The sequence below is a fragment of the Carassius gibelio genome, chromosome B24 (genome assembly GCF_023724105.1).
Source record: "Carassius gibelio isolate Cgi1373 ecotype wild population from Czech Republic chromosome B24, carGib1.2-hapl.c, whole genome shotgun sequence".
NCBI classification, from domain to species: Eukaryota; Metazoa; Chordata; class Actinopteri; order Cypriniformes; family Cyprinidae; genus Carassius; species Carassius gibelio.
The window spans coordinates 21,362,901-21,651,258 of record NC_068419.1 but is presented as its reverse complement, the minus strand read 5'-3'; the positions used below and the strand labels follow the sequence as shown (position 1 = coordinate 21,651,258).

Here is a 288,358-nt window from a genome sequence, read left to right as displayed (position 1 = left end):
TAATGCATGCTTTCTGTATAGAAGTGTGTGTACAGTTAGTTAGTTAGTCCTGATTTTACTCATATTGACACTGTCCAACACAGTACATTACCATATGCAGTGAAAATCAATATGTGCTAATGCACCCCAAATACTCTGTCCATACTGTTGTGCCTGTCCTATCATGACATGGAACTGCTGCCTCCAAAAATGCATCCTAAAATACTGCACTTATGAAAACTTAGTACAGTGTAAAATACCATGGTACAGTGATGGTATCAGTTGGCAATGCCACCAGGGCTATACTATAAAATCATATTTTGCAAAAAGCTTTGTATAGTTATTAAACTGTGATGCATCACAACGTACATACATTCTAAAGCATACTGTATTATGAGGAACTGGTGATACACAACCCTAAATACAATTATAATTTGATATGCACCATGGTGCTTAATGATTGCCATATTAATTACATATTTACACATACTTGACCATGCATACTTCAAAGAATTATCTTATGTCCAATTGATATAATCATGCAAACCATGTGGAAACAACACTAGGTAAATTGCTCAAACACATTTGTTGTGATTCAGAATGAATTAGTGTCTTCTAATTCAAACACACGAGTGACAATAATGCTGGAAATGCTTGTCTGTGTGTGTGTTCCTTTACTGTCTGCTGTTATCCGGGGTTTAACATGCTCTGAATGTGAAACAGGAGAGAGAGAGAGAGAGTACGTGAGATCTATTCTGTGAAACGACACGGGTCTTTTGGTGCAATGCAGGCAGGAGGAGGCGGAGCTAGAGCAGTCATCAGAGGGGCAGATTCTGGGTGGGAGGGGTTGTTTTATGACTGTGTTCCTCAAACCCCACCTCCACCCATCTATGAAGCACAAATCTCTCTCTCAATATATATACCGAATCGCTCTCTCTTAACGTACACATCACAACCACACGTCAAAGAGGAGGCAGTTACCATGGCAACAGTGTGTGGTAATGTAACATGCAGCATGAAGGGCAGAGAATCAGAACATCAGTGATGTATTACTATAACTCCACCCACTCCGCTTTTTTTTTTTTAAGCTGTAGCACTGTTAAGTGTTGACATTTCCGCTAATTTTTTTATTCGTAGTGGTCCATTTCTTCCTACTGTTTCTGAAGGCTGTTTAATGAAGTTGGTATTATCATATCATTGTCGTTATAAAGGTCAGAGACACCTTATTACCATGGTTTTCAAAGCATATTCTCACGGTAATGCTATAGTACTTTCTGTAAGAGAAACACTGGTAAAGCTGACAAGCCTGATTATGTTTTATAAATGACATGATTTAGCTGTGATTGGGTGTCTGTTTTGCGTCTCTCTGCAATAAAGCTGCTGTTAATTTAAACATGTGCTGAACACTGAAGTTTGTTCACCTCATCAAAAGCGTGCAACATGGAAGATATGAAGCTGGTTTTATTTCAAAAACACACTTTATGGCTCATTGAAAATATGTCAATTTCTTGGTGATCTCGTATTGATATAAGATGGGTTGAGTTGACAGCGTGTTTTTGGTTTTGAGTGCGGTTAACGGGCCTCATCCATATGTTAGTGAGTGATGCTGCTTTCATTTGAGAGAGCACATGCATGCCAGAGATGAGTTCTCAGAGCTGGAGTATTTCCTGTCTGTGAGCCGTTTGACCCTCCCTAACACACACACACACCCACACACACACACAAACACAGAAACAAAGAACGGCCCAGTTAAACAATGTAATAGAGTGAGATAGAGACAGTAATGAAAGCTGATAGAGGAAGAAAGTATTATGTGAGAGAGATAACCATATAAAGATAGACCGATTGAACGTGGGAGTGTATAATAGCGTCTTTATTGGGTCCAGCTGGGCTGGGGTGTGGTCATCGGCTGAGAGACCCGCGGAGCTCAGAGTGGAGCTACAGTCAGAGTTTCTGAGCCCGCTGCCAAACGGAGTGTGTTTCTGTGTGTGTGAACTGACTTGACTGCGCAGGAGGGCAAAAAATGCTGTGGCATCTATTTACATAGAATAAGCCACTTGACTGTCCCATAACGCCTTGGTGCTTAATGGCGTCTGCACTAATGCTAGTACTGACAAGTCTGAACATGTCCCTTGTAACAGTCGATGTTGTGCAGGGAGTTTTATGACCTACTCTGGGCAGGCAGGTCAGCTGTCATACGGCATGTCCTGTTGTGTGATTTGGCTGCCTTGGGCCTGTAGTGTCCCACCCTAAATTGCTACTTGCGTGTTAGTTGCTTCTAACCCTGCTGATCTTGCACTGTAACGTGCTTTTTCTGGGATAATTAATTTGTTTAATTGGTTTTTCTGTAGGCCAAGGGGTTTTTTTGGGGGGGGGGGGGGTCTTTTCAAACTGCATTTAACGGCAGGTTACCTGGGTTATAAGAGACCCTATTCTGAAGCTGGGTTAGTCTTCTTTTGTGGCGTTAACCCTGCATTGTGGTGCCAAACTTGTGTAAAACAATGATATGGCTAGAGTCTTAGCAGCTGACAGCCACATGGTTAACCAGGGGGTTTGAGTGTAAAACGTCAGTTTTATGAGAACCCAGGGATGTTTATTATCCTGGGTAAATTGTGAGCAGTGTGAATATCAAAACTGAAGCAACATAACCCAGGCTTCAGGTATCGGGGTGACCGAGGTAACTATTTCAAGTGTGAAAAGCCATTTTTGGTATCAGTTTATCGGGGTTGTGTATTAGGGGTGCTCCGATCACGATCGGCCGATCGTTATGCGCATCTTGTCAGTAAAGCCGGTTATCTAATCAGCGGTTAATTCCATCAGGTGTGTGATTTCACATAGAGCAGCTGTTACTACACAGAACCATTGTTAATAGAGAAGATGCGCAAATCCACTTCATTTTCAGCGTTTTTTGGCGCATCTTCTCAGTTAACAACGGCTCTGTGTAGTAACAGCTGCTCTATATGAAATCATGCACCTGATGGAATTAACCGAGATGCGCATTAACGATCGGCCGATCGTGATCGGAGCACCCCTATTGTGTATACAGAAATGAACCGAGTATGCCTTGTAAATTCCAGTTCATTTCCTAATTTTGAGCTGAGATGGCAAACAGGATGTAAAACTTCAATTTTAACTGGAAATGTAAAGACATTTATGTAACTAGAAAGCAACTTTTGTTTACACAAACCTTATTTGGAAGTTAAAAAATGCTAAAAGCACTGAAGTTTTAGAAGAGGATGATGTATAGACTAACTTTTATAACTCAGAGTGGAAGAACACTTCCTTTCCCAGATTGCATTATCCGTGTTTGGTTCAGTAAAATTCTGTCCCTGTCATTCCAGTTCAAATTCTAAGTCAGCTTCTTAAAAAAATAGTGAAATATCAGTTTCATCGACTGATATAGTATGAATTACCATCATGACGAGTCTGTGCTTTTCACAACTTTTTCTTGTCAACTATTTAATTATATGGACTCACAGGGATTCATTCTTTTCATCTGAACAATATAGTTATGATCATATGGAATGGCATGGAGTAGGGCTGCATGATATTGGGAAAAAATTACAAAAATTCTTACGAACAAAAATGGGGTGAGCACACTTACATTCTCATTTTAAATGATTTAAACATCGACACCATCGTGTCAATTGATTAATATGCGTGAGGGAGAGAGAGCAAGACAGCGCTTGTGTTGTTTGAAGACGGTGAGCGTGCGGCCGGGGCTCGCTCGCTCACTCTCTCGCGTGCTCTCTCTATCTCTCTCTCTCTCCCTCTGTCTCTCTCTTTCTCTATCTCTCTCTCTCTCGCGCTCTCTCTGTCGCGCGCTCTCTCTCTCTCTGCCCTGTCAAAACTTTCACTCTATGATGGTTAAGCTGTGCAATTAATCCGCGAATCACATTCGTCAAGGGCCGGGGAGCAGCTGGCCTGTACAGTTAATAATTAACGGATCAACTACGACAGTCTACATCGCACATCCTGCGATGTGACTATCGTGGATTCGTACATCGCGATATCGATGCTTAAACGACACATCGTGCAGCCCTAGCATGGAGAGATAATTAAAATGTTTATATGTAATATCCCTTTACAGTCTGTATTTTGCAACTTACATGTAGCTGTTTTTGGTTTAGGCGTATTATGTTCTATTCTTGGAGTTTTGCCTTTTGCTAGTTTTTATTTGACAAACTTAGTAGAGAGCATCAGGAAATGATTTGTCAGGAGAGGGGAATTCAGGATTGAGCTTTTATCACCCACATTATCAGAGTGATCCAGTTTCTGTAGCACATCTGTGAACCACTACGTCACAGACATGACAGGCTTTAAGATTGAATTATACATCACAGACAGAACCACAACTTTCCCAAAAGTTAAGCTTAGTGGTTTATGTTAGAATATTTGGTATGAAACCCATAGTTGCCTATGGGGGATTTAATTTCCTACCATCAAAATTTGTATCCGCTTTTGATTAGGTTAAAATCATCACTTTCTATTCAGAAGTTAAGATGAGAAAAATATATACGAGTTGTTGGTATCGTTTAACCCTCCACACAAGCACTTGTCAATGCAGCCATCTATTGTTGTTCCCATCATGAAGAGTTTGTTTCTTCTTCTTCTTTTTTTTTTTTGACTGTGAAACAATGACTAGGATCAATGTTACCACCTCGTGGACAAACTAATAAGGTGTGTGTGTGATATACAGAGAACACACTGTTAGAAAAATCTTCACACAAAAGTATGTATACTATGCTGATGATTATATTTACTTAATGTGCACTGTATGCATACTCCAGTGTATGTATATAGATGGAAGTATATTTTGAGCTTAAGGTTTAAAGGGTTTGTTGAAGCAATAGTAATAGTGACGCTTCCTTTGGCAAACTTTACTAATTAATGCGCAGTGTATCTTGGTGACTCCCATATAACAGATGGATTGCTTCCCCTCACAGGTATATGACTGTACATTCCTCCCTGAGTTCTTTCCTGAGTTAGTGGTTTTAAAGTGGTTATTGGATGTATTGGGTCATCAGGGAGTGAGTAAAAGTTGTGTGGTTTGGTCTCTCTCTGTGTGTGTGTGTGTGTGTGTGTGTGTGTGTGTGTGTGTGTGTGTGTGTGTGTGTGTGTGTGTGCGTGTGTGTGCGTGTGTGTGTGTACAGGAACCACTTGTATTCTCTCTCATTCACACAGATTTTTTGTCCCTCATTTCCTGTTCCTCTAATGTGGTCGGAACTGTGTGAAAAGTGTTTCCTAAAATCAACCTGGTGGTCTCATGACTTTTGAGCTCCTTTAAAGATTTGCTTACTTATTGTTCCTCCACCTGTGCTGTCATGTTTCGCTTTTCATCCTGGTCTGTTTATAAGGAGAATTACAGACACTGAAGTAATGGTGTGGTAATCAGGTGTGACGCAGGTGTGGGAATGTATGTCCTCTTGTGCAACGAAACTTTTCCTGACGGATCACTATAAGCTTACAGTCATCACACACACAAACACACGTATCCAGTCGCCACATTCCACTCGGCATATCTCACTAAGGGCCCCAACTGCTTTTAATCATGTGGGTCACGAGGCGGCCCAGCTGCTTTAGGTTTGGGTGGGACAGCGGAGGGAGGGGTAGACCCTAAACTCTAATAGTGAACATATTTCTTTAGACCCGACCCTCTTCTCCATATGACATCACCCTCCGCTGAGACCAGGCCTGAGCTCTGTCAAGAAAGGGAGAGTTTGCCTCAAACAGGTCTGTTTTTCACTCAGACCACTTTAAGTGTTGACGTAAAGGACTCTGTAGGTCAATGAGGAGCAATAATTAACTGTTATCATAACGGGTGTGTTCTACATGCTAATCACTGTCATGGGAAGCTCTTCCATCAGTGCAAACAACATAGCAATCCATAGATGATAAGAGTTGGAGTGTCATTTAGCAAAGTCTTAACTTTATCATTGTGACATCGTGGAGTAGACAGCCCCTCTGCAAGAGATGTGCCTCAAACATGGAAGTACAATGTAAAAAAATAAAAAAGTAATTAATAATGCATTAACGATAGGCCAATAAACGAGTAGGTCAATAAAGGAGTACTCCCAGGGATATTTAGATTCATTGGCAAAATGATTCCAGGCAACACTATGCATTTTCAAAGCTAGTTTCACTTTATTGCTCTCTGATTTGGACCATTTGCTGACCTAACACTAACCAGTCGGATCATAAGATACTGCAAATGTCAGCATAACCAGAAAAAAAATAATTTAATTAATGTTTTTATAAGCTGTGATTGCAGCATGCTACCCACAATGAGCAATGCATTTTTTATACTTGGTCTCCAGTTTTGTTATGTTCTCATTGGTCCTCAAAAAGACCCAAGATAACATTCCTTTTCAAGTCCATGATGCCCCTGCATGTGATGGATGAATTGTACAGTCTTATGGCAGCAGGTGGTGTTGCACTGAAGCATGATGAGCCTTCTGACGAACAGGTTCCTCATTCTATTAAGCATGTCCTAGAGGAGTTGGGACATATTGTCCATGATTGTTGACAATTTGGACACCATTATTCTCTCAGAAACAAACTTCCAAGTTCCAGATCAACTCCAATGACAGAACCTGCTTTCCTGATGAGTTTATTTAGCCGGTTGGAATCTCCAGCTCTAATCCCAGTGCCCCAGCACACTTCAGCATAGATCAAGGCAATGTCAACAACAGACAGAAAGAACATGTGAAGCATCTTGGAGCATACAACAAAGGATCTGAGCATTCACAAGAAATAGAGTCCTGTTCTAGCCTTTTGGTAGGTTTTTCTGTATTATGTCATTTCCTGAGTTGCTCATACAGGACTCTGGCTTTGTTTTTCAAAATGTAAGCTTGGGCACTGTTTTGCAGGTTACCTGGTTACTGTAGCTGAACCAGTTGACCTCTTCTGAGGGCTTATGTTTCACATAGAACATAACTCTCAATCTATCAGGATTTCATCATGGAACCCTCGGACAGATTCCAGTTCCTCTTAAAAGGCTTAAAGGATCGCTTTATGTTTTTTTTAAAGACTCAAACTTCAGGGCACATGCTTGTTGCCAAGCTCAGGGGGAGGTTTGAGATGAGGTTTTGGGGAGCAGAATTTTAGACTGGAAGATTTGCTGCTCTGTGTCCCGTCTTTATTCTGTTACCTTCGCTTTAAGACAGAAATGTGCAGCATGACCTGCACTCGCTGCCAATGAGCAGTCTGCTCCCACAGACAGACTTTCTCAATGGGACAGTGCATCACCATGGTCCTTGACTTGTGTCCATCTGTTCTCATTGGACAGTTTGTCCACAGGGGCTCATCCCATCTTTGGCCCTGTCCAAAATAGTTCAGTTGATGTGAACTTGATGTTTCCTGTGAAGTGTAGAATTAACAAGGGTACTCGTTCACCCACAATTGTTTTCTTTTGCTGAGCTTGCACTGGTACGGTCTTCATAGGACTATTATCTGACAGCCTATCTGTCATGTCAAGTAATGGCTCAGATGAAGACCACAAGGGCTGTAGGCACCATCCAGCCCAGTTCCATTAAACATCTTCAGTGTTTTACAATGGTCTAATTCCTAAACTCTAAGTCTTTTAATGCACCTGCAATCGATTTAGACAGCAGTCCATAACATTAATCTTAACATTACAGTACAGTACTTTTTTCTCCATCTTACCTTGTTCCACTATTTCTCAAACTCTTTCATCTTAATATTGATGAAAATACAGACCGACTGATCTGAATGTGTCTGAATGACAGACGCATGGGCTTTGCCTACTACCCGCACTGACTCACTCTTGCCTGCATTCAGATTAAAGGCTGATTCTTAATCAGTCACCCAAGCTTAACCAACCCCCACCCAGCATGAGTGGCTGATGGTGGTCTTAGCTGGTGGGGCCATCTGGCCGTCAATCTGGGACTGCTCCGGAACCGAGAGCTGCCCTCTCCAGAGTCTGCTAAGTCTAACTCAACCTTGCCAAAGTCTGCGATGACTCTCATAGGACAGACCAGATCATTTGTGCTTGGGTCAACTGTCCCTAAAATAGCTAAATAAGCAAAATACACAGTGGTTTATAATTTTATTTTATTTTTTTGAAAAAAAAATGCAAAAAAGTGTCACTGCCATCTAAAATGTTAGTCTCACCGATATATTGGTCTTTCATTTATGTAGACATTTTCTGTTTCTAACAGGATGCAAATCATTATTTTCCTGCTAAATGCATTTGCTAAACATCACTTTCTGTATTCTTCTACATGACTGAGGGAGATTGATGATGTTCTCGTGGTGCCCAAAGAACTTGATTTAACAAGATCAGTCTGTGTGAAAGCTTGAGATCCTGAAGTAGGCTTTGTTGATTCTGGACCCTAGTGGGGATTGACAGATTGATTGATTCATCTGGCTTGATTTAGTCTCTGTACTGCCAAGTGTCAGGCAAAGCGCAGGTTTGCCTTAAATCGATTATATATGACAGCAGTAGATTAATGAAATATTGATTAAATGTCAAATACAGCTAAGAAAATTAAGTTATGTGGAATCAATGCTTTTCCACAAGCAAAATCAGAAACTGAGAGAGAGAAACTTTCTTGCAACAGAGATTGATAGAGATAAAGTTTTCAGCCAAAGAGTGAAAGAGTGACCCCCTCTTTCAACATCTTTGGTCATTCTCTCATTATAGACATTCTCTGCATTCTAAATTCCTCTTGTTTTTATTACAAAACTGCAGTGCTTTTTCATAAGAAAAGTAACAAAACAGAATATATTTGTTACATCAAATCCAGTGAACACATTTATGAATTTTTGTCTCAGTCAAGAATACACTTGAAAAGATACATACATTTGAATGTGAAAGAAGCCAAATGACAGCTTTCAGTATATATATTAGTGGTGGGCCGTTATCGGCATTAACGTGCTGCATTAACGTGAGACTCTTATCGGGCGATAAAAAAAATATCACCGTTAATCTATTCTCAAAGTTGGGGTTGGACCTGTGTCTATACTAGGCGAGCTATGATGACTTTCACTTTGATATTTTAGCGCGGATGTATACCTAACCGAATTGCACTGTAGGGGGCGAGAATGAGTCTTAAAACCTGTGTGTATGCCTACTGTGAAATTACCACATCAAACGTGACGTGCTAACATGGATGCAGCTAAGATGCCGCCGGGTTTGCTTGAGGGAATTTTTTTTTCCCAATGGAAACCTCGACAAGACGCACACCTGTTTCACACTTAATCCGTCTGCAGTGCGTATGCAGTCCGTGTGCATTAGGTATGTGGTGCTGAAGCAGCACGGACTCATACTCATTGTGCTTTTACACAGGATGCGTTTGCAGTCCACTACTCGGTATGTAAACGATCTCTGCACTGCTGCAGACGCAACGCTCCTGGAACGCACTAACGGACCACAACCACGTGAACGCTGGAATCCGTTAACATGGGTGCGTAAAAAAATACGAAACGCATACGCACTGCAGACGGATTATGTGTTATTTAGTTTACAGCTTTCTTAAGCAGTTTGTGATGTATTTTGGAAACAAGAGATGAGCCCCTGGTCTAATGCACCACCTGTCTTGAGAAAGCCGTTCTCAAAGACGTAACGTTACTTTTAGTCATTATTTTATTTGTGGGCCATTTTAATCTAGATTAATCTAGATTAATTCCAAGATTACAGTGAGATTAATCTAGATTAAAATAATTTATCTATGCCCACCACTAATATATATATATATATATATATATATATATATATATATATATATATATATATATATATAGCTCACGGTAAAGTATTTTCTGCAGCTGGAAGACTGCTGGGATGGAGGTGTGGAGGGTTTAATGGCCAGTTCCAACCTTCATCTGGCTTTGGTCCTGATTGCATAAGCAGGACTTAAAAAACAAATCAGCAACAGCACCACAGAGAGACCCTGTGTTTTGATAAATACTACAAGCATCTGCAGACATTTTTGAGTACTGTGAAACCATATTGACTTGAGAAATGGAAAAGATAAAACTATGTTTATCCAAATTCCTTGGTATTCCCCTTTCGGTCATTATTGCAATGAAGTCACAGTGGTGAGTTTTACCAAGAACTCGGACTGAAATGTCCAGTCCAGCTTCTGGAGACCTTCTCCAGCATCCTGCAGTGTTCAGCCCCAACACACGTGCCTGGGAGCTTTTAGCGATCCTGCAGACCTTGATTAGCTGGTTCAGATGTGTTTTATTGAAGCGAAACATTCCAGGATAGTGGCCCTCCAGGGGCATGATTGTTCAACCCTGAACAGTCCAGTGATAGCTCATGTAGGATGCAGATGTTGGACATGCTAAACCAGGTTTTCACCAATCTTACCCTGGAGGGCCAATGCACTGCAGAGTTTAGCTCTAACCCTGATCAAACACACCTGAGTAAGGTTAAGGTTTACTAGAAAATCACAGGTAGGAGGGTCAGGGTTTGAGCTAAAGGGCAGTGGCCCTCAAGGACCAGATTTGAGGAACCAAACTGGAATTTGCATTGCCAATAGAGCAAGCGTCTGAGAAAATGAGAAAGTCTGATTTCTCTTCCTTTGGTGACATGGCAAAGGGATCTTATTATAATATTACTGCCCCTTAATCTGTAAGTTTTTTTTTTTTATACCCACGGCGCCGTCATTTTGATTTCGCAGGTGACAACAGAGTACCATCTCTAATACCATGGCGAAAGTTTGAGCAAAACATATTAACTGTTCGGCCATTTTCTGCACAGAAGAGAACAGAACACTATTATTGAGAGTCCCAAACTCAGAGGAGACAAGAGAGCAGCGTGATTATTAATTTATTTACTGTATATTGCGGCTGCCACACAGATCTAAAACCTTCACAGATATAACCGACTGTTTCTGTAACACATGTGTTTTTAAGGTAAACTTGTGTGTGAATGAAAACTTAGAAGATTAGTACTCATATGCAGTGACAACAGCTTTTTGTCTGTGTGCTTCAGATGTATGCACTCAGAAAACCCCATAACAGAAGTTTAAACAAATATGTTTTTAATCGCATGATTTCAGCATGATACACATGGCAATCAGAACCAACACATGTGTTTTTGCAGGTCTGAGCTGTAATGATGCAGCTCTGTTCTGGAAAAGGGGGCGGGGAGCAGCAGGGGCATAATATGTAGGGGTGTGCCGGTTTCATAATTGGTGATGACGGTTATGACGTGAGTCAAAAGTGACGGTTCATAACATAACCGTCGGGGGGGGGGGGGGGGGGGGGATCTGCCGTAGAGTCAATTGGTTGTTCTTGGAGATAGCGCCACTCTGATCGGTAAAGGGGCAGAGATTTCAGACCTCCGTTTATTAAGGAGATCTGTCACAAAACTCATCATCCGCACCAACGTTTTTTGAGCAAATTTCAAAGCCGCACCCGCCCGCCATCCACTGATTGTTTTGCGATGCAATGCTTTGCTGATGCGAGCCGCAAAAAAAGCCATTGTCTGTTCTAGAAAGGATGCAGCAAAGATATTTAATGCTAATGTATGAGGCATAGGCCTACGCTGAGTTTCATTTATGATGAGATGTGCTCTAGTTCACAGTTAAGTGCAAGTGAACGCGGCGCGCTGGTGCTTCCATGTCACGGTTATCATTGTCTGCTATATTAGCTTTTTATTTATTAAAATACATGCAATTGGTTGATGAAACATTTATTAAAATTAAGATAAAATTAGTACAAAACGAAATTCGTTTTTAAGAAAGGTTTTCTACAAAGCAAAATTTTATGAAGTGGTAAATATCATGTCTGACGATTTACAAAACTTTATTAAGTGGTAAAAACCATGTCTCCCAATATATTGCGCATCTTATGATCTTATCTAAAAAATGAAAATAATTTTTGATAAAAAATTTTGTAAAAAATATTTTAATGACACGGTTTTGGCGGTTATAGAGTTCTAATGACGGTGTTCAACTATAACCGCCGGTCTCACGGTTATATACTAACCGTCACACCCCTAATAATATGTCACCCTTAAAGGGAAACTGAAGCAATTATCAGTTTAAACTAAAGTTTGTTGGACTCGACAAACTGTTCCTTAAAAACTTACCAAATGTCCAGTGGTCCATGGATATTGACATGAAACCAGGAATCGTGTTTCCTGACATTTATATGCGCCGGGGAAATACATAAAGGAAATTTGCCTGTGAATGCTTTATGTGGCTCTAAATCCTGGTTTATATATATATATATATATATATATATATATATATATATATATATATGAATAATATAAGAATACATTTATTTGATGAGTTGTCAGCTCAGTATATAACAATACAATATATATGAAATATGACCGTTCTGTTCATAACATATATTAAAAAAATAAAATAAATAAAATAACAGTAGAGTTTCAAAGTGTCTTATTGGAAAACTAGCTTCTCTTCACATAGGCACATCTAAAGCTGCTGAAAACTGTGATACAAGACTTTAGCTCATGTTTTGGTACAGTTTACATAGCGTCACTTGCCTAATTGTTCATTGTTGCATCGTCACAAAAATATTTTTATTTGCATTAGAGATCGACCGATATGGTTTTTTCTATAGCCAATGCCGATGTTTAGAGGTCAGGGTCAGCCGATGGCCGATATGTGCTGCCGATTTTTAGGGCCGATATCTTGGAGTTTTCCCCTTGATATGCATGCTAAAATGTCACACTACTAATAAGTGGATGCACAACCTTTCTAAACTTATCATAATTTATTGAGCACTGACTTGAACCATCTCTCGATTATACAGGTGCTCCAGTATAATCGGTCCGCTGAAACTCATCCAGTGAGAAACGTTCCGCGGTGCAAAAATAAGTTATTAAAAATGTGGGAAATTTTTTTCTGTAATTAATTAATCTTAATTAACGCGTTATTTTTTGTGTAATTAATTAATCTCAATTAACGCGTTAAAGTCCCGGCCCTAATATATATATATATATAGCTAAGTTAACAACACAGAGATATTTGAAGCAGTTTTACTCAACGCATGCGGTTCCAACACACGATCGTGACCCTTTTTAGTTGGGACTGCATTATCCTTAAGAAATAAATGATGTGCAATCCGAAATGCAGGGAACAAACAAAAACACTTGCACAACTCCGTTGATGCTCTGTAAAAATAAACTCCATCCACTGGTCCCTTAATGCTGCTTCTCTTTTGGTAATCTGTGCAGGGTTGTCTTGCCCTGGCAACCAAAAACACACTTCTTTTGTGACTTTTCGCGACGCTCTCGCTCTGATCAGGCTGTGCTCAGCCTCTCAGTGCTGTGCTATACGGGAGCGCGTGCTCTTCCGGGAGAAGTGCCCTCAAAATTCCGCTCCATCTAACGTCACACAGAGCCATACTCGAAAATTTTTTTTCTGAAACTTGTGACAAACCGGAAGAGGTTTTTTTGGAACAAAAATACTCCTTCAAACGTACAACTTAATTTTTTAAACTTTGTCCATGTTTAGCATTGGGAATCCAACTCTTTAACAGTGTAAAAAACTCAGTATGCATGAAATAGCATTTCACCCCCCCTTTAATTTAAAATCCTGCTACTAGCATTTTATTCAGACTAAAACCCCTTTAATTCGTGTGAGAAAGCTTTTTTTTTTCAAGTGGCTTTTGCACATAAAAATAATAATAATACCGCTGCAGACGCATTTTGCAGAATTAAGGTTATCACTTGATCGTTAATTTAAACGACGATCGATCATGGAAATTATAAAATGTTGACATCCCTAAATAAAAATGAGTTGGATGGAAAACTGGTTATTGTCTGGATCAAACCATGCTTCCGAACAAATGTTATTCACCGTTCTGGGCAGCTCCAGGACAGCTGTCTCTCCGAGCACAGTGCTGTCTGTGAGAGGGGCAAAGTAACGGAGCCCTCAATCACGCTGCAGTGTTTGTGAGAGCTGCCAACTTCTCCACTCCATTTACAGAGTGAAATTCTCTGACTACCTTTATCTCCCAGGTCTGTTGTTGAATCTTCCAAAAGTTTTGGCTTGGGGTGCTTCACATGCAGTGGCAGCAGCAGCACTTTCCACCGCGCCAATAACACGGGGCTGGCCGCCGACGTGCCTGACTTTAAATCGGCACTACTAAACACGGATATCGGCCGATGCCAATATATTAAAAAATGACAAATATCGGCCTGATATTTTGGCCGACCGATATATCGGTCGACCTCTAATTTGCATATCTTTATAAGCCATTCGCTACTCTACTCGCTCACAGTTACATCCAAAGTGGACTGCAGTCAAATTGAGTTTGTTGAGCTTAAGTGGCCAAATACACACAAAATGACTTCAAATTTGTCGTCCTCGCAAGTATCCTCATAAGCACTGTCGGTTTTGTCATAAGTTAATGTAAACGGTAAAAAGCCCCTTTAGGAAACATCAAGTAAAAATTGCTGATCTTATTCATGTTCAAGAGTCAAAGAGATGTGATGTGACAATCTAGCCATTCCTCAAGGAAACAAACAAATTCCTTGAGAACTAAGCTATAACGTCCTGATCATGTCCATTGCCTTCATCATAACCTTCACATTGTTTCTGATTTGAGTGATCCTTCTCTATCTAGCTAGCTAAAAGTTTACTGTGAATTCTTGCAAATATGCAGTAATATTACAGGTCATTGCTGTTGGCATGAATTGTAGGCCACTTGTGATGGAGTGGTGATGGAGCTCTCTAGGAGCGAGTGAAAACCATGACGCTCCGACTTTTTAAAGAAATCCGCTCCTCGCTTCATTCAAAATCACACCACTCCGCTCACATAATCTGATTGTGAGTAACTTTTGTTGTCATGACAGATTTTTTTTCGGAACCAACCTCTATCAAAATAATCTGGCTGTGGGCGCGGGCCAGATATTATTGCTGGCGGGCCAGTTTTGGCCTGCGGACCACCTGTTGCCGACCACTGCTTTATAGTCTGACTCTCATAGTTACTCAAGCTGTCAACCCTCATCACAAATGAATGACTTCTGGAAGTCTTCTTATCAAATCCCCATCAGTGAATGCTCTTTATTGTTTTATTGAGTGATGCAATGTAAACATTCTTTTAATCAGGAAAATTTTTATTATTATTTAATCTGATCTACTTGATTTAATCTGCTTATTTAATCTGGTCCACTAATGCAGTTTTTGTTGTTCTCATCATCTTTGTCAACCATTAAGGCGTTATCGAGGATGCATCATCATGAGTTTAATTAATCTAACATCCTAGTTTTTCTGTTAAGTCATCATCTTTTTGTTTTGAGTAATTTAGAATTCTTCTCATTGGCTCCAAAACTTTCTTCTCCCAAGTCACCTGAACTCCAAGCTGCAGAGCTGCAGAGGCTGGACAAACTCCAGCCTCTGACTTTTCAGCAGGGCTTCAGCTGAGCACAGACATTACGCAGAGCGACCGATTACAACACTACAACACAGCAGACAGTAAATCAAAGCAAATCCTGCTTGGGATCTCTCACTCAACTCTAGAGGAATGCCTCAGAGGAGACAGTTGGACAGACAGCTCGTAAGGCCAGTGTTAGGACAGATGGGCTTGTTCAGGGATTGGGATTTCCCCTAAAGCCTTCTCCGCTGTCCTCAGAGAACCCTGATATTTCAGACGGGTGATATCACCCTCCTGCGGTCTCAAAGATCACAGGAAACCTCATATCTTCAGACCAAACAAGGTGGCAAGTGGAAAACTTTGGGCATGCTAAATGATAAATTTGACAATTCTTGTCATTTTTATTAGTTTTAATTAATAGTAAGGAACTCAGAATGGAAATTCTGTCACCATTTATTTACCCTGTTGTTCCAAAATGCTTTTTTTCCCCCCACAGAAGACAAAAGGAGATGCTAGTCATAGTTTTCCATACTGCAAAAGTTATTTAGCTCCCAAAACAGTGTTATATTATACTTTTAGTTAATACATTTTGTTTTGCAATTTAAAAGTCCTCTGAAACCAAACTGTAAATTTGTGCAGTTCACAGAGCAATACTCATATTTTTGTGAGAAACAGACTCAAATTTAAAGGGATAGCTCACCCAAAATGAAAAATCTGTAATTATTTATCCACTATTACAGTATGTTGTTCCAAACCTGTATGATATATATATTTTTTTTATTACAACTGACTTTTACCGTCCAGAGAGAAACAAGACTGTAAAATAAACTGCTACCTTTTATTCTTGGTTGCGCTGTCCCGTTAGACTATTATTAGCCAGATTTGTTGTTATTATTACCCCAAAATATTATCATTGCATTTTGCAGCTTAAATAAAAAATAAATATTAGATTCAAAAGAAAAAAAAAAGCAATAATAACAACAAAAACATTTCACCTTGGCAGTTTACTGAAATAAAATATATTTAAGTTGAAGTACTTATATAAATAAAACTGAAACAAAAACAAATGAAAGTTTAAAATAAATATTCGGAAATTGAAATTAATAAAATTACAAAATTACAAATACCAAAACTAAAATGAAAAAGATTGGTATATAATAGTATAAAAAAAAACACCAAACTAAAACTAAATAACACTGGTTTGACATCATTTACTTGAAACAACATTGGCTGCAGAAGGACATTGTCAGTGAATAATAATAATTAAAAAAAACTTTAGAATAGACTAGAGAAAATTTAGAGCATATTTTTAACAAGTGTACTGTCATTTAACTGTATGGGAAAATAGCCTGAATTAAAATGATATATCTATATAAATGTACATAAGAATGATAAATAAAATAATTTCCATTTTTCGGTGAACTACTCCTTTAAAACTATAAATGACCATAACTGGCCGGTTGGCAGGAATTCTGCAACATTAGCAGTGTTTGAGGAGAGCGGTACACACCCATCAGCTGATGGAGGTGGAGGCACAGTGTTCTTCCATGTGCCAGGGCCCAAGGCTTGTTTATATGGGGAAAAACACCAGCACAGTTTCTAAGCATGCTAATTTCCCTCACAGATCCTGTAGACAGTTCAAATCACTCAATTTATGTGATCATGACTGCCCCCGCTTTCTTGTATAAAATTCCCCCTAATTTATTACTCTAGGTTCAGCTCTAAGGGTGTGGACCGCTTCTGTCACACTAACGGCTCTGGCGTTCTTTAGAAGATCCTGTTTCCAGGAGTCAGGACTATCGTGCAATAAACTCCACCAAAGCCCACAGCAACTGCTCTTAAAAAACAACTCAACTGGCCAAAGTCTTGTTTTCTCCAGTCTAACCCCAGCCACTTGGCTCTTTCGTTATGAAGTCATCATGCTGGAAACTCTTTGAATCCAAATGTTGATGTCAACCGAGGCACTAACCAATGGCGAGAAAGACCCGAGCTTGTGCTCATGCTGGATGCTCATAGGAGTCATATGGATTTTAATCTTTCATGTGAAGGCAGGGTGTTTTTAGATTTTAGCATGTCTTTCAAAGCACCAATGAATTTTGGATCCCGTTTGTGAGTATTTCACGAGTCACATAAATAGACATGGCAGACGCAGCTAATAAGATATGTGGCATGTCTTAGCTACGGTTGTGTTCGGAAAGTCAAATTGCAAATCAGTTTCTCATGGCAGGATCATGGTGGATTTCTGGTTCATAAACAGCTGTGGAGGTTCTGTGCTACTTTTGTTCATTAGCTCTGTCACATTATCTGCCTCTGAGTTACATCACTGTCTTAACTGAACCCGGTCACGCACTGGAGAATCAATGGAGTGAAACTTAGTTAACAGCTTTCAAAAGCAATTGTTGAGACTGTGTCTCAATCTTCACATCTGCGAGGCTGTGATTTTTGCGGTCTTTAAAGTGATTTTCAAGTGATCTGTTATTTTTTTTATTTATTATTTTTTATATGCTCATCCTCAATTTTTATTCAAATAACTAATGAATTTGTCAAACTATCGGTTTCATAAATGCCTTAAAGGGATAATTTACCCCAAATTTAAAATTATTATAATTTATTCACCCTAATGTGGTTTCAAACAATGATTTTCTTTCTTCATCAGAACACTAAATAATATACATTTGAAGAACCTTGTTAAAAAATTATTTTGACTTAAACTGTACAGTCTAAAGAAAAAAAACTCTTACAATTCTTGAAAATTTGTTAATTTAATATGTATGAATGTATGTATGTGTGTGTGTATATATATATATATATATATATATATATATATATATATATATATATATATATATATATATATATATATATATATATACATACATACATACATACATACATACATACATGCATGCATGCATGCATGCATGCATGCATACATACATACATACATACATACATACATACATACATACATACATACATACATACATTTATACATTTATTTATTTATGATATGATATGATAGAATTTTTGGATGAACTATCCCTTTTAATTTTTTTTTTTTTCCTGACACAAACCTGTCCTATAACTTTGATAATAATGAGTCCCATTGACCACTTTGGTAGTGCCTTTTGGTCTTTTTCGGAGCGTCCCATTTCAGTCCCATCTTACTTGAATGGAAAAATACCTGTTTCTTGTATTTGAATCATACAAGTTTGGGACAAATTTAAGGTGAGTTTAATAATGTAGGGATGACAGAATGTTTATTTTATTTTTATTTTTTTGAAAATGCGGCTGGCACTGTAGCCCCTTTGTGTCAGTTTTTTTTTTTTTTTTAGTGCTGCACATTAAAGACTAAGGCCTCTTTCAGCTCACTGGAACGCTTGAGTCACCACACGGCTAGTCTATACCTTCACATGTTCCTTATATTTCCAACTGTTAACGTCTCAGTCGGTTGTGAATGAATCAGGTGCTTGTGCGAATGAAAAATCTGTCTGTGTTGAATGTCTATACCAGAGTGTGTGAGCAAATTCCTATTTCAAATTAGAAATTCCAAATCAAACTATTGCATTATTTTAAATCTATAAAAGCATGTTCTTCAGATGATGAACAATATTACTCGGTGAAACAGTTGCTTATTCTAAATATAAATATAAGAATTATTTTTATATTAAGAACACTACATATCTGGACTGTATATATTGTTATTTTCACTTTTGATGGTTGTGTTTTTCAGATTTGGTTTAATCCCCTCAGGCAGAATCTGTCTGAATGCAAATATTCAAATTATCGCCACACTCTTCCTTTGTCACAAACATATTTTGCCTTCTTTTCTGCACGGGAGCAGCTGCTGTTAAACCAATGAAAGGGTGTGTGATTGACAGCAGCATTTGTCTGTAAGTGTCTAGGGACCCGTGGGGACAATGGCAGGGCCCTTCACTGAGCAATAGCTACCACACCTCAGGCCCTGCACCCCACCATTGGACCTTTTGTTGGTATTCTCTATAGGGAACTAGGAATCTTCTCCACATCGAGATGCAGGCTTGGTTTAAAAATAATAGTCCTCATGTAATATAACATTATTTACAACATAAAGTTGATTAACAACATCTGTGGAGTGCTGGCGGTTACACCAGAAAATAATTTTGAGTTGTAAATAATAATAAAATATAAAATAATACAGTAATTTACAGTAATTCACTTACAATGGAAGTATATGGGAGAGTTGTACTGGAGGATTTAAAAGCAGAAATGAGGAACTTTTTTTAAGCGTTTGCCTAACTAATTCATTGTGATTTGAGTTGCAAAGTTGTCTAAATCATCCTTTTGAGCTGAGGCTACCTCTCTAGGTGCATGAACATCTGGTTTTGTGATACTACTTGAGTTTGTTCCAGGTTTACTGTGACTATGTTTGGAAAATCATTCTAAAATTCTGTTCATACTATGCAGGAATAATATGTTAATAATATATTCTGTGCACAATATACACATTTTCTGTGTGTACAATGCACAATATGGATAGTGTATCGCACAATGCATTGTGTTCAACCCTCCATTTGAAATAGTTGCAAATCTTTCTTGTGTATTTATTTGATCTGACTGCCAAAAAAATGTTAATACTATTTTTTTTCAAAATGTTCAGAGATGATACCTAGATGCCTCTTAAAAATGATGCTAAATTAAAAATAAGTGTAAAAAAAAATAAGGTTAAGTGTAACATACTAGCTCTTGGGTGTCCTTGTAGGCCCTGTGGACACTGGAAAATAGAAAGGGCGTACTATTCTAATACACCAAACACATGTTTATGCATGAATATTAATATTTTTGTGTTAAATTGAGTTTATTGTATTGTTTGTTTGGTAAATTTTGTTTCAAGACACATTTTAGAAAGAATTCCAACAATAAAGTGTAATTAAATTGAATTGAATTGGTAATAAGTAGCATACAAAAGTACTTATTATGAAAATAATATACTTTAAAATAATGTTTATGTGTGAACTGAATAAATATGTCCTCAAATGTTATTAAACACAATTAGCTGAACTGTAAAATGTAAGCATTTATTCTAAAGTGTATTTTTCAGTGAAACTTGTAAATCATGTAGGCTATATAAATATACAATATTTGCAATTACTAGGGATGCACCAAAATGAAAATTCTTGGCCAAAACCAAAACTGAACAAAATGAAACATTGGGCCGAAGAATGAAGGCCGAATACCAAACACTGAACACGTTTTTCTCCATGTATTTCCCCTTTTTTTTTCACCATTGTATACATTAAATAGCTCAAATGTGCTTTTAACTGTTTTGTCTTCAATCAATTACAAAACAAAAATTTACATTTAAACAATTTAACAGTTAACATTTTTAAGATTTCTAGCAGACACTATACCAACAAAGCACAATTTAACTTAAAATTAATAAGTTAGTAAAATAGTATTTTTGACCATGAGATTTCTTGAATCATGCATGTTTTTTTTTTACTGTAAAATGAAAAGCAGCCTTGTTGAGAAGAGACTTCTTTTAAAACATTAGAAAATACAAAATCCTAATTTGAGCACAATGTATGAATGTTGTATAAATGTATTAACAGAGTTGCAATGGTTGTTTATTGTCATTATTATTGTCTTACATTTTATTTTATTTTACAGAATAACAGTAAAATTACAATACTAACATTTGTGAATGCTGACAGAGTTCTTGCCAACTTCTATTTTGGCAAAAATGTGCAGGAAGACCTCAGTGCTTCTTTTTGTCGACAATAGCAGATTTATAAATAAGACTCATTACGAATACGTCATACATATCGAATTTTCACATGCCTTGTAAAAATTCATAAAACTGTGACTGAGCAAATGACGAGTGACGAGTTTCAGTGCAGATTTTCCCTGTGCTTTGGACTTTGAACCCTGGTTAATAAGCATTCAGAAAACATGCAATACGTGCATGTATTAGAAAACAGTTTGATTAATAAATGTTTAAGGCCATTTCATGATTTAAAAAAAAAAAAAAACTCTGGAGTGTTTGGGTGCATCCCATTTTTCAAAAACTACGGGGAGTTTCACCCCGAAGGAAGCTGATTGAGTTGGTTGGGTCTGAACAGCTGAGATGTTTTTAACTAGATGCTTGAATTGAATCCAACAAAATTTGTTATCGTGACAGGCCTAGCTTCCACAATGCTGACACGTGCGCATAAGAGTGTGTGCTAGGTTTGTGCTGATAGACAATTGTATCGTGTATCGACAATAGTCAGAGATATCGACGATAACATCTGCTAGGCTCATTCTCATATTAATGTATTAAATAATATTAATAATAACTATTATTATTTTTATTAGGCGGCCTATTATAATTTGGCTATCAAACTGCCCAGCTGTTTCACTTCAGCACCGCATTTCACACACTCACACACACAAACACATGCATACGTGCATGCAAAAGAGGATTAGAGCCTGGAGTCGGTGAAGAAGTTATAACACTTTGACTCGGATAACTAATTAATTCCATGAAATGAAAGAGAGGGAAAATGAGGAGATGGTGGTCTGTGAAAAATGGGAACGTTGTGGGAACTGTTCGAGACTGGTGGAGTGATTGGAAATGAGCGACACCTGCGCCACTCACCGGTCACGAGTCCAACAGAGGAGCTCCGAAAGTATAAAGAGGAGGAGTTACTACAGAGAAAGACGAGAGAGGACCAGGCCTAGGCTTTATTTCTGTCACCTCGCTATTCTCCTGCCTCGACGAGATTAAAATCTGGCTGCCAAATAATTTTCTATCCCTTAACAATTCAAAGACAGAGGTTATTGTGTTTAACTCCTCAAATGTCTCCAAAATTGATACCTCTGTTATAGATGACCTGGCAGTTCACCAAACATATAGATGACCTGGCTGTTCACCAAACAAAGTGTGCTAAAAATCTTGGTGTCTTGTTGGATTGTCAGCTCACTCTAGACAAACATCTCCTCAGTAGTTGCGTCTAGTTTTTCCAGCTCCGTCAGTTATCAAAAATCAAACACGCAATGCCTGTTGGCTTGCTCGAGACAGTAGTCCACACCTTTATTGTTTCACGGCTGGACTACTGTAATTCTTTATATAGCGGCATTTCAAAAATACAATTAGATCGGCTTCAATTAGTCCAAAATGCCGCTGCATTTTTTTCTAAAAAATGGCTGTAAATTTGACCACTCCACCCCTCTACTCTGAGCCATTCACTGGTTACCGATCCAGTACCGCGTAAATTTTAAAATAATTTTATTCGTTTACAAATGTGTGCACGATCTGGCCCCAAGCTATCTATATGAACTCATCTCCCCATACAACCCCACTCGAGAGCTCCACTCTGGAAACCAAAAGCTGCTCAAGATCCCCTCATCCAGACTCAAACGCAGAGGTGACAGAGCATTCTCTATCGCAGGCCCGAGATTGTGGAACAACCTTCCAAGCCACATCAGAACTGCTCCTTCACTACATATCTTTAAATCTCTTTTAAAAACCCATCTGTTCTCCCTTGCCTTTTTGGATTGACAGGGATAGTTTTTATTACGTTCATTAGTTACAGGTAGTCGTGTGTAAAAACATAATATTTGTGATAAAGTGCTAGACATACTGTCTTCTGTAAATTTTCACACTTGGTGTTTTTAATTATTATGTACCATCAAATGCGCAAGGGAAGTTATACATTTTTTTAACTTGGACTGGCATGTAATATGTTCTAGTGTTGTCAATTCTATCTGCTTTATTTTTTCTCTATATGTCATGCATTTTATTTTGTACAGCACTTTGGTCAGTCGGGTGACTGTGTTAAGTGGTGCTTTATAAATAAACGAACTTGAACTTGAACTATTTTGTGTTTTGGTTTTGTTTATGCGCGGCAGTCGTCTGTGAGGGGCTGTCATGCTGTTTTGTGTTTATTTTATTATTAAAGTTTGATTTAAATGTTCGCCGGTTCCCTCCTCCTTCCCGTGATTATGAATGTTATTGTTTGATTGTTAGTTGATGTTTTTACATTGTTACAGTGTCCCTCACATTTAATGGCTGGTACACAGCAATGCGCTCTTGGTACTTCTTGGTGTTACAAATAAAGTAAAGACAAAATAATAACAAGGTGGCAAAGTAAACTTATCATCCATAGTGGTTCTCACATACAGGTGCTGGTAATATAATTAGAATATCATCAAAAGATTTATTACACCAATTCCATTCAAAAAGTGAAACTTGTATATTATATTAATTCATTACACACAGACTGATATATTTCAAATATATCAAATTAATTTTGATGATTATAACTGACAACTAAGGAAAATCCCAAATTCAGAAAAAACTAAAAAGTATAAAAATGAAATGTATGGCCATGTACAGTACTCAATACTTAGTTGGGGCTCCTTTTGCCTGAATTACTGCAGCAATGTGGCATGGCATGGAGTGGATCAGTCTGTGGCACTGCTCAGGTGTTATGAGAGACCAGGTTGCTCTGATAGTGGCCATCAGCTCTTCTGCATTGTTGGGTCTGGCATATCGCATCTTCTTTTTCACAATACCCTACAGATTTTCTATGGGGCTAATGCCAGGCGAGTTTGCTGGCCAATTAAGAACAGGGATACCATGGTCCTTAAACCAGGTACTGGTAGCTCTGGCACTGTGTGAAGGTGCCAAGTCCTGTTGGAAAATTAAATCTGCATTTCCATAAAGTTGGTCAGCAGCAGGAAGCATGAAGTGCTTTAAAACTTCCTGGTAAATGGCTGTGTTGACCTTGGACCTCAGAAAACACAGTGGACCCACACCAGCAGATGACATGATATCCAAAACCATCACTGACTGTGGAAACTTTACACTTGACCTCAAGAAACATGGATTGTGTGCCTCTCCTCTCTTCCTCCAGACTCTGGGACCCTGATATGCAAAATTTACTTTTATCAGAGAACATAACTTTGGACTACTCCGCAGCAGTCCAGTCCTTTTTGAAGCGAGACGCTTCTGATGCTGTCTATTGTTCAAGAGTGGATTGACACAAGGAATGCGACAGCTGAAACCCATGTCTTGCATTAGTCTGTGCGTAGTGGTTCTTGAAGCACTGACTCCAGCTGCAGTCCACTCTTTGTGAATCTCCCCCACATTTTTGAATGGGTTTTGTTTCACAATCCTCTCCAGGGTGCTGTTATCCCTATTGCTTGTACACTTTTTTTCTATCAAATCTTTTCCTTCCCTTCGCCTCTCTATTAATGTGCTTGGACACAGAGCTCTGTGAACAGCCAGCCTCTTTTGCAATGACCTTTTGTGTCTTGCCCTCCTTGTGCAAGGTGTCAATGGTCGTCTTTTGGACTACGGTAAAGTCAGCAGTCTCCCCCATGATTGCGTTGCCTACAGAACTAGACTGAGATACCATGTACAGGCTTTGTGGCACCAGGTGTCTTCAAGTGTCTTCAAGTGTCTTGGGAAGTCGTGGCCTAATGGTTAGAGAGTCGGACTCCCAATCGAAGGGTTGTGGGTTCTAGTCTCGGGCCGGACGGAATTGTGGGTGGGGGGAGTGCATGAACAGCTCTCTCTCCACCTTCAATACCACGACTTAGGTGCCCTTGAGCAAGGCATCGAACCCTCAACTGCTCCCTGGGCGCCGCAGCATAAATGGCTGCCCACTGCTCCGGGTGTGTGCTCACAGTGTGTGTGCGTGTGTTCACTGCTCTGTGTGTGTGCATTTCGGATGGGTTAAATGCAGAGCACAAATTCTGAGTGTGGGTCACCATACTTGGCTGAATGTCACTTCACTTTCAATATCGAACCTTTTCACAATATTCTAATTTTCTAAGATACTGAATTTGGGATTTTCCTTAGTTGTCAGTTATAAACATCAAAATGAAAAGAAATAAACAATTGAAATATATCAGTCTTTGTGTAATGAATATAATATACAAGTTTCACTTTTTGAATGGAATTAGTGAAATAAATCAACTTTTTGATGATGTTCTAATTATATGACCAGCACCTGTAGTCCTTTTATGTCATCACCACATAGTGTGCGTTACAAGTTAAGTGATCAGTCTCTTAAAGGGCACACAGCACTATAATTTGATGCATGCAAAATACATAGTTTTGGCTGTTACAAAGTCTCCGTCCACAAACAGGCATATATTGTCTGCAGATATAAGGTATTTCATTTCACTTTAACAAGTAATCTGAACCGTCTATATGTGTGCAATATTTTAAATGATCCCTCATTAACAGAGTTTAATGTCACAGTAATGTTAGAATGCATCTCATTCTTGTTTCTGTGGCGGTGCGTCGAGCACTTACTCCAAATATATGAACTTACCTGTTTTCAATACTTTCTATTTAACGTGTTCGTTTATGTCCAATAATAGTGTTAAACAGTTGGAATTAAATCTACTATTACATTTTGTGTAATTTTGTTTTTTGTGTATATCACTCAAAAGTGACTGGATTGACAAAGTCATGGCATTGAAAATTGGATGTAACTAAGGGTTTGTGAGTGATTTTGCCCAACTAGTCTCATGCTGTAGATGTGTATTACATTGTTTAAGAGTTATGACCATTATTTGCTGATAGAGTTTAACTCGTATTATTTTAATGGAATTGTCCTCTATGTAGACCAAGCGTAACTTTTTGTGTGGTTTCTAGTGATGGTTAAAAAACACTGAACTCCTCTGAAATGTGGTAAGGGTGTGACTCACATAAAAAAAAGGAAAAGATGGTCGTGTTCTTTTTTTTTTTTTTAACAAAACAGTCTATAGGTGTGACTCACTGACTCCTCAACAGATTATGTTGATGTTTGGTCTGCATATAAACATTTTTGAACATTGTTTTCTTTTCCAAATGTGAACAGAGAAAACCAGTGTGACTAAGCCTTCTCAGTTATGCTCAGCGCTAGGCTAACAGAGCTTACCCAACACTGTCCTAGGCATGTTATTTGCCACATTTCAGCCACACAAACAGTTCAAAATGGCTTTCCTCATGATCAGAGATGCCAAAATATCCTTATACCCTTGGGAATGACTTTCCCACAACTGCCTCCCTCTCGGAAACAAGTAATACGAGTCACTATTACACATAATGGCTCGTCTGTTCATGCTATCTCACTTCCTGTGTAGTGTACTGGAGTGTGCCAGTGGCACCAGGTCAGGAGGCAGGGTTTTTTGTGGTTAAAGCTGGCATATCATTGAACTTCATATGGTTAGGGGGCTATATTAGGGATCTTGGCCTTATTCATAAGTGAGTCCAGATGCAGTCTCCCAGATTAAATTTTCCCTCACTATGAGTCTCAGGCCTTCTGAATAAAGCCTAATCTTTCCTCTGCTTCACTCTCGTATGAATGCCCATGTTTTCTCGGGCTCCTTTGTGGTCATCTTGTGGATCTAATCTCTTGCTGCCAATCCACTACATCCCTTTTGTCTTGAAGCATCGCCCTTGTTTATTTTGTCACTCAAATCCACCTTAATAATTGGCCAATAAATCTTAGGCACCATGATTTGAAAAAATAAACCTCAACGGTTTGCAAAAAAATTACTAGTGTGACTACAGAAAGTTTTGTATTTAAAAAAAAGAAATGTCCAAGTTAAAGTTCACTCCAAAATGTAATGAAGTATATATATATATATATATATATATATATATATATATATATATATATATATATATATATATATATATATATATATATATATATATATATATATATTAATTATAATTATGACTATTATTAATTATTATTAAGAGCTATTTGATTTTGAGGTGAAATGTGATACAGAAATTGTTTGACCATTTTTGGAAGATTCACTGCAATGTTTATTTTTTATTGAATTTTTAATTAATTAATTTTTCTTTGGACTGAAACCCACTGGGATGAGTACCATAAAACAAATCATTGTTACAAATCATAACAAATAAGATAATAAAATTCCCTTTTATTAAAAAAATAAAAATTATATATATATATATATATATATATATATATATATATATATATATATGAGTTTTTTTGTGAGATTCACTTACATTCCACTTGTTCTGAACTGAAGTAAAGCCATGTGTTTGTATTTGGCTCTTAGTCTACTACTCGCAGAAAGTCCAAATCCACAAGCTGGCTCACTTTTTTCCCTTAGGATGTCTTCTTTACCACTAATTTGGTTTTAGTTTACCTAGCAATAAAGGGGAAAAAACCCAAACATGACTGCAAATAACAACGCCAATACTCGTACCCTGCCATGGTTACAGTATGTTCAGCTTGGCCTGGAGAATGCTAATACATGTACCCACAATCCCCTGGCAAAGATGCTCTGAACTGTGAACTGAGGAGGCTACAGATCAGACAAAAAAAATTTAAAAACCAAGGGAACCCACCCCGACTTCTCCATTAAACAATAGTACTGTGGTGGTATAAGGGCCTTTTGCAGCGCTTTAGTTTCAGAACTAAATGTACAGTACTAAAGTACTGGGACGATTTTGCGTGAACTATTTCCCAGTACCATTTAAAGGGTTGCGTTCGCACCAACAGTGTGTACTAAGAAGTCACTTAAGCTTATTTAAACAAGCTTTTAGTTGATTGGGCCTAAGTTTACTTTGGACTTTTTGTTTAATTTTATTTGTATATTAATGTGGTTGTACCTTGTAAATGACTTTGTGATTGTATCTTTGAAAAGCGCTCTAGAAATAAACTTTACTTACTTATGTGTGGCATTCAGCAACGGAAACAAAGGAGAATGGAGGACGCTGTGATCGGAGCTGTGTTTTTGTTGTGTATCACAATAATGGACATGGAATGCCGACGTATACTTAAATCGATTGAAAGAATGGAAAGGTGGAATAAGAATCTCCAACGACAACTAGCAGTGCTACTTTTGCGACAAGTGCCTGCACTTCAGCATCCGTCCATCTAATGCTGTTCATCATACTTGCAAAATAAGTATTGACTAAATATTTACAGTATCTTTACACAGTGTTTTAAATTATTGCAGGCGAGGCGCAAATTGGGTAGATCTGGTACTATGAAAGGGTTACCGCAGTGCTTAAGGCCATATAGACTTTTATCCAAAGCAACTTACATTGCACCCAAGCTGCAAAAAAATGTGTTCTCTGCTGCCGTAGTCTTTTAATTTGTACCCACTGCTATGTTCATCTGATTAGAAAAGCCATTGTTATGGTTGTCAAAAGTTTAGAGATAGTCTAGTTCAGTTTGTAATCATTAGTTTGTAATCATATATTAGTCTTTTGTATGTGTTCAGTACATATTATAGAAGTCTGCTACTGATTTTTAAAAGTAGCAGGCAGACAATAGCTCAGAGGGATGTTTAAACTGCTGATCATTTTACATGCAGTGATTCTGCGGTTAGAATGCTCACCTGCTACAGGAAGAGCTTTAATGAAACACTGCTGTCTGAAGATGATTTAGTTCAGTGCTGTCAGCTGCTCTGGTATAAACTCCACATTTGAATTGTTCTGCTAAACATCTCCTTTTCAGTTCCACAGAAGAAAAGGGCATATGGGTTTGGAATGACTATCAGTCAATACGCTTAAAGGTCAACAGGTCTACTGAAGTGACACACCTGTGATGCCATAAGGCTTTAACACTCTGTATTTCAAAAGATTCTCAGTGTATTGTGGTTTCTTTGAAGTGGATGCCTGTGAGCCTTTGAAATGTGCAAAAATGCTTTTATCCATTTAATTGTTGAAATGCACCAACTATTGTTGACTCCCTGATTTTGTTTGTCCTTAGTGACCTTCCAACTAACATATTAGATGTGGTGTATTTGATCGTTAAAAACCAACTTCATTTGTGTTTTGCATATGAACAAATGGACATAAGGATGAGTAATGATGACAAAATTTAATTATTCTCAATCTACTTTTTCAAGTCTATGAGTGTTAGACATGATTAAATGAAATACAAATTGACTTCAAATGAAGAACATATAACATAACATACATATCAGAAGTGATTGGAAAAACACATTGACCCATTGAATTTGTTTTCTTTTTTTCAACTGCAATTTTTAGGACTGACTGTTCACACTGGCATTTAGGTGATACATTCAGATCATTGATTGTTTAGATATTTGCTTCAAATATTTCCATTTTTTTAAATTTGTTTGAAACCTTCCAAATTATTCCAAATTATAGTTTTTTTTTTTTTTCCATAGCAGCAGGGAGTTCCTTTCCGAGGGAACTTCTAACTCTGTCCTCTAGGCTCACTGGTTGTGTGTGTGTGTGTGTGTGTGTGGTGTGGTGAAGTTTGTAGACAGTGTTTGCATGAGTGTGTTCGCCTTTCGCGGGAATATCGATGCATTCACAGCATTCGAAAATCAAGCGCCTGAGCGAAGTGTGCTTGGTTCCTGCGGGAGCTAAATTCATGCTGCATGTTGTGGTTGTGATGAGAATTATATGCCTATTGCCCGTGATTCGTGGTTGATGCACAGAACTGGAAAGGATAATCTGTAATTTCAAATTACTATCAGTAATTTCCTGCTGTTTATGTAAGGAATTGCGTAATGTCGATATCTGTGTGCTTTGTTGGACGGATGATATCAGACACATTATACTGCACTTCAGGAGCCCATTTTTCTGTGTAAAACATTTACTTTCAGTCAGGGTTGTATGACTCTCTGTGCTCAAGTGTTGGCTCTCGAGTCTCCTTGATGCTTGGCCCTGAACTATGTTGATGCTCTTGTACCCACAGTTTGGTGTGGTTGAGTATCATGAAGGGGACTTGAAGGAGAAAAGCCTTTATTCACCATGACGCCAACATCCCTCCACCTGATCGAGGTTAGGCAGGAGCCTAGGTTGTCATGTAGGTTGTCTACAAACCGGAAGGTTGGTGGTTCAATCCCCGGCTCCACCTGACCAAGTGTCGAGGTGTCCTTGAGCAAGACACCTAACCCCAGCTGCTCCCGACCTTGATGGCGCCTTGAATGGCAGACACTGCATTTGGTGTGAATGTGTGTGTGAATGGGTGAATGTGAGGCAAAATTGTAAAGCGCTTTGGATGGCCATGTGGTCTGTTAAAAGCGCTATATAAATGCAGTCCATTTTTTACCATTTACCTGGGGAGGTGAGAACTTCACCATTTACCCAAGTTTGTAGAAAGTGTTTGCATGAGTGCGTTCACCTCTCGTGGGAATATCAACGCATTCGTTGCATTCAAAAATCAAGTGCATGAGCGAAGTGTGCTTGGCTCCTGCGGGAGCTAAATACGTGTTTCACATTGTGGTTGAGATGAGAATTATATGCCTATTGCCCGCCTCTTATGAGCCTCTTGTGCTTGCATTGCAATCTCTAATGCTGGACCTCTGAGGTTTTTTGGTTAGTTTCTATTTCTCATAGAACTACCTACTGACCGTCTGGACCCAAGTGCTCTTCTGACTTCACCTTAAAATTTTATGTGGTCTCACTCACACCTTTGTCATCAGGTTCCCAGTATAGTACTGCAAACTCAGGACTTATGGGTCCTCCATTCAGGCTATCATTTTTGGGGGTTAATGCTTTGTGATGTGCTCCCTGACATCCTGACTGGGTGCTTCCTTAAAGAAGCTGCCCCAGTCAGGATGCACTACTCATGTCTTGCCCCAAGAGGCCTCCTGAGATTTTGAGTCATTCACTCAACAATCTTGCACATTCTCAGAGCTAGAGCTCCTCTCGCTGAGGCGTCAAGTGGCTTCACTCCACTCTGCAGTTTGATAGATGGTTAGGCCCACCTAGTCCTCCCTGTCACACTGCCCTTATGGTTGAACCAGTGTATCGCCCTTCTGTGGAGTGAGCTTGAGTACACTGCTTTCCCTGAGGTACGAGTGAGATGTGTTTCTGTGGAAACTCTTCCGGAGTGCTTTGGCTCTAAGGAGCAGTAGCTCTTCTGGCATAAATGGGTTATTGGGTCCTGTTGTTTCTACCGGTCCTATGAAGATATAGTGTTGAGAAGGCAGCTTCCAAGAACTCCATATGTAACCATATCAAGTTGTTAGGCCTGTCCATGTCACCGCCTTGGCCAGTTGACTCTATGGTGGGACCCTGTTGCTCCCTGTTGGAATGTCTGTTCACCTTCTAAGCTGGATCCCATTTCTGATGTCCCATTTGTCAATCTCAGGGTTTAAGGTTCTCAGACACTTTGTTGGTTCTCCAACATGCAGCGTTTGGCTCTTATAAAGATGAGATGTGCAGAATAGTATCCAATGTCACAACCCTGATGAATAGAGAAGTGCAACAAAAAGCTGCAAGGTGCAATGGTCAGAGATGTCCATCTAGCATATTTACTTGTAAAAACGAATGAAAAAGAAGAAGAGTTTTGTAAATAGCTCAGAATAATCATATAATCTCCATAAGAATATGATTGCTAGAACAAATTTAACCAGATTTTTGAAAAGGTCCTGTTCACACATGATCTCTTAATCATAATTTACCTGTAATTTACCAGTAAAGACTGTAACTTTATTATTATTATTATTCCTTTATTTAACCAGGGGAAATCACATTGAGATGATAGTCTCTTTTTCAAATGGTCCCTGGCCAAGAAAGGCAGCACTTAAAAATGTAAAAAAGAAGAAGAGAAAGCATCTACAACAAACAAAGCATTACAAATTACACAATAACATATCAACACCACATATACCATAACACAACACATAACTAAGACAAAAGTCAGATACAACAACAAACAAAATATAACACAATAACAAAATAACCAAGACATCCTTCTGGAAAAACAATGTGCATTATCTCACTAGATTTGTGACGCAAATCATTTATAAACCTTTGCCAACATGAATACAACAACCAATTTCTAAATATGCCATTTATTGTACATCGCAATTTCAGAATAAAAGTTAGTTTATATATATATATATATATATATATATATATATATAGTCATACTAAAGCCTGGTTTTCACTTAGGTCTATTTGTGTTACTAAAAAATATCAGATTACTCAATTGACTGTTCGCAATGAACCACCCTTCAAACAATGCTGCTCTCACACCACATGTTCTCACACGGTGAAAAATACATAGCAGAGCAAAGAGGAAACACATTGACAGACAAAACAGTCTCGGGACTGAATTTTCAAATGTTGGCATTTTTTAAGAAATCAAACAATAAGTAGCATTTTGTGGCTCTTCAATATGTCGTGACAGATCACTTTATAGCCTCAGTTCAAACACATGAACTGATCATATTTTCATATTATTTAAAGAACAAAATGAATGAATAAACATCACAAAGTGTTTTATGTCAACCATGGAACTCACTATTTTTCATATCCACCGAAGTTACTCTACTCTCCTGTCTGATTTCTGGTTAAGGATACAAGGTAGGGTTGTGAATCTTTGGGTAGACAGTGATTTGTTTAGATTCGCGATTCTTCAAATGAAGAAGTGGATGACGTATTCGTCCGGTGCCCATTTATACTGTGGTCGCGCCTTCATAGGCTGTCACCAGCCAATGTTATGTAGCGATCGTTAGAGGACACAGTGTCTCATTCCCTTCTCAGGGAACCATGGTTATACATATTTAAACTGAAACATTCCTCACCCTTTATTTCTATGAAATAACCTCCATGAACACAGTGTATGGCTTCAGCCAGCTGGAATATATTTTAATGTGGATTTCTTATGATTTTCACCAACATTAAAATGCATTTGAACTATGACTGCTCTCTTTTTAGATATATATGTAGTTGAACTGGAATGCTTTTTGTGTGGAGTGAAACCCATTGGGATGAATACCAACCAATACCGCAGCATGCCTTCTTTTTTTGGGCTGATATATTCAGCGGGGATCAAACAGTGCCCTCTTTGAGTTCCCTCTCACCCTGATCCTCACAAACAAGGATGCCTCACATGGCAGGATGAGTTATTTTTGTGATATGCTTACCATACGCAATAGTGTGAGTGAGTGCTTGTGTATGTCTAAAGGAATGTATGTGGTAATGAGATGCCATGCCAATGTAGAGGAATGAAGACGAGCATGCCATCATTGGTTTTCTGTTTTTACATTTCTGAAAGGTCTCTGTGTGTTTTGCACAAAATAGCCCAGAACACACATGTGGGATATGGAAACTGTTTATGCATGTGATTTATTGAATTAATTATTGATTCCTCAGAGGAAGTGCAGCTTAATATCGTTGTTTTCTTTGTGCTGTGTGTGATTTTGGTGCATGGTTTTAATGTTGGGACGCTGATCTATCAGTTCACTTGTCTCAGTGCTATCTAGCCAGGATCGGCCGCTGTGGGGACGGGGGGACAGGTCTTAAAGCAGTTATTTGCGTCTGCTGCAGGTCTGTGGCTGGAGGTCACATGAGCCATTTTCATGACATGTTTTGCAACATAAATGGAAATATCGCCAGATTGAGATTATCCAGATATCATATTATAATGCTTGACTGGCTGATGTTAAGAGTGTAATTTCACCCCTAAACCATCTCGATTGGGTTCAGGTACGGTGGCTGTGGAGGCCAGGTCATCTGGTGCAGCACCCCATCACTCTCCTTCTTGTGCCCCGTTTCCAACGCAGGAACTTTACCCAGGAACTAGGGACTTTGGCCTGGTACTCTGTGTGTTTACACCACAGGAACCAGGAACTAAATAAAGTTCCGGGTAAAAAAAATGTCCCTCAGGTAGCCCCACATTTTTGCATTCGATATTGTAGGGGCCCGCCTCGGGTATACTTCACATTCCACGTTAGGTTCCGTCTCACACAGCTTCATCCGCACAGCTTCCAGAAGGTGGACGAGCTCGACGAGCAGTACCACTTCGGTCATCATTCACCTCGTGCATGCGCTGTTGACAGCCGCACACCCCGTCCGCCTGCAGGTACTTTGAGACCGCGTGGACGAATGCGTGGCTGTCTGTGAGCCCTCTTGATGACTAAAATCACATAATGCGGACAGTGCGCGGATGGTCAAATTATTCTTTGGCCTTGGAGATCTTGTTTACGTCAAAACTGAAACCAAGCCATTCACACAGAATGCATATTTCACAAATTTTCTAGAGAGGGACGTCTTCTATTACCCTTGCACTTGCGTCTCACACAATAGAGACGCACGTTTAGAAAGCCATGTAAAATTAAGGTGAATTCAGTTTTTTTCAAAAACATATCTTGAGACTTTATGGTAGGGTTCCCCATCTTATTGCATCTCACGTTTAAATGAAAAATGTACTCTGTGTTATTGGCTTTCACCCCTTTGAATTAAACTATGCATGCACACATGGTGCTGTTTTGTTTATAGTTCTTTAAGCTACTTAATTATAATTGTTTTATAAACATTATTTTAAATATTATGCACTTTTTTTCACAGTCATATTTTCTTATGCTTTGAATCTCCAGTGGCGCAATCGGTCAGCGAGTGGTACTTATAAGACAGTATTCAGCAGAGCAATCTGAGGTTGTGGGTTTGAGCCTCACTTGGAGCAATGTTGTGCTCGCCACGGCTGCACATATAGCATGGCCCCTGCGAAAGGATGACACGCAAATCTGTGTGCTCCATCTTTTGGGTGGTGATGGCGCAGTGGATAAGACGCATGCCATTGGTCGGATAGACCTGGGTTCGAATCCACTGGTTGACACCAATGTGTCCCTGAGCAAGACACTTAACCTCTAGTTGCTCCAGAGGCGTGCGACCTCTGACATATATATATAGCAATTGTAATTGCTTTGGATAAAAGCGTCAGCTAAATGAATAAATGTAAATGTAAATGTAAATGAATAAATGTGCATTAGTAATATTTTGCCCAATGCGCCCTCTTGTGGCCTAAGAAGCCAAAAGCTTTTCTTTACCCTAACTAAAATTATGCATTTTAAATTCGAATATAAGTAGAATTTGGATAATATTTAATTGCAAATTCGAATTTAGTTTTTCAGCCATTTTGACAGCGTTAGTTCTCACAGCTGCATTGTGGCACGAACTCTCATATAAACAGTAGCTGTGAAGATCGCCGGCACAGAGGAACGCAGAAACTAGTTGTCAGCGCTGTCCTGTGAAAGTACCTTAGAATCTCAAAACTTATTATAGCATATTTTTCTACTTTTGAAGGAACTAAGCTATTTCCAACCCACAGCTTCACAATAATATAGAGACTGTATGACTAATTCACACTGCCAATCACTCGTACTGGTACTGTGCTAATTTATCTTTATCTGATCTTTATTTAATCTATATATTTATTTTATCTATATACACCGAGCAGTAATCTGTATGAAATGTTACAAACATAGCTCACTATCAGCAGTTATTTTATCTATGATGTCAGATCGCTCTTTCAATAGGGAAAAATATCTCACCTTTAATAGTCAATCATATTTACAGTACAAACCTTGTCAGTGAACTATGAGGGCAAAAAAACAAAACCGAAACAAAATAATTGTTCATTAATCATAATCGAGGTAATATGTTCAATTAATCAAGGTTTTGATTTTAGGCCATAATCGTCCAGCCCTAACAGAGAGTGAAACTCTGAACCACTCAGTCAGAGAGTGTTAGGCAAGTAAAACTAATTCTGTGCCAAACTTATAATTAGCCTCCAACTCAAACACTGGCGAGGAAAATCTGAGAATTTATTAGCCATTGGCTAATATTAGACATCATTTAGTTGCCAGAGTAAAGATTTAGTCACATATGTAGAGGGTGGATATTTTAAACTTTATAAACCATAATCTCTAGCTTCCGCTAACTGTTATACACCTGTAAACAAGAGAGTTGCATATCAGCAGATGACGTAGGACACCGTAAGCTCTAGTGTGAAGTAACGAATGTGGAAGCCATTTGAAGTATGTTTTATAATGCAATGGAGAACAATCAAATAAGAAACATTGTAAGTAAGAGGAGAAAGGCATTTTGTCCAGCACAGGGAGATGATTGTGATTGGGTTACACTGATTTGAGCTCTGATGTCTCTTTCCCTGCTTCACTCTCTCCCTGACGTGATCCGTGTCTCAATGGAAACCTCATGCATGTGTACTCCTTCCCACTCTAAAAGAGAGAGGAAGAGAGAGAGGGAGGGATCGCAAAGAGCTAGAAAGAATCACATCATCAGAATATCAGCAGAGGAAAGAAGTCATAGCAGGGACCAGCAGGCTTTGCCATGCTTACTCAGAGGAATGGGGCGTGTACCGACTGTGTTCTGGTCGGGAAGGACGGCTCAGAACAGATGGATGTACCGGGGTGTTCCTGCACAATAGGGGACTGTCCCTGGGATTGTCTGACAGGGGTGGACGGCTGTTTATCGGACACTTCCTGCCTTTGGTTCCAGCTCCTGGCCAGGGCATACTGGGGGGATGTGGAACTGGGGCTTTGGGAGGCCCAGAAGAGCGTCTCTTGGCAAAAATTGAAGAAGACATCTCCGAGTAACTGCATGCGGTCTTGGGTAAGGATCTGTGGATCTGCTGTAGGTTAAGAGTAGCAGAACTAAACAGGAGAATACGGGTTCATTATGACAGTCTGGTGCTGCAGCGGGATGGATGGTTTTCACATTGGCAGAGGCTCCCGGCGGTGTATTGAATTACTTGGGGCTGAAGGGGGCGAGGAGGTGGCTCTCATAAATGCTTTGTGCATCACTGACGTCCAGGGTGGTTGGTTATGTCTCCTACATTGAGCCAACATGTAACATATTTTTCAAAGCAAGAAGACTGTGTGTATGTGCCCTGGTTTCACGTTTCCGTTATTGTTCCTATGTAAGCAACCTTCCCAGTGGAGCAAACTTGGGACTGAACAGACTTTGGATGGGTAATTGCTCACGTTTTTAACCTAAACACAGTGGATAATTGTTTCACTTGGAGAACAGAGTTGTGGCTAAGTTGTTTTTTATGCTCGGAAAAGTGTGTGTGTTTGGGAAATCAAGATATTTCTGTGTTTGCAGGGAGCTCCACTGTGGCTAAAGAGTGACTCATGCTTGCCATAACTACAGGACGCACATGCATATTTGTGCATTTTGTCATGACAACATTTGCAAGAAAATGTTATTGCTTACAGGTTGCTCTGTCATATCTCAGGAGACTTCTCTGAAATGGACTTCTCTGAAGTTTTTCATTTAGCTAACTATCAACCTTGTCTCAAATGTTTCTCCTTATGTTCCTCAAGAGAAATAAAAAATAAACAATTGAGACAGTTGTTGACGGTAGGGGAATAGAGCTAGAAAACGAATCCTTTGGTCTTTGAAGAATTGATGAAAAACTTTTGAGTTCATTTTGAGAAGTTTTTGGAATGAGTTTGAGACCATGTTGAGATTTCAAATGAATGTCATATTGCTAGGGTCTTTTAAGATAAAAATTAATAAACATGTGACCTCTGAAATGATGTAATTGCATTGCTTTCTAGATAAACAAAAGAGATCCACCAGATTGGAAGGCTGATCCATAGCTTAGCTGAATTTGTCATGCCAACTTTTCTAGTATTACAAGTACCAATGTAGCTGGAACTTTTTAAAAAACAGATGCACGTGCTAGTGAAATCAGAGCATGTGATGTGATCTTAAATGTACCCAGTGACCAATGGGATTGTGTGTATTATTCATGCTCTTTGATGGACTGGATGGTTTGAATGATGCTGTTTCTGGTAAGAAGGAGTCTCACACAGGGCAGCCATTCACTTCTCTTGGACTTTCCACCATTTAGATGAGAGCTTTTTCTAGATGTATAATTTAACAGGTTAAATTTAGCATTGGAAACAGGGTTGTGTGCCCACCACATAGAGAATATGACTGGTTAATGGTAGAGAAATGAAAAATGAAAGGCAGTGGAATGTTATGTTATAGTGGGTGTTTTTGGAAAACCATGTGTATGATTCAAGGTAGCATTCACAGGTGGACCTTCACATAACTGCATAATTATACGGAAAGATTCCATATAAAAAAATAAAAATAAAAAAAGGAAGTTTAGCTCAAGAATATGTTGTGGGAAGAAATCTGGTAAATAGAAAAAGAAGGATGTGTAAAATCATACAGAAATCACTATACACGAGTGTACTACATTGTAGTATGCTAGTTTGCCATCCCAAACTTCTCTAACCATTTCTTTGTGAGATTTTGCAGTGGACTCTGTCCAACACTGGATGTAAGTGATTTCAATCCTGGTGATGTCATTTTCAGGCTCAGTTATGTAAAAGCCCAGCCCAGACTCTAGAGACATCCACAGCTGTCTGTACCTGAGCCCAGCCACAAGCTAAAATACATCCATTCCCTTATAATATATCAATCTCTTGCAGGGCTAGACCACAGTCTGGTCTGTTTGGCAGCCAGAGTGACCCAGAGTCAGTGTGGTGTTGTCAGAGCCCACCACAAACATAAACCCTGTGGTGGAATGGGATCCTACTGTCATTATTTCATAGTGTAATTGACACACGTTTCCTAGGAGGATACGGAGGATGGACTGACATCACCAGCCCAGATGCTACAGTGTGACATAACCCGAAGAACGTTAGTGATATGGGTGTCAAAAAAAATGTGTTGGGATGTATGTGGTACGTTCATACAGTATGTGTTGTTCATTGAACACAGGAAAGAAATGTCTCAGTTGACTCAGAGCATTTTCTGTGTGACCGTCATTGTCATGGCAGATATTTGAGAAGTGTAAAATCATGTCAGTGATGCTTTATAAACACTCACAGGATACACTGTTTCAATACCTTCTGCCCTTAAGAGAAACCCATTGTTTTCTTATGAATAACATGAGAACAGGGCACTGGAGCTCTTTTCCAAAAACTGGTGAGCTGCCTTGCTGTTTTTCTAAGGCAACAATTTAACCATCTAACAGTGTGCTGAAAATTAAACACATGGGGACTTAACGGTTTCATTAATATTGAGTCAGATATTAGCATTTTGCTAAGCTAATGATTTGGTACACTAATATGCATTAACATACACCGTTAAACACAGTTAAAACACATTTAAATGTTTTTTATCAATACTTACAAAAATCATGACCAGTTGCTAGTGCTAAATAAATGTATTTTGAACTCTAATGAACTTCTTGAATGGTAGCTTGTTTCCTGGGTCTCATGGTTTGTTCATGAGTAACAGTTTATCTGCATATCCTGGTCATAATGCAGTTGTAAACATCACTGCCTGTAAACATCATTTAGTACACCAAGAGTCTCAATGTGAGTGCTGATGTGCCAGGTTAAAAAGGCAAATGTTTTGCTGCTGTTCCTTTCAAATAGAGAGTGCTTTGTGTTATGTTGAGATCCTTTCAGTACTTTTTCACTCTAACCATGTCGTTTTTGGGCCAAACAGATTAGGAAAGACCCTCTGGAGATCATACTCTTTAAATTCTGAGTATCTGAATGACTAATTAACAGGGTTTGTTTTCTTTCTCAGGCTAAACAAAAGGATGGTTGTGAGCATAGCGAGGCATCGGCTCTGTCTCCGGCCGCTGAAGAGGAGACCTTCTCATGGCCGGGGCCCAAAACATTGCACCTACGCCGTACATCTCATGGCTTCGGCTTCACGCTCCGTCACTTCATTGTGTACCCACCCGAGTCAGCCGTGCAATCCTCTCTCAAGGTCAGTCTACAGCAAACATACAAAGAAGTGCAGTCCAGATAATTGGGTCAATTGGTTTTGTCAGTTTACTTCCTCTCTACAATTAATTTAGCTTCAGAGACTTGCTTAAATCTAAATGCTTACCTTTGGTGCTTTTCCTCATACACTAAAAGGGAAAATGTATTATGTTTGCACCTCATTCAGGGAAAAAATAACATCTACCAGGCCTCATAACACCTTATAGTGCTTTTGTATGTGTTTCTCAGCTTTTCTCAATGTACTCGACTGTGGGTTGTAGAAATAAGTATCTCAGCATATTTTACTGCAGTGTTAAAGCTGAGCAGTCTCGAAAGTGCCATTTCTGTCAGCTTATTCAATTTTTATGGGATCCGGAAACTCTCGTCAGCTGCTGTCAAGCCTGTTGTAAACTATATGCCACATTCTCTTGGAAGCAGTGAAGCACTGAAATCTGTTTTATTACTGAAACCAAAACATTTTCATTTAGTCGAAAACGGTAAAAAAAAGTGCATTTAATAAGTGGTCAATTAATCAAAAATATTTCATAATCAGCACTCAAGTAAAATTAAGTTGTATAAAATTTAAATTCCACATAAGGCAGTTTTTATATTAATGGTTTAATGATATAGTTATGATTCTACTCCAATTCATTGAAATATAAACTGTCTGTAATAAAAGATTGATTTCATGATATTTTAAATTGTATTAAATAACAACATCACTGTAATGAATATGTAATATAGTGCATGCATTTAAAGGCAGGGTAGGTAAAAAATGTATAAAAAAAACATTTTTTCCATATTTGTTTAAACTTTATTTATATATCAATACATAATTAAAATGTATGTACTCTGAAAAAGAAAGTATAAAAATCGAGTGTATGTAGACCTCTCACGACTGTTTTAAAGACAGCTCATTATTTCCATTCACTCCACCCCCTCCCTTCTGGGCTCCTTCCAAAGCCACGCCCCAAAACACATGAATGCGCGACTCCGACCATTGAGGTGGAAGACGCATTATTTACCTGAGACGAGCGGAGAGGAAGGAGCACAGTGCATGTAGTGACATCATGTCAGAATCACATGTAATAATTATGACGATAAACAAACAAGATGTATTTTAGTACTAACTATCAAGCTAGCATATTGATATTGGTAAAGTTTAAAATATATATTTTTTGATTCGCTAATGAGCTAGTTGTCTATAAGGCCAAGCTAAAAACAGGTTGCATGATACACGTTTTTCCATTATCATCATTTACACTGTGATGAAGATGAATTTCGTGTAAGATTCATAACGTTCTGCATGTAAGAGTTTCCATGATGAAAGCATTGTTGACTTTGATGAGGACTACACTCCAGAGACAAGTACCGCATCGTCAGCTCGAGGACAGGTCCGGGGTCGAGGGCGAAGCAGAGGAGGTCGTGCAAGAGGCCGTGCAACTAGGGTCCGAGGAAGTAGACGCCGAGGACGGGGTGGTCGAAGTGCAGGGCAAGGAGCACTTGAGTTCCCTCAGTTCTCGCCATCGCTGGAAAGCCACGCCGATATTAACTCGCGTTTTATTTCTTTGTTTATCCAAATACTTTTTGTTCATTGCCTTTTCTTGTACTGTTACTGTCTTCCTTTTTTTTGCCTGGTTTGCCTTCACTAACTGCATAGGCCGGTACTGTGAATTTTGCTTGCTGTTTCTCTGCCATTGTTTTGGTATTCCCAGAATCCGTGCCTCTTAAATTTCCTCAAATCAAACGTGCGTGCGCAAGTGGGCAGGTCATGTGTGGCAAAAGGGTGGTTGCCATGGTTGCGAGAGAGTGACAGTCGCCTAAGCCAATCCTATGTTTCGTCCCGAATGGAAATAATGAGCTGTTTAATACAAATTAAACGGTCTAGAGTCACTCGATTTTTATACTCTTTTTTTATCAGAGTACTTACATTTTAATTATGCATTGATATATATAAAAAGTTTAAACAAATTTGGAAGAAAGTTGTTTATAAATTTCTTACCTACCCTGCCTTTAACAAATACTACCGTTATTTAACTAACGAGTTATGGACATTGAAATGCTTTCCTGAGGATTAATGTGGCTATATAAATATATCAAATCTAATTAAAGAGTGTAAAATCATTTGAATTTTGACAAATTTTTTAAAAAGTAGCTATGAACAAAGCTTATTGGAATAATTGGATGGCATGTGCATTAGAATTAATGTTTAGTGAAGTTTGTTTTCATGCATCAGCTGGATTTAAGAATCTTCACTGGTTCATCAAAATGAAAGTCAATTAAAATTGAGAAATCAGTATTGTCAATCCAGTCCAAATGTCCACAGTTTCAGTCCTCCAAAATAGTTTTGGTCAAAACCCAAAAAGTTTCTGTTGGTTCTGTTGCCAATATTTTCATGCATCATTTGCAGGTAATTAGTTCTAAGTTAAAAATTCTGGTTCACTTTATTATGAAAGAAACCATCTGACCTACATGTAATGTGACCAACCATTTTTTTCGTTGAACATAATCTTCACTTAATATCCTAATGATTTTTGGCATAAAAGAAAAAAAATGTAATTTTGACCCATTCAATGCATTTTTGGCTATTTTTACAAACATACCTGTGTTACTTATGACTGTTTTTGTGATCCAGGATCAAATTTATATTATTTAAATAATACATGTAAGTTGCATCAGGTCAGCCATTTTTGTTTGTAGTATGCATCAGACAGTGAATGAACTGTAGGAACATATGGGTATGGGCTCAAAAGATAAGTCTAACACAAAGTTGACAGTAGGCTGCCAAGTCTCCTCTTCTGATGGCATACCTGTGGATCATTAACACATTATCTAATGCATTTCACTCACAAAAATGCCAAACACAAGCTGCAAAAAGTTGAGTCTTATCTGGTTGACTGGATTTCCACAATTATTGTATGTCTCGTTGCACAGATTTACGTGGAAAAAGTGCCCAGGCTACTACAGTAAGCACTTCCAAGGAAGAACTAATCAGTGTGTTTGCCAGGTTTGCCAAGATAGAGGCATCGAATCAAAGATGTTCAGAATTTATTTTGAGACGCCTATTGAAACACAGTTTATCCTTGAGCCCTCTGTGTTTCAGATTTTCAGATTGTTCTACTCCTAAACATAAATGGATGTTTAACATGTTGGTCAGAAGGCTGTTTTTCTGGACACACCAAGCTATGAGGGTGACCTGACTTTATAGCAATATTCAAAAAACGACATGATCCCCATAAAGAGATTAATCTCTGTTCTCTCACCATCACCAGTCTGTGATATTGGAGCATTTAGATAATGCTGTTACCATCAGCTGCTTCAGATGCTGCTTCCTTACAGATTAGTTACTGTTAGCAAACCTGTGATTCACAGTAATCTGTTTGACATATAAAAGTGAGATTACTTTTTCTTGCTACATTAAACAGCTTTTGGAACACATTTAGCTTCAGAAGTGTTTCCAAGTAAAACAAACTGTTGGGTGGCTGGACTTGATCCATCCAATTAGATTTGATTGGATTAGGATTTTTAATGCTTTTATACATTTTTAAACAAACATTTTCATGATGATCATGTGACAATAAAGACTGGAGTAATGACTGCTGAAATTTCAAATGGAACATGATTCCAGTTCCACAAAGCTCTTGATTTCATGAATGTCTTTAAAAAATGTTAACACTCTTTTATCTTCTCTCTCTTTCAGGATGAAGACAATAGCAGCAGAGGTGAGTTTAACCGTTCTGTGATCCACCTTCACTGTACTTGTATATTTAAAGGGATACTCCGTCCCAAATTGAACATTTTGTCATTAATCACTTACCCCATGTCATTCCAAACCTGTTAACGCTTTGTTCGTTTTCGGAACACAATTTAAGATATTTTGGATGAAAACCAGGAGGCTTGTGACTGTCCCACTGACTGCCTTGTAACTTACACTGTCAGGGTCCAGAAAAGTATGAAAGACATTGTCAGAATAGTCCATCTGCCATCAGTGATTCAACCGTAATCACTCATAAGCCCCTTTCACACTGCCATTCCGGCAAATACAGGGGTAAAGTGTTCCTGCAATTGGTCCCTGGTCACTAGATTTTGCACTTTCACACTGCCAGTGATGACCCGGTATATGTGCGTGCTTTCACACACAACCCTTGAAGATCCCGTAACGACACGTGACATCAGCGCGTGACGTGTAATGTACGAGTCGACAACGCTAGGCACGTTATACTTTCACTGAAGCAAGCAAACGGTCTCGGCGTCAGCGCGGAAAGTGAGGAACTAACTGATCTCTGCTTCATTACAGTTTGCACATATGTTTTCATAGTGAATGTTGATCTTCCTTCAAAACAGCAGGTTTAAGAGTCGCGCGATAACACCCGTCATCACTTCGACACGGAATTAGATCTGGCTTTTGTTCACACAGCGCTCGTCCCTGGTCGAACCCCCCAATATTACCAGGTCCCCAACCCGGGTTCAATTCGGTAATCAATTCCGGGACGTGGTTGCTTTCACACAGAAGGTGACCCGGCAATGTTCCGGAAATATTGCGGGTCCGACGTGCAGTGTGAAAGGGGCTATGGTGCTACGGTGATGCGGAGAGACACAGAGGAGACAAATTGTTGAATTAAGTTGTTATTTTTGTATTCTTTCTATACAAAAAGTATTCCTCGCTGCTTCATAACGTTACAGTTGAACCACTGATGGCAGATCCTGACTATTCTGACTATTCTTTCATGCATTTATGGACCTTGACAGTAGAGATGTAATCGGGCCTTAAAAGTTAGGTCCGACAGGACCTGAGCATGACAGGTTTCGGCCCGAGCCCGACTAGTACATTTTGAAACCTCGAACCCGTTTACAGCCCGACATTATTCAAATGTGCGCAGACACACAGCTCTTTTGCCTTTTGTCAAGAATGAGTCATTTATACATGTTTTAACATAATGTATTCATAACTAATGTAGACTAGGCCACTTGGAAGTTGGAATAAAGAAATAAAATAAGTCCTCTGTAACATCTTAACATCTCAGCATTCTAAATAGGCATAGGCTCATTTAGCCTATAAATAGACCTGCGCACCAATAAAAACGAGTCTTTTTTTAACAAATTAAATATTAAATTAAGATGGGTATTTGGCAATAACGATGTTAAGATAAACGCCCTGCCGGATTTGCTTCTCCACTAGCAGCTGACATTTAATAAAATAATAATTCCAACATTAGCGTATACATACTCTGTCCACATTATGCATTTAAGTCTCAATGAATATTTAGTTGTCATTTGAAAAACCTTTACTCTCAGAGATTAGGCTAAGCCTACATGTTTTTGTGGAAGAACATTATTGAATCCACTGTAGATGGCTTCAGAGCCCTCCTGTACTCACTGATTATTATTATTATTAACTCATTATTCTCATTATAAACTTTTCCACACCTCAGACTTTGCTTTAGTTGCTGTTGCAACCAAATCGTAATCGCCAGAGGCAAGCCTCCGTTTCACCTACTCAGCATCCATTTTCGCATCTTTCTCGTGCTAATCGAAACACATCACATGACTGCTCGTTTACCTCGCAAACCGGAGCGCAAGCCCGAGCCCGGCCTGAGCCCCTTGTAAGATGATATAAATTAAGCCCGAACCCGACCGAACAAAGTCGGATCCCATCGGGTTCGGGCAAAGATCTTCAGCTCTACTTGACATATCTTAAAATGTGTTTTGAAGACGAATTAAGCTATTAAGGGTTTGGAATGACACGGGGGTAAGTGATTAATGACACATTTTTCGTTATGGAGTGGAGTAACACTTTAAGGCTTTTCTCTGAGACATTCGACATGGCTGTCTTGGACTGACTGAGTTGATTGTAGAATCAAACATCATAAGATGATAGCCAGCAACAAAATAATCAGATTGATGCTTCATAATGGAGGTTCTCAGAAATTCAGGCATATATCTGCTGTGTCTGTCATGAACTTCAGAGTGAGGTGTTATCTTCATTGGCCTGTGTCTGACCTTGCACCATGTGAATTGCTGGGAATCTTTAATGCTTGCGCCCGGGGCAGGAAAACTCCCAGCTGGCAGTGCAGCGTGCTCTCTGGCGGATGATCAGCTGCGGGCTGGTGTTTGGTTACTGCAGAGGAGTGTCATGACTGTTTTTGGAGTTACAAATCATGCAATGTAGTAGAATCTACACAGGTCTGTTTTCAGTAGAAAAAAACAGCAGAATAAAGATCAGAAGCTTTGAAGCTGAGGCTTACAGGAGTGATTTAACTATAAGAAAGTTTGGGGCTGAAATATACTCTACATAGTTAAGTAAAGTTTGTTTGTATATGTACAGTATACGAGAAGAGGGTTGCAAGTGTTTGATTTTCACAGTGTTGGTGACCCTGGCAAGGTCTGTCCAGATCTGTACATTTTGTTGGCGGTTTCTTTCTCAGTCTTTCAATGTTAGCCCCAACATCATGTCCTAACCAGGGTTGTTTTCCTATTCAATGACAATTCACTGCTTAACTACTATAGGATGATCCTGAATAGTAACTTTGTCACCCCTCTTTTGTTTAAACTACGTTGGTTCAAGAGTATATGGCTGTTGTTAATGAAGTTAATGATTGCAATTAATGTCTGATTAATTTACACAAAACAACTGAAATATTTTTTTTTATTTGTAGGCTGTATATGCTGTTCGTTTAGTCAGCAGCATTCAAATTGGCACTGTTTGTTGACACTTAGGCCTTGTTTACACTGCATTTTCGTTTTGAAATGCATAACTTTTGCTACAGTTCCGCCTTTCATTTAAACAATTCTGGCGTTTTCGAGGTCGAAAACTGAGACTTTTGCAAATGCTGCAGACCTTGTTTTAGATTGAAAACTCCGGGGTTGCATTTCAGTGTAAACAGAGCATAACGAAGACTTTTGAAAATGATGGCGTGGCTGTTGTACCCTTGACGACCGTGTAAACAATGGCAGCTTGCTCGTTGTACCAATAAATATGTATAGGTTGAGTCCCCATTCGACCATTCCTAGCATACAGAAGCCATTTAAATAAAATGGAATCTTTCTATACATAGCTATACTTATACTTGCATAATGGTCGTGTGACATGCATTTTAGGTTGTGTAGTATAAATGGAGATTGTTTCTTAAATGCAGTGAAAATGCCAGTGTAGACGACGATCATTTTCATTTTAAAATGCCATTTTAAAACAAAAACGCAGTGTAAATAGGGCCCAAAATATATAGCTTGAAATTCTATCATTCTGCATGAAAAACAAAACAAAGCAAAACAAAACAAAAACACAGGTCAAGCTGCATTATATGATCTTAAATTATTGGAATACCCATAAGACCTTGAATATTAGCTGAGTTCAGCATCTTTAAAGCATTTATTTGAAATTTCAACAAAAGATTGCATGTTTCTGTAGTCTGCATTATGTGTATTATCTTTAGCACAGAATAAATGCAATAGCTTACATAATGACCACCAGTGGCCTCCATATTTTGAGCAATAGTGGGTTAAATACTTCCGAGCTTAGTTCTTGGATTAACTGTAAAAAACCTGTCAACTTTGCAGTACATTGCCTCATCTTTAGTGTTCAAATGGTCCAAGCATTCCATAGATAATGTGGAAAAACTGTTTCCATCATCTGTTTCCAGCACATTTTGAGTTTCAGTAAATCCATCTGTGCATTAACTTTAATGTGAATTTTTGTGTGCATATCAATAATTTAAATTCATATTTTCTTTAATTGCAAATTCTAAACTTGCATATACATAGATAGTTGGCTTGAAACCCAGCAACTTAACAATATGCAATAAACATTTACTGTATGAATGAATGATCTCTTTGTCCATTCTGGTCAAGGCTGCACCATCTCTCTCTCTCTCTCTCTCTCTCTCTTTTGCTGCAGTGTTTGTCACATTTCTCCTCATTCACATCCGAATCACGTCCATCATGACAGCAGGAAGACCTGCTCTGGCTTGCATCTGCTGCACATGTTCGTCATTTTTTACTGCGCACACTCACACAAGATATTCAATATATCCCCCTGCCATAAAAACCTTTTTTATATGAGATCAGTATGTAAATTCCTGCATACTCACAGTGAGTTTGTCTGTAATAAAGCCTATATAGAGATGTATTGTCATTTTTACACATTTATAAATTATAACATCAGTTTCCCTTCTGGATGCTGATTGTCTAACTGTTTCCAGCTTCAGGCTTCCTTTAATCTTATTGACTTCATCTGAAACTTAATTAAACAATGTTTCAACAATTTTTATTATGTAGCTTTGTAATCATGTTGGCATTTAAGGCCTGCTTTGTGAATCTCGTTACAGCCAAAATTGAAAATAAAAAACTAATTCACAGATAAAATAATTTCAGCATGCTAAATAGTCTTCAGTAATTAAGCAGTAATCACAACCTTTAACAGGCAAAGCTAAAGGCATATTACAACTGACGGCTGTGTAGGGATGTTTTCCAGAAGGACTGTAGCGAATTGATTGGCCTTTCAGTGACAGGTTTGGTAAAGAGGTTTTCCTACAGGAAATTGAGCTGCAGAAATTTCTCGTAACCATTCTTAAATGGTGCATTCCAGAGAGCGCTGCCATGGGGGTGTGTAACCTGAGACTCCCTCTCACAAAAACACACACAGATTTATTGTAGTGTTAAGGAAATGCAGCCCTTATGTGTAGCAAACGCCTTCATTTGGCAGCTTGCAGTACTATGCTGAAGGGCAGTACTCAAAAATCAGAGTTCACCGAATGGTTTCTAAGCATTGGTACATGCACTCTAAGGAATAAAAATAAATAAATAAATAATGAAATAAAAAACCTGCAAAAGTTGGACCTTTAGGGGTACAACAGCTTATCACTAGGGCAGTTCCCTCAAAGAGAAACCTTTTTTTTCCTTCTTTACCCCTAAATGGTGCATAATAATACTATAATGTGACCTTAAGGGTACATATTACTATTCTAAGTTACTAATATGCACCCTTTAGCGGTAAAGAAGGTACAAATGTGTGCTTTTGATGATATTGCTCCAGTGGCAAGCTCTTTTACCCCTGAAGGTAATATTTTTGCCCCTTTTTTTTCTGACAGCAGTTGATAGGTGATTTCTTACTGGCCCATGTCAAAAGAACCCAAAAGAACCTGTGATATTTTGGATTCTAGATAGGACTCCGGTCCCTCTCCTTATCTTAGGAATTTGTGCCTTAGTGAACACAAGTAAAAATATATTTTAAAAAAATTAGTTGTTTTACCTAGACAGCAACATAATTAAATTGAAAGTTTTACTGCTAAGTCTTCTGCTTCTCAGATTTTTCTCCTGAGAAAATGACCTTAATAATCTCACGTTTCTATTTTAGAAGAGATCTCACCAATGTCTCAAACATTTGCACAGGTTTAGCTAGATTCAGTCTGTAATACAAGATAGTTCAAATGCAATTCTGCCTTCATTTACTCACCCTTATGCTTTTAAAACTGTATTACTTTTTAATCTGTGAAAAAAAAAAAAAAAAATTCCATCCTCAACATCAACTTTTGTTGTATGGGGAAAAAGAGATCTTCCAAAATATCTATCTAGTGTGTTCTACAAAACAAGAAATGATTGGAACAACAAGAAAGTGAGTAAAACATGACAGAATTTTCATTTTGGAGTGAACCATCCCTATAAATGACAGATTATTTTGCTTTACTAATTACACATCCTGGCACATTTCATACTGCAACAATGAGTGACATCAAGTTTGAGTTTTTTGCAGTCACTTGCCTGTGTAGAGTTTATTTCAAGTCTGCTAAGAAATAACTCTGGATTTGTCACCAAACAAGATGAGCTAGGATGTTTTCTTCCTCTTTTGCTTCTTATCATTGCAAAGGACTAGATGTTTCCTCGCAGTAATTAGGATGTTTATTTGTCTGACGCGTGTGTGGATGGAGAGCTGCTCTCCACGTGCAGACAATCTGGGTGGAATAGTTGGATGTCGTTCAGTTTGAGCTGTGTATAAACAGCTTTATGGGATCAGTGCTCTTACTGCCTTTAAAATGTGTTTGAAAGAATGAAAGAATTTTTGTGTGTTTGTTGTTTTTGCTTTAATTTTGTAAATCCCTGAATGAATTTCACTTCCACTGAAGTTGGTGTTGAACTCACATATTGGGGCAAATTTACTACACAGTTGTGCCATTTTAGCATTTTTGCGAAAACCCTGCCTCTCATTCCAGAATGTGCAGAATTTGACAAAATTCATTAGTGTTTACATGATGCAGTTAACAGGATGCTGTAACCACACACATTAAGCCTGCAGTAAGCAGGCTTATTAGAAAACAATGTTCTATCCAGATGTGTATTATATAAAATGTAGTAATACATGTTTTTTTAAAATGGAAAATCAATTAATATGTTGTCCCAATGCAATGAGCAACTGCCCCGCTTAGATTGAAAACTCATTGGGGCATTCATCATGTATATAAAATATCAAACATGGATGAGTAGAAGTAATTTAGAAGTGTAGAGTCAGATTTTTTATTTGAGTCCCTCAAGTTCCAAAAGGAAAAGGTAGGAAGGCCATTCTGCATCTCTGTTTATCAGCGACCATTTTCCCTTGTGATCAGTTTGTTTGCTCCTTTGAATGATTTGAATTTATACTTTAAAACAATGCGGACAAATAAATATTTCATATCTACGGTCACAGTTCATTCGTAGTGAACTCCCCCTATTGTGTTTTGCTTTAAGACTTTGCTGCAGTTGAATAAAGATGCTGTACAAATAAAAAGTCAACATCTGTTCAAATATTTGTTTTCCTTTTCTGTGAAAATACATGCCAGAGATATTTCATTTCATTTCATTTTCTTGCCAGTGTTTTGGGTGGCGTCCATGAGGACAGGGATGGGAGCAATAGCACAAGCAAATAGAATTCCACACGATTCTTGGAGGACCAGTAAAACCCCACCTTATGTGACTCGATTTGGATGCACTCCAGACACGGACCCTTGTGTCTCCACTGCTTTATTTCACTAGTGCTGCCTGAATGCAGTAGATATGGAGAATTCTCCGCTCGTAAATAAGAGCTCTGAGTTTTCAAAAAACAATGTATTTTTGGCTCGGCTGTCACACAAAAGCTTGGCTGCTGTCCTCAACCTTCACTGTGTTCCTGCACCTGATTACAGATGAACAGATCCAGTGCTTTGTGCAGTGTTGAGGAAAGTTACTTTTAAAGGTTATGCATTACAGTATTGCGTTACTTTTTCTTAGCTAGGCTGGGCTTACTTGTTTGTTTACATATCTTGTTGTATTTGTAATAAGAGGTCGACCGACAGTGGATTTTGCCGACACCAATGGCTAGGTTTGACCACACTGCTCGATACTGATTAATTAACTGATAGTTTTTAAAATGCATGCTGAACAAAAACTAAAATAGTGCTTTAATAAAAAACAACAACAACAAAAAAATGGTACTGAACCATACTAGTAGTTAGGGCTGTGCAAAAAATAGAATGTGATTTTCATGCGCATCTCATCAATAAAGCTGCACCTGTGATTAGTAGTATGTATCCAGTATGTGCATTCAGTTCAGGGTTGCCAGGTTTAAAAAAAAACGCCCAATTGCTTCTCAAAACTATCCCATTTGCGCTTCCTTGCGGGCGATAAAATACAAATTTTTTTGGCGGGGTTCTCTTGGTAAAATTCACATTTTAGGGTCTGAATATCACGTTATTGGGATTGCATCAGATTGGAGTTCATTGACAAGCTACAGAAAAGAAATCGCTTTTAAAATTGGCAATAAATCTCCTGCTATTTTGAAACCAATCTTGTGTAGATTGTCAGTGAACTATGGCTCTGTGTAGTAAGTGCTGCTTCACCTGAACCAGTGTTACCAAGTCCGCGCTTGTTTTTTATGTCCGCGGGTTGAAGCGACCCTAATATCCCAATAGTGTGATATTTAGCCCCTAAAATGTGAATTTTACCAAGGCAACCCTGCCAAAAAAAACTTGTATTTTATCCCCGGAGTGCCATTTTTATCATAGAACCCCCTATAAACATAAATGGGCTAGTTTTGGACTAGTTTTGACAAGTAACTGGGGCTTTAATGTCAAAACCTGGCAACCCTGATCTGAACGCACGTGCTGGAGATATACTACTAATCACAGGAGCACATTTACTGATGAGTTGCACATGAAAATCGCATTAGTAATAATAATAATAAAAGTAATAATAATAATAATAATAATAATAGTAATAGTAAATTAATGTTTTTTACTAAACTCTATACCAGCACAATGTATACTCTCACACTTAACTGATTCTATTCTTGATCACTTAATGGTTATCTAATCAAAAAGGGCAGTACTGGGTCTAGGAGAACTCAGTGGTCTAAAACGGTTTATTTATTCACCAAAGGGTCACAAGTTTACTTCAAAAATGTACAATGAGACATAGATAAGACATACTGACTTTATTAGAGCCACAGAAAGACAAATGTTTCGATGAAAATGCTCAACATAAAATTAATTGTGTACATTAACAACTAATCGGGGCAAATATAATGTAATTTAATGGAAAACTATGTGAATGGCACTCAGTGGCACGGCAGAATTTTCTGTCAGCTCTATTTAAATACGTGTCAGAAGTTTCTTGGTCTTTTCGGTGTGCAGCATCACGTGTATAAACAAATAGCACATGCTGTCATTGATTTCAACCACTAGAGGCTGCTCTCACCCTGTATAATGAAAACAGCCCCTTCTCAGCAATGGACACAACCCGAAAAATTATCAGCATGGATTTTTGCAGATAACCGATTGTTCCAGCAATTAATTATCGGTGCCGATTAATAGGCAAAACCGATACATCGGATGACCTCTACTTGTAATGCAGTGGTTCTCAATTCCAGTCCTCGTACCCCACTGCTCTGCATATTTTGCACATTTCTCTTTGTTAACACACGTGATTCAGATAATCAGCTCGTTAGAAGTGAGCTCTGTGCATGAACTGTGTTCCCATTGACATGCTCTCTACTCCCCGAGCAGGGGAAATCTGTTGAAGTTTACCTCACTTCCGAACATTCATTCATAGAATTGCGCTGTGTAACGTCTCCACACACGGACACGTTTGACATCATATACCTCTGTAAGTAAATTACATTTAAATTCACATCTTGCACACTTCAGTGCATTTTGAATGGAACATATACGTTCACTTCGGAATCATGGCGGCATATCCAGTGATGTCCACTTCACAGGGCACTTGTGGCACTTGTGTCGAATAGAACAAACGTCTAAAGCGCTAAGAGAAATGTACAAAATGTGCAGAGCAGTGGGGCGTGAGGACTGGAATTGAGAGCCGCTGTTGTAATGCATTATCCCCCAATGCTGGTTATTTGTTTGGACTTATATCTGGAATCATACATGGAACCATACTTTCAAGTAATATTATTATTATTATTTTTTTTTTTTCATTTTTTTTTTATTGCATTAATTAATTGATTTAAAAAAAAAAAAAAAAAAAACATTTTAAATGCATGCCTGACCAATTTAAATCATAAATCTAACACTGTTACAATTTATTTAAATTGGAACAATAATAACCCTATTTTTGTTAACATTTAAATAAATCATTATGTTGAAATCTGTTTTATATCCCCACCAAATTTTTATTCTAATTTTAATAAATCAAAACGTCTGTGTTTTATGATTTATTACAAATTTACAGTCAAACATTGTAGTAAAAAATAAGCTCTGGAGAGAAAATTTATGTTTTGAATTATTCATCTTAAATTTCCTAAATTCAGTGACATTCCATGTTTTACGGTAAATTCCATTTAGCATACTTGTGTTTGAAGCATTTAATGTTACATTCTGCATTATGCTTCATGAACTGCTTACATGTACTTTCAGACTAAAGAATCTATAAAACTAATGTTAACTTTCACGTTTATGATATGGCCAGTGTTGAGGTCTGGTTGTCTTGTCAGTTGAAAGCAGACTTTATTGTAGTGAAAGGCTGATTAATAGGCTGACATTTGGCCACTATGAAGTCATCACCTGACAACTTGTGAAAAAGACTCTACACTTCTCCCAATCAAGTAAGTATGCATCGTTACCAGCAGATGTCGATCATCTCAAATATCAACCTATAGGTCTATTATCATGCTCTCTACGTAGATACTGGTATTGCCATTTTCAAAACTCTGTTTGACCGAGGTCATTACAGTGATCTGTATGTTAGATTGAATGTTTTGTGGTGTGTTCAATAGAGAGGTGACAGCTTGTGCAGCTTCTTTTTATTGAAATGTATGGTGTTTGTGAGGAGTGGATTCTAAGTGATGATAGGTAATAACACACAGTGGTCTTTTGATGTTTTAACTGGATTTTAAATCAAATGTCTTGCCATTTAGATCATATTAGAAATAGATATGAGTATATTTAGGAATGAATTATAAATATTTTCAGGACTTCCTTTTATTATTATAATTTTTTGTTATTTATTTTAAATTCATGAATCATCATGGTTTTCTCTGCAGTGTCATATTACTATCTTGCAAAGTTTTCCTGCAGTTTTCTGTTCACCAGAGTCAAATGAATGATGGGCATTCATGTCTTTTACACTTGTGCAGCTTACCAAGTCCAGTTCCCTAATTATTCCCTTTCTTCCTCCACTGTCTGAGAGCGAGAGACAGGAAGAAAGAGTCGGTGCTGTGTTGTGCAGGAATTTGGCCCTGCTGTGTAATGTTGAGGGGAATCAAGGGAATGGGCGTCCTCCCAACCGCTGCCAAACAACATTATCCAACACAAAACAACAGGAGGGCCAGCTGCGCATGAGAGACTTTAGCCAAAATAACACACACCGAGACGGAAAAAAGACAGAGGAAAGATTAAGTCAAATAGAGAAGACTGCAAAATACTGGAGTAAACCATATAGAGCAGAATTTGGCAGGGTTAATTGTATCAGCTAGAGAACACTTTAGCCAATCAGGCTTGGTGATGAGTGTATTATAAAGATTTCACAGTTTTTAAATTCCTTCTGTCTCAGGCTAAAGTCTTATGCTCATCTCTTATGCTCACAAAGGCTGCATTTATTTGCTGTAAAACCAGTAATATTGTGGAATTTTATTAACAATCTAAAATGTTATGTTTTGATATATTTTAAAATAGTGCTGCAACTAACGATTATTTTGATAATCAATTAGTTGGTTGATTATTTTTTTGATTAATTGATTAATTGGATTAAACCTCCTAATTTATTTCTTTTCATTTGTCATAAGATAAAACACAAATATTTTATATATAAAAAAATACTAAATTCTAAAAATTGTATTGCAATGTTTTGGACAAAAAACAAACTGAAGCAACTAAATAGCATTTATTCACATAATAACACAAATGGCCTCCTTTGCCTTTGATAACAGCTCACATGCTTGCTGGCATTGTTTATGTACTTTCTGAGTAATGGATATCTGAATAAAAAAAAAAAAAAAAAAACTATAACTATAACTATAACTAAAACTATATATATATATATATATATATATATAAACAACAAACAACAAACAATTACTCTCCAAATGTAAAATTCATTTTTATGCCTGAGTGAAAAATGAAGGCGATTTTAGACAATAGAGATAAATGTAAATCAAGAGGTTCAGGAAGTTTCCACAGAGCCTGGTTTTGGGTAGAACTCATTTGCCCCACAAACTCTAGAGCATTCTATACCTGACCGCCTGACACCGGTTTCACACACACCGGCTGGGCGAGCAGTTTGAGGGGCAGGTGCAGATTGCCTACAGCAGAACAGGCCTTGATTTCTCACAATAGTGTGTTGACACTGGCTGGGTTTTGAGGCTGAGTGAAGTTCAAGCTGAAAACATCAGTCATTTACTTTATATACCTCACACTGAAAGAAGAAAGAGCCCTGGAGAAGAGAACACTGGGATATGAACAAAATTTGGGGGATTTTTGTTTTATACTGCAAAACAGTCAAAGCTGCATGTTTGTTGTAGAAGCATCCTTATTTATTCAGAAGCCCATACAAACTCGTACAGACTTACAAAAGAGATTCCAGATGCAGGGGGGTTACACAAACCTGTCCAAACAAAGACGTTTTTTTTTTTTTATTTTTTTTTTTTTCAGTGTGCCCTCCTCTGCCATCTATTGATGTGTTGAAGAAAGGCATGTTTGAATAAGTCACCCGAGGGACGGCAGAGAATTTGGCACACCAGCCAGTGTGAAACATCATCTCACATGTGGACACATTCAGATCAGACTAGAGTTACAGCCGTTAGTTTCTCAACTCTACAGAGATGCTTTAACAATCAAATGAAATGTTCTATCGTTTATTCACCTGTACATTTTCTTGAAATACTATACAAAGGAGCATGTTGAATTATTTATGTTGTGCCTTTCATACAACAAAAGCGAATATGCACATTAAAACCACATTAAAACTAACATTCATGTAGTAGATATTGATCAGCCACAACATTAAAACCACTGACAGGTAAATTGAAAAACATTGATTATATCATTACAGTGGCACCTGGAAGGGCAATCGGTGAGCCATTGTCAGGGTCATGGACCCCTAAGGGCTCACAGAAGAGCTACTGTAGCTCAAATTGATGAAAAACTTAACACTGGCCATGATAGAAAGGTGTCAGAACACACAGCGCATAAGAGTTTGTTGCATATGGGACTGCATAGCCAAAAAACAGCTATGATGACCCCTGTCCACCACCGAAAGTGCCTTCAATCGGCACATGAGTGTGAGAACTGGACCATGGAGGAATGGAAGAAGGTTGCCTGGTTGAATCACATTTTAGATCAGGTGGATGGTCCACACACTGTTCATAATTTTCCTGGGTAAGGTGTGGCAGCAGGATGCACTATGAGAAGGCGGCAGGCCAGCATGATTTGACCAATGATCTGCTGGGAAATGTTGGATCCTGGCATTCATGTGGATGATACTTTGGTACATATCACCTACCTAAAGATTGTTACAGACCCCGTACACCACTATATGGCAATGGTGTTTACTGATGGCAGTGTCTTCTTTCTGCAAGATTATACACAGTGCAAAAATTGTTTGAGAACATGGTTTGAGGAACATGATAAAGAGTTCAAGGTCCCCCAGATATTAATCTGATGGTAATTCTATGGGATGTGCTAGACCAAAATCTGATCCACGGAGGCCCACCTTACAACTTGCAGGATTTAAAGGATCTGCTGCTAATGTCTCAGTGCCAGATACTACAGGACAAGTTCAGAGGTCTTGTGAAGTCCATGCCTCAATGCATCAGAGCTGTTTTGGCAGCACAAGGGGGACTTGATGTCCGATATACTTCCAAAGAAATCGAAGATTATGACGTCAGATAATATGACGTCATTTTGAACAAAATCAGACCGAAATGAAGTTCGTTTTGAGTTTGTTTCGGCAGTTCAAAACAGCTAACCAAAGTGAACTTTCTGGGGGAGTTCATTTTGGCCCCTAAACACCTTTGAGTTTCCATAGGTCCGTGGCGGTTATGCGATCGGTGGGTGTTTCTTGAAACTCCACCATCTTTGACAAGCAATTTATTATTTTTTATTTTTATTTTTATTATCAACATAGCTGAGCTTGCACAAATATATCCACACCTCGCGGAGAAATTCAGACAAAGATTCAGACAAAGCATTTAATTCCAAGAAAGAAATTGCAATGAAGCTTGGTGTCGACGACCCGGAGTTATGCAAAAAGCGACGTAGAGAAAAATCTGAAACAAGTTTTCCAAAGCCATAAAAAGAATGAAAGGAAAGAGTAAAGATATAAGGTTGCAACTTCACAAGTACTAAATACATGTTTCAAATAAATGTTACACCATACTGCTGCTGCTGCTGCTGTTTCAAAAAACTAATTTAAAGTGTATAGAATAAATGAAATGTAGGGGTGTAACGATACGCATTATGTACCAAATGGTTCGTTGGACTAATTAATTATATTTGGAAAATACATAAAAAAAATTGTGAAATATAATGATATGCGTTCAACAAGGTAGCTCAATAACCCAAACGACATAACAGGCAACGCCCCTGACACCCCCGAAGAAAAAAAAAACACAAACTTATATGTTTATGTTAGGCTACTCAGTCAGGCGCTCGCTCACTCAGTACGCGCTGAGTGAGCGAGCAGTTCATGCACGGTACGCGGTGGCCAAAGCGTTTAACAGACCAGAAAGAGAAGATCCTCCAATAACCAACAGGTCTGGTGTTTCGGTGCACTTTACCAATCGTTCAGGGCATCCAAACAAGCACGGAAATCAAAATGGACTAGTACTGTACTGTGTCAGAATTTCCTGAGCAGTACGATACAATTAACAGGCCTGCACGTTATTAGATAGAAGAACTGTTATAAATAGAATGTATGCACGGGCAGTTTTGAAAACTCCACCTACTTTGCTCTTGGCATAGTGCAGTGCAACTCGTGTTTTATCTGAAGGGCAATGCTGAGCCCAGGGTCCAGCGCCGCGCATACCGCGTCCTGTGTGAAAGACCCTTTAGCCATATGCAACGAGCCTTCAGCGCGTACTGAGTGAGCGAGCGCACTCTGTAGTGGAAAATGCAGGTTTTAAGAACATGCTTAATGTAATTGAGCCCCGTTACAATATTCCTTCACGAGCCCATTTCAGCCAGACCGTAATTCCTGCTTTTTTCCAAAAAACATGAGCCCTATAGAGAACCAATTGAGTAAAAACACACTCAATATAAAGAGTTATAGAGTGCCATATAAAAAGTTACATCTTTGTATTTGTTCATAACTACTACAACAATATAACATTTTCATTTTTTTTATAAGGAGCTGTTTTTGTTTTATACAGTATGCTGCTAAGAAAACACCATAGAAAATGGGTAAAGAATAGCTCTATCATTGTTCAATGTAAAAAACAAAACAAAAAAAAAACATATTTTGTTAGTTTTAATACATTTTTTTTTTTTTTAAATCAAGGAATTTTTTTTTCTTTTTGCTGTATCTAAAACATACCGAACCGTACCGAACCGAACCGTGACACCAGTGAATCGTATCGAACCGAACCGTGAATTTTGTGAACCGTTACACCCCTAAATGCCAAACGTATATACAATAAAAACATTCGTTTTCATCAAAAGTAAATCATGACACCACATTAAATATAAAAAAGTAACAATTTATCCAGTTTAATAAAATAAATGAACACTAATAAAATAAAGTAACAAACTGACTCCAATATTATTTTTTTCCACATCGTGCTCAGCTTTTCGGACTATGAGCCCTTCACACTTCCCATAAAGGACTGATTATGGAAAGAGAATGGTTCTTTTGTATTGAAAACATTATATTTGCCTCTGAACTGCTGCTAAACATTATTGTTTTGTCTGTAATATTCTGACCATTGGTGCCCGTCTCACACCTAGATTGCCTTCACTTCATCATTGTTGTGTTTAGGGGATATGTGCGATTGTCACGAGTCATGTTTACATTAATCTACACCCCTCCAGCAGCGTGTGGGGGGGGGGGGGGTCAGAATGTTCGGAAACAGTATACCGTCGCTCAGCCTTTTAGAACTAAGAAAGAAAATGAACTTCATTTGAAGTATACCGAGGCCTTTACATGACATTAACAAGGTTGTTTTCATGTTGTGGCTGATCAGTGTACAACTCATGCTCTGTATTCTAACTCTTTTGAAGCATTGCAGAGTTAAGTAAATGACCATTACCACGGATATTCTGATTGACGTCCACAGCCCATTAGTCGATGTCTGTAATACTATCAGTGGGACATCCTTTGGAGCATTTGTCTATTTCCCCCTCTCAGTAAAGCACTGCCATTAAAAAACCCAGTCTTGGCAGCATGATTCAATAGATGAGGAAGAGCCATATCATATTATCCAAAGCCTCTCACGAGATGCCAGGACTTATCAGATGGAACCACAATTCAAATGTAATTTAAAATGTTAACCTACTGAGCTCTATATTGATAGTATCACATTACTCCGCAAAACCATCAATTGATCATATTATTACTGCCCTCTACAGGATATGGATGAATGTTCAGTACTGGAAAAATCAGGGCTACTAGAAATAATAATAATAATAATATTAATAATAAAATATCCACCATTGTGGCAACTGATTGAGAAGATGTTATTTTAAGTTAAATACTATCAGCTGAAATATATGGACTTGGAATCTGGATTTGCTCATCCTGTAAACCAGAGGAAACTGATTTTTGGTTCCTTGCCACTGTTACCTTTAGCTTGCTCATTAGGGGTATAATGACATATTTAAAGCTGGAAAATGAAACTACTGTAGAAGCAGCAGCACTTAACTTACTTCCAATGCACTGGTCTCTATAGAGATGCTTTGTTATACTACTTGAAACGATTGATTCCTGAAATTCTCACAGCTGAATTTTCTGTAAAGTGGTTTTAAAGCAATCTATGTTGTAAATAAAATTGACTTGACCAATCCATTTTGTCTCTTAGTTTTTTAGGTCATGACATGTAGTCGGAAACTAATGTACAGTATGTACTTTACATACATGCCCAGATGTCAGAAACAGGGCAGATCAGCATGCTATTTTGGTCAGTGAGGTATTACGTCATTCAGTGCATGGTGAAAATATTTGCAATACCTCATCTGCCTGTGGAGGGAGCCTGACACCACACAACACATCTTCAAATACTGCACTTCTATAGCTATGTGTTAATGGATGCATATTTGTAAGACATATCAGTGATTTGTATGTTTAGTGGCTGTATGTTTTCTGCAGTGCACTTTTCTGTGCTGGTGTGGCTTAATTTGTCTGGTCCCAGACAGCAGTTACATGTAAGCCAGCAGATATTCTGCTGTCATTGATTCATTTGGTTTCTGCAGAATTTGAACAACAAACAAAGACATCGGCATTTGTCTCCTGTCCAATGGGTGTTTGCATATTAAATATCTTGGTTAGTCAGCTGTGTTTTAACATTCCACAGAATTCCACCGGTTTTCCTTAAGCACAGAAAATGATGAAAACGTGGAGAATCCTTATTGGCCTAATGTATCTGATAATTCAGTATGTGGCTTGTGACAGTTGACCCAGAGATGATGCACTTTTGCGAAGGCTTTGGCATGCAGTTTCTGTGTATTGAAGAATAGGATTCTTTTTTTACTAGTAAAAAAGTAGTGAGTGAGTTAGCAGGTCTGATTCAGTATGGAATGCAGGATTTGTATTAAATACTGTTCAGTGCAATGTGTCATAATGTGGATAATCAGTCGGTTCTATGCATTATATAAAAGGTTATATTATTAGTTGCTACAATGTTTCAGACAGCACACATACTTTCCCTCAGTGTATCCCTGCAGGTATGCGGCTGTCAGCATGATCTAACCCCATCAAATATGTGCACGCACACTCTCACACGTAGGCATGCTCATATCTTATATTATCTTATGCTTTAGTCAGATCAGTGTATGACAGATTGTCACAGAAGATTCACTGAGTTTGACTTAGAGTACAGTAGATTAACTTGTGCTGTCTTGTCATGCGATATATGTCTGAGAAAAAGTGTGAGTAAGACATTACCGGTTTCATTTGAGAAATGCAAGGGAAAAAAAGAGGGCCTGACCAAGGCCTGATTTCAGTATTCCTTTGTAATGTATGACAACATGAATTTTTGATTCTTTTACCGATTAAACTCTTTAGTAACGCTTGATCTGTGTCTAATGCCATCAGGGAAACAACGGAACAGACTGGAGCCGATGGACACCATCTTTGTCAAGCAGGTGAAAGAGGATGGCCCCGCGCACGGAGCTGGACTCTGCACAGGTACAGACAGACATGGGGATCTGGAGATATGTTTTTAATGCATAGGCTTGTCAATCAGTTATTAATAATTAGGGTATTAAGACACTAACAGTGTAGGAGACACTCAAACAGAAAATGTTTGTCCTTCTTCTATAACATTCTGATTGGTTTGCTGTAGGGCTGTCATGGTATCAGACTTTCAGTAGATGATATCATGACAAAAAGAATTCATGATAATGATATTATCACAATATCTATAGACCAAAAAAAATAAAAAATAATAATCATTCAAATTCATCTTTAACTTTATTTTGTGTTTTCTTTTTTTGGCCAATGAATCGCACGCAAAACATGACTTTAGGGAAGTGGAAAGATGGTTTGTAACAAAAAATGTTACAAAAGTGTATATAAACTTCCCGCAGACTTGGTATACCCCATGTTTTTTTATGGAATCCAAAAACTCCCACACAGACAGGATCTTTTTATTTTTTTGAGTGTTGAAAGCGAGTGTCTACTTTTCATCATCTTACTGAACATGATTTTGCTTGGCAGTAGTAGCTATACACTAGGTGACAATATCGGAGTGTCAACCAGTGTAATTCTGTCATTAATTACTCACCGTCATTCCGTTCCAAATCCGTAAGACCTTTGTTCATCTTCGGAACACAAATTAAGATATTTTTGATGAAATCCGAGAGCTTTCTGACCCTAAATAGACAGCAACGCAACTTCCACATTCAAGACGCAGAAAGGTAGTAAGGACATATAACGTAGTCCATGTAACATTTTACACAAAGAAAAATAAAATTAAGACTTAAGGTGCAGTGCATCTTGGTTCTACATCAGAACACCGGCTCCTGTGTCAGCAGCACCATAAGCATGCATCATGGTACTCTCATGAATAGTGGGGGAGACTGACACGGAACAGAAGAAATTGTTGAATAAATGCACACAAAAAGTGTTCTCATAACTTTATAACATGACCATTGTACCACTGATGTCACATGGACTATTTTAACATCCTGCTGCTTGGCCCCTTTAAGACTTAAATCTGTGCTCATTGAGGCATGAAAGCATCACTACTAAACGGTTGGAGGTAAACCAGGCAAGAGGTCATACCACCAGCCAACATCCAAATTTAACTGGCAGAACTTCATCATAAGCAGCTGAAGTGTTACGCAAGTGTGATCAGTCTGAACTCGAAGAAACATTGAGGAGTTATTGCTGTTTCCTTGATGTCGTCAGACAGACGTTTGGGAGGGTCCGTAACATATGTTGCCACATTTAATTCACAATCTTTTGCTGCTGACCCACTCTGACTGTCTTCCTGTGAATCTCATCTTCAGCTCAAATTAGTCAACATATCTGAACATACTTACTCAAAGGCTCCTATCCAAATCTTTAATTATTCTTACCACAGAATTATGTGGGTCATCAGTTCCTCGGAGGATCATTAAGGTCATTGCATACTGCGTCAACCCCACGTTCTGTTAATCACATTAACACACTACCTCTGAAACTTTTGTCCGTCATTAAAAAAATCTGGATGAAATTCCGTAGAAGCAAAAGCCTAAATTGTATGCTGGTTTCATGGGCGGAGTTTGGGGGGGGGGGGGGGGGGGGGCATTAAAGACCAGAGCCAATTAATGCCTGTCTTGTGCTTTGAAAAATAAAAATAAATACAGAATTCATATTTTCTAATTTTATTTGTCATATCTTATAATTTTTGTGAATATAATAAGTAAGTTTAGAATTAATTATTTTTAATTACTATATTGAAAAAGCTTATTTTGGTGGATATCGTGGTAAGTTACGTGAGTGGACTCTCTTCTCGTTCTGTTCCCGCTTTAGTCTACATGCTAAATAATTAAATGGACATTCGTCGTTTTTTTAATAAACCGACTAGTAAAAGTGTGGAGTTTTCTAACTCTGGCACTTCAACCATCAATTCCTCTGCTGCTACTGACACAGCAACCGAGGCCCGTGTAGCAGTCGTTTCCCCTCGGGTTGCCAGGTCCGTGTAATAAACCCAACCAAATAGTTAATCAAACATTTCCCAAAGTAGCCTAAATTCCACGGATTTGGCAACATGCAAATGCACCACATGCAAATGCACCAAACACACCTGGATGTAAGGAAAGCAAAAAGGGACAAATTTCTTTCTACACTGCAGCATAGTAAAATGATTCTCACACTCCCGTTTATGTTCTTTTTATAAAATTATTCATCTTGCAGTTGTTCCGTTATTTTTGTCTTATGTTTTTACATTTCAAGTTGAAAAACCTCTGGTCTTAAATTTATTTTCAAGTTTAAGATTTAGGACGTTTTTTTGAACTATTTGACTTGCCGTACATCCAGTCACGCTTCTTGCGCATGCTAGTTATGATCGTACGTATAGTAACTCGGCAACTACGCAAGAATTGTAGTATGTTTGCGTAAAGGGAAACAGACATTCGTAGTGGAACAGAATCGACTGGTACTGTTTTATTACTTTGTCTTCTGGGTAAATTTCACCTACATAAAGCCAGAGCCATCCATTGCAAACCTAACTTTAGAATGTTTTCATCTGATATAAAGTCCCTTTTTACTTCATTTAAGAATATGTCAAATCCGTCTATTGTAAGCTATCTTTAAGTGATCCTTTCTTTCCTTTACTTTTTTTTATTTTTTATCTTTAATATGTCTTGTAAATTTGTGTCTCTAAGATATCCTCTTGTGATGGTGTCCGTTTGCCCCCTGTTGCTTCAAATATGTTGTTGTTCTTTCAACTGCAATAAAAAAAAAGTCCAAAAAATAAAAAATAAAAAAGAATCCACTGCTACACCGCATCTGCTGGTAGGTGCCCCCCCACGCACAAAAGTGAAACTCCGCCTATGGCTGGTTTCAATGCCTGGTGCATGCCTTTCCATTGCCACAGTTTGTTCAGGCGTGTCTATACCTTAAATTGGGTGGGGGGTTTTTTAATATGTGGCTCTAGTATTGCTATCAAAGTATCAAAATCCTGTAGTAAAGTTTGAACTAAGCTCTTAAGCCCTGCGTGGGACTGTTTTTTTAAACCTGCACCCGCCCGCTCCTGCTGAATGTATGTCCAGGCCCGCCCCCCTTCGCGACCTATGTGTTCCACTCCCGTTCGCACACGCAATGTTTGTGTCCACTCCCGCCCGCTCCCGCAGACTTTCTCAGAGCTTGTGAAAAATTTACACAAATAGGTACTCAGACTAAATATTCGTTAACATCCAGAATAACAGATTTTAAACATGATTGCATTTAAATAAATATGAAGTAGCAATGCTAAACCAAAGCACCACACGTGACAAAAACATTGGGTATTTTTTTTAAATTAGTGTTATAAAAACCACTTAACCATTAAAACAAAACCTAAACTAGCGGCACCTCAGTTTTTAAACGCAGGCTAGGCCTACTGCATACATGCACCAAACAAACTACTAGGAAATAACTTTACCATTAAATTAATAAACACAGAGAACTTAAAAAAAAAAAATACGCTAGATATAATTTTAACAAAATAAATACAAAATGAAATTAACAGGTTATTGCAAAAAAAAAAGAAAATAATAAATAATAGTTTATATACTATATTTACTTTCTTTTTTTTATTTAATACTATATATATATATATATATATATATATATATATATATATATATATATATATATATATATATATATATATATAAACGTAGCGTCTAGTCGTTCAAACAAATGAATTTGATCACTGGGCCTTATTGCTTTGCCTACTTCATTACTATGAAGGAAAAGTATATTGCTGACTGACTGACTGATTTTATAAAATATGCAAGTCCGTAACTGAAGTAAAGCATCTGATTCTCTTCCTGTTTCTCTTTCATACAGGGGATCGTATTGTAAAAGTCAATGGAGAAAGCATCATCGGGAAAACGTATTCTCAAGTAATTGCCCTTATTCAGAACAGGTAATATTGCAACCTTGCAGGTTGTTTCCGCCCCTGAGGGGTGGTGTAGCTTCATGGTTAAAGATCTAGTCTGGTAAATAGTTTTAATATTTAAAACCTAAATTCGATCCAAACTAGGAATACTTGCTTATCTGTATCCATATGCTCCTTTTTCCCTCATTTTGTGGGTTGATTATCTCTTCATGCTAAGTCTCGATCTGGATAAATCTCTTAATCCTTGAGGACGTTTAATGAATAGTCTGTTTATTGCGTAATTTTAGTTGGAATTAACAGCTGGAAGTCCTTTCTTGTTCTTGAATTTACTAAACGAAAACACTGTACTATGTCATACTGTAGTCATGACATCATCTGTGATATTACATTTTAACTTTCAAAACTTTTCTTTGCAGTGACACATCTCTGGAGCTCTGCGTGATGCCAAAAGATGAAGACATTTTACAGCTGGTAGGTTTCATTTCTTTTGGGTTTATGTCACAGAAAACTAATGGTAATTTCTTGTGCAAAAAGGATTTCATATTGGTTTGGTCAGTTAAAATGTTACTTGTTACAAGTTACTCATGTGCCCTCTTATTTTTTATGTTTTGGGCAGTAATGTATGTTCAGGTGTTCAGTGGTATATACAGTATATAACGTTTCTGAATGTAGAATGGATAAACTGCAGTACATACTAAATTGCTAAAGCAAAAGGAATTGTGGGAAGGAGATCAGACCAGTGGAAACAAATGGCACCAGTATGTGTGTCAAGATGCTCTCCCAGCCAGAGTTCAGTGATCTGGCAGAGCAGAGAAGCGTGATGGCGCCTGTGTTTGTGTGTGTGTGTGTGTGTGTGTGTGTGTGTGCTTATTTTGAATTCAGCTGTAATGAGGTTTTCCTCAGAACTAGGGTCGTAATGCCACCCCCATATCTGAGCACATTCCAAACAGAACTCCAGATCTCAGGCTGTTACATGCCAACCGCATAAACTCATACTCCACTGTGAAGCCCTCGGGCACTTTCTTACTTGACAGTAATGAGTCCATCCAGTGCTGAATTTAAGACTTAGGAATGGCACTCATGCTTGTTATTTCAGCTAACAGGAAGGTGTTCTGGTGGTTCTCTGTGAAAATGTTCTGTTATCCAATCTTGGATTCTAGCAGTCATATTACATCACACAAACATTTAAAAACTTTGATTGGAGTAAACAATTTTTGTTTTGTTACAGTTACTTAGATGTATTACTTGTATTATCTTTAGGTATTATTTTGTTACTTTTATTTATATTATCTGTAATCAGAACTGAGATTAGGAGCACGTTAGAAATGTATTGGCCTTCATTAACTTCAGTTTTGACTGATTTTCTTACCTTTTTTTTTCCTTTTTCCTTTTTTTTATAAAAATTGTTTTATCAATCAGCGTGGTTCAAAACCTGGTCACCCATTTTTATGTGTGCAATTTATGTTTTAACATAGAAGTGTAGATTTTTTGTGTATTTTCTTATTTAAATGCTGAAGAAATTTACAAATAAATAAGATATAAATAATAACCTAAATTTACTCCTATTTTATTTTTTGTTATAACATTTCATTAAACAATAAAAAAGTTCAAAACATTCTAAAATTACTGCGAACAGCCAAGTTGTGACAATTTCTCAAACACTAACTTACAGTAGTCCAAGATGGCTTTTATTTTTACTCATGTCTTCCCTTAGGTAAACCGAATGTTGTCATCAGCTCAGTGTCTATTGGGGTAATGCCTGGTATGCTCTTGAACCTGTGAATATTAATAATTGTTTGCATTCAGCCAAGGTGAAATGCTTGAATGAAAACAGAGAGTGGAATTATGACTTATGTGTAAGACCCGCCCACTGCAGAAACAACTAGCTTGAGAACTTTTGTTTCATCTGAACCCTTTGCTTTACTTGACAGCACCGATTATTTCCCTTATAGACCATCTGTGATTTTGCGAAAAAAAAAACAACAACAACAAAAAACATCAGTATTCAGTAATTTCCAAAAGTCACAAGGGCATGTTCTGTGAAGCAAACATGCAGTGGTTGCATATATTGATAGAAAAACTAAGTATCTTGCAGAGTAACATAATTATGCTGTTTATTCTTTTAGAACAACCATTGCAACTGTTGTGTACTTATAAACCCCTTGGTTTTTTGGGCCACATTTAGGAGACGGTGGTTATGACAAACAACAGAATAAATGAACAAATGAAGCTGCCATCTGAAAAGACAGAAATTGTGCAGACAGTCACTGTGTGGATGGAAAGAAGCCACATTGGCCACACTAGGCAAGATAGGGAAGATGGACGTGTGTGTGTGTGTGTGTGTGTGTTTTATATGTTTGAAAGCTCCAGGATCACTCTGGAGAAGAGCAGCAGCCAGCCCCTCTGATCTTAAGTGTGTCCTCCTCTGCCTAGTTCATCTCTGGTGTTGGACTGGCAACTCTCCAGCAGTCTCTCTCTCTCTCTTTCTGCTGCAGTGTGTATTTATAGCATGCTTTATCCTGCACTAGAATGACAGCAGCACTGGAGTAGGGGTTGATTGCGTCTGGTGTACCTGTAGAGCTCTTGTCATCTTCCCTCATCATTGCTCTTTTTTCTTGTTCTTTCTTTGTTTTTCCCGCTGTCAATCTAACTTTTCGGCTGAAGTTCTCCAGGGATATCACAGCTCTGGTAAGAAGCAGCTAAACCTGTCACCTGCTTCCTCCCTTCTGTGGTTTGTTTGCCTTTGGGTGAAAGTGCATGTGTATTCCATATCCCTTTATACCTATGTTGTCTATAAAATGCAGTCTTTACCTATATTAATAACTACAGGCTTGTGTAAAGTATTTGCTTATCCAATCACAAAACACATCTTTGCTGTGAGGTTACACCTTTTATATCTATTTGTCACCTTCTGAGTCATCTTTATTTTCATAGAAGAGGTGGAGCAGACAGAGAGAGATAGAGGGGGAGGGACATGTCTACTAGTGTAACTCGACACCTTAGGTGTATAGTCAAAAGTCCACCTATCACGTCTACACTCGCATTAACATCTGAGATCTGTGCTGTGCACATCGGGACATAAATAGCTTCATATATTAACCTGGATTAAGAGAGTTCATTGTAAATGGGAGTGATTTCCTGAGCAGAATGTAGTAGTCAGAACCTAAGGATATTACTTGGCTGTTAGCTTCGTAAGATGATAACAGAGCTGCCACTATCGACTGTGAAAGTCTACCCTCCTCTAGCTTTTTCCTCTTGTCTGCGCACTGCTCTCACTCCTCAGCTAAAGGTAGGTAAGCCTCTGATACCTAATCTCTCCATGAGGTTAAATGCATTTGAGCCTGGCTTCTTGACCTTTTCCCCTGTCATTTTTCCTGGGATCCATTTGAACTTGAAATGGGGGTCAACCTGTCCCCTGTATTTTATTATTGAAGTAGTAAAGAAGTAACATTTCTGATGTTTGAAAACAGGTTTGATTTTACAGTGTTGGCAGTGAACTTATTTGGCACTCCAGTGTTTGTTTAGTGCAATTGGTGTCATTCATTCATTTAATAGAACCTCCCTTCTTTTCAGGCCTATTCTCAAGATGCATACCTCAAAGGAAACGAGGCATATAGTGGAAATGCCCAGAACATCCCTGAGCCACCCCCAATATGTTACCCATGGATAGAGCCAAATGCCTTGGCCATGGCACAGGTGTCAGAGCCTTCACGCTCTGCTGAGACTTCATGTGGAACCAGACAAGGAGTAAATCGATGCTATAAGCCGGACATAGGTTGCCGCATTGATATCCCTGTTTCTTCCCTTACCACATCCCAAACTCCACTGATCCCCAACACCCAAACTGTTGTGCGTGTATTTAACGAAAATGTTAGGACAATGGTAGCATCACCTGAATCCACAGACCGAATTACACATGTGGCCTGGGCTGGTCCCAGCCACAGGAAGGAGGACAACCAGTATGCGGATTCAACAGACCCAAGCTTTAACAGGTCCAGTGACCATGTCACTGTATCTCCAACTGGGGCAGCACAATCACAACACAAACCCAACAGAACTGGAGAACCCACGTGTTTTGCTGACACTACCCCCAGAACGTCACAGACTTGCATAGACACAAAGCCTATATCTTCCTACAGACATACTCTAACCACAACAGCAGAAACCTTCCCATCAGCAACCTCTCCCACCCCTTACACACCCTCCCCTCCACCTGCCACCCCGTCACCGTGTTCTCCACACCAGAACATTGACTGGAGAAACTACACCACCTACAAGGAATACATTGACAACAAACGGATTTACATGTATGGCTCCCGGACTATTCAGGAGCGCCTGGACAGTTTGAGAGCCGCATCCAGATCCAGTACAGTTGAATACAGCAAGCAGAAGAGTGCATCAACAACAGCTACACCCTCACGGGGCTTTTCTGGATCACAGCTGAGACGAAGGAGTGCCTCACATGATCGGAGTTATCAGGTATCCAGTGCGCTGCCAATGCGTAGCGCCTCTCAAGAGAGGCTTGGTGGTGCTGATCGGGCTGGTCTAACAGGGAATTGGCCTCGTAGTGCTTCCCAGGATGCCCTTCCATCAGCCCCTATAGGTATCCTGAAACCCAGAGCATATTCGTGCAGCTACCTAAGCAGACAGAATGAAAATGCACCATCCTCACTAGATAGGCAAGCATGCTGCAGAACTGAGACAGACGAGTGGATGCTCGTGCACAGAGGGGATGAGGCAAGAGCAAGCAGGCAGTCTTCTTCCTTACGCATGGCGCCTCACAGAACACAGGGTGTATTTAACACAGACAGACGAGGGGGTAGTTACCCGGGGTTGCCCATCACCCCTCATTTTAGTAGAGGTACAGATTCTTTCCTCACTTCCAGATCTGAAAGCCTGGGTAATACCTCTGCACCTTCCATAACAAGACCCACACTGTTACCTGCGAAAAATTATGTCTCAGACCCTTCCACTGCTGCTGCTTCTTATATAGCTTCTGCATTGGCTTCAATACAAGGCCACATCAGTGGTAGCTCCAGCACAGGCCCTGTCAAAGACCAAAGAACATCTCTCACTGCCAACCACATGCCCCACAATGCAAAGCAGTTGCAGCCCAGGGGGCGGTCTGACAGCCTTCAGGATCCCATCAGAGAACTAGCCCGCGGTGGTCGCTCTTCTTCTTGTTCTGCCGCCTCTAAACCCCACAGAACAAAGCAGGGTGGATCCAAGCCCAGATTCACCAGTAATGGAACAGTTCCTCCGCAACCTATGTGCACAGAACCACAACCCCAAGCCAATGAGAAGACAGCGGAAGGTATCGAGGGCCCAGATGCCACTGTAGTTGTGGTTCGAAGGGAAAAGTCTGGATCTCAACCTATCCGTCATCCTTCCTACATTCTTGCAGTGAATGAGACGGAGAGAGGGGCTGAAACACTTGTAGAATCCAACACACACTGGGTGCCCAGTGATACCCAACGACAAATGCACATGAGGAAGCTAGAAGACCAGTGTAAAACCTCTTTTTCAAGCAACCTCGATGACTCACTGGACTCCATTCCCTTCATTGGTGAGAGCTTTTTCTGTTTTTCTGATTCTGTTGCAATAGCTACTACTACCTCAAAGGCGGATTAGTTTTGATAAGGTTAACAAGTTGTTCAAAAATGTAAAATATATGTCCTGTAGCTCAAGTGGACTTACAAAAATGCTTAAACAGTTTAAATGTACACAATTAATACAATGTAAGTAGTCTCTTTGGATACAAGCATGCCAAATTCAGAAATGAACTTTTAGTAAGTACATAAATATAGGCTCTGACATATTCAAATTGGATTTGCATATGCAAACTGCATCTCTTTTGGATTTTTTTCTTGCTTCATTATTATCTAATGTAGCTTATGTGTTTGCCAAAGCAGTTGTCAGAATGTGTTCTGGCTTTCTGTTTATTATATTAAGCAGCTGAGGGGACACAAGGAAAATTACTTTGTCTCAGTAGTCATGCTTTATATCATTCATAGTAAACTAAACATCTGAACTTTATCCCCCAACTTTTAACACAAGGAAGTCATTGTCAGCTTCACACTAGGAAAGGACTTGATGAATTTGCTTTTTATTGCTCAGATAACTCATATAAAAGGCCACACTGTTTCTCCATCCTTAGTGGCCCAGGCTTTGCATAAAGATCTTTAGACCAAATTGATGTACAGCAGTGGGTTTTTATGATGATCATAGTAATAACAGCAGGATGAACAGCCCAACCCAATGTAAACACTGTTGAGCAGAGATGACTGATGAGTAATCTGAGTTTTCTTAATCTCTTTGTGTGAGAGAGGAGCTTTAAAAAAGCAGTTTTGTGTCTTTCGAGTCATCAGTCATCCTTAATTTTGGCCAAACTCTAGACAATACAGTCATACATAGAGATTTCCCAGGTTTGTCCTACACATGGACTTTTCAGTCAGTGTCATTGGACATCTCAAAATGTTGTGCTTCTTATGAAACAGTTCCATACTCCTCCAGCTTTGATATGCATATACAACTAGACAGTGTTGCAGTTCAAAAGTGTTCATGGAGCACATGGGATCATGAAGTCCCTGGGAGCATCTCCAAGCTGTAATGTACACTAGTACAGTGATAGGACATGACATCATAGTCTCTAGGGGCACAGATAATGTGACATACTGACACATTCCACCCATGCCAGCGGGGCAGAGGAAGACACTTGCACTGCCATTCCCTGACACCAGTTCAACCATACAGTTAAGTGATATGACAAGTGATATAACAAAGTAATGGAACATGCCAATGGAAACTAGCTCTAAGATTGCTCCATTTTTGGAATGTGATTTGGTGGAGCGTGTAGTGTTTTGAAGTTGATTTGAATATAGTTTGGTTCGGTTTTATAGACCTAGACTGTTTTATTTGATTGTCTGTTACTTTTGTTATGGTATGGTTGATATTTAACTTGGTAGACTGTGTTTGGTTGGGTTTGGTAGACTGTATTTAATGTTTCATCGTGTTTTATGTTTGATATGTTTCTGTTTTAACTGCTCGTATAAAATTCATTTTTCATTCATTCACAAAACCACCACTGGCTCTGCACCCCTTTATCTAAATTCACTACTTCAGACGTATGTGCCCTTTTCTTTTTGTTTATATATATTAGCCGTAAGGCTAACCAAGACTAAATGTAAATATTAGTTTTTTGTAGTTTTTTTGTTATACAGAACCAGTCAACAGTGCTGGGTTTTACATATCTAGGCTTTCAAACTGATGGATTCAAAAAATTAGTAACATGTATGAAGTTTAAAGTCAAGTTATATAGTTATAAAAATTATGCCAATGCAATGGTTTTCCAAAATGGTAGTTTTCTCAGTTTGTACGTTTGCTTCATGAAGTGTATTAGTGTATTACACAGAGAATGCAAGGAAAGCAATCACTAGGACTTTCCACTAAAACTATAGAAAAGGAAATCATGTGGTTAAAAATTTAACATTTTACCCAGTGATGCAATCTGTCTGCCCTACTGTTTGTGTGTTGTCTTTGCATGAAAAGGTGTGGGAGGCTTATCAGTTTAATGATTGCTCATTCTTCTTAGCTGTATGAGTAAGCATGTTTCCTCCAGACTGTCTGATTCTGCTGTCTCTACTGGACTACATTAATCCATGCTATATGCTACTAAGATAAATAATCTTATGAGTGTCTCATGTCTGTTGTCATCAGATGAGCCGTCAAGCTCCAGTAACGACCATGACACCACACACATTCCTGCATCTGCTGTGATTTCCAACAAGCCTATAATCACCACCAACCCACCCAGTCCAACTTCCCCTTCTCCCGTAATACGCCGACAGCTGTCCCACGACCAGGGTGAGGAACAGCTCTGCCAAAAACTACAATATCTCAGTAGCATCAAAAATGTGTGTTTGTTTTTAACCATGCGTTCTCACGTATCTCCAATCTAGATTCCTTACGACTCACAATTTTGGAATCAGATTCTGGAACTAAAACGGAACGTTCCAGGTCCTTCGATGAGGGCTTGGATAACTACAGAGAAGAGAGAGGGTAAGCTTACGATCAGGACATGAAGTCATAAGCTGCCACACGGTTGAGGTGTCAGTCCGCTGTCTTCCACACTGTATGATCTCTCTGTTTACTGTGTCTGTACAGGCGGTCGATTAAACACACCCATGGATTCAAGGGACTTAGAAAGGTGAGTGAAATTGCTGTAATACAGATAACACTTTACAAATTGTCACTAGTTCACACCTTGGGTCTGACTTGTTGGCATCTGATCTCCAGCTAACATTAAGTCTGAAAATGTATTATTAAAATATGTTAATCATGTACCCTGACCTGTATGCAAATGAACTTTTTTCTCTCTCTTTTTGGCCAATGAATAGCACCTATAATAATTCTAGTGAGATGGAAAGAGACTTTGTATCCAAGCACTTGTATTATATTCTAAACCTTTAGCATTGCTTATGATTAAATTTTGTAATCTGACTTCTCTTGAAATTTGATTACTGAATATTGAACTCAGTGGAATTCCAGTTACCAAACTGATAAAGTATCTCATAGGGTTTTCAATGGCAGTTGTCTAAAAGGATGTTTCCTGGTTAACCCATGTTTGGTGTGTTTCAGGCGGTTGACAGATCCTCTGAGGACTCTGGCTCTAGGAGAGACTCTACTTCAGATGTCTTCACCGATGCCACGAAAGAGGGTCCACTTCATTTCCGGCAGCTCAACTCAGATAAGGGAAAGGTACAACACCACTAAAACAACATAATTCACAAGATTTATTTTGTTCCGGGTCCCAATACTGAATGAAAGTGTTTTCAGAGGATTGGTCTGTCTGTAATGCTGTAGGATTCCTTGACATAGTGTAAACATGTTGCAACGAGTCTTTGCACCTCTGAATGAATAAGAATGGCTGGCAGGCTTTCAGAAACATTTAATGTTGGCAAATGTAGTGCTAGAAATCTTGTCTTGTAAGATCTTGTCATATTTTACACCATTCAGATAAAGTACAACACTAATACAATATGGGGTTACATTTAAACAATACGTCTGTAGATTATAGTGATTTTACCATGGTTAAGGGTGTTCAATGATAGAAGCTGATATTAATTATTAATTTGATCAACTTGTGCATTCTGTATTTGCTATTTCAACTCATTATTCTGTTGTCTTGTCTACAGCGTGTTAGCGGTAGCATGCGGTCGTGGAAGCAGATCTACGCTGTGCTTCGTGGCCACTGCCTCTATCTGTACAAGGACAAGAGGGACGGACAAACCAATGTCAACTCCCATATTGAAGAAGAGCCTCTGCCGGTCAGCATCAAAGCCTGTCTGATTGACATCTCCTACAGTGACACGAAGCGGAAGAACGTACTTCGGCTGACAACGTCAGACTGTGAATACCTGTTCCAGGCGGAAGACCGCGAGGAAATGCTGTCCTGGATCCGGGTCATTCAAGAGAACAGCAACTTGGACGACGAGGTGAATGATCAGTAATCATTACACACTTTTGTAATCCAAGAACAATTTCAATTCTTACGCACAAATAAAAAAGCTTTACCTGACAATAAGGTGGTGACTTCAGAATTCATTCGTCAGTGTCCCAGTTATGTACATCTTTGCTATCCCAGTTATGTTAAGACAGACTTGGATGCTTAGAAGTTTTTTTTTTTTTTTTTTTTTTTTTGCTGAATCCATATTTGTTGAGACTTTTGTTGGAGCCCTAGTGGTTAGTGCTCATGCTCCTACACGTTGAGCTGTGGTGCTTATGCAGGTTATACACTTTTGCATCCAGATCACTTCCCATTAACCCCTATTCTCACCATCAAGTCACCTGCATATCTTCTCTATACAAGCCTCTTTTCTCGTACACCAGATGAGAGATGCCATACTTTGGCTGGCACAACTCAAAGATATCGCTCTCCAGGAACATCTGTAATTGTGTGCTAAAGTTAAAGGTGGCAGACCTAAACAGTGAATCTTACCATATAATTTCATTTCAAGAATGAATTAAGGTTTTTTTTTTTTTTCTTGTCCAGTAAAATAATATATTTTATGTCCAAAACAAAATGTTATGTACCTCATAAACCATACACATGCTTTGCAAGAGTGTTAAAATTATTTTTTTATTTTTTGGGTTGTGTTGGTGAACAAAGTGGCACTGATGAATTTGAAGTTTGGGGAATCTATATTATGATATTTCTGCATATCTTTTTTTCAAGTGATGCTTCCGGTATGTAGAAATTTATAAACAAAATTAAAATTACATAATGTTATAAAATAATGGAAAATGTTAAACTCACATCAGACTCTATTTTTCACTTACTGTAAGACAGCTGAGTGTATCCTCATCAATGCTTTTTGAGTATTGTACACTCCCACTTCGAACAAAACTGAGCATTATCTAAATCCTTAATTACCTTTGAATGCTAAGGCATGTTTCCTAGCATCAGACTTTATAAACATTCAGTGTGACTTTTTTAAAGCCGCTTTGAAACATTGTGAATTGTGAATTGTGACTTAACTTTGGCTCAGCCAGTACCATGGGATTGTCTGTCCAATGGCAGATGGGAAAGGTGTTTTAAAAAATTAAATAATCGTCCTTTTGGCCGTTTCGTTTAGTGACGTGAGTGGTGCAGAAACCACACTTCATCTTTGAATTATCGGGTAAGTCTATCCAGGTCTAGTGCCTGATAGAGATACGGTGGATGTTTTGGACTTCCTCATGAATCATGGAAAAAGACCCTATTTAAAGAACTTTCTTACAATAGTAGAACATAGCCTAGGGCTTTTTTTGAAAATAAATAGTAACACTTCAGGAAAACCATTGCATCTTCTTTAAAGCTCGTTTTCTTCTGTCTTCTTACAACATTGGGTTATCCACAAGCCCTCTGGTGTGTTTGGGGATTCCACTCTTATATTTCATCCACTCGTCTGACATCAGCTTTTGTCTTCCTTTTCTCTCTTTCCTTCTTCTTTTTGTAGAATGCTACTGTAACTAGCACAGACCTCATCAACCGGAAAATAAAGGAGTACAACACTCTAATGAGGTAAGAAGGAAAATGGGAAGGGTTCCCATACATTTTTTGTAGTCTTCTTCCTCTTCCTCTACATCTTGACCTGGTTTTTGTGTGTTGCAGTCCACCCAGCAGTAAGACAGAACCCTCACCCAGAGCGTCCCGTCAGTCTCTGAGCATCAGGCAGACGTTACTGGGCGGTAAAGGGGAGAATAAAGCCACAAGCCCTCACTCACCAAACAAGGACCACGACAGGAAAGCCATGCACAAAGGTAACAGAATCAAGGGCACTTACTCTTTGTGTTCTATTCAGTACTTTTGAGTATCAATAAAAATCTATTGTGTGCTTGTGTATGTTAAGTATTTTTGTGCTTAAAGTATTTTTGCTTAGTAACATGTTAACATCATACTCTACTGTAATCAGCACTCATACGTCATTTCATTAGTGCAAATCAGTCATTTATGGGTTTCTGTTTGGGTATGGTGCTGCCTTAAAAGGTATATAGCTCACTAAGTTTCAGACTAGTGTCTCTATGACAAATCGTATTATGGTTGTCTGAATAGATGAAACCAGTCCACCGAAAGATAAGGGCACATGGAGGAAGGGCATCCCTGGACTCATGAGAAAGCCATTTGAGAAGAAATCGTCTCATGGAATCACATTTGGAGTAAGACTAGATGACTGCCCTCCGGCTCAGACCAACAGAGTAAGACCACAAAGAATGTCCTTTCTCTCACTGTTGCACTTGGCTTAGATGATTTCAGTGACAACCTAAATATGTCGCTTGGGAAAAAGAAGTACTCTGTAGTGTGTGTATAAAAAAGTTTAAAAATAATATAATTTAGAAGAATATACTTAAGTGTTAACTGAATATATTTTTTTTTTAACTGTAATGGAATGTTTATTGCAATTAAATGAGTATACATTTTAGATTTACATTAAAATAAATAAATAGTTTTTTAACTGTATAGTATATGACTTCAGTACATCTTTATACAGTATGTACTGTTATTGGTTACACTTTATTTTAAGGTGTCCTTGTTACAGTGTAATAATACATTTAAGTATTGAGTAATATTAATTAACTACATACACTTATTATTTGGTTAGGGTTAGGATAAGTGCTTGGTTTAGTGTTACTTGCATGTAATAAAGCATAATTTATTGTTATTATAATAGTAAGTACATTTAACGTGTTACAAATACTTTAAACCTTAAAATAAAGTGTTACCATGTAATTTTATAATTGTGTTGTGTTTGAGATATGGTTAAAGTGTACTGCTGAATATGCTGAATATACTATAAAATATATTCATTTTAAATGCAATATTGAATAACATACTACAGTTAAAATTATTATCAGCTGCTTAGTATGTTAATCAACACATCACCATAAGTGTAATTATTAACAGATTAAAAAAAAATATATATGTATGAATTTGACATCATTCCACGGTGCAGTTTTTAAAAGTGTAGTTATGTGAATTAAGAAAGAAATGAAAGTGTACTGTAATTAAGCACACTTAAGTGACCTAATTTCTTTAATATATATATATATATATATATATATATATATATATATATATATATATATATATATATATGTCATTGTCATGAAAATAAAGAAAACTCTTTGAATGAGAAGGTGTTTCCAAACTTTTCTGTTGGCAAAAGTTTGGAAACATTACTATTTTTAATGTTTTTGAAAGAAGTTTCTTCTGCTCATCAAGCCTGCATTTATTTGATCAAAAATACAGAAAAAAACAGTGATATTGTGAAATATTAACTTAAAATAATAGTTTTCAATTTGAATATACTTTAAAAATAATTTATTCCTGTGATGCAAAGCTGAATTTTCAGCATCATTACTCCAGCCTTCAGTGTCACGTGACATCCAGTCTATCACATGATCATTTAGAAATTATTATAATATTCTGATTTATTATGAGTGTTGGAAACAGTTCTGCTGTCTAATATATTCGATGAATAAAAGGTTAAAAAGAACTGCATTTATTAAAAAAAAAATTCTAATAATATATATTCTAATAATATATTTCCTTTACTATCACTTTTTATCAATTTAACACATCCTTGCTGAATAAAAGTATTGATTTTTTTTTTAAAGAAAGAAAAAAAAATTACTGACCCCAAATTACTGACCAGTAGTGTATATTGTTATTACAAAATATTAATATTTTAAAAACATAGCTTCTTTTTGTTTTTGTTTTTGTTTTGTTTTTATTCATCAAAGTATCCTAAAAAAGTATCACATGTTCTGAAAAAATATTAAGCAGCAGAACTGTTTCCTATTTGATAATGAATCATCATATTAGAGTGATTTCTAAAGGATCATGTGATAATGATCCTAAAAATTCAGCTTTGCATCACATAAATAAATGATAATTTAAAGTATAATACATTTAAAAGCAATTATTTTAAATTGTAATAATATATCACAATATTACATTTTTTCTGTATTTTTGATCAAATAAATGCAGGCTTGATGAGCAGAAGAGATTTCTTTCAAAAACATGAAAAATAGTAATAGTAATGTTATATATAATATATATTTTTATTTTATTTTTATGGTGTACATATGTTACAGGTGTACATTCAGTCCAGTTAAGCACACTTTTTCACAAGCGAGTGTGTTCTACACTAGTGATATTTTTAGCTGTGGGTGTTAAATAATGTTTAAAGAGTAATTGTTTAGTTTGTGGGATGAATGTAATTGTATTGGAACCTGCTAAGTTTTTCATACTGCTGATTTTGGAGTCATATTTGTCTATGTAAGCAACACACACTCCTATGGTGTGCAGTGTTAGAGGTTTAGATTGGCTTGCATGCATGTGACTGTTCTTTGTGTGTTTTAGTTTGTTCCTCTGATAGTTGAAGTGTGCTGCAAGCTTGTGGAAGAACGAGGACTGGAATACACTGGCATTTACAGAGTGCCAGGAAATAATGCTGCCATCTCCATCATGCAGGAAGAGCTCAATAACAAGGGCATGGACGACATCGATGTTCAGGATGATGTGAGTTTATAGTTCAGGTGTCACATCAGGTGCCAGGTGTAATATTTCCTTTGCTTCTTCCTTGAGGTCTTTTTCTTCTTCTTCTTTTTTATTTTTTTATACATTATCTATTCCCCACAGAAATGGAAGGACTTGAATGTGATCAGCAGTTTACTCAAATCCTTCTTCAGAAAACTTCCTGAACCTCTCTTCACTAACGGTAAAAGTCCTTGTTGGAATTCCCTTGCTTGGGGCTATTTTTTATTCATATATCTTGCTCTTGCACAACATTAATTATGAAGTTTGCCATCTAGTGGCTGAGTGATATACATCTAGTGATAGAGACATGCAATTTCAACATAAGACAGTTGAAGTAATTTTCCTTCTTGATATGCCCTCTGTAGAGAGATATGGAGACTTTATTGATGCCAACAGAATAGAGGATCCTGTAGAGAGACTCAAAGTGCTCAAAAGACTGGTATGAAGCTGTTTACCTAATTACCATTCGTTTATAGTGCTAATAATTCACTGTTTGTTATGGGCAACCCTAAATAAACTTCACATTTTTCAGCTTCACGAGTTGCCTGATCACCATTACGAAACACTGAAGTTCCTCTCGGCACATCTCAAAACTGTGGCAGAAAACTCGGAAAAGAACAAGGTAAAACATTTCTGGTAGTCCACAGGATGTACACACAGAATGTGCGCTTTCGTTCAGCACCAACAAGATGTCGTGCAACAGAATGGAACAGAAGACATAATACAGGGCTCTACAAGTTTTCAAGCTTTCCCCCAAGATTTTCAGTGATTCAGATATTTAATATAAAGCTCGTTTTTAAAGAAAACACGAAATGAAGTTTGCAGCTGATTTTAGATGTTATTTCCTGGGTGGGACTTGATTTTATGCATCAGAAATTGATTGCATTGAGGGCTTGGTAATGATAACCAAAGGTAAAGTAGTGTTTATAGGCAGAGCAAGTTACTGTATAATAATGTGCACTGGTGATTTTTACAATACAGCTTTTTTGGTGCATTGATCTTAATCCCTGACATTCAAAAGAATATGTCCTGTGTGAACACTCACTTTGTGAGAAATGTCTCATCTTTCTCATTTGTCATTGTGTCAGATGGAGCCACGGAATCTGGCTATTGTGTTTGGCCCAACACTGGTGAGAACATCTGAAGACAATATGACTCACATGGTGACGCACATGCCAGACCAGTACAAGATCGTAGAAACGCTCATTCAGCATGTGAGTTTTTTAAATTTTCTCATGTAAGATAAAACACTGTCTCAGAGGTGTCAGGTATTTGAGCATTGGTGAAATAATTCTGAATGCAGTCTGGTGCTCTCTTGCAGTACGACTGGTTCTTCACTGAGGAGGGTGACCAGGAACCTACGGTGTGTATTAGTACAGCTTTTTTTTTTATTATTATTAATTTACATTTTAGGTGTGTTTGCTAATGTTGGCATCAGGATTTTGAACACACACCTAACCCTAATTAACCCTAATTAACATAACTGTGGATATGCTCTTTTGAGTAAGTAACCAGCTAGCAGCCACCCAGAACCCCTAAACTGAAAATCACTAAAAAGACACATGTAGCATCATGGAGGCGAAATTTTGTATGAGCAAGAACCATTAAAATCTAGTTTCTTTTCATTAGTTTGAATCAGTGCAGCTTCACTGAGTTGTTTTTCTCTATGTCTGCTCAGACTACGGTCCAGGAGGAGAGTGCTGTGGAGTCCCAGCCTGTGCCTAACATTGACCACCTCCTGACCAACATCGGCCGGACAGGCACCTCTCCAGGGGAAGTGTCAGGTAACATGTGCCCTTGGTTGGACCCTCTCCGACACGGGTTGACATTTTTCCCCTCTTCTGTAAAATATAATTATGTCTAAGAGCAGACCTTGTGTAGTGAGATAAATAAAAAGCTACAGTATAATAATATGTTTAAACATTTGATTTTAATATTGATTTTAAAAAATGCTTTGCTTTTCTGAGAACAGACGCAGCTTCTCCCAACTTTTTTTTCTTTTTTCTCTGTGCTATGGTTTAATTAAAAAGCCTGTGCGAGTTTATGAGGCAAGATGTTAGACATTTTTGCGTACAGAAGCTTGCTTTGTGCGCGTTAAATTATTTGGTTTGGATTTTTACTTTCAATGCTTTAGCTAATTTAATTTCAATTGTGTAAATTTCTTTATCCCATTTCTGTTTTGCTCATTTCTTATGTTTGTGTGAATCTCACAAAACCTGTCAAAGACATGGCTAGGTCATATTTCACCCCCCCCCAAAAAAAATAAATTAATAAAAAAATAATAATAATAAAATAAAATAAAATAATTAAATTTATTTTGCAAGAGAAAAATGAATGTTTTTTTTTGTATTATTATTATTCCCCACATTACTAATATCAATAAACATGTTTGGTATCATAATATGTAACATATAGTCACTATTAATTAAGAATTTTCTAATTTGCTGCTTATTAAAAAGTTGGAAAAGGTGGTTGTAAAGTTTAGGTATTGGGTTGATTAAGGGATCTAAAATATGGTCATGTGCTGTATAAGTACTAATTGCGTAATAATTGTTTCTTAAAATAAAGTATTACCAGATGTTTTCTACAAGTAAGAAGAATGGCAAACAATAATGAGCTTATACACAAAAAAAAAAAAAAAGAAAGCAAAACATTCGCTCGAATTTCGCCACTTTACTGTAATTAGAATGATGACTTGAAAGATCCTTAATTGTTAAGAAAATAATATTATAATACAAAAGAACTTAATGGTGCCTGGAATAGGCTTCATTTACTCTATGCAAATTACAATTTCAGATTTTTCTTCCTTTTGATTTTGGGGTGAAATACAACCGTTTCCGTGAGATTCACTCATTAAGTGTGTCTCTTTCTCCACGCATTCAAACTCAACTGGGTCGTCGCCGTAATTCTGCCAACTGCTGCATTAACACGTCATGTTCTTTCTCCAAGAGAGAACAAACAAACAGCTAAAGCCAAACCGCAGAACACGCTTGCCAATCTCTGATCCCTCTGTCCCTAGTGCCCCTCTGTCGCGTGTCCTAAAGGCTTTCCCAGCATTCACACATACTGATCTTGACACAGGACAAGTGGGCGGAGTCTATCACACCTTGATGTCGCTGATGGACTCAGTAGTGTCCGTGATGGGCAGCTGGAACTGTAGGAAGAGGGAGGACTGTTGCCCGCAGTGTAGCTGCCTAGTCTGCAGACACCCTCGCATTTTATGACGTGGGCGACTGAGAAAAGAGAACACAAAAGTGCAAAGGGAAAGCGCAGCAGAAGTGTTGGGTTCTGTGGGGTGTGGTTTGTGAGTTTACCTGGCGTAGAGCAGTGCTGCTGTCTCAAAGGCTCTTCGCTGTATCTCGCCCCTCTCTCTCTCTCTCTGAATGCTGACCAAACGGAGAGACGGCATGGTAATGCTACTCGGCTTTGAATGTCACTTGGTCATACCATTTGTCACCACCAAGGGGTGTGCAGGGGGGCTTGGCTCGACACAGAAGAAATAAGCCTCCAAAATTTGTTTGGAAAATGAAATAAGATCAAAGACAGCAGTGAATGTTTTTTTTTTTTTTACTTTTCCTTGCTGGCCCTCTGTCTTCCCATAGTGTCATCTTTTCTGCGTAGCTAGCCCCTCTCTAACCCCTGTCACTTCTGACCTTGGTTCATGCCTTGAGTGTCTCGTCTTCATTGTGGTCACAACAGCACACATCAGAACGGCCTCAGCACTGTCATTAAACATCCATTTCTGAATCACACACATCGTACTTGAGCTCCGGGTGAAAAGGGTTGTAGAATTAATTGTTGACCTGCAAAAGTTCCAATTACCATTAGAAAATTCACTTAGCGGAACATCCAGGCAAAAAAAAAAAAAAGCCTGAGTTGTGTGAACAACATCTGTGATATGCAGAAAATAATTTCAACTTGTTTTTCAAAATGTACAGTAATGGGCTTGCCGTCTTTAGAAGGGTTTTAATGTATGTGAAATTTAAGTTGAAGCCCTAATTTACAAAAAAAAATAAAAATAATAATAATTAAATTGAGATGTTGTCTACATGGTTGTATTATTAGTGGGCCTGCTCTTTTATACAGGCTAACTTTTGGTTATTTATATAGCCTTTATATACTTTATTGTGTACAATATTTTGCTGATTACTTAAAATTATATAAAATTCTACTTAAAATGTAAATATAATTAAAATGATCTCTGGTATCTTTTTATAATAATAGATTTTGTATTATCTGTCAGAATGTCAGAATCAGATGGTTATAGATTTCCCATATAGGTCATTATAACACAAATGTCACTCAATGACATCATTCAATGACACTGCCTGCAAAACCTGCATCATTGTGTGTGTACTCTGTGGTCCATGCATCATGTTAGTTCAAGTTAATACTTCATTAAAAAATAAAATAAAAAAGTTAAAGTCCAGCTGCTCTCTTTTGCAACCATAAACATTTATTTTGGACCAGATTCATGTTACCATATTGTCTGTGTTTGCTGGATGGTCTTACACGTGAACGATTGCTCCCTACTGGTGAATATGTATCTGCATGCCTGCTTTTGAACTATATTCCTCTACGTTCCTCTCTCTCGTTGTTTGCCATGCTCTCGTCGTCATGCACACCCTTTCTACATGCATATGTTTCTCTGCCTCCCTCCTGTATATGAGTTTGTTTGAGATCAGTAGAAGGACATGTGCAAGTCTCTAACCATGTATCATTTTTCTTTACTCCACAGATTCACCAACCAGTGACTCTGCTAAATCTAAGGTGAGTTTGACTTTTAGATCGAGGCCTCTTCTCTGATAGGGCAGATATAGTGGGTGAGTGTAGTCCTTGCACTAGGCTGACATGCTCCACCACTCCCAAAGCAGCATCTGGGAGCCAGTTGCCATCTTGAAGAGACTGGACAGATGGATCAGAGGCCATCATGTCATGCTTTGAACATGCCCTGCATTCAGTGTAACATGGAAATTAGATGTTGCTAGAAGGTGCACTAAGCATTCCTGCCTAGGGGTGGGAATCTAACCATTTTATAAAAACTACTGCAGCTGAAATATCTTCATGCTGTTCGTACAACTTGTTTTTTAGTGAATCAAACTCAGTCTAAAACAGCACATTCAGTTTATGAATTAATTTCTGACTGACATTCACTGAATGAAGACTGAAGACGTTGTCAACCAAGAACCATTACTATGTTAGGTTGGTGGACATAAGATAAATGTTGGGAATACAGTTGATCTCTTGTAGTTAGACTCTTCCTCTAACTCCAAAAGTACTAGACAAATCATTAAATGGATTAAGATTCCCATCCCTTTTTCTGTCATCTGGCTCCAGCTTTGATTTCAAATGCAACCCATGTAGCTTTTTCCATGTGGCAGTGCTGTTGGGTGCTGCTTGTGCTATGTGGCTGTTCTGAAACAGAGGCCTCATTTGGAGCTCTGTGACTGTCTCTAATGTTTCTTTCTATGTTCAGTCCTTCAACCTCTGATTTGTGCTGCTATCAGAGAAGCAGGTGGAGTACTCTGGGTTAGCCACCTCTAAGGGCATCGGTTGGGCTTTGTATTCCATGTTTCTCCTTGCTAGGCCTTTGTGCTTTATGGCTCCTTGATTTACAGAGTTGTTTTTCTATTCGCTGTGACTGAGTCTGTCACTCTTTCTGTCCAGGGCTCCTGGGGATCAGGGAAGGACCACTGCAGCCGCGAGTTCCTTCAGCCACGAGTCTCCTCCATTTTTGCTGCGGCCAACCGCAAACGAAAGAAGCACAAGGAGAAGCTGCAACCCAGCAGCTCTGATGATGACCTTGATACCTTGTTCACCAAGAGTGATAACCTAACTCAAAAGCAGAACAAGGAGGAGGTGGCAGGCAGGTCCAGCCCCTGCGGAAGAATTGTTGGAGAGAAGAAGAATGCCGTAAGTGAAGAGTCAACACCGAAGAACAAGAAGGAGCACAGAAACTCTTTCTTTATGAAAGACAAACCCTCTTCAGCTCTCTCCCCCTCGCCCAAGCTCTCATATTCACCTGGTTTCAACCGCCGCACCAACAGATCCACCCTCTCAGATCCTTTCTCACAGTTAGATGAGACCACCTCAGACTTGGGTACCATGAGTTCTGGAGCCTCCGTACCCAGAACCAGACCTCGCAAATGGGGCACAACATCACCGGCCCCTGAGCAATCACCTGCTCCTGGGGGGGCTTTTCTAACTGCCGAGGTGAGCTCTATTACGTCGGACTACTCGACCACTTCCTCTACCACCTTTCTGACAGGAGTGGAGTCCATCACATTAAGTCCAGAGGTGCAGTCTGTGGCAGAAAGCCGGGGAGGAGATGAAGCAGATGATGAGCGCAGTGAGCTCATCAGTGAGGGACGGCCGATGGAAACCGACAGTGAGAGCGACTTCCCAATGTTTAGCCCTGGCATCGCTGGACTAGGCATACCGTCCACAGAAGATGCCGGCAACAGCACACCCAAACTGGCTTGCCGCTTGCTGCCCTCCCATAAGCTCATAGAATGTGACTCTCTGACCAGGAGGCGATCCCTCCGACAAAAGACGGACAGCGATTCATCTGTGGAGGCCGGGGCTGGTGGCACCAATCAAGGGGTCAGCAAGAATGAATCAAACAGACTATCTCGAGTTCTGGAGGTGATGAAGAGAGGCCGTTCCACTGGCAGCCTTAGTGGCTCATTGCGTACTGAATCGGACCGCGTTGAGCCAGCGTGGCATCTTAAAATCACAGAGAGACTCAGGTCCCGTCTACGTGCCTCTGCTGATGACATGTTCGGTGTTGGCACGCAAAAGACCCGCTCTACGGAGACACGTGGAAAGAAAAAGGGCATCCGTCGACGGCATACTATGGGTGGCCAGCAGGATTTCGCTGAACTAGATATCATTCATGATTGGAGGGAACAGGGCGGGGTGGACCAGGGTGCTGAAATGTCTTCTGTGGAGCACCTCAGATCTAAGTTCGACTCTCAGGACGTGTCTATCCGGGACTGGATTGCTCATGAGCATCATCGAACTGAGGGCTCCCAGGCCAGTCTAGAGTTGAAAAGTCAAGATGGGATAGAGACTGAATTGGAAGAGGCCCAAGCAGGAAATGCTGAGCGACTGACTCCCTCTGCTTCCCCATGTCCCCAGTCCAGCTCTGAACAAGTAAACGGAGGCGCGTCAAAGGGCAAATCCAGAAACAGTTTGAATTCTGGAGCTGATGCTCATCCACAAAAATTGTCAGGAGCTCAAGTGGTGCGCTCACGATTCTACCAATATCTTTGAATATAAAGAATAATTTGCATGCGTGTAAGTGTCATAATGTGTGGGTCAAGGCCTATTCAAACCAAAGTGAATTTTAGGTGTGAAAATTCTACGCATTTTCGGATTTCCCTAACACAAACTGGTAATACATCTGTTTAGACCAACTGAGGGCCACTGTCCTGTGGAGATTAGCCCCAACCCTAAACAAACACACCCGCCTGTAGCTTTCTAGTGATCTTGAAGACACTGATTAGCTTCTTCAGGTGTGTCTGACGGGGTTGGAGCTTAACTCTTCAGGACAGTGGTCTTCCAGGCCCTGTTCTGGCATGAACTTTCGCAGAGCCATCAATGCGACAAATTTCTTTTCCATCACATTGTGAAGACAACTGGCCAACCAATAAGATTTGTGCTTTTTGTGGCATGCCTATAGCACTGCTGTTACATAAAATGGCATGGTGGCACTCTCAGACACAATTAGTTTGCTAAATGGTAATGAATAGCATATGAATCCACAACCTGCTCTATTGTCTCTGTACTCGGTTTTGGTAAATAAGCACCAAAGCAAATACAAAAATCTGGCTGTTTGAAAATTGATTTTCTTTTTTCTCTGTGACAAGCAGGTGGCAGAATTTGCACACCGATTTGTGTATCAGGGTTAACGTTAGCGGTGTATTTCTGCTTTTCTATAATCACCTGCCAGAGAGTAAATTAGCATTTTCATTCATCCTGTCTGCAGTTTATATGTTTAGGTCTGAAAAGACTAATTATATGTGAAAATCAGGATGAATTTTTGTGCCAAACATGCATGTTGGTGTGAACAGGCGTTAAATTGAATGAATGTCCTTTAGAGCTAAGGTTACTTCATTTTTATTTTCCATCCCCATGTCCTTTTTTTTTTTTTTTTTAAACAAAGTATCTATAAATATGAATATATATTATAAATGTAAATTGTATATATCTATATGTATAGGCTTATAAAAAAGTAACTGGAGTAATTTGAACAATTCTGAGTTATCTGACTCATTGTTTTTGGATCAGTACTGGAGCTGTTTTCTTGAAAGCTAGTAATATATGCATGACGGTGAAGTGGCCTGATATTCAGAGGCTGTACAATACCAATGTTTACCGACTGCCTCGACAGCACAATTTCTCTGACTTTGACAGACATGCATTTGCAAAACTGTTACTGAAGGATACTAATATCAAAGGAAAAGAAAAGACATCTCGTCCAAGTTTAGGACAAAAAAAAAAAAAAAAAACTCCTGATGTTACTCATATGAAGAATGTAGTATGCTTGCTGTTATATTGACTAACACGTAAATTGCTTGTTGCAGTTTTCATTCGTGAAAAGTGTAAATAATGTCTGTACTTGAAGTATTTTTCTGTTTTTATTATTATTATTTTGAAGGTTAGCCTTGATATGGGCTGTTTTCTGAGCTGTGCGCTGTGGAAAATCCCTTTACAGTGCATCATAACAGCCAGATATACATGTGGAAGAAGAATGAAATCATTTTTTTATATTTTTACAGGATTGTGAAAGTAAGTGCTAAAGTGAAAGCACCAGAGCCTGAACATCTGTAGCAGTACTAGGCTTACTGGTCATTGTCATGTTGAACCATTTTAATGCAAAATACAACAACCTAACAGCAAATAAGTCATAAAATTACAAGGAATTCTGTTTCCTTACAAAAAAAAAAAAAAAAAGTGCCTCAACTGGTTCTGGTGACAGGAAAGGTGCCATTTCTTATTTTAGTTGTTTGTTAATATGGAATATGTATTGTGAATGAATGACTGAATTTTGTCAGAATAAAAAAATAAAAAAAGATAGAAAGGAAAAAGAAAAAAATATATATTTTTTTTTTATACAAAACGATGCAAAAGCAGATGCAGAGCTTCCACTGCTTCATCAGTCAGTAGTCTTAAGTCATTTCGTGCTTTGCCACTGTATTCATCTTTACCCTGGTCTTTTATTGAGGCAATAGCTTAAATGTGTATTTTATTTTTTCTGTATGTTACCTTTGTCAAAAAGTCAAATATTTTGTCCGAGCTGGCCAGTGTAGTAGCCAGCATTTGATTCCTCGGCAGAGTATGCATGACTTCATACTTAACGTGTGCGGATTTCATCTTACCTCTGAATGCTCATATGTGTGACTCGCAACTGCAGAGAAAAAAACAACACAAAAAAAAAAAACGCAAAAAAAAAAACACTGGAAATAAATTATCTTTGTCAACTTCTCATTGTCATTGGTAATCAATTTAATGTAGACTCTACAACCAGTCACTAAGTTATTATTTCCCCCTAAATTATCTGTTTTAATTTCAACTTTTTCAATTTTAGTTTTGCAGACATTTAGATCAAAAGACTTGTGCCATCATTTAGATCAAGAGAAAAAAAAAATTAGACCAGCAAGTACAAACTTTTGATTGGTTAGGTTGAAATTTTAATTAAATATAAATGTTAAATGTTGTTCGCTTTTTGAACAGAAGAGGGCATTGTGCAATCATAAGTGCCTCAATAAAAAAAAAAAAAAATATATATATATATATATATATATATATATATATATATATATATATATATATATATATATATATATATATATATATACCTGTATAGAAGCAGAATGGCCTATGTAGGGCAATACAAATGATTTTTATTATTATTATTATTTGGTGTTGTTGTTTGGGTCATCCAATTCAAGTGGAGATCCGAACCTCCCACTTATATGGAGAAACATTTTGCAGGGTGATTATTGTAAAGCATTGTGTAAACCCTAGTTACTAGTAAATGTTTGTGTTGCCGTTATTTTTTTTATTGTTATTATTTGAAATTCTTGAATCCCAGTTTAAGAAACTTTTGAAGCATGAAGCGTAGTTGCTTCAATCTGATGAACTTCCTGGACCTGATGGTGCTGGTAAAAGGAAATACTGTAATGTCAAAAGTGCACCTTTTATTTCCTTTTTGACATTCTGGCAACTTCAAACACATAATAAAATAGTTTGAGTGCTTTTTTCTTCTTTTCTTTTTTCTTTTTTTTTTTTTTTTTAGCTGCCTGGGCAACAGAAGTATTTTTCAATTTCTGCATATGCATTTCAAAACAATTTTTAATAAAGAGCACTAAACCTTGAACTAAACAAACTAGATCTGAAATAAATTTGAAATAAACCAAAGCAACTGATGTACCAGACTCCATTTAAGGGGAATTATGAACAGTGTTAAATATCGACAGTTACAAAAATGAATAATTTTTTGTTTGTTTATTTGATTTGTTTCATTGGGAAAAAGAAAGGTTACACCTTATTTTAAGAACCAATTAACACTTAAAAAGCATACATATGGCTGTTTATTAGTATTTATAAAGCACCTAATGTCTTATTCTGCATGATCATATTTTAGACCCCTTAATCCACCCCATACCTAAATTTAACTACTTTTATTAACTTTTAATAGGTAGCAAATTAGGATATTATAAAGGCAAAATTAATAGTTTGTTAATAGTGAGAATTAGACCTTTTGCGATTAAAGCCTTTTTCACTTGTAAGTCACTACTGTAATCAGAACTTTTCACTACTGTTAAGGATGGTTTGATTTTGGTTTAGAATCATTTATATAGCCCTACTAAAAGACCATGTGGGTTAACCACAGTGCCACATAAAAAGCTAAAAAAAATTACAATAAAAAACAATATATTGACAAATCAATCAAACACATACACCATACTATGGACTGCCAGCACAAAATAAACTTTAAGCAAATTATTAAACACACTGACCTAGATTTATCAGATTGAATATGTATCAGGAGATTTGTAAGGTACAAAGGTGCCTGATAATTTAAAGATTTTTATAAAAATATTAAGATCTTAGATGAACAGGGAGCCAGTATAGATTTCTAGTACCGGGGAAATGGAATTGTATTCCTTTACTCTTTTTAAAAGCAGATGCAGTGGAGATGCCACCAATACAGCGAGATACAAAAATTAAGGTGTGATAAGACTGTGTGAATAACCACATTATTTATTTTTGTTTTGCTTAATCATTGGTCTTATTATCTTTTAAATATCCTCTCTTGTCAGATGTTCTAACTCTTCCACATCCTATTTTAATTTGCTTTTCAATTCTCAAGCTTGCTTGTCACAACTGTTTTTCTCATTTGCATGCTAATAATGACTACTATTAAGTAATGCCATTATTTGGTAAATTTACTTTCTGGATTCTGGGTAATGTAACATTTCACCAAACTTGACTTATTGAATATGAAGTTGACAGCATATTGATCATCCATAATGGCATATCTAACGGCATAATTATTATCACCATTAACCAACCTTGTAGAACATGGTAAATTTGGTTTTTCAGGCAAAATACAAACTTTCTTTAAAATATAATATGTGCAGTTTACTGTAATGTTGCCCTTTTGTTGTTCACAAAAACTAATCAAATCATAAAGGCAAAGCCCAAATTTAATGATTTATTATTCCAAGTTAATTTTTATGAGACTTGTTCCAACATTTAAAGCTTGAAGGGGATACAGTGACTTCATGGGATTCCCAGAGCTACTTGTGCCAGTAAAAGGAAGTAAAACTAACAAATTATGTTTAACACAAGCGTTTAAAGTATAACTATGCAAAAACATGATTACTGGCATCATTAATTTACCCGCAAAGTAAATGTTTAATTCTGTGGGAAAAGCTATAAACAATATTGTACTGTATATCTGGTTTAATGTTTATTTTGCACACACATACAGTACACACACACACAAATATATATATATATATATTTTATATTTCTATTTTTTGCTGTAGTGTATTAGTAGTAAATGTCAGTTTACATTTCTAAACATTATTTTTGCCATTAACTGTAATAATCCAGTGACATTTTTGTTTGCACAAAGATTCTGTGTGGTCCACACAGATATCTGATCTCATCATCATCATCAGTCTGGAATAACATGAAGAAACGGATCAAACTGAGACAGACTCAATACAGAAGAACTGTGGAAAAGTGTGGAAAACGTCCAAGAAACCTACCTGAAAAACAATGAGCAAGTGCACCCAGGACAAAAGCTTTTTTTTAACACATAGTGTGGTCACACCAAATGTTGATTTAATTTAGTTAAGTTAATAGAAGTTAATTAATAAAATCTATTTATGGAATTTTTTTGATGGCATCCTCACTTTAGAGCATTTTTATACAAGTGCCTTAAACTTAAACACAGTACTTTGCAGGTTTCTTGAAGCGTTTTGGAGACATTGCCACAGTTCTTATGGACTGAGTCTGTCTCGTTTTTTCTGTTTCTTCATGTTATTCCAGACCGGCTGGATGATGGTGAGAACAGATCTCTGTGTGGAGCACTGGCTGCTGTCAGACTCCTTGTGCAAACAAAAATCTCACTGGATTATTACATTTAATGGCAAAAATAATGTTTGGAAATGTAAACTTAAGATGATAAAAGTGGATTTTATCACAGATCTACCCCCCTCTGAGGGCAATACCTGTATTGTGGTCATCATTGATAGGTTCTCTAAATTCTGTCGGCTCATCCCCTTACAGGGTCTACCCACTGCCCTCGAAACTGCAGAGCTCCTCAGGCTCCTCAGGCCATCTACAAAGTAAGGGAGATCTTGGAATCCTGGCGACGTGGTGGGAGATTAGAGTACCTCGTCGACTGGGAAGGTTACGGCCCAGAAGAACGTTCATGGGTCCCTCGAGACGACATCCTAGACCCTATGCTCCTAGAGGAATTCCATACCTCGCACCCAGATTGCCCTGCTCCCAGAGGCCGAGGAAGACCACCACGTCGTCAGGGTAATCCTGTCACCATCCTCAAATACTCTGGTCACTCCATCCAGCAAGTTGATACCCATTGTCAAGGAGCCCCCTTCAATCTCCATTCACTATTCACCCACTGTTATATTCTGCTTCCTTCAATAAATACTTTTTGTTTCCAGAATATACTAGTGGCCTAAGACTTTTACACAGTACTATTTATTTATTTATATATATATAGTGGTGGGCCGTTATCGGCGTTAAAGTGATACGTTAACGGGAGACTCTTATCGGGCGCTAAAAAAAATATCGCCGTTAATCTATTCTCAAAGTTGGGTTAGGAGCTCAGTCTATACTAAGCAAGCTTCACCCTTCACCTTGATATTTTATGAGACTGTCCTCCTCTTAAAAACGACCAAATAGGTCGTTTGTGCAAGCAGCATATTACGACCTATTATTACGTTTTAAAATCAAGCGCCCTCTAGCGGCCGTATTACGACAGTCTCGTTTATCGGGTGTGTCGTCATCAAATGACCTTTGACTGTCGTTACCATCGTTACCACCCAAAAAAAGGAGGCGTGACCCAACATCTTACCATGCGTTGTTGTCCAGGTTTGTAAACAATTTTATTTTATGGTTTATTTTTTAAGGTACTGTTCTGATTGTCTGCAATTAATGTCAAAGTAAGTGCAGTTTGACGTTTTCTTTACAAATATGTTGTGAATGCCAGTGAACGAATGTGTGGCAATCGCAACGAATCTGAAATGACCAGTGACCACAACACTTACCATATTTTTTTTTTTACCATGATAACTGTTTTACTGTGGTATTTGTAGTTAAAAATCATTAACCACAATGCCATGCCTTTAATACCTTTTTGTAATGTAATTGTGATTCAGTGTTTTTTTTTTTTCAGTTTTGCAGTTTCTTCATATCACATACATCTCCAGCTCCTACAACAACATTCAGTGTCCAGCAGCTCTTTATGATGCTCTCTCTCTCTCTCTCTCTCTCTCTCTCTCTCTCTCTCTCGGTGCATGCTGGGAAGGGGGGTGTTAGAGTAAGGGGGTTAGGTGGTGGTGAGCAAAAAAAAAAAAAAAAAAAAAAAAAAAAAAAAAAAAAATTTCTTTATCTTTGTTTCAGTTTTCTTTAAATTGCACCTAAAAGAGAATTTGTAATTAGTTTGACTCTAACTCTCAGCTCGTTGTAATTTTGGTACCTGGCCTCGTGTTTTGGGCGGGATGGCGTCTCACCTGAGAGTGGAGGCGTCATCCCTATCACTCAGACACGGGGTTAGATGTGTTACTAACGCGGGAGTTGCGGTTGAGGATGTACTAGTGGATGTAGGAGAACGAGTGGGACATGGAAATATTGTATCGGCTTCTCGGATGAATAAGGCCGTTGTGGTTTTCCTGAAGGACGAACTACTCGTTAATCGTTTGGTTGAAAGTGGAATTTCGGTAAGTGGGAATTTTATTCCAGTACAACCCTTGGTTTCTCCAACAACAAGGGTAACGATTTCTAATGTTCCGCCGTTCATTCCCGATGCGGATATAGAAAGGGAACTTTCACGTTTTGGGAAGTTCGCGAGTGGAATTAAAATGGTCCCGCTTGGATGCAAGAATGCGTCTTTGAAACATGTGTTGTCGTTTAGACGACATGTGTATATGTTTCTGAATTCACCGAATTTAAATGTTTCATTTAGGTGCGTTTTTGATGGTAAGTCGTATATGGTGTATGCTAGCGCTGGGGAAATGAGATGCCATGAATGCAACTCAGTTGGACATGTGAAATTGTCGTGCCCTTTCAGAAACGAAGTAGGCAGTGAGGCTGGCCCGAGTGATGTTTCGGGTGAGAGAACAAATAAACCAGTGTTGGAAGGAAATAATAGTGGGGAAGCTAAGTCGCTAAATATTGAGAAAGGAGATGAGATTGGCGGAAGTTCCCAACAAGAAGGACAGTTTTCTGATGATAAATTGTCCAGTAGTGAAAATCAGAATGGAAATAGTTCTGGCAATGTTCAATTTCAGGAAAATGTTGAGATTGTAAATGGTAAGTCTGTTGTAACTGATGGAGGAGTTCTACAGCAAACTGAAGCAGTGGATGAGTTAACAGTAGGTCAGATGGAAACTGAAAGTAAAAGTGGAGTAGAATCGAAGACTGTAAGTGGTGGTGATCCTCCTATACCAAAGATAGTGTTGGGATCTGATAAGGAAGTGGGTAATGAGGATGGGGACGATGATGAAAGTGTTCTGTCAGATTGTTCAGATGTATCTAATTTCTCACAAATCACAAGTGAACAAGTATATTCATTGGAAGAGTTGAATGATTTTATGGATGAGACGTTTGGAAAAACAGTTGATGTAAGGAATTTTTTTCCTGATGTGAAAAAGTTTGAAACGTCAGTTCTTTTTTGGCAGAAGAGGGTTGGAGAAGAAGGTCTGAGTCAGAGGAAAAGATTCCGGTTAAAAAAGATACTTTCAAAGATAAGAAGGGGGAAAAGTCATGCAAAACGTAAATTTAATATTTGGCCCAAATGAGTTGCACTTCACATAAGGTGACTTTAACACTTTTCCTTTTCTGTCTGTCTCTTCTTTCTTTCTTTCTTAGTCCTCTTATGGAGATTATAAGAGTGGGCTCCTTAAATATTAATGGAGGAAGAGACAGGAGCAAGAGAGCAATGGTTGCTGAAATAATTAAATTAAAAAATATAAACATTACTTATTTACAAGAAACACATACAGATTGTGATAATGAGGTGGAATGGCATAGATGGTGGGATGGGAAGTGTTTCATTAGCCATGGATCAAATATAAGTGCAGGGGTGGCTATTCTTTTTTCAAAAAATATGGATTTAAATATTTTGTCTACTATAGAATTAGAAAAGGGTAGAGTTTTAATAGTTAAAGCAGAAATTAAGGGGATTGTATGTTTATTTGTTAATGTTTATGCTCCTAATAAAGGACCAGATCGTGTAGAGCTTTTTAAAAAGTTGCAAGACACATTAAGACAACAAAATGATGATATCTGTGTGATAATGGGTGGAGATTGGAATTGTACAACTAATTTCTTATTAGATAGAAATGGAGAGGAAACTCACCCACAGTCAAGCCATGTACTTCTCAGTTTAACTAAAGAGTTTGAGTTAATGGATGTCTGGAGGGATAGGAATCAGATGGTTAAACAGTATACATGGATCAAGATGTTTGAGTCCTCTGTTACTGGAGCAAGATTAGACAGATTATATGTTAGTAAAAAAGAAAACAACAGAATCATGAATGCAAATATTTTTCCTAATGGTTTTTCTGATCATCATGTTGTTACCATTGATTTTAATATTAATATAGTACAGCGTCCAAAGTATTATTGGCATTTTAATGTTAAATTATTGCAGGATAATTCCTTCTGTGAGAAATTCAGGTTATTTTGGGAAATGTGGAAATTGAATAAGAGTGGCTTTGAAAATTTGACTCAATGGTGGGAAGTTGGGAAGACACAGATCAGGGTGTTTTGTCAGCAATATTCTTATAATTCAACGGTGCATATAAAAAGGAAAATAAAGCAATTGGAGAATGATCTTTATGATATGGAACAGTTGATTGATGTTAATAATGAAGGACTAATTAAGGAATTAAAGAATAAGAAAATGGATTTGAAGTTTTTTTTGGAGGAAAGAGTAAAGGGTGCTTTGATTAGAGCAAGAATAATGTCTATTAAAGAAACTGATGCTCCTACTTCTTATTTTTTTAATTTAGAAAGAAAAGTTGCACAAGAGAAAGTTTTACATTGTTTGCGTCGTGAGAATGGGACATTGACTTCAAATCCATTGGAAATTCGAAAAATGGCTATGGACTTTTACACTGATTTATATGGACCTACTGACTGTGTTTCTGGAAGTATGGATCAACTGTTGCAAGGGTTACCTAAGCTGAATGATATGGATAAAGATGAGCTTGAACAGATGATTTCGTTTAATGAACTCTCTGAAGCGGTTCAACAACTCTCTACAAGTCGAGCACCAGGAATTGATGGCCTACCAGCCGAATTTTACAAGAACTTTTGGAGCATTTTAGGCAGAGACTTTCATGAAGTAGTTTGTGAATGTTTTGTGAGAGGAATACTTCCAAGTAGCTGTCAAAGGGCGGTGTTATCTCTAATTCCAAAAAAAGGAGATCTGGGTTTGTTGAAAAATTGGAGACCAGTTTCTTTAATGTGTTTAGATTATAAAATAATATCTAAATGTTTAGCTAATAGGCTAAAGAAATATTTACATAGTGTGGTGAAGAAGGAACAAACATATTGTATTCCAGGTCGTACAATCATGGATAATTTGTTTTTAATGAGAGATGTTATAGATTTTTCGATGAATAATAATTGTGATGTCGGGTTTTTATCTATTGATCAGGAAAAAGCCTTTGATCGTGTGGGACATACATATCTTTTTGAGGTTTTAGAAGCTTTTGGCTTTGGGAATAATATTGTTGCTTGGATAAAGTTGTTGTATAATAATGCATCTGTTTTAATCAAGACAGGAGGTGGGGGATTGAGTAGCCCAGTAGCTGTTAAAAGAGGCATTAGACAGGGGTGTCCTCTTTCAGGGCAGTTATATAGCTTAGTAATTGAACCTCTATTATGTCATTTAAGAAGTAATTTGAAAGGTTTTTATGTTGCAGAAAATGTTAAATGTTCTGTGTCCGCATATGCAGATGATATAACTGTGTTTGTAACTGGTCAAGAAGATATTCAAGACATTTGTAAGAGTCTAACTCTATTTGAAGAGGCTTCTTCTGCAAAAGTGAACTGGGGAAAAAGTGAGGGGCTTATTATGGGTGAATGGAGGAATGGTGGGATACCTCGCATTCCAGGTGGATTGAAGTGGGGTACAGAAGGCATTAAAGTCTTAGGAGTCTTCTTGGGTTCAGAAAATTATAGAAAAAAGAACTGGGAAGGGATGCTGAATAAGGTGTTAGCTAAGTTGTCTAAATGGAATTGGCTATTACCTGAACTATCCTATAGGGGTAGAGTCCTGGTCATAAACAATTTGGCTGCATCCATGCTGTGGCACAAGCTGAATGTGCTAGAGCCACCTGATAAATTGATCAAGGATATACAGAGAAGGTTGGTGGATTTCTTCTGGTCAGGCCAGCACTGGATTCCTGGGCCTGCTCTGTATTTGTCAACCCAAGAAGGAGGACAAGGCCTTGTGGACATCAGAAGTCGGATCAACACTTTTCGTTTACAAGCTTTACAGAGACTGTTGTATGTAGAAGACATCGAGTGGAGTAATGTAGCGTGTGTTTTGCTGAGGAGTACATCATGTCTCGGATACGATAAGCAGTTGTTTTTAATTCAAACTAATGAACTGGATTTGTGCAATCTGACTTCTTTCTATCGCTCCATGCTACAAGCATGGAAAATGACTTTTTCTGTAAGCAGAGGAGTTGAACATTTACAAGAATGGATTCTGGAGGAACCGTTGCTTCATAATCCATTTATTCAGGCCAAATGTTTGTCTTCAGAAAGTTTGAGGAACTGTCTGATTAGAGCTGGATGTACTAAAGTTAAGAATCTCAGAGATGCAAACGGATGGAAAACTGAGGAAACATTGCAAAAGAACACTGGAATACATTCTAGGCGTGTTGTGTCTCAGGTGCTGACAGAAGTGAAGGCAGCTTTACCAGGAGTCTGCAGAGAAGCGTTAGGACTTCAAGTGCAAGAGGAGGAGAAAAACTGTGCGTTTCCATTGATTTCTGTGTCTGCAGCGGCATTGGAGGAGTTTAAGGAAGATAGCGGCATGATTTTGTCTTTTAAAACACCTGAATTGGGTGTGTTTCAGTACATTAGTAAAAAAGCACTTTATTCTGTGTGTGTCAAAATGTATCACTGGCGTGTTCTGGAAAAAGTCAAGACTTGGAGGTGGTCAGAATTGTTTGGGCCAGACTTTGGAGGCTGCTGGAGATCTCTGTACAAATCTCCTATAGAGAAACGTACAGCAGATTTACAGTGGCGGCTAATTCATGGTATCATAGCTACAAACAGACACGTGGCGCACCTGAATTCAGAAGTTGGGAAAAATTGTCCTTTCTGTGGAATAGAAGAAACTGTGGATCATTTATTTATTCAATGTAAGAGGTTAGGAGGTCTTTTTCGTATTTTAAAAAGTTGGTTTGAAGGCTTTGGTGTAGAATTTTCTTATAAAATTTTTATTAGCAGTTTGAAATATAATTATCAAGAACGAAGAAAATTGTGTTTATTAAATTATTTATTGGGATCAGCAAAGTTAGCAATATGGAAAACAAGGAAGAACAAATTATTGGGAACTGGTTCAGTCGATGCAGAGTGTGTTCTGAAAGGGTTGATTGCCGCTCGAATTAAAGTCGAGTTTTCATATTTTAAAATGGTAAATAATGTGTTTGAATTTTCAACTGTTTGGACTGTGGGAAAAGTTTTGTGTGAAATTGTAGATGAAGTGCTGATTTTATATTTTTAATGTAGAGAAAGTTTATAATGCGATGGTTTCTGTATTTTAGTGTAATTTTTTATGAAATAATTGTGATAAAATAAAGGTTTGTTAAGCCTCTCTCTCTCTCTCTCTCTCTCTCTCTCTCTCTCTCTCTCTCTCTCTCTCTCTCTCTCTCTTTCTCTCTCACTCTCTCTCTCTCTCTCATTTTCGTTTCCTATTTTTCTGAACTGTAATTCATAAATAAGTCACACATATTTTTCTTTCTTTCTCTTGTTCATCATGGCATATTTTCACAGCTCAGAATCAGATTTTGATCAGTTCTTGTATTAACAGGGAACTTGTACTCGAAGCTCAACTTGAAGAAGTTTCCAGTGAAGATGAAGTCCTTCAAAGGTTCGACACAGGTAATGTTGAAGATATGTAGTTATAACTGATTTACTTTAATTAATTTATCCTTACTTTATGTTAATAACCTTCATTATAGTCCTTCCTTTCAAATATTTTGTTCACAGATCATTTCTAACACACTGTCTAAACATGTATGTATTAAAACAACAACAACAACTTGTTACTTTTTCTTTATTCCAGCTGAAAAGGAAGACCATGGGCCTGTCAAACCTTGTTTGTGGAGAGGGATGAATTTGACCATCTTGTGTGTTTACGGAGAAGACCAAAAGCTGCTAAGGCAGATATTTCCAGAGGTACGTCTGTGTTGATCTGAGCACCTCGACAGAACTTTACTGCAGTTACATTTTGCACCGAATTTTATGTTTTTTACTTTTTTAAATACCTCACGACCCCATCAGTACAAACCCTGTGCTATGTCAAAGTATTAATAATTCAAACAATTTCAGCAAATTCATATGATATTGTACAAGCGTACTCTCCAGCTTTTCCTCCTGCTGTCATTGACCATCGCCTCAGCTCTCATGCAGACTGTGTCAGGAAATGCTGTGTAACTTGTCATGTGACACAAAAGGGGCCGGTTGCGTAAACATAGCTATTATGTTAAGACTGTGACCAACTAGCAGTTAACCAAGAGATAATCATATTTCTTAGTAAAATTGGACCAATCTATGTTTTTGTAACTGACTTTAAACAATTATGACAAGTCTAGAGTAAATCAAATTATATGGCTAACTTTTTTAAAGATTAGTTTAAGCAGTTTATGCAACCGGCCCCAGGTCTTTAATTTATTTGACCAAATTAGATCATTTAAAGGTGTTTACAACAAGAACAATAACTATAATGACTATTTTAGCATCGCTACCAACAAATTATAAAGTTATGTTTATTATTATACACGCTGCAGTTATGTTGTCTTTAACCACTAGCCCGTTGCTAGGGGGAAGTCGTGGCTTAGTGCTTAGAAAGTTTGACTCTTAACCATAAAGTTGTGGGTTTGAGTCTCGGCCCGGCAATACGACTTTTTTTGCGCTGCCCCCAACTGCTCACCGGGCACCGTAACATAAATGATCCCCACTGCTCCGTGTGTGTGTGTTCACTGCTGTGTGTGTGCACTTTGGATGGGTTAAATGCAGAACAAGAATTCTAAGTATGGGTCACCATACTTGGCTGTATGTCACGTCACTTTCATTTGTTGTCAATGTTTTAATTATTCATCATGTTATAAATTCAATTTTTTCCTGTCTTGCAGGATTTCTGACAGATTACTGAGTCCTTCTCCATCAGCTCTCCACAATAGCAGCCCTTCCAAAAGCATCCACATCACTCTCTCTTGTGTGGCACATCTGCTCTCAGTCGTTAGCATGTCTACTTGTATTATTTCTCCTCTAGTCAACACTCCCATCTCTACTGTGAACACTCCTGTCACTATCACCATCCCACCTACTGTATTCTATATGCCATATATATATATATATATATATATATATATATATATATATATATATATATATATATGTGTGTGTGTGTGTGTGTGTGTGTGTGTGTGACCTTTAAGGTCATTTAATGATAGAAATGCATTTTCCAGCTGAAAATGATTTATAAAATATAATTATTAATAACCGTTTTAGTTTGTCTTGCATATGTTCACAACAGAAGCGATCAGTGATTACAAGAGATTAAGAGGTAATCATGTGAAATATTAGTCTTAACAATATTTTTCTAATTAGTTAATCACTTTTAAATGAAAGAAAAGAATATGATTTCAGCTGGTGCCTTGCAACTCCTGGTTTGTAAAAATATTATTTGGCATTTTATAAACTTCTCTGCAAACAAATTGACAATTTTTATTTATTTATTCATTTTTTTTATTATATATATATATTTTTATATTAGCCAATTTAGTTTTAAAGGGATTTTCTATTACATAATTCTGTCTGTACCTATTAGTTACTTTATCAATCAGTAATTTTTAAAAGTTGTTATATTTCACAATAATATATTATTTTTTTGTTTTTATTTCTTCATAGTGACAAACTAGAGAGAAAGAATGGTGTTATTTGCATTGTTTGTCTGAAAAGTTTGACATATCAATAAACACTGATATGGAAATTACTAAAAAAAAATTATCCCTGTGTTTTTTAAATTGTATTTATTTATTTATTTTTATTATTATTTTCCTTTTTTTCTGTAGTTTAACTGGTAGAGCTAAAAATTGCAAGATTGTAAATACATCTCCAAAAAACACACAAGTGATTAAATGTATACATTTAATACACTATAAATATATAAATATAATATTATTTTTTCATACAGTATATGCAAAAATGTTGAGCTTAAATATTGTACATTAATATTAGGGTAAAGAATGTGTATAATCGCAAATATGAGGCCCTTGTTTGAAAATAAATAACTGTAATCAACAAATCTATTGCTGAATCAGGTTTACCCCACAATGCAAATCCGTCATTTTAGTTTTATATTTAGTGGGTGAAAATAAATTCACCACAAGAACCCGGAAAAGCCTGTCATGAATGGCCGTATATGGACAAGTAAGGGTGTCGCTTCTGCTCAACTGGATTTTCATTGGCTTTGAAATCCACTTGGCACTCGAGGACTCGCTGTGACTGGACTTTCTTTTAGCCCAAATTAAAAAACGTTTAATGTTGCAAAGTAAATTTTGCTGTAATTATTACGTCAATAGTACCTTCAGTTAACAATGGTGCATTGCTATATTTTGTGAAATTACCTCTTTACCGAGATCCTAACCTTAAACCTGAACATAACTTAATTGAACTACAAAAAACAGCGCCATGACTTTCACTTTCCATCGATAGAATGGCTAAGGCTTATGGGCAATGTAGTTTAAAATGTTTAATAATGAAATTGTGAAAAATACTTCTTTTTTTAAACAAAGGGATATCTAAGCATGTTTATTGTGCAAAGTTATATGACATATGTGAGAGGCAGGCTGACATTTTTTATTTTACTAAGAGTACTTTTATAAACACATGTATAGCACTTTTCTATGAATGTTTGAAAGCTGTGCCAAACATTATTTAGTAAACATAGCATAATGAGTTGTCCTACCAATTTTCTTTTTGAAACTATAATCAGATTTTGATTTACAGCCATTTGGAATGTTAATTGTTTTGCTCTTCAAGGGGACTCTACTGGGCCCCTGGGGATGGAAGGGCAGGAAAAAAATGCACAGCTCTATTCTCATCATTGGCAACAAACTGTTGAGACACATTTTGTAGGTTGTCTTTTCAAAAGCATACCATTATGTAAGTTGGAAGTCATAGTTATCTTAGAATTAAGACACCAGAAAATCAACATAAGTGCCCATTTGGAAAGAGCTCAATTTATTTCATAAGATCAAGAGCAATAATACAGTGCTAATAGTAAACAAAGACAACAAATACATATTCTGACATTTCATCAGACAAGGCCAATGTGTCATTCAGTAAGACAATGTGTGACAGTGTGCAGTTTATGGTTCCATACAATTCATGCAATTTAAAGAATCATAATATAAAATACCTAATTCATAAATCTCTGTAAAGAATGTCTCATCTTTGTCCTGCTCAGGAGCTAGACATCAGTAATGTGCATGAACATCTTCATTATAATACAGAACAGGATTCATGTTGATCTTTCCTTGATTCATCACCTTCAGTTGTGCATGAAGTCCATGCAGTCTCTTCTAATGCAGCTCTTCATCTAACTGAATTTCATTAATATTACTAAATGTTCATGTCTTCATCAAAACAACCATGGTGATTATATGTGTTGTTTACAAAATTAAATGGTGTATCTACCAAAAAACCATCTCTAGTACAGAATATTCACCATACTTGATTATCCAACACCATACGCAATATTTTACTAGGATGCAGCATGAAGACAGATAAAGAAGCATATTAAGACAAATTATATTCAAGTGAAATAAAAATGGGTTACATTAAAACCATTTTATTTTAATCAGATGAAGAAACCCAGATGAAGGCATGGTGAAATGTCTTGAGCACCAAAGAATCACATCCAGTTTCCTTCTCATCATCAGAGCTCTCCTGGTTTTCTTCAAATCCATGTCTCTATCATGATCTTCTTCAATGTCATAAACAATTTGCAATTGTTATCCAGCACAACAATACAACTGATGAACAAGGCATGTGACCAATTCAAATCAAATCATTTTATTATCACAATGCAAGTATACAGGTGGTAAAATGCTTTTCTGCAAACTGCAGCATGACAATTACTGAATATATTTGCAACACATATACAGTATCAAAAATATAAACCGTATACATAAGAGCTCAATACAGGTAGAAAATATAGTGCAATACTATACTATACAGAGAGAACAAAATGAAAACAATTAACAACAATCACTGTATACTGTAGATATACCTCTGCCCACTGCTCCGGGTGTGTGTTCACAGTGTGTGTGTGTTCACTGCTCTGTGTGTGTGCACTTCGGATGGGTTAAATGCAGAGCACAAATTCTGAGTATGGGTCACCATACTTGACTGTATGTCACGTCACTTTCACTTTCAGTACAGTATGAATTAGTGCAAACAGAATATCAGGTTGCAGAATAATAGTGAGTCAGAGTCCAGTCAGTGTAGCTGATAGAGTGCAGTGCACACAGTATGAGGCTGCTGGTGTGTGTATGTGTGTGTGTGTGGTGTTACTGGTACGAGTTCAGTTCAGTCTGATTGCCTGTTGAAGGAACTTGTTTTGCAGTCTGCTGGTGCTGGTTCTGTGATAATGTCTGTCTGATGGTGATGTTGAGAGCAATCCATGGCTCGTGTGGCTGGAGTCTCTGACGGTCCTCAACAAAAGAAAAACCTTGCGTAGATGTCCTGGAGAGACAAAATCATTGTGTCAATTATATATTATTATTATTTAGAATTGTTGTAATGGACATACCATTGATTCCTGTTGAAGGTTGTTGGAGGTATGGGCTCTCAGTTGTGAAGTTTCTTTTATGGCCGTAACATCTGTGCAGTCACACAGCTGTTTGGGAATTCAGTCTTCACAGTTTCAGGCTGCAGCGCTGCATTTGGTGACCATTGACTCCTCCATCTCTGGCCTCAGACCCGCTTCTCTTTAGTCTGGAGTGAAGACAAATGTTCTCAGTACCAGCTTTCCTTCTACTGCAGTCTTTCTGTACAAGTAGAAAATAATAAAAACAGTCATAACAAATCAGTTATGTATTGAAAACTCATAGTACATATGAAGACTTCAGATGCAAAGGCATCTAAGTTCCACCTGAAGTTTTCTTCTAAAATTCTTCTTAGAAGAACATTTCATACAGAACTTAAAGGCTTTTGCATCTGAAGTCTTCATATACAACACATCTCGTTCTTCATTTCTCCATCAACTGACTTCATCCTCCTTCAAAAACTGTAAGTCCATAAGAAAAATAGTTTTGGTGAATACAGGTGCAGGTGTCAGTACTCACCATATTCAGTCATTTTCTGCCCAAATTCCAGAAATGATGCCCTGATGATTTGTTCATTCTAGGACTTATAAAAAGATGTATATGTGAAAAATGATAATTGCTGACTTGAATAGAGATCAACATCATATGCTGTACTAATGCATTGCTTGAATACAGACACATCAATGGGGATGAGCACCTTTTCACTCTTTTCTGTTTGGGCACAATAGAGCCATGTTCATTCCTCATCCCCAACAGGACTGATGTTCTTTGTGTTTTTGCTCTTCAGCTGTAAAACAAAAATATGTCTATTAACCCCATGTTTAATTACTATTGCTTATTACATATGAATTAAGACAGATATAATTACGTAAATTCACCAAAAGATTCAGGTTAGAGGATTAAATGAATATTGATTACAATTTTCTACAAACCTTTCTTGGAGAGGGCTGATCATGACAGGAACTTGCTGAGCCACACTAGTAGACATTCAGTTGACAAACCTGAAAGAGGCCATCATGCAACCATCCGCTCTGTTTGTACCTTACAACAGAGCAAGAGAGAATGTGTGAGTGAGTGGAGAGAGTAAAGGACTAAGATGAAGACAAACAAGCAAAGAAAGGCAAAATCTTGCGTTTGAGTTTAACAAAATGAGAGGGAAGAAAGCTGTATCTTCAAGCTATATTATTCTCAATTATTTTCTACACTATAACATGCAGCAGGATTGTTGTAAGCAGTTTAAAGACCTCTTCATACCAAGGATGAGTCCATACTTAATGACACAGAGGAACAACATCAGTGGAATATATTTTCCAGCTGATGAACATTAAACAGCCAATCAAAATGCACATTTCAAAAGCTTGATCATTTAAAGTGGCAGACATCAACGTCGCTGCAGTGTGTATATTAATAAACATAACTTTATCATTGGTTGATGTTGGTGTGGATGCTAAAATAGTTATTGTAGTTACTATTCTTGGTGTGAACAGCCTTAAATGATCTAATTTGGCCAAATTAACTGAAGATCTGATGTGTCACATGACAAGTTACACAGCATTTCCTGACTTGCTTTTAAACAGACGTGTTCAATTAAAATCAACATGGAAATAAAGGCAGACTGTGAGGTGCGGACAGATATCATGTACTGTTAGAACGGGTTAAGACGGTGCTAATAAAGAATACAGTGGACTCAATATAAACTTTAGGATATAACGCTCTGACTACTTAAAATGGACACAGTCTGCATGAGAGCTGAGGCGATGGTCAATGACAGCAGGAGGAAAAGCTGGAGAGTACGCTTGTACAATATCATATGAATTTGCTGAAATTGTTTGAATTATTAATACTTTGACATAGCACAGGGTTTGTACTGATGGGGTCGTGAGGTATTTAAAAAAGTAAAAAACATAAAATTCGGTGCAAAATGTAACTGCAGTAAAGTTCTGTCGAGGTGCTCAGATCAACACAGACGTACCTCTGGAAATATCTGCCTTAGCAGCTTTTGGTCTTCTCCGTAAACACACAAGATGGTCAAATTCATCCCTCTCCACAAACAAGGTTTGACAGGCCCATGGTCTTCCTTTTCAGCTGGAATAAAGAAAAAGTAACAAGTTGTTGTTGTTGTTTTAATACATACATGTTTAGACAGTGTGTTAGAAATGATCTGTGAACAAAATATTTGAAAGGAAGGACTATAAGGAAGGTTATTAACATAAAGTAAGGATAAATTAATTAAAGTAAATCAGTTATAACTACATATCTTCAACATTACCTGTGTCGAACCTTTGAAGGACTTCATCTTCACTGGAAACTTCTTCAAGTTGAGCTTCGAGTACAAGTTCCCTGTTAATACAAGAACTGATCAAAATCTGATTCTGAGCTGTGAAAATATGCCATGATGAACAAGAGAAAGAAAGAAAAATATGTGTGACTTATTTATGAATTACAGTTCAGAAAAATAGGAAAGGAAAATGAGAGAGAGAGAGAGAGAGAGAGAGTGAGAGAGAAAGAGAGAGAGAGAGAGAGAGAGAGAGAGAGAGCGCATCATAAAGAGCTGCTGGACACTGAATGTTGTTGTAGGAGCTGGAGATGTATGTGATATGAAGAAACTGCAAAACTGAAAAGAAAAAAAACACTGAATCACAATTACATTACAAAAAGGTATTAAAGGCATGGCAAATGTGTTACTTAACTAAAGAGTACACAATAAGCACAGTTACTGTGGTGAAAAGCATGGTAACGTGTTTATACTACAAATACCAAAGTAAAACTACAGTTATGACGGGAGATACATTGAGTTGTGGTTACTGAGGTTTTATAACACGTGACATGGTTCAGCGACATGTTACTATGGTAAAAACATGAAAATGCGCGACTTTTACATGACCTCTTTCCACCACAGGCGAATTTCAAACGAATATCACAATGAAAACTAACTTTATAAAGCTGCAGATTTCGATTAAATGATTTGAACGTCAAACTGGTTTAATAGGACATACAGTGTCCAGTATCGATTTGAAAATAAAAACTCATATTATTCATAAACGATCGACTACTTTATGAGACGGGAGAAAACCTTACCTGTACATGTCTCGAAGTCATCTAAAATCCATATCATCAAAATCCACGAACATCTGGGAGAGTTTAAATCAAACAATTCAAAACGCAAATAGCAAACATGTTAAAATAAACCCACAATGCATTTAGGCGAAAGTTCATTTATCATACCTCCTGTTGCCAATAGGGGCGCTAATTTAGAGAACGCTCGTGTGGGTCGTATTTATGGATAGTGACAAACGACCCATACGGTCGTATGAGTTGGAGGACTTGTTGTATTTTATATAACCGACTGGCTGAGGCCAGCCTAAAAAGATGCTCAGGACAGTTGACGGGCCACTGCTGCGCATTGTCATGAAAGCTTATCTTTTTTCGCTTGTCGATTTTAACATTAAAGCATCCAAAAACAAGATGCGGAAAAGCTGAACAGAGTAGCTGGTTACTCGCGCGCTGTGTTCGGTGCGCACGAGAGAGATCGAGAGCTGCATATCACAGACAGCGACACTGAACCGAGCTCTCTTCTGAGAAGTTCTCCTCGATGTCCCTCCTGCACCTGAACGAACAAATACAAATCGCAGTTTGAACAAACAAAAAGATGTGAAAGAATTCAAAATACTCAAAATACTTGAACATCGAATTTGCTTACTTTTGCTCTTGTGCCGACAAATACATACAAAATATGTCAAAGTATCCACCTTGGAAATTATGCTCGAAAAAACTGTCAGTTATTTCTTAAGTGAAAGTAAACAGTTGAAGAAAATGGAAAAAAATGGGATGTGTATTATATTGGATGCGTTCATCGTCTCTTAAAGTGACCGCGCCTAATTTAGCTACTGGCTGGTGTAATGTTAATCCAAGAAAATTAAAATGAAAATCACTCACTGCTCTTGACTGAATTACTTTGTAGTTTTAACAGTCAAACCAAAAAATATTCAGACACCAGATATAATTTTTGATATATATTGTAAAACTTTAATAATGTGAGAAATGTTGAAGGTGTCTGAATAAATGTAGGTTTGATTTTTACATTGAAGACTATCCAGTGCTATTTTACATTTAATTATTTGGTTTCTGTACCTTGACACCTACAAACTTGAAAAAAAAAAAAAAAACTTAAACATTGTGTAAATAGCACAAATAATGTTACATATGTGGTGCAGCACGGCCACGGACTCGATATGCTTTTAAACAGGACGCGTTTGCAGTTCGCTACTAGGTACATAAGCGATCGATACACTACTGCAGACGCAACGCTCATGGAACGCAACTGGAATCCGTTAACATGGGTGCGTAAAAAAATATGCAACGCATACGCACTGCAGACAGAGTATGTGTGAAACAGGCGTAAGGTTGTTTTCACCTTGAGCAATGTGGAATTAGTTTACAGCTTTCTCAAGCACTTTGTGATGCATTTGATGAGCACCTTTTCTAATGCACCTTCTAGCCTAATAAACCCCTTCTCAAAGACTTACTGTTTGTCAATTTTATCTAGATTAATCTAGATTAATTTGAGTTACAAGCATTTCTTTCTTTCTTTTTTAAACACCCACCACAAACTTATTTTTTTTTTTTTTATAAATTTGATATCTTTTTATTACCACAACACAATAAATAAACATCTGCCTTTTCTGCTGAATAAATTGGATATAATGAATGAACCAGCTCCAGCTCAACAGGGACAGGAACAGAAATAAATCTGTGCATAGAGATATGAATTTCCAGTTGCTAACTCAGCAGTTGTACGCCTAGAGGAAAAGGGCTTTCGTAGATCTCCAGGACTGCTTATGACAGCAATAATATCTGTTAAAATAACTCCACATTTATATTTTTAAACAATAGGGAGTCTAAGTGCCCTTGTTAGTCTTATACAAATATAGCAGAATATATATTCAGCAATTCTTTAACCAGTTATTTTCTTACAATGCATCCTGACTGGATATTTAAGGGCACTGCAGTTTTAGCATGGTAAGGACAATGTAGCAATGCAGGGAACTTTTGTGATATTTGCAAGGTGTTGGCATGAATTATTAAATGCTGCATGACATTGTGAGGCTGTCCTTGTATATTAGGCTTGCATGGGAATGCAAACAAGTTTTGTGTGCTTGTTTGTAAAGGTCTGCTAGTCATATTATTTAGCCTTTACTGGCAGGTGTGTGTGTGTGTGTGCGTGGGTGTGTGTGTGTGTGTGTGTGTGTGTGTGTGTGTGTGTGTGTAAAGAAGAGTGTATTGTAGGGAAATAGGCCCATGGCTGGATGAACAGGGATAATTGCAGGTGCCAGTCTGTCTCCTGCTCTTTAATGTAGACTTGTGGGATTAAAGTAGACACTGCAGGGAAGACTGGATTGGACACAGCAGCCAATATTTTGTTAAAGTTATTAGGGACTATAAATTAGAGTACCATGGATGTCATGGATGAGTAAATATATGTGTTTCTATGGCATTGGTAACTGACAGCTATATACATAAATATTGATGTGACTGATCTCTTCATCTCCTCCATATAAGTCTTTTCCTATACAACTGCACTGATAATTACACCCTTAAAAGCGCATTCTAGAATGGTTTTAAGCTTGTTGTGGGGGGTGTTTTCTTTTGTTTTATTTCTCTTTGATGAAGAGTCCATTTCTCATATTGCATCTGGGAAATCACTGACCCTGAGCGGGTTGTGTGTGAAATATGATATTAGTCTGTTCTCTGAGGGCCCATATGGGCCTGGACTGACAGCTGAGTGACAGGGGCCTGGAGGGCTCAAAACTACGGCCTGTTAAAGGCTGGAACAGCACTCTTCACTAGCCGTCACAGCCGCACTCAACCATGCAGAGAAAAAAATCTTGGAAAGGGTTAGAAGAATGGAGTATTTTATGAGAAAGTAACAGTGGCAAAAAGTTTCGTCTTCAAATTGCAAAATTTCCTAGTGAGGTGACATCTTATAATACTCAAGATATGCAGCACAGTTGTGGGTTCCACTTTATATTTGTTGTCCTTAAAGGGATAGTTCATCCAAAAATGAAAATTCTGTCATTAATTCTCACATAGTTCCAAACCTGTAAAGCCTTTGATTATCTTCAGAACACAAATTAAGATATTTTTGATTAAATCTGGGAGCTTTCTGACTCTCCAGAGACAGCAAGGGTCCTACCACATTCAAAGCCCAGAAAGGCACTAAGAACATCAACAAAATAGTCCATGTGAAATTAGTGTTTCAGTGGTCATTTTATTAAGCTACGAGAATAATTTTGTGCACAAAAAACAATATTTCTCCTCCATTGTCTTCTACAATTATTCAGAGTTCCACGATGCATGTGCATGCTGCTGCTGACATAAGAGCATGATACTCTCTATTTTTGCCAAACAGCAGCATTAAACCTGCTAAAAGCTGGATCCAGTTGTGGCATTAGAGAGGTCAAAAATGACATAAATGTGCAAAACAAAAGTGCAAGAAAATCAGTGTCTATTTTGGAACTGGAACAAACAATAACAAGTAAAGCTTGCAGCTGTGTGGACATTAGCGATATCATTAACAATTCTGGCTTATAGTCGATACTAATATCATGACTTCTTGTTATCAAGATCTTTAGTCTATGTGCTGTGTTCTGTTTTTGCATGAACTTGATACTATTTTGCAGTGCACTTGCCATCCAATAATCACAATAAGCTTTTTGCTCTGTTGACTTTAAATAAGAAAATAATGAAATATCTCATGTAAATCTTGTAAACAGTGCTTCCTCAGAATAACCATTTGGCGTCCATGAGCTCATTAGTCAGATAGGATATATTATCTCATGTTACTAAAGAAAAACAAATTGGTTTAGTATCTATATATTTATTTTTACTTCAAACTGTCTTTTTTTACAATCAAACTAGCTGATTCCGATACTGATTTCCGATTTTTCTTATCTTTTAGCAACAAACAAGAAAGAAGGAAAGTGTGCATAAACAAGATGTTTATTTGGTATTTAATAGGCCAAACTGGCGTTTGGCTATTGAAAACAATAACCGTAACCATCTGAAATTAACAGCAATAACTGCACAGTAAATAGCTTACATTCAATACAAACATAGATGGTACAGACATCAGCATTTAGCTTTTGTTTTTGAATTGGGTTGAAACTACAGAGAACTGGCCTTAAATGAAAATATTAACTGTAACCATGTGAAATTAAAGTTAACAACTGCATAGTTCTACAATCCAAACACATTCAATAAGAGGTTTTTTAATAAGCATTCAGTATTTGTTTTTGTTTTTAAATTAGTTTTTTTTTTAGTCTTTACCAGTGAGACTAAATAAAAGTATGCTATATAAATACATTATTCCAAAATGTTAAAATCAAATAATGTTGGTGCGAATAAAACAAAGATACAAAGTGTTTCATTCATCCAATAAAAAAAAAAAAAAACATTAAGGTAATGATTCACATCTATAAAAAAAATAAAAAAAACATTTCAGTTTTGTCAAAGTTTAGTCCGTTTCATTTCTCATCCAACACGTGAGAAGTTGATCTGAAAATCTCTTCACAGTCTACTCGTGTTCAGGGCACGGACCGATACAGTATATGCTCACGCAGCTTTAGTGCACGCAGGAAAGGGACTCTTATTTGTGCTTCAGTACACCAACAGCTGATTGCTTCCTGCTATCTGTGCCTCAGACATGTAGCTCTCATAGACAGTAAAAGAAATGGACACAGCGACCCCATTGGATTCAACTGAGAAAAATGAAGTCCTGGGGGTCGGGCGTACTGCTCAGACTCAAACTGAGCTTGATGATGTATATGTCACGTGAGCAACCTGTACGTCTTCTAATCGCTGTGCCAAGAGAAATCTGAATCACCCACCGAATCTTGCAGAGAAGGCGAGCTTGAACAGGAGCAAATTTTGGTAAGTATTCTGATTAATTATCTCCATTGACTTTATGCCTCCACGTTCCCCCGATAGCCTCATAGACAGTAAAGAGTGGCTTGAACCGGGCAATGTTGATGATGTTGATGTAGAAATGCATCTTCAGGTGCATCCATCGCTGGGATTAGTTTGCAGCGATTGACCTGAAGGAGTGTACTTTAATGTGTTGATCTTTCTGCACCACAAACCATTTCTGCAGTTTGCTTTCAAAGGATGTGCATACAATTAAAAGTGTCTGCCCTTCGGGCTGTCCCTGTCTCTCCATGTCTTCACTAAAGTCTTGGAGGGGAATCTTGTTCCCCTCAGAGAGCAGGTTGTTCACATCCTCAACTATCTCAATAATTGGGTTATACTAGCACAGTCTCAAGATCAGTTGTGCAAGCAGAGGGATCTAAGTTCTCTGGCACCTCAGCCAGTTGGGTCTTCAGGACAACTGGGAAAAGAGCAAACTCTCCCCGATCCAGAGGATCTCTTTTTTCGGTATGGAGTGGGATTCGGTCTTACAGAGAGCATGTCTCACAGAGGAATGTGCACGGTCGGTGCTGAGCTGCTTGAATTCATTCAAGGGCAGGACGGCGGTCCCTCTGAAATTATTTCAGAGGCTCCTGGGGCACACTTACAGTACTAGGGCTATTGCATATGAGTTCTCTTCAGCACTGGCTTCATGGCTGAGTCCTGAGGTGGGCGTGGCAACACGGTACTCACCGGGGTCAAGTTATACTGACCTGTCACCAAACCTTCACCCCGTGGTCAGATCTTACGTTCATCCAGGCAGAAGTGCCCCTAGAACAGGCCTCCAGGCATGCTGTGGTTTACACAGATGCCTCCACCACCGCACATACAATGGCAATGCAGTGTCTAGGTATGGACAGGCCCCCATCTGCACTGGCAAATCAATAGTCTAGAGTTGTTGGCAGTGTACCTTGCCTTGAACCATCTCAAAGGGTGCTTACAAGGCAAGCAAATGCTGGTCTGAACGAACAACATAGTGACCATTGCATACATCAACCAACAAGGTGGTCTGCATTCGTGTTGCAACTCGCCCACCACCTCCTCCTTTGGAGTCAGAAGGATCTGTGGTCACTTTGTGCCATTCACATTCCAGACCTGCACAACCGTGTGGCCAACGAGCTGCCTCAAACTCTGCCCCCTGGGAGAGTGGCTTCTCCATCCCCAGACTTCCAGCTGATGTGGAGATGTTTCGGAGCCGCTCAGGTAGACATGTTTGCCTCTCCAGAGGGAACACTTGGCATGGACACACTGGAACACCGCTGGGTGCGGGGCCTGCGCAAGTATGCATTTCCCCCAGTGAGCCTTCTCACACAGACACTGTGCAAGGTCAGGGAGGACGAGGAGCTGGTCTTGCTTGTGATTCTGCTGAGGAAGGATCTACTGACTCAGAGATGGGCCACCCTGTGGCACCTACTTCCAGACCTGTGGAAACTTCATGTCGGAGGTTCTTGGTGACCTACCCCAAGAGGTAGTTGTCATGATCACTTTGGTGAGACGGATCTACAAGGCACGCTTACTCCTTGAAGTGGAACCTGTTCTTCGAGTGGTGTTCTTTTCATTGAAAAGACCCCCCGAGATACCCAATCAGGTCATGCTTTCCTTTTATGCAGCAAGGGGTCAGAGTGAAGGCTATCTCTCTCCACCCTTAACCCTCTGGAGTCGATTCACGTGTATACGCGTGATGAGGCGTTTTCTCCTGATAACCCCTAAAAGATCTTAAATTACACTTTCAGAGAGGGTAAAGGCTTCCTTGTCTCCAAAAATTTGATCGATGAGGGTCATAAAAGCCATCTGTTCTGGACACCTGTTTTTAATTAACCCTTTTATTTATAATTTACTCATTGGAGTATTAAATTTGATGTCTGATATTTTAATGTTTTTATCTGGTCCACTACTTTCATAACCTTCTATACCTATATGTGCGGTTATCCATACAAAATAAATATTTGTTTTGCTTGTATTCTGAACAAACTCTGTAAAATGACTGACAAAATGTCTTGTTAAGATCTTGTTAAGATTTGCCACTCTTTAAACTTGATAGTGCTGAAAATTAGTCTGAATATATGACCACTTTAGTATATTAATGTGTTCAGCCCAGTGAAGAGCCAAAAATATGGCAATCATTTCTGTAGTATAAACTGACGGATGATTAGATGTTCTTTCTGGTATTCTATACCTAACCCTTGGAAAATATATAGCTGCTGCTGCTGCTGTATGGACTCTTTCCGGATTTTTAGATACATCTATGTATATGAGTTACTTTAAAACTAGGTTTAGCCCATATAATCTTTATTTTTTCTTCTAAACAAAAGTCCTTGAATATGTCTTTTATTTTGTTAATATTAACTTCTGGCACTAAATTCTACATTCATAAATGTATGTTTTTCAAAATCCCCCCACGTTTAGTGGTACTTAAAGAGGGAATTTGTGATGTATCTGGAGATGTTAAAAGGAATGAAAAGTCCCAAAGCAAGATTTGTGTATTCTTCATTAGAGGACTTTGGTTTCTTAATGTGAAAATCTGTTACTGCCCTACTTTTTCTTTCTTTATATATATATATATATATATATAATTTTTTTTTTCTTCAGTGTTGTTTTATTTATTTATTTTACATTTATTCTGTTTTATGATGTGCAGAGTGTGAATGAAAATTGAGTAATCTCAGACCGTATTAGTTAAACTACCAGTAATGTATGTCTTTCTGTGTTAATGTTCAAAGCAACCGATGTTTTTACTTTAAAAAGGTTAACCTATACGATTTTATTTTTTCGTCTCAACAAAAATCCTTGTTGGAAAAAAGTGTTGTTTTTTTATTTAATTTTAATAAGTCACTCACACTTACTTCAGTAGTCTAACCTAAGTCCTTGAATACGTCTTTTATTTTGACAATATTAACTGCTATCATTGCTATATCAATTAAAACATGTTTTTAGGCATACACAAATCTAATTGGAATGAAATGTTTTGGAAAGTCTTTGATTTTCTTGCCATAGACTTTCTATCATTTGTATCGAAAAACGTCTAAACTTTTACACAAAAGGCAAAATATTTCATCTCAAGTAGTGCATAGAAACACATCTGGTGTCTGGCATCTAACGTCTTTGTGTTTACTGTTACGACCATGTCAGCGAAGATTGTAAAACATTTAAGGTTTTCGGGGTTTGCAACTCAACTGTAATCTAATTAGTATTGCTGGGGTTCTGGTGTTGTAAATGGTAAAAAAGTAAAAAAAAATGTTTGTGTATTCAGTGATCAAAGGGTGACAATTTCAACTTTATGGCTTAGGCCTTTGATCGCGAAGTTAGCTGAAAGTGTGTATTTGTTTATACACTTCAAGCATCGCTTCCCTCAACATGAGGGGCTATTTGGGCGATTCTTGTGGTAGTTTAGCAGCGCTCCCCTTTTTCAACAAGGGTCGCCTATGAGCGCACTACTCTGAATTCTGAGTTCTCCTCTCATATGATACTGAGTTCTCTGTTTTTTTCCCCAGAGTGCTTCAGCATTATTTACACGGATCGAGTCGATGACTCTCAAATATACTGTTTTGAAAAGCCCCATTCATCTTGGGCACCATTCCACCTATGCATCCTCGGATCTAAACAGGGTGTTGCTACTAGGGATCTGTTGAGAAAGCTCCTTCAGCAGGCTTATGCGAAATCAAGTGGTAGCCCCTTTATGACAGGCAAGACTTAAAACTTAAGTAAAAAATGCTAGGCTGTTTGTTGTATCCCTTTAAAGGAATATTTTCGTCTGAAAGAAGAAAGTCACATACACCTAGGATGTCTCAAGGGTGAGTAAAACACAGTCTAATTTTGTTGTGTGAACTGACCTTTTAAAGACTGTTCCACATATGCATGGGCCATTTTTTTATGGTTTATTGAACATGGACAGTAAAATGTAACAGTTTGTCATGTACTGTATAATCACTTTTGTGATTGACATGCTGTTATTTTATATATTAGATACCATTCTTCCCTAGGTTAATGATTACATTAAGAATTTCAAACTTCTTTTCCAGAAATGTTATAAGTATGCAAATTAAACATTATCAAATTAAGTATGCACCAACTGGCATACATTTTCAAAAAAGAAAATAAAGAAAAAGCGGGATAAATCCAGGTTCACAATTATTGTTTCATGTTGCTGATAATTAAGGATTTTAAAAGAAAAGAAAAAGACAAGAAAAGAAAAGAAGAAAAGAAACATTTTCACCATATTTTAGAAATACAATTTTTAAATCCAACCAAAATCTCAAAACTGACCAGTGTGTGAAACAAAATGTGTTTGCCTCTAGTGTCTTGCCATAAGTAAACTATTGACTAGTTATCTGTAACCCTGCAAAAAAATAAATGAATGAGGAAGTAAACCCACACCAGCCTCAGTTTTTCCAAGGTGTTTGTTTACTGACTTCAAGCTATATGATTTGGTTGATCATATTGAATTTACCTTTAGATGTTTAACCTTTGTTGTTGTTAATGGTTAACTGTTGTCACCAACTGATTCCATAAATAAAAACTTCCTTCATTCATAGTTTAAAAGTCCTAGGCTCTTGAAGATGATTCTGAGGAAATATAAAATATGCCAGTCTTACTTCTGGATAATTATTACAAAATCACACTCCTTATATTGTATGAACACACCTCTGGGCATGGTTTAAGCAAATGTGTAGACTGATAAATAGAACAGATGAGAACATCTTTCAGAACAGATTTCAGTCTAGTTTTGCCTGTTACCCCTTTCCTTGAAGACTATGGCGTTTTATCGTACAGACTGCATTGAGAAACCTGTCTCTAAGCTTTTTGAGAAACTTGGCCATCTGGTTGGCTCTTATCCAGTTTGGTTTTTTGTCATTCCTCTGATAATGTCCGCTGCTCTGGGAGGAGGACTGTACTTTCTCGAAGACCTCGAGAACAATGACGTTGAGAATCAGTTCACACCTATCAATGGACCATCCAAGCAAGCCAGACATTTTATAAAAGAAACTTTTCCAAGTAACGATTCATTGTTTTCAAAACAAAGACTCAATGCTGAAGGAAACTATTCAGTGATTGTATTTTCTATTTTGGAAGGAAACATTTTAACAGGTGACCTGTTTAAGGAAATCAGTGCACTTGACAAGCAAGTGCAGAGTCTGTCTGTCAAAGCCCATCAAACTCAGATAAGTTTTAAAGATATTTGTGCCAGAGAAAATGGGGACTGTGTCTCAAATCCCATACTGGACATTATTGGTAATAAATCCTCCAATTTATCATTTCCGATAAAAACATGGAAAGGGAAAGATGTTTTTCTTGGCTCTACAGTAGGAGGTGTTGAAGAAAGAGGAGGTGTGATCCAGGAGGCACGTGCCATCAGACTTTTCTACTTTTTGCAGGATAACAATGGAACCTCTGAATGGCTTCAACAGTTCCAAAATGTTCTATCCAAAAAAACACTCAGCAAAGGACTTAAGGTACAGTAAGTAACCTGTGAGGGAGTTGTTCACACAGGCAAATACATTATACATACTGTGTTTTCATAAGGAGCATATATATATAGATAACTGTCTCAATCTGCAGGTGTCTTATTTTACTTCAGTCTCCAGACAAGAGGAGATAGAGAAACACACAACAGATGGCATTCCTCTCTTTTCAATAACTTACTCACTTGCAATCTCCTTCTCGGTGGTATCTTGCATGCGGTAAGCAACTGATATCACACATATTCAGACAGGGAGTATAATCTAATTATACAAAATAATAATAATATGATCACACAGAATGAAATGTTTTAAAAATCTAAAGTAGCTGAATGGTTTCTGTAAGGGTTAGGTTTACAGTTGTTGTTGTTGTTGTTTTCAACTGCTTACATTTAAAAATATATATATATATATAATAATAATAATTCCAAAAATTGCACACACAAAGTGCAAAATGCCTCACATTTATTGCAAAATGAAACACTGCATTCAAAATATCACAAACACATCTCAAAAGCATACATTTTAAACACATTTTGTGTGTTGTGTTTTGCAAAAAGTGTTTTATGAAATTAAAAATCGTGTCAAAGGCAGAGAATGAACGTATAGGCATTTGCAGATTTGGTGTGTGGTTTCAGAAATGTGTGATAAGTAAAACTGTTGTGTGTAAGCAGTTGAAAAAAAACTCTTAAGTGTATACTGTAAGTGTAGGGTTAGAAAAAGGCTTTGAAAAAAATGGAAATCAATATGTGTGTGTGTGTATTCTGGGAATCAAAAGGCCCCATAAGGAAATTACCAGAATTTTTGCTACCTAATAAAAGTAGCTTATGAATTGTACAGAATTATTTTTTCTGAAAATCTAAAAAAAAAAACGTTTTTTTTTTTTTGTGAGGTTTAGGGTGAGGGGGCAGAAAATTATGTTTGTACGGTATAAAAACCATTACGCCTATGTAATGTCCTTATAGAAACAATTGTGTGAGTGTGTTTGTGTGTGTTATTAATGTTTGTCTTGGAAAGTTTTATAATTGTAATAAGTTAAAACAAAGAAAAGTGTTTAAGCCACCTTAAATGCTAGTAAGCAAAAGGGGGACAAACCCATTTTGATTAAATATTTATATTGAGTGAGAAAAAAAAATCACTAGTTGTCATGCATTATTTTACATTTAATTTCAGTCTTGATAATGTGAGGAACAAGATGTGGGTTTCTTTCGTGGGAGTTCTGTCTGCGGGTCTGGCTGTGCTCTCTAGCTTCGGCTTGCTGCTCCTTTTCCGAGTGCCATTCGTAATAACAGTGGCTAATTCACCTTTCCTGATTCTGGGTAAGTGTGTGTTTGTGCAAAATAAAAAATTAATTTAAGCATAATTACATATTTGTTATATACACTACAGAAACGTTTTATTAATATTGTTGTCTTGTTTTTGATTAACACAAAATAAGATGGTAATTGTGTTCATTTTCATAAAATTAAAGTAGAATGGAATGGGTGCTGTCAAGCTCCAAAAAAAAAAGAAAAAAAAGAAAAAAAAGAAAAAAGAAAAAGCAACTCTACTGTAATTTCATGACCTCTCCATTATGACTTGTTTTAGAAGTATGCACTTTTCATAAATACAGTAACATTCAAAAGTGTATTTTTATTTGACAAATTATTTTATTTAGCAAGGAAACATGAAATTGATAAAAAGTGACAGTAAAGGGATTTATAATGTTACAAAAGGTTTCTGTTTCAATAAGTGCTTTTCTGTTATGTGCCATTCTAAAAAAAAAAAAAAAAAGAGTCATGAGTTACAGTATTAAGCTGTACATCTGCATATTGATTACAATAAGAAATGTTTCATGAGCACCATATTAGAATATTATAATTATTTTTGAGGAATCGTGTGACAATGCAGCCTGCAGAAGGACTAGATTTAATCTTTTTTTCAACTTTTGACAAACCTCAATTTTCTTAGTCTAAATTTGGTCAAATGCAAATGTTTGTATAACTTTAAGAGCATTGTTTTAAAATGTTTAGCATAAAACTTCAATTAAAAGTGCAAATTTAATATTGTCCCTTTGGTTTAGAGTTGGTTTATAAAGAGCACACTTTTCTCACAGGCATTGGTGTTGATGACATGTTCATCATGCTTTCCAACTGGCAACAAACCAAAGTGAAGGATCCAGTGGAGAAGAGAATGGCAGAAACCTTCAAAGAAGCTGCCATGTCTATAACTATCACTACACTGACTGATGTTCTTGGTTTCTACATCGGGCTCATGAGTGAATTTCGCTCAGTCCAGGCCTTCTGCTTGTACACCAGCACATCCATTGTTTTCTGTTACATTTATAACATCTTCTTCTTTGGAAGTGTTCTAGCCCTAAACGGCAGGAGAGAGCAGAGTAACAGACACTGGCTGACCTGCTGCAAACTCCCAACACACACTCCTGAAGGAAAGTCTTTGGCGTATCGTCTCTGTTGTGTAGGTGGCGACTATGACCAAGAAACCAGTGCTGAGAAACAACAGCCCATAGCACACTTCTTCAAGTTCTGTTATGGTCCGTTCCTGACCAAGCCCTGGACCAAAGTCTGTGTGATGCTGCTGTATTTGGGTTATTTGGCTGGAAGCATCTATGGATGTTTTAATTTACAGCAGGGTATTAATATGAGGGACCTGGCAGGTGATGATTCATATGTAGTAAATTATTATGATGATGATCAGAAATTCTTCTCCAGGTATGGTCCAAATATCATGGTTGTAGTGACTGAAGAGTTGCCCTACTGGAACAAGAGCAGCAGATCAGAACTAAACCAATGCATGGAAAAACTCTACAACTTGACATTTGTCAATCGAAATCTGTCTGTCTCCTGGTTAGACTTTTACTTACAATTTGCTCAAACCCAAGGCCTGAATCTAGACAATAAAACCATCTTCATGGACAATTTAGTATCTTTTTTCCAGCTCTATCCAGAGTTTAAGCTTGACGTTAACATTGCAGAAGGCAAAATCAATGCTTCAAGATTTTTTGTACAGACTTTGGATATTTCCAACGCCAGTATGGAGATAATGATGTTCAATGAACTCAGAAACACAGCTCACAGCTGTAGTGTAGCTAAACTTCTAGTGTTCCACCCATTGTTCATCTACTTGGACCAATATTTGGTAATAGTGACCAGCACCATTCAGAATGTTGGCTTCACCACAGCTGTCATGTTGGTTGTTTCCTTGTTTTTAATCCCAAACCCAATCTGTTCCCTGTGGGTCACATTTTCTATCGGCTCAGTCATCACCGGTGTCACAGGTTTTATGGCCTTATGGGGTGTCAACCTAGATTCCATTTCGATGATCATCCTGGTGGTGTGCATTGGCTTCACTGTCGACTTCTCTGCACATATTTCATATGCGTTTGTTTCGAGCAAGAAATCAACAGCCAATGAACGGGTAGTTGATGCATTGTTTTCTCTGGGCTATCCGGTGCTACAAGGAGCTGCCTCAACAATAATAGGCGTACTAGTTTTGGCTGCATCCAAGAACCACATCTTCAGGACATTCTTTAAGATCATGTTTCTCGTTATGATTTTTGGTTTGGCTCACAGTATCGTCTTCATCCCAGTGTTTCTGACCCTACTGTCCTTCAGTTCAAATGAAACTAAGAAGAAAACAACAACAACTGTGCATGGTGTTATTCCAAAAGTAATTTTAATTGAAAACAAAAGCATGACATATGATAACCATGCATTTACCAAGGACAATTGTCACTTTTCTAGACAAATTGTTAAAACACAGAGTACTAAAATATATTTTATTCCAAATAATGAGATGCCTTCAGGTTGGTGCCATGACCCGGACTGTCCATAGAAACCGAGTGTACATTCGTCATGTAAATAACGTCTGCATTCTTTAGTTTCTCTGTGATGTTATGTTACATATTCTTATCAGGTTCATTTAACAGAGAAAGTGAGTATTGTGTATTGACAAGTTGAAATGTATTCAAAGTGAAATGTCCAGTGTGTGACGTGTATAGCTTTATCTGAAATAGATGAATGTGAATCTGATATTGTCAGTGTTCTGTCACTTCGGTCTAGTTTATTCATGGCTTTGTTTTTATGTGAATGTGCGGCTTTGACTGTGCTCTCTTGTCTGCTTGCATTTTTTCTCTTTGGAGATTGGTGTTCGGATCCTGGCACATGTCTTGTTCAGTTTTGGTTTTGCACCGGGGTTCAGACACTCGTGCTCCATGTTCTGTCTTGTTGTGTGAATGCGTGGTCTCGAATTCACCCGGGCCATACACTCTTCTGCCCTTGTGTGTTTTTGTGTTCTGTGTTTCTCACTGTCTCGTGTTGTTGCATGCAGCTCATGTTTATGTCGTCTGTGTGCTTTCTTGTTATGTTTTGTCTTGTGCTTGGGTTTTTCATTGGCTGTGTGCTTTCATGTTGTCATGTTTTGTGTGAATACACGGCTGCGTGTTCATGTTTTGTTCAAGCACATGGCTTGTGAATGTTTTGCTGGCCATGTGCTTGTGTTTTTGTTTTGTGTGAGCACATGGCTTTTGTTTTGTTTGTTTCTGTGTTCCATGTGCTCTCATGTCTATTGTCAAACCCCACCCACCATGGCACCTGATTTGGTTCTGTTGCCCCATCTGTTGTCCCTCATTATCCTACTTGTTTCCCTATTTATTCTCCTTGTGTTCGCAGTCCTGTGCCAGTTCATTGTCAGATGTACCCCTGTTGTTTCTTGCCTGATCCTGTCTTGCCTTGCCTTGCTTTGCCCTGTACTGGCCTGCCTACCTGCCTATTTCCCCCCTCTGGGTATTTTTTGTCGGTTTTGGTTTTATTTTTACTATTAATAAAAGCCTATCGTTCCTGCATCACTGAGTCCTGAATCTCTTCACCCAACCTTGACAGATATATTATGTTTGTTTTTGTACGTGTAATGACAGTTTTGAAAATATAGATCCGGTCACTTGTGCTGAAGGATTAATGATCTATCACTCTGAAAATAACGCAGCACCTAAACTAAGCCCTACTGTTAACCCAGTATGAGGAAGGTTACTTTGGAACAAGTTACCCTATGTAAAATGTAATAAGTAGTGTAATTGTTTCAATTACTTTATTAAAGTAATTTTTTTTAAACTACTTTTCTAAATTAATAACATATCTTTTAAACTGTTAATCATTTTCAAACATTTCATTCTAAAGCACAGCTCTGGAACATATTTTTAGCACTCACCATTGTGGCAACTCTCAGACTGGTTATATGGATTGATATAATGGGTGATTTTGATGTGATGCACTGGAAATTCAACGAACCAAGAAAAGCATCAGAATTGCATTGCTTTATTAAACAGCTTTTAAACGGCAGGAGGTACTGTGCACATCAAAAACAGGCAAAGCAACAAAATAAAACTATTCAACATACCCTAGCTTGTTACTGAAAATATTCAGATGTAACCCAATTTGTAATGATTAACATTTTCATAAGTAACTTTAACTACACATTTTTCTCAGTAACTGTAATGGATTACAGTTACATTTATTTTGTAATTAAATCACGTAAAGATGTTGCATGTAACGAGCTACTCCTCAACACTGACATAAACCTAACCAAGAGTGTTAACAAAAGCGAACATGAAAAAAAAGAAAAACATTATTTGCTGAACAAATCATGCCATTGTACAGTTGCTTGCTTCTACATGTCTTTAACTTGACCCTTATTTAATGAGATTGGTTCCCAAGCTCTACGCATCCAAAGTGCAAAATGTACCAGGTGGACAACTGACTAAGTTTGTCAAATCAGATAGCTTTTCATTTGGTTCTATGATATAAGCACTGAAATGTATTACATGGTATTATGGTAAAAGTGTCATAATACAGTATTATACAAAAACCATGCAAAGAAAGCATCAATTATTCAAGCATATAATGTTTCAAGGAAATGTAAAGAAATGTGAGGATAAAAATGCACATTAATAATTACAGATTTCCAAAAAGTAAAATTAATCAAGCTTTAGATTAATCTTTAAAAGTTTTAATCTGAATGGAATGGAAATTCCACAATTCACTTAATTTAGAAAATTTAATTTAGAAAAAAAATACTACTTTAACCCAGGCCATTTGTGTGAATGAAAGGTGAATATACCTCAGCACTACAAGAATGTTGGCATACTATATGACATAATAAAGATAATGTAAATATTGCAATTTTGTAGTCTGGAATAACCCATGTAAACTCTAGATTATCAATAAACTGGGTAGTTGCTTTAGAAGCTGTGACTTCTTAATCTATAAAAAGGTGTCTATTTGCAAATATGATTGCAGGCCACTCTGCCAGATAGCTTTTGCACACAAACCTAATATTTTACAATAGCAGGTACCACTCATTCCCAGAACAAAACCCTTTAGAGAGTTCTGAAATATAAGAAAGTCCTAATCTAAATATATTCTTTTTATAGATCCTTTTAAGGCAGGTCAGTTCACTCAGCGGCCAACTTGGTCAGCTATTTCCTGGAAGTACTGCTCCTATCTGTTTGAATCTGTAAAGACTGAAATATCTTGACTGTTTGTCAAGATTACTTTATTCTAGCAGTTCACTTGTAGAAAGTGTAGCAATCATTTCAGGAATTAAGACCGAAAGTTTCTCTCTCTCTCTCTCTCTCTCTATATATATATATATATATATATGGTAACGGAGTGAAGAATCACATGACAGTAAGGAGTGCAAAAAAAGGCCCCGGAGGGTGGTTTTATTAATAGACAAATGTGTGTACACATTCAGTGAATAGGCTGTTCAATAAAATAGCAAAATGTATACATTTACAAAATTATTGTATACACTGTTCCTCATTAAAAATTATAAGGTGCAGCAGATGCTAAGGCAGATGGACATATTCTACCTCCATGGCTGCCAAATGCACCTGATCAGGTTGTTTATAAGGGTCTGACACATCCCCTCTGTGGCCACACACTCCAGTCACCCCTGGTCTCGCCTGTCTTCTCCCTGTATATGATATGATGACACACCATAAAACTCCCAAAAAAAGATAAAGAAACAGAGGGGGAAAACTCTGACTCAGAGAAGTTTAGTGTTGAAAACTGCATTGAAAACTGCACCTCTGTAAAGCTGTCGACACAACAGTGCCATAAGATCATTATTACATTCCTTTTGCTTTGAATGTATCATGTGAGGATCCAATCACCTCAGAAGCTCGTCACAACATGAAACTGTGACAGCCTATTAATGCATGCCACCACACACATATTGTATATTAACATGTCTGTTAAGAGATTTATGCTTGTAGAAATTGTTTTCACATTAAAATCATTTACCAGTGATTATTTTCATTTAACTGCGCTAAGGATGCCAAAAGACAGTTTAGTTTAAAGGTGCCATGTGTCATGTCTGGCAAAAAAATCAAGTCATACTCCACATTCCATACCAGATGGGGGCAGTACGCCTCAATAAAGTGAATTGGTCTACTCTAGAGCAACAAACGAGAAACGGCATAGTCTTTATGCTCCACCCCTACCTTCACAACAACCCTAGAGCCATAGCCGAAGCCTAAGAGGACGTTTTGCCTCCAGAGGAAATTTGGGTGATGTCAAGTGATTTTGAAACATGACATCTTCAAGCTACTCCCCTTCCCCTTTACCAGTGAATATGTTCATATTCGTTTTGTTCACATTACATTTTGAGTTGTATATACACATTATTTGAATTAAATTAATTTGACAGACAGCATTCTGTCAACATCATTGGTCAACATCAGACAGCTGACTCTTTTCACACGCTTTAACGCCACACATAAATTTTCTTGTGCACAGAAAAACCACGAAGCAAAGAGGACACGGAGACCAACAGACTAGACAGAGCAGGTTAGTTATGATATAAAAAAATGGATAAGTTATAGCTAGCTAATTATCAAACGCACCTACGGTTAGCCATCGCTAACATTAGCACGTTTATCGAACAGCCTTCGATACATTTCTATGTTATAACTTCCCGAAAAAAAATACGCAAACATATAAAACAAACTTTTAGCAAAATGCTAAAAGCATCTTACTTACCAATCCAAAAGAAATGTTGCAAGTTCGGAGTCGAACCTCATTTCTTTCAAGTCCATCAGCTGTCTCCAGCGATGGAAAGCAGTGCCGATGTTTACTCTGGTTCGGCTCCTTTTCTTATCGGATTTGATTCGTGATTCCGAGCGTGGTTGTTTCCCTGTAGCGGGTGGTGGTATCTTGCAAAGGGCTTCAGCCATCCTACCGCTCTCTTCCCTGAACTGAACTGAAGTAGTGGGCTGTACTTTCCACACGATTGACATCAGGTTCAAGTATGCCCAGAAGCCGTGCAAGTTATTCATGTATTACAGGTTGGCTGGTGGTTATGTTGCCCGCATACCGCCTCCCATGGCCGAAACTGGTATTACGACACCTATCGGGCTGTGGCTAGTAATGCTAATGCTAATTAAGGTTGATATCTCTGCAGCACTATAACTTGACATTTTTTGAATGACATCATCGCCCTTATTTCTTCTCATTCTTTTGATGCCTGTTGGTCATTTTTTTTTGATATTTTTACCTCAATTTTTACACATGGCACCTTTAATGAACTTCAACAGATTTATCCCAAGTTTACGGACACAAGATCCTTTAAAACTCAACCTTTTTGAAAATCTCTAAATAATTTAACATTTTGAAAGAGAGTGTCAATGAAGCCACTGCTAAAACCATGAATTATACAATAAAGATCAGAAATATCTAAGAAAAAAATATATCCTATGGCTTTTCCAGACCTGTCAAGTTTATGAAAACTTCCTTCAACCCTAAAAACATTTCTGTAGCTCAAACAGTAAAGCATGTTGCTAGCATCAGCCATGGGTTCGATTCACAGAGAAAGCAATAATTAAAATTGTGTTCCCTAAATGCAATGCAATAACAAAATAAACATCTTCTGTCAAATGCATACATTAAAATTGCAATGCTTAATTCAAAATAAGATAAATATTTATATAATAAATTACCAGGAATATATATATATATATATATATATATATATATATATATATATATATATATATATATATATATATATATATATATATTTCACATTTGCAGCAGTTGCCATTTGAAATACTAACTAACTAAAATGCTTTCCTCTGTATATTACCTCTCTGTTTGGCTATTTGGCTTTCCATATTAAATTATGAAACACAAAACACTTTATTTGAATTACCCAATAAGAGCTACTGTATTCCAAAACATTCTGTGTATGAAATTAAAATAATGAGAGCCTTTCTATACAATTAATTTAGGTTCAACAATACTATAGTCCAGTAATTTTATTTTAATATGTATTTATTTTTTGAGTGAATGATAATACTGCTCATTTTGTTTTGGAGGACAATATCCAAATTTAAGATAGAGAAAACAAGCAAAGTCAGATTTTGACTCTGAACCTTCTAATTAACTATATTTATATATACCTATTATATATATATATATATATATATATATATATATATATATATATATATATATATATATATATATATATATATATATATATATATATATATATATTAAATATATCCCTGGTGAAGCTTTCCATGAAAACAATCCCCATGTTTCCATTTTTATATAATTCATATCAGGAGCTAAATTATGATTGGATACATAATCAGTATATTAAAGCAACACTTGTCAGATTGAGATTTATTTGATAATGTGCAAATATTTCAATTTTATGAACATATGGTTCAGAGAGATGAATTTCTGTGAGACAGAGACATATGGTTCACAGAGACAGTGATGGCATCACCCATTGTCTGCTCTTATGTGCCATTTCAGTTCATTTAGACGCTTGAGTCATTTGCGCCCCTGACGCACGCGTTTAGATTCCGCTCTGAACATCTCATTGTTTACAGATCTGGATTAAGCGCTCGTGCGGTGATGACTCATATTGCACCATGATTCACATCCTCACGCAGTCGCATGCATTCATAGTGTGCTGTTCGCTTCACTGCAGTTATTTCCCCAGTGAGCGACAAGCAGTGCTGCGCACTCGATGTCTCCTCGAAGCAAACAGCTTTGTCCTGCTTATATGTTTATTTCAAAGAATAAATGATTGGTATCACAGCATTGGCTTGTATTTAAATCAGCTTTAGGGACCGTTCGCACAGGACGCATACTTGCGTTCCAACAGCGTGGCGGAGACGCGCTTTGAAACTGTTTAAAACTTGATACGGCTTCTTAAGACGCAGTGCTGTAAACAAGAACGCGTTCGAATGTGTCTGTGTCAAGACACGTTTTGCGTTCAATAAATAGACGGAACGCAACGAGACGCGGTTTTTCGAGCACTAGCTATTTTATCTGTTTTGGGGTTTTAAAGCACGTTTTGAACAGCTGAGGGCGTCTTAACGAGACGAGCTTCGAAATAATCGCGAGACAAGACGACGGCGAAAAACGCCCGTCATACTTTTGATATAGATCAACAATTAAAAAACAAAGCAAACGGTAAACAGGATCGCGATCTGTTTATTACGATGAACAACCACGGCAATTCCATTTTTTGTAACTTCTCAATACTAGCGCATAATTTAACCTCGACAGCGCCGCCGTTTATCTCGGCGCAAAGTGTCTTTTAAACAGCATCGCCCTGTTTACGCTTACGCAGGCTACGTTTATAGCAAAGCTGTTATAAATGTACTCCTGTCTGGTTTTACCGTAACCTGAAACCTAATGTGATTTATCGTCGTTTCTTTGGATGTATGTTTTTTTTTCTCCTTTCAGCACTGGATAGCTCCTTCTGTTTTACAAACACGCCCTCCGTCAAATGACTGACAGCAGAAATGACCATACACCAATCAAGGGCACTTTCCTAAACCCTATAAGGTGATGAAGAAGACGGGATGTTAGTAGTGTTGGGAAGTCCGACTCATTTCCCCTAATCGGTTCCTTCGAACGGTTCAGTTCTGATTTGCAAGCCGAGAACTGGATACGCGCTCTGACCGAACGAGTCTGTTTTGCGAAATGGTTCGTTGAAAGAACCGACTCAATAAATGATTCCTACGCGAATCGGACATCACTAGATGTTACAGCAAATGGTTTCTGCCGTTCTCATGCTTTAAGACTGGAGTGGACGAAAGAGGGCGGAGTGTGTTTGTCATCCAAATGTAAAGTACTGACTCCCTGCCTCCGAAAAATAGGATTCTTTTTCTCTCTTTCTCATTCGATCACGTCTGTTGGGGTCCAGCATCATATTGGGAGGAGAGCGTCGGGGATCCTGCACATCTGCTGCGCTCCTGCAAGGAGACACAAGACCGAATCGGCATCACTTACACAAACAACACCAATTCACCTGAGGGGAAAGGGATTACTGATGCAATAATTGTCTTCTGGCGAGGAATCAGGTGTCAGAAATGCGTGAAAATCCACAGGTGAAAATGCTGTGCTGATTTAATTCATTCCAGCTGTGATTTCTCGCATCAGATTTGGTGAACTGAAGCTGGTAAGGTAAAAGAGCGGGATTGAAGGATATGGCCATAATCCGGATATCGTTACTCTTGCAAGTGGGTTTTGTTATAGGATCGAATTATAGATATGTGGAATATGATCGGGACCTAAAAGCAAAGCTGCCTATTTATAATACGCACAACTACCAGCAAGCGCACCTCCGGAAGCCCCATTCGGGTTTAGCGCAGAAGACCGAGGAACAGGTACCCAGAGTGGTGAGTGCGTTTCTGCACACGGGGGATTCCTCCACCTTAAATCACGGCAACTGTTCAAGGAGATATGAGCTGGCGGTGTTGCGGGGAAGGACGCGCGGAGACGCGCATCAATCCATGCGCAGCGTCCTGGACACGGTCCTTCACGCCACAAACTTCCTTAACATGATCCTACAAACGAACAGGTCCAGAGATCATAGCCCCAGACGCGATATGGAGTGGTACCACGCTCTGGTCAGGAGTATCCTGGAGGGAGACACCAAGATCCATCGAGCAGTGGTCACCTTGAGCACCGAGTCCCCTCCTGAAGGGCCACCTGTTTACCTTCAGGCCACACGGGCAGGTGGAGAGATCATTCTCCAGGATTTATCTAGCACTGCCCACCATATACTGAAGAACAGAACGGCTGATACCGAGTGGTACCATGAGCATAAAAATAAAAAGAAGACCCATCTCCAAAAACGAGTGCTGAGTCAAGATTTTGCCACTTTTGACGCGTCTGTGCGCAGTGGAGAAAGTTATATTACCGACAAAACTCAAATTCACTGGTCAGCTCCGTATTTGGAGTGTGAAAATGGGAATTTCATTCCCAGATGGCTCGTGACACTGTCTGCTGGCTTCTATGGCCTTAAACCCAACCGGAATCCAGACTTCAGGTAACTTTGGTAACATGGGTGGATTGTTCAGTGGTTCATAATGCAAACTGAAAGAAATTGACGCTGTAGAAACTATTTTTACTCAGAAAATTTCACACACAATTATAAATAAAAAGCAAGTAAAACACTGAATTAAATGCAGCATTTTAAAGTAGAATTTTCTGGTAAAACAATCTAATAATATTTATTTACAACTTTGAAAAAAATAAAATAAAGACAATTTGCAGTGTAGATTATCCACACAGAATATGTTATCATAATGATGATTATGTTCTGTTTATCAGGATATATATATATATATATATATATATATATATATTACTGTAGAATTAATTCAGGTTTATTTGTATAACTTTATTCTTGTTAAATTTACAAAAAAAAAAAAAAAAAAAAGAATGCGTGGTTCAGTGTGCATTTCAGTGTGGAAGTATTTTGATATCGGTAAGAGATGAATGTGTCAAAGCAATTGATTATAACATAATTTCCAAGTTACAGTAACAATAAAAGTTTTTCATAGTCTTATTTTTCATGTTTTTGTATTTTATACCACAAATGCTGTTGGTTAGTATGGTAAACAATCACTGCAGGTGTAGAGAGTGCTTCTAAAAATAACCAATGCTGGTTGCATAGCAAGAACCCCCTTGGCCCCCGAACAATCAGCTCGCATCTCGATATACAACCGCGCGGTCATTGGAGATGTTTAGACTGACCAGGCTAACATGTTATGTAGAAGGATCCTCGACTCTGTTCAAAGATGAGTTAAGAGTTGCCGGTAACACTGGAGCTCAGAGACCGGAATAGGGCTGTTTCCTGTTTACTAATTAATCCCACAGGCACCAGCACCATGAACTGCTTTTACAACCACAATTGTTCTTTAAAATCTGTAGCAGATCCTGTACAGTAGCTTCTTTCAGGCAAATCATTTATGTGATTGCTTTAAATGCATAGCTGGACTGTGGTATGTAAACAATTCAGGGACCGAGCTCAATTTGCAGCGTGTAGCAAAATGGTGTTTCCATTTATATCTGCCATCGTCAAATTCTCCAGTCTATCGTCTAAATGAGAAAAGCCAGCGGAAGCCAGTGTCTCTCTGGGTTTGTTCAGTAGTTATGCTGTAATTTGTAACCTCTCTGCACAGGTCGATATTTGGCCAAGGCTTCGTCTTATGATGGCTCGTATCCCTTGGGTAATGAATTCCGAAACACTTGCTGGCCATGACGTTAAGGTAGATCCATCCTGTTGTCTTAGGCCCACTCTTTGCCACCTACACATGTTTCTAAAGGGGCAATGGAGGGGGGAAGGGGTGTTCTGTAATGTAATGTAATGTCTCCAGTCTTCACTCCAAGGATACCTTTCAGTCAATACGATAATGAATAAATAATGAAAGATGTACAACAACAACTAGAGGCAGCTCTCATACATCTGCAGACATTTTTAGATTAATGCTGTGTGTCTGAATGTTAAATTTAGACTTCTCATTGTGATGGACAACCTAATATTTATGTAGGTGAAATGTTAATTACATCTAGTTGAGTCATTCTTCACTTTGACAAGTTCCATTATCTTGTCTAGGTTGAGCTAAAGGACATGCAGAGCACACGTATGATGATTTGCAAATATATTTGTACTTTTTTTGAAGGAAATCTGAGCACATTCTCATTACCCGCAATGCGAGGGTGTTGTGGCTGGTTGCTAGAATATTGCTATGCGGTTGGTTTTAGCACATTGCTATATAGTTGGCTAGGGTTGTTTGTTGGTTTATTGTTAGGTTGTTCTAGGTGGCTGCTTATTGGCACAAGGTTCAATGATGTGATGTTCATTATTTTGTCTAGATCTATTCAAATTGAATGTATTCAAAAATACATTAAAATGCAATTCATACATAAAGTGAACATTTTATGTCAAGAGAAGGTTAGGTCAGGTTATAAAATGGCATGCTGTGCAACTCTCCAAAAAAAATTAAAATTATAGATCATATTGATGAATTAATTTGTATAATAATTAAATAACAATTAACAAAATACTCCTTTTATTTGTAAAACGTTTTTCTGGGGTCTCTCAGGGTTGCAATCGATTATTATAAAATTACTAGATTAATAGCATCTGAGGCCACTGTTTGTTTTAAATCATGTGGAAAGGAGTTTTTTGTTGATTATAAGCATTTGTCTGGTATAGGACTAATTATCATATGAGAAGTGCTCATCAGACAATGACACGCAGAGGCAAATCATTCTAGAAGATTGAAATTCATTTTATCTCTTGGCTCCAGATGAGCAACAGTACTTGTCTGTATGGTGAAGGCTATTCCTTTCTCTCACAGATGCTGCTATTTTATATAGCCATACATTTATGGATTGATTTCTCTCAAGTGTAATGGGGGATTTACTTTTTGAACTTTTTGAACTTTTTGAAGAAAGGCATTTCTCAGTTCTTCCTTGACTGCTACCATGTAGACCTTGATTTGCACTCTGGAGTACTGTCCCCAAAATGCTGCAACAAACTCGCACACGGATTTGCCCCGTCATACATTTAGTAATTTAGTGCACTTTCATTGCATATTTTGTATTTAAATAACTGTACTTTAAATAGATTAAACTTAAGCTACCATAGCATGCACTCTTTCTCCTTTGTCAGGTGTGAGTGAGGGTTGGATGGAGAGAAAAGTGAACTCTATTAAGGCTGTCCAGTCTGCCAGGGGCCTCTGGGGATACACAAATTCACAATGTCCTATTATAACCCACATGGGCTGTAGGTCCTCTGCCCTACAAGATCCTGCCAAGAGCCCAAGGGAGGCTGGGTTTGGAATAGGCCAATTACTACTAGCATGGTAGTCTTAAAGAGACAGCGCCATTTCTATAACATAGTGTTAATATTTATTTTCAAGTATGAGTTTTCAAAGGGTTTTCAAGCATCAAAACAATAATAAGTTTAATACAACTTTATTTTTTCTATACATTTATACTTAATATTTTTCATACATTAGAATGTGTTCCAATGTGTGTATGTATTTATTATTTTATTATCTTTATTTATTTAAAATGAAACAAAAATAATAATATAATAAAAATATACCATGATATACAAAACACATCCACTAAAATGTCATAGCAATAGTTTATATACCAGAAATCATATGAGGCATATCTAGAACAATAATCATTAGATGACATTAAAAAGAACCCCCCAAAATGAATTAATTATCATTTTAAATCTTTACCAGTCTTTGCCACTTTCCTTCAAACCGCTAAATATTTGTCAGTTTTTATTCATTTAAAATATAAAGCAATTTATGTTGATAATCTTTTATTTTCTAGATTTTAATAAGTACAGGCCACAATATGAATGATGTAATATTTTTTACATAAATATACTATGTTATATTGATTTCTAAATGATGATGGAGCATTATTTTACCAATATTTTGACATTTTATTTTCACAAAAGCTATTTGAAACATAACAATAGACACTTTACTTGCTTGTAATATTAATTCTATGTGTTCATTAAGCACTAACTGGTATTCAATTCAGAACATAGCTAATATGAATGCATTGGCAACGGCTAATGTTAATATTGATGTCTATGGAAGCCCGTTTCCGCCACTAAATAAAAAATAAAAGAAGCTAATTGTGATTTTTTTTATCTCATAATCTCATAATTGTGTGATACTTTCAATTGCGAGTTATAAAGTCAAAATTGCAAGTTATAAAGAATTGCAATATATAAAGATATAATCTCGCAATTCTGACTTTTTTCTCGGAATTGCAAGTTTATATCTTCACAATTCTGACTTTATAACTCGCAATTTTGACTTTATAACTCGCAATTGCTTGTTATAAAGTCAGAATTGCGAGATAAAAAGTCGGAATTGCAATATAAACTCGCAATTCCGGGAAAAAAGTTAGAATTGCAAGTTCATATCTCGCAATTCTGATGTTATAACTCGCAATTTTGACTTTATAACTCGCAATTGCTTGTTATAAAGTCAGAATTGCAAGATATGAACTTTTTGTTTTCACTCAGAATTGTGAGATAAAAAGTCGCAATTACCTTGTTTTATTTTTTATTCAGTGGTGGAAACAGGCTTCCATAGATATCATATCTGACCTCTTGTCTGAACAAATCAAGTCCTTTGGGAGAAGTCCATCCATTTCCTGTGTTAGCTGGAACAGTTTCTTGCTATTCTCTTCTGTTTGAATTGAATTTCAGTTTGGCATAAAAAAGGGGAGCTCATTAAAAAGAAAACGCATGGAGACGGATGTCACCTCTTTTCATCCAGCGCGAAGCTGGATCTCGTCACGAGCGCTGTTATGCTAATGTAGTCCAAAAAGAAAGAAAGACAGATAAAATTCAATTAGCCAACAAAACCTGCACAATGAAACAGGAGACTGCTATACATATTCTCCAAAGAGCAAACTGTCATTCTGCCGTGGACTTCATGAAAAATGGATGGACGAAGCGTAAAGTAATTTTTAGTATTTGTTCAGGCAGCGACAGAACCTCAGCTAGCTTCAAGGCACATGTCTATTGAATAGCAGACGGTCTTAAAAGCATCCTCTTAGTAAATCAAGTGCACTGAAGCATTATGTTTTAGTATGATCTCCGTGTCATGTTGTGCTTCTATTTTAAGGAAACAAAATGAGGGGAATTCATTAGGTTGACAGGACGAGTTTTGGCTAATGTGACTCAAGGCCCTGCTTGTCGTCTGTGCTGTGACACCGGGGTCATTCTGTCGAGTACTGTCGGCTGTTATCAAAGCAGACAGCCCAGCGATCTTTAATGTCAGCGTCTCTTTGTGCCTTCACATTTCAGCCCTTACCCCACCGCCATTACGCAACCCTATCAACAAACACTATCTCAGGAGACATTGTTCCTTTACATGCTAAACCTAGCAAGAATTTACGTTTAGTAAACTTCTGTTTTCATCTGTGAAAAGATATCTACTGATATACCTAACTGACGACTTAAGCAAAACAAGTCATTTCCAAATCATTTTTTAAGCCATACACCACTGTGATAAAAATAGTGCACTTAATTTTTGTATTTGCAATTTGTAATGCACTAAAAGATCAACAAGAACTGTATCTTTATCACTTATTATTTTTTTTAATTGTTGTTTCTATTTTAAAATGCCATTTGCAATAATGTCATTAAACGTTTTTCTTGAAAATAAATTTGAAAATAATGCTTGCAAGAAATGCATGGAAGAAATACACTTACTTTGCTGTCTTGACCAGGGCCGTGCACAGGGGGGTGGCCCGGTGGCCAGAGCCACTGCCCCTCTGCCCTCATCGACTGAGGTGCCCCTTTTCCCCACCGCTGCGCTCAAAGCATTCCGTTGATTCTGCGAATCCGCTCCAGGTTTTCCCGCTCGCTCCGCACTCCGCAGCATCACCAGGCCGGTGACACACTGGATGCGTGGCGCAAGCGTCTCAGCCGCGTGGCGTGTCGGTTTTTAATTCGGCTCCCATGTTAACAGGTTAGAGCTTACAGACCGCCTGCGTGAGACGCGCGTCTCAGGCGCGGCTCGAGCCGCGCGGCAAACGCTTGCTTGCTAGAAATAGAACCGACGCCTATTTTTACCGCGACACGCGCGCGTGTTGGAAGCTTTTCCAGGCTAAATATAATAGGAAAATGTGTTTAAATGTCATTTTGTACACAAATACATATGAATTCCTGATATTTTGATATTTGAAAGTCTATAGGTTGACATAAATTCAGATATAAATGTAATTAAAAAAATAATAATAGTAATAATTATCGATTTTCAAATATTGCACCTGTCAAACATAATCTATTTCGCCGTCAATATTTTGACGGTGTCCTTTATCAGTAGGCGTAGGTGTGTAGAAAAAAGTATATATTGTTGTAATGAAGACATGAGCCTGGTCTGTCAACGGTCTCCCCCTACAGCAGCAGCGCGCCAGCGCCGCGTCAGGCACGCTTCTGGTGTGTAAAGACACAACCACGCTTCTGGGACGCTTCAGACACGCGGCACTCACGCCATGCAGCCAGTGTGTCACCGGCCTCACAGTATATGTCTGCGGCGCTTGTGAACACGACAGTTCACGAAAGCTGTCGCTTTAACAGATAGGCTATGCAAGACAGTGGTTGAATCTGCGAAATTAGTCATTTGTGTTTTTTTTTTTTTTTTTTTTTTTTTTTGGATTTATGTCGGTAATGTTTTGTGCTCTTGGTCTTCTACTAGTGCTAACAACTTGTACAACATATCCACGTTCTAAGAAGCTGCTTGTCTAATCAAATTATAATTGTACTCTGATCAGATCAGATCTAATACAAATAACTACATTTTCTGTTGTTGGCACACTTTGTAGACAAGGCAACCATAAAAAACAACAAAAAAACAATGCCTTCACAAAAAAGACGGAGACAGAGAGAGAAAGAGAGAAGGGAGGCTGCTAAAGGCAGTTCAGCATTGCAAACATGGATTCAAAGCTCCAGCAGGTAAATCATCATATAGAACAGTAAGCAGACAGTTTGTCTGTTTAATTATTGTAAGTATATCTCCCATTATAATCACTTGTCTTAGTTGAGACTAACACATCATAGGCTCTAAATGAGTTGTATATATAGATTTAGGCTGTATGCTAATATGAAATTAAAGGTCTATTACTTATTACTCCATTGAAGATGAGGCAGAGGCAGGCTCAGAGAGTGAGGGAGAGCCCATTCACCATCAGCCAAATCAGACACTTACAGGTAAGTGTTGTTAAACTGGCTGACAATAAAGGATTCTGAATATGCTAGAGTTTTATAACAAGAAAGATAGACATTAAATTATTTGAATGGAAGAGTAATTATATTACAAGAACATACATTTAATTAGCACTAAAGCCTAACAATTGTATTTAAAATATGATTGTAACAGGTTTGTTATTCATTCTCTATATTAAGATGAAAATGCCTCAGAATCAATTCAACGGAGTAAAAGTGAAGGTCTTGGAACTGAGCCAGAGACAGAAAAAGTTCAGAATGAGAAAGAAAGGCAATACAATGAGACAGAGAGGGAAGAGAACAGGAAGAAATGGAGAGTGAGGCAGCCACAGCCATGTATACAAGGGAGAAAAAGCCAGAAGACTTTGAGTTTTTGCTTCAGTTACAAAATCCATCAGATCCTGCTCATGTAAAGAAATACAATGTAACATACAATGTGGCCTCAAATTCAGTAGGACCCTGCTGTTCCCCAAAAATGATCAAGGACGTTCGTTTCAGGGACAGTGGTATGAAGAACACCCCTGGTTAGAGTATTCTCCTGAGAATGATGCTATGTACTGTTTCACCTGTAGGCTTTTCATGAATGATGAAAAATGTATTTGAGCGTGTACTGTCTTCTTTTTTAATTGTACATTTTGTAATAACTGGATAATTTGTGTTAACAAGCAACCACCCCCTTAGTGCCCCTTTTTTTGGTTTAGGCCACTGCCCCTCAAAATGTCTGTGCACGGCCCTGGTCTTGACTAACATAAGCATATGGGAAATACTAGATTATAATTTTAACTGTAGTGTTATCTGATACTACAGTATATTTACAGTTAATATTTCAAATGTACCGAAGCTTGCAACTTCATTATAAATGTATTTAAGAACACGATAAACACATTTAAAAAGAAATGGCATGTTAGTTTACCATAAATGCTTGTCAGTTTATTCAGCAGTACTTGCATGAGACAATATAAGTATAATATAATTATAGAATTACCTATAAAGATACTCAGTCATACTTAGTCCTACTGAAGTGTGTCAGAAAAGCACTCTAGAGTTCAGCTAATTGAGTTTAATATAAATGTTAACTATAATATGTTTTCATTAAATTGCAATAAACTATGCAATTAAGCATTGAAAAATGTTCAGTAATTATTTCTTTTACAGTATTTTAAATACTAAGTATGCTAAAATTTGATTTAAACGTTAAAATGCATTTGAAATGCAATCAATTTTGATTTTGTAGCACGAACACTAACTGAATTAATTTAAATTAAATCTTTTGAATTTGAACTAAAGTATCTTATACTATTTCAGTCAGAAATATGAATTATCACTGACTCAATGCATATACATTCATTTATGCCACCAAAAGTAGGTCATTTGGGTTAAATCAGTTAGTAATTGCAGTGTAGCATTAACATTTTGTATTTTCAAAGCAAGGAGCAGTAGGAAATATCATATCAGACATCCAGCTTTAAATGGAATGCAACATCGTCACTTTGCTGTTCTCTCTGATCAGCTGTTTGGACATACAGTGCCCAAAATAGTCCTCAGAACTAATTAACTGCATCGTCTGTGTGCCATCCAGCGAGGACACGTCTTATCTTATTTGGCCTGATCGCTGATATTTTGCTTCATTCCTACAAACAGGATTTTACAATAAAAAGTACTTGAGGACATTACTGGATCATAATCTAACTTGGATTAGTAGAGCAGGTTTGATCACCACTATGTAACATGATATTAGTGTTACACAAGTCGTTTGACTAACCTTTGCCAATGCCAACAATAGCTTACAAATAAATAATGATAATCATTATAATGCTTCTTAATGTTTGTAAGAAGAAAATTGTACTTTAACCACTAATGACAGCTGTGTAACGGAGAAGATGATTCATTATGATAAAAGTGCACTTATATAGATTAAAATGGGTCTCTCATGTAAGCAATAGAGCAATAAAAAGGCACAAAATGCATCTTTAGAATCAAATCATTTTAACAAATGTAGCTTTGCAAAAGGTAACAAAATTTAACAAAAAAATATTTCACTTTTTCTTTTATGTTTCTTATGTAATTTTGTGGTGGTAATCATTATTTCACTATTTATTTTCATGTAGCAGCATCAATATTTTGTTAAAAATTTAGGTCAACATTTTTTATAAGATCTTTGATTAATAATTTTGAAACACTGGTTTATTACAGATTTCATACTATTTTTGCATGTTATTTTATTATTATTATTATTATTATTATTATTATTTAGGATATTTAGCAAGCATGGGAACTTTATGAGGAATTTAAAGAGGAATAACAGATAATAGATTTATGAGCACAAAAACTTAATATGATTTATGTTTTAACCATGTCAAAATTCATAAAGAAACATTAAAAATAAAAGTGAAACAAAACTATAAAAATTAGTTATGCACTGTAATGTGAGAAAATATGTAATAATAATAATAATAATGTAATAATGTGAAGATAATATATAATTTTTATTGATTTATGGTAGATATAAATGTATCAATTAGGGATGCGCCATCTCTCATCTAATTAGTCAATCAGTTCTTCAACCCCAGAAATTATGTAAATATAAGAGCTTGTGAACATGCCACTTAAAGTAACATTACCTCAGGAAAGTTATTCAGTGTTCATAGTTTGTTAGTTAGCAGTAAAAAGATAAATAAAATCAAAATGCCCTAGATGGAGCTTATTTACGGTTAATTATTTATTGTGTTTAAGTATATCATGTTTTCATGCAAACTACCTGTGTAACTTAAATGTTTGAATACAATTCTTTTTGAGACAATGCAAATAAATGATAATGATTAGAGAATAGTTGTTAATTAGATAGATTGTTGTTAATCTATAATATTTTAATATCACTGTTAGGTGTGCATCAGACCTACTTAAAATATTCACAAATGAAACATTATTGAATTGCATTGTGTAATACTGTATACCATTACGGCATAAAAAATTGCGAGCGCAAAAGTACAAGACATTACCCTAAAACTATTTATTTGATTTGAGTTGATTATTATGTCATGTTTATTTGTTTGTTCATGTCTATTTGCAGGGCTGTCAAAAATTCTAATTTAAATATAATATATAATTAAAATAAAAAGAAAAATAATAAATATAGTGCAATGTTAATTAATTGATAACATTTGTTGAAATAGAAAAAAAAAAAAAATTGTTGACAATTATGGTGTGCATTTTAACAAGATATAGACGTCTAGGTTGAACAAGTCGATTAAGATAAAAAAAAAAAATCTCAACAGATCTCGTCAGTGTCTCCAGATCTCATTTCAATCTCAGTGAAGACTGAAATACAATCTAATGTCACATAGTCTGCTACAGTAATTACAGTCAATTTATACTAATGCCAATGATCATCAGGCTTTTCATCATCAAGACAAAATGATGGCACTGTTACCAATTCACTTTCTGTCTCGCGAGTTAATAACGGCAATACAGAGCCATGGGTCCTATTTGACCTTAGATGAAGGATGTGGCGTTCCGACGCTTGATGAACACGGCTGCTAAAATTAGCACACTGCCTTGGCCAAGGCTTCAATTAAGGCAGACAGAGACTATTCCATGGCTGCACCTTCTGTGCCAGTCTGAGAGGAAGAAAGAGAAAAAGATAGGAAACGGATATAATCGCAGAGAGATCTGTGTTACCTCAGGCAGTCCTCCTCCTCAGTGTTTTCTGATCTATGTTTGCATGCCTGCAGGACCAGCTTGCACCGCAGTATAGCTTCTAATGATTTTTTTTTTTCACCTGCAGTACATGAGAAAGATGGAGTCTAGAGGATTATTAGCATCATTATCATATGCCTTTGACACTTTATATCCACATAGACTTACTTCCTTAACCCCCACAGACCACAGCATCGATACAATTTATGGAATTCCCACGATTGGTTTCCATGGTTTCAGTTATATAAATCATCATATTTATGCATATTTTGATTTAGTATTTGATTTGAAGTATCTTCTATATCAAATTGTTTTCAGAATAGTTTACCCTCAGGAGATCCAAGATGTAGATGAGTTTCTTTTTTCTTAATCGATTTGGATAAATTAAGCATTATATCACTGCACCTAATGGATGCTCTGCAGTGAATGGGTGCCGTCATAAAGATAAAAACATCATAATAATCCAAAAGAAATCCATACCAGTCCAGTCCATCAATGTCTTCTGATGAGAGAGAAAAAAATAAAAAACATAATTGCATATGACTGCATGTGACATTGGTAATGATTGCTAATATATCAAAGATTTCAAAGGTTTATTCTAGTTATTTTTGGATGAATAAACAAAACACTAAAATTATGTTAGAAAGTAAGGTATAAATAATGCAAACTTTGTATGTTATCATTTACTGGTCAAATGGAATATTGCTCAGTTTTACCTGAAAGCATCAACAATGGTTTCAGTGAGCAATCAGCATCTGAGAGGCTTTGGATTACATACATGATTTATTGCTGAGAAATAGGATAATTTTCTGAAGAATTCGTGAGTGGTGACTTTGCAAACCACAATATTTTGCTGGTGGTTGCTTACTGGTAAAAGCTCTTGTTTCTTATTTAGACCCTGTTCCATTTATAAAGAAGCCCCTTTTAAGTACAATTTCAAGAAATTAGTCTCCTATGTTAAATACTATGCACTATATATAGTGTCTGATGTACATCAGAGTATAATAGCCAGTTCCATTCTGCTACATAATTAAAGGGGTCATATGACGTTGCTAGGAATTACATTATTTTGTGTATTTGGTATAATTAAATGTGTTTATGTAGTTTAAGGTTTAAAAAACACATAATTTTCCACATACTGTCCCCGGCTTTCTGATACATGCCGTTTTTTACAAAGCTCATCGGTCTGAAAAGCGAGGTGTATGCTGAATGGCCAGCTATCCAGTTTGTTGAGATTGGTTGAATGCCTCGAGCATGTGACGGAAATGTTATGCCTCTTACCATACTGTGATGCTGTGTGTCCCAGCACGGCCAGACAAAACCAATAAAACCCATTACAAATGAGGCATTTGTTGCATCCAGTGGGACATAATTACTGATTATTATAACTTAAAAGACATATCGCACTGTGTAAACATAAAAAACATGTCTGCATTTGTGAACGGATAAACAACAAACAACAAGCTCAAATATACACTGCTCAAAACTCACGTTTGAATCATCAGTGGCAAATCCTTTAAAAATGAAAATGGACTTCGAGTCAGAAGCTGTGAGTCAGAAGTACCAGACTGTCCTTGCAAAGTTGGAATCGCCCCACTTTATAGAAACAGACACCAGCATTGTAGGCTACTCTCCCAGGAAACAGTCCTTGTCCTCCGCAAATGCACTGCACACATCTGAATATTTGGGTTGAACTGTTCTGGAACAGTGTTGAACCACTGATTTCTAGCTGTGTCCTCTTTTGGAACGCCAAACAAAGTAGCTTCACTTTCACAACGAAACACAGCATCTCCATAACATGTCGGCAGTGGCGGCGCCAACAGCAAGAATAAAAGTTACACCTTCTTTCTTTGCGTGAACATTTGACCGTCGGTATGCAAATTTTCCCACATCGTGATGCAGACATGTGGGGGTGTGTTTGAATGAGCCGTTTTAGGATGCTGTGGTTGACTCTTAACTTTTATAAAGAAAATCTCTTTTTGATTTGAGACTTTAGTCTTTGCAACTTTACAGATCTTCTTTAGGCACCAAGAGCTTGTAACACTCTAAAAAGAAAGGACAAATGGAAATTGCATCATATGACCCTTTTAAAGCTGCAACAGGAATCAAGCCATGGCACACTATCTTAATGTATGCTTTTTCTTAAGCGGCACCTTCAGCCGAGAGTGATTTGCATATGTATGCAGCCCGTCTGAATCAAATCAAACCAAATTCTTATTGGTGTGAACAGGCCTTTAGATCGCATGGGCGTCTGTGCTTCATAATGTGATTTCTCTCAACTGAGACTGGGATGTTGCACAAGCCTGTTCTTAATGTTCCAGAACGTTGTCAGCAGATGTGAGAATGCTGGTGTAGACAGCTGTGAATGCCTGTAAGGTTCTGGAGGATTTTATATCCTTTTCTTCCCTTTATGAGGAATGCAAAAGCTTCCTCTCCTCTGATGCCTGAAGAGGAAGACCAGACTGATAAAGAGTGTATTGATTATCTTATTGATGATTTGTTGCTTACTGGGTAAAAATCTAAATACGTAAAAATGCAAAGTTAATGGATCCGTGTAGACACACATCAGCATTGACTGTTATGTCACTTTGAACAAAGGCACAATTTAGGATTTGAAGAGACTTGTCAATCAATGACTTTCTGCTTAGCAATCAAAGCTGAAGAATCCTTTTAGCACACTTTTAGCATTCAATGTATATGTGTGATGTGCTGTAAGTGTATATTTAAAGAGCCAGTGTTTTACTTAAAACGTTGAAAGAAAAATTCTGCTTTTTTTTGCAATAGATTAATTTCTCTTTTGCTCTTGTGCTCTATCACATCATATAGGGGTGTTGTTCGAGTGGACGTCAGCCTGCAGGATGTGGATATTGATCAGTGCTCTGGAGATGGCTGGTTTGCAGATGCCTGGCCACACAGGTGCAACCTCACCACTATGGAGGTGAGTCCAACTTCAAGCTTTTACTTCAGTGTCATGATTGCAAACACCAAAGTTTTGTCTTATTTAATACAACCCAGGAGACAAAACACAATTCAGTGGACTAAAAATACAGTATAATTAGTATATAACGTTAAAGGAAAAGTACATGTGGCAGCCTTTGTGAAAAAAGATGCACTCGATTCTGTTTAATGAGCACTTGTGTATTTCAAATCTTAAAGGTATAATATAGCTATTACTAATAAAAAAAAAAGCTCACTTAAGTTTAAAAGGTTAAAACTTTCATGACAGTGTTTTTTGTTTGTTTGTTTTTTTAACTTTTAAAATTATGTCATTACTCGCCTTCATGTATTTCCAAAACCATAAGACCTTTGTTTATCTTTGGAATACAAACTAAGATATTTTTGATGAAATCCGAGAGCTTTCTGGCACTATTACAAATATACATGACACGTTTCAATAGAAATTACATTAAATATATTGGCAGTTTTTCAAAGATTATTTTAATAATGAAATTACATCAAGTCACTCAGATTACATATAAATTACAAAATGTCACTCTAAAGTGCAGCTAATTGCATTTATAATATAGATGTAAACTATTTAAACTATAATTAAATATTCATGTAATACAGTTAACATACGGTTAATTGTTAAAAAAAAAAGTCAAGCACCAAATTGTCATCAAAATTCATATGATAGCTTCTAAACAGCTCAAACCTTAACCCCTAAAATGAAGTTATATGTAGTAAAAAATGGTGTGTTGATGCCATTAATGCTAAAAGGCATTGATGATATTTTTTTCTGCTTCTTCATTTTTATGCCCATGTCTTCATGACACAAACAGAAACCAATGTTGTTTGAAATCACTGACATCAAGTAAATGATGTCAGAATGTTCATTTTTGGATGAACTATTCCTTTAATATCCCCAGTTTGCTGCAGAACATAAATAATTTGAACTTTTCAGGACCTCTTACAAAGCAGTCAAAAAAAATCATATCATTGCTGAGCAGCATGCCAGCTCACTTTGTGATTTCCGCTCTTGATTCATGGCGTTCATCCTGCTGTTATTTTGAATAACAAAAGACATTTTTATATATATATCTCTGACCTTCTGGCTCAACAGTGAATGATTTTGCTGTGTCTTAATGCTGTTAACCTGATGCTTGGAGTATTGCAGTTATAAAGAGAATAGATTTTTAAGGTCTGGCTCCTTCATAATGGATGCGATGTAATAGATTGCACAGGGTGCACTGAATAATTGAGAAAGCTCTTTGTGTGCTCGGCCTCCTGATGGACACTGCATAGTGTGCATGTGTGAGACACAGTCAAGCATAACAACACAGCATCTTCTTTATATTATGAAACTGAATTGTGACCTCTGTCATAATAGCTTTCATCCACCCCTCATATCACAGGTCTGTTGATGGTGACGCTGACTATAAATATAGCTCAAAGCTGCATTGCAATCAGGAGTTTTAATGTAATGTGATATAGCGGCTTCGTACCAGAGAGCCCTTCGTATGCAAAAAAGCTGTAATTCACTCTGATTATCTCGGATGTCTGATGCTGAAACTGCAGCCCACATGTCACTGAACCTGTTTAAGCGAGTCAAGTCGAGAGACTTCCGACTTCACCAGGCCAAGAATATAATTTGCAAAGACTACTGGAATGTTTAATCCGGTATTGCATATGCATTTAGCTATTGTGGTTGAAGGTTTGGTTTTGGGTTGACTGTCAATGCTAAACCATCCTACTGTGTAAGACAAGCATCAATCATACTTAGGGTCAGTGCAAATTCTACCCCTCAGTATAAAGCTTTGATGTGTAGCATTCATGCATAACCCATGACCTTGCTAGTATCATGCTTTAAAGTGTGATCTACAGGAGTGCAGTCCTTTGGTAACCTTACAGAAGCCACCCTAGCAGCGTACTTAAAAGCAGAACATTATTAAAAACAAAGCTGGAGCCATCGGAGAAGCCAGTGTAAACAATGGCCAGGAGTTGAGTTTCAATCAATTGAGAGAGTTTACTAAAGACGGTGGTCTCAGCACTTCCAATGGAAGAAGTCAAAGTCAGCAATACAGCAACGATCAAAGAATACTTAAAATGAGAGAAATCTTGATCATCATTTGCTGTTTCCATCACCCTGTTTTCATATGCATTTTGAAGGATCGCATCAGAAACAAGTGATGGAAACGCAAATATTTTGAATAAAAAAGTTTTTCTCTCGCTTGCATTTGCAGAGTAAATTCCTCCATGTGCATCAAAAAAGTCATATGACTTTGCGCTATGAGACGATCTTATCTGAAATGTTGTTATGGTCATTTTTTAAGTATTTCTTTATTGCCTCCCAGAACTGTTACACAATTGCTTTCCCAAACAGCAGGCATTTGAGTTTTTCAATTTGCCTCTCGATCTCCGTCTCGATCAGGAGCAGTTAAATAATCGTAATGACACCACACTAAGGATTTTTTGGAAAAAGCATCGTTTGCGACATGCCACAAATTTGGTCACAATCCTTCAGAATGAAAATCAGGCTTAAAATCCTCTAGGATGCAGCCAGCATTAGACTCTTTGGATGATAACGGTGCTTATGTGCAGTTAAATTCACACGGAAACCTGGCTATTGACACACTGTGTTCTTCAGTATGTCATAGGTTGGACAGAGGTTAGTCTAAAATCCATTAAAAAATGTATTTCTTTCTGACATCTCTGAAGTTGTGTGGTCTCTCATAACAGCAAACAACCTCTGTGATTGTTCCAATTCAAAGTTTTTTTCAGGAACTCACTAAAACACTTTCTAGAATAGCAGCCAGTCGAGCTGTAAAAGGGATAGTTCACCCAACAATGAAAATATCATTATCTTTCAATGGAGGGACAGAAATCTTTCAAGTTTCATTAGAAATGTCTTCATTTATGATTCAAAAATAAAAGGAAGCCATGGGTTTGGAATGACATGAGAGTAAATAATGACATAACTTTCATTTTTGGATGAACTATCCCTTTTATCCTAAAAAAGAGAACGCATATGTGTTAATGGTAATATACATTATTGACCTTTATAATTGCAAACATAGTTGCTCTTTAAGAATTTATAGTAAAAAAGAGATCCTTCAGACACTTTCAAACACACATCTTCTTGAAAATGTTGTGTCATTTGAGGTTTTCTGTGCTGTACACCCAACCAGACAAGAGTAAACAGCTCATCCTCTAGTGTTTGTAGAGTTAGTCATACAATCAGGCCAAAATTAGACAAGACAGACAAATATCCACCAGAGTATAAATAGTCTGTAGAAAAACATGCATGGTTCAAAGACATGCACACATTTTCTATTTGGACTTTCCATTCGGTTATTTTGGTGAAATAGCTGTGCTATTTTCAGCGGTACTTTGAATTGATCTTTCTTGGTGAGTCAGACACCTGCTGGTTTTGCATTGATCAAACGCTGCTGTTATTACTACTTTTAAGCCACTGAACTTAACAGATGAGCCTGTGCGTTTGAACCCCCTCTGAAGTTTGATATTTAGAAATACATCCACCGGTGGAGTAATTACTTTTCCTTCCATTTATGTCTCTCTGTAGGCTGTGTTAAAGAAAAAAAAGATTTAGTGTGAGATGAAATATCCGTTGAACTCACTCGCTGTATGACAGGGATGTATGGTTTCGATAGGCTGCGGTACTAATGAGGAAACGAGGCCGAGAGAGGCTCAGAGGAAGTGGCATTAAAGAGAGCCATCGTTTATAACCTTGTGCCTCTGCAGGCCTGATATTCCTTACAAAAATCACAGTATGGACGTTATGAGAAAAGTATGCTTCCTTATGAAATTCTACTCTAAAAGTAGTAGCACAGATTTAGTTTGCTAATTTATAAAGGACCCATATAGGAAGAAATTCTCAGGTTTCAAAGATGCAGGTAGAAATGGTTTTAAAAGTAGATCAAAGTAGATAAAAAAAAATCTGAGTGGTAATTGCAAAACCCTTGTTTACGATGGCTGCCTCAAGATGCGCTCTCATTTGGGTTATGAGTTAAAATCAACAAAATTCCGGAAACTTCCGAACTAATGTTACAATGTCACAGTTTTCAACTGAGATTTGGAGCCAAATTACAGGGGGACAAAATTGACTTTCAGAAAAAAAGTTTCATTTTATTTTTATTATTTTTTGTTTCTCCAATGTTTGTATGCCTATAGCTCAAGAAGTATTTTTTCTTATTTTAATGTTGTGATAGAGGAAAAGACAATACATTTCCACTTTAACATTATTTGTTCTTCAGACATTTCTTCTTTTAGGTCTACTGAAGAGTCTTGAAACATATGGAAGCATATGGGTAACAAAATTCACTTTAAAATGTAATTTGCAAAATGGCAATGCAATATGTAAAATGGCAATGCATTTCTATATTTAAATTGACATTTTCTTATACATACTGAATATACAGTGTTTAGTGCAAAATGACAATTAAATTCTATAATTTACATTTGCCATTTCCTACACTTGTTTTAATATGTAAATTAAAAATGTATTAAAACACTCTATAAGTTGCAAAATTAAATTGTATTACCCAAATTGATTAGAAGTTTAACATGTTCAAGCATAAACTGTAGCAAAATTATCATTTAAATGCCATTTTTCCTAAATGCATTTAGACTTACGGGTAGGACACTTGGGATTGAATTTTCATTGTGCTACCGCAAGATAAATGTGAATTTCAAAATGCATTCTGAGCCAAAGGTGCAACAAAAATGGTTGCAAAAAAGGTGATTTAAATGTCTTTTTTTGTGGATCTGAAAATGCATTCGAGCTGATCACGCCCCATACCTGTCAATCATTATCAAGGTGGGGCTCGGCAACAAGATGCACAATAGGTCAATATTCACCATTAACCAAATGCTTTTCACCTGCCTCAACCTCTCACTTCACTTGATGAACATAAGCAAACACAGTGCAATTCTACACTTGCTTACTTGTCACCTTACACCGTGGCTACACATGACAGTTGGCATATCGCATCATGCCACATCCATTTTAGACAGGATTGCTGATTATAATAGGTTCAGTACTGTCATTTGTTGTGCCACTTGCGTCCTGTGTAGTCTCCTCTCTTCCTAGCCCATAATTGAGCACATGTCCCATGGCACCTAAGCGTTGTGCATGCCTTAAGATCCCTCATTCTATTTACACTCCGGTAGAAGCCCGTGACCAAACAGAAGACACTGCTGCTACTTCTGCCTGCCCCAGAAGACACTTCACCAGTCAAATCTAGATGTAGCTGTCACAGAACATGCTACAGACAAGCTGAGATCACTTTATATTAAATATCACAGGCATCGTGGTGTCCGGTGGCTGTAAACAGTAGTGATGGGAAATTTGGATCATTTTACTGACTCTGACCTCTACTTCCCTAATCTAATCCAAAAACCTAACAACTACCTTACTAACTATTAATAAGCAGCATATTAAGAATTTATTGAGAGAACTGTCGTAGTTAATAGTTAACAAGTGTTACCTATTCTAAAGAGTTACCCAAATTTTTTTTCGAGTCATTTCATTCATCTCATTCATTTTAGCAAAATGTAATTAAAATGTTCCATGTGCCTTGCCTAACACATCTACTACTTACTTAAACGTTGCTCACACTACAAACAATACAAAACTATAATGGTATAAGGAAAAGAAAAGTATAATTCATTATTTACTTGGGTCTTTAGCTCATGATTAGCTCACCTCACCTCTTATCTGACAAGTCTATGTGTTTGAGTCATTCCTTCATCATGTGACAGCCCCATAAACGTATCCAATGCAGTCTGAGCCGGAAATATCCACACTTGCAGTCTTGGCCACTTGAGAGCGCATGCACGTGACAGGAAGTAAGTGTGCAAGACTGTCCCAGGTCTTAAAAATGGCAAAGCACAGTGCACTTAATGCACACTAAATCCACAATATCTCAAATACTGCTCCAGAGTGCTATTCGAGACTTAGTGTGTCCCATCATGAATCATGTTCTGGAAATAAATTGCTTGACTTTTTGCAGAGATTACATGAGAGGTCACGGAAACCATTCCAATGTAAGTTAAATATTAATATAAGAATTAGATATTACATATAATTTGGTAGGAAAACCGAGTTTTTGCATTTTATTGGTGCAAAGGTGAGTATTGGTGATATGTATTTTGTACAACAATTGCAACTGTTTTTTTATCACTTAATTAAAAGCACCACAAATTAAAATTATGTCATGTTATAGGGACTACTGAACAGACATTAGAAGGTGATTTTAAAAAGCACTTAAAGTATTTTTTTAAAAGTATTTAAAATTAAAATAAAGCTGTGTAAACACATTTTTACAACACTCAAAGAGTGTCCCATCAGTGCTGTCTAAGCCGGAAAGATATATATATTTTTTTTTATGAAAATGCAATTCAAACGTCTTATTTGTAAGTGTGAATGCATTTAGGAAACATAAAAGACATTTAAATCACCATGTTGGTACCCTTTTGCTGCACCTTTGGATGAGAATGCATTTGAAATTAATTTGCCATTTTGGAAATGGCAAATGTAAATTATATAATACAATTTTCATTTTGCACTAAATGTTGCACATATGAATGGGAAATGTAGATTTAAATAAAGACATGCATTGCCATTTTACATATTGCAATGCCATTTTGCAAATAATCTAATTATTTAAAAATAATTTTTGCTACCCATATGCTTCCATAGAAACAGCTTTTATGCAATGTGATGATGTCATTTAAAATGAAACCGGAAGACAGGGCAGGACATGTCAAGCAGTTTAAAAAAAAACAAAAAACAAAAAAAAATCTAGTGTTTCGCTTATTTCACAGCTCAGCCAGAGCCATAGATACAGCTCAGTAAAGCCACATTTGACAAAAGTGATCATAATCATGCTGAGGATGTGTAGTTTGAAAAGTGTGTATGTTGGTTTATGCTACTGGTGTTATCTCTTCTACTTGTCAGTGCTATTTCTAATGTTGAGTCTGTCTAACCATTTCTCATCCTAATCTCATTCACATTGCTTTAAAATAAAGCATTCTGTGTAGAATTCAGATGGGTCCAAAACGCATTGTGGTCAATGGCGACTTGCACATATGATCTTCTGTGTGATATTGTGTCTCTGTACCAGAGCTAACTGTGTGACATGCGAAACCAGACTATATTTGGCCCAATGGAAAGAATATTGTTCTTTATACCCTATATATTGAATGATCATATCTCCTAAATGCAAATTTTGTCAGTGTTTTGGAGCACACTAGCTTATAGATAAACCTAAATCATCATGAACTGCCTTTGTTTTTTAATTTGTACTGTTCTCTTTTTATATAAAAAAAACATCATTATTTAGGCTATTTTCTTTCCTGTATTTAACCCCCCTCGTCAAAACACTATTTGAATTGGTGTTGCAGTGTTGTCAAGTCACCTTTATTTATATGCTGCTTTTAACAATACAGACCATTTACAGCAGCTTTCCAGTATCAAATAGGAAAACAGTGTGTCAATAATGCAAAAGGAGGATAGTAAACACTAAATTTTCAGTTAAAGGCAGTTCATCATTGAATTTAGTGATGTCACCATCCATCTCAGTTCAGTTTAAATAGTATCTGTGCAATTAAGTTGATGATATCACTGGAAATTAAGTGTCCCCTACTAAGCAAACCAGAGGAATCCGCGACAAGGAACCAAAACTCCATCGCTGACAGAGTGGAGAAAAAAAAAACATTGTGAGAAACCAGGCTCAGTCAAGGGGCCAGTTCTCCTCTGGACAGACAAACCAGCAGGTTGTTCCATGCTGCAACAAAGTCAGATTGTGCAGAGGACTCGTCTGGTTCTCGATGTCTTGTCCCAGGGGCGTCTAATTGGTGAGGTCTTCACCGGGGATCTGTCTCTGGGCTTGTCTAGTTGTCCTGTTCTCCGCAGACATTCAGGGCTGTAGAGGTCATCTCTGGGTGCTGATCCACCATCTGCACTGATTACCATCTGGATCCGGGTGACTGCAGTGACAATCTGATTTGTATACAGACTGGATCTGGTGGCTACGGTGACCTGAGAATAAGAAAGAAACAGACTAATATTAGCGTAGATGCCATTCTTCTTACAAGTTAACAAGTACAGTACATTGGGTGTTATGTGAAGTGTTCCTGTTTCCAGATGACCTAACTAATGCAACCTAAAAATCCTTTAAAGGATTTGAATATTAGAAATGTATTATTAGATCATTCCAGAATTTTGGTGCTAAATAGGAAAGTGATCTGCTGCCCGCAGTTGATTTTGATATTCTAGGTAATATCAAATTGGCAGAGTTTGGAGAAAGCAGCGGACGTGAAAGACTATAATGCAATAACATAGGGGTCAGCAGCCTTTTCTGCATGATGTGCCATTTAAAAATTTTCTGGTTAACCACTCAAATAAAAAAAAATGTGAAAAACTGAGATCACGCTGTGCAAAAAGAACATTTAGAAGCTCATAAACTTTTCAGTGCTGCCACGCGACTTTTATTAATCGATACTGAATCACTACTTTATATTTCTCAACAACAAGGGGGCAAAATCGCTTCATTGTTCGAGAGAGACAGATGCAGAAATTTTTACATCTCTCTCTCTCTCTCTCTCTCTCTCTCTCTCTCTATCTCTCTATCTCTCAAAATGGCCATATTTGAGAAAGAAATCACTGAATATAGCTGTCGTCATTTAACATTTATATCATGAAACATATTATTATTAGTTGACTAGAACAACCACCTAATTAAGCATTACAATAATCTAACCTTGAGGTTGCTATCAAATAGCACACCTAGGATCCTAATGGATGACGATGAATTAACAGAACAGCCATCAAGTATTAGACATTGATATTAAATGAAGAGGTTTTAGGTCTGATAATTAACACCTTTGGGGGGAGTTTATTTAGAATATAGCAGTGAGAAATTACTCGTGATCCAGTTTTTTTTATATTGACTATGTACTCTGTTAGTTTTTCAAATTAGTATGTTTCACCGGGCTGTGAAGAACTATAGATCTGAGTATTGTCAGAATAACAGTGAAAGCTGACACCATGTTTCCTGATGATATCTCCCAAGGGTAACATAAAGCGTGAAAAGTAATAGCCCTAGTACTGAGCCTTGAGGTACTCCATTCTGCACTTGTGATCAATATGATACCTCTTCATTCACTGCTACGGAATGATGGTGGACTTCAGAAATAAATGCCCACTGCTTTGATTGGCTAATAGTTATGTATGTTTGACAGGCTACATCCTTCATAGATAGAAGCTGATGCGATTTAAGTCTAAAACGCATAAATACTCCTATCAAACAATCTGTTTAACAGACAATGCAATAGTGACCACATTATAAAAACAGTTCCTTACACTTGTGTGTTGCGACATTGCTGTTGGATCCAATATAGACGGCAAAAATTTTTATTTCAGTTTCAATAACTTTAACTTTCATAAAGTGAAAAAAGGACCAAGATCTCACTGATGTGTTCTGAAACTTAATTAAAAATAAAGTTCATCCATTTTTTCCTAATGTTGGGATCAGAAGGAAGGCAAGTGCAAAGATTGTTTTCCACAACTTGGCACTACACAGAGTCTTGTTGTCTTTGGATCATCTTAATTGTTTGGTTTCTGTATATGCCTGCACATTCGCTTCTCTCATAAACACTACATGCATGAATCGGTGGGTGTGGCTAAACAGGCAGCAATGTAGAAGCATTCATTAGCCGCTTTTCCACTGTCGGGCTAGTGTGAGCCAGTGCATTAAATGGGCCGGGTGGGGCTAATAGCTTCGGGCCTGTAGACCGAGGCCAAAATAGCACTGTCACAGTCGGGCCAGAAGCTCCACTGCGCTTCACTAAAACCGGCTCTTTACATGTCTCTCAGGAACAACGTCATGTAACCCCATCATTTCACCAACAAAGAGAAGTTATAAGAAAACAAATAAGAAATAAGTCTCGGAAACTAATGCGATCACAAAACGATCACACAGAACCGGCAGTTTAATTGCATAATTTTTACTTTTTTTTTTAATCCAAAAGCATCAGTTTTACTATAATACGTGATACATTGATCATAATGAAATATTTTATCAGGGTTTAAAATTAGTTGCACAAATATAAAGCATTATGAACATCCTGCTTATTCAGTCGAGTCGGTTTCTGTTTATTTGTAGTAACATATATCACATTTAGAAATAATTATAATTTCTTTATTTTTATAAAAGCTCCCCAACAAAAAACATTATTATATTTTAATTACATAGGCTATGCAGAGTTGATCTCAAGACTAGAATTATGACAGATAAAATATGTTACTAAATAAATATACGATTGTGAAATAATAAGAATCTGACGTCTCATTTCTCCAGTGGTCTTATTTACCATGTTAACTATGGTAATGTTAATGCCTAGCATGCATATCTTTTGCATCGTTTATAAATATTTCTGACCTTGTATGGTGAATATAATCCACATTGGATCAAGTTATTTTAGACACTCGCTGCTGACTGAAAGTGTGTTTTGAGCTCAGCTTATTTTAAAAAGTCTTTAATGCTGGTGTAACTGTTAGCTTTATGTAATGATCAAAATTATAATTTTTTAGTTTCTCGGTTCATGACCCTTTTAAGGCTAACATATTCATACTAAAAGCCAAAAAATCTTTAATTGGGTTGTGTGGAGATTTTAAAAGCAGAAAAAGTATCAGCTAAATACAAAATTGGCCAATATTTGGTTTTTGACCTCTGAAAATGTGTACAATTTAACAATTTATTCAAAGAGACATTGAAATCCCTATATCTCTGAAAACAGATCACACAGGGTCTTAAAGGGATACTCTACCCCAAAATGAAAATTTTGTCATTAATCACTTACCCGGGTCTTTCCAAACCCGTAAAAGCTCAGTTCATCTTCAGAACACAATTTAAGATATTTTGGATGAAAACCAAGAGGCTTGTGACTGTCCCATTGACTGCCAAAATAAAATACACTGTCAAAGTCTCATCACTTCATAACATTACGTTTGAACCACTAATGGCAAATGGACTATTCTGACAATATCCCTCATACTTTTCTAGACCTTTTTACTCCCCCTCTTCAAAATAGTGGATTACTCAGTAAATATTGTTCCATGACACACAAATAAGTAAATAAACAAACAAATAAATAAATAGAAGTAGTAGTAGTAATAATAATAATGATAATAATAAATAAATAAATAACAACAACAAAAACTAAATTTGAGTCCGGGATCTCTGTTTGAGTTGACGGATTAGAGAAACATTAGCATGGGGAAATCTTTTACTCTCACTGGCCCCGGAAATTCTAGAACTTTGTTCAAATCAAAGCTTGCCTTATAGCACAAGCTTACCAAAGTGCTTTTCCGAATGCACTAGGCCTAAGGTTTTTTTTTTTTTTTTCTTCATAATTTCATATTATATTTGTGTGTTCTGGCTGTCATGGTGTTCATAACCTTCTGCCTCATTAATGATAAATTGCTATCCTCTTACAATCTGCTGTGATAATGTCTCTATTTATAGACTGTGTAAATGAATAGGATGCTGATATGAAAGAATTACAGACAGTGGAGTACTGCTCCATTTATAGAGAGCACGTGAAGGAATGTGTGCCAGAGCCATAACCGGAAAGACGCATGAATCACATTGATTTGGTCATGGCAAAACTACTGCCGCCTCATTCAATATGACAATCAATTCTATCATGATGTGTGGCAACAGGCCAGCAATACCATTCAATAGCTGTGCTTTTTTTTTTTTTTTTTTGGTGACTGCTTAGAGCAGTTTCCTCCTGTGTAAATAAATTAGTCCGATCGTGAGCTGTAAGTAGATTTGATATGATGTAATTTTATTAACAACATAAAAAAAGGGAAATACAATGTGTGAGTTACAATTTTATATGAGAATAGTAACCAAAAACCTCAGATGATTTATGTATGGCTGTAAATTATATATTAACAAATTCTATGTTGTAAGATGGATAGTTTTACTCTGAAATCTGATTGAAAAAAAAATTCTACAAACATATGGAAAAAAAAAAAGTAAATAGAAAATAATGTAACAAACAAATAAATTTTTAGTTGTTTGTGAAAACTGCAAAAAAGAAAAAAAAAAGTACAAATTCTCTGACATGTAGCAATTTTTTTTTTTTACAGTAACGCAAATAGTTATAAAAAATAAATAAATCTAAAACTAAAAACTATGTCAAAAAGGTCCAGATTATGAGAATGAAGTCAAAATATTGTTTGAAACATTCTTACATTATTCTCAGAATATAACAATGTTAATCAGGCCCATATCAAGTTGCCAGTGACAACTGTTCCTCATGTCACTGCAAGTCGACGGCACTATATTGAAAATAGAAAAAGAGCAGACACCCTATATTTCAGTTTATTTGTGAGCATGTGTAATGCTAAAGCTGTGGAAACAGGAGCGAGCGTCAGTCCTCTTGCAGCCAGACACGGTCACACAGAGTCTGCGGCTCACACTGAGAGCATGAGTTTTGAGCGTGACTGATCACTCGGCTGGCACACACTCCACTTCTACCCACCCGTGGGACACACTCCCACACTGCTGGCCGCATGTGCTGCCAAATAATTTCCACATGGCCAATCCCGACTTCCTTCAGCTTATCTGAAGAACCTCTCACATAGTAATAGACAGATGCTTAGAGCCAAAATCTACTTTTTGACAGTGTATTCATAGAAGATTTGTTTTAAAGTTAAAATTTTAACTTAAAGTGAAATATATGCTAGCTTACTAATGCAAATGCATGTCAATGTCTGGCTCAAGGGGGAAAAAACTGTAGTGTTTGGAAAGCATGTGACAATTTTTTTACTACTTTTGTTTTAAATTTTGGTCACACTACATGGGCCCTATTTTAATGATCTAAGCACATGGTCTGAAGCGCACATCGCAGGTGCACTTAGGACATGTCTGAATCTGCTTTTGTTAGTTTAACGATGGGAAAACATTCGGTGTGCCCGGGCACATGGTCTAAATGGGTTGTCCCTATACTCTTAATGAGTAATGGGTGTTTTTTGGGAATAACATGCAATAAAACTTTAAAAGGCGCACACACCATGGCTATTTAAATGCGGAATGTAATTTTTCAATTTTAAAAATGTTTGTGTGCTGATGTGCATCTCTGTAAGTGTAATAAGGAAACTATATGCTCATTGTGCACCCGCCTATAGGTGAATATTACTAACTCGCTCTTTAAATAACAAAGAAAGATATTGTGCCAGGCTTTAGACCAGGTTTGAGTTGATCTATGGGGCAGTCTATTTTCAGTTCCTCAAAATAGCGATGCGCCAACAGTGCGCCTGAACACACCTCTTTTTTAGACCATGGGCACATAGATGGGTGCAAATGAATTTGCTTTTTTTTTTAAAGTGGCGCAGGACGGGAAAATGAGAACTGCGTTGCCTGAAATGAGCAAAAACACTTGCGGCGCATTGCACTGGGTCTATGATAGGGCCCCATAACTGGGATTTATTTTTTATTTTTTTTATGTATATGATATTTTAATGGAATTGCTTGAGTGCAATAATAATAATAATAATAACGATAATAAATGTGTTTTTCATTATGACAACAAGACAGTAAAATACAGTAAAATCTATGGAAGCACATTTCCACCACTGAATAAAAAATAAATTAGGTAATTGTGACTTTATATCTCAAAATATTTTTATATTTGCAATTGCATGTTTACACACAATTCTGACTTTTTTTTTTTGAACGTTAGAAAATTTGATTTTTTTCTTCACAATTCTATGGAAGCACATTTCCACCACTGAATAAAAAATAAATTAGGTAATTGTGACTTTATATCTCAAAATATTTTTATATTTGCAATTGCATGTTTACACACAATTCTGACTTTTTTTTTTTGAACGTTAGAAAATTTGATTTTTTTCTTCACAATTCTGAGTTTATATCTTGCAATTCTGATTTTTTTTTTTCTCAGAATTGTGAAATATAAAATCGCAATCCAATTCTGAGGGGGAAAAGCTGATATGTTTTCAGAGTTATCCTTCTTAATAACTCGCAATTATATGTTATAAAGTCAGAATTCACAATTCTGAGGGAAAAAAAGTCACAACGGCGACATATAAAAAAAAAAAAATCTTTCAATTTTGACATTACAACTCACAGTTATGAGGTTATAGCTCAAAATGATGATAAAAAAGTGATTGAGGAAAAAAGTCAGAATTTGAGATGAAAAGTCACAATTACATTTGTAAAAAATTTATTAAATAACAAAATTTGTATTGTCAATGTTGTGCTGCTTAATATTTTTGTGGAAATCCTGATATGTTTTTATTTTTTTATTCTTTGAATAAAATGATTTATTTGAAGATTTGTATCATTATAAATGTCTTTTGAAAAAAAGAAAAAGAAAAAAGAAACAAATTATTGTGGTAATGTATTTAATTATAACAATATAAGTAATAATTACTTCACTGTTTGTGTTTTAAATACATTTCAGTATTTACCATTAAGTATCTGATTCTAATGCCTCAAAATACTCAGGAACCATCAATGACATAGCAACTGCAGCAATGTGAAAAAAAAAAAAAAAAAAGTGCATCTGTGCAGAAATGCCCTGACAACCGCCTACAAGTGGCTGGTGCCCCTAGTGGTGCACAAATGACACACTTCACCTTTAAGCAGTTGTTTCGTCTGCTGTGCGCTATTACCGTGACCTCCGGCTCCGTCAGCTCGCTCTGATGTTCCCGTCCCATCCTCAGATCTGCTAGTGACGCTGATGTAATGAGCCGCTAGAAAATAGCCGAGGATAAACATGTTTGTTTGCTCTGGATTTCAGTCCGTTTGACTGAGCCCCACTTAGCCAGCTTCATTTCCCCCTCTCTTCCTCATTTCACTGGCTGCACAGCTGTCTGGCTGTAATGGTGAACGACGGTGTCCTCGGCGAGTGTTGTGGCCATTCATCTTCATAGAGGAGAGAGAGACTTCATCTGCTCGACAGCACCGGCAGCCGCTGCCCTGGCCGTATTAAAATAGGTGTCAACAGAACAGCGTGTAATTGACTAATGCTGTTTCAATCTGATACCTGCTATCTGACTGACCACCCGGATGAGAGCACTGTGTTTCCTGGCCTCAGAGGGAGGGAAGTTGACCATTTGTAATTCCTATCATTTTTATTTTTATTTATTTTTATCAGTGTCATGTGTATTACATTTTATAATTTAAGAAATGTCATATTTTTTTTATCTGTAATATATTTCATTTTCTCATAGTTTTGCCATATCAATTCTATAACACTAACACACATACATTTCACAGTATGTAAGTTTCTTAAACTTTGAAACAATTACGATTCTGTGTGTAATTTTGAAAGCATTTCCTCTATACATTATTTTATTATGTTACACTGAATCAAAACTACGGAGCCCCACACATGACATGCAAGAAAAAAAAAAAAATTTTGCGCACGATTTACTAATTCGTTTCCTCAATTTACTAAAACGTGCACATGAGTACGATTGCGTTCCCTCGATTTACTATTGCATTTACTCAAAATCGAGGGAACGAATTAGTAAATTGTGCGCACAATTTATAAATCGAGTGAACGCTATAGTAATTCGTGTGTGCGTTTTAGTACATTGAGGGAATGAATTAGTAAATCGTGCACACGATTTAGCCTTATATTTTTTCCTGCGTGTCATGTGCGGGGCTCTGTACAAAACCCAATAGTAAATAGTATTGATAACATATGAAAATTCATTGGGTCCATAGTGTTTAGTTTAGTGCATTTCTTTTTTAACAAGGGAAAGTGTTTAATAACATAATACTATTGATACGATTTTTGATCGAGAAACGATCGAGAAATGGACATGCTTATATGCAACATTTATTGATTCATGTAGTATACTGTAGGTTCGAAAAAGAATAATGCCAAAGGATAGCAATTTCAGATCCATTCTTGATACTGATCCTTGTATCTGGAATCGGATCCAAGGCTGCCGAGTAAACTAAGTTTTATTGCACAGCCAGCCCGGTGAGTTCAGTCGAGTGTTAATACAGGAATCAAGGGAGCGAGTTCAGGAGAGGAGAGATGTCGAAAGAATCCTCTAGCGACACGAGGATGAGAAATGATGTCATCTCCCAGCATGAGGTCACATCACGTGTAGAAGAAGAGCTCTGCTGTAGCAGTGTTAGAAAGCTGAATAAATACAAACATGAGCTTCAGAAATACAACAAGACAGAGGTAGAATGTACACTTAAATCATCAAATCACCGAATCCTGTATGTTTCAGCTTTATCTATATTTCATCAGATTTTCTATGTGTAATCAACCTGTTTTTTGTTTCTTATTTAGGAAGTGGATGTTCATGACAGAATGTGGTAGATAAACACTATTTACAATATTTGCTATATATTTGCACTAATTTTAAGCACATTTAGGCAATATCAAGAATATTTCAGGTATTTTCCCATAAGGTTTAGAAAAGACTTGTCTTGTCACTATATATGTAAAACTATATAAGACCCATATATATAAGACTTGTCTTATATATATGTACAGTATATATATATATATATATATATATATATATATATATATATATATATATATATATATATATATATTACATTAAACTTAACATTAACATTTTCAAACTAATTTCCAAAAATGGTTGTTTGATTTAAATTTATTTAAACACTTGGTACTTTAGTTGAAGGGTGATAAAAAAAAATACATAAAAAAAAAATAATAATAATATATATATATATATATATATATATATATATATATATATATATATATATATATATATATATATATATATATATATATATAATTTATTATTTTATTTATTTTTATGTATTTTTTTTATCACCCTTCAACTAAAGTACCAAGTGTTTAAATAAATTTAAATCAAACAACCATTTTTGGAAATTAGTTTGAAAATGTTAATGTTAAGTTTAATGTAATATATATATATATATATATATATATATATATATATATATATATATATATATATATATATATATATATATATACTGTACATATATATATAAGACAAGTCTTATATATATGGGTCTTATATAGTTTTACATATATAGTGACAAGACAAGTCTTTTCTAAACCTTAGTGTGTAGAATCAGTTACATTTTTGTATGCCTGTGAAAGAGGATCTCTCATATTAGCTTTCATGTGAAATGTGTTATTGTGAGTGTCAGCTGCAGGTCTGGCTGTAAAAATAGCCTTATCTCCTCCATCCCCATGGGTGGCTTCCACCGCTGCAAACATCACAGCATACGCCATCCAGGGTTCTCATGTGGCCAGGTGTAATCATGACACATATCCAGCAAACCCTAGCCTTGGTCCTTGGACATTGTAATCACACTCAATACATGATGATGCCTTGTTGTATTTATGGTATATCCTGATAAATTATGCCTAAACAAATAGTTTAACCAAAAATAATGATTTTCTAAAAAAATTAACTTTCTCTCCAATGGATCCTCTGCAGTGAATGGGTGCCATCAGAATGAGAGTCCAGACAGCTTATCAAAACAACACAATAATCCACAAGTAACTTTAAACCATCAGTGAATGTTTTGTGAAGTGAAAAGCTGTATGTATTTAATAAACTAATCTATCATTTAGGCATTTTATCTTCAAACCGTTGCTTCTGGCCAAAATATGAGCCCATAATCCATAATAATGCTTCCTCCAGTGAAATTCCCTGTTGTCCTCTAACATAAAATCCACCCACATACTGTATTTGTTTAGAACTGTTTTGGACCATTTTCATTTGTAAACAGTGCTTGATCTGTGCATATTTCTCTTTAAATTCAGATTAGATGACTTTTTCACTGGAGAAAACAAGTGTTAGAGGACTTATGTTTCAGCCAGATGGGATGGTTTAAACTTTAAAGCATAACTCGATGATGGATTTGTTTATTATAAACCTACAGCTTTTCAGTTTACTAGATGTTAATTTATGGACTGGAGTGGTGTGGATTACTTGTGGGTTAATATGATGTTTTTATTAGCTGTTTGCACTCGGCACCCATTCACTGCAGAGGATCCACTAGTGAGCAAGTGATGCAATGCTTAATTTCTCCAAAATCTGTTCAGTGAATAGATCAATTAATCTACATCTCGGATAGTCTGAGGTTGAGTGCATTTTTAGCAAATTTGTATTTTTGGATGAACTTTCAATTCCTTTAAGTAGGGGAAATGTCACATCGCGTTACAGTTCTGTTTGCAGTCTTTAATTATGTTGTGCATTTCTTCAGGGAAATCCTGATGTTACAATAAAAAATGTATCCTAAAACCTGAAATCAGTGTATGTGGTTAATGTTGTAACAGTTTAATATAGACATTTATCGATCACACTTGAATCAAGTTTATTAAGCTTCATTAATGACTATATATGTTTTAATGGTTTATTTATTTATTATCTTGCTTGCTTATCTTGCTTGCTGTACAACACACTCCGTATATTATGCCTCATTTTAGTATTAATGAAATCTATGTGACATTTATGCTCTGACCTGATAATAATCCCAAACAATTAATAGTGTTTGTCAGTGAAATGCTCACAACCCAAATACAGGGTCATCCCAGCTGTGGCCTGATGCTGCAATTAAAGAAGACGAGCTATTCCTGCCTAATGATGTTTGTCAGACAGGCAGAGGATGTGTCTTTGTTAAAGTGTAGCCTCCAGTCGTGTCTGTATGGCCTTTGGTGTAGCACTGCTTGCTTTAATTGGGTGCATAGAGAATGAATCTGACTATGATTTAACTGGGAAATGACTTGAAGATTTAAATACGTGTGGCTAGAAATACACTTTCTTTTTTAAGCACATCATCAGGTGACACCAAGGCAGAATTCATTAATCCAAAACACAAGAGTTGGTCTTCAAGGAATGTTCTTTTGTTCTCATCCGATAGTGTCAGTGCAGTTAAACAGATACATTAATATTCATGATCATCACAGACAATTATTTTGACTATTTGTTTAAAGGGGTCATAACATTAATTAAAGTTATAATAGTTTTTTTGCATATAAAAGGTCATTGTAGTATAAATAAAAAAAGAGCATTAGTTAAACCAGTTGTCTGAAATGACTTGTTTTTCCACATTTCGTCCACAGTTTGGTTGTCATGCTGTGGTAGATATTTGCATGTGACCTCCACCGCAGCAACACATCAATGTCTACTTTACCTTTCTCATATCCGTAGTCCATCCAGTGGTGAGCCAGTGAGATGACAAGGAGAGATATCAATGATTCATCATTACAAATGTGTAACTACTAATAAATGTAAAAGCATTACACGTTTCAGTAGATATGACCGTAAAACCTTTATAAGGGAGGAAGGAGGCAGGAACTGGATTGAAATAAACATATTTTAAATCACAAATGAACCGAAACAAACACAACGAACTGCTGCACTGCACTGTTCCTTTAAAAAAAAAAAAAAAAAAAGTAAAAAAAGTGCTCTGCAGTTGCAAATTTAAACGATAACACTTTTTCATTAATTTGCAATTAACTTGAAGTTAAGCTCTTGAAATTATTGCACACAGTTTGCACTTTAGTAGCCTATATTCTTTTAAAGTATATAATTTCCACAATAAGTTCTAAAGGGGATAGTGTACTTATTTTTTCCACAGGAAAACCTCAGGTGAAGTGTGTAATATCTGTGTTGCAATAATAAATAATGACTGTTTCAAATAGGTTTCCAGAAAACTTTCCGCCTAATACTGTTTATAGACCCACCCCAAACTCATACTATTGGTCGATTCAGTTTGATGGTCACACTTTAGTTTGGGGACCAAGTCCCACTATATGAACTATGTCTACAATATGCCTCAATAAACTACTAATTTGCTGCTTAATAGTAGTTAGTAAAGTAATTGTTAAGTATAGGTAGGATTAAGGGATCTAAAATTGAATATGGCATTAATATGTTCTTTATAAATACTAATATGTAGCCGGCATGCATGCTAAAAAGCAACTAGTTAATACTAAGAACTGGTTCTTAAAATAAAGTGTTGCAAGTTTGAGAGATTGGGTTGATCAAGATATTTTGAACGCACCACAGAGAGAGTGTTTACACTTTTCAGGGGAATCAACCTGTAGATGGCTTACTTATACCTATTAAGCTGAAATAGGAGAAAAAACTGAAAATCGACTCCTCGACTCCACAGAGACTTGATGAGCAGACAGAAACATGCTGCGCAGACTGGGGAAGCTGTAGGAAGACACCCAGAGCTCTGTTTCCTGTTGCGATGCACCTTTTGTTTATAATATCATCCTGGAAACTGCTAGACATCAACATATGGAGCAGATGGATTTGGTTGTTTTGATTCTCACCCTCAGCTGCTGTAGAGCCCACCCGAGGACTCGCATTAGCTCCAGAGCTGATCTGAGGCCAGATCTCAGGACACAACGTCTCTCAGTACAGCCAGCGTTTGACCCCGCATGCTGGCCATCCCTTCTGTCCCGCTGCACGTGTCTGCCTTACTCTGTTCCTGAATCTGTCGGCTCGCAGAAGCAGGAGTGATGGGCTGCGTGCTGTGCGCTGCTGTTCTATGTTTAGAAGCACTTTCAAAGGCCCTCCTGCTGGTTTAGATCGTCACAAAAATAGATCCACACCACAGCGTTATTGTTTCTCTACTCCCTGGCCAATTTGAGGTAGAGCTGTTTGCTTATGATGGCATATTCTCCAATTTCTGCCTGTGAGAGAGCATAAAAGTTGTCAAATAAACAATGCAAAGCTAATTAAAGCAACCTGCTATGGGGATATTAAATGAAGGGATAATTAATGAAAATCTGGTGCGATTGCTCTGTTAGTATGGTTCATTTAACATAAGGGTTGATACCTTGGTGCACACCAAAGAAGCAGCCTTTTAAGGGAATCTTGGTCCACTTCCAAACGAACTTTGTTGTGGATTCGACTGATATATGAATGCAACATAGAACAAAGACATCTAAATGAACCCAAACAGGATGTGACCAAAGAAGCAGCTATTTAAGGGAATCTTGGTCCATTTCCAAACGAACTTCGGTGCAGTTTGACTGATAGATGAATGCATCTAAATTAGCCAAAAACATGATGTGATGTCCTGAAGCGTTTCTCCACCGTTGATGGAATTTTCCAGGAATATTTCACAGGTGTACAGTAGGAGGTGCTATAATGCACTTTCTTATTTTGAATGTCTGTTTTTTTTATTTTGGCATATTGCATGTTTTGCATGTGGCATATTCAGATATTCATACATCAAAATATTCTGAGGGCCATTAAACCTCTGTGAAAATTATCCAAATTTACCAGAATTGCAAGTGTAAATACACTGTAAGTCCGTTTTTTGCTTTCTTTTTTCTTTTTACATAGTTTGATGTTAGGGTTTTGTTCGGGTCTGTAAATGTAAATGTTATGTTCCATTGCTAATAACCAGTTAATAATTCCTTAGTCACATCATTGTATCAAACATTAGTCATGCTTGTTCTTTGTTCAGGAAATGTTAGCCATGTTAAGCAAGCTCAAACACTATAACATGCACAACTAGCAGCTTTCTGTTGGTTAAAGCTGCAGTAGGTAACTTTTGTAAAAATATCTTTTTTACATATTTGTTAAACCTGTCATTATGTCCTGACAGTAGAATATGAGACAGATAATCTGTGAAAAAATCAAGCTCCTCTGACTCCTCCCAGTGGTCATATTTCCATTTGCAGAAATTAATCCGCTCCTGGTAAAAAACAACCAATCAGAGCTGTGGTCCGTAACTTTGTTTGTGTTCAAAATGTAGAAAAATTTATATAATAAGCGAGTACACCATTTTCCAAACCGTGTTTTTAGCTTGTCCTGAATCACTAGGGTGCACCTATAATAAGTGTTTATATTCGGACTATTTTAGATTGCTTCGGGGGTACCGCGGCGGAGTAACCCAGTACCTTTGTGATTCTTCATAGACATAAACAGAGAGAAGTAGATCCGGCTACGATGTTCTTCCGCAAGACGCAAGCAGTTCTGTTTATTAACCGTTAGAGCGTCAAAAGTTACCTACCGCAGCTTTAATACAACAAATTTGAGAGACCAGTTTAAAGCTTAAGTGGAAGTCCAGATTGTGCAGATTCATAATGACTCTATTTCAACAATGAAAATTTCTGCAATTAACAGTAAATGTGGTAGCACCTTAAGTCACTTTGGACAAAAACATATGTGTAAGAGTAATTTTAGTCACGTTAGATATGTGAGACCATTCTTTTATTTCGTTAATTTGGACTGGATCGCACTGGTTCTGGCTATGTCTGGTCTAAGCACTATAAGTCCAGCACTATAAATCAACAAGTCCAGACCAATAGTGGAAGTTTGCATTGGTATAACTTGGTCAACCAACATTGCTCAATAAACTTTTAATATGCTTCTGGAGTAAGGATCATATACAGGTATGGAAGATAAAAGAGTGTCAGTCATCAGTGCAGTTGGAGTCCTATTATTGGTCGAGGTGTTTGCTGGGACACAGGCATGTGTACGCGGATGGACCTCCTGGCATGACAGTGTGACGCCGCCATTAAAAACCTCTAGCTCTGAGTGTGAGCAGTGTCACTGGGCCAATTAGCCTGTCACACAGACACACAAACTGACTGACAGCTGCCACAACTGTGCCTTTGACATTCACAAAAAGACTAAAAGAGGATGAGAGGAACAGGGAGAGCATGCAAGAAACTATTGGATGTCTGATGATCACTGTGATTTATGGCTGGAAAGTTAGATCGATTTAACCTCTGCAAGCTGTGGGTCACTGTTGTAAAGATATTTTGTGTACTCTATTAGTTTTGCCAAAGTTTGCCCATTTTAGATGACACAAATGAACATCAGTGACTGCCAGAGCCAGCGCGAGCACAGCACTGATGAAGAGGCGGCCAAGGTGACGAAAGCGGGTGATGACGTAGCACAAAGTGCATGCGACGTGGTTTTAGAGGCTGAATTTAGCCTATTTGAACTTGTGCGCCATGTTTTAGAATGGTGTATTATGTGCAAGAATATGAAGAGCTGAGATGAGAGAGCAGCATTCGAAGACATCGAGTAGCGCATTTACATTGAAATACAATGGAAAAGTACAGCAGTGGACTTAAAACATGGGTTCTGAGTGAATGATCCTACTAAGCAAATACAGATGTCAGAGTTTTGAATAAAACAAAATAGCATAGCCAACAAAATGGAAAATCTGACATCCAGGAAATAAATATGTTTTAGGCAGTGGTTTTACGACAAATATCACAACCACCGGAAATGCTTAACTGTGTCTTCTTTACAGTGAAACAAGCTTATTGTGACTGCTTCCCTGACATCATACATTCACTGAACAACATGAACAACAACAAACAATAACTATACAGCGAAACTAAACAACTAATTATGATCATCTAGCCCTCTATCAAACATTACAAAATTATTTCATCATACCTTTAGCTTTATCAGTAGTGCTGCATTCTTAGTTGAACCGCTTGTGTGGGAAGATTGTGTCAGATGTAACAATTAAAAATGTGACTGTGAAACGGACAGTCCTAAATAGTTACTATAGTGGCATCATATTAATGCTAGAAAGCGTATGCATTTGGCAGCTATTTTTTATTTTTATAAACCATTATATTTTATACGTTAAAATCTATTTTCACACTCATCTTGAGTGAGAGGGCGGGATAGTCTGAGTGAGGGGGCAACTTATAATTTACACTCGATACGTTATTATTGCATACTTTTTTATAATGTACTACAATACTGAGTTGGAGATAATTGCCACATTTACAATAGCTAGTACAAATATCAGAAAATCCTGCTAATAGTGTTAATAGAATCTATTGCTGTTTGCACTTTTGCATTTATTTGCTATTTACAGTTGCAAATAGTGCAAATAGCCACTACCCTTATATGCAAATTCTGTTTTACGTGAATATTTCAGCACAATTTTAGGACAAAGCTTTGTTTACAAAAGAAATATAAGATATGCAAATAGATGTTATATCGCAAATATAGAAACATTTCTGCTGAATTAGAGAGGTACACGAGTCCATAAATTTAAGATATATTTTGGGTTTGCATTGTATTATGCAATCTCGTCAAACCTATTTTCCTATTTTCTAAGTTTCTGCTTATTATACTTTTGTAATGCACGTTTGCACGCACACACACACACACTAGTAATTTAATTTCAATTTATCTGGCAGTGAAATATTAAATATTTCAATAATTCTTTCTTTGTTTTTTTGTTTTCTTTCTTTCTTTCTTCTTTTTGAAAAAAAAAAGTTGTCTGTCACCTCCAGCATTTTTCATTATTTTCACAAAACTTTCATGGCCCCAAGAATATTTTGTTATATGAAAATCTGAACATGTAATATGTCAAAGAAAAGAACAAAGCTTCTGCCATTTTAATTGGAAAAATTCCATTTTTGGCAAAGACTATTTTCAGGTCAGATTCAGAACAATGATCAGAACACTTCCATCAGTTATCTCCCAAAGGTTCCACACTCTTATACCACTTTGTCGACATTTCATTCAATAACATTTGGCAGTTTTGATTTATATGCTGTTTGATGATCACATTATTTTACACATTCATCTGCTTACGTATGCAATTGCTTTTTTCTGCTTTGTCTTTACCATAATTTGATCCAGACGTTCAGCGCCTTTCCAAAGATTTAAAATAGCATCTTCTTTTGTATAAAAAATTCCATCAATGGCGTGGAAATAGTTAATGTCTTAAAATTAGTCTTCGGCACTTTTGCAACAAGTTTCAGTTGCTTTGGAACATCAGGAGAAGACATTAAGATGCTTATGTCCCACAGCCCTCTGAATGCACGAAGCAGTAAATATTATAACATATTAAATGTCATAAACATATGACTAGTCAAATGAATGAATGATTAACAGTTCACTAGGAAAATCTTTGGTCAAGGCAGCCCTAGTGGAAATGGAGCTCCTTTATCTAAACCTATCCCTAGTCTTAGTCAATCAAATGTTCTTTCAAATGTTTCTAACTTTCTCACTCTGATTAAAAGTGAACAGTGTGAAGGTGTGTAGAGCTACTGAATTCATCCTGAGTCTTCCCAGCAGCTTAGATCTGCCAGTGTCAGTGTCTGCGATGTGTCTGTCTGGATTTAATTAGGATAGAGTGTTCCCAGCTGAAGCTCTCACCTGCTCAATACCCACAGTCAGCTCGCATTCTATCAGAAGTACATGTCCCTTCCTCTCAGCGTGGGCCAGTGTCTGTTTCTCTCATTTCGGGCAAAAGCGGTTATCAGTTGTGATGTTCCTGAAGCTTTTATTGCAGGAATTGACTGAAGCTCAAGGGGTCAATTCCTGGAGTACACAATGAAACATACTGGGAGGGTTGCTGTCTCTTTGCTGGAAGTCAAGATATGCTTGATCTCGCTAGCTCACAATTTGATGGCTAAGTGGAGAATACAGTATATGTAAATTGAAAATATTTAAGACAGTCATAACCACAGTAACCCAATTAATGGCAAACCAGTGAACAGTTGTTAAGCTTTTGTTTGAATCTCACAATTTTGAATATTTGGTTGGATGGAGTTGATTAAAAATTGTATATTCAATGCATTATAAGGTTATTTATTTAAAATACCTTATAAAACCAAAATTGCATATTCACTATTCTCATTGGTTATTGTAAGCACATTTATATAGTAATTTGACACCTCTTCATGCTATGATGGATTATAAAGTATTTTACTTAAGTGTCATATAACTATGTTCTTAATATTCATGTAATACTATCATACTTGTATTTATGAAAAAGTGTAACAACTAAAAATATATATATTTAAGGCATTATAAATAAATTTTATAATGTATTATATTTGGTTTAAAGAAAATATCATTTTTTATGTAATTTTGTTTAGGGTCAGTAAGATTATTTTATTTTTTCAAGTTATTTAAAATTAAATGTATCAAAAGTGACAGTAAAGACTGTTACATTATTACAAAAGTTCAATTTAAAGATTTTTTTTTACTTTATATTTATCAATGAATTATTGGCAAAGGTCCACAAAGAGGGACAAAAGTCACAGAAGGTCATTACTAGGGATGGCTGTTCACAGAGTGCTGTATCAAAGCATATTAAATGCAAAGTTGACTGGAAGGAAGAAACTGGGTAGGAAAAGGTGCACAAGCAACAGAGATGACCTCCCTCCCTTGAGAATACTGTCAAGCAAAAAAAAAATAAAAAAATACTGTCAAGCAAAATGGATTCAAACACTTGGGAGAGCTTCACAAGAAGTGGACTAAAGCTGGAGTCAGTGCATCAAGAGTCACCACACTCATACGTCTTCAGGAAAAAGGCTACCAAGTCACTTCTGAAACAGAATCAACTTCAGAAGCATATGGAATCTATGAAATATCAGGAGAAAGATGAGAATGTAACGGTTCGCAGGTTTGTCTGTTCATGTCGTCTGAGAGGGTGCACATGGATCCCGACAAGGTTCAGGCAGTGGTGGATTAGGCAGCTCCAGCTAAAAAAGCCCTGCAGAGGTTTCTGGGTTTCTGTAATTTTTACAGGCGTTTTTTTTGCAATTACAGCCAACTAGCCTCGCCTCTGACTGCCTTGACCTCCACCATAATGACCTTCAGGTGGTCTAGTGCAGCTGAGACTGCATTTACCAAACTCAAGCACTGCTTTGTTTCAGCCCCATACTTGTCGTCCCTGATTTCTCTGATCAGTTTGTGGTGGAGATCGATGCGTCAGAGGTGGGGATAGGTACGGTTCTCTCCCAACGCACCTCCGTGGACGGCAAGGTACATCCGTGTGCTTATGTTTCTCACTGTTTGTCACCTGCCGAAGGCAATTATGACATTGGTAATAGACAATTGTTGGCAGTCATGTTAGCCTTGGAGGAGTGGCGTCATTGGTTGGAGGGCTTGAGGGTACCTTTCATTGTTTGGACCGACCACAAGAATCTTGAATACATCAGATCTGCTAAACGACTTAACTCTAGGCTGGCTCAGTGGGCACTTTTTTCGGTCGATTTGATTATTCCATTTCCTGCCATCCAGGTTCCAAGAATATCAAACCTTACGCATTGTCCCGTATTTTTGACCAATCAGAATGTCCGGTTTCTCCGAAGTCCATTGTTCCACAGAGATGTGTGGTTTCAATGCTAACTTGGGAGATCAAATCGAAAGTCCGCACAGCCTTACATGGGGTAGTGCCTCTGCCCGGGTGCCCACCGGGTAGGTTATTCGTGCAAGAGAGTTTGTGGTCCAACAATATTCAGTGGGGTCATTGATCAGAGGTAATTTGTCCTCCAGGAGTAAATCTTACTATTTTTCTCATTAAGCAATGGTTCTGGTGGCAATCTATGTCTTGCGACACTCGTCGTTTTGTATTGGCCTGCTCGGACTGCGCCAGTTTTAAGACTTCTACTCGACCTCCGGCTAGGCTCCTTCAACTGTTGTCAGTTCCTTCGAGACCCTGGTCACACATTGCTCTAGATTTCGTTATAGGTCTCCCTGTATTCATGGCCTCCCGACGGACGTGGTCTCTGACAGAGGTCCCCAGTTTATATCCAAATTTTGGAGGGAATTTTGTTGGTTGCTGGGAGCGAGTGTCAGTCTTACCTCTGGTTTCCACCCCCAGAATAATTGTCAGACAGAGAGGGCCAACCAAGAATTGGATTGAGGGTTGCGATGTTTGGCATCATAGAATCCGTTCTCTTGGAGTAAGCATATCTCTTGGGTTGAGTATGCTCATAAATCATTACCGGTGTGATCCACGGGCCTGTCTCCATTTGAATGTAGTTTAGGGCCACCAATTATTCCCAGTCTGTAATCCGAAGTCGCAGTTCCCTCTGCTCACGAATTCATGCAGAGGTGCAGACACATCTGGAGAACAGCCAGAGAGACTCTCCTCCACGTTGGTTTGCGCACCAAGGCCCAGTCCGATCGCCACCAGTCGAAGCCTCCCATCTACGTCATTGGTCAAAAAGTGTGGCTTTCATCTACCGATATTCCTCTCTGCTCCATTTGTAGAAATCTTTCTCACAAATTCAATATTCAAATATTTTGAGATACTGGATTTCTTGACTTTCACGAGCTGTAATAATCAGAATAAAAAAAAAAGAACTTTTGAAATGTTTTAGTATACATGTAATGAATTGAGCATATATGAAAGTTTTACTTTTCCAAATAAGTTACGAGCAAAATTAGCTTTTTCACAATATTAAAATTTTAAAGATGCAACTGTATATATATATGTATATATATATATATATATATATATATATATATATATAGAGAGAGAGAGAGAGAGAGAGAGAGAGAGAGAGAGATGCACTCACCTTACCTACCCAAAAATTTTGAACATTTGTGTATTTTCGTAAAGAATTAAGTGACTTATATTTTTCTATGAACACGCAATGCTGATTGGAGGTGCAAACAAAGCCAGAAATAAAATGATATTTTAAGCCAAATAACTCTCACTGTGCATCATCAACAAAAACTTCTCACTCCTGATAACCTCCTTCTGTTTACTGCATACTGAGTGTACTTAGGTCATTAAAACACTCTTTTATGCTACAGTGTACCAACAATATTTTACCGTTATTGCCAAAATATCCATTTCAAAACATGCTGCTGAAAATCACTTATATATATATATATTATAATTTATATATTTATAATTTAGCTGTGAGCCCATAATGCTATTTGGCCATTCTCCTGTGGCTGTCTTAAAATACTGATCCTATAGAAGCATGGAAAACAGAAATAGAGCCCTTTTCTCTCTAAAGATGGATTTGTGTAAGTGTTCTACCATTCTGTGCTTCATTAAGGCTGATGTCGCTGCTGTTCTGCTCAAATATGAAGGCTTTGGCCCTTCATAGCTTGTTAAGTGTGTGCTGGAGTGGATCGGTATTGAGCTGGGGTCAACATGTCTGCTTTGGGCCCTGGACTGCAGTCCAAAACACTCAGCCCTGAAATACTGAGGATTATGATTACACACTACAGCTTTTGACCTATTGTTTCATGAAGGAAACCTCTAGATACTGAATTAATTTTCTTTTGAATTCAGCAAATGAGTCTGTCTTTAATTCAGATATTAATTATGTCTTGGCACACGCGAGGAGATCTGTGCCAAAACTCTCCTTGTTGGAATATTATATATCAGAGGACTTTTTAAATCAGTTCAGTCAAACTCACACCGTGCTTATATTAAACCTGCTGAACAGCTTGCAGCTCTAGATTCGGCAGCCAGGCTCCCCAGTGACTCTTTGCTATTAGTAGAAAGTTAGTCCTTTGTCTTTATTGACAGAGAAGAAGCTGTGTAGATCCTATAATTAAGCAATAAAGTACAAGCTGTATAGCTCTGAAATTTTCACTCTGTTCCAAAACCAATGAGCTGCCTTGCTGTGTACTGTTTGAAGAGGCAGCTACAGAAGCATATTAATTGAAAAATAACTCTGTAGCTATCTGAAATTGCATGCCACCAGTAGGTACTATATTTGGTTTGAAACTTACTTTGTTGAAAATGTATGCTGTAATATGAATATCGCTTGTAGGTACTTTTTTATTACCGATAGCAATATTTTGTTTTTTACCATATTTTGTTTGAAACTTTTTTAACCATAAAAAAAGCATTTTCTAGTGTGAATATAGCAAGTATTATATTACTAGTGACAGAAATATTGCATATTGCTAGTATGCACTAGATTTGGTGTGGAACTTTGTAGCATGTACTACAGTATATTTAGTATAATATCTCATATTGCTAGTAGGTGCTATATTTGTTTTGAAACCTCATTTGCAACTTTTAAAAAATGACATTTCCAACTGTTGATTACTTTATTTATTTCTGAAGAATATACTGAAAGCGTCTTTAACACTTTTTTTTCATCACCAAATAAATATACATATACTGAAAGTGAATCAATGAATGATGTAGGATTTACATTTGAAACTATTTTTACTTATAAATTGCTAGTAAATTTCACAAATGATTAAAATTTTTCTTGTAATTATTATTATTTTCTCTTTACTTCTTGAATCTCTTTTTCCCATGTGTATTTTCTTGCCTCCTGATGGTACAGTTTTGATATTTCCATCCTCTCTCTTTTTTCCACAGTGTTTGCCAATCCCAGGTCATGGATTTGTGCTGGACAAGTATAAATGTCACTGCAAAAGTGGCTTTTATCATCCAAGCAGAGTTGCAGTCAATGGCTTTAAAAGTAAGTTGTATGTTTAAATGTTATGATTAGTGTATGTGTATTGTTTTTGAAGAAAACTTGTAATTTCCGGCAATCGAATGGCCCGTACTGCTGACTTAATTAAAAAAAATCTAATTTATTTAGTGTGCTCCGGCTCAGTGCAGCTCAAAATCACTCGTCAATGTCAAAATGTTTGAAATAGCCAATCAAAGTGTAGAAGGTGGGATTTACTGTTCACAGACACTGAGTTGTGTGAGACTTGAATGCGAGCTGAGGTAAGATGTAAGCAGCTAAACATGACGAGACAATTCAGAAATATTTAAAATATTTAAATATTTAATATTTAATATTTAAAAAAAGTTAAACAACAGAGAGTACTTTACAGGAATGCAAACTGCTACTGTTCTTTTCAAATTTCTCAGATTTTAATGCCATATACGTTATTCGACACAATGAACAAAACTAAGCAGTTTTTAACAGACATGAGATAAGAGTTAATGTCTATATCTCTATGTAGGCATTCTTCTGTGATTTCACATGTCTAAGAAAACGTTTAAAAATCTATAAAAATCATTCTCAGTCTTACTCTGGAATGTTGTAAATCTCAATTTTCAGTGTCCCTTCAGAAAACATTTGAATGCTGCTTAATTTGATGCTTAATTATTATCAGTTATTATTTGTGATCAATTATTAATAATTGTTTTTATTTTTGGCATAATTGTTCTCATTTAAAGAACATGAATGATTTTTGGCATAAAATAAATATTAATAATTTTGACTCATAAATGTATTTTTGGCTATTGCTACAAATATACCTTGAGCAGCAAATCAGCCTATTAGAATGATTTCTGAAGGATCATGTGACACTGAAGACTTGAGGAATAATTCAGCTCTGATCACAGGAATAAATTACATTTTACTATATATTCACATAGAAGACAGCTCTTTTAAATTGCAGCATTATATATTTCACAGTACTGTTAACTGAATTTTTAATCATCAAAATAATTGGTATACTCTTTTCCACAACTGAAGCTGTATTCCTTAAATTGACAGATGTCAAGCTCCTGCAAAAGGACAAACTCTGTATATGACCAATAGAAAGGCACCATAAAATCAGTCCGCATTCTGGATCACTGAACAGTTTTGCTATGAGTTTGTAGTTGTGGTGAAAGTCAGAAACTTTAGGAACAGATTGTAAAGCTATATTCCTTCCATACTGTGCAGAGAGGTAGAGAGGCAGACAGATATGTGGACATCACCACAGGTCCTCCATCTGTGATAGCTCATCTCTGGATCTCCTCCAGTGATCTCTGATAAGTGTGTTCCTGGGAGAAGTTGGCCGTCTTCTGTGCGTTTCTCTTTTATCTGCTCTACTGAGCCATTATGCCTTCAGTTTTCTGGATAAATAATGTTGACGTCTTACAGGCCTTTATTATCCCGGTTTATGATAAGAATGCAATCATTTGTATATATATATTAGGGCTGTCAAATGATTACAATTTTTAATCAAATTAATCAGAATTTTCAGTGGATTAATCAGGATTAATCACTATTTGCAATTACACCTGAATACTAACCATTTTTTTTTTTTCTGAAATGCATACCAAAAGATAAATAACAGGACACATATACATAATTTTCATGTTTTAATTCATCAATATGTGGTTCTTTTTTTCTGAATTTCAAAAGTTTATTTACATTTACTTAGATCAAATTTATCTGAGCACTATATCAAACCATGCCATTTAACTACAGATAGTGTAAGAGTTTTAGGTGAACCAGTGGTTAAATATAGCCACATTTCACTCTTGTTTTTGGGAGGTGTTCATTTGCTCTGCCACAATACTTTAGGATCGATATTTTCACGTTCTGAAGGCTTCAAGTGCCAGTAAAACCAAGTAAAAATGCATATGCTTTTCCAAACAGCTGTAATTTTCGCTGCATTGCATGTATGCGTTCTGCGCATGCGCAGTGTGAAACACAGGACGCTATAACAGGAAGAAGCTCCAGCGTATCAACCAACAAAGTCGTCTCTGCTTATCGAGCTTGGCATGAATGTTTATTTGAGAGTAACTGGGGTAAAACCTTAAGCTTCTTCTGTGTTTTCGTCGCGGCGCTCGCCGCTGTTTTTTACTATCTTGAGAATTCATTGATCGACGAGACTTTCCTGACCTGAATAATTTGTCACACTGCGCATGCGTGAAATGCGTTGAAAAATTTGACGTAATTAACAACAAACAACTAATTAACGTCGTTAACGCGCTATTTTTGACAGCCCTAATATATATATATATATATATATATATATATATATATATATATATATATATAATATGTATATTCATATCATCAGTTACATTTTTATTCCATATGTCATGTAAAATAACCTTAAAGGAACATGTCACCTAAAATGAAAAGGTGGTCCCTCATGTTCTAAACCTGTATGATTGTTCCTTTCGTGAAAAACACACACACACACACACACACACACACACACACACACACACAAAGGCTTTTGCACTTGAAATAGTTAACCCTGGGTGATCACAGGTAAACAGAATTCTGGGTTATGTTGTGTCCCGTTTCACACTTTAACAGTTAACCATTAATCCTTGGTATAAATTGCAGTTTTTGCATATTTGGACTGTCAGTGCCTTTGAATGAACAAACACAGCATGCAACCTGTTTACATAACTGCTCTAGCACTGCACATCATTTTTGTTTTTTTATTTGACATTTTCCCCCTCAAATGCTGAAACAACTTTACACAATTTTCAGTGATTCTGTGACCATCTAAAACATGAATATGAGCACAGGATAAGTGGATTAAAAGGGTTTCATAACCTTGGGAGAAACTTCCCAACTACTAGACTGCAAATGTGAAATGTTTATAGATTCCAGATTTTCAAATAGTTGTATTTTGGCCAAAGATTGCCCTATCCTAACAAAAAATAGTAAAAACTACTGTATGTTGCGCTGGCAGCAAATGTGCCCGTAAGTGACTGTCAAAATTCACAAGTAATTGTTTTCTGGTTCAAGATAGTAGAAAATATATTTTTGTACATTTATATCTGGCAGACCTCTTCGTCTAAAGCAACTTTTTCAGTCAGACTTTTTCTGTTCATGCATAGGGATTCAAACTCATGACCTTGCAACATATCGTTGCCTAGAAAACATTACACACTATGGGCCCTATTTTAACGATCTGAAACGCAAGTGTCAAAGCGCGAAGCGCAAGTAAGTTTGTGGGCGGGTCTCGGCGCTGTTGATATTTTCCCGGCGGGATAAATGGCTCTGGCGCCCGGCGCAAATCTAAAATGGGTTGGTCTGAAGTAGCTTCATTATTCATAGGTGTTGTTTGGGCGTAACGTGAAATAAACCAATCAGAACTTCATCCAACATTCCCTTTAAAAGCAAGTGCGCAAGTTCCATTATGGATTGCTATTATTATGACGTATTTACCAGGCGCACGCCAGGAGCGGTTCACAGCCGAGGAGACTGATGTTCTGGTAAGAGCAGTGTAAGACAGAGAAGTTGTGTTGTATGGGGATGGGAGAAACCCACCCAAAATAGCGTTGGTTAAACAGGCGTGGGAGGAAATAGCCAAAATTTGTCAGATGTCCTTATATACACATATGTCTTGCCACTATTTGGCCAACAGGTCTGATCCTTAATTACTACAATTAGCCTGAATAATTTGTAAGCTAGATTTATGCCTATTTTTTCACATCTTCGTGGCACACCACAACATAGCTGTCAACATTGAACATTGAAAATAAGGGACATTTCCCGGAATCCATCCCAAAAATAAGGGATTTTTTTTGTTTTTACAGATAGATGCGTGTTCTGAGTTAACACATAGTGTAAAATTACGGGATATTTTACGGGAAAATACTAAAACGGGAAGACACCGGGAAAAGACCTAAAATATGTGAGAAACCCAGAAAAAACGGGAGGGTTGACAGCTATGCACCACAATGATCTCACGTGTTAATATTTTTTAGTGTAACAATTTATGATTTGCAAAAATAACTGTTGCATCTGTGTAGATTACATGAGCAAAGTGTATGCCCGTTGTGCACGCTATACATTATCAAGCATGCGCCCTTAAAATAGCATAATGAACAACGCGCAACGCGCCACTGACTTTAAACTAGTTTTTTTCTGGTCAGTGGCGCAATTGTTTAATGGAACAGCAAAAAAACACCAGGGATTGTTTGCGCCGGAACACGCCTCCTTTTTTGCGCTGAACCGCCCAGGGAGCGCAAGTTCATTCACTAGTTTAGCGACGTGCTTCTGTGGAGGGAAAAGCGCGCTTTGCGCGGGTGCAAAATAGGAATGACACATGCGTCGGTGTACAAAGTCAATTGCGCTGGGTGCAAGATAGGGCCCTATACCATTAAAATCTACTTTTTCTATATTATCTTGCAGTGTGGGTAATCACAGACTGCCATTAAACTCACATCACTGCTGGATTTATAAAGTAAAATGGATTTATGAAGTAAAACTATTGAATAGCATGAAATTGTCATCATAAAAATATGTGCAATTTGTAACTGAGGCTGAAACAACTGGTGCATCAAAGTGACGGCCCAGATGGTGTGTACACACCCATCCACCCTGGCTAGCACATGAAACGGTGTGAGCTGCCTACTGATGAGACCACCAATGACTGGAGGGGAGGGTGGGCTGGACCGCTCTAAATGTCACGTCTGTGCTGCTAATTTCACGACTGTTTGCGCTTTTTTTGTTGGTGTGATTATAATGTATGCAAATGTATGCAAGTGTTAAGAAACAGCAACTGAAATGTAATGAAGAGTGATGCATTACATGAACATTGTGTAATATTATTTGATTTGTTTTCCAGGGAAAGAAACTGGGAAGCGCAAGGAGAGTTTGCCACATCACAGGGATGTTCCAGAAAGTTCCAGTCACTGTCTGCCCTGCCAAGAAGGCTGCGCTTTCTGCAAGGACGACACGCCCTGTGTGGCCCGGGGTGACGGCGCCCTGCGTATGGCGGTGCTCTCCTTCCAGGGCTTGTGCATGCTGGTGGATTTCATCATTATGGTGCTGCTCTACCATTTCCGCAGGAACAAGGTGAGCGTGTGCTGCCGGAGGGAGCTAATTAAGATGGCAATTGTTTCCGTGAAGCACATCCTGTTCTTATTGACACCGGGGTGTTTCCATGCTGAGTTACATTACAATTAGTCACTCGTATGCCGAGTGTACAGTATTATACACGTTAGTTGACATTTTATTCCCTGTTACATTAGAAAGCAGATGGTTTTGAGATACACTATAGTTGCAAGTGTAATCTATATTGTGCAAACCAGGTTTATTGGAAATGCATGCTTGTGGCTACATTTCAGCAAAATAATTTTTCTTTGCTTCTTGCATGCTTTACGAGACATTCAAAGCGAAAGGTCCATTGAGTGCCACCACAAGCATAAATGGTGAATGGTGCTAAAATCGTGACTGCGTTTGAAAAGAATGTTTCACCTATACGATAGTAATTAACAAAAACAGGTTTAGTTCCAAATCAATTCTAATCACTAACAAAAGCATTTCTTTTTTCGTTCGTTTGAGCAGGTTTCGTGGTTTCTGTCACTTATGGCATATGCCAGCATGATTCATTTCAACTTGAAGTTTAACACTGACCTTCTCTTCGATGATGTCAGTTAATAACATGTCCAAACTCATTATTGTCTCTCTGTTAATTATAGGTTCATTAAGATTTTTTTTTTCTTTCTCAGGAGGAGTCTGTACAGATTAAAAATCTGGACAGCTACTTACTATAATTAGGACATTATATAGAGACTATTTCAGAAGCGTATGCCGCACATGCTACTCTGTCTCAGCTTGAGCAGACATGCAGACTTTGGCCTGAGTAATAGTAGACTGGATTCACACTGACTGCGAGGAAGGTTCATTAATCCCTGCAGTGAGGCGCCGTTTAGGCTGGGCACTCAGTTTTGATAGTGCCAGCATTTTAATTTACTCTGGTAGCATGCTTCGTCTGGGCGCTGCCTGAAAGCGATCCATAAATGCTGGAGAAGTCTAAATGAAAGCGACAGAGTTAGGATTAGAAATTCTGTTCTGTTTCAGCTCACGCTGTCAAGTGCTTTCTATTGGCCATTTGATTTCAGAAAGCATTTGACAGCTCACCTGTTGCCTCTTAATGGAATTCTAATTTTTTTCTGCTTTAAAGGAGACATACCTGAGCCAGATGACATATATATGCCACAGTGACACACCTAGAGAGAGAGCGAGAGCAAAAAATCTAATACTGTATTTTTCGCACAATAAGTTGCACCCGAGTATAAGTAGCATCAGTCCAAAAATACGTCATGATGAGGAAAAAAACATATATAAGTCGCGCTGGACTATAAGTCGCATTTATTTAGAGCCAAGAACCAAGAGAAAACATTACCGTCTCCAGCCGCGAGAGGGCGCACTATGCTTTCAGTGTAGACTACAGGAGCACTGAGCAGCATAGAGCGCCCTCTGGCGGCTGGAGACGGTAATGTTTTCTTCTTGGTTCATTTCTCTCGGTTCATGTCAAATTAATTTTGATAAATAAGTCGCACCTGACTATAAGTCACAGGACCAGCCAAACTATGAAAAAAAGTGTGACTTATAGTACTGAAAATACGGTAATTAATACAAATAAAACCTGTTGGTAATGTGACCACTTTTTTCATATTTTCATTGATTAGTATTTAAGTTTTCCTACCCTGAGATAGCATTTATCAATTAAACGTGTGTCCCATTTTATTTACACCAGGGATGAAACATCAATATCGTAACTTATTTGTAACATTAATTTAGTGCAGTATTCACTGTAGTTTTTGTCATTGCGACATTTTAGTGCCATCTTCACTAAGAACTGCAGTTGACCGTTCACAAAAACCTTGATTGGCAGGCGATCTGACCAATCACAACGCCGAATCCATCAGGACAGGAAAGTAGATTAACATCGGTCGACCTAAACTTGAAAAATATTGTGTATTGACGTCTCTCCATGGTTGAAATAAATGTTCATTCATGTTAATTTCATGCTTTGAAATGATGGATCTGTTACTAAGTTACACAAAGTTAGTAGAATGTCTAAAGTGGACTATTAAAATAAAGTATTATCAATGTTTTTTTTTTTATATATATAGATAACGGGGATTGCACACAATGTTGATTACAATTAAATCGAGTAAATGTTGAGTGAATGTTAAACAGAGCAGGTTTGTTCAAGGGCAAGGCATCAGTCTGAAGAGAACAAAGATGAACACATTAGAATAGTCCAAGGAAAACGCATTTGTGCACAAAGGGATAAATTATACAGTAGTCACAAACGAATGGCTTTCCAATGACCCATTTCTAGTAAGAGAATAGTCTAAAGAGAGAGGTTTTCCAATGTGATGTTGTTTTTGATGTGTTTCAGAGTATCAGAGCATCAGGACTCATCCTGTTAGAGGCCATCTTGTTTGGAGCGCTCCTCCTGTACTTTCCGGTAAGCGTTAAAGATCACAGTAATTTTTATTATGTACTTTATTACTTTAGGTGTGTTCAAATTAATGGCACTTTGGTGACTAATATCCTTAGACTTGTAGTGCAATGTAACGTTGCCATTAGATGGAGAATGTCTTTTTAATGGCACTAATTTAAGCATTAAAGAAATGTTCTGGGATCATTTTGAGTTGCGCTCTATGGACTCATGCCATGTAATGCTGTTAAATCTGGTAATTTTTGCACGATGTGTGTAAGAATAAGAATAAAGTCAGTCCACAGCATTTACATCAATGCTGCATTCACTGATGTTACGGATTTTTGTTAGGGCTCAGCTTGTTGATTCAGGAACATATCAATATAGCAAAAGTCACAATTCCAAAGGTTTGACATTATAGAACGATACAGTTGTTGGCATTGCACATGGAGCTAAATATGCACTGAAGCAATGCAGGATAAAATAAAGGTTGAGATATTTCACTGATGGACAATCTCTGGTGTCCATGTGTTGATGAAATATTGATTTAGACAGATGTCGTTATGTGCTTTATTCAGCAACGCCTTTTGGCTCACAGTAATTGCAGTTTAGTGGCATTCACAGGAAACTGTGGACTTGTCTTAACATGGAAGGGTAAATGTAATTAAAGTGAACTGATTTAGAAGCTTGTAATTAAAGCAATTAGCACATACAAGGTCCTGGAAAGTAATAATCTGAGATGATTTTGGAATGATGGTGGAGGAGCATTTTAGCCATTTAATCGCTCTTTGTGTGACCGTAATTCCCAGTGCATAGAAAACAAATGCCTTCATCTGTATTTTTTTATTCTTATTTTTATTTTTTAGAAAAGTACCAGTTTATGATTTTTTTTTTTAATGATATTTTGGCCACTATAGTCTACACTACAATCCAAAGTATTTTTTTTTTTTTCATTTATAATTTCCATTTTAATTATTTTAATACATCAAGTCAAACAAAAAGTTAAACTAGCTGGAATAAAATAATATAAAAATGTAAGCAATAATAAATAAAAGTACTAATATATAAATAATATGTGTGTGTGTGTGCTTTGTATATTTATTATATTCTATATTTAGGAAATATTTACATGTATAAATTTATATCCGTATAATTATTTTTTATATAAATGTATTTAATATATAAACATAAATAAAATCTTAAATATATACATGCATGTGTGCATTTATGTATGCATAATAAATATACACAGTATTACGAACACAATTATTATTTTGGATGTGATTAATCGCGATGAATCATTGCCCAGCACTAATTTATATATATATATATATATATATATATATATATATATATATATATATATATATATATATATATATATAGTTTTTTTTTTTTCAGTTAACATTTATTTAAGGACTTGCCCTTAAAAGCAACTGTGTATATTGTAAGACAGAAGAAAATATCACCTAGGTGTCAAAATATTAGATCTGTGCATATGGTTCAGCAGTTTACATGTAGCCTATGAGAATGTGTGTGTTCTTTTAGAGCTGCATTTTCCCTCTGATTCAGTTTGTGGTTTAATCTGCAGCTCAGAGACAGATAGATCTGCCCGCTCACGGCCCACCATGTAGCTCATCTGAAGCAGATAGAAGCTCTGCCTGTCTGTTCTGCTGCTATTGCTCCCAATCTAAATATAGACTGGAAAATATTCTCAACTCCTTCTCCCCCTCTTCTACTTTAAATAATTCTAGTGTTATCAAGAAGCAGAGATGTATCTCATCTTGTTCCCTTGGCATTCTGCTTTGTGGAGTAATGCAATTTTTTCAGCTTGCACCCCTCTCCTACTGCTGAGCATGTCACATGCAATAACTTCACTCCACGGCGTCTGGAATAAGGCGGGGGATGTGGAGCGAGAGAGAGGGAAAACCGAATTACATGTGCACACACACACACACACATACACACATTTTTGGCAGATTGTTCATCCCTGGCCAAGCAAAATTAACGTGTTACCTGTGTTGTTTAATTTTGAACCATCCACAGATTCTCTTTATACTCCCCTTCTAAAGCGTATCATTTTTTAAGTCACATTAGCTGCCAATGCCTAAAAGCTTCAACTTCTGGTAACTTCTCAGGTTTTACATTGTATAATGTATAATTTTCCAGTTTTTAAGTTGCCAGCTTAAAGTGTATTAATTTCAGCATTTACTGTTACTAGTACAATTTTACATTTTTAAGTTCCTTCTGTTGACATTAGTTAATAAACTATGAATAACTTTAATGGTCAATATAAAACCTGGTCTCATAAAAATCCGTACTTCTGGGAACTTTTCTGCAACACCATTTTTATGTATTTACGTATAATTGAAACAAATTAATAATAACTATAAAATAAAAGGTTTCAGTTTTATTGCTTCTAGTGTTCATTTATTTTGGAAACTGCAGTGATGCAGAACCTGATTTTACCAAGTGAGACATGTTCCTGGGACAACATCTTTGTTGACCCTGGAACAACATTGTGATTAACAAATCGGATTTGAAGAACCAGTTTATAGATTTTGTGAAGTTTACGCTTACGATCACTGTTTGGTGCTTGTACATCAGTGTCATTCATCTATCATTTCCTCTGATTTTAGGGATAACTCATGGTTAAGGTCAGGTTTAGGTGTAGGGATATGGTCAAGCCTACATTGTTTGAGTAAAATGTTCTTCCAGGGTCAACAAAATATGTTGACCTAGGAACACATCTAACTCAGCAATATCAGGACGTACCAAGATATGTACTTATTGGTAGGTATTTCGCGTCTTGCGAAAAAGTGGTAAGTTTTTGCCATGAGACCAGGTAGTCAATGTAATAACTTTTTTTTATAGTAAAGCACTAATTACATTTTTGTTCAGTATCCATTTTAAAAACTATCGGTTAATTAATCGGTATTGGTCATTGTGGTCCAACTTTGCTATTTTTATCAATAAAATCCACTTTCGAACAACCTCTTATCAGCAATTTTCTCTGTGTCATTACGCTATTTTGATTCAGATGCTGTTGAATTTTTGATCATGATCATGATCCTTCTGGTATACACAGGTCATCTTCTTCCTGTGTATTGCAGAAGTATTTCAGAAGAGCGGCCCCCTAGCAGGGAAAGCAGACTGCTGGAATAACGTCAATGGCTGGGAAGCGTTGTGCCGTAAATGTTGAAAAATCTTGTCAATACCAAGGAAAGAGATAAAATACAGAGAGTTACCAGAAAATCTGCACCCATGCCTTTATTTAAGTTGTGGCAACGGGTCATCTTAAAGAGTGTATTTGTTAAAGGGGGGGTGAAATGCTCATTTTCACTCAATATCTTGTTAATCTTGAGTACCTATAGAGTAGTACTGCATCCTTCATAACTCCAAAAAGTCTTTAGTTTTATTATATTCATAAGAGAAAGATAGTCTGTACCGATTTTTCCCGAAAAAACACGAGTGGCTGGAGGCGTGACGTGTGGGCGGAGCTAAAGAATCACGAGCGCCAGTAGGCTTTTGGGTTGAGCGCGTCTGGAAGCTGTGACATTACCGTGAGGACAAAACCAACCAAAACAAACCACGACTAACAGTAAGATTCAGCGCATATTTATGATCCAGAATCAGATCCAGAGGCTGAAATTGAACAAGAGCAGCATTAGCAATCAGTCTCTATGTGGTATGTAACGTACTGAAACTGTATATATTTGCTTAGCGGTTTTGGAAAATGACTAAGTTCCACTTTGTCGTCTTTTTTTTTTTTTAAGCTGTACATGTGGAAAGTGCAGTTTGATGACAACATCGCATGTTGTTTACTTGATGTGCTTACGCGCCGATAGTTAAGTTAACAACACAGAGATATTTGAAGCAGTTTTACTCACCGCATGCGGTTCCAACACACGATCGTGACCCTTTTTCATTGGGACTGCATTATCCTTAAGAAATAAGCAATGTGCAAATCCGGCGTCAAACTGGGCCTTGTTTGTAAAACAAGCATCTTCGAAATGCAGGGGAACAAACACAAACACTTGCACAACTCCGTTGATGCTCTGTAAAAATAAACTCCATCCACTGGTCCCTTAATGCTGTTTCTCTTTTGGTAATCTGTGCAGGGTTGTCTTGCCCTGGCAACCAAAAACACACTCCTTTTGTGACATTTCGCGACGCTCTCACTCTGATCAGTGAATGTCTGTTGTGCTCTCTCTGCTCTGCTATTCGGGAGCGCACACTCTTCCGGCAGAAGTGCCCTCAGGACCCATATAAGGAAATTCCGCTCCATCTAACGTCACACAGAGCCATACTCGAAAAAAACTTTCCGAAACTTGTGACAAACCGGAAGGTGTATTTTTGGTACAGAAATACTCCTTCAAACGTACAACTTAATTTTTGAAACTTTGTCCATGTTTAGCATGGGAATCCAACTCTTTAACAGTGTAAAAAACTCAGTATGCATGAAATAGCATTTCACCCCCCCTTTAAAAAAAAAAATTTTCAGAGCTACAGTACATGATCCCATTAGGATATTTTGTAATATTTTTCTGATAACTCTGTGCCAAAATTATGGTATTCCATAATTAGCTTAGCTGCATTATTCAGCCAGAAATTGAGAACTAATGGAAACTAGGGTCTTAGCTGCAGGACAGTTTTTTATTTGGAAAAAGATCTGTGAATAGATTCTCATTTTGTGTTCCACTGAATACTTGCTGGTGTGTAATGGCATGGGGTTGAGTAAATAATGAAAGTATGTTCATTTTGAGGGTAATCTACTCCTGTAATACTTGCGGATCTCCCCATTTTCAAGCATCTCTCTCATTTATCTCCATTGGGATGTGATTCTTCCCTTGTGTTTCAAGTCCCTCATACGTTTTACACACCTTCCCTCCATGCTGAGCATTTCCACCCTCCATCGATCTGTGTGAGAGCATGAATATCATGTACCTCATAGGTACATTCTTCACCTTAGGCTCTCTTTCTTTTCCACCAGCAGTCTCTACCTTTTATTCCTCCTCTGTCTCCAGTCTTCCACTTCTGTCACCTTTGTGTTCTAATGGCCTGCTGCCATCCTGACACTGGAGCCCAGCCCATCGGGAGGCTAATGACAAACACACTGCTGTGCTCTGGTGCGTTTTGGCCAGCACAGGATGGGGTGTGGCCTTATGCTTTTGGTCGCTCCATGTCACTGCCTTTCTGTGGATTAAGTGGATCACAGGACACCCGTCGTTCTCCTGTCTGTGCGCCTTATGTTACCAACCCCTGCAAAAAAAGAAGTACACTTTAGCATACTTTTAAAAGGAGCACTTACTGCAGAAATGATATTCTTCAAAAAAAAAAAAAAAAAAAAAACATTATATATATACACATATATAATTTGTAATTACAAAAGAAAATGCCCTCAGGCCATCCAAGATGAGTTTGATTCTTCAGCACAACAGATAAACATGTTGAATAGAATCACTTGCACACAGTATATCCTCTGCAGTGAATGGGTGCCGTCAGAATAAGCGTTCAAATCACAATAATCCACAAATATTCAACGACAACAGTCTGTCAATTAATGCATTTGAGAGAAAAAGCAGCATGTTTATGAAAACCAGATTCATTATTAAAGCAATTTTAACTTCAAACCATTGTTCCTGGCTAAAATTTGAGTTTTATGTCCATGATATTGCTTTCTCCAGTGATAATACATCTTGTCTGAAATATGCACTGATGAAGCACTGTTTACAAGTAAAAATAGTCTAAAAAAGATCTAAACAAATATGTTGTTACATTTTGATGTGAGGGGTCAACAGTGGATGGTCATTTTCACTGGAGGATGCATTATTATTCGATAGTATTTTTGGCCAGAAACATCAGTTCAAATTTAAACAATGCCTTAATAATGGATTTGGTTCTCATACACACACACACACGCGCACACACACACATGTTTGTTTTTGTGAAAAATGGGGACATCCCATAGGCGTAATGGCTTTTATAATGTAGAAATTGTATATTCTATTGCCCTTCACCAACCCTAACCCTAACCCTCACAGGAAGCATTTTTACTTTCTCAAAAAACCTCATTCTGTATGATTTATAAGCGTTTTGAAAAATGGGGACATGGGTTATGTCCTCATAAGTCACCTTCTCCTTGTAATTAATACCTGTGTCATACCCATGTCATTATACAGAGTTGTGTCCTGATATGTCACAAAAACATGCCCACACACACACACACACACACACACACACACATTTACTGCAGCGGATCCATTGGTGAGCAAGTGATGTAATGCTTAATTCCTCATGTACATCTTGGATGGCCTATAGGGCAGGGTTGGGGAGTAACGGAATGTAACTTAGTTAAGTATTAAAATACAAAATATGAGTATTTCATTAAAGTTACATTTTAAATGGGTGGTAATCAAATAGCTATATCTGACAAGTATTTTGGATTACCTAAGTGATTACTTTCAATCTTAATTTCATATATTTCATTTAAACATTAATGAAAACAGAAATTGGTGATTGTTAGTTACCCTATTCATTCAATTCAAAAAGTTTGCACACCCCAGCTCTTAATGCATTGTGTTGCCTTCTTGAGCATCAGTATTTTTTTATTTTTTTATTTTTTTGTCATGAATATATGAATATGAATATACATATATTTTTTTCCTCAAAGAAATGTTGTGTATGTGCACTTCCTGTGGTTCTTAGCCAGAATTAGCTGCAGGTGTAAAAAAAAACTAAAATGTCTGTTTATTTATATATGTATCTATATATATATATATATATATATATATATATATATATATATATATATACACACACACACACACACACCATACACTAACAACACAATCATGTCTCTTGCTGTATTTCCCATCTTTTTTCTCTCTATCCCACACAAAGCACAGGTCACATCCCTATTAACCTAATGTTATCAGAAATATCTCGGTGGATTTGGTGATGACGGGGAAGGGAACAGTGCATGGCTCTGACGGAGAGAGAACTCTTGACTCAGTGGGGGCCAAACTAGATGTAATTTACACGCTTCAAGACTCAGGGGACACAACACTAGCCATTACCTCCTATTCCTGCCCTGAATGCGGGGAAGAGGAGCCAACTACTCCCCACACCTACACCAGACACGTTCACACAGACATTCTCACAGATTACAAACCAAATGGGATGAGAAGAGAGAAAAGAATGAGATGAGCAGTGAAAGATTGAAAATGGATGACGTTATCATCCCAAAGCTGCCTGTTCACATTATCACCATTCAGATTAATGTTAGCTAAGCCTTGAAAAGACTAGCACCTCTCAAATCTCAGACAGGCTGTTGTTATTGCTGTAAAATTACTTTCTGATTGACCCATCACAATCTGAAGTAACTTATTGTAATAGTCAAATTCAAATCAAATCAAATTCTGTTATTAATTACTCACCCCCATTCATTAAATCCTTCATTCATCTTTGGGGCAAAAATTAAGATATTTTTGATCAAATCTGAGAGCTTTCTGACCCTGCATAGACAGCAATGCAACTACCACGTTCAAGGCCCAGAAAGGTAGTAAACACATTGTTAGAATAGTCCATGTGACATCAGTGGTACAGTCTTAATTTTATAAATTTAATCAATCAACTCTCTTAGTTCATCATCTGTATTTTCTGATACGAACAAGTTAGGTTGGGAAACAATTGCAAGTCATCCTCTTTGTCAAAATCTTAAATCATAACTTCATAAAATTACGATTGAACTATTGATGTCACATGGACTATTTTAATGATGTCCTTACTACCTTTCTGGGCCTTGAACGTGTCAGTTCCCTTGCTGTATATGCAGGGTCAGAAAGCTCTTGGATTTCATTCAAAATAATTATCTTAATTTGGATTCTGAAGATGAACGAAAGTCGTATAGGTTTGAAACAACTTGAGGGTGAATGATTAGGGACAGAATTTTACATTTTAGGTGAACTATCCCTTTGATTCAAGATTTCTCATCTTATTTTGTAAGATAAAAAAAAAAAAAAACTTTTATCATTAGAAATACAACCACATCAATTAAAAAATCGAACTACCAGATATATTACAATATATCCAAATGCGTAGGCCAAACTTTTCTTGCTGTGCACTGTCAAACTTACAGCATGCTATTGCACAAGCATTTCTTGACTCACACATACAAACACATCTGGTGAGGTTGTGTTCTCGCCTTCATGGACCAGAAACCACCAGTCACCACTCTCCGTCTCCATCCTTAATTAGCCCTGCTCCAGGAATGACCTCTGCTGATGCTCAATTATTTGTGGTGTTTGGGAAAAAGGTGCACTCTCTCTCTAATCCTGCATTTGTCCATCTGGTATATGATACCATAAAAGCTTCCCAAGGGTCAAGGATGGATGGCATAAGGTCACTGCTAGGAGACTCAATAAAGGACTCAAAAGATCACTCAATAAAGGACCTTTGAATGCAGCTACATTAGAATCTCCCCAATGATTGATTGGATGGATTAGCTAGAATTATATTCACGCATAAAAAGCAAATGTTTACAATGTTTCTTCTGCTTCTCTGAAGGACAGGAACCTCTTGCATTATTAATCACACTATAATACGCACCTACACACACTCACCACGTCTTCAAGAACATGAGGCAGTTTCTTAGAATATATGTGGGGTTCCACGAAAACTGATCCAGGATCAATAAGCAGATGGTCTATGTTCTGACCTTGAGCTGTCTGTCTCATTGATCTCTGCCTTAGTCAGCTTTATCAGTCATGCTTTCGATTACAAATAATAAAATACATGTATTAGTTATTCTAAACACCACTATTGTACACTTTGTGATTTAGGTGCTTGTCAAATGGTATGTCATGAACATTAGCCACTGTCATGTCCCATCACTTTTTTCTTTTCTTTTTTACACTGTAAGAAGCACAATTTGCTGAAACATATGTATTTACTACATTATTATATAACATTATCCTCCACTTGAAAACCAGCTAAAGATTTAAACACTCCAAACACTTCACTAAATGTCTTTACCTTCTGTATCTATCAGTTAATTATACAACGATTATGATGAGTCTCCCAATCGATCCTTTAGTCAACCAATTACTCAAACAAACAATAAATAAATGTGACATCTAAGGTAAAAAATTACATTGATTGGATTCTTTGTACAGGATGATGGATAAATTCATTGCATTTTCACAATTTTCTCATTTACACATTATAGTGTTCACTATAGTGTCAGACTCATGTATTCAATCATTTTGGCCAAGTTATTGTAAGAAGGAAACATTAATCAAATATTTTCTTTCATTTATGGGTAAAATTAATTTGACAATAATCACAAAACTGTCCCAACTTAGGCTAAACTTAATTTTATAAAATGTACATTCATTAATGAAAAGAAAATGACCCATACAAGACTGTATTGACAATAGAAATAAATAAAAAACTGAACTGAAAGTAAAAATATTCTACATTCCTGTATCTACATTATTATGTAAAAATAAAAACAAAAAAATCAATAATTATAAAAAAAATTGCATGAATAATTGAGGTCATCCTTTCACTGGCATTTATGGAAGAAAAGTTCTTCAAGCTCTTTAAACCATATTTTGTGTCCAATTCATGGATTGCAAACCCAAGACTATGGAACTTCTGAATCATGCATCAGCATTTGCATGGAAGCATTTAACAGTTTGAGCATTTCAAAGGCACAATCCGTGGCCTTTGTTACGAAGTGCCTGGAGATTGGTGTGGGGGTGTAGATGAGGAACACGCCAGCTAATGATCATGCATGACTGTAATAAATAACAGCATTCAGCTGCATAGAGGGCTTTGGACGTCATCTCTTCTGCTCGAGCTTTCACAGCCCAGCTGTTGCAGCCACATCACTCCACGGAAACGGAAGTTCTTTATTAAAGCGCATTGTGAAAGTGCTGCCTTGATGAGGCGAGAGCGCTTGAGAGATTGAGTCATGCTATCTCAGCATCACTGCCCGGCATTCATTCCTGAACCCGTTAAGAGATGTCCTCAGTACAGAACATTTGTAAATTTATTTTCAGAAGACATGTATTGAATGGTGGAAGTGATGTCAATTAACAAAAAAAAAAAGAAGTACAGAGTTACATACTTTTAAAAATACAGAAATAATATTCTGAAATGATTTTAGACACTTAATTGCATATTAATTTCAAATGAACAGAAATGCATAATATTCCGTGCAGTTAGAGTCCTTTTTGACCAACTTATATTTTACATATTACATACATTTTAATATGTAATTTATAAGTAATTTATAAACATATTTATGTATAGAATAAGAGTGGCACTTCCAGACCGAAGGCTTCTAGCGAAAGGCGATTTGGCCGTAGTTTTCACACTTTAGTGAAAGGCCACAGAATCCAGTTCGGTTCTCCTCCTCCTCAATTCAACGGGGCCTTTGCCACACTGGCAGGCCCCGGGCAGGCACTGGTAATGGAACAGAAGTAGACACTCTTTGAGGACGGAGGCCATCAAGGTGGTGCCTCCTGGCATAGCAGATTCTAGGTCTTACAGCCGGTACTTCACTCTTCTGAGGAAGAATGAAGGGTTGCATCCTATTTTAGATCTGTGTCTTTTAAACCAATCAGTCGGTGGACTGAAGTGTAGCACACTCGCACACAAAAAGGTGCTTCTCAGACCAAGTCTGAGGACTGGTGTGTCACGATCAATCACAGATGCACAGATCTCCATCCTTCCTCATCATATGAAGTTCGAGGGGTTTGCTTTTTGGGGCAAGTTCTTCCTTTGTCCTTGCACTCTCACCCCACATTTTCATAACTCAACCACATAGACGACTGGTTGATATTAGCTCAATCAGAGAAGATGTCGGTTCAACATTGAGATGAAAGTGAAAAAAGGGAAAGTGACGTGACATTCAGCTAAGTATGGTGACCCATACTCAGAATTCATGCTCTACATTTAACCCATCCAAAGTGCACACACACTGTGAACACAAACACCCGGAGCAGTGGGCAGCCATTTATGCTGCAGCACCCAGGAAACAGTTGGGGGTTTGATACCTTGCTCAAGGGCACATAAGTCATGTTATTGCCAGCCCAAGATTCGAACCCACATCCCTAGGGTTAGGAGTCAAACTCTATAACCACTAAGCCATGACTTCCCACAACTGCTCAGTCCAAGTGTCGTTGTGTCGTTCTTGCTCACATTAAAAAGCAGGGGCTAAGACTTAATGCCAAGAAAACTTTGCTTTCTCCAGTACAGAGAACCACTTATCTGGGTGTGGTTTGGGATTCGACCATGATGCAGTCACATATGTATCCTGCCCAGATCGAGTTGATCCTCACTGCAGTCATGGGAGTAAGAAGCAGTTCCAGACTGCTGGGTCTGATGGAAGCTGTGTCCAATGTGATAACCCTTGGCCTGCTGTACATGGGACCCCTACAGTAGTGACTCAAGACCAAGTGGTTCTCCCCGAGGGGAAACCCACTTTGCATGTTCAAGGTCATGCAGAGGTGCCTACATACCTTAGACATGTGGAGGAAACCTTGGTTCTTGTCTCAGGGCATGGTGATGGGTGCTCCTTGTCACAGCATAACATTAGCGACGGATGCATCGGTTGGGGTGCAGTCATGAGTGGCCAGCTTGCCCGTGGACTGTGGAGTTGTCGCCATCTGACATGGCATATAAACTGCCTGGAGATGCTGGATGTGCTTCGAACACTAAAACACTTTCTCCCAGACCTAAGAGATCACCATGTGTTGGTGCACACTGACAACACACCAGGGAGGTCTGCGTTCGTGCCCATTGTACAAGATGGTGCAACAGATCCTCGTGTGGTCCCAGTGCAAATTCCACTCGCTGAGAGCAATTCACATTCCTGGACATCTGAATACTGGAGCAGACATCCTGCCGTGGCAGGTGCCAAGCCCCAGGGAATGGATGCTTTACCCTGTGGTGGTCAATTAGATATGGAGAGGTTTTGGCCAGGCTTAGGTGGACCTGTTGGTGACACAGATGACACTGCACTATCCCCTCTGGTTCTCTCTTTGACTCTCTCTGTGTCTGAGACTTCGTCTGTACACCTTTCCCCCATTTTTTTCTGCTCCCAGGAGTTCTGGAGAGAGTGCACTGGGACGAGTCCGGCTGCTGTTAGTAGCCCCCTTCTGGCCGGGCCGAGTATTGTTCTTTTGGATTTCCCTCCTAGAAGAAGTTAATGCTAAGCGGTTGATCAGGATGCTATTATAAAGGTTGCTATCATCAAGTCCTCTGATCTCCTCTCTCTTGGGGGTCCCCACCTAGTTGTCAGGCTCCTGGCTCATTCTCTTGCTTTAGCAGTGCTCTTCCATACTAGGCAGAGATTTGAAAGTCTGCAGGATAAGCATATTCGTTCCCAAAGCGACCTCCGACGCAGCTCAAGTTCCTTAAAAGGAACATCTCAGGTTCTGCATGTAACCATGATTCCTCGAGGGAACGAGACACTGTGTCTTGGGGCCATACTCCTGGCATCCCTGCCAGTGGTTGCTTCACTCCTAGGAGCTGAAGCCAGTTTGAAGTTTCCTGGTCACTTTCTAGGTTCCTGGTCGCTACGTCGGCCGGACATGCTGAAGAGCATTCCCAAAGCATCTTTCGATGCAGAGTCTCATTACCTCAAGGAACCATGGTTACATGAATAAACTGAGATTTTTTTTTTTTTTTATAATTACTTTTTTGATATTTTAATTACACTGAATGTGCACATGAAGTACAACTAAGTAAATTCAAGTCACCTTTATTTATATAGCACTTTAAACAAAAAAGATTGTGTCAAAGCAACTGAACAACAATAATTAGGAAACCAGTGATGTAATCATTCAACTCAGTTCAGTTTAAATAGTATCTTGTGCAATCATTTGCAATCAAGTCAACAATATCACTGTAAATGAAATGTCCCCAACTAAGCAAGCCACAGGCGACAGGGGCAAGGAACCAAGACTCCATCGGTGACAGAATGGAGAAAAACCTTGGAAGAAACCAGGCTCAGCCGGGGGGCCAGTTCTCCTCTGACCAGACGAAACCGGCAGTTCAATTCCAGGCTGCAGCAAAGTTAGATTATGCAGAAGAATCATCTGTTTCCTGTGGTCTTGTCCTGGTGGTCCTCTGAAACAGGGTCTTTACAGGGGATCTGTATCTGGGGCTCTAGTTGTCCTGGTCTCCTCTGTCTTTCAGGACTGTAGAGGTCCTTTCTAGGTGCTGATCCAACATCTGGTCTGGATATGATCTGGATACGGGTGACTTCAGCGAGCCTCTGAACTGGATACAGACTGGATCTGGTGGCTACGGTTACCTCGGAATAAGGGAGAAACATACTAATATTAGTGTAGATGCCATTCTTCTAATGATGTAGCAAGTACATCGGGTGATATGGGAAGTGTTCCCGGTTCTGGTTTACCTAATTAATGTAACCTAAAAATACTTTAACAGATTTAGATAGTAGAAGCGTATTAGTGTATTATGTGTAAGCCAGGTTAAAGAGATGGGTCTTTAATCTAGATTTAAGCTGCAAGAGTATGTCTGCCTCCCGAACAATGTTAGGTAGGTTATTCCAGAGTTTAGGCACTTAATAGGAAAAGGATCTGTCACCCGCAGTTGATTTGGATATTCTAGGTATTATCAAATTGCCAGAGTTTTAAAAATGCAGCGGACATGGAAGACTATAATGTACCAATAGCTCATTCAAATAATGAGATGATAAACAATTCAGGACTTTATAAGTAATAAGCAAGATTTTAAAATCTAAACGATGTTTAATTGGGAGCCAGATGCGATTAAGCACACTTCATTTTCACAAAGGGTAACATAGGAGGTGGGGGGCTAATAGGAGGATACACATTGCGTGCAAACATGGCATACTAAGCATACGTCCGGGTTATATATGGCCCACAGTAATGAGTATGTGAACCCAATTGGCTGAGAACATTGAATTGAATGCACCAATTAGAGTGCAAATAGAGTTTCATGGCTGAACTAATCATTTTTGTTTTTATAAATGAATGCACATATGTTATGTAATGATAAATAAATAACATATTTGACTTGAATACAAAGTTATTTTAGATAGTATTTTTTCAGAGAATGCTAATGACATTATTTATTTAGATAGTTTTGTTACATTTTTAAAGTAAATTTTTAAAGTGTCATCTGTCAGTGTAATATATATATATATATATATATATATATATATATATATATATATATATACTGTAAATAGTGTATTGTTACAGTATTTTGGATTCATTTATCGCAAATGAAAAAAAAAGATTAAGATGACTTGCACTGTTTGAGTACTCAACACAGTTTGCTGTGGTTGTACACTACATATTTTGTAGTAAGTCATCCAGGTATTCCATGCATACAGATATAATTTGCACAGTATACATATTGAATACTGCAGATACTGTATTATTACTATTATTAGTACTCCTATTCATGTTGCCCCTCTTTTCTGCTGCCTTTGTGTTGTACACTTCCTCACTGCCACTATCTGTTTCCTGTATTCCTCTGCCAATCACGGCTATTTGTGTGAGTTTTGACTGACAGCACTAATAGGGTTTCTCTGAATTCCACCACATGAGTCTGATGGCGTCAGCTGTGTGAATTCCTCGGCCATCGTGATTGACTGCAATGTTATCAATCTCTGAGAGTGTGTGTGCGATTGTGTGTTTGGGGGGGAAGCATGTGTTCAAACACTCTTTGACAGGTCCACTCCTACTCTGCTTCTTTCTTTCCTTCTTACACAAAGACTCAAAGATGTGCAGAGAAAACGACATGTTACGTAATGGGGTGCTTTCTTTGAGAAGGACGAAGAATAAAAGGAGCTTCAGGGGGGTTGAAACTCACAAAGAAAGAAAAGAAATGCAAGCAGGAGGCATTAAGATAAATCTTCCAGGACTATTATGTAAAGGTAAATAATAAATGCTTTTTTGGCCTCGGCTTGTGAGTGGATGGAGCCCCTGGAGGGGTGTAATGAAGTGTGTGTGAGTGAATGCCCATGCGTGCTTGGAAGAGGAGTGTGTGTTTTTGTGTGGATGTTGCGTGATGAGGAACACACTGTTCTCAGGTTTACACTCCAGAGGCTAGTGCCACAGACACAGATGAGTCGGACAGCATGACAGTACCTCTCACACATTTTCACCAGGGAAATGTGTCTTTATTTTCCTGCTTTTAAAGGAATAGTTCACCCAGAAATACTTACTATATTGTTAGGATTAGAGTTTGGCTCAGGGTTACTTGTATGCAATTATGTTATTATAATAGTTAGTACACAAAACGTAACAAGATCACCTTAAAATAAAGGCCACCTTATTTTATAACAATCCAATCCACCAAAAATAACAATCCATTGTTCTAAAATCGATAGTCCTTTATTGTTTTATGTTTTTATATGCATTGTAAGCATATATTGTAAAAACAATAATGCACTTGAGACCCTGCTGTATTGTGAAAAATACTTAAGCTGTAACAATATTCATAGGAATGGCCTTATTGCATAATTGAAATGCTGCTAATAGACTTCATAACAATTTTGTGTACTTCAAATCAGATGCAACCTTTCACTCATATTACACACCTCCATCTTCCTGAACAAGCAGGAATATCACTGTGATTCCCAGCACTTAGCATTGATTATTAATGGAGAGTTTAAAAACAAGGGAATGAAAGAGAGAGGTGGGCTTTGTATGCAGTATGCACTGGCATTTACTCTGGTTTGCTGAGGAGGGAACAGGCAGTCAGGTGGCTCTCATTAACAACTGGGCCTGTAGATTTATAGGTTGTATTGATGTATGTGTTTGTTTTTTGTTTTTGTTATTTATTTATGAGGACATTCTGATGCTGTGGTTATGATGTCACATGAGCACATCCGCATTTACATATTCACATATTCAGTATTCACCCACGCTATGCTGTGAATCTTGTGATCATCTGAAATTAAATCAGTATTGCAAGTTCAGATCAATGGACTGAAGATCTGTCATGTTAATTATTACTAAATGAATTTCAACTTGTCTCTTCTTTTCTTGAAAAAAAAGAAAAAGTCTGTGTTGCAATGAGGCACTTTCAAATGTATTAACCATCATTAATTATTCAAATGTTTGAATTGTTTGAAAACGAGGAGCAAACAATATGTGGACTAATACCCTTTTCTATGAAATCCAATTTTTTTTTTTTTTGTTGCCATGAAAAACCTTAAATGACCCTAAAATGATGAGAACAATTTTACAGCTCATAAAAGAATTAATGTAACAGCTTTTATAAAATTATAAGCCATGTGTTTCTGTTGATTTCATATCCTCTTCCATTTTAATTGCCTTAAAGGGACGAGTATTTGTTTGTTTTTTATTTGAATTTATGAAATATTATATCGTCGCTGTCCGATGAAAACCACGTATGTCCATTTTGCCGATTTTGAGATTTTTTGACGGATTGAATGTCCAGGTTCATTTCCGTATACAGTATGCTTCACATATCTAAATGGCCAATGAAAAGTTGTGAAATCATGTCATCTGATTTTCACGTATATCCATTTGGTGTCAAAGCTGTCAATCACGCCGCGTATCTCCCGCCCTGTGGAAGCATCTCGCCGGTCTCGTAAAGTTTCATCGAAGCTCAGCACTGGATACCCGAATAACACCGTGAGGTAAAGTAAATAAACATAGCCTGGTGAGACAATGACTTTCCTTCATCGAGGTAAACGTTTCCCCCCTGACGCCAGACGTACGTCTAGGAGTGACAAAATTACGGTAGGACTGTGCAAACAAAGTATCTGTCTAGCATTACCATGTCAGTGTTAGGGGTGTGACGGTTAGTATATAACCGTGAGTTGAACACTGTCATTAGAACTTTATAACCGCCAAAACCGTGTCACTAAAATATTTTTTACAAACATTTTTTATCAAAAATTATTTTCATTTTTTAGATAGGATCATCAGATGCGCAATATATCGGGAGACATGGTTTTTACCACTTAATGAAGTTTTGTAAATCGTCAGACATGATATTTACCACTTCATTAAATTTTGCTTTGTAGAAAACCTTTCTTAAAAACGAATTTCGTTTTGAACAAATTTTATCTTAATTTTAATAGATGTTTCATCAACCAATTGCATGTATTTTAATAAATAAAAAGCAAATATAGCAGACAATGATAACCGTGACATGGAAGCACTGTGAACTAGAGCGCATCTCATTGTAAATGAAATTCAGCGTAGGCCTATGCCTCATACTCTAGCATTAAATGTTTTTGCTGCATCCTTTCCAGAACAGACAATTGCTTTTTTTTTTTTTTTGCGGCTCGCATCAGCAAAGCATAGACCGCAAAACAATCAGCGGATGGCGGGCGGGTGCGGCTTTGAAATTTGCTAAAAAAAACTTTGGCTCGGATGATGAGTTTTGTGACAGATCTCCTTAATAAACGGAGGTCTGAAATCTCTGCCCCTTTACCGATCAGAGCGCGCGCTGAAACGGAGTTAACCCGCTATCTCCAAGATCAACCAATTGACTCTACGGCAGATCCACTAGCATGGTGGCGAGACAATATGAAACAAAATGAAACACGTATGTCCATTTAAACTCAATTTTGGTCAAATGTGGATTATATCATTACACTGGCAAGAATATGGTTACATGTAAAGATGCCGTACCAAGTATGACAACGCTACATTCAACTGCTTTTGAAATACAGTGTTTTTTTCACTTCCTGAAAAGTAACCGTTTTGGACATACGTGAGTTTCATCGGGCAGCGACGATATATTAATACCTTTATTCAGCAAAACAACATATATATATATATATATAGAGAAACCTGATATATTGGATTGGCACATAGAAATACTGAAGACTGCTGAAAATTCAGCTTTACCATCACAATAATAAATTACCTTTTTAATCGAAAACAGTTATTTTAATAAGTAATAATGTTTTACAATTTTACTGTTTTTACTGTATTTTTGATTAAAAAATGTTTTATAAAAAAAATTTAAAAAATAGCCTCTGTGATCACAAGAGACTCAAAATCCCAGTATAAAGACACAAAACTTTTGAAGGCAGTTATGCTGAATTCAGTTATTCAGATGACAGTTATTCTGCAGGTTAGGGAAAGGGTGAAAAAATGGAGAAACTGAATCAGAACCATTCGTGATGCATGAAAAAAAAAATCTCTAAAATTCAATGTTGAGCCGTTATAGGTCGTCTAGATGAACTGATTCATGAATATGCAGTAATATAAAGTTAGTGCTGATCATGCATGAGTGTTCTCTGTAGCAGGTGTGACCCAACAGCATGATGGATGAGAGCTCTGTCAAATCCCCAAAGACGAGACATGCGTCAGCTTCCCCTCTGTGCACCGCTCTCTCTCTCTCTCTCTCTCAATAAGATTCAGTTTTTCTGGGAAGAGGGAAGGTCTCGTCATTAAGTTCCTCTCATCACTAATATTTAGAGTGGATGTAAGTGCCCCGGGCAAACTGTGGAAATGTCAGAGCTGTCTCTTTCCTTTTTTCGTTTCGTACTGCCCTGACATTCAGCTAAACCCCTTTACCGCAAGAGTGAGGTTTTAAAGTTTTTTTTTTTATTATTCATTTTTGGTATTTTTAAGGTGTTAGTGTCACAGTAAGTGCTAGATATGATATTTCAAATATTTAATAATTATATGTATTCTGTGTATACATATACATTTTTTTGATAATAATATAAAATATACATTTACCTTCTTGTGTGCCTGCAATATTATATTCATGTTACTGTTCTTATTTTGAGTCGAATTGGCAAAAATGGCTATTTAGGTGTAAATATAGTTCTTTTGATAAAAAAAAAAAATCACTATTTTAAGTTATTAGAGAGTAAACACACTGTATTTATAACAAGATCAGATATCATATAAAGGTTGAACAATATGAAGGCTTAGGGATCGTGTAGTATTAGATAACTCAATGTTTTTTCTCAACCTGGTTACCGTCTGGCTTTCCATCGTCTCTCGCCACGGCAACTGCGTTTTGTGTTCTCAAGCCCTCTGAGGAATCATCCACTTGAAGCACTGTGTGTTTTGTAACGCTCTGAGCGCAGTGAGACTTCCCTGCAGCATGTAAAATACAGTCTCGCCTCACCGATCCAGGCAACGTGGACTTCCGTCGCCTCCTCTCGGCTTTCCCCCACAGAGTTGCGGCACATCCCTCGTCTGACTCAGAGCTAGTGAGCCAAAATAACCACGTGCCTGCATCTTTTTCCACTGCTGTGGGACGACCATTAATGCTTTTGCTAATCGGATTAGCACGAACGGTCCCGAAAGGGGGGTCGCGGCACATCTGCAACACACTGATAATTACGCAGCTTCAGATGTTTGTTCTTCTTTGTCTTTCATGTTTTGGATGGGGCTCTGGTGCTGACACACATCACACACACACACACAGAGGTCAGGTTACATTAATTCTCATTGATCTTTGACTGATGTACGTGTGGATCAACTTTCAACTGGCCACCAATGAAAGTCCATTATGCATTGCTGTGAGTGGCATGGAGGAGATGATAGGTAACACCTGTTTTTTTATTTTTCTTTATGTAAGCTGTGCACAATTTTCTATACGTGTAGAACATTTCTTGGATAAGCTAGTACTATTTGCAAATATGTGCTGTATACTACCAGCGTGCACTTCTGTAATGCTTCCCAGAATACAGTTTGCTTTACTTGACCTTTAATTTTTAGTGTGACAAATTAGAAGTTCCTGCTAACTAAAATTTGTACTAAGAACATTGTGCTAATGTTCACAAGTTTTAAAAACAATTTCATAATTTAGCAAACATTATGGGAACAGTACTTTTAAATGTTATCTAAACATTAAAAAAAATGCAAACATCCAACTAAAATGTACAATTTTGTGCATTTTGAGAACATTATTAAAGAACAGATAACGCTGAATCAACATTCTTTTAATGTTACACTCTAAAAAAATGCTGGTTTAAATACAACCCAGTGTTGGGTGAAATATGGACAAACCCAGGAACTGACATTTAACATTAAACATTTAACATTTAACCCAACCTCTGGGTCAAAACAACCCAATTCCTGGGTTTGTCCAGATTTCTCCCTGCACTGGGTTGTATTTAACCCAGCATTTGTAGAGTTCTGGATGAATGTTTGTTCATAAGTTTAAGCAATCTTTGCAGAATGTTAGCAAAACATCTGAGAACGTTCCCTTGTAGCTGAAGCAGTATCATTTCATCACTTGACATTTTTTAATTCTAACACATTTTAACACAAAAAGACAAAAAAAAACTGTTGATTACTTCTTTCAATATTCCACACGTCCTACTTACACTATTTTATGACGTAAGCAGTATCAAACTAGTGTTACATCCAAATATTCTCTATCATGAAAATGTAGGCAAACCCCCTCGGATAATGTATTATTTCTAATAGTAAGAATCTTAAGTGCATTTCGAATTTATTATTCTTCGAGCAACACACCATCAGTCTACCTGTCTAAAATGTTCTACCTACATTTTTGCCAAACTCCAAAAAATTACTTATACATTAAAAGTTCACTGTAGTTCACTGTAGTGAAACACTAACAACTTTTCATATAAATTATTATTGCAGGGGTCAAATAATGTAAATGACTTATAAAAGACTTGTTGTAGTAAACTTGCTCGGTAGCTCACGTCCCGTATAACACAAGTCACAATAAAAGAGCTCAAGGACTTGTAGAAACTATTTAAATTATAATGGATGCTTCAGCAAAGGCATTTTTCATTCATTTTTAATCTCATTCAAGGGATAGTTTACCCAAAAATGAAAATTCTTTCATTAATTGTTCTCCATCATGTCGTTCCAAACCTGTAAGACTTCCGTTCAAATTTGAAACACAAAGATAGTTTTGATGAAATCCGAGAGCTTTGAGACCCTTTATAGACAGCAAGGGTCCTACCATGTGCAAGGCACAGAAACATTGTAAGTACTGTTAAGTATTGTTAAAATGGTCCATGTGACACCAGTGGTTCAACCGTAATTTTACAAAGCTACGAGATTACTTAGTTTGTGCTCTCGGATTTAGGTCTAACGGGTTCGGAACGACATGAGGGTGTGTAAATAATGACAGAATTTTCATTTTTGGGTGAACTAACCATTTAACACTAACTCTTTAGGGTAGGGTTTAATGTAGGTGGTGTGTCATTTTCAAACGTGATAAAATGTTATCCTTTTACAACCACACATCGGACATTTAATTTCCACACTTAACCAACATAAGAAATCAGTGCCCTATTCATGTTTTTCTGTTTAGACAGAAATTTATAATGATGTACAGTATGTGCCATTTTATACCATTTTGAAACTGTCACAAACTGTGCAAGAAACAGTGTAATATCATTTTGCAGAAATGTCACCACAGGCACGTTTTTCCAATGATCCTGGGTTACGCTAAAGGTAACGAGAGAAGTTGCCATATCCACAAATTCATATTTATAGAAATAACCAACTAATGTGACATAATACTGTAGATCACATGACAATGACAACATGGAAAATCTACTGTAGTATATACTGTTTGCATTCATACTGCATTTTTTATTAAAAGTATAAAATTGATGATCATCATTACTGTACATCCTGCACACGCTTTGACAGAATGCAAATTTTACACTGCTGGACTATATTATGTGCAATCTTGTAGAAACAGCTAGTGTTTAAACTGTGTATTGTTGCAGACTGTGTACTGTTTCATATACAGTTTTAAATTATTCAGTATGTAGTGCATATAAATCAATATTTAATTCAATTCTGTAATAAAGCAGTTTCCTAAAAACACACTGCAAACTCAAAATATACATTCAGTACACAGATGCAGACTAGCCCAATGTGTTGCTAGTGTGTTGTCCCGTGGTACAAATTTAATGTACTTTATTTCATCTGTCTGGCAGATACACACTTCACTGGTGAAGGGGCGATAGAGTTATCTTCTTATTTCTGTGTCACTACATCGAATACGCTGTTCAAGTTATTATACCCATTGACAGTTTAACTAACTTTCACTTGCTCAGCAAGATTCTCTTCGAACTGCTGCTTCACATTAGCTGACCTGAAAAGGCAAACTGAATGTAGAAGATGACAGTTTATGCTAATGCTCACCCTAGCTTCCTTTTGCCAGAAAGCTGAGATGCTGTGCATACTTGCGTTGCACTATGAATTGCGTTTTGACACATTACAGGCCTTTGAAACACTGCGGTTCTAGTCACTCCTGGAGTACATTATAGATATTGCTGACAGGGTACAGGTTTCAACAGTGATGTAACTTAAGTTGAGATGAATATTATGCTGACAATGAAGTCATTTTTGAGAGGAGTGCTGTTTACTCTGCATCAGATATTTATGAGGAGGTGTAAAGTGTTAGTTTTGCATGGTTTGTCAGTGACTGGTTAAAACTGTTCTGCTGGAGGCATGTGGTACTCCCAGTTCTAATTAAGAGCTGGCTGACTGGATGCTCCCCTGACAACCACAACACACACTCACACACTTCTGCCAAAGGATCTTAGGCAGCTATTACACACACACACACATACACACACACACACACTTCATCTTAAACACATTCCTTCCCCACTGGATGTTAAAATTGCATTTAAAGGGGTCATTACATTTATCTGAGTTTAGCTTTCCCCATCCATTCTCCACCCTCTCTCTGATCCTTACAATTGTGCAGTCATTTTTGTCACTGCACCTTTAAGAAACTTTTTCTATGTTTTTTTTTTTTTTTATGTTGTTAAAGACCTGCAGTCCTTCCCCAAGTGCACACTTTGGTGACACTAGGGTAATGACCATCTAACACAGTAATATACACATAAAGAGTGTTGGGGAAAGTTACTTAAAAAAAAAAAAGAAAACAGTAATGCATTACAGTACTGCGTTACTTAGGTACTTTCTATTTAAAGTCATGTGTTATGTCCATTTTTTGTTACTTTTCCACATCTGGGATGAGCTTACTTGTTTGTTTTTAATAAAAAAAGTTCAATTTTCTGAGCAAATGTGAAAGTACTTTTATACCTAAAGTGAAATGAATAAGCCATGAACACTGAATCTGATTTTGTGCAAGTGAGGAGAAATGCATGTTCATATTTAGTCTAGAAGTACCTCTGCACTTTTGATTTCTCTCAACATGCAGTCAGGAGAGCTGTCAGTCAGTATATTGGACAAAAAAAGTAACTTAGTTCAAAAGTAATGCGTTATTTTAATACTTACATAAAAAGTAATCTGATTACATTACTGGTGTCACTTGTAATGCGTTGCCCCCAACACTGTGCATAAAGGGCGCCTATGGAGTCAATATAACGCCTTATATATATATATAATACATATTTTTCATGGTCATATCTATTAATTTTTTTCAACACTGCTTTTATTTTGCGTGTCAGTCTAGTTTGAGCTTGTGATACCATAATCCCTTTGCACTTCACTTTTCTGCGCCTCTTGTTTTGTGGCACTGTTTTGACGTGGGGGTGGAGTCAAGGGACGGGGGCGTGTACAAAATGCCTCCCTGGAAGTGACGTCATCTGCCCGAGACGCAGCATACTTATCCAGGTCCTGTCACGATGAGCAGAGGCGTTTCTTTTTATTCAATAGCATTAAAACATTTTGTTTTTGTTTTATTAACTTTACTAACAAATGTATATGTGTATTAGCAGCATTGGCTCAAGTTAAAGAAGTTGTTACCTTGAACATCTACTGTTTATTTCTCTCGATGTGTACACTTTTATAGCACTAAAATGTGTGTATTGTTCCATTTGGTTAACTACAAGTGTTTGTTTAAAAATTCTTAACTTGTGGGAGGACGCCAGCGCACTGAAACGTATAGATAAGCGTACTTCATTTCTTTGCGTATATAAAAGGCGTTATATTGACTCCATATGCGCCATTTTGACAAAGTCAAATTTGACTGATTAGTATTAGCAGTTAGCACCTGCTGGTAGATGCCATAACTACACCATTCTAGTGCAACAGACCAGGGCTGCGTTTCCCCAAACATCCTAAGCCCAAGTACATTGTAAAGACCATTGGTGCTATTTTATAATGGTCTTGGGAAGCAGCGCAGGTATGTTATACCTCTTTGACTGCTTCATAAAATAATATTGATGGATAAGGAGCTGCTGCTGTGATGCGATGACTAAAGCTTTCTGAAACAGTGAATCGTAGTTACTTTGAATCAGTTCAACCATTTACATCACAAAATGATTCACTGCGCTCGAAACACAGAGGACATCTGCTGGTGACACGAGTAAATGCAATGGAAAGACTTGAGATCAAAGTAGCTATAATGACACAATGCTTTGAAAATTACTTCCATGTACTTTATTTAATAGTTAATGAATGTTTTTCTTTTTTATGTTGTGATAACAGTTATGAAAGGGCAACATAATGTCTATAACTGAAGGATTGAAACTTCTTATTCTGGTTTAAAAAAAAAAAAAGCTTGACATAACAAATTCAGCTTTATATATATTTATATTTATACATCTATATATATATATCTATATATATCTATATATATATATCTATATATATATATATATATATATATATATATATATATATATATATATATATATATATATATATATATATATATATATATATATATAATTATTTCTGTTTTACCTTTTATGTTTTGGTGGTAAGACTTTTAAATAGCAGTTGTCGATCTAATTTCAGTTGGATAACTATAGTCTCACCCTTAAATGAGTTACCAATGCTGAACAGCTTCTTATGTTGACTTTAAATGATGTGCATCTTCACTATTTGATCATGTCAGCCTCTAAGATTTGTGTGGTAGCTGTAGAAGTGTGTTAGAGAGCTGTGGGGGTCTGCAGGAGCCCCCCTACGGATGTGCCTCTGTGTCTGTCATTAGTTTTCCTCAACTTAATTAAGACAGAAGAGTCCGTGCTGGAGCAATTCATCTGCTCGGAATCATTTTTCCATAATAAATCCAATAATAGAGCTTCCTGAGAAGTGAGCAGACTGTTGTTATTAGATTACACACAGAACGTCGCATCACTGTTTGCACATGGAGAGATTGAGCGGAGGCCAGCGCGGGGGGGACAGAGGGGGCGGCACAGCTGTGAGGTTCTGCTTCAATTACAGTTCACCTTTAGTGTCTCTCTCTCTCTCTCTCTTTCTCTCTGTGGATGCAACGGAACTGCGGTGATGTGCTGGAATTCTCAGTCAGATTCCTTGGCATCTGACGGGGTTGTTTGGAGAACTATGACAGATAAGATGATGGATGGAAAGATCAATGAAAGCGCACATCACTGACACATCATAGAGCGTGTTTGCATTTTGAAATAGGTTTAAGGCTCATTGCAAGTCTGGACTGAGTGATGAACAAAGAAATGAAAAGTGAATTTGATTTATGCATCTTCATGAGTCCTCGGGAGAAAAATTATTATTAAAAGGATGTTTAAGTCTTTTTGTTTGTTTTGTATTCATGTGTGTAAATTTCATGTTTCATGTATAATCAATTATACGCATTAAAAAATGCAATGAAATTTGACAGTTGGACGAAGCATAACAAAATAAAAAAAAAAAGAACATAATGTGCTACTCATGGCGCAAGATGCTAAAAAACAGTAAGAAAATCTTCTTTAGCCACAAAAAGGTTGCAGACATTATTATATACGGGGCTTTTATTATGTACATACATGCAAATATTATTAATTAATGAGTATATGTAATTTATTTGATTTTCTATTTTTTTCTATCGCAGCTTATTAAACTGTGTTTACTGTATGTAGTTAATGGTGTTCTTTCATGGTAACATCAAGACTATTATCCATTACTTTTTCAAGTGGTTTTTAATTTTTTAATTAAAACAACACAGAGAACTAACAAATATTGCTACAACTGTGATTGCATCATGTTATAATAATAATGTTCATCGTCTGGTTGACTACGTCTTGTAATAATTTTTTACTAATAAGCTACTACTAAATATTGAATAAACTTTATTTTCTGTAAAGTTGCTTTGCAGTGATTTGTATCGTAAAAAGCACTATACAAATAAACTTGAATTATAAAATAAAACTACTTTTTTATCCTGTGACCATCAGTCAATGACGAAACAGTAGGGGTCTCATATCAAGCATCTTCTTATCTGAATAAATAGATTTCTAGATAATAAAATAAATGCATATTCCTTAAGTGCCTATTAATTATCTTCTAGGTGGTGATTCTGTACTTCCAGCCGAGTGTCTTCCGCTGTATTCTACTACGATGGGTTCGTCTGCTCGGATTTGCCACTGTCTATGGAACGGTCACTCTCAAACTCTACAGGTACGACATTTATTACATTCTAAAAGATGAGTCACTCTTCCAGATACCTGTAGAACTCGCAGTGGTGTTGTTATTTTGGTCACAGTCTTAGTTATAATGAATTGTTTCGATTGATACAAATCTTAATCCTAGGAATGGCTAGAAAGAGATATTGAAAATGACTTATGTGAACGGAGAATGACACCCTGCAGTCAGTGATAGTTTTGAGATTGATGCCTCTGCTAAATAGATAATCTGCTTCAGACAAACACACACACACAAATACGCGTGCAGCTGTGCACACAATAACACACCCACTCATGCTGGATGACTCACAGACCACAATGTTATTAAATGTCACAACTTGCACTTTCCTAATATGGCCGATGAGGTGGAACCTGCTGAGATCTTTGCCATTTCAGAATCAAGCCTGGAAAAAACAGTAAGGCTGGATGGGTGTCAGGTAGCAGATTGGATAGTGGGCGAGAGAGCCAAAGGCTGGGCTACAGCGACCGAACAGTCAGCTAGATGCATCTGTTCCTCAAGGGCTTTAACCATTACTAAACCAAAATAGAAAAATATTGACAGCAACTTAAAATTATGCATACATTGCATTTTAAATTTAAAAAACACTTCTTAGTATTAAAACTATATATTTATTTTTATATATATATATATATATTTTTTTTTTAAATTTTTATAAACAATATTATGCAATTTAAATATTTAAATAACTGCATGACTTTGTAAATCATTGTGAAAATGAAATATCCTCAGTTTTATTGACTGTGCTTGTACTTAATTGTAATTTTGTCATTCCAAAATCAAGGAAAAATAAATAAATAAATTAATTAAAAAAAAGCAAGATTCTCCTATGATTCTGAACCATGCAAAATAACGTAATTTGCTACAGGCTGTAACAAAATATTAATTGCTAGAGTCTATCTTTTTTTTTTAAGTAATTTGAATACATTATTAAAAAATATTTGAATAAATGATTCAATGACACACTTATAAATACATAAATCCTAGTATTTCTGTGATAATATGAATGTTGTAAGACATATTAGAAATGGTACTGTATGGTTTAAATGACTGTTTGTGAAACTGTTTCATACCTAAACATGATAACTGCACTCGATACTGCAATATTTAGTGCAGCTCTACCTATGTGTAATTGCAAACCTACAGTATATTATCTGTATAGTACATCACATATAGCAACGTTTCAATAGAAATTGCATTAAAGAATATTTTAGTTGCAACATAAATTTTTGTCAGAACATTAAACAGAAACTTTAATCATATTTAAAAAAACAATCAAAATAATTATATAGAAGTAATGTATTAGTGCTGGGCAACGATTAATTGTGATTTATCGCATCCAAAATAAAAGTTTTGGAGTACATAAATACATATGTGTGTATTTATTATGTATATATAAAAAACACATACATGCATGTATATATTTAAGATTTTTTTAAATAAAATTATTAAAAATATAAAATTAATTAATCTTGATTAATCATTGCTTAGCACTTATTAATATACATAATGTCTTATGTGGGTCAAAAATACTATAACTGCTTATAAATTAAAACTATAATGTACGTAAATTGTATTGCAATTAACATGCACTATACAAAAACATTACATTTGATTAGTACTATGTAATCACACTTAATTGTTACAAGGTTACTTGAGGCATTTAGATGAATTGTTATTTAGATTTTGGCCATCACATCAAACACTGTACTTTAACTTTGTTATCCCTATTATATTCAATAAAATGTTCAGATTCAATTAGACTATTATTTGATAAATACTTTAGATGCTAAAAAGAAGGTCAGCATAGAGTGGCTCTCTAATGCACTTTTCTTACTCTTATACAGACTTAATTTCCTGTGTGACCTTGCAGCATTTGCCTCTCCTGATTTAGCTGCTGTGAAACCCTTTTAAGCACAGTTAAAGTTTATATTATCCCTAATTTCCAATTAAGTTAAGCATCCAATAAAGTGTCAGAGTCGTATGTCCTACGACTGGTTCATCAGGGGTAAAGTACTGTTTAAAAAGATTTCACATCATTAATCTACATGCCAAAATGGCTGCTTAAAATCATTGTGAGAAAACCAATAATAGGAGGTACCTAGAACATAATGGCTACAATGTATTACAGTTTACTGAATGATTTAGACAACATAAATAGAAAATGAACAGAAGACAGCCTGTGTTCTGAGGATCTGGCCTGCAGTAGGATAGGATGAAGGAGAATCTTGCACAGAACGTGCACAGAAGAAAATGTGGGCTAGAGGGGATGATATATGCTGGAAATGCCAAACAACTTAATGGTTTTTGTAATTAGGCAACAGAAATGAATGACTTCTGTTCAGATCTGGACAGAAATGTGATGGTGCTTCACTAGGGTGAAAAATAACAAATTTTATTTTATTTTTTATTAATTTTTTTACTAGATGCTCATTAAAGGTGTATAGATGACCATTTTTCAATGTGACAAAGACAAACGGTGATGAGAATGAGAAGACTGTACGCTATGACCATTTATACATTTGTTCGATGAGACATACAATACTTTGAAATCAAACACTGGTCTACATCCAAAGAGAAGAATGTATATATTATGATGTCAGATTAAATCAAAATTGACCTTTCATTTCTTAATGCACAGTTTCTTCTATAATTCTTCAGTTATATTAAAACTACAAAATTTTCCAGATCCAATCCCATGTACTTTCCAATATGGAAGTGATAACGATACAGTGGTTGTTGTCACTGGTTCCCAGGGTCCTCAAGGTGTTCCTGTCTCGTACAGCCCAACGGATCCCCTACATGACCAGCTGGAGAGTGTTACGTCTACTGTGTGTCATCCTGCTGATTGTGTTATGGTTCGCAATAGCCTGGACCGCCGCTGTTTGTCAGAATTCAAGCAGACATCTCGCTCTCATCAGTGTAGGCTTCACCACTGATGGGCTACAGTTCAGCATGTGTCTGCTGGACCGTTGGGACTACATGATAGCTGTGGGTGAGTGAATCTGTTACCTAAGAGTTTCCTGTTTGAGTATTTGGCATTTTAATGAGCACAGGCTGGAATAAATTGCTAGTGGAATCAAACAGTCTGGATGAAATGCTCCCAAATATGGATACTTTTTTAATGAAAGAAAATACAAATAATCTCTTCAATGGATTGCCTACAGTAATAATTTACACAAAAATGTATGAATGGATCACTTTCATGTCATTCTAAACCAATATTTTTATCCTTTTAACACACACACACACACAAAAATGTATTTAGCAGAATGTTCTTGCTACTCTTTTCCATATAATTAAAATAAATAAACGAGAGCACTGTAAATGTAGTCTATATATTATTTTACTTTCTATGAATGGCTAAATTCTTATTAAAAAAGAAATAAAATACACATCTCTTACGAAAAAAAAGTGCTCTTAAATTAAAAAGTTTAGTTTACATTTAGTTCATATATTTTGTGCATTAAAGTGCAACATTACAATGTGTAATCAATTACAAATATATTTAAATACATGACATACAGTTTTTAATAGAAATGTTATAAAAGTGTATTTTTGTTTACCATAAATGTCTGTACATTTAGCAGTACAATAGAATTAATTTTGAAAATACACGTAAAAAAATACATGTTCTGCTAATTGCATTTCATAAAAATGTAAACTACAATACATTTTAATTGAATTGTAATTGACATTCAGTAATTATATTATTTCCATAATAAGTCATCTTTGGAAAGGTATGCTAAAATGCATGTACTTTTTCATGTAGGACAGCTATTTTATTTTATTTAAAGTCTGTGACATCTGTAATAAGCTCTTTCATAAATTATTTCTATGTATTTTTAAAATAAAATGGTGCTTCATTTGTCAGTAAGTGAGGACAAAACTTTAATCTGTTCTTGTTCCAAACAGCTACTTCTAAAGGGGGTCGCACACCGGACGAGAAGCGCAGCGCCGCGTCGCGTCGCGCCACGTCTTTAAAATTCGAACACATTATTCTCAATGTGAGTACACACACCGGCGGCGCCATTCGGCGTCTGTCCGCGGCGCCCAGCTACGACTCAGAACGCTGTTCAAATTTCTGCCGCGCCACAGAGCGCCATCCGCATAGTTTTATATTAAAAAACCCAGATGTTATAAACTGAAACTGAAATTAAAGTACAGTACACTTGTTTCATTCAAATAAAACATTACAAAAAGTGTTTGGTTACGTTTTCAGCTGCACAGTTGCCTAGACAACAGATACAACAAAACAATAACAGACTTATTATAATAACACAGATTCTTTTCATTAATTAACGTTCAAAACTCAGCTTTTATCAATTAAAATCATATATTTAAAATAATAATAATAGATGAAGTTAAAACTCCCATCTTGCTGCGAAATTGCGCTCACGCATATAGAATGTGCGCGTCCAGTGTGCGATACCTTGAGTTGTCCTACATGTGGCGCGACGCGACGCGGCGCTTCTCGTCCGGTGTGCGACCGCCTTTAGATATTGAGTCCTGACAGTTGAAGCATGTATGTTTTTAAAAAGAGTAAGTGAAACAGTATACATTTTGCTATGACAAATATCAGTATTCTACATGCTATATGCAAAAGTAGTTATTCCATAAAATTCACTCTGTTGTGCAGACTACTCAATTTAAATAATAATAACACACCATCTGCATAGTGTGCATACTCTTTACTGCATTCATTGTAAGTGTAGAGTATGCTAACCTAAACATAACAACTGTGGTAGACCAATGCAGGTCATCATGTTGTTAATACAAGCCAAGAAAGTGATGAATCAAGGCTGCCTTGGCACTAATTGCAGACACATAGCGAATCTCACAGGAAGCATCAATCGGACTGTGACGAATCGAATTCAGCACAAATGTTTATCCTGATGTCTTACCCTCAAGCATGGCAGATTGGAAAGTGCCCAGTCGAACACCTGGACCAGTAAGCGTCACATTGATGATGACAGAGTTTCACCGGGGAACACATGTTCATTGATGTCAAGCCAGCTGACTGGCTGACATTGTATAGGATGTGCCAATAGGGGATGGGGAACTATAAAACTTTGGACTGCCTTCCACAGCTTCATTTGCAATTGTCTGTCAAGAGGCGTCCAGAGAACACCTGCAATCTAGATGGCATTTATTGCATTTATTGAATATCTTTTTTTTCTCTCTATCATTCTGGTATTTTCTAGCGCTATATTGGTTTGTAACAGAAAGGTTTTGACAGCCACATCATTCTCGGGTTGATCTGGGAACTGGTAGGTCCCAGGTACTAGTCAGTTGGGTATTAACTCTATACTACCTCTCTCAAACAGCTGAGTTCCTGTTCCTCCTGTGGGGTGTGTATCTGTGTTTTGCGGTGAGGACAGTCCCCTCAGCGTTTCATGAACCACGCTACATGGCCATCGCAGTGCACAATGAGCTCATCCTCTCTGCCATATTCCACATTTTAAGGTGAGAGTTTGCCACCATGGACTTCTTCCTTCTTCTGAAAGGTCTTAATTTTAAGCCCCTCCCATATTAAAAGATACAAATAACTTGCAACAGATACAGTTATTGTCATCTTCGCTCCAGACCCCTTATAATAATTCAGTAGTCAATCTTTTCCATGCAATTACAACGGAATAATCTAAAGGATACAATGACTTGTGCAAAAGTCATGTGGTTTGTTTGAAGAATAGATCTAAATATAGGTTGCTTCTCTTTAATTGAATGTTAACCATTATGACGGGATCATTGGGTCTTAAGAACCATCAATCTGTTTCATTAAATGGAAAATCCTCCACTCGGATTTCTTTAAGCTTTGATGAAATTTTAATTTGTTCATTTGCTTTGAGATCCTTTAATAATCAGAACTAATTTGTATACTTGGCAGAATACACAGTCTCTCTTCGTCTGTTGCAATATTTCACTAAAATGATACAGTAGTTTACTGGTTTAAAAAAAAAAAAATCTCATTTATTATGTCACACTATTTCCAATTCGCACCATTGACAAACCATTTTTGCCTAAATAAACTCCTCATTTATAAATACTTTTATTACTTTTGTTAGTTTATTACTAAAGTTTAGGTGTTGGGAAGGATTAGGGTTATAGAATATGGCGATGCAGAATATGTGCTTTAATAAAAAGCCAATATGTTAATAACAGACTTGTTAATAAACAACTAGTTTAGTAGGAATAGTAAGAATTTGTCCCTATGCTAAAGTGTTAGCATTTATTCTTTATTATTCTTTTCCCATTTCAGGCACAATTTTGACAGAAACCAATGATTTGACATCATTTGAATATTAGAATTTTTGATTAAGCTATCTGATCTTGCATTTGGGCCATGGTTAAACCCCCTTGTGCAATTTAAACAATTTTATGGCTTTTTAGTTCTTATGTTAATTTTAAATGTATTTTTGAGGAAGCTTAGCTTTCCCTGCCCGATGGACTGACACTGCCTTCTAAAGAGTCGGTTTAGGGTTGTGGAGCGTATGAATAACTTCAGCAGTAATGAGGCACTCATTCAGGCAGGGACTTGGCTTGAACTCTTACACAAGATAAAGGCAGTTGACTTCAAAAGCAGGGCATGTGATTTTTAGAAGTTCTGCATCGCTTGCTGCTCTCGCCACTGTTTCTACAGTAATTAATCACAGTACAGAGCCACGGGATTGTGTTACTTAACTATCTGTATTTTGGTGTAACAGTACCCATGTCCTTTCTTCATAAACAGTAATTAGTCCATTTTGCAGCCAGAGTTTTCAGCATACATTGGTTCTTTCTAGCTTACCTCGGCAAATTCAGAATGTGATGTGACAACAATATAAGGAAACCTTATTTTCTGCATTCAAATGGACATATCCACGCTATTCCATGTAGCAGTGCATCTGTCATCTCAGAGGGACCATCAATTTCCAGCCAAGAGCTGGAAGCAACAGTGCTGCAAACATGGTCAGCACATATAAAAAAGATATATACTGTACTGTATATGACCAAGCACAGATAAAAAAAGCATAAATCTAAAAATAAACCTGCTGTGTTGGAGCTGTGCACATGCTCTTATATCACTGTGTGAGTGCAGGTTCGCTAATATCTTGTGTAATTTGCAAGTGCCATTCTACTCTCTTAAATCACTCACTTAGTAGGTTTCCTGTTTTTGTTTTGACAGTAGGTGACCGTTTATACATGGTTTAATTTTGTTTTATAACACCCAAAATATTGATGATTGTTCAGTTGGATTCTATAAATCCACTCACAGGTTCAATCTATGAATTAATAGGTTCTTAGAATGATTGCAATGATAAATAAATCTTAATAGAATTATTAAATCAGAGTAATAGTGTAGAGCAGGGGTGTTCAACTAAAATTTAAAGAGGTCCATTTAGAGAAAATTTCTTGAAGCAAAGGTCTGGAAGATATACACACACACACATACACACACACAGTGGGGCTCAGAAGTTTTGCCCCCCCCCCCCCCCCCCCCTTACAGAATCTTGGAAAATGTGAATAATTTTCGAAAAATAAGAGAGATCATACTATATGCATGTTATTTTTTATTTAGTACTGTCCTGAATGAGATTTTGTACATAAAATATGTTTACGTTTATTCCAAAAGACAAAAAAAAAATAAAAAAAATAACCCCATTCAAAAGTTTGGGAACCCTTGGTTCTTAATACTGTGTGTGGTTACCTGGATGATCCACGACTGTCTTTCTGTTTTGTGATGGTTGTGCATGAGTCCCTTGTTTGTTCTGAACAGTAAAACTGAGAACTGCTCTTCAGAAAAATCCTTCAGGTCCTGCAGATTTTTCAGTTTTCCAGCATCTTTGCATATTTGAACCCTTTCCAGCAGTGACTTTATGATTTTGAGATACATCTTTTCACACTGAGGACAATTGATGGCACTCAAGCACAACTAAAAGGTTCAAACATTCACTGATGCTCCAGAAGGAAACAAGATGCATTAAGAGCTGGGGTTGAAAACATTTTAACACAATGAAGATGGCCAAATTTTTCTTATTTTGTTGAAATATAATTTTTTCCATTTAATTCTTCCCTTCGTAAGCAACAGAAGATACTTGTATGTTTCCCGGTACACAAATTAAGTACAATTTACCTTGATCTTCACATTCCAAAAGTTAGAGGTTAAAATAAAGAAGGAAGAGATGTGTTTTAAGATGATTCTTAAGAAGAGATAGCTAAGGACCCACCTGCTCGGATTGGAAAGGTCATTCCACCAAGAGGGAACATTTCATTTAAAAGTCAGTTAAAGTGACTTTGTGCTTTACTGGGATGGAGTAATGAATTTAGGTAAAAGGGTGCAGAGCCAGTGGTGGTTTTGTAGGCAAACATCAATGCCTTGAATTTTATGCGAGCAGCTATTGGTAGCCGGTGCAAATTGATAAACAGAGGTGTGATGTGTATTCTTTTCGGCTCATTAAAAATTAATCTTGGTGCCACGTTCTGGATTAATTGTAAAGGTTTGATGGAACTTACTGGAAGACCTGCCAAGAGAGCATTGCAATAGTTTCTCTCCCTTTCTCTGTCTCACTCATCTTTTTCTAAACTTTCTCCGTCTCACTTGCCTGTTTTTCTCCTTTTCTCTGTCTCACTTGTCTTTTTCTAAACTTTCTCTGTCTCACTCATATTTTTCTAAACTTTCTCCATCTCACTCGCCTGTTTCTCTCCCTTTCTCCGTCTCACTCATCTGTTTCTCTCTGTTTTCTACATGTATCGCTATATTTCTACCGTCTTTTAATGTGTAACTTGGCTTTTATTCTCTCATCTGTCTGCACTGAAGACGACTCGCGATGTTTCCCGCTTGGAATGCATAGGCTTGATTGGATGAGTGGTATCACATGGGATGGCTTAATTCGCATGCAATTGGTCTATGCTTTTCCACTACCCCACCGTAAAAACAACAAAAACTACGTTGGATTAAATATAATCGCCCTATCAGGTTTTAAATTATATCATAACCTTCCGTTTTGGTTGTAGGTCCGGGTCCATATGGGACGGCCTCTGGGTCTGGACCCAGACCGCGGTCCGCCTGTTAGTGACCTATGGTGTAGAGTGTAAGAGTGTAATAAGAGCATGCAAGGTTTATCGGGGAGAATGGTTAGCAAAACATGACACATTAGATGCTGCTTCAAAGCTGGAAAAAGTAGTAACATTACTATATTACCCACTTGATGATGATACCATATATAGTAAATTATATCAGTATGTTTATTTAATTTAATATGCATTCATATAAAGTAAGTTAAATTATTGAAGAATTTTGTTGTTGGAATAAGCATTTTGGAATACGACCAGATCTTAAATGCACACATACCAGATAGTTATATTGTATTGTACTATATTGTTAGATGATTGTAGATGATTATTCATTTTTCTGTAAATACATCCACAGGTTCACTCTTGCCCCTGAACTGCACCCGGACTGGATGTTGATGCTATTCTTTGCTCATACACACTTGACAGTGACTGTCACTTTGGGGTTACTGCTTGTGCCAAAGGTAAACCCACCAATCCTCTTCCATCCACTGAAACATTTGTTGGTTAAAATCATATTTTACATAATCTCTTAAACACTCATGTCTTTCCCACAGTTCTTGTTTGCGGGTACACATCTAAGGGATGACATTGCTACAGAGGCCTATGAAGATGAATTGGACATGGGCCGGTCAGGGTCATACCTGAATAGCAGCATCACGTCCGCCTGGAGTGAGCACAGTCTGGATCCAGAGGATATTCGGGTAGGTGCCCTGATTTCTTTCAGGCTTTCTTTTCCCCTTGACTCTCTCCTGCCTTAGTAATTAACTGAAATTTCATAATCTGCAAATATCTCTTGACCCCTTGTCCTCTAACTGACAAACATACTGAGCCATGGCAGTTTTTTATTGCAGACACCAGAGGAAATGGGCCAGCTAAGTTCTATTAATGGCTGTGGCGTAAGGTCTTGCGACAGTCTTTGGGAAAAACGTACCAACGTGAGCAGAGGTTTTTGTTTGTTTGTTAGAGCTGAAGAAGTCTCTCACCAAAGACTCAAATTGTGTTCATAGAAAGGGCATTTTGCTAATGGGATAAAGTTCTGCTCTTGGTATAACTGTCGTTGATGACTTCAAGACACAGCTGTATGAAATGCTTTGATGTTCTTCTGAGGCTCTTTCGGACCTAACAATAAAACATGAAATTTTCGTATTTGACACTGTCCCAGACTGTCCTGTCTCTAATTAGTGTAAAACAGCATGTTGATTTGGTCTAACGTCTTTGAGCCACTGTCTGTAGTTGCATATAATGACTAGTTATGCATGCTTTCTGTGCAATAGAGCGTCTGCTTCACTGTAACTAGAATCATTTAATTTTTTTGCTTCTACATCTAGGCATATGTTATGAGTTAATGGCCCATTTTGTCTTAAAATCCACAGGAAGAGCTGAAGAAACTCTACTCCCAGCTGGAGATATATAAGAGGAAAAAGATGCTGGCCAACAATCCTCACCTGCAGAAGAAACGCAGCTCCAAAAAGGGCCTAGGTCGCTCCCTCATGCGCCGCATCACTGAGATTCCAGAGACAATGGGCCGCCAATGTAGCCGTGAGGACAAGGACCTGGGTGAACATGGGAGTAACCGCAACAGCATCTGTGTCTTGAGAAAGAACCCTTTCGATCCTTCTCACTCTCTTAAACCTGCCAAAGATGAATCTTTGAAGAGCAAAGTTTTCTCCCTCAAAAAGTCCCACAGCAGTTATGACCATGTTCGGGACCACAGTGAGGATTCCAGCAGTTCAGTAACTGACAAGATGGAAGTCACAAACACGGAAGGCTCCCTTCTTGAAACCCTAATGGGCAAGAAGTTGGTCAAAAAGTCCTCAGAGAAGATTGATGCAGCCAGTGAGTCAACAGAGTCTGTTCCCCTGGTGTGTAAGTCAGCCAGCGCTCACAACCTGACAGCTGATAAGAAACCTATTCACCCTAGAACATCCATGCTGCAGAAATCTCTAAGCGTCATTGCCAGTGCCAAAGAGAAAACTCTTGGTCTAACAGGAAAGGCCCAAGCAGTGGAGGATCCAACCAAGAAGGCTAATCAAAAGAACAAGGATGCCAAGACCCCAACAGAATCTGAAGAAAAGGAGGGTTATCCAAAGATGATTGTCAGTCAGTCAGTGGAGTACAAGCAGACAGCTGCCAAAACTGGTATAATGAAGCAACAGATGAGCGGAAGCCAGCCCTCAATTTGCTCAGAAACAGCCAAGGGGAAAGACCTGTATGACCTCTCAGAGGTGTGCCCATGGGAAGTGGAGGACTTGCCAACTCCCTCCGAAAACAAGGTCCAAAAACATGTGTCTATTGCCCCTGAGCAGACCACCACAGTCCATGGAAGTAGCAACAAGGCGACAAAGTCACAACAGCAAAAGCAGAAAGGCACAGAGCAGTCACCCTCCATGTCCAAGCGTCCAACTCAGAAAGCTGCTGATAGAGCAGACATATGTCCGTGGGAGGAAGGAAATGAGGACCATGGTCAGGCAGTGGGCCCAAAGCCTCACTCATGTAGTAAGCCTGTCATGTCCAAACCCCATGCTTCTGGAGAGGTTGCCAAGGTTCTAAAAGCTGATGTTTGTCCATGGGACTTTGAGGAAGTGTTAAGCAATCCAAAGGACACTCCAGGGGATTGCTCCCCTGATCAGAGCAGACCAAGAAAGGCCACCACACCAACTGAGATCAAAGGGAAAATAAGCTCTTCACCCTCTGAAGTCAAGGGCAAGGGTACAACGCCCACAGAGGGTAAAGCAAAGAACATTTTCTCAGAGCCTACTAAATCCACAGGCAGTACACTACAGCCACCATTTAAAGCAGAAGTGTGTCCATGGGACTTTGAGGCTGTGTCAGGTCCCATCTCTGAAATAAACCCTTGTTCTTCTCAGGTTTCTAAAACAAAGGAGACCCGTGCTATAAAGAAGGGAACTTCTCCTGTGAGAATATCAGAGATGGAGAGAGAGAATGCTAAGGGTCCTGATGAAGACAAAATTAAATCAAATGCAAGAGACAAGTTAACCTCTGGAAAAACGAAAGAAAGACCTGTTAGCCAGTCTAAACTGGCTGAGGTTTGTCCATGGGATGCTGATAGCAGTCAAGAAATTGTCTCAATGGAAAAACAAAAAAGCCCAAATGTTGCATTAGGAAAAAGCAAGCAAGCAGAAGTATGCCCTTGGGATTATGAAGATGCTGCAACTAGTAAAGAAGTCAACCAGAGCACCAGTTCATCCGCTGGCAAACAGAAAAGTTCAAATTCCAAAGGCAGAGTTAGTAGTGGTCTTAAAATGTCAGATGTCTGCCCCTGGGACTTTGATGACCAAGGATCATCAAAAAAGGCATAACACTTTACCTGAGAGAACCATTAGTTAGTCCTCATTATATGTGCTTTTTCTTTCATAAATACACCATGGAATGAAAACTCTAGTAGAATTTATGGTGATTTGGAGAAGAAAATTAACGTTGCACAAGCTGCCTTTCTCTTCAATCTTTTGTTTTCCCTTTGTGTGTATTATTATTATTTTTTTATTACTATTACTATTATTATTTGGAATAAAAGGGAAAAACACACACACACACAAAAAAAAAAAAAAAAAAAAAAATGCAACAACTCACCAGGCATTCCAGATTTTAAACTATTGGTTGAACCTTTAAATAGAAATGGTAGTTTACAATTATGCAACTCTTTATGTGCAATGTAAACAAGATGCCTATGCTCACCACATGTATCCTCATTAACATTTGAACTGTCATAACAGCTGCATCTGTAGCCTCTCCTTGACTGTGGCTTCCACAAAAGATTGTACAAGTTCTTGTTAGATAGGTGTGGACCATGCATGAAGTGTCATGGAGTAAGCCTGATCCATTTTCTTGTTTTCATTTGTTTTACAAATTATTATCTGGTTTAAATAAAAATGAATATTTGCCAAAGATAGAGGTAAAATCCAATAAATCTAAGAACTCAAACCTCAACAACATAATAGAGACACAACATTTGTACAGTGAGCCGAATTCATGCGGCTGCTAGAAAATTAGCCTGTAGCACTTTAGTAAAGAACATGCTTAGAGACACAGATGTAAACTGGACAGAACTCCATTCATATTTGCCCTTGTTTGTTGTTTGGCCTAGCTGTTTTATGCCATTCTGCGATCATATGTGCACTTCTGCGATCATATGTGCACATCTGCAAAATTTTAAGTTATCTAAAACGCTAGAAAAAATTTAACATTTCCAATGCTTCCAAATTTGCTGATATGTTATCCTGAATGTGCCTATTTAAATAGTCCCGTACCAGTCTTACTTTGTATTGGGAGATGTGAAACCTTTGTCATAACCCACGTTACAAAAACTTATTGAAATCAGCATCTTATTTTTGAAAAGAAATGAAGTTTAGTTTATATATTAGAAATGTTGCAAAATTGTAAATGCTTTGAAAAAAGTGTGCTATGGAAAAAAAGTCCACTACTTAGTTCATGGGACCATAGATATAATTTATCTCAGCGTAGGGCACAATCATTAAGATTTACGCCTATAATGTCTTTCCTTTTTGTCTTTTACAATTAGAACACTCATGACAATACATGAAATCAAATTCCAGTCTATCTCTTATCAAATTCCAACCTAAGCCTCAATTTCTTTTATATGTATCTGGTACCCTTAAACATGATGATTACATCAGTTCACAAATAAAATCTTGCTCTTACCGTATTTATTTATTTTTTTACATTTATCGATTTCTATCGAAACATACCCAGTGATCGCTGATGTGAATTCAAATTACTGTTGGAATGTTAACATATCTTGTATGCCTTTTCAGCACATGGTCATTGGTAATCTGTAATGATGTCAAGGTAATGGTGTCACAACACATGAGGCATGAACTGTTGTACAGGTTGATGCCTAGTTATGAGATGTTTGTATAAATGTCGACATATTGCGATCGCAAACTATTTTGACCCAAACTTACAGTAGCTAAATGGTTTTTAAATGTATTGACAGATTCTTGTGTTTTGTATGTGCACAATATAAATTAGCAAGAATACAGAATAAATGGTTTTGCCATGTATAGATGTTATAGCTACCAAAGAGGTTAAAAAATTTCCCTAAATATATCATTCTTGGCATTGTGTGAAATCAAATGACGTCCCATTTCTCCAGAGTGGGGTAATGTATCAATGACCTCTGGTCACAATTTAACTTACAAAACTAAAATTATCTTTCCATGCTCATATTTACATTGGTCATTCCTCTTCGGCAGTATTTTTATATATATATATATATATATATATATATATATATATATATATATATATATATATATATACTTTCTTTCACCAGACTTTCAGAAATATGCTCTGGTAAATGGTATATAAAATGTCTTGCCAAGTAGGAATGACCCAAGTAGTATTGACTACAAAGCGGTAACCAAGAGAGAATCACCACTATCCCTGATTTATGTAATCTGCCAGAATTTCTAAGCCCAAATTTCTACTATTCTCATCAAAATATGTGCTCATGGATTTTTAGGCACACTAAAGGGAACTTTCAGCAACCTGTAGTTCAACTGCTCCTTAACTGTCTAGTTATCTCATACTCTAGATGCCTAGATGGATGTGTAAAATTGACCAACTTTGTTACATAGAGAATGTTTCTGGGAATGGTTGTTGTATCGTAATGCATCCCTCTAGTTTACGAGTTTTACCCATCTGCAGGTCCTCAGTTGATCTCTATGTAGTATGATGTAAGCACTCAACCCATGACCTGTAAATGTTAATGGTAACCTTGCCTATTACATTGTCTTAGTGCAATGTTTAGTTCAGTTTTTGGAGTTTACAGAAGTGATTATTTATCTATTTATGACTTGATTTTGGTTATTTAGCTTGTTTACTTGGGCCCTACGCGTGTCCCACAACTGTCACTGCTTGGGGGGACACTCCTACTACTTAACGCGGTATTGTCTTAGCTCTAACTCTCATTGCTTTTGCATGATAATGAGAAATTAGTAAGACTGGTGTTTCACTGCCCTTGATAGAACTTAAAAAAGAATCTTTGATCTTTATTGGACTGTTACAAGTTGTATAGTGAGTGAAACTGTACCCTACCCACTGTATTATGTGCTTGTTATATTAAACGCTCTATGACAAGCTTATAGCATACACATATGGAGATATTTGGTAGATTTATATTGTGTAATATTGTGATAGCATGTACATAAAAATACCTCCTCTGCAATAAATATTTCTACAAAATGCAATTCTGTGTTGACTGAATGAAATCAAAATGAAGGGATAAAAGAAACTTAAATGAAAACTTTACTTGTATTGCACCTTGTATTGCTTTTTTTTTTTTTTTTACAATGGTCTAGTATATACTGGTGTTATTCTGGCCTGTTTCTCTATGGAAATTTGAAACAGAAGTTTGTTTTCAGCATTAAAAAAAAAAAAAAAAATCCTTTTGTGCCTTAACAGTGGTGCTTGACAACCAGCCAATCAGATCTGACCTTGACATTTTTTAGTTAGTATTAAACCATTTCTCACAGATTTTAGGAGCATGACACTGATGAAACCTAAAACGGTTCTACAAAGAGCCCTGATTATTGATTCTTCACCGGTTCAATATGTTGCATTTGCAAAAATCTCTTGGCTGGTTTTACATTGTCAGCATTTTTGCTTTCATTAATAATAATGACTGATCTCCCCACAAAGGCTCCAGCTAAGTGGTCATGGCCTATTCTCAAAGTAAATTTGTATCCTGGCAGTCTTAGTTCTCTCCAAGGTTTGTTTACTTTAAACTTAAAGGAAGCCTTTAGAAGCCTTTATTGTTACCACTTCAGGATATTCATATGAATGTTTGGCTCAGCTCCTGAAAAGCTTTTATGGAGATGCTGAAGTCTTTCTGACAGAGATCAATTGGTGTTCTGTATGGGGAAAGTGGATAAGACGATACCAGGTTTTTCCTCAAATTTCTGTCAATAGCCAAGCTGCTGAAGATCAGTCCAGTCAACTATTGTACAAATGTGATGTGAATACTTGATTCCAGTTCTTCCACTAGATTTTCAGAAGAATATGTGAGTGATGCTTGCTGCAGTAAAACTCTTGATTGTTGTGGATGGTTGCCAGGTGTTGATAAGTTGTTCTGGGTTGCCTTTGGTGTTTGAAATAACACTTAATGGGTTAATTTGACCCAAAATGAAAATTCTGCCATCATTACAATGGATGGACAGAAATCATTTGAATTTAATTAAAAATGTGTTCTGTAGATTAACAAATTTTTCATGGGTTTGAAACAGCATGAGGTTAATTAATAATAAATAATGACAGAATTTTCATTTTGTGATGAACTAATCCTTTAAAGGCAGGGTAGGTGATATGGTTCAAACATTATTTTTGGTATGCATAACTGACAACATGCCGAAAGATAAGACAGAGCAGGTTATTTCTGGTATGAAACAGTCTCAGTCTTCAAACTTTGTTATTTTACCATTTTTACAATTTATACAGGCTTTTTTGGCTCTTTAATCTGTTGTGACAGAATGCCTTAGTGCCTCAGTTCAAGCGGAACACATGAACCTATCATCTTTTCATATTTACTTGAGGCACAAAATAAACAATCAATTTCTCCAAAGTTTACACTCTCCTTTCTGATTTGTTTGTCGGACAAAATGGTGGATTCAGCATTATGATTGGTCAGAATCCCTGTCAAACAAGCTCTTTGCAAATGGTTAATTAGGGTGGTTTTGTTAAGCATACCTGGCAACCTTGCTGTATGAAGACAATGTAGGAATGTTCCTAGGCATTTTCCTCAGTAAAAACACCATCAATGATACTTCAGATACTTTATCAGTGAATAATTATATAATACTGAGGGAAGTTGGGTGACCAAACTTAAGCCTAAATTTGGTCTCTGTAGCATTTTTTTCTCACCTTCCTGCAAATTCTACAACCCAAGCTTCAACCATACTTCAGTACTAAAGGTTTAATGACCTATGGACGCTGTTAACTCTTTGGATTGCGAGTCCTGATGAGCTGTAATGTAAGGTAAAAGCATACTAAAAGAGTATAAACAAATCCCTTTTGCATTGATTTCACTTTTCAAGAGCACTCTGTCAGTGGAAAGAACAGCCAATCAATACAGTGAGACTGGCCGCTCTATACACTGGCACAAATGGAGAAGAATGTTGTTTCAGATTTGCTATCACATATCACATCTGTGACTGCAGGGGAAATTTCATATATTGCATACATGTCATAAATTATGAGTAGCCTTTTATTTTCTATATTAAATTGAAACATATGGAAATTAGAACAGTGACCTAGTAATTAGCGCAATGTTCTTGAAAGCTTGAGTAGCAGATTCAGGTTTGATTCTGCCTTGTGAATTACTCACATCCTTATGGCCAAACCACTTGTGAAGATGAATTATTTAGTATTTGGAATGCTTACCTTTTGCTTTAATGCAGCAGCACTCAAACTTCATGAAACCTTAGGCACATGTTCACCAGCATGAGTTGAGAATGTAAAAAAAAAAAAAAACATTTTTTTTACAAAAATGTTTCAGTAACACTTTAATTAAAGCAACACTTTGCAAATTTTGGCGCTCTAGCGGTTAATAAACAGAACTGCACGCTTCCCGCGGAAGAACATTCTAACCGGAGCTACTTCTATCTATCTATCTATCTATCTATCTATCTATCTATCTATCTATCTATCTATCTATCTATCTATCTATCTATCTATCTATCTATCTATCTATCTATCGCAAACTGTTCATGTTTTACATTTTTCAAAATACTTTCTAGAAAGAAAGAAAGAAAGAACAAAGAAAGAAAGAATCTTTCGCACATGATATTTCATTAAGCTTTTTCTTATCCAGAAATGTATGTTGCTAGTGGTTAAAAAAAAAAAAAAAAAGTCACAATCATTCTATAAAATCAAGGCATTGTACACTCCAACTATTTAAATGTTTTGATGTTCTATCTGCATAAAATATCAGGAAGAGCTTTAGAATTTCTTTCTGACCGTCACAGTGGGTGGTCTAATGCCCACAGAGCTCAGGGGTATAGCTAAATCCCTGCTAGCTCTGGCTGTGCTCAGAAGATAAATCCAGCACAAGACACCCACACGCGTTTTTCATTCCCCTAGGCAGCATACAGCGGGCCACGCATTTGTAATGGGACAATTCATGACTCATCAAGGTGTTCCAGAGGCGATGTGACAAATCCTACAAGGCTAAGCTCATGAATATGAATTAGGTCGTGCTGACGTACCTTGGTTAACTTCCTGGAGTGCCCAGCCACAGAACCTAATTAAAATTCATGAGCCAAACTTCCAACTTTTAGGTAGTGTTTAACTGCATAACCAACTAGTCAACTAACCAACTGTCTGTCAGTAAACTAGTCATGTGTACTCAGTGGGTCAGGGTGTCACTGGTTAGCTTCAGCTGGTTTGTTTGACCATTGACTGCCTTTCAGTACCTATATGCATTATAACTACTGTTAATAAATAATTTTAAAGAAAAGTTCACTCAAATCTCCTGCATTAGCAGCACCATACATGTGGTACTCTTGTGAACACACTTCGAAGACTGACACAGATTAAAAATGGCACTTCATGACTGAAAGGTTCCCAGCCCCTGCTTTAACTGATGGATTGGAGTCACGTGGTTTACTTGTGGATTATTGTGATGTTTTTATCAGGTGTTTGGACTCTCATTCTGGCGGCACCCGTTCACTGCAAATGATCCGTTGGTTAGCAAGTGATGTAGTGCTACATTTCTCCAAATCTGTTCTGATGAAGAAACTCATTCTTTTACATTTTAATGTCAAAGACACACATTCCCAAAAACACAGCACTCACTCTCCCCTGATTACTGTTCACTCGCACCTGCAGCTCATCACCACACACATCAACACCCATACAAAACTCACTTTGCCCTGTGTGGTCACCAAGAGAGAAACTCAGCTTTTTTGCTTTGCTAAGTCAGAAGCTTCAAGGGCTCGTATGTTTAACATTAGATGTATTGCACACCAATTATGACTTAATAATTTTCATCACTCTTCTTAATGTAAACTCTGGCTAAGTGAGTCACTATTTACTGTACAGGCTTACAGTGCCATGTGTATGTTGCTAATGTATATATATATATATCATCTAAGAGGCACTGAAGAATAATGGTTTCGAAAAGTTCCTGCTTCCGTCATGAGTGAGAAACATTTAGTTATCTACAAAATTCATCCACCAATTACATATGCCACACGTTGCTAAAACCCACCTACCTCAGCCCACATTCTTCACCGTTTCCCAAACAACACAAACTTCCTCTAAACCGTCCTTTGTTTCTCTATTTGCTATGATTAACTGTGAGCCCTTATGACATATTCACCCAATTAAAGGCCCTCTCTACACTGAGGATAATTTCCATGAGAAATTCCTCTGCGCCTGGCTGTCAGCACCAACGCTACAACTCCACGATTCCACCCACGCCACACACACACACACACACACACACACACAGACAGACACACACGCATGCTCAGAATGGAAAACTCAGAAGTGAATACTTCACAGTGTGCACCTAAACTACTATGTAGTAAAAGAAATATTACATACACATATTCACTTACAGGGTTGGTAAATGATGGTAAATGAATTTGGCTTGCTGTCGTTTAAGGAGCTCTGTGCTGAACGCTTTACCCTTGAGAAGTAAACAAGACAGCTTTTTATGTTAAATAACTGATTTGGTAGGAACAGCTTTATTATGTAATGAATCAACACACCATTGGTTAATCTTGAACTTTTGCAATTAAATATTTATTTTGAATTTACATATGTTCTATATATATATATATATATATATATATACACACACACACACACACACACAGTTTTTGTTTGTAATTTTTCATGCTAGCACTTGATATATTTCGGAGGAGGAGCTGGAGCTTATAAAGAGGGAGGAGCTATAAAGATTTGGGTTACTTTTCTTATTAGTATTCTACAGAAAAAGGACAAGGGATACATGTATGTTTAGAATTTGGAATAAAATATTATTACCTAGTGTTTAATGTTTTTATTTATTTTTAATCAGTATATAATTGAGAAATTTAAGCAGCAATGTGCATTCATACTGCACCAATTTTTATTTATTTATTTAACTTTTATGGTTGTAGGTAACCCACTGATCATGCAAACATGTAAAACGCCTTCATATTCTTCAATGTTTTTTTACTTGAAAAAGGCAGAACTGTCACAAACTCATTTTCCATAAGGGATTGTGTTAACGATCATTAGCTCAGATTTTTGACACATTTATTGTAATACAAGTACACAGCAGTTCATATGCAAATAAATGTGCATATGAGTTTGCATTTTTAATGAACGTACCTTTTTTTATGTGATGAATCTGGAAATTGTACACTTAACCCAGCACAGAATCCATCAATTCTGCTCCAAACCTTTTACTGCTTTTGTGGTGTAGCCTACTGACATCTAGTGGAAAAGAGAGCAACTAAAACGTGATGAAGACTGTTAATGACATTAATTGAACTTCCCTGCGCTTTTCAGGTGGAAAAAAGGGGAAAGAAAAAAATATTCCTCTATACTTTCACAAGTCTGTTCCCTGTTCCAGTTGAACTAGCTTCTGCCAAATGAATAAATGTAAATGTAGTCGAGACAGCACCCAAACATTTGTGTTTGTGTATTTCCTATATATTAAAATGTGTGTAATTTAACTTCTGACATACAGTTATACTGAAATATAGTCATTGTTCTGTGTTTTTTTTTTAATACAATCCATACAATTCAATACATACAATCATTTACATACAATCCAACTTAAGACCACTTCTACCTTGATGAACCAATCACAGCCGAACCTAACCAGTATCCAATCATATCACAACAAATGAATTGCCTCCTCTCACATGACTTTACCCCATTTATTCTCAATCACCCTCCTCCAAACTCATGCATGCTTCATAGGGTCTGTTACATTACCCCAACACTGCCAGTGTAACTGTGAAGTATGCAAACCTGTTAAGACACATCAACTTGTGCACTCTTTGACCGAGCATTGTGACATCATAAGCCACACACAAAACATTTCATTATTGAGTTCAAACATAAATAATAAAATGCTATGTGTAACCTCTATTATATTGCATGTTATATTTAATTCTATTGCTTTTTAATAAAGGAATTGCCTCCTCTCACATGACTTTACCCCATTTATTCTCAATCACCCTCCTCCAAACTCATGCATGCTTCATAGGGTCTGTTAAAACTAAATGGGCACAGGTGAAGCGAGACAGACATGGACTCCCGATGTAACTTTACCTGCTAGTGTCGCTGTTAGACAAAGTTTCCTTAGAAAACATTTTTAATTTTTTAATTGTTTTACTTAAAAAAAAAAAATCATCCAATATTTTGAGGAAACACTGCCTCCCTTGCCTCGGAGGAAATGCCTCTTGTAGAGTGGTAAGCATATTTGGATGCAGGTCACAGAAACGATCTGAGAAACCAAGACCATGACATAGACCCCAGGGGCACTGGCCTTACAAATATTCCAGAAGCGGTGATCAAGACAGCTTTATGGATGCTGACAGTGACAAGAACCTCAAAGCGGTAATAAAGTTGCCTTAGTACCCCCAGTGAGCAAGCCAAAGGCATCGTGGCAAGGAAAAACTCACTACAAATGTCGAATTAAATGTATGGGCACATTGTTTCAGAAAAGCAAGGATATGTAAAGTGCTTAGCATGCTTAATGACAACAGATGCCATTTCCTGGACTGTTGTAAAGCCCACAACTCATAACCGTAACTAATATGAATTTCAAGAAGTGACCAAAACAGCTGGTCACCTACAGTAGTGGGAGCCACGAGATTCACATTGACTACTGGATGGTCCAGAGTGACCCAGTATGATAGCATCCCTAAACATTCCAATAGACCTCCTGCAATCGACAAAGATGCCAACAACCGGCCCAAAAAGATAAAGCGTGGGAGATCCAACAAGCACAAGAACAAACCGACATCTACTCTGGACAATTTATTGGTGAATCGTGATCAGAAACTGTGGGAGGAACAATATTCATTGTCAAGCAAATATGGTGGTGTAACAAAGAAGTGCAACAGGCGATTAAGGAAAAGAAGCTGGCTCTCAATAGTGGAGCATGCAACTTGGAATGATACTGAACGCTAAATTGGAAGTAAAAAGGGGAGTGGCTGCCGCTACCACAAAGACCAGCATGCCCAGTTGGACATGTGACTGTTCAACCCAAGACACAAACCACATCATGCAAGTCAGAGGAGCTTGCAGCAGGTCTCGGATCCTCAGCAGGAAGGTGTTAATTAAGCCTCAGGCGGAAGGAAGTGTAGGGAAAGGAGAGGTGTCAGTGAAATGGTAAAACATTTGCATTACTTATTTGAAAATCTAACACGGATATTTTTTTTTCTTGAAAATTTAAAAGTAATGTATTACTTTTCTAATTACTTGTAAAAAACTAATAATCTGTTTATGTCACTTTATGTCACAACTTATAATACATTACCCCAACACTGCCAGTGTAACTGTGAAGTATGCAAACCTGTTAAGACACATCAACTTGTGCACTCTTTGACCGAGCATTGTGACATCATAAGCCACACATAAAACATTTCATTCTTGAGTTCAAACATAAATAATAAAATGCTATGTGTAACCTCTATTATATTGCATGTTATATTTAATTATATTGCTTTTTTTTTTAAATAACTCCCAGTCTTTAATTAGTTAAATATTTTTTTTCAAGAGCTTCAAGATTGTTTAAATAATGAAAATAACTGCTAGTATATTAAACCTTAATCATTCAACAAAAAATAATGGATATTTAACTTGTATATCTTTAAATCAAATATGATGTAAACCGTATTCAGATTAAAAGCTTTGAGTGTTTTATCAAGTTGTGTAGAATCTAAATTGATCCAAAAGAGATTAATATCTCTCTTCTTGTCAGATTTGTTATTAATACTGTTCTACACTTTACATAAGCATTGATTTGTTAAGTTCGTCTAAATAATAATAATAATAAATTAAATTAAATAAATACACAACTATTGCTTTTAAATGTATCGTTGAAATGAATTGAAATGTTGCTGACTAGATTCAAAGGCAAAACACAGTAGAGGGAGCCATTTCTCGTTTTACAGGTGGAAAATAAATTAAATAGATTATTGTGCGTCCCCTAATCAGTTGTGATATTTGCAAATTGAATAAAGTGATTTTCTAACAGTTTTTCTGTGGTTTGAAGTCTTGTGGACAGTGTTGTTGTTTGGAGATGTTTTTCAAACTATTTTCTTACTGCTTAAAAAAAACACGTTAGAATTGCAGAATTAATAGTTATGCTATAATATATGTAGAAGTTATGTATAATAATACTGTATAGATGGTTATAATGTTTTTTTTTCAAAATGCAGATGTCCAAAGCGTTGGTGCTGTCCGGCTCTCGTGAGAGCGTAAAGCCATCCCGTTATTTCCCTGCGTGCTGACGTCACTTACAGAAACTCTTGCGCGTGTGGCCTGCAGCTCGGACAGCGGTCAGATCATCTGATCATCAAACACCAGAAACTCTCACCATGGGAAACTGCCAAGTGAGTATTTCATTACATTTTTTGATACGTCTACGTCAGAGAAACATAGCTAACTATTAACGTTACTTCAACATTCTGCGTTGAGTTTGGCCTGGGACACGTCGCAAAAGCGTTTTTTTTTTTTAAGAAATAAAAATGGATATAGAGGGAAAATAATAAAGACAGTTAAGATTTCTCACGTCTTCCGCTGCCAAGCTGCTTTCGGCAAACGCAGCGCTTTATATCGCGTGAACTCTGAATGTGATGCCGTTATATGCGTCTCGTGCTTCTTTTCTGAGCTTTCCAGGCTTTATTTTACTGCTGAATGTTGAAAATACTTTTGTTTGTACACTTTTACACGAATAGCTATTACAGCGATTTTGATTGTATATATGATATTGTAAAGGGAGTATCAGTTTCCCGTTAGGAGTCAGAGGAAGTGCATTGGGAGGAGACTGGGACAAACTCAGTTTCATTTAGTCCTGATGCAGGGCCTCCATCAGGATCACAGTGTGTTTGGACAGGGCTGGGCGCTTCCTCCTGCATTCCTCACACAGCCTTTTGTTCATATGGGGAGACTGGGTGCTCTAGTATGACAATAAACCTCTTTATTCACAAAAAGAGTGTCGCTCAATAAAGATTTTGACTTAAAAATCAATAAATATAATTTTAGTGTTTCATTTAGTTGTACTGGTGGGATTGGTCGTAGTTGGATTAGTATTTTGATGTCTTTGAACGTATATCTTTGTATAAAGTTAACATAAATTTCCGGGGCCAGTTGTTCAGAAAGTTTAATCTGGATCAGAATTAACACCTTCTTACTTTTGGGCCGGTTTTTCAAAGCAAAATTGGATTGGATCACCCTTATCCAGATACAAACTTTTTTTAGATTTCCAAATCTGGATCACTAGTGCCATGACCTGGTGAAAAAAAAAAATATATATATATATATATATATATATATATATAATTTTTTGCATTCTAGTTTTGCAATGCATTTACACAAATAACTACTTCTGACCATCAGTGACGATTGTGCCAATTTAGTTTACAATCAGTGATTTAAAAATACAACAACTTTAAATATTAAAAATAATATTTTAGTTTGAAATGGACAGCTGTTCAGGTATTTAGGGATATATTATGTGTTACACATTTTTTTATTTTTTGGACCAGTTTTACATTTGTATTACATTTTTGTTCCTAAAATCCATCCTTCTGCTGGAATCAGAAGAACCCCCCCCCCCCCCCTCCCCCCAATACACACACACACACTCACTCACACACCTTTTTATTATTATACTATACTAATTATACCGAAATCTTTTGAACAACACAAACTGAGGATTTTATCCAAATCAAAACCAGGATTGTATTTTGTGATCTTATCTTAATTCACAATTTTAGATATATTATTATTTTTCTTATTTATTTTTTTTGAACAACCAATTTTTAAGATTTGATATCCGATGACCAAAATCTGACCAGACTGAATTTAACTAAGAAGCCGTAGATGTTGCCATAAAAATATTTTACCATGGGCGTGTTTTGGGACCATTGCAACATTAGAAGAAAAAAATAATAATAATACTTATATATATTTAAATAAATAGGATTTATCTCATTTCAACTAATCAATATACAGCGGCAAAAAAAATGCTTCTTAAAATTTTTCTGTAATAATAAACAGTGACGATTAAATATTTGCTACAACAGGAGTAATTGAAATATTACTTGTTATATTAAGTTCGATATTATGGTCAGTTTTTAATACTGTTAACTCAACTAATCATAATGACTGTGAGTGTTAAGGCAATGTCAAACTCACAACTGTTGAATACTAAAACATGAATTTAGTGATCTGGGCTTGTGTTACTTATGTAGTTGACTGTGAACATGAACTAAATGAACATTTGAAATGATTCTCCTCGGTTTTATTTGACAGCCAACCGTTGTTCCTTATGAAGACTTCGATGTAGTTGCTGACATAAAGGCCATTCGCAAAGCCTGCAAAGGTTTAGGTGAGATGCTTAAGTTAGTCTTACATTTTAATTAGCGTTCAGTATGTTTATTAAATGAATATACCGTACAATTACAGTTTTAGATGCAGTTATAGTAAGTCTGCTATTTACTGGATATTTTCATCACTAGAGGATATGTTTGTGGTCATTCTGTTTCATTTTCAAGGAACTGATGAGCAAGCCATCATAGACATCCTCGCCAATCGAAGTGCAGCTCAGAGACTGGAGATCAAGGAAGCGTACTTTGACAAATATGATGACGTGAGTACTCTGAAAACAGCACAGAAATCATTTTAAAGAATAACGAGCATGCCTCCACAGATTTGTGTTTTCTCTGAAGGAGCTGGTGGAGGTTTTGAAGAGTGAGCTGACTGGTAATTTTGAGAATGCCATTGTTGCCATGCTGGACCCTCCTCACGTGTTTGCTGTCAAAGAGCTCAGGAAGGCCATGAAGGGCGCTGGCACAGACGAGGATGTCCTGGTGGAGATTCTGTGCACTTCTACCAATGCTGTATGTCCATCTGTCTGCTCTGCAAGTTCCTGTGTGTGTCACCTTCCCCAAAGCTGGGGCAAATGTTTGTCCATGAAATGAATCATTTACTACTTTTTGTTTTCTAACAGGATATTGCCACTTACAAAGATACCTACATGCATGGTAAGAATGACTTAACCAATGTGCTTTAAACACTGCCAAGCTCAAAAATTGTTTTAACTATACTGTCTTAAAAATTGTCATTAGTAACACTTTATTTTGTCCATTTAAATTTATGCACGAAATGCAAAATGCTTTGCCTATGGCTACCAAAAGGAAGATCAACTTATTGTGAAACGAAACAAAACAAAACTAAACTAAATTAAACTAAACTAAACTAAACTAAACTAAACTAAACTAAATTAAATTAAATTAAATTAAATTAAATTAAATTAAATTAAATTAAATTAAATTAAATATCCTTACTAAGCAAATATATCTGGGATATAATTTTAATTTATTCTTTTTATGTATTTTTTTTTTGTATTGAGACAATAAAAGCGTAGACTCGATATAATTAAGTTATTCAAAATTAGATTCATTTATTATAAGTTTTCACATGAGTGAGCTCTATAAAGGGAGCCCTCTTTGCTCAATTTCTTTAATTCATTCATAATTTGAAGACAAAGTCTAGTGGTTTTATACTGCTAAGAGGACCTTTGTCCACGTGTACTGCTGAGTTTCAGGAGCGACAGATGCATATAATTATAGAATTCATTATTTTTCCGTGAGTCACTCCTAAAATTGCTATGATTAACAGGGATAACCATAGCAACGAACACGACAAAACATCTGACAAACTATGTCAAAATAGATCTGTGCATCAAGTATTGTAGTTTAAAATGTGTGTGTGTATTTGAATTTTTTTAATTATGTCTAAAACTAATTAAAGGTATTTAATGCATTATTTAAAAATAATAATAATTATTAGCATTAATAATTCACTTATTTTATTCTCTAAATATTTCAACTTTATTCTCATAGTATTACGACTTAATTCTCTAAATATTTCGACTTTATTCTCTAAATATTTCGACTTTATTCTCGTAGTATTATGACTTTATTCTCATAGTATTTCGACTTTATTCTCATAGTATTACGACTTTATTCTCTAAATATTTCGACTTTATTCTCGTAGTATTATGACTTTATTCTCATAGTATTTCGACTTTATTCTCATAGTATTACGACTTTATTCTCTAAATATTTTGACTTTATTCTCGTAGTATTACGACTTTATTCTCTAAATATTTCGACTTTATTCTCTAAATATTTTGACTTTATTCTCGTAGTATTACGACTTTATTGTCGAAATATTTCGACTTTAATCTCATAACATTTAGATTTTATTCTTGTAATATTTTGACATTTTTATCGTAATTTATCAACTCTATTCTCGTAATATTATGACTTTATTCTCGTAGTAGGCCTATTACGACTTTATTCTGGAAACATTTAGACTTTATTCTCAAAATATTTTGACCTTTAATCTCGTAACATTTTGATTTTATTCTCGTAATATTTCGAGTTTATTTTTGAAACATTACCACATTAATCTCGTAATCTTAGATTTTATTTTTTCAATGTGGCACTAAAACGCTGTCGTAGTAAAGAGACAATATATTGGGTGAAAAATTAAATAAAATCTATTATGCTTATCCGGGGACCAGAATACAGACACTTTTTACATTCTTGGGGTTCTCAGAAGTGAAAATCATCATAGTTGTGTAAATACAACCACACAGCAGCATCAGTTCCATTATGAGATCACAGTTTGAACAGTTTATCTATTACTTTATCAAGTAAAGCAAACTAGGTTTGGTAAGGATCACCTGTATGTTGTTGTCTACAGTGCATGACAGGGATTTGGAGGCAGACATTGAAGCAGACACCAGTGGGGATGTTAGGAGACTGCTAACATTGCTCCTCGAGGTAAATCCGCTTCATCCGAAATCAAAATGGTTGCTTAGGTCTTACAAAATGACCACTCTGCATTCCTGAGCGACGTAAAGCGCTCACTGTTGGCCTGTGTTTAGTGCTCCTCCCTCTCCCTGCTGTCCCTATAGAGCACTGGAGCTTTCATTAGATAAGTAGAAGCAGGATTCAGTGACGTGACTCAGATTGGATTTCAAGGGCGTCAATACTTTCTCTCTTGTAGGGTAACAGAGACGAGAGCTATGAGGTGGACGAAGCACTGGCAGAGCAAGATGCCGTCTCACTGTTTGAAGTAGGAACCTCAGTTTTAATACACATCTGGAAACACACATGTCTGGAACATCTCAAATATTATTCTTTTAATTATTTATAACTTGGCACAATAATATTTTTTGACGCTTTTGAAAGAAGTGTGTGATGCTCAATAAGGATGCTTTGATTTGATCAAAACTACTGTTTATATTGAGAAGTACTATTGCAGTTTAAAATACCTTTTTATATATATGTTTTAATATGTTTTAAAATGGTATTTATTTCTGTGCTGGAAATCCTGAATTTAGCAGACGTTACTCTTGTCTTCAGTGTCATGTGATCGATTAGAAATCAGTCTAATATGTTAATTTGCTACTCAAAATAAATTATATTATCAAAGTCAAATAGGATGTGCTGCATATATATATATATATATATATATATATATATATATATATATATATATATATATATATATATATATATATATATTCTTACTGACCCCAGTGTTTTTAACAGTAGTGTATAATAAGACATTTGCATGTCCATGGTTCTCTGATGTCAGTTAATCTTGATTCTTTCTAAACAAACAAAGATGTGTGCTAGGACGTACAAATACCTGTCAATTATTGAGATCACTCTGGAATATTCAATGGCAAAATAATGCTTTTAATATTTATTCACACACCAAGTTCAATTCCAGATGTTTTAATTCTCTGTCAGGCTGGAGAGGGCAGCTTTGGCACAGATGAGTCAACCTTCAGCTTCATCCTGGCCACCAGGAACTACTTCCAACTGCAGGCCACATTCAAAGCTTATGAAGCCGTGAGTTCGTGCTGTTCTTAGAGCTTAAGACAGTAACTTATGTACGATATGTATAATACGTTGTGTTACTTCATGTGTAACAGCTCTGGATTACTTTTAGATTGTATTTCACCTTATTCTCCAACAGATTTCTGGAACAGAGATTCTGGATGCAATCGATAAGGAAACCTCCGGAACTCTGAACGACTGCTACACTGCACTCGGTTTGTATTAAACACAGGCTTTGTCCAAAAGCCTATGTTTTATTGTATTATTATTGTAGTATGAACAACAAAGAAATGACATGGCATCTAAGTAAAGTAAAGCAAAAACTATGATGGTACGGTGGTGTCCATTCACATTAAGACCAGTTCACCCTCAGGCCTTCCAAGACGTAGATACAGATTTGTTCACCAATGGATCCTCTGCAGTGAATGGGTGCCGGCAGAATGAGAGTCCAAACAGCTGATGAAAACACCACAATAACCCACAAATAATCCACACCACTCCTGTCAGTTATAAATATAAAAGTTTTATATTTGGGTTTTGGGAGTCCTCAATAACAGATTTGACATGCATGCAAGGTAAAAAACACTTTCATTGTCTTATAATATGCATTTATTTTTACAATTATTTGCTCAACGACTCCCAAACGATTCATTTCTCCAAACCCCACCTTTGCGTGACGCTAATCTGCGGTGATTGGTCTGATTGGTCTCATTTGCATTTCACAAAGCCTGATAAAGCAGCGTTTGTGAGGCAGTGCCGCTTTCTGTACAGCGTTACCGAGGAAGCTGCTATTTAGTGGAAAAGAATGAATTAGCATTTTCATTCAAACCAACTCGAAAAGATCAACAAGTGGGCGGGAAATATGTTAATGTTTCATGTTGACGTCAACATGAAACGGCTTGGGATTCGTTTTAGAAACGACTCGTGTCAAAGATTCGGAGTCGACTCTTTCTTTTGACAGACAATAACTTATATGTAATGCACGTTGCACTTTCAGATTTCAAACTTTGCAGGATGTTTTCATTCTCTTAGAGCTGTGTTACACACTGCATGTAAGATCATTTAAAAAAAAATCCATAATATGGGCACTTTAAAACTGTTACTTCAGGCAAAAAATACCAGTCTATCATCCATATTGATGCTTTCTACAGTGAAATAGTCCATGCAACAACATATTTGTTTAGAAATGTTTTGGAGTGTTTTCTCTTTATATGTGCGTGTACTGTATTTTCTTCCTGATGCAGACTAGAGCACCTTTTCACTTGAGAAAGTAATATTATGGATAGAGTACTCATATTTTAGCTAGAATCGATAGTTTGAAGCTAAAAGCCTCTTGATGGGTTTGTTTATTATAAACACACAGACATTAATAGATGGATTGAAGTTGTGTGGATTATTTTGGTATCATTGGACTCTCATTCTGACGGCACCCATTCACTGCAATGCTAAATTCCTTTTAATCTGTTGATGAAGAGTCAAACTCATCTACGTCTTGAATGGCCTGGTTTTGCAGCATATTTTCATTTTTTTGGGGTGAACTGTTCCTTCTAGTCTGTATACTGTATACAAACACAGATTGGGTGCATTGTGAACAAAGCCAAAATGCCTTGGTAAAATATTAGAGTTTTGTAATATTTAGAGGTCCCAGTTTTTATTATTTGTATAGTAATACTATAGGGCTCGCTCACTGGTTAACTCTTCCCATCGAACCCACAGTGAGGTGTGCTAAGAACCCTCAGCTTTACTTTGCCCGGAAGCTGAACGCGGCGATGAAAGGCGCTGGAACTGACGAAGACACTCTCATCCGCATCATTATGTGTCGCTCAGAGGTATAATACAACTTATCAAATCATCTGTCAAAAAATCTAGTGTTAATAATAAACCATACTGTACTTTTGAATTGTTGTGCACTTTTGGTTCAGTTCTCCAATTGGAAATGAAAGGTTGAACGCATTGCATCATGGAATATTACGCATATATCCTCCATAGACACTGATATTTAGTTTGATGTATGTTTATACTGCATAATGAATACTGTTCTGTTGTTACACAGAGGTCAGGCTAGACCGTCTTATAAAACAGCCTGTAATGGACACTCTTCTGTTTGAATAGATTGATCTGGAGACCATTAAAGACATGTACCTGGAGAAATACGACGTGTCTCTTAAAGACGCCATCAGTTCGGAATGCGGCGGAGATTTCAAGCGCCTGCTGCTGGCCATCCTTCACTAAAGAAACCCAGTCCTAGTGCTCACCGTGGACCAAGGAGGTTTTCACTACAGTCATATATGTTTTATATAGCTTAGTTTGAAGTGGAGAGTTAGTAACACAAGCTTCAAGTACAATATGTTTGATATGAATGTTTTATTATGCCGTGCAAATATGTATTTCGTATATATTATGAAGATGCATAACACCACTCAAATGTCTCATGTAAACAAACAGAAACATGCATTGGTGTCCAGTTTCTGTGGCATTCCTTATTCTTGGGGCATAATTGGCCAGTTGAATTAGTTTAAGTGGAGTTTCCAGGATTATAAGATAACATCGTTACATTATGAAGTTGAGAAGTCAATGCATGAATGATACAAAGCCAGCATTTCCCATCTTGCAGTGTTTTTCCACACTGAAACCTCACAGTTTTACTGTTTCAAAATGTGCATGACCATGTGAATCTTAATATTTATGTGAATGACTTTGTAAGGCTTAAATGCTAAAACTACAATGTAACATTTACATTATGCGAAACAGTTGCTTATTTATGAGACTTCTGCAGCTTTTTTTTTGTTCACTTGTGGTAAAATATCGAAATTATTGAAGAAACGGTTTTTACTCACCCAATTAATATTCTCTGTGTTGTTATGACTAAAACAAACATAAACACTAAAGTATTTATATCATTTACATGAAATCATTTTAATATAACGTACAGTATATTTTAATATACCTGTAACATAAGAATACAGGCAAAGTTCTGCTATTCTCCCAAAAATGTATTTAATCAGATTTATATAAAGAACGTTTACTAGCCCCATGTGTCAGTTGGTATAAATGAATGCCAGGACTATTTGAATATTTAAATGAAACATACAGTGGTATGAATAAACATGAGATGGAATCTGGAGTAGGATGTTCTGTATTAATACAAATGTATTTCCCTAAAGTTATTAACTGAATAAAATAAAGCAGTTCCTGGATGACTATCAATATTATTGTGACATTTTTGTTTTTAATGCATAATATGATCCCCTCAAAAATATTTATTTGAGAAAAGTGTAAAAAAGAAAAGGAAGACTATTGAAATTAGATACTAAAAATCAATGGACAAATAAATAAAGAAAAAAAAACTGAGTGAACATTGGTAGAGGCGGGTCAGTGGTTTCTTCTAAGGGGACATAAATATTACATATTTAAGAATGTTTTAAATATTGCATAACAACCACTGAAACAAGGTAAAACAAAACAACAAAATGTCTTACTGTAATTCACATTTCAACATTTCTTCTTTGGAAAAGAAATGTGCTTTTCTTTTTTTTTATAAAATACAGTGGGTTTATGATATGCCAAACTATGAATTATTAGTCATTAATAATTAATTATTTGTAATCTATTATATTTAAACAACAACAACAACAAACAAAAAGAGTTGAATACCTGCAGAATATTTACCTTTTAACACTTCTGAAAAAAAAAAAGTTTAATTTCATTTTATAATGATTTGGGTTATTTATTTTAATCAAAGGACACTTGCTTCTGGAAACTTAGAAGAAAGAAAAGTATTAAAAAAACTAATTGCAGCAGATCAAAACAGCAACATTTAGAAACTCATAGCTAATTCAGAAGCAACCCAGGTTTTTTAAGAATTTTTATTTGTTTTTGCATGAGTATGTTAACATATCAGTTATAAAGTATCAATGGCGTGTTACCTAAAAACCAAATAAAAGGGCATTTGCATAAAACTGAAGACATTTCAGTCGAATAGTGAAGTCGAGTCTTATCTTTCAGAGCGCATGTAGCTTACGCAGTAAACGCTAGGTGGCGGTATATTTCAGTGGCGCTCCGTCCTCTAGTATCTCAAAGAAGACGAAGAACAAAGAAATCCTGTAAACACTCGTGGATCTTTATGATACTGGTCAGAAAGTCGCTTTAAATAATTGTTTATTCTACCTTAGTACAGAAAAGTTATTATGTATGGCATGTAGTATGAACCTGCGAACGCCTTGAACATTTATGACATTGAACGAAAGAAGAAGAAAACAGTTTAACCAACGAATAGTGTTCCCATGAATACAATGTTTGACCTGAAGTGCGAAAGCTCATCAGGTGAAGAGGAAGAGACGGAGGGAGCAGAGTCCAGTTTAACAGCACAGATTTCCAGGTGTGCCAATGTATCCTCCGCGGATTTAGACGAATTAGAGCACAACCGGAACGAATCCAGTACTGTAAAGCAGACAATATGGGCTGTGAAATGTTTCAAAGCCTGGTTACTTGAGAAGCAGCTGACGATCGACTTTAAAACCGTGGAGAAGTCAGAGCTGAACCCGGTGCTGCGCGAGTTTTACGGCTCTATTCGGACGAGCAAAGGAGAGCTGTACGGCATCAGCAGCTACGTCGGACTTCGGGCTGGACTGAATCGGTTCATCAATGACCCTCCGCTCAACCGGGTGTGGAATCTGATGCAGGACACCGAGTTCAGGGCGGCCAATAATGTTTTCAAAGGCGTCGTTAAACAGATCCGACGCTCCGGTAGAGATATAACAACACATTACCCCCCGATTTCACCTGAGGACCAGCATCTACTGAAGAACTCACCTGCACTGGACCCTGGCAACCCGAGAGGCTTGTTAAATAAGGTCTGGTACGATATCCAGTTACATTTCGGACTCAGGGGCAAGGAGGGCAACCGACACCTGCAGCCAGACTCGTTTTCTCTGAATCGAGACCCAAACGGATTTAAATACTTCACGATGACATTACAGGAGGACACGAAAAACATGCCGGAAAAGGACAAGAAACCCCGCAGGGCTATGTATGAAGAGCCGGGCAACCCGCGGTGCCCCGTCGCGTCTCTGGAGAAATACCTGAGCAAGATCCCCGCCGACGCTAAAGCGCTGTATCTGCAGCCCAAGAGGACTTATGTGATCACCGATGAGATGTGGTATACACCACTTCCGATGGGAGTCAATTATCTGTCCCAGATGCTGCCCAAAATATGCAAAGAGGCCGGCACGAGAACGATCTACACGAACCACAGTCTGAGGCTCACTGCGATCCAAAGACTGAGCGAGCCGAGGGAGATCGTGGCGGTGTGTGTCAGGTATGTTCAGCCTGAAACCTTCAGAATATAAACAAGAGTGGGTGTTTTCCAGACACTTCAAACTATGTCAAACTATGTCAATACTTATATTACATAAAATAAAACTGGGCCTGGAACGCCTCACTCTGCAGGTCTAATGTTTCTAGAAAACACGGTCAAAGCTTGGACTTGTTTTTAAGTCAGTTTTAATTGAAAGTCAATTATAGAATAAAGGACTTACTTCAAGTAATTCGACATTAAAAATGATAGCTCACTCAGAAATGAATATCATGTCATCTTTTACTCGTTCTTCAATGCGACACAAAATATTATATTTTGGAACTAAATTGTTCTGGACCCCGTTGATTTCATTGTATTTTTGTGTTCCACAGAAGAAAGTCTTTTGGATTGACATGAAGATGAGTGACTGACAGAACTTTCATTTTTGGGTGAACTGTTTCTTTCTTTAAATACTTAAAGAAAACAATAGGTGACCCTGGAGCTTGAACCAGTCATAAGGGTCAGTTGTTGGAAATTGAGATTTACACATACATGTACATTTAATCATTTAGCAGACGCTTTTATCCAAAGTGACTTCCAAATGAGAACAATAGAAGCAATCAGACCAAGAGGGAACCACAACAGTATACAAGCGCCATGACAAGTGTCAGTTAGTGTAGCGCAGTACACATACCTATGTTTATACATATATAAATATGTGTTCCTGTAGCTCAATTGGTAGAGCACTGCTGCAAGGTTGGGGGTTCGATTCCCTGGGAGCACCTGAATGCACTGAAATTTACATCTGCTAAACGCATAAATTTAATTTATATATATATATATATATATATATATATATATATATATATATATAAGCTTCCCATTAATGCATAGCTTGGAATCTGAGGGTGCAACAACAATCTAGATATTGAGAAAATCGTACTTTGTTGTCGAAATTACGTTCTTAGCAATGCATATTACTAATCAAAATTGAAGTTTTGATATATTTACCATAGGAAAATTACAAAATATGTTAATGGAACATGATCTTTATCCTAAAGATTCTTGGCATTAAAGAAAAATAAATCATTTTGACCCATACAACGTATTGTCGGCTATTGCTACAAATATACCTGTGCAACTTATGACTGTTTTGTTTTTCGTCCAGGGTCAAATATCACATTGATATATGTGATAATACAGTATCTTTAAAAAAAAACAACAACTGTTTTTAAAATATTTTTGCAAAGTGAAAACAAGACCTAGTTAAGTGCTCTTTATTAGCAGTGGCTAATACATATTCTCGAGATGTACCAAAATCTAAGCGTTTTAGTTGTGTTGTTGTAATAGAACTACACTGCTCATAACTCACACAACTTTCTTCAACCTATATACTCTGATCTGAATGCAGTAAACAAAGACAGGTGGAGTGATACAGACAGTGAAACTTTCCAGTGCTGTAATATCATTGGGGTAATAAATATGCAGTGCAATTATGATAAGTGTTCTCTTGCAGTGTTCCAGTTGAGATGAACACTCAGTGGCAGCAGCAGCCGGAGTCCACTCCATACTCCCCCAGCAGTGAACTGGACTCCAGCTCCGCCAGACAGGAGAGTCCCGTGAGCAGCCACAGTTGGGTGAAACAGGAACCAGAGCCAGAAGCCGTCCAGTGGGAAAATAAAAACTCGGATGCTGCCACCGATGCTGAGAAGGACAAGAATCTGAACAGCGCTGTCGCTAGTACGGTATTTTCATTTCCTGAAAATCCGTGAGCTCACTGGGATCTCCTTATTTCACTGACGAGATATTCATTTCTTTTTTTAGCATCATTACCTTCGATGGAGGGTTTACCCAGCAGTGTTATGCTGACCATCACTAAACTCCAGTGTCTGCTGGAGAGCAAACAGGAGAGGATCGAGGCTCTGGAGAGACAGGTGCAGGACCTGCAGGAGGACCGCAGGTTCCTCCGCTCACAGATCGAGAACCTCACTGGCGCTCGCTTGGTCGCAGTGCCTGAAGGTGTGGTTAAATAAAGAAAAAAAACAATGGTTTCATGACAGTATATAGATAAGGTTAGGAGAATTCTTCCTGTTGTTCTCTGTTGCTGCAGCGAGCACATCAGTGTTCTCTCAGTCCAGGTCCAGGAAGAGGAGGCACAAGAGCTCGTCCAGCTCATATGCTGAAGATGAGAGCATCACTGATGAATCTTCATCTGAAGAGTCCAGCAGCATCAGAAAAAAAAGACGCCATAAGAAGAAAGGAAAGAGAGGTACGTGACAACTAGCACTTCAGCAGTTTTGTATCCGGATTGCTCCTAAATGATCTGCCTTATCTGTACAAGATCTCTTGTAAAAAGTAATAGATTTTAGCATGCAATTAAAAAGAATACCTGAAAAACATAATATCCTTTAAAAGAGTGTTATGAAGTGTAAACTGAATGGAATGTTTTTGGACACTTGCAATGTTAAATTAATTTAAATGAAAATGTGTTAAGTTTATGTCAAATGCAGTTGTCTGAACGCTATAGTTCATTATTATTTTTTTGACCCACTTAAAGGGATAGTTCACCCAAAAATGAAAATAATTAATTACTTAACCTCATGTTGTTCCAAACCTGTAAGTTCATCCTCGGAAAAATTGCATTAGATTTTTTTGCACAGCCTTAACATCTAGTTAACAAAGCTAAATAGTGTTGCCTTCTCCAGACAAAGAGGGAACTGCTCCATCTTTCAAGAATAATATTTTTGCGAATCTGGCATTAAACTGATTGAGATTGAGGAAGCTGTCCTCAGCAAAATGTGCTGCACATAGCTTTACATGTGGATTATAATTTTCGAGAACTGAGATAAACATAAATTGTAACCATTGATCTCCAAGTACAGCGTTCCTGGGAAGCCCAAACAAAGGTGATTGGACTCCCAGATGAAAATAACAGCATTTTAACGACATGGCGACAAGACCTTTAATGACAGAATTTTAATTTGTGGGTGAACTAACCATTTAAGTACATCTTTATATTAAATTTCACAGTTACTGTTGCCTTGAAATATGGTTAAATTGCACTGAATGTACTGACATGAATTTAGGGTAACCTAAAACATACTTTAATGTAATTTCTATTGAAAAACATACATTATGTATTTTAACATATTTGTAATAACACATTTATAATGATGGAGTTGCAATCTAGGGCATCTAAAATAAATTAACTTTATATGTATCATGGAATACACTGCAGTTCAAATTATAAATGATTTACATATACTTTAGTATTTTATTTAACAAATCAAGTGTACTTTAAAATGTATTTGAAATTACTTTATCACAAAGTGCCATTTAAAATTTCATTAATGATATCTGCAAGTACAGTACAAGAATACTAATTATAATTTTGCATTGAAGTGCACTAAAAATGCATATTCATTACAATAAAGTATGTTGCTTACAGAAGTAATAAGCCTAAATTAAAATGGCAATTTTTGAGTTGCATTTCAATCTGTTCCCAACAGGGTGCGTTCCTCATTGTGACTAGGTCTTGATCAGCCTTTATCAAGAAGAAGAGCATGAATAGGGCTTTCTGCCCAAGTGCGTCATTAAGGTTCACAAGTTTGGACAGTTTTTTACGAGCGAGCGTCTGGGTGCCCAGGACCTAATTTGAGCCCTCTATCATGGCCTGGGCCAGCGCTCCTGGTTGAACCCTCGCTGACAACATTCCCAACGTGGCCCTCATCACAGAACTGGATCAGGCTGCTAACAAATCTCTATCTGGTGGGTTTGATCAGGCCTTGCGAGGAAACATAAGTCAGCTAGCCCTGCAGTGTGTCCTGTCTCCACAGAAAGCATGACTCATATCTGAGCCTTGCTCAGGTGGGGTTTTGATTTATGAGTACTTATGAGTGTGCTTATATTGTTGCTTTAAAAAGGCAAGTTGCACCTTACGATTGGTCAAATGAAAACTTACACTATTATACTTGTGTTAACAATGATTCTGAAAATGAAATGAATGAATCTGAAAAATTCTGATAACCATCAGTAAAACTCTAACACAGTCTTCCGGGTTGATCTACCAATTGATTTCACAACTGAACAGCTCTTTTATTTGCTGATGAAGCCCTTGCATAAAGGATGGAGCGATGGCGAAGCAGCACTGCTCTAGAAACAAGAGCATTCTCCATGACTGAACACTAGGGGACGCTCTAACACCACTGTTGAGTGAAATGCTGCTGGGAGAAAGTGAAGTAGTGAGTGACATTTGAAATGTATTGTGATGCATATAATGCATCTTTTAACTCTCACTAGGTTTATTACTGTGTGTATGTCTCTTTAAAGTTTTAAGTGGTTTGTGTAATAAATGCACATATCACTTAAAACTTTTTTTGCTGGAACAGACCATCCAGTCCACTCACGAAGCACAGATTGGGCTTGTATGTTTGACATGATCCTTATATGTGTTTGTTTACAGAAATCTCTACCAATGTTATATTCTCACACAATGTCACCCTGTTCCTTTATGTGAAGGTTCTTCATATCTGGCCCTCAAGTTCCACCGTCCTGTAGAGTTTAGCTTCAGCCTAAATCAGACACCCCTGAACAAGCCGATCCAGAGGTCTTTAGGGATTGCTAGAAAGTGCCAGGCTGGTGAGATGGATCAGATCAGGGTTGGAGCTGAACTCTGCTGGACAGTGACCCTCAAGAGTCAGGGCTCAAGAACACTGCTTGTGTTTTTTTTTTTTTTTTTTTTTTTTTTTTTTAAATGTTTGAAACATTTGTTTTCATACTTTGTTTTTAATTAGTTTTTAAATGTTTAAAAATGCTCTTCTGCCAAGTTATGTAACAATTAAAGGTGCTGCAACAGATTTTAGTTATTTTTCTGTCTTAATGAACAAGGTCTTCAACCCTATCTGTCTATCTATCTATCTATCTATCTATCTATCTATCTATCTATCTATCTATCTATCTATCTATCTATCTATCTATCTATCTATCGAATCTAATGTTTCCAATGAGTGCTGATATCAAGTCGTAAACGCAAATTTGAAAATGAAAAAGATGTGAAAAGTGAAAGATTTGAAAGTGACTTATTTTGAACCTAATCAGACAGTAAGGTTGACCAGGTCACGTGCTCGTTTGACGCATACTGTAATCAGCTCACTTTTCGGCCATTTGATCATTACAGTCGTGACCTGGGATTCGTTTCCCAAAAGCAGCTGTTGCAAGTTCGGTCGTAACCAACGGAGTTAAAAACAGAACTTAGGACCATAGTTGATAATTTTGGGAAACAACATCCCTGGACGGTTCTCGGTTGACTCGAAGACCATATGACTCGGTCCTATTCGTGAAGAAAGCGTTCGAGAAGCAGTTTAAATAATTACTACAAAATAAATAACAGTCTTGTTGGTGTAACCGAACTTAAATTATAACTAAAAAGTACAACAGAAAAAAATAGTTTCTTTTTAAAATGTTCTGTTAAGCAGTTTGGCATACAATTTATTATAATTTCTTTGAAACAAGTAGGCTAGTGCAGCTGTTATGTGTGGTGTAACCAGAGCCCCTCCCATTCCTGGTGTAACCCACATGTAGCTGTCACGTGACCGTGAAGCAGGAAACGCTGTCTCAGAGACGAACCCTTCAAATCCTCATGGCTGTGTTTCAAGGTTAGTATGTCTTTCCAAGTAGTGTATCATTTCATCGTTTTATGACGTAGTAAAGTTTATTGATGACATATCGACAGCTGGGAAGCTTTGAAGGCTCATAAAACATGGTACTTTTTAAGACAAATGTGGTAACTGAAATGTCAAGTGGTGTAACCAATCACTCCATTTGACACCCGCGCTGCAAGATGTAGCACACGAACCACAAAGATTTCCTGATGCATGAGCCATGTTGTTTTTAGAAGTCATACTTCCTTTATACAGTAGCTGTCTTATGTTTTGTAATATGTGTCATAATATAAACACTTTAATTCGTTATCAAATTAATCAAATATTGTGTGCACAGTAACACTAATTATTCCAGATCAGTTTAGATTGGAAGTGGAGTTTTACTGTAATGTTAATTAATTGCAAGAGAAGTTAAACTGTTAAGTGGAGTCATAGCTTTTTAATGGCTATTTATAATCCATACTGATTTAACACAGCCTTTATTAAAACCGGACTGCAAAAAGTACATTTTTTATAGTATTATCATTACAGTTATGATAAACTCTAAGTCTAGCTAAGATTAAATCTAGATTAGCTGTATCTAGTTTTAATCCATATACCTTTTGTAACATATTCTTCCCACATATTTATTGTGTTGTAATAAGCTTTTGTTTGTTTGTTTTCTTTGCTTTCACATTTATAGATGCCACTATCAAACAATGAAAAATCTGCTCGACATAGAGCAAAGGTGAATGCTGATCCTGTCGCCCGGGCCAGATACCTTGCAAAAAGACGAGAGAGGTGTTTGATTTGTGTTCCACATATTATCTTAAATTCTAATTGTCAAAAAAAATTTAAATAATAATTATTTATATTTAAAGTTATACTATTATTAAAAACAATAATGCTTTCATATATCAGTGTTTGCTAAAACACTTTCTTTTTGTTAAAAATTCTTAGTTATCAGCGAAGAAAAAGAGAGGGAAAGACTAAACATCCTCCAGTGGCTGAACTCTCTAAAGCAAGACAGGAGGATCTGAGGCAGAAATGGAGACTCTACCAGAGAAGTCGCAGGACGAAGATTCGGAATCTACCACTGCAATGCTCGTATGTGCCCTCAGCACGTTTAATTGTTTGCAAACCATATAACAATTGTTTTATAGCATCTTTCATCTTTTAGACTTTTGGAAAGCCAGTAAAAACAAAAAACTAAACTGGATTAAGCAAATTGAATGAGAACAATCAGTGGTGTCATAAATATTCTCATTATCCACTGTTTAGTGGCTATGTATTATAATTAATGTAAGAAAATACAAATTATTATTATTATTTGTTTTTCACCATTTTAACTCCTTGAAAAGTAATCTGTTATAATTTGGTATTACGTATAAATATAATCCACAGTTCAGCGAGTTGTATTTACATTTACATTTAACTGACGCTTTTATCCAAAGCGACTTACAATTGCTATATATGTCAGAGGTCACACGCCTCTCTCCGACCAATGGCATGCGTCTTATCCACTGCGCCATCACCACAAATAAACCCATAAACAATGAGTTTATTTACAACTCGTTGCACTTTTTTTTTTTTTTTTTTTTTACGTGCATATCAATTGTGCACAAAGATACCAATATTAAAGGGTTAGTTCACCCAAATATTGAAGTGATGTCATTAATGACCTTTTGTGGTTCCAAACCCGTAAGACCTCCGTTTATCTTCGGAACACAGTTTAAGATCTTTTAGATTTAGTCCGAGAGCTCTCAGTCCCTCCATTGAAGCTGTGTGTACGGTATACTGTCCATGTCCAGAAAGGTAAGAAAAACATCATCAAAGTAGTCCATGTGACATCAGAGGGTCAGTTAGAATATTTTAAAGCATCGAAAATACATTTTGGTCAAAAAATAGCAAAAACTATGACTTTATTCAGCATTGTCTTCTCTTCCGTGTCTGTTGTAAGACAGTTCAAAACAAAGCAGTTTGTCATATCCGGTTCGCGAACGAATCATTCGATGTAACCGGGATATTGGTTTGTTTTAACTCAGAGGGAGTGTCAGCCACATTAAACAAGTTAACAGCTTAAGTCATTTGTGGATTAATGCGTATTGGAGACGCGAACCGTTTAAAACGATTCAGTTCAATTTCGTGAACTGGTTCAAAAAGATCAGACAACAGACACGGAAGAGAAGACAATGCTGAATGAAGTCATAGTTTTTGCTATTTTTTGACCAAAATGTATTTTCGATTCTTCAAAATATTCTAACTGACCCTCTGATGTCACATGGACTACTTTGATGATGTATTTCTTACCTTTCTGGACATGGACAGTATACCGTTCACACAGCTTCAATGGAGGGACTGAGAGCTCTCGGACTAAATCTAAAATATCTTACTGGTTTGGAACGACATGAGGGTGAGTTAATAATGACATCATTTTCATTTTTGGGTGAACTATCCGTTTAAGAACATACATGGAGTCAGACTTGATTTCATGTAGTTATTATTAGTAAAGTAATATATAAAAGTGTAATTATGCTTTGATTGTTATGTGATATTGTGCAGCTCTCCGGTTGAGATGAACCCCCAGTGGCAGCAGGACTTTGCTCCATACTCTCCCAGCAGTGAAGCTGACTCCAGCTCTGCCACACTGGAGAGTCCTGTGAACAGCTACAGCTGGATTAAACAGGAACCAGAGACCTTAGTAATCCAGTGGGACAATGTAAGCACCCTGCCAGCTGCCGCTGAGACCGAGCAGGACAACTCTCCGAGCAGTGCCACTTCCACCTCCAGTATGTGATTTGTTATTTACTGCGAACCAATGTTAATTAGCTCATTAGCATCTCCAAAACACAGTGATGAGAGAGGAGACATTTAGGTATTGGCTTAAGTGATGTATGTGATTGGGACAGTTTTGTCATTAAACAGAGGGTTGTATGTTCTAATCCCGGCCAGGCAGTTGGGTTGTCAGTCAGAGAAGTCTTCTCTTCTTCAGGAATAAGTACATGTACAGAGACAGATCTTCATGTTTTTCTCTCTTTCTCAGCCGTGACACCTCCGATCATGGAAGATTTGCCCAGCAGTGTTATGCTGAATGTCACTAAACTCCAGTGTCTGCTGGAGAGCAAACAGGAGAGGATCGAGGCTCTGGAGAGACAGGTGCAGGACCTGCAGGAGGACCGCAGGTTCCTCCGCTCACAGATCGAGAACCTCACCAGTGCTCTCTCTGCTCATCTCTGTCGAGGGGTTTCAGATGAAACAACTACAAAAAGTTAATGTCAGAGCATAAACTCTAACTGAATGGACTCTTTATGTTCAAAGTACGTTTGTTTTATTATTGTTATTAATTTATGTGAATGAGTTTAAAAAAATTATGTATTAGGTACTCAATATTTTTATAAAATGATGATGATTATTATTGTTATTACTATTATCATGATTATTATTGTTAAGGATAGTTTAAGCACAAGTGAAAATGCACTCGCCCTCATGTCATTTCAAACCTGTGTGACTTGCTAGGGACCTTAACATTTCTTTATCTTTTGTTGCTGAAGTTTATAAGCATAAGTTTGCTTATGTTTATCAAATATTATTTGGCAAAATTTAGTTATTTCAGTAGCAGCCGTGACGGTGCCCCACCAAAATATTCATCCATTTAAAAACATATGTGAACTGAATCAATCCTTGTAAACTTGTAAATGTTTTCAGAATTATTACACTTAAATTCTAACATCAAACAATTATTTTATTAAAGTTATACTTTTATTAAAAACAATAATGCTTTTAAATAAATGTTACATTTTTGTGTGTGCTAAAACACTTTAGTTATCAACAAAGAAAGAGAGAGGGAAAACCGAACTAAATATAAGCTACATAAACTGCATCAATCCTTGTAAACTTGTAAATGCGGTCAGTATTCAGCAAAGTTTTTTTTTTTCTTTTCTTTTTTTTGAGAGAGTTACTAGACTAATTATTCTTAAATCACAAAGTGAGATGGTTCATTCTCTCTTTAAATTTCAATAGAACAACCAATAAAAAGTAATAATATAAACAGGCCAAAAGAAAGAAACATTGACAAAATAGCCTATAAATGATTAGTTTGTGTTTGTTTTGTTAAATAATCTAGTTCATTAAGCTCTCTTGGTTACTTTTTTTTTTTTTTAAGAAAGAGAAAACATAGCATTATAGCATCACAGATGTGTGGAAGCATATGGGTAGCAATATTCAATTTGTAATGCAATATGTAAAATGGCAGTGTATTTCTGTATTTACATTTACATTTTCCAAAATGTGAACCACTATAGATGAACCACGTGAACCTTTGATGTTGTGAAGGCCTGTTATTTCGGTTACCTCTGTTGAGAAATCACTAGTGAACTCCATGCCTGAACACTAGAGGGCATTCTGACACCATTGATGTTGTGTTTTGTTTGTCATGAGGTGCATTTGAACCGAACTTTTAATTTTGGAGGAAATTGGGAGTCTGGACAAGAAATACAGTGTTAAAGGGATAATTTTGGCTCCATTGGTTTATGTTGCATTAAAAAAAGCATCTGCTTTCACAAAATATGTTCCACCACAGATAAACGAAAGTCATACAGTTTTGGAATAGCATAAAGGTGAGTAAATGATCATATAATTTACATTTTGGGTGGACTATGCCTTTAAAAGGTAGGAAAGGCCATTTTTATTTTGTATTTTTTTTCTATGAAATTTTTGTCGTTATACTAGTTAAGTCTCTTCTTATCTTGATAGCAATCAAAAAATCAAGTGGTCTTAATATATAAATATATTCTGTAGAGTGTCTCAGGCACATAAAATGTATGCCCAATCATTGCGTTTGGTCTGAATGGATGTCTTGTCTTATCCATAGACAGTAAATGGTCTTATCGTGTCCTCTTTCCGTCAGTGTGAGACTATGTATTTGCATAACTCTGTGCAGCCAATCACGAAAGGTTTGGGCGTGGCTACTGTCGCAGGTTGAGCCAGAGGGTGTTTAGCTAGTGTTGAGTTGAAAGAGGAATTCAGGTTCCTTTACTAAAGTGCAGGCAAAATTTGAAGACTTGCCAAAATACACAGAGAGAGAGACACTGGGGTAAAACACAGGTAAACACCAAAATTTTACACGATGGAGGACTTTGATGAAATGTTCGGTCAAAACATTGAATTTTTGAAGTTTCTTCTTGACAGAGCAGCCTCCAAGTTAAAAGTATTAAATACTTAAATACTTTTAAAACCATAGACTAAACAAGAGACACATAACCATAAGTCATTTCAGTATTTATCGTGTGAAACAAATAATAATAATATACATATATATATATATATATATATATATATATATATATATATATATATACACACACACAAATTACTGCTGTCTTTCCAGGATATGATGTCATACCTGTCTAAACAAACTATTTGGCCCTAATGTATTTTAGGCTAAACAAGAGTTAGCATTCTTATTCCCCGAGGAGACAGCAGTGTTAGTGAAGAACATGAGATGTGATGTGTGAACAGAAAAATCACTGCAAATATCACTTTAACTAATTGGTTTTTGTATTCTTATTAAAAAAAACACCTTGAGATGTTGTGTAGCTACTGCTGTTCATACGTGTCTCTTTTTATAAGTTGTGGCTGGAATGCTGTATTGACCAATATTTTTTATTTTATTCTGTATAAAGATATCATACTTGTGATTTTTTTTTCCTGTGGTGGATGTTTCCTCCCTGGCGGTCTATAAATAGCTGAAGTCTTCACCCGCAGAATGAGCCCCAGATGAAGGTTCTTGAGAGCGTGTCTTTGGGCAGCAGGAAGTGACAGTGCGGCATGTTGTCACTGTCTTCCTGCTGTTTGCCGTTCAAGTGGAGTGACAAATTAGCAGTGCAAAGCCATTATAGGGCTCCGCTGTGGCTGTTTATCTTTCTGTGGGACTCTATCTTTGTCATTCACACACTTTTTCTCGGCTTCATGTCTATCTTTCCTTCTAGTTTGTCTCTTTCTCTTTTTTTCCAAACAAAGCAGCGATTGCTGATTGCCAGTAAGGCCTCACATTGCAGTCATTTCTGATGGGATGACTTCCGATACATAAACAAGCTAAGAGTGTGTCCACCTGCTGTCCTTTCAAAGCAGACAGCTGTGGTCCTCGTGTAGATGGCTGAAGGTACCAGAGGGTCTCGCTGAAGGGGGCGCCATGCTTTGAACCTAATGGGGCCTGAAGCATCAGAACTGACGTGACTGGAATGAGGGCCGAGCACAGCAGCTGCGGAGGCAGTTTCATGCGAGCTGAATGTGTGGCAGGTGCAGTGGCATGATTTCGAGCCAGAGTTCACCATCCTTCCTCATGAGTCTGCGTTTATAAGAATCCAAAGCTTGATGAATGGAGAGCACACCTGCAGGCTTGTATGATGACCGACCAGTCATGACTGCATTAGTCCCTGTGTAGGGAATGGGAATCTAGCAGATTGATATGGGGACGTGTTTTCAGCCAGAAATGCTTTTCAGAACTGCCTCACACATGTATAGAATATGACAGAAAGCAGTCAGATATTTTTACATGAGAGTAGTGGAACTGGAATTTACCAGCATTGTTGTTGTAATGGTGCGACTCCTTCAGTGTAAATCTCTTTCAGTGTAAGCATACTAAAAGTATCATTTTATATACTTTTTCAAATTACATTTGATGAAATGGTGACAGTATGTTGTATTAATAGTAAAGTTTTTAAAATATAAAAAAAAGTTGCAAGAGATTTTAATAACAAATTTGATATAATGGTACGAAATAACTCACATCGTGCTTGAAGATTATATTAATAATGTGTTGGAAATGTTTACATCATTATTTATTTAAAATTCTTTTTAAAAATGCATTGTATGTACAGTCTACTCTTGACACAGAACTTCGATCTTAAAATTGAGAAAACTAGCATAAAATAATAATAATAATAATAATGCATTAAAAAATCTATCAACTAAATAAGAATGAAATAATCGTAAACTAATGTATTGTGTGAAAACAAACGGCTAAATATATAATACTGACATAGTATAGTATAGTATGTAGTATGCCACTTAAGAATATACTGTGTGTGAGAAAACGTCAAATTATTAAATTATATATATATATATATATATATATATATATATATATATATATATATATATATATATATATATATATATATATATATATGTATGTATGTATGTATATGTATGTATACATGATAATCATTATTGTCAACTAAACTGGTAACATGTTTGTAAAGAGTGTCAAATGTGTTGACTTCAGTCTGTTTAATGTTGTCTGTGCATTATGTGTTTGACATACAGAGGTGCTTCCTATATACTACTCACGTAATTTGAGCACAAGGGTTTTATTAACTGAACACTAACATAAAATATTCTAACAAACATACAATCACTCATACAGGGGAAAGGGCAAATGAGATTTGATGGATAAAAACCAGAGAATGAAGCTATGAAAAGAGTCAGTTAACCACCCGAGTAAAACCATCATTGCCGTTTATAGTGGGGTCTATAGCTTATATTAAACCTCTGTTTTGTTTAGTTAAATGTATGATACTTGCAATGCCTAACCCTGGAATGGCATTGAGTGTTTCAGATCAATAATTTAATCAGGTTTCATTTGAGTTAGGATGTTGTCTTGGAAAGTAGCTGTGTATGTAGACAATGAAACAGCTCACTAGATTTTGGGAAAGCGCCACAGTAAGGCTCATTGGCCTTCCTAGACAGTATAGTGATCAGTCCTTGTTTCTGTGGTGGAGGTATTAAGGCCCACAGACCAGCTGACAGATCTGTTTAACAGAGAACTAACCAGACACTTGATTTCAGAAGAGATCATCCAGATGATATATATTGATTGTTTCAGAATAGATCTGTAGTCTTCAAGTATAAGCCCTTGAAAACCGAATATAATAGCACATTTCTTTCTTTTTCTTCAACCAGTCCACCTCCACAGTATGGAATGCAGTGGCATCATGTGGTGTTTCCTGTTTTGTCTCACTCTTCTGATTGGTTTGCTGTTTTTGTAAAGCACAGAAATCGTTCTCACTGTCGTTTGCAGTCATTGTATTGGATGTCACACACCAGCTTTGCTCTGGACTGTCACACCATCCTCTAAAACGCTGTTCGTGCTGCGTGTTTTTGCCGCAGGGTGTGCGACTTGTGTCTTAAAATAACCAACACACCATTCTAAGTGGGTCAGGCCAGGAAGTGGATGCCAAAGGCCCACACATGCACCAATGGGCATACTGAGCTACATCCTGGTCATTTTTCCTTCAAGCTAATGTGAAGAATGATACAGTGTCTGTTTAATGCAGGTCAGCATATCACAGACACTTTCATTATGACAGAACTAAAGTGTGGACAGTTATGGATACTGCTCTGTATTTCATTGCCTTAGTCACAGTAGCCATTTTATGCGACTGATGATCTGATTATGCGACTGATGAGTTATTTCTATTTCACCTGTTATTTGTCAAGTTACAGCATGTGTGTGCGTAGTATACTTCCATATCAGTGTGAATCTAAAATAATAATAATATATGCAGAAAGTGCAGCCTATTTCGAGTATAATGCATCTGAAAATGATGCATATAGTTCAGAAGTCGTATGTTTATGAATGCTGTGTTTATTTGATCAAAACCATAGTAACACAGTAATATTGTGAAATATTATTAGAATTTAAAATATGCGTTTTCTGTTTTGATATATTTTAAAATGCCGTTTATACCTGTGTTTTTATACTTGTTTTTTTGGAGAGAAAATCTTTCTGACTTTCAAAACTTTTGAATAACAGTATGCAATTATATTTGATTTTAAAGCTCATTTAAATTAAATAATATATTCTATATACTATGCTATGCATACTAATAATACACTGATATTAGTCAAAAAAAAAAAAAATCACATTACTATAAAGATTTTATATTCGAAGGCAATAAAATCTATATATATATATATATATATATATATATATATATATATATATATATATATATATATATATATATATAATTTTTTTTAATTATTATTATTAGTTTTGGAGTGAAATACGTCCTGGTCAGGTTTCCTCAAATATTCTCAGACACCAGGGGGCAGACATGCATTCTGCAGTAAAAGTGAATTGTTAAATGTCTTTCTGGCATATGCAGACACACATGATTATTGTGGTTTTGAGGGGTGTATTTGTAGGATATGAGTGGATTGAATGCATGTTGTTCTTGGACTGAAGTCAAACTGTGAAATTCTGTGGCTTTTGCATGCCCTGTAATCATGTAACATGCGTCGATTGAACACTAAACGGCACATACGTCTGCATAAGAAAACAAAAGTGCAGTAAATATTACATTCACTCATTAGGATAAACCACTAATGGTGCTAAATACAAACTAGAGGATTCAATACCTTATACATATTAATCAACTGAACATCACATATGAATGAAATTTCATTAATAACCAAATTAAATCCGTATACTGCACAATCTCTTTTCAATTTCAGATTTCTGGCTGTGTTGTTTTATCAACAAGTCTGCAGGTCTGACATCGCTCACATGTTCTCCATCTGGTTGGCGCTGATAAGAACTTCCAAAGGCCTTCTGGGTAATAGTCTACGCCGACTTAAAAAGCTGGGATGTAATGTATTCTGGCTGAGACGGCCCTGCCGGCAGCCTGCGTCTCCTGCCCTGCACAATCAGCAGTGAAGTGTGCGGTTGTCAGAGGCGAGCGTCTCTCTGAGAGGATGATTCACACTGCACCCCATTTCAGAGAGAGAGAGAGAGAGACAAAATGGCTGCTCTCGGGGACAGAGGGGGGGCCGAAAATCGTCACAGCAAACTGAAAATTGTGGCAGAGATTGAATGGAAAAATACTGTTTTACGCTCCTTGATGAATCCATTTTAATTTAGATATCATGTCTGTTTCTGAATTGTTTGATGATTGAATATTTGCATATATAACAAGATTTATCATTTTTGCTTACACACTGCAGAAATACGGGTGAATCTTAATAAACCTGTCAAGAACTGCGATATGTTTAATTTCAAAATCAAAAGATTTAAATAAGAAATTACACAGTATAACATGAGGATTAGATTTTTTAGTCCATTTGGTGGCCTATTTTTGTTATCTGTATCTGTGTTTTCTTTTTTTTTTCAGGTCTGAAACCGTGTTCACAGACGTCGCTTCATGCTCAGAGGATTGTGGGATATGTAAAAAGGACACAACCTCTATTTTCTGGGTCATGAGCTACGGTTTATGCCCCAGGTGTCATCTTGGCATGGTGCATGATGGGATGCCAGACTGTATAGATATTACCTGCAGAGAGGCAGGTGGGGGTGTATATCAGGACAATTTCCAGAGTCTCAGTAACTTTCCAGGCTTTTTGTAGTTTTATTTGTATAGCACTGCAAAGGTCATTGGCTCTTATACACTGGCATTCTGTAGATTTAAATCAATCAGGTCAATTGTGTCACATTTGGGTTACATAAAAAGTAATTAGTAGTTAATTTATTCCTATTACTCAGTGTTGCATACAATCAGCAAGAAAAGGCAAAAAAGGGCAAAAAAAACCCCTCAAAACACCCTTTTCCACATCCTCCACCCAGTTGGCTTCAAGCGTTATGACGAAAGAAGGAACAGACGTCAGCAAGGAACACGTACGTAGAGAGATTTCTCTCAGTCCCCCCCTCCTCTCATCTTTATTTTTGGCTAGACACACCAGGAGGTCTCGTTTCTTTTTGTAGTATATGTGTGACGTTGTGCCCTAAAAAGCATCGCCTGGTGTTTGACCGCCTTGTGTGCTCTCTCTGAAGAGTTAATGACAGGGAAAATTAGAAAAGGACTGAAATTATGTAAACTGCTGGTCATTATCAGCCAATACAGATAGATGGGGTGCAGAGTTGTAACCAATGGAAACACATTGGTTTGTGCTATTGTACTGGTGGTGGTGCCTTAAAACACAATGCCCTGCCATGAGGAGCGATGGGATTTCAGCGGGTAAGGGCAATGATTTGCCGTTTAAGCGCTCCATGATCCTGTTAATGGTCTTCAGAAGGCATAATCGCGCCCTTTGCGAGGAGAAGGGATAAGCAGATGCCATATTCTTTATTTTTCTCTCTCAGTTTGACCCTTTCGATAAGCCTGGTTAATGATGCGGTGATGGGCTCACCTGTTCAGCCACAAAGGAAACGTTTGGGGTTTTAGAGCACGTGTAAGTGCTGCGAGAGCATGTGCTCTGTGAGGCAATGGAGATACTGAAAAGAAAACTAGAGCATTACATTTTCTGGAGAAAATATGAGTGGTGCAAAACCCGCTTTTCTGAGTGGGTGTTGCTATGTGGTTGCTAGGTGAGAAAAGTGCCTGTTTTCATGTCTCCATGATATGTTATTTCCTAGATATGGTTTAGTTCCATCCTCCTTAAAGGGTTAGTTCACCCAAAAATCTAAATTAACCTGTGTTTTATTCACCCTCAAAGCATCCTAGGTGTTTGTGACTTTCTTCTTTTCAGAACAAAGGCCTCCTGTAGCGAATCCATGCATTTTTGTAAGATAAATATCTAAATGTCAAATGTAATAAACACTTTTTTTCTCACTGACTGTCATACGCGGAAGCCGTTCTGGCGGATGACTTTAAGTGTAGCTTTTGCACTGACAAAAGTGAGCCGTAAGCAGCAGATTGAAACATTTCTCAATTTGTTTTACATTTCAACTCCAGTGCCCCTCTTTTAGAATTCCTCTTGTCATGCGCAAGAAAATGCAAAAGGAATACGTAGGCCTGGCGGACAAAGATGTCAATCTAGCATATTTAGAAAGAAAAAAAAAACATTGGAAAATAGTGGATTGCAATTTAAAAATGTGTTCTGTGTGAAGTTGTGATGCATTATAACTCATTATGTGGAGTATCATTCATGTCTGTTGTTGAAATGGTGTAGGACGAGTTGAGTATGAAAAATAGTGACACTTGCATTAGCAAACGCCACAGATTTTTACAATTAAGTGTTAACTTTTAGCTTTTAATTAAAAATAGCTCTAATTTGTTGTACCACTGCCATATCACTCTGCAACCCAAGACTGGCTGCCCACTGAAGGGTCTAGCCTGTATGGGACACCTCCTAGGAAAACTAGGATGCTGTTGGAAGAGTTTCTAATGAGGCCAGCAGTGGGTGCTCACCCTGTGGTCTGTGTGGGTTCTAACGTCAAAAACACCGTCTTTCAGAGGAAACGTTAAACCAAGGTTTTGACTTTCTGTGGTCACTAAAATCCCACGGCACTTCTGGTTAAAGAGTTGGGGTGTATCCCAAGAGTCTTGGCCAAATTGCCGCCACTGCCCCTTGTCAGTAATGGCCTCTTTATAATCCCGATCCACTGAATTGGCTCTCTCTCTCCTCTCCACCTGTCCACCACCTGGTGGATGCTCCACACTGGTGGTGTTTGAGGAGAGACCCCACCGCATGATTGTAAAGCACTTTGGGTGTCCAGGAATACACAATAAAGTGCTATATAAATGATTAATTCATTCATTTATACCTCTAAATGAGTTTCTAGCATGGACACTATTTCTGTCCATTTTTGTAGCATTTTCCATTGATTGTGTAAAATGGAATTACCTCATGGTGGCGCATGTGGGAGGATATAGTGAAAATGAATCTGACTGGCTGACTGTCGGTCGTGCTCAGGCGAGGTGACGCAGGCAACTGAGAGACTCATCAAACTGGGACAAGAGCAAGATGAGACAGCTAGAAATTCCTCCCTCAGGCCTGGAGAAGCGTAAACCAACCAGCATCCAGATCTATGGAGCTATTATTATGACAAAATGAGCTCCATACCCGACCCCCACACGTTCATAATGTCTTTTGTTATGATTAAGGCAATGCTAGAGGTCCAGTAAAACATGACACCCCAATAAAGACCTTTTGCTCATAGTTAGGGTTAGATATTTCTTTTTTTTCTTTTAAATCACTGGCCTTGAGTATTAAACCTTAGTGCGTAAATTTCCCTCTGATATTGGTGCTACAGACATTAAGTGGATGATTAAAAGGGTGTCCAATCCTGCTCCTGAAGTTTAGCTCCAACACACCTGCAAGTTTGTACAGTGGGGGGTGGCAAATCTGTTGCCTGAGATCCACTTTCCTCAGAGCTTAGCTCCGACCAATTAAACAAACCAAACACACCTGGACATGCTAATCAATGTCTTCAGGATTACTGGAAAGCTACAGGCATCTGAGTTTGATCAAGATTGAATAAAAAAAGAGGATTCAACTGGATCTTGAGGGTAAGTTGTCCAGTCATGTTCTTTGAAATGTGTCTGAAATTACAAGTTACTGTGTTTGTAGGAACGACACTTGATGAGGAGCAAACATTGTGCCTACATAGTGTATGAATAATGTGTAGTATGAATTAAATCCAAATGTACTACATTTGCCATGTTGTCATTGCCAGTTGCCATCCACAACTCCTTTCCAGTTGCTTCACAGAAAGGTGTCCACTGGTTATGCACTTCACAATCTGGGCGGAAGTATTCGGTAGTATATGAATACTATGAATTCCGGTAAACCACTACTACATACTTATACATAATTTTTTTTTTGTTTTGTTTACTATATAGTGGGGATGTAGGCATATACTGTATGGATGCAGGGCTAGTAATTCTGAAGACCTCAAACTAAGGTTGCCTATCAGCAGCAAGACTGGGCTAGCATTGGGTACAGTTTATTTAGGCCAGTAAGCAACCACCAAGCTTACCTTAGCAACAGCCCAGAAACCATTCTATAGAAAGTCATAGAAATCACACAAAATGCACTAAAACCACTCTAAATGCCCGAACAACTGCATGCCAATGCCCTGGAAACCACCTACACTGTCACATCATGGTGGCAGTTAATACAATTATTACAGTACCACTGATGTTAGTCATATTGCAGTATTCTTAATGCTGGCGTAAGACTCATCCTTCTGGCGGATGAATATGGATGAAGTGTTATACAAGCCTCTGAAGGCTTGATGAACCATTTGCTCGTTCTGTCAAAGGTCTCTTGCTGACACAGAACTTAATCTCTAGATGTCTACTTAGTAGTCAGACTACCAGAAGTTATGAAATGGCACAAATATTTTTATATATAGGTGCTGGTCATATAATTAGAATATCATCAAAAAGATGATTTATTTCACTAATTCCATTCAAAAAGTGAAACTTGTATATTATATTCATTTATTACACACAGACTGATAGTATTTCCAGTTATTATTTCTTTAATTTTGATGACTATAACTGACAACTAAGGAAAATCCCAAATTCAGTATCTCAGAAAGTTAGAATGTAACTTAAGACCAATACAAAGAAAGGATTTTTAGAAATCTTGGCCAATTAAAAAGTATGAACATCAAAAGTATGAGCATGTACAGTACTCAATACTTAGTTTGGGCTCCTTTTGCCTGGATTACTGCAGCAATGCAGCGTGGCATGGAGTCGATCAGTCTGTGGCACTGTTCAGTTGTTATGAGAGCCCAGGTTGCTCTGATAGTGGCCTTCAGCTCTTCTGCATTCTTGGGTCTGGCATATCGCATCTTCCTCTTCCCAATATCCCATAGATTTTCTATGGGGCTAATGTCAGGTGAGTTTGCTGCATCTCCATAAAGTTGGCCAGAAGCAGGAAGGATGAAGTGCTCTAAAACTTCCTGGTATACGGCTGTATTGACCTTGGACCTCAGAAAACACAGTTGACCGCAAACCATCACGGACTGTGGAAACTTTACACTGGACCTCAAGCAATGTGGATTTTGTGCCTCTCCTCTCTTCCTCCAGACTCTGGGACCCTGATATCCAAAGGAAAGGCAAAATTTACTTTCATCAGAGAACATAACTTTGGACTACTCAGCAGCAGTCCAGTCCTTTTTGAAGCGAGACGCTTCTGACGCGGTCTATTGTTCAAGAGTGGATTGACACAAGGAATACGACAGCTGAAACCCATGTCTTGCATACGTCTGTGCATAGTGGTTCTTGAAGCACTGACTCCAGCTGCAGTCCACTCTTTGTGAATCTCCCCCACATTTTTGAATGGGTTTTGTTTCACAATCCTCTCCAGGGTGTGGTTATCCCTATTGCTTATGCACTTTTTTCAATCACATCTTTTCCTTACCTTCACCTCTCTATTGATGTGCTTAGACACAGAGCTCTGTGAACAGCAAGCCTCTTTTGCAATGACCTTTTGTGTCTTGCCCTCCTTGTGCAAGGTGTCAATGGTCGTCTTTTGGACAACTGTCAAGTCAGCAGTCTTCCCCATGATCGTGTAGCCTACAGAACTAGACTGAGAGACCATTTAAAGGCTTTGGAGGTGTTTTGAGTTAATTAGCTGATTAGAGTGTGGCACCAGGTGTCTTCAATATTGAACCTTTTCACAATATTCAAATTTTCTGAGATACTGAATTTGGGATTTTCCTTAGTTGTCAGTTATAAACATCAAAGATGTTTCATTAGAAAGCTACAGGCAGATGCATTTTTATCAGAGTTGCAGCTAAACTGCAGGACCAAAGTTGCCTATCCTTGATGTAGGTTTAGTTATAGCAGGGGTGCTTACCAAGATCTTATTAAACTCATAAGAACCTGCTCAATGTTCTCAACTCTGGCTCTTGGGGTCCAACTCTGGTTAAAAACTCACCTGCCTGTAGTTTATAGGATCACTAAAAACTTCCAGACAGGTGTGTTTGAGTCAGTAAAGTGACCCTACACGAGCCAGAGTTAGTTATAAGTTGTTATTTTAGGAATTGTTTGCGATATTTATAAAAGTAAGGCATGTTTAACTTTAATTCAGTGTTTTCTTCCATAAGCTAGGCATTTATTCAAATGCCATTTATTTGTGGATAATAGAGGTTTGATTAAATCATTAAAGAAATGATGAACCATTTCCTGTGGAGATTGAAGTTCACTTCGTATGTAGATGAAATGTAGAATTCAATTTGTACATCAAAGATGTCTGTAAATATAGATTCAATCAAGGCACTGCATAATGACTTCAAACAAGCCACATCAAATGCAGTAGAATTCAGCAGCCCATGTTAACCAGCCTCAAAAATGAAGCACAGACCACATGTGGTTTTGTGTTTCAGTGTGATGTGTCTTTAAGTCAAATTTGTCTGGTTAATTTTGCAGTGGTTAAACTTGCAGTAGCATGCTGGGTTTTGTACAGCCGATTAAAGCAATGAAAAAAAAAAACAGTTTGTTGCCCTAGGTATCTACATCTAACCTTTAAGTTGCGACATAATGGAAGAAGCAACAGATTTTTTTTTTTTTTTTTCTGTTTAGTGACATACATGTAAGGGAAATATATTATTGTAAAATAAAAAAGTCCCTGCCCTTTTTTTCTATCCATTGGTTGTTGATTGGATAAAGTATTATCTGAATTTTGAGACTGAGGTCAAGCTTTTTGAACGTGGTGGGGTTTAAGCAGTAAGTAATAGGAGGCTGACATACATGACCAGGTAGAAGTCTGTAATATATCCGGATGATTGAGTTTATTTAAAGAGCCACACAGATGGGAAATCAAAAATTACCTGTATTACAGTGTATGATGTAGCCGTCCATCAGTGTAAACAATGCGCAAAGTAATTAAACCAAAAAGTACACGATTTATAAAGTTATTGGCTTCTAAAGTAAGGAGTCGACTCTGAATGGCTGAAATGAGTCGTTATAGATTTCAAATCTTTTGCCCATCTCTATGTACGTCCTCTAGAACACTTTGCATAATAATATCCGCCCACCGTCATGGGAGAAACGAAACTCTGACCTGTCCCACCCCCCACACAGACGCTCTGGTTGGTGTGAGAGCATCATGTCGAGGAGACAGTGTGTTTTTAATTGTAAAGGCAAGTTTGTTTTATTTTCACTGCCAAAAGAATGAAGATCAGAAGAACCAATGGCTAAAATTCATTTTTACCACAATACCAGAGCAGTACAACAAATCCCTTTTGTTGTGTTCACAACATTTCACTGATGACTGCTTTTCTAATCTCGGTGAGTTCAAGGCGGGATTTTCAAAGCGTTTTGCCATAAAAGAGGGTTCATTACCAACTTTATTTGGACCAACAAGCATCTCCGAATCACAACGCGAAGTATGATTTTGAAGTTATGTGTTTGTTTTCTCCCAAGCGTCTTATCAGTATGTGTGCTGTCTGCAGCCTGTCTGCGCTGATCTTCATTTACAAACAAGTCATTAAAATCAAGTGTAACTCCGTGAATACTCAACGAAGAGACATGAGAGAGATAGCTATAGCAAGCTTGACATGTCTACTTTAAAACTAAACAAGTGCTGCTAACAGATATTCTCTGATAAAGTAATCCATATGAAAACAATGCGATGTCCGTTTTTCACGTCTCCATTCATTATATCTAATGTGACCACGTCCCCGCGCTGAATGCGATATTCAGATTCAAACTGAAGCGTGCAGCTTGAATACGCACACACAGAAGAAAAAGCAGCGAGACTGTTCAAGTTTTTTTTATTTTACTGTTTGCTTCGCGGTGAGAGGAATAAGACATAATTCACCCCAAAAAGATGCTAACGCATTGTTTACCGTGAAGTTCTGTGCGGAACAACCAATCACAGCTGACTATGTCAGTTGACCAATCAGAACACAGTATGCTCCCGAAAGGTGGGGTTTAAGGAAACTGAATCTTTGGAACAGCTTCGCGCGAACCATTTGGGGATCTCTGAGAATTGAAGTAATTTTAAAATGATATTTTGACAAAATGACAATGTTTTTTAACCTTGGATGGATTTAAACCTATTGTACAGGACTTATAAACAGTGAAAGGAAGCTTAGAATTTTCATCTTACTGGCTCTTTAAAGGGGTCATATGATGCATTAAAAAAATGTCCTTTCTCTTTGGAGTGGTACAAGCTCTTGGTCTATGAATAAGATCTGTAAAGTTGCAAAGACTAAAGTCTCAAATCCAAAGGGATATTCTTTATCAAAGTTAAGACTCGCGCCCCCTAAAACGTCTCATTCAAACACGTCCCCACATGTCTACGTCACGATGTGGAAATATTTGTGTAATGCTGTCCAAATGTTCATTCAAAGAAAGAAGGCATGGTTTCAGTAACCGCAGTTAGTGTAGAAGCAGCCATGTCAGGGAGATGCTGTGTGTATCTAAGAGAAAGCAAAAACTTTATTTGGCCTTCCGAAAGTAGATGCATTTAGGAATATTTAAGATTACTTCCAATAGTAATGCATTTTATGGACAACCGTTTCGTGAACCTAGGAGAGGAGGTTATTCTGCTTTTGCTACGACAATCTGATATTTCTGAATTAGCTACTGTAAGTATGTTTTGTTATTAATTTAAGTATTGCTATTGAATGTTCAAATGTGGAGTTTTGCACATTGTATGTGTGCGAGAGAGAGAGAGACAGTGGAGTCATGACATTATTAACCTTCTTTACGTTTATTTTGAAAGATGAAGCTCGCGATTATAGAAAGAGGAGTTACATTTCCAACGAGTGCTTGTGGAATGACTTTGTAGAAAATGACACATTTAAGAGAGGCGAGGCATAGAGGACCAAAAATTATGTGCAGTATTTGAAAAAAATTTTTTTATAAACATTAAAGCATGTCAACATATTCTGTTACACCAAATACACAAAATGATCTTTAAAAAAAACAAAAAACAAACATATGACCTCTTTAAAAATTATTCACAAACTATTTTTTATTATATTATTTGTAAATGTTATCCGAGTTCCAATTTTAAAGTTTTTCTGTTGTTGTTTGTTTTTTGTTTTTACTTAAAAACATAATAATTTGGAAGTAATATGCTATTTTTTTTTAATAGACTATGGAACAGACTACGCAATAGAGGTAAAAAACATGTTTACTCACACTTATGTGTCATGACATTGGACCAATATAGTCATGTTTTGTCCAAATTCCCACACTTGCGGTCTTGTCCACTTGAGAGTGCGTGCATGTGACCGGAATTAAGTGTGCAAGACTCTCCCAGGTCTTAAAAACGCCAACGCACAGAGCAAAATGCCTTAACACACACAAAAAAACACACTATTTGAGGCCTAATGTATTCTGTCATGCATCATGTTCTGGAACTAAATCGTGAGACTTTTTGCCGAGTTCTTGTGAGAGATCACAGAAAACTTTCCAATGTACATTGAATATTAATATAATAAATATGTTGCCTAAAATTTGGTAGAAATGCAAAGTGTTGCATTATTGTTGCAAAGATGAGTAGTGGTGATACTTATTTTGTACAACATTTGCATATGCTTTTTATCACTTCATTAAAAGCACCACAAAATAAATTGTCTCATGTTATAGGGACTACTGAACAGACATTTAGAAGCTGATTTTAAAATCAAAAGAATTTTTTTTAATAACATCAAAAGCTATGCAAACACTTGCATTTTTAAAACACTATATGTTTGTCCCATCAGGTAATGAAAAGCTTGATACACACTTGCGGTCTTCGTCCTCACTTGAACACTTGGCCCGAATAGAGGAAATACGTCATCTAAGTGGTCAAGCGCAAAGACCGCAAGTGTGGGCATCAGTCTTAGCACTGCATCATCTTTCAGTTTCAGTTTCTCAGAAAAGCCTGTGCCGACCTGTCTAGTTTAGAAATGAAGTAAAGCAAGCAGTGTTCCACCGACACAATCTGGAGCTCTTTCCTAATATTACCCCATGTCTAAATCAAATCAGTGGGCGGGGCTAAAAAGCAAATAATGTAGAAGTAGGTATTGATGATCGTCTTTTATCAGCGCACTATGATGTCACAATATGACAAATTTCAAAACGAGTTGTTTTGGCAGCTTGTTTTCAAAAGACGTAGTTTTTGAACTAACAAGTTTAAATTTTGAAACTACAATGGTCTTTTATAGTGTTCCTATAACTCAAGTGGTAGAGCATTGAGCTATCAAACGAATTGTTGGGGGTTCGATTTCCCCAGGAACACATGATAGGCAAAAACTGATAGCCTGAATGCACTGTAAGTCGCTTTGGATAAAAGTGACTGCTAAATGCATAAATGTATTTTACATTTTTAATTTATATGTCAAAATATCAAGGGCAATTAGATTTCTCAGTTCATGACTCCTTTAAAAAAAAAATAATAATAAAACAAGCATAGATGAATCATTCAAAATAATATAAATAACATGCATTTAGAAAACAGATGCAACCTGCTTTTAATGATCAAAAACATTACAAGATTATGTTTGTGCTGAGAAAACACTATAATCTGAGAAGAGGTAAAGAGACAGAAACGGCAGACAGAAACCTGAAAGTAATGTGATATGATGGTGGTGGTCAGATTGAGCTACTTGTGTGAATAAGGATCTGGTAAAGCAGTACATCTGCTATCTCCAGCAGCAGCTGGGGGGAGTCATGCTCCAGTAGCCCCTCACAATGGTGAGCAGATTTAGCGGCGCTCCAGCAGGAACATATTCAGCTCACGTCCCCCTGCACGACAATGGCCTCATCATTGGCCACATCAGTCTATTGACGCGTGTCTGAAACCCTCAGCGCCCATCAAACCTGCCAAGAGAATCTATAGCTTTCCACAAATCTTTTTTCAGACACCTTACTTGCTCTTCCTCATTTAAAACAGAACTATTAATTCCTCTGGAACGTTTTAGCATTGAGATTTTTTTGCTGGATGTTTTATTTATTTGTTACAGTGTAGTAATGAAGGCTCATCAGTTGACTGGTATGCATGAGTAATGAGTTTCAAGAGTGAATATATTGACTTCAGAATGTCTGTATTGTATGAGTTACAATTGTGAATTCATCAGACTATTTTTCTGAGCTATAATATATATATATATTTTATTTTATTTTATTTTTTCACTAAAAGCATTAGGAAAGAATACATCCCAAATGAGATCTCAATCATCTCAAATCATTTCCATTTTCTACTATACACACACACACACACACACACACACACACAAGATTAAATGGCACATGGAATGTTAAAATCTCCTTCTCAGATGTTTCTCCTGACAAAAACATCATATTAGTTTCAAATGTATCTTCTCTAGTATTGAGTTTCAGAAAAGATCTCAACAATGTCTCAAATTGTTTTTGGATTTGTCAAGCCTGCAATTTTTCATCAAATTAAATTCTCAATGATCACACATGAGCTATAGATCCAAATTAATTTTAAATCCCTAGACTGTTACTGTATGTAAAGTGTGCATATATGTATTTTTTGTGTAAGGAATTTTAGAAGAAGCATCCTGGAATGAAGCTGAAGCTTAAATGAAACCTAACTGAACTCCATGAAGTATTTCACACTCTTAAGAACATCTGAGCAATGTGTCATAATGCATGTTTATTTCCCATTTGAGATTTGTCGTCCTTGTTTCCCAATGGCTAAACTCCTCATACATTCCCACCAATCTGACATTTTATGATGGAGTTGTTTTGAATGATGGTTATTATGATTATTATCTGGTCTTGAGTCCAGTGTGTGGGCTAAGATGCTTTCGCCCACTGAAGCCACTTCACTTTGGATGAGATAATTGTGTTAAAAGCAGCCTCACATATCCAAATCGTTCGGTGCAGAACTGTCCAACATGTCTGGAGACAGCTGCTTTCACCTCTGGTAAGAACAACTCTATTTCCACCATAGCTACACTATTTTTGATATCTTTCCAAGAATCCGTCATTAAATCTAAAATGATTTTCATATAGTGCAAAACATTGTTCATCTTTATTTCCACTGTTTGCACTTAACTTTTATTAATATATCTTTCAGAACATTTTGATAATTACTTTAATTGGTCTGAAAAAGGAAGTGACTTTTGAAGTAATGTGTACGGAATTTAGATTGTGTTTGTAGGATTCCCTGGAGATTTTTTTAGCTAGTTAACAGAAGGAAAACAGTTGTTTAATTAGTTGTCCATTGTCTTTGTCTGTGTTTCTGCTGATATTTTTCTTCTTCTGAGGAGTATAAACAGTATAGAACCATAAAATGAACAAGGCACAGATTTTCAGGGCGAGCATTTCTCAGGAAATTTCTAAAAACTGTGCTTTAACTTTATAGCTCTAAAGTATTTATGCATATTCTGTTTATTCTATTAGCTATTTATAATTTATATTCTCCAAATAAATATTTTGACACTTCTGACTAATTTGGCACATTTAAACACATTTTGAGATCTCATATCTTATACCTCATTTATGATGGTTTCTCTTTATTCAGGTTAAATTAAAATTATTTCATTGCTCTCTCTCTCTCTCTTTCTCTCTCTCTCTCTCTCTCTCTCTCTCTCTGTTCCACTGCATTGTCCACTGTTCTTGCTATGAATAGTACATTTGTTTTTGTAGGATTTCACAACCTTGTGAGGTTAATTGAAATTGGAAGTGATTGAAATGGGTAGGAGGAATGAAATACTAATACTTTTTACTTTTTACATACTTTTTTGGGAAGACATGAAGCCAAACTCTGATACAGCTGTACTCACAGTGATAAGCAACTAAAGTCATCATGCTACAGTAAATGTGTGTTCCTCATGTATTTCTGCTGTCGTATATACTGAATTACATGTCATTCCTTTTGCATTGTACCGGCCACATCTCAATTAAAATCGCTACTCTGAAATGACAAGCAATTATTTAGTGCATAACTCAAACGCTTGTGTAGAGCTGTTTTTTCTAAAGTAAAGACAAATTATTAGATTGCTAAGGCTGGCTACTTTATTAAATTTTTCTTTTTACAATAAATTCAATTTATTTAAATAAATAAATAAATAAATAAATTTAACTGTTCAGTTATTAGAAAACCACAAAAAGTCAAATCTGGATTTTGATGGGTAAATTAACCTTGGCTGGCCCTTCAGTTTTGGGGGATTTGATGAATTTGACATGATTGTCACCGTGAGGCAAAGCCATTTGAATCAACACCTGCCTCACAACAGCCCAGACTCAAGTGTGTATGGAAACAATCACGACGACTGTGTAAATACACTGGATCTCCAGCTGTGATGCACTGATTGTGGAAAGAAGCTGAGAAAAAAAAACAATGAAATGATGAGACGAATATGAAGAGACAGCTGTGTGTTTTCTGCTGTTGAAGATGATAGTTTACACAAATGATGCATGACGAGACAAAGGTCAGCTTTCTCCCTTATGCATAAATAGACACTGATTTTTCATAATCAAAAGTCCATAAGTCCATAAATTGTTTACTGAAAATAAACTATGATTATACTGGTCAATTCTGTTCTGTTCCTCTGGACCTCTGCAACTTATCTGTAGATACTAATGAATGTACTGTTGTTTCCTTTTAACAAAAATGCATTGCTATTAATAAGTAAATATCCTTTATTTGTTGCACTAAATAAATACATGTGATTTCCATCTTTACAAACTATATTTATTATATTATTATATATTATATTATTATATTAGTGTTATATTAATTTAATGTTTTATCTGATACATTTATCATGTCATACATGAAGGGGACATAATGTACTGCATGAGTCTGAGCATTAATGAGCCCTATTTCATATCTTAATAACCATGAGCATCTTGCATTAGGCATCTGTCGGCATGGCCTTTTTTCCTCATTATGATCTTTATTGTCATTGTAAGGAAATGGCAAGCATGAAATGTCAAACAGTGAGTGAATAATGTTCAGAGAGAGATGATGAACCGGCAATGTAAGTCGAACATATGCCTAAGGCATCAGCCCCACAGTCCAATGGAGAACGTATGACATGTGTTTCTCTGGATTGATTAATTAAAGTCTTTAATTCATCTTCATATCTTCATAATCTGCTTTGACAGGGTCTTGCTGATAATTTAACACATTTGGCAAAGCAACCTGCAAAATCCGTTTAATTACAAAAGGCAAAGGATCACCAATAGATTATAATCATTGATACAGCGCAGAATGTTGCTCAATGCTGGGCTGGTTGATTTTTGGCATTCACTCAGTACCTTTGCTTTTATTGTTACTATTGTTACTAACAGCTGATCACAGCCAAGCATTGCATTGAGTAGCTTATTAATGCGGCAGTTCATCAGACTAAGTGCAGTTATTCCACTTTTTTCAAGGTCTCAATAAGTATTATTATGTGTAGTGTTCACGATCTTAAAATTAGGATTATTGACTGGAACAAACCCCCAAGTATTAAACTGCCATATAAAACAGAATATCGCAATAGTGATCCAAATTGAGAGTATTTACTGGATACAGATGCACATTTCAGGATCTTACTATTGAATGAATACTGTGCATTTGGACATACTGAACATATTGCTTTTTACATAAGCATATTCAGATAGAGGGACTTTTTTTACCTACACCCTCAAAAAAGGTTCAAAAGTGGTACCCTTTCAAAAGGTAATAACACAAAGAATATGTACCTTTAAGGTTTTAATATGCACCCTTCATTGCTAAATAAGGTACAAAAGTGTACTTTTGAAAAGGTACCACCCCCAGTGACAGCTTTTTGCAACAACTTCAGAAACGCCCTTGCAATCACCCATAACACCCAAACATCTGCATAGCCGCACTCTCAAAACATTCAGAACACTTTAGCAACTGTACAGCAGCACACTCCCACCACCATAATGCATTAGTATTTTTGGGGGGGTTGGTGAAACACAGAGACTGTGCTTTTCCACTTTGAATAAGAGCCCAGAACAGGTAATGTGTCTGTCTGGCTCATTGTCTGAAATGGGGGGCCGGCCTTTGTACAGAGATTCAGTCCAAGTAGGTTGTGGGCCCAGTGCCCACACTAATCATGGGGTCATTACGGCCACTGCTGTGTCTCCGCCTGTGGGTTGGACCTCACCATTTGTAACCCAACAGAGCAGGAAATGAGGCACTTTAGCTGTGGTAACTCAAGCCCGGGAGATCCAGTTGAGGTAGCACCACTTAAGGAGCCTGATCAAATTGGACCTCTTTGGAAATGAAGGCCGTCAGAGGCCAGGGAGACCTGAAGGGGGGGCGGGGGGATGTGTCAGTGTGATGCATGACGAGGGGCCTCCTCATGGGCCGAGACGTGAATGACTTCATACAGAGTTATTGATTGCCTCTGGTCCTCCCATCAGCCTGTGATTGATAGTCCTCTTTCTAGAGGTTGAAACATCAGTGCCGGCTTTTTCTCACTGCTTCGAATTATGATGTTTTCCTGGGCTAGTCACAGGAGAGAAAGTGCTAAACACAGAAAGCGAAGGAAGGAAAGTGACAGGGAGGGTAAAAAGAGATGATGAAGGTACACAGGAAGAGGTAGCGGCATCTTCTGACAGAGTCTTTGTAGGGTGCACACCGCAAGCGAGCAACATGGCATCTGGCGTCTCCTTCGGCTTGAAAACTGAACCTCGGGCAAGGGAGGGACCTAATGAACACCACGGGAGCTTCATAACAAACAAGAGAAACGGAGAAGCAGCCATGAATATTTCAGCTTTCTGCAGCTCTTCAAGTATAATGCTCTGTCTCTGCAGGACACACAGATAAAAAGGCGCATAGAGGTTGGGCAGCAGCCCCTGTTGGTGAGTGTTGTCACCAGTGAAGTGTGAAAGGCTGCTGGAATTGATTGACAGAGAAAAAGGTGCTCGTCTATGCTTGCCAATAATTGGGAATTATAATGGGAGTTGAATGCTGTAACTTACTGGACATCCACTCAAGCAAAGAGAGGATGGAAGTCAGTGTTGATCGATGCAGAGAAGGGTAGAATGGATTGATGGCTTGCATTTGTATGTGGCACGTAACTAGTCTATGAACCGGTAAATTGTTATAGGTCTAAATTGGGCCTTTTCAACACCTTTGGTTCAGCAAAGAACCATCATCATAAGAAGTAGTTTTAGCGGTCTAGAGTTCTTGCGGTGGTTCTTTTAAAATTAAAAAGTTCATGCTACATCAGTTTTTTTTTTTATTTCTGGGTTTGTTAAATCTTATATAAGCTCCAATATAAGCTCTATATAAGTTTTCTTTAACACTATATTATAAAAAGTTTGGTGTTCTCCAATGACACCGCAGCTTATAATAGTGGCTTGAATGTAGCCTTAAAGAACTGCTGGTGGGACTTTGTGACTTGTGCCATTAACTAAACACCAGAATTGGGAGGAATATTTTAAAAACATATTCCATTGCAATTACATATTACTTAATTAAAAAAAGTATTAAATAATGTAATCCAAGTACCTCAATGTATTCAGATTACCTTTGGATTCTTTCAAGGTCACATATTTAAATGAAAGTTTAGTAAAAGCAGTATCACCAATAGCAGCATTTCAACTATTTGATTCGTAATAGTTGTAACTATACTGCAACTGAATGGCTTGCTATGTAACCAGAACGTATGCAATGTATAAATGTGTATAATGTATAAACGTGCAATGTGAAGGTATGCACTCTCATTTCACTGCTGGTTATATATGCTCTATATATAATTGCGTATGTGACGTATGTTTATGTGATGAATAAAAAATCTTGAATCTATACATCGTTTACGTTCAGATTAAAGCGTAACTTAACGTATCCGTGTGGGATGCTGCTGACACAGAACAGCCTATGTTGTTAACGGATGTGATACTCTCCATAATCGCGCTAGGGTGATGTGGAGGAGATGAATGCTTGAATTAAATCATTATTTTGGTTTTCTTTGCACACAAAAAGTATTCTTGTAGCTTCGTAAAATTCCGTTAGAACCACTTATGTCACATGGATTGTTTTAACGATGTCCTTACTACTTTTCGGGACCTTGGTCATGTTAGGATCCTTGCTGTGTGAAGATTACGTTTCTGCTCTCGTTTACCCAATAATCCAAAAACATGCAGAATAGATAGCGGTGTATGTTCGTGTGTTAACCATGTGATGGGCTGGCCATCCACCCATCCAAGGTTGTTTCGCTTCTTTCAGCCCGAGACGCTGGAACAGGCAACCCTACAAAGGACAGGTAGTCTGGATACTTTTTATTACTTTAGCTTTCAAAAATAAAACTTTTGCCAAAAAAGTTCTGTGACATGGTACAAATAAAACGCTACAAATGGAGAAACTAAATATATCTGTACTTACCAGACCGATACTGAAATAACCTTTTCTGCTTGGTAATGGTGCTGTCATTGCCAGAAGTGAAGACACTAGATGTCTCTCTAAGATAGAGAAGTCATTAAATATTTTCAGCAGTGCAGGCTTGGATCACAGTACCATCTGTTGCACTCTTAGAGTCATTGTGGGTTGAGTCAGACCAGAACAACAGCATAACCTCAAAGAAATCAAGCGGTCTCTTATCTAGTGCCTGCACTGTAGGTAGAAACTCTATCAAACTGCTATATAGCCTGATGTCTGGTGTCATGCCCCATTGCACCTATTACAGTATGAGTGTCCAAACATCTGCCTGTTTTAATATGTCATCTGCAAGTGATATTGCATGCCTTCTTCCATAGGTCACCTCTGCCTAACAGCAACATGGAGCTGCTATTAGAGTACCCATCAGAAGCCAAGCATGTTATTACACTATTGTGTTACTTTTTGTTGATGAATAATACATAATACAGAGAGATAACCCAACTGTAGGCAGTAACTAGCACAGTCTCCTTCCTCTGCAACGGGAGGCTATGACTGATTGATACCTGAGCATGTAAAAGCCATGGCAAACTGTAAGTTGAAGTTAATTTACTTGCATGGTGTTGGCTTTTACCTTTTGCTTAATGTTTGGATCTAAAATCAAGTGTTTGTTGGTTTTTAGAATTAGGGACACCACAGTATTAGTTAAACACATTGCAGTTCTTTGCTAATAGAGAAAAAAAAAAATCTGTTTTTACTAAAGACAAACAGTAGAGCTATCTGTGGAACTGGCTTGAGTTGTATTAATTATTTTAAATGCATTTATTTTTAATTCCTTCAATGAACTTCGTAAGGGCAGGGCTAGATAACCAAATTTGAGTAATTTGCTTATACCTTCAGGTGTGGGATTGGCTGTAATTCAGTGCTTTGAATGTGTTCTTGTACATGTACCTTGGTTTAATACATGGCTTTGTCACAATGAGACTTCATAGGGATGTGTTTGATTTGCATCTAAAGTTTCAGGTAAACATGAGTTTCATGAGATTCAATGATGATGAGTGATTTTGGGAAGTGATTGGTAATTTCTGCAGTAGCATGGCGAATTAATATATTATTATTAATAATAATACTGTAGTACAACCGGTTAAATATAGTATACTTGGAGTAAAATTAAAAACTTGCAAAAAGTTTTGTGTCAAGTGCCATTTGCTAACTTCTTAATGTGCATATATATATATATATATATATATATATATATATATATGTTTAGATTGACTTTTTCCTATTTTGACAGCTTAAATATAATTTGTTGTCACTGTAACGCTGTCTTAAAATGAGTCTTTCTTCTGCTTTTTTTTTCTGCAAAGGTTAAATTGAAACTTCCACCCACTCACAGCCTTGTAAATTAGCTCAGGTCTCCTTTCTTCCCTTGGCAGTCCTGGCTCCTGTTTCCTTACTCTCCTCAAGTTGCTTTGACTTTTGTTCTTTAAAAAGGTGAAATGAGGCGACTTATCATAGTACAAAATGTATTATCTTTAAATGTTTCAGAGTGCTGAGCACTTTCGTAAAGTTGCTTTCTGGATACAAAGCAGGCAGAGATGACATCTGGGCAAAACAGGTAAACAAATATACAATGAATTCATTATTGCATTACATTTATAATTGTGCCATTTTTGTACACAGTATTTCAGTGCAAGACCTTACACCCTACAATACAGGTGCGAAGTGCTGCACCATATTAAAATTAAGCAGGCAAACACACCTCCTTTATATGTAAAATAGCCTTCTTATTAGATTGTACCATTTTCACACAAAGTATTTCTATTTGCCTTTTACCTTCATTGCAGAATTGTATTAATCAAATAAAACATTAATGAAATGTTTGTGTATATTCTGTTGTGATTGTGGCTGCAATAATTCAGCAAATTGTGGAACATTTTAACCGGGTATATCTGATGTGTGGTGCAGTACAAAATTTTAGCATTTTTCTTTGGATGCTGGATGCTTAACAAGCACAGACAACATGTGCAAATAAAATAGTATCGGCATTTTTAAATGACCTATAATGACCAGATTTTGTATGGGTTTGTTTTATTATTGTTTTTATACTTGCTGAAGGTAATGACTGAAGACTAGTTTGACCCATAGGGCCCTATTTTAATAATCTAAAAGCAAAGTGTAAAGTGTAAAGTATCCACTTTTGCTATTTTAACGACGGAAAAACGGTCTGTGTGCCAGGGCGCATTTTTGGAAAGGGTTGTCCCTATTCTCTTAATAAGTAAGGCTAGTGGGCCCAACATACACCCATCAGAATGTCATCTCCCATTCCCATTAAGAGCGAGATGCGCTCGCACCATGGCAGATCGCTATTTACATGGCGGAATTTGTTGGCGGAAAAGCTGAATGCTTCTCAGGCGAAGAAACAGATCTGCCCATGCGCAGAGTTAAAACGCGTGAGCAGATCATCTAAGGTTCAAGCAGGAATCCACCAAAGCTTCCCGAGGTGAAGAAGGCGTGGGATGATGCTTTGGATGCAGGCTTTCAAATAGCTCCGTGCGATGAGTCACTTAATATATATTTGTGTGTATTGGCACAATTGTTCAATGAATTCGCTAATTTCATTAATCATTATAAGTAGTAAAATTAAATTAAATTAAATCTATGCATTTAGCAGATGCTTTTATCCAAAGCGACTTACAGTGAATTTAGGCTATCAATTTTTACCTATCATGTGTTCCCGGGGAATCAAACCCCCAACCTTGCGCTTGATAACGCAATGTTCTACCAATTGAGCTACAGGAACACTGTAGTAGTAGTAATAGGCTGAATTGCAAACAGATAGCCTAATTCTAATACAGGCAATGACTATCCATCATTACATTTTTATATTTATGTAGCATACACAATAATATGATTTTACACTGTAATCCTTTTGTTTTTAATATTTGGCATGTTTGTGTGATGCACATCACTGTGTTTAATGCGCATGCCATGAACACATCTCTCATTTTAGACCAGCACGCCCATTGGCGCACAAATGCATTTGCTAATTAAACAACGTGGCGCTTGATGGGAGAATGCGAACGGTGCCGGACTGAAACTAGCTTACACACTTGCGCTGCGCCTTGCATTGTATCGCACCAGGTGTATGATAGGGAACTTAGTGTGCAAGCTTTGTATATAGCTAACCAATCATGGTGTGCAATAAGAGAACATAATGCAAATCCACAAACATATAATGTTTGAGGACTGCAGAGAGCATGTCCGTAAGAAAGAAAGAAATAAAATACCTATAAAAGACCTTCACAACAACCTGTCAAAAAGAAATTATGAAAGTGATATATACTATTGTATACTAATATATCATACTGAAATATCACATTTTTTTATGGAATATCATGCAACCAAGGTATTTTTATTTAATGTATATGCAGTTATGTCGTGCAGCTTCTTGTTCCACAATAAAAAATGCAATGTTTTGTTGTTTAATTAAATTTGATTTAAACATAAAAGTTTTAATCATTAATTTCATTAGACACAATTTTTAGATTATACTGAATCGTAAACCATGGAATCGAGAAGGGAAAGAAGAATGCTGAGGAAATTTAATTTATTTAATGTGGCCTGAAATAAAAAGTTATGTTTTCTTTTATTTATTTATTTTTCATTTGTTTGCTAACTCTCTACCAAAATGTTAAACTGATCTAGGAGGTTGCCAGAATGTTGCAATGTTGTTAGGGTGCTTAAGGTGGTTGCTTACTGGCCCAAATGAAGAGTCCATTAACATCAGTACCTCAGACATTAAGTATGAGCAGCAACATAGATGCTTACTTAGCAAGGGCCACTCAAAAATGCGTACGCTAATGCACCTCATAACCTCTGAGTTCTGTACTATAGGTAGGGGAGGTCATGTTACACACTCACACCCAATGTCTTGTGATTTCTGAGGTGGGCTAGTCTTCTCTTTCGTTTTCTCCTGTGTCTCTGTGTCAAGGAGTTTTGTAACATATATAATCTCCATTCATTATTGAACATGCCTGAAAGATCCTCAGGCACTTCACATTGAGTCATACATGTGTTCAGTTACATGCTACGTGGTCTCACTGTTTAGAAGGCTAATCACTCGGCATAAGTAATGACCGATAATGTCCTGTCATGTTTAGATGATTTGGTTGTTTTCTTAACTTTTGCATGTTTTTAAAATGGATCTTCAAAAAGAAGGTAGGCCAACATGCTTCTTTTGACTGCATCCTGAAACAGAGTAACTTAATTGCCACGTTCTACAAATGAGTACAACATTTGTTTGGTAAATGGAATCCGAGTTTTGTTCTTTGTACAACAAAGGGTGAAAGGAGCCACTACCAAAAGAAAGATTTTACAGGAGTAGGTAAAAGGATAGAAGATTTAGCCTAAATTACAACATCTCTCAGTGGGGTCTAGTTAGTTTGGGACTAAATGTTGGTTGTAATTGCTGATAAACTTATATTTGTGTTTGATCATTTTATTAACACAGTATCTCTCATAACAGGGTTGAATGATTGATCTAGATGTATTCAGGCAGCATGACAATTTGTATAAAAATTTAGAAAGTGGAACCAGATTATGTATAGTACTTATTATGTATAGTGAAAAATTAATGGCAATAAACCTAGTAATAAACAAGTAATAGCATAACAATTTGTACCATACACAAAATTGCAATTTCAATAGAATAAATACTAAACACTGCATGAAAGAGCTTTCTCTGGTGTAAAACCCCTAACAACGTGTAAATATGCTTCTTAAGCTACTCCGTCTGGTTATCTTTGGGTTAGAGAGGTAGTTTTCCTGGAGTTATATTCTTAGTTGTTCTAACTAGCTTTGGCGCCTGTATCAATGAGTATCTAAATGAGGAAAGGCTCATGGCGTAGTCGACTAATTCCACTTAATCCTAACATATCTTCTGCTGCTTAGTTTTGTTTCTGGTGCCAGGCATGGCTCGCTGGGATTAGCTTTAGCTGTGGTCAACTCCTCCACAAGTGTTCACACACTTCGACTGCTTCAGCAGGATCAATATGGAATTATTCAACAAAATGCTCATCCACCATTTAAGAGAGGAATGTAAGTGACATGTTGAACTATGCAGTTTTATCTTAAAAGTGGGTTTAACTGCAGTTAGAGTAGAAAAAGTGCTGGTTGAACTTTCACCCGGTAGGGTTACAAATGATAAGTCTGGTAGAGAGACTGTATAATAATTTGGTGATTACAAATAGTAGTTACATAATTTCAAGCTTGATTAACTATTGTTTGGAATTCATGTGTTTTTCTTTTTCTTTTTCTTTTTTTTTTAAACAGAAGTATTTATGACTGATTTAATGACTGGCGTGGTTGCTCTAAAAAATAGTTTTTTTAAAAAAAAATATATAAAACAATATTTAAACATATTATGACTTTGCACTAATGGGATAGTTTAATGAAACTTTTTTTAAAAAAAAATGAAATATCAAACCCATATTCTAATTTTTTTTTTTTTTTTTTTTTTTAGAAAAACAATAGGACAATGTTTAAAGAATGTTTACATATTCCGTTTTCACACAATTCTGCACAATTTAACTGCCTTGTTTGTAATGTTTAACGGCCATTAAAGGCTGACTATTCTAAAAGTGGACCCCCTACAATGCTCTACAACAATAATTTAAAAAAAGGAAAAAAAAGTAAACAAGGTATAATTCTTAACAATGTTATAATTCTGTTTGTGAATAGATAAGATCCCTAAAGTTGCAAATAATAAAGTCTCTAAAAAGTTAAAACTCCTCCACACCTCATTCAAACATGCCCTCACATGTCCATGTCACCATGTGGGAAGATTTGCATAGCACCGCCCAAATGTTCACGCAAAGAAAGGAGTTACTTTTGTTCTTGCTGTAGTATTGTTGACGCCGTTGTGGAGATGCTGTTTCATTGTGAAAGCGAAGCTTTGTGTTTGGTCTTCCAAAAGAGGACACAAGTAGAAATCAGTGGTTAAGACGCATTTACAACACTGTTCCAGAACAGTTCAACCCAAATATTCAGATGTATGCCACATTTTATGGAGGACGAGGACTGTTCCCTGGGAGACTAGCCTACAATGCTGGTGTTCTGACAAATAATGCTGACTCACAGCCTGTAAGTACGTTTCCATATTTAGAGGATTTGCCACTGATGATTCAAAGCGAGTTTTGAGTAGTTTTGAGTAGATGATTGTTTGTTGACGTTGTTTGTCGATTCTCAGATCACAAATGCAGACATGGTTTTAAGTTAACGTGTATAAAACAGTATGTCATTATGTTCCGCAATTATGTCCCCACTGGATGCTTTCAATGCCTCGTTTGTAATGGGTTTTATTGGTTTTATCTCGTCGAGCCGGGACATACACATCACAAAGCGCTGGATAGCTGGCCAATCAGCTATCAAATGATAAGCTTTGTAAAAATCGACACGTCTCAGAAAGGCAGGGCACAGAGGAGAACCAATAATTTACATTATGTGGAAAATATTCTTAGCAGAGCTCTAGATAGTCAATATTCATTTTGAGACAATACAAATATTCCCTTTGAAATCCATTCTGTCTGGTGTGATAATTGAATGGTCTCTTTGTGAAATAAGCTTACATGCTAAAATACACAATGCAACTTTTTCACTGTCCAAGCTAATGCTGGAGTTCATTAGGAATCCCATTCTTCTCTGTGGTTTTATAGCTGGCACAGCAGGTTATGTTAGCCAGAGTGGTTCGTACTGTTTGACACATGCAGAGAACAAAAACGAATTCAGGAAAGCTGCTTGAATCAGGGTATCCGTTATTCACTCACATTAAAGAGACATGCCTGCATTCTCTATCACAACAATAATGAGACTCTCATGAGGCGCTTAAGCCACAGGGAGCCAGAGTTTGTGGGAACTATTTAAATGAAAGGAAGGGATGCAACAATGGCAACAATCTTCTTATCTACTTCAATTTAATTATTGAATGTTATAACACAAACAGCTCCTCTCAGTTAAAGGGAAAACAACTTTGTTTGAATGTATGCTACTATTTGTTTAAGTGATCAGACATAAGATTTGCTTTTGGTCAGTTGTGTCCAAACCTTCACCTGTAGGGTTCCTAGCATTGTCTCAATTCAAAGGCTGCATCCTCCAATGCATCCTTTGCAGCGTTTGTACATTTTTGTAATTTTAGTTTTTGATTGATTTGAAACGAAGTACTTACATTTCCTCTCAAAATAATCCTGTTATCATTTACACAATTAACCTTGGAAAAGTCTGGGTCATGAAGGATCCATCTGCTGTATCTTTCATGTACCGGGAAAGAATGTTTCAAGGATCCATTTTAAGGAGATTTAGAGAAGGAATTTTTTCAAATGTGGCCTCTGTATTGGGACTAGACATGTGCCGGAATTCGGTAATGCAATATATCACGGTAATGAATATGCACGATATTGTTATCGTGGGCACTTCTAAATACCGTGAATAATGATACATTACAAATCATTCCGAATTTGGGATGCATTATGCAACTGGTCAAAATGCACAACACCGCTGTATACTGCTTGAAAGAGCTGTACGCTCTGATGTAAACAAGCACGCATGAGAAGCACATGGGAGAACATGTGAGAGATGCTGAATAAAAGCACATTGACTCTCTGACAGCAGATGACGCTGAACTGCAGAAAATGAAGCCGTTACTCTGAGAACCCCATAAATAAAGCAGCTGCACTACTTTCTAAAACGTGTTTAAATATTTAAATAGCAATTCAGATTTGTGGATTTGCTATGGTGTTCATCACAGTGCCCAATACTTAAATATTTAGACTTAATAGGCTATTCATTTTCAAAAGAATTTTTACATTTTAATCATACTACAACATACCCTAGATATTGTTTGAAGGTGTTTTGATTCTTTATTGTTTGTTCACACTTAGCATCACTTAATTAATTAGTTAACAAACTGCCAATGAAAAATTCTTCTGAACATTCATCAATCTTAGGCATTCTAATATTTAACAACACGTAGTTAAAATCAAAAGTTGCAACTGTGTTATTTAATGAGCTAACATGAACTAATACTTGTATTTTTAAACAAAGATTAGTAACTTCTGTAGCAAATGTAGCTATTGCTCATGTAAATGTTAATGCATTAACTAAGGCTAACTAATGAGTTAAAAACTCACTTTTTTGTAAAGTGATTACTATTGGTCACATAGTTCTTTTGCACTTTAATCTGTTTAAAATGTTTAACTTTATATATTTTTCTGTGTTGCTTTATTGCATTTAAAGATTCAGTTATTTTTGTTATAAGAAAACAATTTATTGAATATGTTATACTGTATTATGGCCACTTTCTTGAAACTAATTTTCAGTATTGTGATAATACTGTATACTGTGATAAAAAAACCATTAGCAATTAACCACAACATGAAAATTTGCTACCGACATATGGGTAATTGGGAAACAGTGACTTTTGTGCAAAGTTTAGCTCCAACACACCAACTTGGAAGATCCAAGTGATCCTGATGACCTTGATTAGCTGGTTCATGTGTGTTTAATCAGGGCAAGAGCTAAACATTGCTGGAAGGTGGCCTTCCAGGAGCAGGACTGGACCCCCTTTTCTTGGAGGAGAGGAAAATGGCAAAATTTAGATTTAACAAAATACATATCTAGAAATCAGAATTCCATAAACACTTGGCTCTTTTAATTTATCACAGTGAACAGCCACCTAGCAAACACCTAGAGCACATCAACCACTACAAAGCAATGCCCTGCAATCCACCCACAATACTCTAGCATAGTTGTTTGCACAGGCAAGCATGATTCATGTTTCTTCAGAACTTGTAAAACTCTGATAATTCTATGGGGTAAGTTTCTATCAAACTTTTTGCATTGTGTAAACCGAAACATGTTTTCTTTCTCTATGTTATAGTTATTGCTATAGGTTTTGTCAAGCAATATCCACATAATATTTGCTTTGAAGAAACAACTTCTGAACCTTTTGTAAATTGGTTCACGGCATCCTTTGATCTTTCATCCCTTGATAATATCTTCCTGCTTTTCTCATAATTTGAGCCAAAAAATTGTAGTACAAAGTTTTCTATCCCATCCACAATGACAGGTAAAAGCCAACAACTTTTGCAAAAAGTCTGAGGGATTCGCTAAGTCAGACATAATAATGGATGAGTTTATCAAGTAGAACGTTTCTACTGTAAATATGGATTTTCGTTAATCCTGAACCAACATTGCTGTCATACAAAAATAGTCCTAGCTGTCCCAAGACTAATTTTAAAGCCCATGCCTTACATATTAGTGTGTATTTTCATGCAGAGCTTCTTTTACTCATCACTTGGTTGTTAAAAGGTGTTATCTCATCTTTACAGGCATCACAAGCGAAAAACAACTTCCAAGTTAACCACTATAAGTCACATGGAAAAAGAACGGGCAGCCATCTGAAACTCAAGTCTCAATGTATGCTCTTTCTCCATAGGAGATCGCTCGGGAAGATGTTTCCTCGCTCGGGAAAATCCATCGTCTTTGACAGCTTTCCAGATCCATCTGACACCTGGGAGATCATTGAGACTATTGGTAAAGGGACTTATGGAAAAGTTTATAAAGTGCTTAACAGATTCGATGGCAGCAAAGCCGCCGTCAAAATACTGGATCCGATCCATGTGAGTAAAACCCTGCTAGATCAAACCTGCATGTGGTGTGTGTTTTTAGGTCACAAAGAGAAACAACAAGCTTGAACATCGAATGAGTTGTAATTTTTAAACGAAGAGCAAACTCAAGGTCAGATTTGCACAGAACTGAGGTTAAAAGCAGAGAGATCTTGTAGGCCCTTCAGGTTCAATTAGTTCACATTTGTGCACATATGCGTGTATTTGCACATTTGTGTGTACCTATGAGAGTGTTTATGCCTTAAGACAGGCCTACAGTCAATTACTGACCACTGAGAACATCTACTCGCCACTGTCATATTAAGAAGAGAACATCTATATCCTGCAGATAATGCTAAAGGGCTCTCTCTGTCTCTCTCTCTCTCTTATTATTTCTCTAGCCACACACTCTATCTTTTAGTGACTGGGCAAATAAAAGGGCTCCTAACAGCACATACCCAGACTAATCATGATGAAACGGCTTTTCAGAAAATGTGCAATTTGTGTTCATTTACTACACAAGAGTTTCTCCAGTTCACCCTTTCAAGGTCCTGAAAGGAGGCTTGGAAGTATTTCAATGGCTTTCGGCTGCCAGTATATTTAAAATTACTCCTCTAGATCAAATAAATCTAGGCTTAATTTAATAGACTGCAGCTGCCGTGGTCATTGTACCTCAGATATTCACAAATATTTATTCTCACCACTTTCCAAGCACAGGAAATGCAGTAATCATGTGTAGCAATAGAAATATGGAGCACTTTTGAAGCCAAAAGGCATCACAGAAAAGACCAATGCACCGTATCCATTAAAATTCGAAATTCAGGGGTTGTTTTTCCTCCAGGTTCAATCAGTAAACAGTAATTTTCCAACACTGGAGACGTGGAAGCCAACAAACATTATTTCAATATATCCCTCATGTGCAGTGTAGCGCTGTGGCCTGTGGGGCTTTATTAATGCTGACATTTCATGGCCATTGCAGTTTTGCTAAATTCAATAGATAAAGTGACCTGCATATATATATATATATATATATATATATATATATATATATATATATATATATATATATATATATATATATATATATATATATATATACGTGTGTGTGTCTGTTATTATTTTGTTTTTGTTTGTTTGTTTTTTGCATCAGTGACTCTCTTTGAAACATTAAACACTGAATAGTTTTAGAAATTTTTATTTTGCCCCGTGTCTCTTTAAAGTCAATTCATATCATCTGTTTCTTTAAGGATATTGATGAGGAAATCGAAGCGGAGTATAACATCCTGAAAGCTCTCTCGGACCATCCCAATGTCGTCAAGTTCTTTGGAATATTCTACAAGAAAGACGTCAAAAACGGGGACCAGTTATGGCTAGTGCTAGAGGTAAAGTTCAATTCTATGTCATGCATGTGGGCCTCATTTATTTAAGCTTGTTGTATATCACTCACATGTTAAATTGTGCTAGTGAAATAATAAGCAAAACACTTTTAAATACCATAATCAATTATCGCTATTATATTTGCAGCTGCAAAAACATGCATATGCTAATATGTTTGTAAATTAGGGCAAAGTGTACTGCATGCTATATCATTATCACATTATGGATTTATTGCTGTCATCGCAGTGTGGGCTGATGGGGTATGTATGAAAGCAGTGGAAATCTGTTTAAAGAGGATTAGCAAAATGTGCTGCTAATAAAAGGCTATTAGTATCAACACCTCTATATTTTTGGGAACATGTTTAAACTGGAACATAGAGAACAAAATCTTAAGGATTATCAGGATGAATCTCTGTATTTTTAGACCAATCAAGATATTTTGCATAAATGTGTGTATTATTTTTAAAAACACATTAGGCCTACAGTAATCATAGTGACATTTTCTGTTGTTGGACTGCTGGATAACACAAATGTATAAAGGTGTGTGTTGTGAAAATGGAATAAGATGAGTGTTACATAAGAGACTTTAGTTTCAGAAGTAGGTCTGGACAGAGTTTTTGTGCCAGGACAGGTATGAGGGTGTGGAGATGACTGTTAATGTGGACTGATTAGCAATGATCTAGAAATTATTATTTTTTTTTTTTCAAATAGCCCATAAATGTTGTATCAAATTTCCCAAAGAAGTTGGGACACTGTACAAATTGTGAGTAAAAAAGGAATGGAATAATTTACAGATCTCATAAACTTATATTTTATTCACAATATAATATAGATAACATCAAATGTTGAAAGTGGGACATTTTGAAATGTCATGCCAAATATTGGCTCATTTTGGATTTCAATGGAGCTACAGTACACATTCCAAAAAAGTTGGGCCAGGTAGCAATAAGAAGCTGGAAAAGTTAAATGCACATATAAGGAACAGCGGGAGGACCAATTTGCAACATATTAGGTGAACTGGCAACATGACTGGGTATAAAAAGAGCCTCTCAGAGTGGCAGTCTCTCTCAGAAGTTAAGATGGACAGAGGATCACCAATTCCTCCAATGCTGCGGTGAAAAATAGTGGAGCAATATCAGAAAGGAGTTTCTCAGAGATGAACTGTAAAGAGTTTGAAGTTATCATCATCTATAGTACATAATATCATCCGAAGATTCAGAGAATCTGGAACAATCTCTGTGCGTAAGGCAAAGTGGAAAACTGTTCTGTGGTCAGACAAATCAAAATTTGCAGTGTCATCTATGTTGTATTCTGAATAAAATATTGAAATTTTAAACTTCCACATCATTGCATTCTGTTTTGATTCACAATTTGTACAGTGTCGGGTTTGTACAGGTAAATCATACAATGTGCAAGAACATCAAACTATAAACACCTAATATTTAATGTGTATAATTTGTATTCTTTAGTTTAATATGTAAAATGATAATGCTTTTTACATTTTATAGCCACATCTGCTTGAATAGTTATGCACAAAAACCTTGGAAAGTCTCATTTCAGCTCATCATATCGCAGAAGTGACATAACGCATAATTTATTTTGAGACAACATAGCTATCAGTTTGTTTCAATTGTGCTCTTTTTCAAATATCAAAGCATGTTTTTAAAATTAAAGACTACTGATTGATTTGCACAACTCCCCCAAGTAACAGTGAAACAGATTTATTGGATGGTAATACTTTAATATGTGTCATACTTTGTGATAACATTTTGCTCATGCAGTACCATGATCTTTACATGGAACTTTAAGGTGCTTCAAATTGAACTTTATGGTATTATTTTTTTATATATACAAACATAAGTGGTGGACAGAATATATTTGTTGGAATTTTGGGGTTGACTAACTTGTATTAAGATCATTAAAACCACATAAACCAGCGTTATATCTGCCTATTTGCTTTCTATATGCAAGTCCAAGATTATTAAACCACCAATATCAGTCATAAACCACTACTTGTAGGGAGCAAATTATATGCAGTTGGTTTTCAAAATTTTGTATGAAAGCTTCAGATGTATAGGTTTAGAACTAATCTTCTCAGTCCTTGTGTACTTTAAATGTACTTCTGACCTCAGACATTTATAAACGTTGCAGTTCTTGGAAGCCATGGCGTTTAACATTTGCTCTGCAGAATATTCACAAGACGCTGTGCCCCTGAACATCCCCACCGCTTATCTTTGTTCTCTGATGATCACAGTGCAAATAGACATTCCTGAGATTTTTTGTTGACTAGAAGCCTTCATAGAGGGAATCACATGATCCGATGTCAGTTAGTTTTGTATATTATCTTTGTTAAGCACAGTGTCAGTACTGTTACCCCGGGGAAACAAATCGTAAGAAGGGCTTTTTTTCTGCTAACGCTAACTCTAACCCTAACCCTAACCCTAACTGAGTTGGATCTTGTATTGTGTTCAACATATTAGACCTTTCTGGAGCGATTATCTCATGTTTACCTGG

At 37.1% G+C, this 288,358-nt stretch overlaps 7 protein-coding genes and 1 long non-coding RNA gene across 22 annotated transcripts in view; 7 read left to right on the top strand and 1 right to left on the bottom strand.

Moving 5' to 3' along the window:
- Positions 1-87,719, top strand: part of LOC128013199 (rho GTPase-activating protein 21) — a 103,127-nt gene extending 15,408 nt beyond the window's left edge. For 2 of the 6 annotated variants that reach the window (XM_052595986.1, XM_052595985.1), the window contains 24 exons: positions 39,605-39,790; positions 43,487-43,508; positions 61,486-61,578; positions 65,431-65,509; positions 65,899-65,953; positions 68,147-68,170; positions 69,056-71,048; positions 73,199-73,345; positions 73,441-73,540; positions 73,646-73,688; positions 74,120-74,239; positions 74,677-74,976; positions 76,480-76,544; positions 76,635-76,783; positions 77,076-77,218; positions 79,386-79,544; positions 79,665-79,743; positions 79,928-80,001; positions 80,095-80,184; positions 80,651-80,776; positions 80,884-80,925; positions 81,241-81,346; positions 84,301-84,332; positions 85,230-87,719. In XM_052595986.1, the coding sequence (XP_052451946.1) occupies positions 39,605-39,790; positions 43,487-43,508; positions 61,486-61,578; positions 65,431-65,509; positions 65,899-65,953; positions 68,147-68,170; positions 69,056-71,048; positions 73,199-73,345; positions 73,441-73,540; positions 73,646-73,688; positions 74,120-74,239; positions 74,677-74,976; positions 76,480-76,544; positions 76,635-76,783; positions 77,076-77,218; positions 79,386-79,544; positions 79,665-79,743; positions 79,928-80,001; positions 80,095-80,184; positions 80,651-80,776; positions 80,884-80,925; positions 81,241-81,346; positions 84,301-84,332; positions 85,230-86,837 (5,835 nt within the window). In that variant the 3' untranslated portion in view covers positions 86,838-87,719. Of the gene's footprint in view, positions 1-36,159; positions 36,659-39,604; positions 39,791-43,486; positions 43,509-61,485; positions 61,579-65,430; positions 65,510-65,898; positions 65,954-68,146; positions 68,171-68,273; positions 68,772-69,055; positions 71,049-73,198; positions 73,346-73,440; positions 73,541-73,645; positions 73,689-74,119; positions 74,240-74,676; positions 74,977-76,479; positions 76,545-76,634; positions 76,784-77,075; positions 77,219-79,385; positions 79,545-79,664; positions 79,744-79,927; positions 80,002-80,094; positions 80,185-80,650; positions 80,777-80,883; positions 80,926-81,240; positions 81,347-84,300; positions 84,333-85,229 lie in introns of those variants that run through there. The other 4 variants (XM_052595983.1, XM_052595984.1, XM_052595987.1 and 1 more) reach the window with 4 other exon arrangements.
- A 15,069-nt stretch (positions 87,720-102,788) lies between these two features.
- Positions 102,789-107,742, bottom strand: LOC128013489 (uncharacterized). 6 transcript variants are annotated; one of them, XR_008183329.1, is made up of 9 exons: positions 107,636-107,742; positions 107,489-107,541; positions 106,680-107,024; positions 106,383-106,495; positions 105,343-105,451; positions 105,108-105,197; positions 104,930-104,993; positions 104,395-104,632; positions 102,789-104,327 (listed from the first exon to the last, which is right to left on the bottom strand). It is a non-coding gene; the product is annotated as an uncharacterized LOC128013489 (long non-coding RNA). The 6 variants fall into 6 exon arrangements; XR_008183332.1 differs by having other exon boundaries at positions 106,680-106,750; positions 107,495-107,541; positions 107,636-107,718; XR_008183333.1 differs by having other exon boundaries at positions 106,680-106,750; positions 107,636-107,650.
- A 9,354-nt stretch (positions 107,743-117,096) lies between these two features.
- On the top strand, positions 117,097-122,657 carry LOC128013436 (patched domain-containing protein 3-like). Its single transcript, XM_052596425.1, has 4 exons — positions 117,097-117,822; positions 117,929-118,050; positions 119,002-119,147; positions 119,924-122,657. Exons 1-4 carry the CDS (start codon positions 117,124-117,126, stop codon positions 121,660-121,662), a joined length of 2,706 nt encoding a protein of 901 aa, XP_052452385.1. The 5' UTR covers positions 117,097-117,123; the 3' UTR covers positions 121,663-122,657.
- A 6,254-nt stretch (positions 122,658-128,911) lies between these two features.
- Positions 128,912-221,956, top strand: gpr158a (G protein-coupled receptor 158a). 2 transcript variants are annotated; one of them, XM_052595355.1, is made up of 12 exons: positions 128,912-130,182; positions 143,440-143,551; positions 173,706-173,808; positions 178,658-178,887; positions 181,226-181,294; positions 207,509-207,618; positions 210,399-210,637; positions 212,970-213,108; positions 217,052-217,157; positions 217,251-217,397; positions 217,548-217,631; positions 218,070-221,956. In XM_052595355.1, exons 1-12 carry the CDS (start codon positions 129,338-129,340, stop codon positions 220,014-220,016), a joined length of 4,131 nt encoding a protein of 1,376 aa, XP_052451315.1. In that variant the 5' UTR covers positions 128,912-129,337; the 3' UTR covers positions 220,017-221,956. The 2 variants fall into 2 exon arrangements, with proteins under 2 accessions (XP_052451315.1, XP_052451316.1); XM_052595356.1 differs by lacking the exon at positions 217,548-217,631 and having other exon boundaries at positions 128,913-130,182.
- Positions 221,957-231,195: 9,239 nt separating this feature from the next.
- Positions 231,196-240,035, top strand: anxa13 (annexin A13). The gene is made up of 11 exons (XM_052596106.1): positions 231,196-231,296; positions 233,221-233,296; positions 233,463-233,557; positions 233,637-233,807; positions 233,918-233,951; positions 235,681-235,760; positions 235,987-236,055; positions 236,739-236,840; positions 236,968-237,043; positions 238,545-238,657; positions 238,941-240,035. Exons 1-11 carry the CDS (start codon positions 231,282-231,284, stop codon positions 239,058-239,060), a joined length of 951 nt encoding a protein of 316 aa, XP_052452066.1. The 5' UTR covers positions 231,196-231,281; the 3' UTR covers positions 239,061-240,035.
- An 881-nt stretch (positions 240,036-240,916) lies between these two features.
- zgc:174877 (uncharacterized protein LOC570025 homolog) lies at positions 240,917-246,980 on the top strand. 4 transcript variants are annotated; one of them, XR_008183284.1, is made up of 6 exons: positions 240,923-242,145; positions 243,641-243,864; positions 243,949-244,143; positions 244,235-244,393; positions 245,634-245,896; positions 245,982-246,980. XR_008183284.1 is itself a non-coding variant. In XM_052596104.1 (5 exons), exons 1-5 carry the CDS (start codon positions 241,112-241,114, stop codon positions 245,654-245,656), a joined length of 1,635 nt encoding a protein of 544 aa, XP_052452064.1. In that variant the 5' UTR covers positions 240,917-241,111; the 3' UTR covers positions 245,657-246,980. The 4 variants fall into 4 exon arrangements, 2 of the variants coding, with proteins under 2 accessions (XP_052452064.1, XP_052452065.1); XM_052596104.1 differs by having other exon boundaries at positions 240,917-242,145; positions 245,634-246,980; XR_008183285.1 differs by having other exon boundaries at positions 244,258-244,393; positions 245,634-246,980.
- Positions 246,981-247,199: 219 nt separating this feature from the next.
- Positions 247,200-251,916, top strand: LOC128013264 (uncharacterized). The gene is made up of 5 exons (XM_052596107.1): positions 247,200-247,778; positions 248,467-248,564; positions 248,724-248,870; positions 250,326-250,552; positions 250,807-251,916. Exons 2-5 carry the CDS (start codon positions 248,467-248,469, stop codon positions 251,034-251,036), a joined length of 702 nt encoding a protein of 233 aa, XP_052452067.1. The 5' UTR covers positions 247,200-247,778; the 3' UTR covers positions 251,037-251,916.
- Positions 251,917-269,188: 17,272 nt separating this feature from the next.
- The window catches only part of myo3a (myosin IIIA), an 84,249-nt gene continuing 65,079 nt past the window's right edge, over positions 269,189-288,358 (top strand). Inside the window, exons 1-3 of the mRNA XM_052596830.1 lie at positions 269,189-269,387; positions 284,299-284,482; positions 285,715-285,849. Of these exons, the coding sequence (XP_052452790.1) occupies positions 269,359-269,387; positions 284,299-284,482; positions 285,715-285,849 (348 nt within the window). The 5' untranslated portion in view covers positions 269,189-269,358. The remainder of the gene's footprint in view (positions 269,388-284,298; positions 284,483-285,714; positions 285,850-288,358) is intronic.

What these genes read in the sequence shown, in the direction of transcription:
- LOC128013436 (XM_052596425.1), top strand. Translation starts at nt 117,124, where the DNA reads ATGGCGTTTTATCGTACAGACTGCATTGAGAAACCTGTCTCTAAGCTT. An exon ending in CACTCAGCAAAGGACTTAAG is followed by an intron (nt 117,823 to 117,928) that starts GTACAGTAAGTA and finishes CTCAATCTGCAG; the next exon opens with GTGTCTTATTTTACTTCAGT. An exon ending in TCGGTGGTATCTTGCATGCG is followed by an intron (nt 118,051 to 119,001) that starts GTAAGCAACTGA and finishes ATTTAATTTCAG; the next exon opens with TCTTGATAATGTGAGGAACA.
- gpr158a (XM_052595355.1), top strand. Translation starts at nt 129,338, where the DNA reads ATGGCCATAATCCGGATATCGTTACTCTTGCAAGTGGGTTTTGTTATA. An exon ending in GCCATATTCCACATTTTAAG is followed by an intron (nt 213,109 to 217,051) that starts GTGAGAGTTTGC and finishes ATACATCCACAG; the next exon opens with GTTCACTCTTGCCCCTGAAC. An exon ending in TGGATCCAGAGGATATTCGG is followed by an intron (nt 217,398 to 217,547) that starts GTAGGTGCCCTG and finishes TTTTTATTGCAG; the next exon opens with ACACCAGAGGAAATGGGCCA.
- anxa13 (XM_052596106.1), top strand. An exon ending in CAAAGATACCTACATGCATG is followed by an intron (nt 233,952 to 235,680) that starts GTAAGAATGACT and finishes TGTTGTCTACAG; the next exon opens with TGCATGACAGGGATTTGGAG. An exon ending in ATGCCGTCTCACTGTTTGAA is followed by an intron (nt 236,056 to 236,738) that starts GTAGGAACCTCA and finishes ATTCTCTGTCAG; the next exon opens with GCTGGAGAGGGCAGCTTTGG.
- zgc:174877 (XM_052596104.1), top strand. Translation starts at nt 241,112, where the DNA reads ATGAATACAATGTTTGACCTGAAGTGCGAAAGCTCATCAGGTGAAGAG. An exon ending in TCTGAACAGCGCTGTCGCTA is followed by an intron (nt 243,865 to 243,948) that starts GTACGGTATTTT and finishes TTCTTTTTTTAG; the next exon opens with CATCATTACCTTCGATGGAG. An exon ending in CTTGGTCGCAGTGCCTGAAG is followed by an intron (nt 244,144 to 244,234) that starts GTGTGGTTAAAT and finishes CTGTTGCTGCAG; the next exon opens with CGAGCACATCAGTGTTCTCT.
- LOC128013264 (XM_052596107.1), top strand. Translation starts at nt 248,467, where the DNA reads ATGCCACTATCAAACAATGAAAAATCTGCTCGACATAGAGCAAAGGTG. An exon ending in AATCTACCACTGCAATGCTC is followed by an intron (nt 248,871 to 250,325) that starts GTATGTGCCCTC and finishes GATATTGTGCAG; the next exon opens with CTCTCCGGTTGAGATGAACC. An exon ending in CAGTGCCACTTCCACCTCCA is followed by an intron (nt 250,553 to 250,806) that starts GTATGTGATTTG and finishes TCTCTTTCTCAG; the next exon opens with CCGTGACACCTCCGATCATG.